We start from the raw sequence: 288,358 nt of genomic DNA, 5'->3' as shown, positions 1-288,358 counted from the left end.
AATTTTTCTTCTATTTCTCTTACATGATTTTCATACTTTTGAGCTCTTCCATGAGTTCTTTCTGGGCTTGAAACCACTTCCATTTTTCTTTGAAGTTTTTACCCATAGATGTTTTAACACTGTTGTCCTCTTCTTAGTTTGTGCCTTGATCTTCCCTGTCACTACATTAAATTTCTATGTCAGATTTTTTGTTGTTTTTTTGCTCTTTTCTGGCCTTTTTCTTTTTTCAAAAAATTGTGCAGGACCTTTTGGTCCTGCATTAAAAAGGTGGGGTGGGGATGGCTGGTGCTGCTGGAGGTTGTAGAGGTCTGAAAGCTTACCTGGTGTTTAACCAGGGACGTGGTGCTAATGTTTGCTGAGGCCACTGGAGTGTTTCTGCATTTCCTCAAGATTTCACTGAAGCACGTGGTAGACTGGCCACTGGAGGCTATTTGTTTGTCTAGGGTTATGCTTGATTTTATGGATATTTTAAATGGAATTTCTCTATCTCTAATAAATAGGTTTTATTTGTATTAGAAATATTGATGATTTTGCTAAGTTCATTTTATATTCTACAACTTTGCTGAATTATTGCTTGAATTAGTTTTTTAGTTCTCTAAGTATAGCATCATATCTCCGCAAAAAATGATCATCTTGTTTCTTCCTTATCTATGCTTAGTTTCTTAATTTCTTTTTCTTCTGTTATTGTCACATTTCTAGTAACATGTCAAATGGGGTGTGTTCAGGCAAAACTAGTACCACTGTTGTGAGGACTGCTGAGCCCTTTTCAGGAATGTTTTCCATCTTTGGTGTTCACTTGATTCATCTAATTCTCACTTGGGATTCTAAGAAGCTGTCATGTGCTCAGTGGCCATAATCTAGTAAAATGTTTCAGCAATCAGGCTATTGATGCTAACTGAGAAATTTGGTGAGTTAGGTGGGTGTCTATAGACTCCAACCATGTAAAGACTTCCTCTGGTGGATTGGGTGGATAAGAATAATTTGTTCCAACAACCATGAAGGCTGCTGAAGCAGGCACTGTGGAACTCTTAGAGATTGATTTGACACTGAGGAACCCAAGGTCATCCACTGCATGCCAAACTCTTGACTTTATTTTACAACTGGGCTTTGATGAATCTGAAAGAAAGAGGCTGACAACTTTGTGCAAATTTGCCTCATTTACCTCCAATTTATACATTAATCAAAAGACTCCCCATACCATTTTGTCATCTTTACCTATCTCAAAGTCCCATGGTGACAGGCAAATGATAAAGAAGCAAGTGCAAATGCACTGGAAGCTATAGTCACAACCCTTCTCACAGGTAGCCCAGCTTCCTTGGACTAAAGCAGCAATGGGATTCAGCAGGTTTTTTAAGCATGTATTTATGGATTTATGGATTTAAGCAGCCTTTTTATGGACTGAACTGATCACCTCCTGGCATCAGTAAGGAACTAGAAAAGGTGTCCTAAAAACTGTCTGCTTTACCCAGTAAGCAATGATTCTATCCTGTGGTCAAAACACATAAAAAAGGCTGCTGATGAGGAAGGTCAGGTTTTTGTTAAGCTGCCAAAATGCAGTCCTGGGTAAGAGGGAATCAGAACATTCCTGGTGAGTGCAGAAATAGTGGGGCAGGAACTCTCTAGACTGAGGGCACTTACGGGATGGTAGAGTTCTTGGTTTTAGGTTCCAGGTCAGAGGGAACAACTGAAGAAGGATCTCAGGTCAGAGGCACCATCCTCCACCCCCTCCAGGACTGTAGGTGATTACACTAACAAATTCTTATTTTTAAAAAATGAGCAGGCAAAAGAGAAAGAACCCAAACATAAAAAGTTATTATGGGAAAGAGATGACTAGGATTCATCATCAGAAGAAAATATTGAAGTAAAAAAAGCCTCTCTTACCCCAAAGAGTAATGTTAAATGGTTACCTGCCCCAAAAGAATTCATAAAAGAACTCAAAAAAGATTTTAAAAATCAAATAGGAGAGATTGAGGAAAAACTAAAAAAATTAAATAATAACAATCCAAGGAATACAAAAAAAATTGTGAAAACAAAAGTCAGCCAATTAGAAAAGGAGATCCAGAGCCTTAAGAAATAAAGTACACAGCATAAAACGAAACAAAACCTACAAGGAAGCAAAGAAAAGATGGATAATTCTGAATACAATGTATTCTATTATTATAAACACTTTCTTGAGATAGAGGAAATTTATTGTTATGTATTTTGAATCCTTTCTTCTGTTCTACTAGGTAAATGACAATGATTTTTTCTTATTCTATTCTGTATATAAGTTTTAACTAAATAAAAACATTTTTAAAAATACCAAAAAATGTACAAAACTTTCATTCATCATAATTACATGGAATTTGTGCACACTAACAGACAATATAAAAGATAAACAGTTCTTATTGCAAGAGGTTATCATATCTAAATAGGAGTCCTCAATGAAAAAATGGACAGCAAATAAAAGTCAGATTACTGAAGTTAGAGCTAATGTTTTCTGGAGTGGTCATAGTGATGGGGAGTACCATAAAACTGGCATAAGTTTTTCAATAAAAATGAATTTAGAGACATGGGAAACAGAATCAAGATGGATGAATAAAGGCAGGAATTTGCCCAATCTTCCCCACACTGCTCCAAATTCCTTCAAATAATGACTCTAAACAAATTTCAGAGCATCAGAACACCCAAAAGGGTGAATAAAACATTTTCCAGTCAAAGATAACATAGAAGATCAGCAGAAAAGGTTTGACACCAGAGTGGGAATCCAGCATGCAATCCTAATGCAGGCTACCCCAGTACCCCATCTAATAGCAACAGGGGGCTAGGTCACTTCTAACAGTTCCAGGGCAAAAAAGAAGGCTCCGTGGCCAGGTCCCCAGAAGGATTTCTGCAAATAGCTGTATAAAGTCCCTGAAGCTTGGGACAGTATACCCTACACCCTGGAAACAGAGCTCTAGTCTAACAAAGTTAATTAAAAGCTGAATAATAGGTTAGGAAAGTAAAACAAGTAAAGTAAAACAGTTTCTGACCATAGAAAGTTATTATGGTGACAAGAAAGATCAAAATACATATTCAGAAGCTTGTGTGCCTCCTAAAAGGAGTGAACAATAAGTTCACAAAAATGTGATTGCCTCTTGCAGGAAAGTGCCCACCACCATCATTAGGGCTTGTGGTATCATCATGATGAACCCTGATAAACTCAAAGGAAAATTTTTGAAGATCTGAAGATCCTCATCATCCATGTGCAAAAAGAGGACAAGATTATAAAGTCACACAGTAGACTTTAATGCAAGAGTAGGCACAGACCATCAGACATGGCAGACATTCTTTGGAAAGAAAAACAATGGTCATTTACTACTGAAGATATGTATCTCATGACCTTCTTATCACAAGCACTGTCTTCTGTTTAACTAACCTCAATAAAACTTCATACATATAACCTCACCCCAAACACTGACATTTAATAGACTATAAGGAGGGGAGACAGGGTGAGAGAATAATAAAGGTAATGAGGAGTGCAGAGTGTTGGACTGATCATAAACTTACCCTTTCCAAGCTAAACTTTTCCATTCCAACAAAAATTGTGGTCCTCAACCAAGATGACTAATTACCACAAGATTTAATGTCAACAGATTACAGTGCTAATTTGGAGGAAAAGCAGAGCCTACACACCTGGCAACAGTGGAACAGAAAAGGAGTGGGCAACTTTAAGAGATTTGGTGTACAGCATTGTAATTACCTGGATCAGAAGACTCATAAACATCGATTGTTTTGATGAAAATGATGAGAAAATGCAGAAGCTGATAAACAAAAAATTAGAACTTCATAGAGATTACCAGCAGCATAGTTCATTTATATCTAAGAAAACAGCATTTAGCTGCCTGATAATCTCCAGGTTATATGTGAAGAGAAGGTTCAAGAATAACTTCATTGTCCATTTCTATAAAGGAAGAGGATACCTTTGCAACAAAGTATGAATCAATTTTTTGCTATTTGGGCTAATTTTGTCTTAACAATTAATACCAAGAAAAGAGAAGTTATCCACCAAGTAAGAACTGTAACATCCATATGTGGAACTATTGATTACAGGAAATGGAGAAAATTTGAACATTGTGGATAAGTTCACTTACATTGGCAGTATTTTTTCCAGTAGCATAGACATAGATGATGAGATTGACATACATATTGCTAAAGCTAGCTCAGTGTTTGGGAGACACCAAAAGAAAATGTGGTAGAGAAGAGATATTAGGCTGCTTGCTAAATTACAGAGCCATTGTGCTGATCTTGTTGTATGCCTATGAAACCTGGACAATCTGAATTGCTTCTATTTGAACTGTCCTAGAAAGATTCTGGAGATCACCTGGCAAAATAAGGTACCAGACTTCTTTTTTGAGCTGACCTGCCAAGCATTCAAACTTTACCATAGAGAGCATAACTAGTATGGGCTGGTCACAATGTCTGAATGCCAAATATACATTTTTCTAAAAGATTATTTTAGAGAACTTACTCAAGGCAGGTTTTCACATAGAGATTATGGAGATCTTTTTGAAGAACTTTTGAATTAATTGTGTGATATGGACTTGGGAAACACTGGCCCAGGACTGCCCAGCATGGCATGCCTTCATCAAAGAAGGTACTACACTCTGTGACCAAAATAGAATTGTGGTAGCTCAACAGAAACACGGAATGAACAATAGGCACACCTCTATGTTGTTGTTCATATGGAGTATTTGTGCCCAACCCATGGTAGAGCATTTCAAGCTCATATAGATCATATCAGTTATAGTCAGATATACTGTACTTTGACCCCAACATAGTGATGTCATTTTGCTCCTCTTTGAGAACAAAAGACACAAACAACCAATGATATCACACACAAAAAGTAGTGACAATAGACATCTTTGTTTCACTCCAGAATTTATTTGAAAAGATCCTAGTTTATCTTCATTATATATAATACTAGCTTTTAAGATATTATTTACCTTTTTAAGGACAAGGCCCATTTATTCCTATTGAATAAAATGAAAAAAAAAAAAAAAAAGAAAAATAAAATCCTAATAAAACATATCCCTAACATAGCAAGACAAATTTCTACATTACTGTGCAGGAAAATGTGTCTCTCTCTGCATCTTAAGTTGATCATCTCTCTGGTAGGAGGAGAATGGCTTGTTTCATATTTATTGTTTTGGATTCATGGTTTATTATTCATTATACTTACTAGAGTTCTAAAACTTTTTGAAGCTATTTTGCTCTATAATATTATTGTCATTATATAAATTGTTTTCCTAGTTCTGTTTACTTTGATCTACATAAATTCATAAAGATCTTTCCATTTTCCTCTGGAATCATTTCTTAAGGCATAATAATATTCAATTGCTTTCATAAACCATAATTTGCTTAGCCATTTTCCATTAGGAAGATACCTCCTTAGTTTCCAATTTTAGGATACCATGGAAAGAACTACTACAAATATTTTTGTTCATATAGGTCTTTTTCCTTCTTCTTTGATTTCTCTGGGGATATGCCCTAGTGGTTATATATAACTGTGTCAAAAGATAGACTCAAGTTAGCAAACTTTTTAGCATAGTTTCAGATTGTTTTCCAAGGTGAACTGGATTAATTCGCAGTTCTGCTAAGTGTGCACCCAATTGTTCCTTTTTTTACAGTCCCTCCAACATTTGTCATTTTTCTCTTTTGTAATACTTGCTAGTGTAGTCAGTATGAGGTGGAACCTAAATTTTAATTAAATGTTTTAATCTGCATTTCTCTAATTATTATTTAGTTAGGGCATTTTTTAATATGGTTCTTGATAGGTTGGATTTCTTCCTTTGAACACTACCTTGAAATTGAACACTTAGTGGATATGTATTAGGAAATGTGTCTTATTCTTTTATATCTAAATCAGTTCCTTATAATTGATGTGAACTCTCTTCCCTTGTCAGAAAGAAGCCCATCTGGCTATTATCAGATATAATCAATTTCCAAACTACCTGTTTGTATGGAATGATTGTGAGAATATTACTCTTTATCAGCCTCCACTGTCTATCCCTCAACTTCTGGGCATCTTTAAATAATCTTTTATTATTTATATATCTTAATTAATTAATATATCTTTTAGACAAGGCTGGGACCTGATCTGCCAGGTATTCCTTGACTCCTCTGTCTACACTACCAAAATCTTCCTTGGTCCTGAGAAACCTCCAAGACTATATTTCCCCTATGAAAGATCTGCTCAAGACGAAGATCTTTGTTAAGTTCTTTTCAGGACTAAGTCCACCATGAAGTACTTTTTCTCTCTTCCTTATAGTGTCTTTCCTTTAATGGCATCTTTCTCCTTATTATACAGCTAACTCTAATTAGTCTGCTAAATTTCTCTATGGATTTTGCTAGTCAATGGCATACCCAGGCTTCCTGACATATTCTTTTAATGGATTCTTCCAAACTCCTTTCCTTGACAATGATAACCCTATTGATCTTCCAACTCTATTTCATATTTGCACTCCTGCACCTTTTTACGTTTTATTTTGTCTGTAACCTCTTCTCCTAAATAAACCTACCTTTTAGCAAAAAAAAAAAAAAATGGTCATTGTGAATTTGTCCCATGTTTATTTCTAACTAGGAATTGCTAACCTGATCTCATCAGTAATAAAGGTACCAAAAAGCAGTAATATGGAGTAGAAAAATGAAATAGATTTGGGAGAATATGATCATAATAGAGATTAGCTTCATGACATGGAGCAACCATAACAGAGGTATATATATATATATATATATATATATATATATACACACACATATTCATGGGGCAAGGCAGAGTCAGGTGATTAAGCAACTTGTTTTTTGTGTCTTTTGGGAGACACAATTTTTAAAGTCTCAGGGAAGGAGAGAGAAATAAAGACAGGACGTGAGGAGTGATAAGGATGAGTATTGAGATGTTGAGACTGTCTTAAAGACAATGTGGAAAAACAGAGTTCCCAACAAAGTTGTCTCAAAGGTTGGACACAGGTTGTATAGATCAACAATGGATTTCAGCTTCACATCATTCTACACAAACAGGATAGTCTGGGAAACTGACCTGATTATGACTGATAAAGGAGCAGGATGGGCTCGTTTTAGTAATTCCTGACAATGAGCTAGTTCAGCCCGCAAGTTGGTCCAGAGTTCTCATCATTTATTTATTTTGGAATATTAGACTTTTATCAGAGAAACTTGCTGCAAAGACAGTTTTTTTTTCTTATTTACCAGTAATCCTTTTAGCTTAATATTAGATATAGTATATAGATTAGATATAGATATTAGATATATTAGACCTAACTATTATTCTTGGTAAAGCTTCTAGAAGCTACTACACTGCTTTACCCACAGTATGTGCTTAACTAGTGATATATTTTACAGTATTTTAAAGTTTACATTGAATTGAAACTCACTTCCCAACATATTAGGTTACTTTGTAATATCCCCTTGGTTGTTTCTTAAATCACTTCCTTCCCCTTACTTTCTCTCCCCGCATTCCAGAATAATTTAGTAACTTTCATCCAAATGGAAGAAAAAGAAACTGGATCATCTTTGATCAAACACATCTCCTCATAGTAGGTATGTAAATGAGGTTTGGGGACCACTGAATCACAGTGAAATAGAGGAAGGTTATATTAAGGAAATGGCAGCAATAAATAGACCTCAATTCTTCAATTAGCCCCTTTCCCTTTAAAAATGCCCTTTCTTTCAGGTACCTCCCTGTCTAATATACACTAGTTCCTATTTGAAACTCCTGATCTAGTGGTAGGTACAATTAGTCATTTCCTGTAATCTAGTCAAGGGGAATGTGGGGAGGAAGTGAACCAGAGCTTTGCCAGCCTTCAGTAATTTGGTGCCTCTGGCCTTCCTCCAGATTCTTTTTTAGCTCTTCTCTGCTCTCATCCAGGCCTTCATCACTACTTCTATGAAGAGCCTCCCAATTAATCTTGTTGATTCCAGTGCCTGCCCTCTCCAAAACATCCTTCACAAAGCTACCAAAATAATCTCATGCACACAGTTCTGACCATGCTACACCTCTAATCAAAAATCATCCGTGGGTCTCAATTGTATCTTGAAAGAAAATGCATATTCGTTAACATAGTAGTTAGGGTCCTCTACAATTTACTTTTCCAGTGTTATTTCATATTACTCCTCTCATGCACTCTTCTTTTTAACCAAATTGGACGACCTTTGTTCTTGAAACCATATAGACCACCTCCTACTTCCATTCATTTGCACAAGCCATCTTCCTTCATTTTCCACCCCATCCCCAACCTCCTAATACTTTCTCCTCATTTAAAACTTTCTGAATCATCATCCTTCAAGAGTTAAGTTGTTTTTTAAAGGTTCAGTAAAAATGCCACTTCCTATATGAATTCTTCCATGACCCTTACATTTGAAAGTTTTCTCTCTTTCTCTTGGTTTCTTCTCTGTCTCTCTCTCTGTGTATCTCTCTCTGCGTTTCTGTCTGTCTTTCTCTCTGTGTCTCTTTCTCTGTCTGTGTGTCTCTGTTTCTAAAAGTTATTGTTAGAGCACTCTGTCTGGATCTCTCCTTTCTTCTGGAATTCCTTTTCTTGTAGTATACTTTTCTGTTCATATGTCAGATGTCAACATTAGAATGCAACTTCTTTGAAAGCAATAATGTTTGCATTTTTTTTAGCATTTGCATAAGTTATTCTTATACAAAGCCAGTGCTTGATAAATATTTGGTGAATGCTCCCCATACCTTCCAATACTTTGTCTTATTCCTGCAAGCCTTTGCTTAATAAGAATTTTTATCAGAGATTCTCAAAAGCAGGCACTTTTTTTTTTTTTTTTTTTTTGCTTTTCTTTATATCCCCAATGATTAGTACAGTGCCATGGTAGGCACTTAATACATTGCTTATTGGTTGATTGATCATGAATTATTAATAATATTAATATTAACTATCAACTAATTTATAATATCTAGCCTTTATATAGTGCTTTAAGATTTGCAAAATACGGGGGGGCAGCTAGGTGGCGCAGTGGATAGAGCACCAGCCCTGAATTCAGGAGGACCTGAGTTCAAATATGATCTCAGACATTTAACACTTCCTAGCTGTGTGACCCTGGGCAAATCACTTAACCTCAACCAAAAAAAAAAAAGGATTTGCAAAGTACATCATCTCATTTGATTCTTATAATAATTCTTGGAGATATGTGGTTTTATCTCTATTTTATAGATGCAAAAACTGAGGCTGTGAGTAATTAAGTGACTTGTCCATGGTTATCTTGCTAGGAAGTGTCTGAGGAGGAATTTGCACCCAGGTCTTCCTACACTAAGTCCCAAATCCAGGAAAGCACTGGAATCTATTTTATTGTCTGGGAATGCTTAAGGTCTGACTTTTCATCATCATCATCACCATCACCATCATAGCTAACATTCATATAGCACTGTGTGCCAAGCAATTATTATCTTATTTGGCCCTCACAAAAGCGCTATAATAATATGCTATTATAAAATGCTATATTAATAATATTATGCTATTATTATTATTCCTGTTTTACAGATGAGGAAACTAAGATAAAGATAGGGTAAATGACTTGATGAGGTCAATAAGTGTCTGGGGCCAAATTTGACCTCCAGGTCCAGCTCTCTACACAGTGAACTATGGGGCTACTTCTTTACATGACATTGGGAGCTGTTAGGTCTCCAAGGTCCCCAACACTTCCAGGCCATGAAATTATATCTCATCTGATACATGTGACCAAAGAAATGGTTGAGATTATCTTCCAGTCACATGGAGTTAAGTGCTATGTTTTTATGGGCAATAGGCCCCTTTCTGGGAAACTTAGGCACTGTATTTCCTTGTCCATAATTTTGTTTATAAATAAGGTATTATTTCCCCAATTTTGCAGGAAGGAAAGAAGGAGACCAGAGGACGTTACCAAGGTCCCATGCTACTAGAGCAGGGATAAGAACCTAGCATCATCTCTGTCACCAATCTGACTCAGTTTCCCTCCAGAGGCCTTATATTCCTCAGCTTTTTGTCCCTTTGGACATTCTCTGAGCCAATATTCTGCATAGTCCAAATAAGGATAGCTGGGCACTTTCAGATTCAAACTGTCCCTCTATAGAGACATAAAGTCCAAGAAGGGGGAGGAAATTTATATTCAAAATCACAAATACAGGGTAATAATAGTAACAAATGACATGCAAAGAATCCCTTAACACTTATATAATACTTCATATCTATCACGACATTTAGCCTTCCAACAACTTTGTAAGGTAAGGGCTCCAGGTATTATTATTCCCAGTGATACCCAGATTAGATAACATGCCAGGAGTCACACAAGCAATAAATTTCAGGGCACAGATTTATTTATTTTTCTCAATAGTATTTTATTTTTCCAAATGCATGTAAAGACAGTTTTCATCACATTCAATTTTTGTAAAACTTTGTGTTCCGAATTTTTCTCCCTCCCTCTCTTCTCACTCCCCCTCCCCAAGACAGCAACCAACCTGGTATAGATTAAATATGTGCTATTCAGGGCACAAATTTAACAGCAGGTCCATATTCCAATAATTATGCCAGACTTTAGGAAACAGAGACACTTGAACCACCCTTGGAGGCAAAAGGAGGTAAGTTTAGGGCAAAGAAATAATTCTTTCCTTTTTTTAATAAAAGCTTTTCATTTTTCAAAATACATGCAAAGATAGTTTTCAAACTTCATCCTTACAAAACCTTGTGTTCCAAAATTTTCTTCCTCCCTGTCCTGCCAGATAGCACATAATCTACAATAGCCCAAACATGTGCAATTCTTCTAAATATATTTCCACATTTTTGTATTGCATAAGAAAAACCAGATCAAAAGGGGGAAAAACCATGAGAGAGAGAGAGAGAGAGAAAAAAAAAAAAAACAAGCAAATAAGCAAACAACAACAAAAAAGGTGAAAATATTATGCTTTGGTTCACATTCAGTCCCCATAGTCCTCTCTCTAGATGCAGATGGTTCTCTCCATCACAATTCTATTGGAATTGCCTTGAACAACTTCATTGTTGACAAGAGCCACGTCCATCAGAATTGATCATCATATAACCTTGTTGTTTCTGTGTACAATGTTCTCTTGGTTCTTCTTTCAGTTAGCATGATTCTTCTCATTCACAAAGCAATGAAATCCTTCAGCCCTGACGAGTGGAAGAAGTACTGAACTTGGAACCATACATTGTGAGTTTGACTCTAAATTTTGCCACTTTGAGTCTCAGTTTCCTCATCTGTAAAATGATGCAAATGATCCTTCCAGCTTTAGTTCCATAATCCTATGAGCTTATGATTCTAGGTATATGGGGTATGGGCAGCTAGTTGGCACAGTGGCTTCCTGACTTTTAGCTCAGTGTATTATCCACTTGCACCACCCAGCTGCTTCTGAAAGGACTTAAATCAATTTCTTTTGGAAAGCTGCCTTTGGAAACTAAATTGTTTAGGGATATCTCTGATTTATAAGATAAAATTAAAGAGGTTGCATTCAACCTCTCCAAACTGTTTCCCAAGGACAGGGCCCCAGTTGGAGGGAAGATGGGGTTGAAAACCATGGGGTATAGCCCTTTCTAGGCAAGCCTTCTCAATACTTTTGGTAGAGAACAATGTCAAAGCTTAGAAATCTCAGTTTGCCTTCCTCATGGCCCCTCATCCTCCTCTCCACACCTCTCCACACTAAGCAGAGGCAGGCCAGGAACCTCTCCACTAGTAACCAAGCTGCCCGACTTTATCTTTTCTTGAGAATAAATCATTACCAGAATCAATCTGCTAAGTCCCCCAAAAGTACAATATTTAAAATGTCAAAGGGAAATTATTGAATTATCCTAGTTGGCAAAAACAAAACAAAACAAAACAAAACAAAAAAAAACCCTAATTTATAGCAAAGTATTTTTCTTGAAGTTTTAATAGATTATTTCCCCTTCAATGGATTTTAGTGCATAGTTTCCCAGGCTTGGAAATTTTGTTTAAAGCACTGAAATTGCTTTTCAATTCTTGATTTAATGCCAACTTTTCCCTCTCCATATCAGCCTGCAGCCAAGTCAATATCATATTTTCCCCTTTAAACCAAGAGAGGCCTGGCATCCCATTGTCCTCATCTACTAGGGCCTGCTATTGTCTAATGGTATTCCTTGAATTAAAAAAAATTTGTTATCTTCTTTCTTCCCTTCCCACTCTAAGATCACCCAGCAGATTTGAGGGCTTTGAGAAGCTGGGGAGAACCTTTCCTGGGAGAGAGACTTCAGCACAGTTCAGAAGGGATGTTGTTTATCACAATGCCACAAAAAGAATCAAGAAAACAATTATGAGACAAAGAACTGAAAAGGACTTTAGAGATCATATAGTCCCATCCTATTGGTATTCCAAGGAATTCCCAGGAAGGGGAATTTCTTAAAATTATAGATGTCATACATAGCAGAAGACTAAGTTCTCTAACTTACAATCTGATGCTTTTCCCACTATGCCGTATTACTTGTCTTGTCAGGTCTTTCCTTTCTTTCACTCATTTCATTCATTCACACAGGACTCAGTAGAAGCCATCATTCCAGACTCTTGTCCTCAAGGAGCTCATGGTCTAATAGAGAATTTAAAACCAATAAAATAATCCCTCCTTGAAGAGAAAAATTTTTTAAAGAGTAGATTGATGACACAGTAGATAGAGTGTTAGGCCTGGAAGACTAATTTTCATGAGTTCAAATCTGGCTTCAGACACTAATTGGATGACTCTGGGCAAGTCACTTAACCCTGTTTGCCTCAGTTTTCTCATTTGTAAAATGAACTGGAGTAGGAAATGGCAAACAACTCCAGTATCTTTGCAAAAACAAACAAACCCCAAATGGAGTCCCAAAGAGTCAAACACATCTAAAAACGATTGAGCAACACCAAAAAGGAATTTTTTCTGTTGGTTTTTTTCTTTTTATCCCTAGAATCTAGCAAATAGTATGCACTTAACATAATATGCACATTATTCAGTGCAATTTCCTGGAAAATATGCACCCAAATCACTATAATGCAAGGTAGTATAAGACAAGAGTTATCAAAATGGTATGAGACAGTCCCCAGACACATGCTCACACACAACAAACACACACACACACACACACACACAGAAATATACAGACACACAGACACATGTATGCAGGTACATGTACATATGCATACACATACATGCAGACACATACAGAATGCACATTACATACACACTTTGTTAGATCATCATCAAGTTTTAGGAAATTTCTGCAATGAAATAGGGGAGAGTCCACCTAAAGAGGATGAAACTCTCTCAGGATTTCTTCAGTCATCCTTTACTTACTACATCATTAGCTAAATCTTGTTTGAAAACCAAAAACTGGGATAGTTGACTCTCAAAAATCAGAAGCACCTTAGAGTTCAATTGGTACAACCTCTCATTTTACAAAGAAGGAAAACTGAGGACCAGAGGGTCCCCTAGGTCCCTTACATGGCAATAAGTGGCAGAATAGGGACATAAATCCAGGATTCAACTATAAAACTAATGTTCTTTTAAAAGAGTAAATCCATAAAACACAGGCTAAATGACAACTATGGAAATAAGCTTCCATAATAATAGTAATAATAATAATGTTTAGAAGAATTGCATATGTTTAATTGATATCAGATTGCCTGCTATCTTGGAGAGGGGAGAGGGAAGGAGAGAGGAAAAGAAAAAATTTGGAACAGAAGAGTTTTCAAAGATAAGTGTTGAAAACTATCTTTGCATGCATTTGGAAAAAATAAAATACTATTTTAAAAACACAGGTGGAAATAAGTAGGAGTGGTTGATATTTCTAACATTTATGTGAATTTGAAAATGTCCAACTTATAGTCATTCAGTACTTTAAGGTTTACAAAGCACTTTCCTTACTTAAAATAACCTTGTATGTGCTGACTTCTCTGGCTACGTTTTACAAAGGATGAAAGTAAAAGAGCTGAAGTGAATTGTTCAGGACTACATTTGGAATTAAATTCCATACAGTAATGCTTAATAAAGTCTTGGTAACTTGACCTGCAAAGACATAGTTATGGTGTGTGGTTAAAAGTCCAAGGAGGAATGAGTCATGATCCATAGAATCAATAGGAAACATCCAACATGGAGTAGTAGAATGAATTCTGGTACTCTGCAGTCAGTGGACCTAAGTTCAAATCCTACCTTTGACCCTGTGAAATTGGACAATTTACTTAACCAGGCTTGATTCCCTTACTTGTAAAATGGGGTAGACCCCTCTGAGAGTCCTAAAAGCTCTATGATCCAAATGTGATGAAATTAAAAACTACTAACATATTAAGAACATGGAGTTACAAAGGCAAAAAAATCTATATTTAGGTCTTTTTTTACTTCAAGAATCTTAAGTTCTACTGGAGGAATATAACACATATTGTTCATGTAGTTTATGTATGTATGGACTGTATAAATATACAGCTGTCAGTGGAATGGATGTATGGGATCTGAATGATCAGAATGAGGACCCAAAATGTTAAATAATTTATGCAAAGTCGCCTAGGGAGAAAGTAGTACAATTGCATTAATGCAGATGTAATAGTCCATCTTTGAGGAAACTAGGAGATGGGTAGTATACCAGTAGGCTACACTGCTGGTAGCCAAAATGGAGGGGTGGGGATAAGATCTAGGACCATCAAGACTGGGCAATTTCTCCCATATCCAAGGGGCATCTCAGGCTAGAATTGTATTTGCCTCTGCTCGCTTCAAATTTTTCTACTCTTTGGGTAGGAATTTAGGGGATTCGTAATGAACGCAACTTCCCTGATCATTCTGGGAAGGGTCAGAGACAATACGAGGAGCTACCTTTATTCTATGCAAAAATTCAGTTAGTTTGAGGGAACCTAGGAGATCACTGGATTATTGATTTATTACTAAAAGAGCCCGAATAGTTCATTCCCTTCATTCTACAGATGTGGAAACTGAGGCCCAAGGAGATGGAAAGATTTGTCTCAGGCTCCACAAGCTAGAACTGATCCCATGTCCTCTGATTCCACTGTACCATCCAGCCCAGGCACTCAGTGAAGATGGTGCTCCAGTTCAAGGGCTAGGATAGTTTGAGCAAAGAGCCCAATTCTTCCTCAGTACAGAAAAAGTCCTGGAGTTCCTGCTGGTTTATCTATTTGTTTTAGTTTGGGAACTTTTGAAATTTTCTACTTGTAGCAAACATAACCTCCTGATTTCAAGCAAGAAAGCTATTTAAAAATTTCATAGGAATTCAATTGAATAAATATTTATTAAGCCCCCACATTGTGCAGACCATTGTGTTAGGTACCCAAGAGCTTAATAAGAACCAATACAAATAGAGATAACTAGATTAGAAAATATTACATGAAAATAAATGCACTAAAAAGGTGCAAAGTATTGTGTGAGGTTTGAGAAAGAACTTACTCCAGGGGAATTCAATTCAGTTCCTTAAGTTTTTATTAAGCACTTGTGATAGGAGTTAGATCAGGGAAGGCCTCATGGGGAATGTGGTATCTGGGGTAAACTTTAAAGAATTAGTGGAAATTTTTTAGGTAAATAGAGGGAGGGGATATATATCAATTTTAGGGAAGAGCAGAAGTAAAAACATGGAGGGAGAAGAATGCAGATGGGAAGAACATAGAGCATGTGGCCAGGGCTTTGATATAAAATGAGACTGGAAAGGCAGAATAGTTTTGGCTTGTAGAGGGCATTGAATGGTAGGGAGAGAAAAACAACATCATACAAAGTAAACAATAAGGAGACACCAAACATTTTTAGCTGAGAAAGGATAATAATGTCATGAGATCATAGATTTAAAGTTAGAAATTATGTAGTCTAAACTTTTATTTTTGCAGATGAGCAAACTGAGGCCCCAAGACATTAAATAATTTACCCAAGATCACTCAGGCAGTAAGTGGTGGAGCTGCATTAATGGAAATGTGACCATCCTCATAACAGAAAAGCCATGTGTGGAAGAAGAGGAGGAGGAGGAGGATAAGTGCTACCACTAATACTACTACTTCTGGGAGCCAAGATGGCAGAGTAAACAGTGAATTGATATAAATCTACCATGTTCAACTCTGGGCAATCATTAAATAGCAGAACCAGCAAGGAGATAGGATGAAATAATTTCTCACCCAAGCAAAGGGGAGGGAGGTGACAGTCCAGAACAAAAAGTTTTCCAGAAAGCCAGTAGTAAGCCCCATCTCAACAATATAGAAGGAAATACTGAGTCCCAATGTGGTAGAATGGATCAACACCAACACCAGGATCTTCCATATGCCTTAGTGTAGCCAAGGGAGTTTGTGGACTCCAGCTTCAGGAACCACTACATGCTCTGGTGTAGTCCCAGTAAAAGAGACATCCTTCAGCAGCCAGATTGTTTTGGCACAGCTCTAAGGAAACAGGCATCCTCCAGAGCACAGACTACCATGTGCTTCGATGTAAGCCCCAGGGGAGAAGGGAGTGTTTTTGCCTTTCCCCAGGGAAATGTAGAAATACCTCACCAGGCTTTAGCACATGCCAGTACTCCAGCTCAGCACTAAGTAAGCTGCCAGACTCCTTATAGCCTCAGCAGTACCAGCTAAACCCCACTCCATCCCCTCAGTATAGTACCAGATACAAGAATCTCTCATGGGTCTCAATGGCAACATCAGTACAGCACCAGGCAAATAACCAGTGTCCACAGTCACTGATACAAGAAGCCCAAAACAGTACTCCTTCCACCCTAGGTGAAGAGTTCAAATTTAAAAGAAAAAGCCAAAAATGAGCAAAAATAAACAATAAAATCTGACCATAGAAAATTATTATGATGACAGAGAAGACCAAGACACAAATTCACAAGAGGACAACAATGGCAAAACCCTAAAGAAAAATAGGAAGTGATCTCAAATCCAAAAAGAACTCACAGAAGAACTCAAAAAGGAGGCTAACAATCTTATAAGAGAGGTAGAAGAAAAATTGAGAAAAGAAATTAAAGTGATAATTCAAAAGAATTATGTAAAAAGGATCAGTAACTTAGAAAACTTCTTTAAATAGTAGAATTGGTTTAAAAGAAAAGGAGATACAAAAATTCACTGAAGAAAACAACTCCTTAAAAAGTACAACTGGTTAAATGGAAAAGAAAGTACAAAAACTAATTGAGGAAATTACCTTAAGAGTTAGAATTGAACAAGTGGATGTTATTAATTCTATGAGACATCAAGAATCAATTAAGCAAATTCAAAGGAATGAAAAAAATGGAAGAAAATGTAATATACTTCATGGATGACCTGGAAAATAGATCCAGGAGAGATAGTATCAGAATCACTGGACTACCTGAAAGCCACAATAAAAAGGAGACTCTAGACATCATTTTTCAAGAAATTATCAAAGAAAATTGCCCTGCTATCCTGGAACCAGGGGGCAAAATAGGCATTGAAAGAATCTCCTGATCTTCTCAAGAGAGAGACCCCAAAATAAAAACTCCAAAGAACATTATATCCAAATATCAGGTTAAGGGAAAAAATACTATAAGTGGCCAGAAAAAAATCCAATTTAAATATTGAAGAGTCACAATCAGGATTACACAGGACTTGGCAGTTGCAATATTAAAGAATCAAAGGTGATGGAAACTGATTTTCCAGATGGCAAAAGAATTAGGACTAAATTAAGACTACAACCAAGAGTGACTTTATATATATATATAATCATAATCAAAATTAAGCATTACATCAAAGGGAGAAATGGTTGTTAATGAAACTGAAGGATTTCAATCTTTCATAAGGAAATGACCAGAACTAAACCAAAAATTTGATTTCTAATATTAAGCCCCAAGAGAAGCATAAACAGGTAAAAAGGAAAAAGGGATTCAATAGAGCTAAACTATTTACATCCCTACATGGAAAGATAGTTGATATCTGTAATTCCTAAATATTGTATCCATAATGGTTGGTTAGTTGACAGTTGTAATCCTTCATTCTCAAAAAGGATCAAAATGGCATTACTATGTTAGAAGCAAGTTACAGTGTCTTTGACTGTGGCTGATCAAACCAATATGAATTTGGAATGCTCTACCACAAATAGCACAAATACTCCATGTGAACATTTTGGGTAGAGATGTCTCTAAATTTGAACAATTTGTGTTTCTTTTGAGCTACTTAAATTCTGCTTTGCTCATATAGTACCTTCTCTGATGAGGGCATGCAGTTTAGTACCAGTGTTTCCCATATCTCAAATTAATTTCAAAGTTCTTAATAGACACTCTGAGAGTATTCCTGTATTGCTTTTTTCTAACCACTGTGTGAGAACTTGCTGTATGTGTTCTCAATAAAATAGTCTTTTTGGTAAGCATATATTTGACATTCGAACAAAAATCCAGCCTAACAGAGTTGCACACTCTGAAATAGAGTTTGAATGCTTGGCAGTTTAATTCAGCAAAGAACTTCAATATTAGTATCTTATGTTGATAAGAATCTTCAGAATCTTCCTAAGACAATGCAAATGAAAATGATACATTTCCTGACATGGCTCTAGTAGTCTGTCCAGATTTCACAGGCATACAACAGTCAGTACAACAGCTCTGTAGACCTAAGATTTAGTTGTTAGTTTTATACCTCTTCTCTCCTACAATTTCTTTTGGAGCTACTCAAACACTGAGCTAGCTCTGATAATGCATGTGTCAACCTCATTATCAATATGTATATTTCTGGAAAGTATGCTGCCAAAATAAGTGAACTCATCAATTTGCTATAACCAATGGTTCCACATGTGGGTGGTATGGTATTGGCTGATAGGGTACCTGAGTTTTTTAGTGTTAAATGTTAGGCCAAATTTAGCACAAATAACAAAGAATCAATCCATACTTTGTTTCAACTCAGCATCAGAGGCTACACTAAGTGTACAATCATCTGTGATCAAAAAATAATGCACCAATACTCCCTACACTTTGGTCTCTTTTGTTGGCTTTGACAACATGGCTGAAAACATGCTAAAAGGCATGGGAGCAAGCACACAGTTTTGTTTCACTATATTGGTGACCAGGAAAGTATGAGATTATTATCCACTATCAAGAACCTGGGCAAGCATGCCATCATGAAATTGATATATAATACTATTGAGTTTATCCAAGAAATAAAATTTTGACATAATTTTCCATAAACCTTCTCAACTAACAGAATCAAAAACTTTGATCAGAGGTACAAATGAAGCCACACTAGCTCTCAGGTAGATGACCATCTTCTGGGTGAAACATTATTCTATCAAGGAGGAATCTGGCAAGAATCCTGCCAGTAATGACTAAGAGAGACACCTCTCTGTCTATCTATTCTCTTTACCTTTTTAGAGATGGACAATGGAAGTATCCTTGAACTCCTGGGATATAACCACTTCTTGGAATATAATCTGGAAAATTCAGTCAGCCTTTTTATGAGCAATGGACCCTCCACCTTGTTCATCTCATTTGGATTAGAATTAGTAACAAATGCTACTTCAGCTAAGAAGGGATTGACTTCAACCTGAGATAAACAGTCAACCCGAGATAATGGCTTCGGATTGATGATAATCTATGTAGAACACTATGGAAATGTTCACCCCATTTTGGTAAGATCATGTCTTTACCATTACTCATTGTGGCTTCATCAGCACTGAGTGGTGGAAAACAACCCTGAAAAGGGTTTGGCAGCCCTTATACCAGGGTATTAGTCTTTCCTGAATACACCCTACACCCCATCCCTAATAGTACATCTATAGAATTGACAGAGGGTATAAGTATAAGGTGAATTTAAAAGAGTGACATAAAAAAGTAAGAGATGAGAAAAAGAATCCAATGGGTTGCTGTTGTTTGTCCTTCCTTCTTGAAAAGGACCGTGACAGGGGGCGGCTAGGTGGCGCAGTGGATAGAACACCAGCCCTGAATTCAGGAGGACCTGAGTTCAAATCTGGTCTCAGACACTTAACACTTCCTAGCTGTGTGACACTCTGGGCAAGTCACTTAACCCCAGGCTCAGGAAAAAAAAAAAAAAAAAAAAAAGGAAAAGGACCGTGACATAATGGAGGTGATGACATAACATGCAAGTCAATCAGATTTAAATGAAGTCTATGTGAAGTCATCAACCTCTCTTTCTCCTCCAGAGTCATCTGGGTCCAGCAAAAATATATATATGAAGATGACTGAAGATGGTCCTCGATGCAAGGCAAGACTTTGGCCTTTTTAAGCTAAGGTCTTTAACAGGTCTCAGTTTGACTGAGGCAACACTCAACCAAGGATAAGAAATGAGACAGATAATGACCTTTTTTACCTAGTTTAAGAAAATCAATCTGGAAAGCCTGAAGACCTTTAGCATTTTTGGTCAAAACAAACAATTGCTATTTACATTTACTCTGAGCTAATAAGGATCCAAACAAAGATCAAGTGGGCTTGTCCTGAAACCCACAGTTGGCCAACTAATGATTCTAGAATGATTTGTGTTTTAGGCAAGGTCCTAGGTATAGGAGGAAGGGAGAGGTAGAGTGGGATAAATTATTTTACATGAAGAAATGCAAAAAAAAAAAAAAACAAAAAAAACCTATCATAGTAAAGGGGAAAGATGGAAAGGTTAGCAATGAGCACCACTTGACGCTTATGCTCCTCAGTATCAGTTCAAAGAGGGAGTAACATACACAGTCAGTTGAATATAGAAATCTATCTTATCTGACAGGGAAGTAGGAGTGGAAGAGGTTAAGTAAAGGGAGGGTGGGATGAGGAGAAGGGAAGGAGACTGACAGAAATGATGGCAAATCAGAGGAGATAGTAGTCAGAAACAAAACATTGTTGAGAAGGGAAAGGGTGAAAGCAGATAGAGGAAAAATAAGATAGAGGGGGAATTTATTTATCATAATTGTGAGTGAATGGGATGAACTCTCCTATAAAATAGAAACAGCAGAGAGGATCAAAAACCAGAATCCTACAATGTATAGTTTACAAGAAATACACTTGAAACAGAGAAACACACACACAGAGAATACTGGTAAAGAGCTGGAGCAGAATCTATTATATTTCAGCTGAAGTTTAAAAAAGTAGGGATAGCAATCCTGATCTCAGACAAAGTAAAAGTAAAAATAGATTTAGTTAGAAAGAGATAAAGGGGAAAACTAAATCTTTTTTTTTTTTTTTTTTTTATTATATATATATATATATATATATTTTATAATATTATCCCTTGTATTCATTTTTCCAAATTACTCCCCCTCCCTTATTCCCTCCCCCCAACGACAGGCAATACCATACATTTTACATGTGTTACAATATAGTCTAAGTACAATACATGTATGTGAATATCATTTTCTTGTTGCACAATAAACATTAGAATCCGAAGGTACATGCAACCTGGGCAGACAGATATTAGTGCTAACAATTTACATTCACTTCCCAGTGTTTCTTCTCTGGGTGTAGCTACCTCTGTCCATCATTGATCAACTGGAAGTGAGTTGGATCTTCTTTATGTTGAAGATTTCCACTTCCATCAGAATACATCCTCATACAGTATCGTTGTTGAAGTATACAGTGATCTTCTGGTTCTGCTCATTTCACTCAGCATCAGTTGATTTAAGTCTCTCCAACCCTCTCTGTATTCCTCCTGCTGGTCATTTCTTACAGAGCAATAATATTCCATAACCTTCATATACCACAATTTACCCAACCATTCTCCAACTGATGGACATCCATTCATCTTCCAGTTTCTAGCTACAACAAAAAGAGCTGCCACAAACATTTTGGCACATATATGTCTCTTTCCGCTCTTTAGTATTTCTTTGGGATATAATCCCAGTAGTAGCGCTGCTGGGTCAAAGGGTATGCACAGTTTGATAACTTTTTGGGTATAATTCCAGATTGCTCTCCAGAATGGCTGGATTCTTTCACAACTCCACCAGCAATGTATTAGTGTCCCAATTTCCCCACATCCCCTCCAACATTTGTCATTATTTGTTCCTGTCATCTTAGCCAATCTGACAGGTGTGTAGTGGTATCTCAGAGTGGTCTTAATTTGCATTTCTCTGATCAGTAGTGATTTGGAACACTCTTTCATGTGAGTGGATATAGTTTCAATTTCTTCCTCTGAGAATTGTCTGTTCATATCCTTTGACCATTTATCAATTGGAGAATGGTTTGGTTTCTTATAAATTATGGTCAGTTCTCTATATATTTTGGAAATGAGACCTTTGTCAGAACCTTTGTTTTTAAAAATATAGGGGAAAATTAAATCTTGCTAAAAGTTACCATAGATAATGAGGTGTTAGGTTCTTACTAAGTGCTAAGTTAGTACTTAACAATTCTCTAGTTCTGGTCTTTACTAGGAGTTCAACCCCTTTGAATTCTTGGGGAAGAGCTTGCATGCTTAGGAGAGCAAGTTCATTGATTGAAGTAATTTTTCCCAGAAGCCCTTGCATTATCCCATGCCCATTCTCTGGGAGGATAAAAGAGGGCAGCTCTGGAGGAAAGGGAGTTTTGTCCGGACGAGACTTGAGGCTTCTCTCTGCAGGAAGAAGAATCTGTCCGAGAGATTTGAATTGACACAGCAGATCTCCACCCAGAGAGCGATCGGCAGCTTCTGGAGACAACAGCATGTTACAAATAGGCAATATTCAACACTAAACATATGCACCAAGTGGCATAGCATCCAAATTCTCAAAGGAAAACTTAAGTGAGAAATAGATAGCAAAAATATACTGGAAGGACCTCAGTATAGAACCTGATAAATCCAACCAAAAAACAAAACAAAAAAACAAAAAAACAACCAACCCCCCCAAAAAAAACAAGAAAGAAACTAAAGAGGTAAATAGAATATTAGAAAAGTTACATATGACAGACCTTTGGACAAAACTTGTCAGATCTATGGGAAGGGAAGAATTCATGACCCATTAAGAGATAAAAAAAGCATTATGAAATACAAAATAGATAATTTTGATTATACCAAGTGCTTTAAATCACCTTTGATTAGAGAAATGCAAATTAAAACTTCTCTGAGGTAACAACCTCACACCTATCAGATTGGCTAATATGGCAGAAAAGGAAAATGATAAATGTCAGAGGATATGTGGGAAAATTGGTACACTAATGCACTGTTGGTGAAAAGATGACTGGAGGTTCTGCGTCCAGAAAGTCAACCACCTGAACTTTCATCTGGAATTAAAAAGGACAAATGAACAACCCCAAATGCCTAGCCCTCTTCTTGGGGATCCAGGACCTTAAAGGAGGTGGGGAGAGAAAACTTTCCTCATACACAGCTCAGCTCATAGTTCCTATGCTTTGAGTGAATGGAAACCCTCACCACTTGGACATTATCAGAAAAAGCAAGAAACTGTCCTGGCTTTTTTTTTTTTTTTTTTTTTTTTTTTTTTTTTAAGATACAGCCTTTTCTAGCTACATAACCAATGGAAAGGACAGCATAAGATGTCTTCTCCAGAAGTCCCTGCTGTTTCCCACAACAAAACGCCTATTACAAGGAAGATTAGTCAGAAAGCAATGAAAGATTTAAACTACTGATAATGATATCTCTCCCAATTCTTTGAAAAGTTTTTTTTTATTGTTGAAAAATTTGGCACCCTTAGTCACTCTCTCTAGTCTTGGTCACAATACTGCAATCTAGGCTGGCTCTCCATTGAAAAGGGTATGTTGTATATTGGAAAAATAAATTAAAGGACATAAGTAGTACAGTGTGGTATGGTAGAAAGCTCTGGTTACTGGCCAAGAAGAAGGTGATCAGGATGATGAGGAGTCATAAAAGATACCATGTCATACAAGAATCTGACTAAGGAACTGAGAATGCAGATGAGACTTACAGGGGACATGATTTGAATGGTTGGCATGTATAAGACAGATTAGTCATTTTCTGCTTGGTTCCAGAGAAAATAATTAGAACTAACTAGTAGAAGTTGCAGGAAGGCATATTTTAGAAATATTTCTTAAGAATTAGAGCTATTGAGGATGAATGCAGAGAGGCTTGGAGAGACTTGCATGAACTGATGCTGAGTGAAATGAGCAGAACCAGGAGATCATTATACACTTCAACAACAATAGTGTATGAGGATGTATTCTGATGGAAGTGGATATCTTCAACATAGAGAAGAGCTAATTTAGTTCCAATTGATGGACAGACTCAGCTACACCCAGAGAAGGAACACTGGGAAATGAGTGTAAACTGTTTGCACTTTTGTTTTTCTTCCCAGATTATTTTTACCTTCTGAATCCAATCCTGTGCAACAAGAAATTCGGTTCTGCACACATATATTGTATCTAGGATATACTATAACACATTTAAGGTGTATAAGATTGCCTGCAATCTAGGGGAAGGAGTGGAGGGAAGGAGGGAAAATTCGGAATAGATGTGAGTGCAAGGGATAATGTTGAAAATATTACCTATGCATATGTACTGTCAAAAAAAAGTTATAACTATAAAATTAATTTTAAAAGTAAAATAAAAAAATAAAAAAAGAATTAGAGCTATTGGAATGGGTGGTCTTGGCAGCTAGTGAGCTATCTGTCATTGGAGTTCTTGAAGAAGATCAATGGCCATTTATCAAGGTCCCTTCTACTTCTGAAATACTGAGATTCTAAATCAGGAGCAGTGGGTTCTAATTCTATCTCTGCTACTAGTATTAAGTGTGACATTGGGCATGAAACTTTCAGAGAGAAAGAGAGAGAGAGAGAACCACTAGGGTCCCCAAGTTTTGAACTTGCATACTGTCATACTTCCTGGAGGAAGATGGGAAGACTGGTGGACAAGTCTGCAAGGGTAGGGAAGGCTTCACGAAGAGCTCTTGGTTTGGGGGTCTTGGTTTATAGAAATCTCTTGCTGCCCCTTCACTTGGTTTTCCTTGGGCTTTAGGGAAAGCTGAATCATAAGATTTTAGAATTATAACTGACCTAAAAATTTCTCACACAACCCAGTGCACCCTCTCACTCTAATAAAAGATAAAATTGGCCTGGAAGGCTAGTAATTTGCAGGTCATAGGGTTAATAAGTTTCAGACCCTGTATTCTAACCTGGGTTTTTTTATTTCAGTCCACTGATATTTCTACAGCCACATGCTATATTGAGTCCTCAGGCTCTAAGACAAAATAGGTATATAATTCACTAAAGGAGTTTCCTTGATTAGACCCTGCTCCTTAATATGCTAGACTAGTCCCAGAAGAAGTCCTCAGAACTAGGGTCTGCTTTAGATCCTGGAGACAGGCTGAAGGCATTGCACTGGGGCCTGCACAGCCACCCATTGTCTTCTGCTGACTTCATTATTTCCTATTTTTGTTCTTCTCTCACCTGTTGAGAGTCTTTGAAAGGCTTTGAGCCTTTCCAAAGCAACTGAGACTGGAATGGGGCACAGAGCTGAGTCACTCTTTTGGGTTCAGTGACCACATCTTTTTTGTCCCAGGACTTCTCTCCATACTACTTTCAGAGGCTTCTGTCTTGTATACAAGTTTACGTCATAGAATAACTGTGAAAGTCCTCTCCAAGAGGACTCCCATGAATGGGAGAAGTTTATTATTGCTACCATACCCTCCTAGGCAGCTAAGTGGCACAGTGCCAAACCTGGAGACAAGAAGACTTGAGTTCAAATCCAACCTCAGATACTTGTTGACTGTGAGACCTTGGGCAAGTCACTTTGCCCTGTTTGCCTCAGTTTTCTCATCTGTAAAATGAGCTTGAGAAGGAAATGACAAATCATTCCAGAAAATGAAACATGACTGAAATGCGTAAGCCAAAAAAAAAAAAAGAGTGAACAATACTCTTTCTCCTCTTCTCCCTCCTAGACTATTTGGAACATATATAGGAATGGGGCAAAACTTCTGTCCTAAGTTCACAATTTAATTCTGCAGATCATACCTATAAGAATTCATTTCATAAAGTAGAATGAAATGAATTCTTAAGAAAGTGATCTTAAAGGAATACACATTCAGAACAGCAAAAGTTTCTGACTGGGGCTATCAGGGAAGACTTCTAGGAGGAGGGAATTTCTGAACAGTGTGTGGAACTTAATGCAAATGGAAAAGGTCATCTTTTTTCCTTTCCTCCACCAGATAATCTATGGGCATTCAACTGAGCTTCCAGAGATCGTGACCTACTCAAGATTTAGTTTAATTCCAGTTGACAAACATTTCTTGAACACTTCCTGTGTATACCAAGCTTTATGCCATATTAACCAAGAAAAGGGGCAAACAACAACAAAAAAGACATTAGAATAACCAGCTATGAGAGCCAGAGGAACTTTCAAGGTTAGAGTGAGGGTTGAGGGGAATCCCACTAATTTTATCACTAAGGGGGGCTGCCAGGCTATTATGACTGGGGAAAAGCCCAGGCCCCCTGGGAACTGATGACTACAAAGGAAACTATGTTGAGCATATAGTGGACATTTATTAAATGATTTTTGACTTGCCTTGAAACTAAGTACCAGGGGCAGCTAGCTAGGTGGCTCAGTGGATAGAGCACCAGCCTTGAATTCAGGAGGACCCGAGTTCAAATCTGGTCTCAGACACTTAACACTTCCTAGCTGTGTGACCCTGGGCAAGTCACTTAACCCCAGCCTCAGGGAAAAAAAAAAAAGAAAGAAAGAAACTAAGTACCTTCGTGGTGATTAGACTAGGAGTCCCTTCCACATTCTGCCCTTTACTGCTAACCCATTCACAATTTAGTCTTAGGAAGGCAAGAGTAATAGCAGTAAATGGGTAGAAGAAAAAGAGGTTTTAATTCAAGAATAGTGGAATGCCCTGAACTGAATGGGATCCCCTCACGGGAACTTCATTTTCCTATCTAGAAAATAAAGATCCCTCAGGTCCCTTCCAACTCTGATAGGTCTGCTCTGTGTTCTTAGATTTCTAAGCCTGGATGTGTTCAACATGCAAATTGGGCCAGTCTTGGTTACTGGGGAGGTTATATCCAAGCTAATTCTGTCCAGAAGGTCAATCAAACAGTACTTAAGAGTTGAGAGGTCACTCCCCAGATCCAGTTGGTCTTTCTTTAGTAGGGTGCTAGGTCTGTGTATCTAGAGGTTCTGGTCTTAGCCACTCACTCCTCCCTCAGGTTCCCTTGGCTCTTCGGCCCCAGCCTCAGGGCTCCTGGTTACTTTCCCAGCTCCAGCACAGGAGGCTGAGTCACTGTACTGACCGTTAGCCTTATCTGCAGGGATGATTTGCCTGCCTCCAAAAAGCCCCAGGACTGGCTTATGTGGTTTCACATCTAATTTGTTTTAACTCATTTAGGTAATGAAAAGTGCAGACTTTCTTGTATGCTTGGCTTCAATCCAATCCATTCCCCCATGCAGCTGCCAAAGTAATTTTCTTAAACACACACACACATGCATACCCTACTCAATAAACTTCAGTGACTCCCTATTACCTCTAGGAACAAATATAAATCCCTCTGTTTGGCATTTAAAACCCTTCATAGCTTAGCTCTGCTTAGCTTTCCAGGCTTCTTACACATTATTCCATCCCCTCCCCTTGCCCACACCAGTGTGATTCAGATGTTCCTCACACCTGCTTTTGTACTGGCTAACCCCCAAGCGTGAAATATTCTCCCTCCTTACTCACCTCGGCCTTTCAGAATTCCTTCAAGGCTCATTCCAAATGCACTTTCTTTATGAGATCTTTCCAAGTCTCTGCACTTGCTAATACCTTGTTCTCAAAGGTTTTGTTTGTTCTTCAGTTATTTCAGTAGTGTCCCCATTTGGAGCTTTCCTGCTAGAGGTACTGTAATGGTTTTACTAATTCCTTCTTCAGACCATTTTACAAATGAGGAAACTGAGGCAACTTATCTAGGGTTGTGACTGTGTGAACTGTGTAAGTGTGATCTGAGGTCAGATTTGAATTTCAGGAGATGAGTGAGAGTTTTCTCACTCATTAGTAAAAATGAGTCTATCATTTCTTTATCCTTTGAAGAAAAGAAAATAGTTTGGAGGGGAATGTAGAAGAGGAGGCTGACTACTTGACTTGACTTGATTTGACTATGCTGATCCTTAATCATTTGTAAAATGAGGACACTGACCTAAACATTTTGAAAGTCTCCTATAACTTTCAAAATCTACATATCTCAGAATCATTGACAGCTATTTGAAGACAAACTTCCCAGACTTCACATCTTGGGCAGAGGATGCCCAGAACTGGCAGGTCAAAGAGATTTTAATCTGCCCAGGATAAACTAAACATTGGCCGGCTCCCATCTCTAGTTGCCAAAGTCCTCAGCCCTAAGGCCTCACAGGGAAGTTGGGGAGATAGGGTTGGGCAGGGCTGGAATGACCAAGTGCCTATGTTTCTGTAAACAGTGTCCAGGCTATGGGCAAGGTGCCAGGGACAGAGTGTCCTGCCTGGGGCATGGGTGGGAGACCCACAGCTCACCGGGACTTCCTCCACTCCACAGAGAGTGAAGGGTGGGGCCTTGTTCAGAGCTCAGCTCAGACTGTTCTAGCTCAAAGCTCTCTACTTGTTCCCTGTGGCAGCATTTTAAAGAGTCTTGCAGAAAGAATGAAGTAATCACTAGGTCCCCCTTGGGAATGTTTCAGGGCCTAAAGGGGAGACAGCATCCAACCCTGATTATCTCCTTGGACCTGGAATCTCAGGATAGCTAAATGCTACCGGGGATGTTAAACTCCATTTAGACTTCCCACTGTTGTCAAAGAAGGTGGTTGGTATTTTTGATTCCTTTGAAATCAACTGGTGTTTGTTCCAAATTCACCTGTTGCATTTCCATGAAGGAGGCTGGGATGAGGCTGGGGTTAGTTAGGCTGAGGTCTATCCTTACTCAGACCTTCAGTCAACTTTTTAAATGTGAATTGTGGTTGGGGCAGCACTGGGGTGGGGGAAGTGAACTCTCTTGGCCACAACCCACAGCTTCCCCTCGGCCTCCCACAGTCTGAGGCCCTCCCAGGGGCAGAATCCCAGGGTTCAGACTGGAGAGCTGAAAAGGGAAGTCTCAGGTTAGGAATTAGCTCATTCAGCCAGGCCCTGACTCCCTTAAATTCCCACAAGTCTTTTCTTGGGCATCCAATGGGTGAAACGAAAATAAGGGATTTTCTTGCTAATCAGCATAGGATTTTTCATCTATTTAGTTGACCCCACAGAGACACTGAAGGGAAGGCTGGTCTACTTTATAACCTCTACTTGGCAGTTTATGAGATCCACAGGAATTAAGTAGCCTGGCCCAGTGGGTAATAATAAAGATGATGATTGCAGATATCTAGATAGGCTGCCATTTATCTCATCTGATGCTCACAATAATCACTATGGGGGGAGGGGGAGAGCAGAGTATAGTGGAAAAGTTTCTAGCTGTGAATCAAAGGACTGGGTTCAAATTCTGCCCCTGCCATTGTGTGACCTAGACTAAATGATGTATCTTCCCTGGGTCTCAGTTTCTTTATCTATAAAATGAGAGATCCACATCTCTAGTTCCTTTCTAGCTCCAAATCTGTGATCTTATGAAGTACCATTATTAGTACTTTTCATGTTTTACAGATGAAAAACTAAAACCCAGGTCTTCCTGACTTTAAAGCTTAAGAAGCCCTATTAGCTTCTAAGTAGAACTATGGGAGTCAGGAGATCTATGTTCTACATGCTACTATGTGATCTTGGACAAGTCATTTCAGTTTTAAGTGGAAGGCTGACTAAGTGACTGACAATTAAGAGTTCTACTTGAAGACTGGACATTTCCTATTCTCCATTATCTGTGTTCATTAAAGGAGATGGGAAAAATATGTTGCCTCCCTAATAGGATTGATATTAGGAAAATGTATCATTTGTAAAAGTAGGTTTGTAACCTACTTTATAGGGTTGTCATGAGGATCAAATGATATATATTTGTAAAGCACTAAGCAGTGCCTTGGCACATAATAGCTGCTTAATTAAGTTTGTTTCTTCCCTTCCCTACATACCTGTAAGCTAATAGTGTTATAGATGTACTCTCCAGCTTTGAGAAGACAATCTAATTGAGGAGAAACTCTTACCCATGAATGCCAAATGTACACTTGCCAAAAAAATTATTTTATGGAGAACTCACACAGTGCAAACTCTCACAAGGTGGTCAGAAAAAGTGACACAAGCACACTCTCAAGATCTTAAGAACTTTAGAAATGGGGGCAGCTAGGTGGCGCAGTGGATAGAGCACCAACCCTGAGGTCAGAAGGGCCTGAGTTCAAATCTGGTCTCAGACATTTAATTATTCCTGGCTGTGTGACCCTGGGCAAGTCACTTAACCCCAGCCTCAGCAAAAAAAAAAAAAAAAAATTAGAACAACTTTAGAAAAGATTGTATGATATGAGAGATACAGGATCTTCAGCCAGGTGTGGCCTCAACCAGAAAAGGTACTGGGCTCTATGAGCAAAGCAGAATTGAATTAGCTCAGAAGAAACATGAGATGCACAAAGCTAGGAAGGCCCCCCCAAAATGTTCATAGGTACTATTATTTGTGTCCAATCTATGGCACAGCATCCCAAGCTCATATTAGCCTGATCAGCCACAGTTAGACATGCTGTGACTTGACTAACATAGTGATGTCACTTTGGTCTTCTTTGAGAACAAAGGACAACAACCAACTTACATGAAACAGCACCACTCTCTATCTGTATGGCTTACTATCTCCCACTACCTCTTCCTTACAAACTGCTTGATCTCTGAATCTCAGTGGGCTCATCCATAAAATTGGAAGATTGGGCTAGATAACCTTTAAAGTAGCGGTATCAAATTTGATACGCTTGCGGCATATTGACTTTAAAAATCCCAGATTAACATTTAATTGTATTTTAAATTTATTCTGTTAGACATTTCACAATCATATTTTAATCTGATGAATTTTTCAATCCTTATGAGTTTGATACTGCTGCTCTCTACAGTATCATACTGCTCTATATCTATGATATGTAAGATACTATGATTGTCAATAGAAGTTAACACTGAAGATTAAAGGCAAGGAAACAACTATTTATCACATGCTAGGCACTATACTGAGCTCTGGGGAGACAAATACAAATAAAAAGCCAGTACTTGGCCTCTAGGAGCTTACTTTCTATTAGGGGGAGACAACACACAAAAAGGAGATAAAAAGGAAGGATCGGGAACAACTGTCTTCCATTGGGAAGAGTCAGAAGAAGCTTGGTAAGGAAGGGAATGAGGACTGGGCAGCGTGGGCCTCTCCCCAAAATGGAGATCCCAGAAGGCACTCATCAATGAAAGAAGGAGGTCAGCATGTTGGAAGGATGTTTGGGAGAAGACTCTGGACTCTGAGCCAAATTCTAGGTTGAGACGGAAGCTGAGGCATTGTGGTAAAATCCAGAAAGTCAGAAGGAGAGCCAGAGAAGAATGAATAGAATAGAAATAAGACCAATGGAGACAAGAAAAGGGACTTCTGACAAGGTATGATGATGTGAGGTAAAGGAGAGAAAAGAAAGCTCAGGGGGTGACTCATGAGTGGCCAGGCTGGAGACAAAGATTTATTCTGATGAGGAAATATGAAACACAGTTAAATCAATAGGATGGCTTTGGAGAGAGACTTTAATGCAAAACTATGGAGTTTGGAAACTCCAAACTTTGGGAAACCTCTGTTTCCAGGTTCAAATGTTGCATAACTGCCTCCCTTTTCTACTCTTGTGACATTGATGCTCTATGGCCAGATGACAAAGAATAAAGGAAGCTTATGGAAGCTGAAGAAGCTCATTTCTTTCTCCAAGAAAACAGATACATTTGAAAGATAGATAATTTTTATATTGGCTCAGAATTAAGTCCAATGTTCCATGCCCTAATCTATCTAATAGGTCTGGGGAATGTAGATATCTAGATGAGATCATCCCTCAGCATCTCCTGCCTTTTCAGCCTACTGTCATCAGTTGGGGTTCAAATACATCTCATAAAAACAAAACAGAAAAGAAAGAGTAGCAAGCTTGCTTTGGATAGCCAGAGGAAAAATGCAGTGGGTGTAATATAATTGTTTGAGGGAAAGTATTTCTATTATAACCATCTGTTTCTAACAGAATATAGTCACCAAAATGCTGACTGAAGCCTGAGGAAAGCTAGGGATGGAACATCTCAAGGCCTACTCCACACTTACCCTAATGTCCCTGAGAGAAATAGTGAGAAAGTTTGTCATTGTGCCAGATGAAGGAGACTTTGGGATTTATTAAAACCATCTCACCACCATGTTACACTGCTGACTCATATTTCCAATATGACTCAACAGGGTGATATGAAGGCCAAAAAAACTTAATTAGGCTACAATGATAAAGGTGAAGTGTCCAGAACAAGGGAAGTAATAATCCTCATATGCATCTAGAGAATTGTTTTTAAGTCTGGACACCATATTTTAGGAAAGTACTTGATAAATTGGAGCACATGTAAAAAAGACAGAGATCAACATAGGGAGATGATAAGAGGATAAGTTGAATAAACTGGGGATGTTTATCTAAAAAAGAGAAGATTTGAGGGTATACAACAGCTATCTTTAAATATTAAAGGCCTATTGTGTCTGAAAAGAAGAACTGTCCCCTTAAATTATAAAATATATCCCACTACAGAATTTAAGATTCTGGGGAGAATGAGGTAGAAGAGATTTCTGCTCAACTACAGATTGATGATCTTGGCAATTCCTTTCTGTTCTAGGGAGTCTGTACTGTTAAGTGCCCCTGTGGTAGACCTGTTGCCCCTGCCCCCCAAAACATACACACTTTTGAAAAAACCATGTGAGATTGGTGGAAGAAAAATGGTGATGGGAAGATTTTGACAGATGGTCTGAGAACTTAGTTCTCACAATCTCTTATTGTGGGCTAGAGCTCCCTCTAAACACTCACAAATGACTCTGGATCTGCCTGCTCCTTGTATAACAGATCATTTATGCTTCACAGTAAGGGAACTTACTAATTATAATTTATTGATATCAAAACAAAGAATAGAGAAATCTATGTCCCAATCTGTCATCCTGGGGTTAATAAGACAATATATTTATTAAGTGCCTATTGTGAGCCAGGTACTGTGCTACCTGCTGGGAATGCAAAGATAAAAATGAAGCTGTTTTTGCCTTCAAGAAGTTTACACTCTATTAGGGGAGGCAACATTCATACTATAAATATGCACAAAACATTTCCAAAATAAATCCAAGGTAATTGATTGTGGAGAGTGGAAGAGAAAGTACTAGCTGCTGAGGGGATCAGCAAAGACTGGAGCTAAGCTTTGAAGCAAACAAGGATCCTAAGAAGTAAAGGTAAGAATAGGACACCTTCCAATCTTAGGGACAACTCGTATATAAGCACAGAGATGGAAGATAAAGTATTGTATGTGAGGAACAGTAAAAAGGCCAGTTTATCTGATCTGAAGATTGCCCAAAGGAGAAAGAAATATCTATAGGCACAACTCCTTTTAATGTTTCACTTTTTTCACAGATACTAGGGGGATTTTTTGGTAGGGTTTTGTGTCTGTTTTTTCACAAATGGAAAATTGGTGACAATACGACACTGAGCAAGTCCATAAGTGTGACTTTTCCAACACGTGTTCAGATCGTATTTCTGTCATCTTTTGGTAATTCTTGGAATATTTCAAACTTCTCATCATTATTATGTTATGGTGACCTGTGATCAGTTATCTTTGATGTTACTATCAAACACACATTTGAGCACCACAAATTGAGCCCATACAAAACAGTGAACTTAATTGATACATGTTGTGTGAATTCTGACTGCTCCACCAAACAGCCTTCTCTTCTCTCTCCCACTTTTTGGGTCTCCCTATTCCCTGAGACACAACAATATTGAAATTAGGCCAATTAATAACTCTACAATGGCTTCAAGTGTTCAAGTTAATGGAAGGTTCGATCCATGAGACAAACCTCATTGTTCCCTTATGTTAAGAAATTGCCACAGCTGAACCAACCTTCAGCAATCATCATCATGATCAGTCAGCAGCCATCAACGCTGGGCAGGAACTTCCATAAGCAAAAAAATTATGATTCGCTGAGGCTCAGATAACGGTTACTATTATTTTTTAGTAACAAAGTATTTTTAAATTAAGATATGTACATCAGGACTTTTTTAGACATAATAGTATTGCACCCAATAGTCTACAGTATATGAAGTATAGTCTACTTGTATATGAAAAAGGAAACCAAAAATTTGTGTGACTTGCTTTATTATAGTGGTTTGGAATTGAACCTGCAATATCTCTGAGGTATGCTTGTAATCTGTCTAGAAAGGCAGATTGCAGTCAGACTGTGAAGTGTTTTAAGTGCCAAAGAAATTTCTATTAGGGATAATAGGGGACTACCTACTCACGGTGTAGAAAGGGGCAGTAAAATGTCATCTAATTCAACTATTATCTTCTCCCTCTCCCCCCACTCCTAAGTAAGGATGTATAGAGGGATTTGGTATGGGGAATTAGGCCCTCTCTGCTCTCCTGGGAAGCTAAAAATGAGGAGTAAGTTTGAATATGACAAATGGCTAAGGATCTTTTATCTCCTTCATAAGCTTTTCTGGTTGACACTTTTCCTAGTTGGCTGAGGAAGTTCACTTTGCTTTTTAAAAGAGAGACCCATGATTCCTTCTCCATGAGTACAGAGCCCTATAAAAGAATGTGAGAAAAGTAACTATGCATACAACAGTAAGAGAAGTCCATCTGCTAAGGAAGGAAGAAAAGAGTGAGGTTTTAAGAGGAGAATTCTCCAGGGCCACTCCAGTTTGCAATTTTATAATCCAGGAATTGCAGCAGTCTCCTTGTGGTTGCCCTAAAAAGTTTGATTCCCAACCCCATTTTCAATCCAGGAAACATTCTCAGTAGGGGAATGTAGCAATTTCAGGATCATACTAATATATTTTTTCCTCTTTTTTTGGTGTTTCTGGCCAAATCTAAATTGAATTACTGATGTGATCCTGGAGGCTCATGTCAGTTTTGCAGACAACCAGTTAATTTATGAGCTGCCTAGCATGGCCCACAACATGTAACTTGCAATAAAATTTGACTGATCAGCAATAATACAATTAGTTGCAAATGTTCATATTTGTATCTATTTGGTTAAGTGGCTTTTTCATTAAAGCGTTGGAAGCCAACAAATAATCATGATTTGGGATGTGATATAGGCAACAGTAAAGAGTGGAATATGAAATCAGACCTTTAACCAGATAGGATCTCAGCTCCAAGCATTTGAGTTTTCAGTCCTACACTATTTAAAAAAAAATTTTAAATAAAATTTAAATTTAAAATTATGATTATATGTTATTTGTACACTTATGGATGCATGCATATGTGTGGGCATGTGCATATACCTATATGTATATACATTTTGGAATAAGAAACTTGAGATAAGTGAACTTATTCCCAGCCTTCAAAATTTCTCCATTTGCCGTAACCAGTGGTTTTATATGTGGATGGTAGAGAATCTCTATATTCTTGGTGTTAATTATTAATTGTTAAATCAAAATTAGCACAAGCACCAAAGAATCAATCCATACTTTGTGGCATCTGTTTCAGAGGCTTGAGAATACAATTATCATAAACCTCCCTCCACTTTGGTCTTATCTACCATCAGATCAGTAACTGATTTCAATGTCATTTTCATCCTCTTTGAAGGTGTCTGACAACGCTGCTGAAAATATTATGTTAAAAAGCATGAGATCAAGTCCCTACCCTTGCTTCTCTCTACTGGTGATTGGGAAAGTGCAAGAACATTGTACAAACATGCCTTCATGTACCTAATTGCAATACTGATGAACTTCTCCAGACAACCAAATTTTGCCATGATTTTCCCAAGCCCTCACAACTGACAGTATTCTTTGGTCATATCAATGAATACAATGCATATGTTCTGCTCCTGGCATTTCTCTTGGAGTTGATGGACAGCAAACACCACAGCAACAATTCCATGCCTCTTTTTAAAGTCACAATGGCTCTCAGATAAATGACCATCGTCCACATGAAGGATCGGCTTATTAAGAAGGACTCTGGCAAGAAACTTGATAGAAAAACCCTCCTTTGTAGATACCTGAATCATGTGATTGTCACAGGACAACCTAATTTTTTTTCCTTTATGGAGATGGATAATGGAGTTATTCCTGAATTCCTTGGAAATAACCTCCTCTTGCCACATGTGTTTTTAGCCCATAAATAGTCATCAGGGCATCATAAAAGCACTTTGATACTATTTTCATAAAACTAAATTTCATCTGCTGTAGAATCCTACATCTCTCTGAGCTTCCCTTGCACTTTACTTTTTATGGAGTTAAATGCTATCTTAGAGATGAATCAACGATGCTAATAATTAGCATCTTGTGGAATTATAAATTTTTTGTTTTATCGTTTGGTATCAGTAAACTGGCCTTCATTTGCCAGCCTTGTTTCACTCAGGACTGATAAGCGTGCACACGTTTCCATGTATTGATGGTAAGGAGAATCATCTTTGCAAAAGTTTTAGTACATTTTTTTTTTTTTTGCTTTGACCTCAGGGTAGAATTTTCACCTCCTAGGTAAGCAGGCCAGGATTGGGTGAAGAAGACCATTTTTAGGACAACATTTCTGGACTCTTCCTGATGGCAGGAAATGAGCAGGCCTGTTGTTTTAAAATACATTTTTTTAAAAAGCTGTTTAAATATCCAAGGGGCTGCTGAATCCTTCTGCTGCTTCAGTCCTGAGGCACCTGTATTGTGATTACAGTTTCCAGTGAATCCACACCTACTGCTTTGTCACTTGCCTATTGCCATAGGACTTTGAGGTAGACAAAAATGACAAAATGGTATGGGTGATATAGTTTGACTCATGCATAAGTTGAATTTAAGTGAGACAGAGTTGCTCAAAGTCATGGACCTTATTCTCTCTTCCAGAGTCATTAAAGTCCAGTAGCATGACAAAAATCAAGAGACTGGTGATGGCTTGGGATGCAGTAGATGACCTTGGCATCTTTGATGTCTAAGAAAGCTCTAAAAGACCTACAATGCTTTCTTCAGCAGCTTTCATAGTCCCTGGAACAAATTGTTCTCATCTACCCATTTCATTTAGGGGATACCCTAATTCGCCAATGAGTATGAGGCCCATTGATTACTCTCAACCTGGCTTAGTCTGTCTACTGAAACAGTTTACTGGGGTATGGCTGCTGTGCATGCTGCAGCTGCTTGAAATGCAGGTTGGGAAAATCAAATGGACAACAAAGACAGAAAGCAGTCTTTTAAAAAAGGGCTTAGGAGTCTTCACATAGATCCTGGTATTCCCTAAACCTCCTATAATCCTATATTATATATAATATTATATATACACATATTATAGTAATATAATGTTAAATAATAATATACATATAATATTGATACGATAGTATATATATATGTACATAGTTATATAACATTTATATTATATACATTATATATACATATCCAGATATAATATATATATAAAAGCATATATTAAGATATATGAATATACAATAAATAAATGTGTCGATAGAACATAGCTGGATAATATATAATATGTGATATAATAAGCTATATAATATATGGATATATGTGTATAATGTATATAATAATTATATATGTGTATATACACACACTTACAGAGGATAAATTGAAGATAGTGAAATGTCCTTGATATCACAGGACAAGGGATGAGTCATCCTCTGCTAGAACACATACAGCTTGCTTCTTCTTCCTTTTTATATCCCCCAGCTCCTTCATTCCCTTCTTGAACAGCTTTGATGTTAGGAATTTTTCCTTATATGAAAGTCAAAACCTACACTCATACACCCCATCTCCCCAACTCCTACTCACTGTCTATAGTTCCCCACTTTGAATACATTTAAACTCTGCCACCAACTCAATGCATACCTTGGAAAGGTCATTTTACTTCTCAATATTCCTATTTATAAACATGGAGATAATAACAATTCATAATAATATAGTGTTTCATGGGTCTTCCATCATGAAGAATAGTTCTAAAACTATCAATTTAAGTTTTTGAGTAATTTTTTGGAAAAATAAATCATCTGAATGCTTCCTATTCCCAACCCTGAAAGCTGACTTAGTTTTTAATCACACTGTGAAGCTCTAGAATAAACGCTAGCCAAATCTGTCCCATCTCAGCCAAGAGTAAACAAATAGGAGAGGTTCTCCTTATTCTAGAATCTGTTTGGCCATTAATTCTTGGTCTTCTGGAAATATCTTCTCCATTCTTCAGTTTTCCCACACATAAAATGAAAGGATTAGATGATTTCCAAGGACACTTTCAATTCAATTTAAATCCCATAAATACTAATGAGAATAAGCTTGAGTTTCACAGGTACTTTCCTCAAAATAATTGTGTGAAAAAGAGTTTAATTATTATTATTATCCTTATTTTATAGATGAGGAAGGGGAGGCATGTTAATCTGTTAATCTGCATGTTATCAGTCACTATTCTAATTTTGCTCTGGGGGAAACAGAGGCAAAAATAAAAATAGCTCGTGCCCCCAAGAGCTTATTTCTAGCAGACTATAAAACTCATCAGTTCTCATGATTTTGATGGTCATCTCTCTATTGTGACCAGTTATAATCTTTCTCTTAAAAAAAGAGTCCTTCTCCTAGTCTTTTCAAACTCATCATGTCCAGAACAGAATTCATTATTTTCCCCCAAAACCTAACCCTGTTCCAAACTCCCCTTCCTTCTAGTCTCCGTGGTTGGCAACCTCTGTATCTTCTTGACTTCTCACTCACCATTTTGCTCTATATACAATTTGTTGCTTTACAACATCTACCTCTCCAACATCTTTCTCATACATCTCTTTCTCTCTAATAATACAGGCCTTTATCACCTTTCTCCTGGACTATTGAAGGAACTGCCTAATTGGCTTCCCTGCTTCAAGTCTCTACTTTAAATTCATCCTCAAAACCAATCACCAAATGTATTTTCCTAAAGCACAGATCTTTCCATGTCTCCTCACCCACCTTTATAATTAACTCCATTGACTCCCTGTTGCCCCAGGTTCAAAAATAAACTCTGCTGCTTGACATTTAATGCCCTTCACAGTCTGACTCCAACATACCTTTCCAGTCTTTTAAAATAATAGTCCTTAGCATGCACTCTTCAGTCTAGTTCAACTGGCCTTTTTACTGTTTCTCAGCATGACATTCATCATTCATTTCTATACCTTTGTTCCACCTCTGCTTTTTAGAATTGTTGGTTTCTTTCAAAACTCAGCTTAAATTCCATATTCTGCAAGAAGCCTCTCCTGGTTTCCCTAGCTTCTAGTACCTTCTGCGTACTCAAGGTTACCTTATATATCTTTTTTCATATATGTGTATGTTGTTTCCTTCACTAAAATGTAAGTTCCTTGAGGCCAAGGACTTTTGGTATATGATATTGCACAATGCCTCATACCCAGTTGGTACTTAATAAATGCCATTAATTGGTGTACAGGAGTTAGCATATACAATGCAATCTTAGGAATGGGAGAACTAACAGCTGGGAAATGAAGTGTTGTATGAAGAGCACCATTTTGATTGGACTGTAAAGCTCATGAAGGGAAATAACATATAACACTGAAGGGAAAGATTGGAACTAACTTGCAAGGACTTTAAATTCAAAGCAGAGTGATTAAATAATTGGTACACAGTGTGGTCTAAATTGGGATTTAAACTCCACATTTATTATTGATTCAGCTACACCACACTGTCAGATTTAGATAGGGTTAACGATTGTGATGGAATACTACTGTATTATAAGAAATGATGAGTTCATTGATATGGAAAGACTTGCATGAAATAATGAAAAGCAAAAAAAGCAGAACCAAAAGAATATTGCATACAGTAACAGCATATAAAATTCCTTTAAGAATAACATTGAATGAAGTCATTTTAACTATTATAAATATTCAAATTAATTATAAAGGACTTATGAAGACACTATTTGCATTTAGATAAGAGCTAATAAATAAAAGTTTGTATAGAATTGTACACACACCCACACATAAACATACATTTATATCTAGTGGTAACCATCTCTAGGGAAAGGATGGGGGACAGAAGGAAAAATAAATTTACATGATGACTTTATTATATATACTAAAAGGAATAGCAAGTTACATATATATATATATATATACATATACATATAATAGATTTGCAGTTTCATGTGCAATCATATTTTTATTATATCATGTTATGGAAATGCTTGTTTTATTTCATAAATTGAAAATAAAAAATATATACTATCTTTAACTGGTCAGTGGGAGACGATTTGAATTTATTTCAAAGAAAAAAGCCAACAAAATCGTGCCATCAGATAAAGCAAAGACCAATGGAATCTGGGGATCCATGTTTGAAAATCAGGCCTGCTGGCTAGACTATGGAATAAAGAGGAGAGAGGAGGGTTCCACTCTGTATGCCTAAACCCTGATTGAGGCCCCTAGATGATAACAGGAAAGTATGGCAAGGGACCTGACAGCAGCAGAAGCCTACACCTGCAAAGCTTACAGTTTATAGTCTTCAGCCAGCAAAGAGCAGAGGAACATCTGTCAGGATTTAAAGCTAACCACAAATCCCTGGAAAATGGAGGAAGGAGGGAAATGCCAGGAAATAAGACTTTCTCAGGGGTCCTTAAATAATGACCAACTGGCCAAACAGTTCCTCCAGTTTAATTTGCTTGGACTAGATTGGTGAGTTTCAAGGGAAGGTCAGAATTTTAGAATTTTAGCCAAAAAATCTGGCTGTACTAACTGTTTCTGAGAGATGCTGAGTAGCCCTTGGGAGAGATGAGAGGAGGGGGAAGAACAGGATGCATCTGACATTATCATAATTAACACCTTACTTCAGTCTCTTGTTTTGGAAGTCTACTTCACCCATTTTACAGATGGTGAAACTATGTTCCTGAACCTGATGAAGATTACAATGGAGCCATGTCTAGAACCCATGTCCCCCTAGAGTGAGTCAGGCAAAAACTAAAAAGTTTTTTTTTTAAATCAATTAGTCATTCAAGAAATACCCTTAAAATCCCCCTTGTGAAAACCCCTTTTGTATCCTTTTCTCCACCTTCAGTATTCAACAGAAGAAACAGAAGGCAGATATCAGAGGAGTACAAGTTTGATAACAATTTCTGCCATCATGGTGCTTATAGTTTAGTCAGGAAATGATAAATATACACAGACAATTAAAATACGTAGCATGACATGGAAAGTGCTTTGGGAAGGTACAAAGTGTTAAGTAAGATCTGAAAGAGAAGGTCATTACCAAATAGAGATCAGGGAACATTTGCTAGAAGAAGTTATATCTTAAAGGAAGAATTTAACAGATGAAGAGGGGGAAGGGAGGCATTCAAGGTACAAGGAACAGTGAAAACAAAGGCAAAATTTTGGAACTGAGAGGTCATTTGGTGCAAATCATGTCTGAAAAATAATCTCTTTTCTATCCATGACAAATGGTCATCTATCCCATGTTTCTAGGCTTGAGAGAGAGGAAATCTTGCTACCTTATCTTCATTACTCTTCAGGTTACACACTTGAATCTCCAGTTTTTTTCTATTATGCTCCCAGAAACCTGTTCACCTTGGAAGAAGTCCACCACTGGACATCATACACTGGAAGTTCCCTCTAAAATTTTCCTCATTCTTAAATAAACATTAGCAAAGATATTACAGGATGATACACCATGACCAAAGAGAATTTATACCAGGAATGCAAGGCTGGTTCAATGTTAGCAAAACTATTAGCATAATTGACTATATCAAAAACCAAACTAACAAAAATCATATGATTATCTCAATAGATACAGAAAAAGCATTTGACAAAATCCAACACTCATTCCTATTAAAAACAATAGAAAGTACAGGAGTTTTCCTTAAATTTATCAATAGCATCTATTTAACCATCAGCAAGCATCACATGTAATGGGCATAAATTAGAACCATTCCCAGTAGAATCAGGGATGAAATAAGGTTGCTCATTATCACCATTACTATTCAATATTGTATTAGAAATGTTAGTTTTGGCAATAAGAGAAGAAAAAGAAATTAAAGGAATTAGAGAAGGTAATGAGGAAACCAAATTATTATTCTTTGCAGATGATATGATGGTATATTTAGAGAATCCTAGAGAATCAACTAAAAAAACTACGCGAAAAAAATCACAACTTTATCAGAGTTGCAGGATACAAAATAAATCCACATAACTCATCAGCATTTTTATATATTACCAACAAAGTCCTGCAGCAAGAGATACAAAGAGAAATTCCACTTAAAATAAATGTAGATAATATAAAATACTTGGGAGTCTACCTGCCAAGGCAGGTACAAAACACTTTCCACATATATAAAGAAGATCTAATCAAATGGAAAAATATCAAGTGCTTATGGATAGGCTTAACTAAAATAATAAAAATGACAATATTACCTAAATTGATCTACTTTTTGAGTGCCATACCAATCAAACTCCCAAGAAATTATTTTACAGACCTAGAAAAAATAATAATAAAATTCATCTGGAAGGTCAAGAATTTCAAGAGAATTAATGAAAAAAATGCAAGTGAAGGTGGTCTAGCTGTATCAGACCTGAAACTATATTATAAAGCAGTAGTCATTAAAACCATTTGATACTGGCTAAAAAATAAAGGGAAAGGGACCCACTTGTACAAAAATGTTTGTTGCCCTTTTTGTAGTATCAAGAAACAGGAAACTGAGTGGCTGCCCATTGGTTGGAAAATGGCTGAATAAGTTATGATATATGAATGTTATGGAATATTATTGTTCTATAAGAAACAATCAGCAGGATGATTTCAGAGAGGTCTGGAGAGACTCATATGAATTCATGTTAAGTAAAATGAGTAGAACCAGGAGATCATTATTCATGACGACAGCAAGATTATACAATGATCAATTCTGATGGTCATGGCTCTTTTCAACAATGAGATGATTCAAGCCAATTCCAATGGTCTTGTGATGAAGAGGGCCATTTGCACCCAGAGAGAGGAATGTGGGGGCTGAGTGTATATCACAACATAGTGTTTTCATTTTTTTGTTGTTGTTGTTTGCTTACATTTTGTTTTCTTTCTCATTTTTTTCTTTTTTGATCTGATTTTTCTTATGCAGCATGATGAATTGTGGAAACATGTATAGAAGAACTGCACATGTTTAACATATATTAGATTATGTGCCTCTGAGGGAGGGGGTGGGAAGAAAGACGGGAGAAAAAAATGCAAGGGTAAATGTTGAAAATTATCTATGCATATGTTTTGAAAATAAAAATAATAAAAATCTTTAATAATAAAAAAGCAGAAGGCAGCTAGGTGGCACAGTGGATAGAGTACCAGCCCTGAAGCCAGGAGGCCCTGAGTTCAAATCTGATCTCAAACACTTAACAGTCCTTAGGTATGTGACCCTAGGCAAGTCACTTAACCCCAACTGCCTCTGCAAAAATAATAATAATAATAATAATAATAATAATAATAAAGCAAAAAATTAGGACACTTGAACACTAAAAAAATAAATTAAAGGGTTATTCAGCGAAGAGAATTGATGGAAAAATAATAAAAGACACTTTTTTCTTTAAAAAAAATAAAATTTTCCTCTTAAATTCTATCCTACTATTTTCTTCCATTTTATAGGTTTGTTTCATGTCCTTAAGAATGTTTCTTAATAGTAGAAACCATGTGTTTAATTTAATTCATATTTGTTAAGTATCTTACAAGCACAAATCACTTTTTCCCTATTTATTTCTTACGCTTTCTAATATTCTTTTGTATGTATTTAAGAATCTGAACACTCAACTTTATTTATAGAAAATAAAATTAAATGTATTAATTGGGGAAATAATAGTATTTTATATACATTGTTTCATTTGATTCAACAGGTATTTATTAAAAGTCTACTGGAACTGAGGCATTATTCTAGGTGTTGAAGACACAAAGACAATAAATAAATCAGTCAGTGATCTTAAGAAATTTACAATCTACTTATAGAAAACAATGTCTGCATGGGAAATTATTTATAAATATTTATATGTACATGTTTAAATTAGGTACAAAATAATTTGTGAAAATCAGGATAATCTTCTTGTATGAAGTAGCATTTGAGATGACCTCTCAAGGAAGCCAGAGATTCCATAAGATAAATGTGAAGAGATTTAGACCAATGATCAGATTTTGATAACAATGGTAGCTTACCAGATGCCCAGGCTGAATCCCCCAAGAAAGCAACAACAAGACCAGCCTAAACCTCTCCCAAAATGAGCAAATCTTATTAAGCCCAAAGTTAAGAAGTAAGCTGGAAGACTGAGCAAGTTTTTAAAAGGAATTCCAAATAAAAAGCAATTATGATGATAAGGATGCTCAAGACACAAATGTAGAAGAAAAGAATGACTTTAAAATATCTATAAGCAAAGCCTAAAAGTAAAGCATAGCATAGATACAAGATCCTAATGAGAGTATCTCTTTTTAAAAAGAGGTAAAAAATAATTTTAATAACACAAATCGAAGAAATGTTCAGATTGGTTCATCATTCTAAAAGGAAGGACTTGTATATATGCAGATGGAAAGGAAAGTTGTGATGTGAGGTAGCACCTGGCAAAATGGAAGCCAAATAGGGGACTAGAAACCTAATTGATATCAAGCAGATCATTTGGATCCTTTCAAGGAATAGTAAGGTAAAGCACCATCTCTACAGAGCTAACCCTACCCCTCTAGCATTCAAGTAACAAGACTGGTATTTCAGATGTGGACCTTTGTGGTCTCAGCACTCCCCAAATGCTAATAGTGTAAGATAAGATTGTACCAGTGTGACAATGAATGAATGCCATTTTGTGGACCAAGAAAATATACCATCTCCTTTAAGTTTGTGGGCTTCCTACTGGAGAAGCCAGATAAGGGTATGGTATATAAGAGGCCCCAAGAAAAAAAATTGCATTGATAAAACAGTTTGTCTCTGATGTGGCTTGGGATGACCTGAACTATCTCATAATAGATATTACACAGGGACTTCTGATGATCACATTTCTGCTGTGGAAACCCTTCACTCTTATAAGTCCCTGGGAGTTATTTTGGTTACTATACCCCAGGCAATTTCTGTGGTTGATGCCAGGAAAAAACTAACCTTTTCCGAGAAGATGGGGTTGTAAGTGATTGGAATTGTGGAGAATATTACTGGTTTCATTTGTCCAAATTGTTCAGAGTGTACACTAATCTTTTCTCTAAGGCAAATGTGGAAGAACTGTTCAAACATAAAAGCTCTCTTCTTGGGCTACATGCCCCAGGATCTTCAGCTCATAAAGAGTTTAGAAGAAGACTGAGATTTCATTCAAGAATTTTCTAAAAGTCCTGCTTAGCCTAGATTTATTTCTATCACTTATCACATCAAAATGTGCTAAGACCTCCTAATGAAAGCATCTCAAGGTCTAGCCTACTATGATTCCTTTTTTGCTCCTCTTGGATATAGTCCTTTGTTTAAAAGACTTGTAGCCAGACAAGTGTTACAGAGAAAAGGCCTCTTTAAAACTTCCTGTATCATTCAAAAACCTTCAGTGCAAAAGAACCAGTGTCATTTTTGCAGTTCTACTGCTGTTAAAATAGATTTCCTAAGGACCAGGTAATCATTGCCTCAGGGGCAATGGTTTTGTTTTTTTCTACTAATCCTAGAAGCATGTCAAGTCCTGACAGGCTTCTTCTCATAGTGGCCTGATCCATAATAGTTAATGATACTGAATTTTTGGCTATTTCTAACAAGATAGGACCAGAGAGGGTTGCTTTAGCTTACTTTAGCCAAGATGCTACATAATGATATAGGTATCACCCAATCTACTTCTGGTACTTAAGACTATTGGGTACACTATAGACATCTTTCCTTAGCTCAGGTTATAGGTTCTTACTTGTTATTCAGTAATTTCAATTGTGTCCAACTCTTTGTGATCCCACTTAGAGTTTTCTTGGCAAAGATACTGGAGTGGTTTATCATTTCTTCTCCAGCTCATTTTCCAGATGAGGAAATTGAGGCAAACAGTGTTAAGTGACTTATCCCCCCAGATAGTAAGTGTCTGAGGCCAGATTTAAACTCAAGAAGAATTGTGTTCCTGAATTCAGGCCCATCACCCTATCTACTAAGCTACTACTTAACTGCTGAAGACTCTCACTACTAAGTGCAAAAATTGAAATATTTCCTTTCTCAGCTGTATAAGTATTATTTGGCCATACTAAGCTACTACTTAGCTGCTGAAGACTCTTACTACTATGTGCTAAAATTGAAATATTTCCTTTCTCAGATGTATAAGTATTATTTGGCCATTAAGTGTTTATAATAACTTGAAAACATAGGTAGTCTAAAGGTATATATCTCTTAACTCCACTGTATCATAACTTTAATGTGATCTGATGGAAATTTCTTCATTGTTAAATATACCTTAGGAATGCTTTTTAACTTTAAAGAAGCCCACAATTTAAAAAATTCTCACTATCCTTCCGTCCCCCCCCCCCAAAAAAAATCAGCATGGATGTGGGGGAAATTGAGTGCAATGGAAAAGAAAATGAGAAAAATTACTAGCTTGGAATAAGAAATATAAAACCTCATCCCCCCAAAAAAGAATAATGGACTAGCTGTACCAGATCTAAAACTATATTATAAAGCAGCAGTTACCAAAACCATTTGGTATTGGCTAAGAAATAGACTAGTTGATCAGTGGAATAGTTAGCTTCACAGGACAAAATAGTCAATAACTATAATAATCTAGCTTTTGACAAACCCCAAAACCCCAAATTTTGGGATAAGAGTTCACTGTTTGACAAAAACTGTTGGGAAAACTGGAAATTAGTATGGAAGAAACTAGGCATTGACCCACACTTAACACCGTACGCCAAGATAAGGTCAAAATGGATTCATGATCTAGGCCTAAACAATTAAATTATAAATAAATTAGAAGAAGAGAAGGATAATTTACCTCTCAGGCCTGTGGAGGAGGAAGGCATTTGTTACCAGAGAAGAACTCTAGAGATCATTATTGATCACAAAATACAAAATTTTTGATTATATCAAGTTAAAAAAATTTTTGTACAGACAAAAGGCAGACAAGATTAGAAGGGAAACAATAAACTGGGAAAACATGTTTACAGTCAAAGGTTCTGATAAAGACCTCATTTCCAAAATATATATAGAGAATTGACTCTAATTTATAAGAAATCAACCCATTCTCCAATTATTAAATGGTCAAAGGATATGAACAGACAATTTTCAGATGATGAAATTGAAACTTTCTACTCATATGAAAAGGTGTTCCAAATCATTATTGATCAGAGAAATGTAAATTAAGACAACTCTGAGATACCACTACACACCTGTCAGATTGGCTAAGATGACAGAAAAAGATAATGATGAATGTTGGAGGGCATGAGGGAAAACTGGCACACTGATGCATTGTTGGAGTTGTGAACGGGATCCAGCCATTCTGGAGAGCAATTTGGAACTATACTCAAAAAAGTTATCAAACTGTGCATTCCCTTTGATCTAGAAGTGTTTCTATTGGGCCTATATTCCAAAGAGAACTTAAAGGAAGGAAAGGGACATGTATGTGCAAAAACATTTGTGGCAGCCCTTTTCTAGTGGCAAGAAACTGGAAACTGAGTGACTGCTGATCAATTAGAGAATGACTGAATAAGTTATGGTATATAACTGTTATGGAATATTATTGTACTATAAGAAACAACCAGCAGAATGATTTCAGAGAGGCTTGGAGAGAGTTACATAAACTGATGCTAAGTGAAATGAGCAAAACCAGGAGATTATTGTACACAGCAACGTCAGTATTATAGGACAATCAATTCTGATGAAACATGATTCTTTCTAACAATGAGATGATTGATGCCAGTTCCAATGATCTTGTGAGGAAGAGAGCCATCTACATCCAGAGAGAGGAGTGCGGGAACTGCATGTGGATCACAATATAATATTCTCACTCTTTTTATTGTCATTCACTTGCATTTTGTTTTCTTACTCATTTACTTTCCTTTTTGATCTGATTTTTCTTGGCAAACAAAAGAATTGTATAAATATGTTTACACACATTGGATTTAACATATATTTTAACATGTAAACATATAATGGATTGCTTGCCAACTAAGGGAAAGGTAGGGAGGAGGGGAAAATCTGAAACACAAGGCTATGCAAGGGTCAATGATGTCAAATTATCCATGCATATGTTTTGAAAATAAAAAGCTTTTAAAAAACAAACAAACAAACAAACAAACAAAACCAACAGAAACAAGATTAAAAGGGAAGTACAAAGCTAGGAAAAAAATCTTTACAGCCAGCATTTCTGATAAAGCCTTATTTCTAAAATATATAAAGAAGTGCGTCAAATTTATGAGAATACAAGTCATTCCCCAATTGATAAATAGTCAAAGAATATGAACAGACAATGCAAATTAAAACTATTCTTAGGTACTACCTCATACCTCTCAGACTGGCTAAAATGACAAGAAAAGATAATGATAAATGTTGGAGGGAAAACTGGGACACTAATGCATTGTTGGTAGAGTTGTGAAATGATCCAATCATTCTGGAAAACAATCTGGAGCTTTGCCAAAAGGGCTATCAAAATGTGCATACTCAAACCAGTTAGGGGACAGAGAGGAATGGGCTTGAGCTTTACAAATGAAAATTGGCTTGAGGTCACCAAATACCATGAATCTTCAGAGAGGGAGAGATTTTTGCCACAGGGTTTTGCCAAGAATTATCACGTTTTATAATAATTGGCCTCCAAATTTATCTAACTGAACCCATTTGGACCCACTGTATGTACCATTGATTAGGGAAATAGAGGTTTATAATGTTTGATATCATTACAGAAAATGGCTCTGGCACAGATAAACAGATCCTCTTTAATAATATCAGGGAAATGGAATATATAAATGCTACTATCTATGTTACTTAAATCTAGAGTATCATTAAGATCTTTCTCCTTTTTCATACAAATGGAAACTTTGGAGGGGAGTAATTTTTTTCTCGCTTTTTTTAATAGCAGTTTATTTTTTCCAATTATATATGACAATTATTAACATTCGTTTTTACAAAATTTTGAGTTCTGAACTTGCCTCCCTCCTTCTCCTTCCCTTTTCCTAAAATGGTAAGCAATTTGATATTGTTTATATATGTATCATTTTATGTTTCTATATTAGTTATGTTGTGAAAGAAAAAACAGACCAAGAGGAAAACACCACACACACACACACACACACACACACACACACACACACAAATGAAAATAGGATGCTTCAATCTGCATCTTTCCTGGGATGTGTATAGCATTTTCTATCATGAATCCTTTGTAATTGTCTTGGATCACTGCTGAGAAGAGCTAAGTCATTCATATTTGATCATCATATAATGTTGCTGTTACTACATTCAATTTTCTCCTGATTTTGCTCATTTCCCTTTGCATCAATTCATATATATCTTTCCATGCTTTTCTGAAATCTGTCTTTTATCATTTCTTATTGCACAATTATATTATTACATTAATATATTACAGCATGTTCATCCATTACCCAGTTTATGGTCATCTCCTCAATTTCTAATTTTGTGCCACCACAAAAAGAGCTGCTATAAATATTTTTGGTGCACATAGGTCCTTTTCGCTCTCATTTTAAAAATCATCTCTCTGGGATACATACCTAGTAGTGGTATTATTAGGTCAGAGTGTATGCATAGTTTGGTTGTCTTTTGGGCATAGTTCCAAATTACTGGGATTGGCCCTAACTTTAATAGTATCACAAGACCTGCTAAATTTAAGAGCCATTTGATTTTTCTTGGGGAAGAGAAAATGGTCTTTGAGGGCTTTGGGATCCTTTTATCGGGAATATTAAGATTCCATGTAACTAAAGCAAAAGGAATAAAAACTCCACTTAAAGGTAAAAAGTTGAAATGTTGAAAACTATTTTTACATGTCTTTGGAAAAATAAAACACTATTGAGGAAAAAAATAAAATAATGGTAGTATGTGGAACACGCTTCATGTAGGAACAAGTTATCCAAGAGTCCTTTTCTTCCATCTTCTTGTCTTCAGGGCAGTCAGATTTGAGTTCCATTGATCCTCTAGAAATTCATGATGTAAACTTTATTCCCAGGATGAAAGTAATGCAGTGAAAAGTCCAAAGGCCCAGTCTGCACTGCATCTCCCATAACATGAATTTCTTGCAAAAGAAGTAGTAGCAAGCAGAGTTTGCAAAGAAACAAAAGAGGGGGCAGCAGGCAGGACAGAATAGAGAGAAAAAGCCCTCAGGTTTGTTAGGCATGTGCCATCAGAAAGGGCAGCCCAGCAAAACCAATATTCCATTTGATTTGGATGTTTATCTCTATAGCTAGCTTTAAATCTCTTAATTTACAGGACTCAAAGGTACCAGTTTGAAGCCAAAATAAATTGTCAGCTGATTCTCATTTTTAGGCCAGATTTCACATAACTGAGTCCCAAGTTATAAGAAACTTCTGGGGGGGGGGATGTTCCCCCTCTGGTATGCTAATATCAGACTCCATTATTACCTGAAAAGAACTTCTCCAATAGGGTAGAGACTTACCTTAGCTATCTCTTTCCCAACTAAGCAGAAGCTCACAAGATGATGAGTTGGAAGAGTTGAGATGAAAGTGAGTCTAATCTCTTGGACAGTGTTCTACAGAGAAGTGCTTCAATGGGAAAATTAACTGGAGCACTTTTAAGGGGTTCCTTGTAGAGCCACCCATCCCCCTCCCAGCCAAAGTTCTTTCTTGGTCTCCTGGCTGGCTTACAAATTGTCATCATTGAAATGAGGTAAACTAAGGAAACAAAGTCTGAGCAATGAAATTTGTTAACAAGACATGCAGATGCAAAACAAATGAATTCCAAGGCCTCTCAGCGGAAACAGGGTCCATGAAGAGAGAATCACAAGGGTTTTTATAGTAAACACAGTTACTATTTTTAGATTTAGAGACTTTTTGGTACTTGGGGATACTGATTGGTTGTATCCACCTGCCTCCTGCAAACAAGTTAGAGACATAATAATAGTTGATCCCTTGAAAGGACATGATTTATGGAAATAACTGAACTTAGCTCAGGGACACAGAACTTCAGCAATTATACAAAATGTTAGCAATGATATAAAATGGAATTTATTTGATTTTTTTCAATGTGTACAGGTGGTTTTCAGAAGAAGAAATAGAATCTATTTTATATGAAAAATGTTTTCTCACTAATGGTTAGAGAGATACAAACTTTAAAAACTCATAGGTACCACTTCACAAATATCAGAAATTACAAATGTTAGAAGGGATGAGGAAAAACAGGTTTTTCTAATGAACTATTGGTGGAGTAATAAATTGGTCCAATCATTCTGGAACACAATTTGGAACTATGCCCAAAGAACTATAAAACTATTCATAGCTTTTGACCAGAAATACCATTACTCAGTCTGTACTTTTTTTTTTTTTTTTTTTTTTTTTTTTTTTTGCTGCGGCTATTGGGGTTAAGTGACTTGCTCAGCGTCACACAGCTAGGAAGTGTTAAGTGTGTGAAATCAGATTTGAAGTCAGGTCCTCCTGGTGCTTTATCCACTGTGCCACCAAGCTGCCCCACAGTCTGTACTCTAAAGAAATCAAAGAAAAAGGAAAAGGACCTATATGTACAAAAATATTTATAGCATCTCTTTTTGGTGGCAAAGAATTGGAAACAGAGTATTTCATCAATTGGGAAATTGCCGAACAAGTTTGTGGCATATGTTTGTGATGGAGAAACTATTGTTATAAAAAATTATGAGGAGGTGGCTTCAGAAAAACATATAAAGACCTATATGAATTGATACAAAGGGAAGTGAACAAAACCAGGAGATTGTTGTAATGTTTGTTAAAGAATTAGTTGCATAAAGAAGATCCAACTCACTTCCAGTTGATCAATGATGGACAGAAACAACTACACCCAGAGAAGGAACACTGGGAAGTGAATGTAAATTGTTAGCACTAATGTCTGTCTGCCCAGGTTACATATACCTTTGGAATCTAATACTTAATGTGCAACAAGAAAATGGGATTTACACACATATGTTGTATCTAGGTTATATTGTAACACATGTAAAATGTATGGGATTGCCTGTCATCAAGGGGAGGGAGTAGAGGGATGGAGGGAGGGAGGGGATAATTTGGAAAAATGAATACAAGGGATAATGTTTAAAAAAATTATTCATGCATATTTATGTCAAAAAAAATCATAAATAAATAAAATTTAAAAAAAGAATTAGTTGCTCTGATCAATACAATGATCTGAGATAATTCCAAAGGATTCATGAGGAAAAAAGAAACTGCTATTCGTCTCCAAAGACAGAATTGATGAATTCTGTCAATTAAAATATAATTTTCTCATTTTCTTTATTTTTTTTGCAATCTGTTTTAAATAAAATATGTTTTGCATGATTTCACATGTATAACCAATATCATATTGCAATTAAAGTCTTAGGGGGGGTGAGAGTGGAGAAGAGAGGAAAAGAACTTAGAACTCAAAAACAATTTTAAGAATGTAAAGAACAAATAAATAATGGCTTTTTAAAAAATTAAAACAAGAGCCAACATTAGAGATCTTTTCAATAAAATCAAGAGCAAATTAAGGATGCACACTATTACATTATTTGTTCAGTTTTCTTAGTTTTATCAGTAAGGCAATAAAAAGGAAATTGAAAGAATAAGAATGGCAAACATGAAATAAAATGATAATTTTTGAAGATGATATTATAATATATTTAAAGAACACTAAAGAACAAGTTAAAATAATGGAAACTTCAGAAAACTTGCAGGATATAATATAAAATCATATAAATCATCAGTATTTCTGTAAAATGTTAACAAATCCAGCAAAAAGAAATAGAAAGAAAAAGTCTATTGAGAAGAACTATAGGAAATAAGAATTATTTTGAAGTTTATCTGCCAAGACATACATGAAGTATATGAATACCAAAAAAAAAAAAAAAAATACCCACTCTACAAATGAAGACAGACCTAAGTAATTCTCACTGATAGACTCTGCAAATAGAATAAAAATGACAATACTGCCAAAAATAATTTCCTTGTTTAATGCTATACCAATCAAATTGTTGTGTCAAAGGATAACTTTAAAGAATTAGGAAAAAAAATCATAGAAGAGGCAGATACAACTGAAACAATTAAACAACAATAATTGATAAAAAGGTATCTGGAGGAAAAAAATTCAAGATTGTCAAGAGAGAGAAGAAAGTAACATAGGAAAGAAGAGGGCCTAGTAGCACCAAATGTCAAATTATATCAAAGTAATAGTTAAGAAACAGAAAAATAGTTTTTGTACAAACAAAACTAATGCAGACAAGATTAGAAGGGAAACAATAAACTGGGAAAACATTTTTATAGTCAAAGGTTCCAATAAAGGCCTCATTTCCAAAAGATATAGAGAATTGATTCTAATATCTAAGAAATCAAGCCATTCTCCAATTGATAAATGGTCAAAGGATATGAACAGACAATTCTCAGATGAAGAAATTGAAACTATTTCTAGCCATATGAAGATTATTGTGATTATTAATCGGAGAAATGTAAATTAAGACAACTCTGAGATACTACTATACACCTTTGAGATTGGCTAAAATGACAGGGAAAGATAATGCAGAATGTTGGAGGGGATGTGGGAAAACAGGGACACTGATACATTGTTGGTAGAATTGCTCTCCAGCCATTCTGGAGAGCAATTTGGAACTATGCTCAAAAAAGTTATCAAACTGTGCATACCCTTTACCCAGCATTGTTATTACAGGGCTTATATCCCAAAGAGATCTTAAAGAAGGGAAAGGGACCTGTATGTGCAAGAATGTTTGTGGCAGCCCTCTTTGTGGTGGCTAGAAACTGGAAACTAATGTGGATGCCCATCAATTGGAGAATGGCTGAATAAATTGTGGTATATGAATATTATGGAATATTATTGTTCTGTAAGAAATGACCAACAGGCTGATTTCAGAAAGGCCTGGAGAGACTTACAGGAACTGATGCTGAATGAAATGAGCAAGACCAGGAGATCGTTGTATACTTGAACAACAATAGTTGTATACTTCAACAAAATACTATATGGTGATCAATTCTGATGGACGTGGCCCTCTTCAACAATGAGATGAACCAAATCAGTTCCAACAGAGCAGTAATGAACTGAACCAGCTACACCCAGGGAAAGAACTCTAGGAGATGACTATAAACCACTACATAGAATTTCCAATCCCTCTATTTTTGTCCGCCTGCATTTTGGATTTCCTTCACAGTCTAATTGTACACTATTTCAAAGTCTGATTCTTTTTGTACAGCAAAACAACTGTTTGGACATGTATACATATGTTGTATTTAATTTATACTTTAACATATTTAACATGTATTGGTCAACCTGCCATAGTGGGGGGAGAGGGGAAGGAGGGAAAAATTAGAACAAAAGGTTTGGCAATTGTCAATGTTGTAAAATTACCCATGCATATATCTGGTAAATAAGAACTATTATTAATTAAAAAAAAAAAGAAACCGAAAAATAAATCAATGAAACAAATTAGATATACAATATACAGAAACAAACAAGCACAGTAGCCTGTATTTAAGAAAGCCAAGGATCCTGGCTACTGGGGGAAGAAATCACTATTCAACAAATCACTAGGGAAAAATGGAAAGCAATTTGGCAAAAAGTAGATATACACCAATATCTCATACTGCATACCAAGATAAACAGTCAATGGATACATGACTTAGACATGAAGGTTGACAAAATAAACAAATTAGAGGAGCAAGGAAGAAATTATTAGTTAAGGGAAAAGATCGTAACTGAATAAGAGATTAGAGAATATCAAAGATGATAAAATGGAAAATTTTAGTTATATGAAATTTTAAAAGTGTTTGCACAAATTCAATGCAGCAGTGATGGGTATGAGGGAGAATTTTTGCACCAAATTTCTCTGATAAAGATCTCATTTCTAAGATATATAGGGAATAGCTTTAAATTATAGGTAGTTTTCAAAGGAAAAATTTCAAGCTAGTCATATGAAACAATGCTCTAAATCAATAATAATTGAATAAATTCACATTAAAGCAACTCTTATGTTCTATCTCACATCCCTCAGATTGGCAAGAATGGAAAAAACGGAGAAATGACAAATGCTAGAGGGAATTTAGAAAACGAGGTACATTAATGTCCTATTAGTGTAGCTATGAACTGATTCAGCTATTCTAGAAAGGAATTTGGATCTATGCCCAAAAAGCTGTTAAACTGTGCATACTCTTTAACCTGATGGTACAGTAACAAAGAGGAAAAGGACTCATTTGTATGAAAATATTTATAGCAGTTTTTCATAGTAACAGAGAATTTGAAATTAAGAATTTGAAATTAATTCCATCAATTGAGGAAATGGTTGAATAGGTTATAGTATGTGAATGAGATAGAATACTATTGTGTTTAAAGAAATGATGATGGGGACTGTTTCAGAGAAGTCCTCTGAGAAAGCTTTTATGAACTGACGGAGTAAAGTGAGTTGAAGTAAGAGCATAATTCCCATACAATAACAATATTATAAAGGCAATTGACTTTGAAAGACTTAGGGTCTCCGATCATTATAATGACCATCCAAAATTCCAGAGGACTCATGATGAATCAGACCTTTTCCTCATAAAAAAGTTATGGACTCAAAAGCACAGACAGGCATAATTTAAGCAGGAGGGAGGCATAGTCAATGCAAAAATTGATTTTCCTTGACTATATTTTTGTAACAAGATTTTTCTTGTTTTTTCAATTGATGGAAGAAGTCAAGTGGGAAGGAGAGAAGGAAGATCTTCATTTGAAAAAAGCATGACCTTGATGAGGGCAATTGCCATTCTGAATAAAAGTATTCTAATGAAACAGTATCGATCTGGTCCTGCTTATAAGAATATTCACTAGGTAGTGCACTATCATGGAAAAATAACCTGCCTGAAATCAAGACTTCCCTATTCTAACCCTAGTTATGAGGCCTTTAGCAAGCCATTTAATTTCTTTCTTTTTCTTTCTTTTTTTTTTTTTTTTGTTGAGACAATTGGGGTTAAATGACTTGTCCAGGGTCACACAACCAGGAAGTGTTAGGTCACATTTGAACTCAGGTCCTCCTGACTTTAGGGCTGGTACTTTATCCACTACACCAACTAGCTGCCCTCCCCCCCTTTAATTTCAATTGATATTAGTTTCACTATTTGTAAAGTGGCATAATGGTCCTTGACTTGTTTTTCCCTCTCATAGGAAAGTGAGGATCACTTGAAAAGGTAAAACTTGCTCTCACAGAGTTGTGAAATGATCCAACCATTCTGGAGAGCAATTTGAAAGGGTATACCCTTTGATCCAACGTCTCACTACTGGGTCTGTATCCTAAAGACATCATAAAAAAGGAAAAGGATCCATATTTGCAAAAAATGTTTGTAGCAGCTCTTTTTGTTATGGCAAGGAACTAGAAATTGATTCCCTATCCATTGGAGGATAACTGAATAAGTTATGGTATATGAATGTAATGGAATATTATTGTTCTATAAGAAATGATGAGCAGAAAAATCCTGGAAAGACCTACATGAACTGATGCTAAGTGAAGTGAGCAGAACCAAGAGAACACTGTACACAGTAGCAACAAGATTATGTGATGATCAACTGTGATTGGCTCTTCTCAACATTGGGGTGATCCAAGGCCATTCTAATAGACTTGGGATGGAAAACAACAATCACATCCAAAAAGAAAACTATGAAGACTGAATGTAGATTGAAGCATAGTTTTTTCACCTTTTTGCTTTTTTTTTTTTTGTTTGTTTGTTTTCCTTTTGGTCTTTTTTGTTTTTGTTTTTGTTTTTTTTGCACAACATGACAAATATGGAGCTATGTTTAAAAGGATTGAACATATTTAATCTATATCAGATTGCTTGCTGTCTTAGGGAGAGAGGGAAAAAAATTTAGGACCCAAAGTTTTATAAAAATGAATGGTGAAAACTATATGTATTTGAAAAAATAAAATACTATATAAAAAAATAGAAATATTTATTCCCTCAAACACACACACACACACACACACACACACACACACACACACACACAAACTTGCTCTCAGAAAAGCACAAATTGTGATACAGTGAGACATTACAATTGAATCTGGACTTCTCCAATTGGGATCAGACAGGCACTAGGTTGAACAAAATTGAGTATTTGTCCCAAGAATACCAATCATCAGTCCTGCAAATATGTTTGAGAAAATATGCTGATCAGCTCCCCAGCCATTCCAGGGCTGGAAGGAGTTAGAAGGACTTGTTAGGACAGAGGGATGCATGCTCTTTCAACAGAATTTGTGTCATGAATCAATCTGATAAGATCCAGCAAACAACTACCATGTGCCAGGCACCAGGCTAAACACTGGAGCACTGAGAATACAATTAATAACATGAAAAACAGTTTTTGCCCCCAAGGAGTTTACAATCTAAAAAGAGAGAGACCAAAATACCAAAAAGAAGCAGCAAAATGGGGGTGAGGTGCATAAGATGCCAGGAGATATCCAGCAAAGGGGCATTTTGTTCCAAGGAATTGAAATCAGGCTGGGCAGCAGATGCAAAGTGGAGTGAAAACCTCTGTGGTCTGGATTGGTCTTTTTAAAAGGGAGGAAGTTGATTCATCAGCACCAGTAACTGCTATCAGGCTAAGCAATCTGCCCTCAGCACTGAGGTCTCCTAGGTTAGAAGAGCAGCAGAAAAGGCTGAGTGTTAGGATTTATTTCTCTAGATCATAATCTCCTTCCTCTAAAAAAAAAAGAAAAAAGAAAAAAAACCTTTAAAACAACTTACATTTCCTAAGAAATGAGAAGCATAAAAAGGAATGTTGATGTGGGTAGGGCTCCCCACTCTAGTGGGGAGAGACAGATCCTGAACGGTTGTGGTCATTGTGGTTTAATCCTGATTCTTCCCTACACTTGCTGTGAGGTTTTCAATGAGTTGCTTGAACTCTCTGTTCCTTGGTTTTCTTCATTATCACAAATAGAATGATATTTGAAACCTATTTGTTTTAAGAGTATAGTTTATATCCCAGAAAGAAAAAAAAAAAAGTTATGTCTTGGGTCTCTAGGGAAATGTATTCTAGTTTTAACAGCAACGATTCTTAAGTGATTTGAGACACATCTTAGTCACAGTGGATTGAGATTGTTAGCATCTTCTCAGGACTGAGATCTTCACTCATCATTTGAATCCACTTCTCAGGGAATTTCCCACCAACAGAGTTTGGATTGGTTTGGCCATAGGGGTGTGGAGAATTTGGTCAAAGATTAAAGTGAACAGACCATGTGTGTTCTAGAACAGTGAAGATTTTTGCAAAAAAGAAATTAGTCAAATCAGTGGACCAGGGAGCAAACTAACACCACTCTATAATGTTTGTGATGAGCCCCAGATTCTGAGAAGATTGAGAAAAGATTCAAGTAAAAGGTAAAATAGAAAAAGAAAGCATTCCTGCTTCCTGGTATGGTTGCAAGACAGTCTTCCACTTTTACAGGATGTAGTGTTAGAACTAATCTTTATACAACAGCTAATCTAAACTTCTCATTTGACAATTAGGAAACTGAGGTCTATAGAATGAAGTTGATTGATCTAGGATTGTAAATAATGGACCCAGGAAGTCAATACAAGTCTTCTGATGCCAGCTAGATACTTTCCCCACACACCATGATTATCAGTACAGAAGACAATGGAAATGATTGGGCTTCTCTTTGAAAAAGAAGGAAAATAAAAAGATTTATTCAACTGCAATTTATTCTTTTTTTTTTTTTTAACAACATGAGATTGTCAATACACAAAGAATAGATAAGAAAATTATATGTTAAATGAGAATTTGTTACGCTTTTCAAGTGTATATTAAATTTAACATAGTAATAATATGCTTGTCTGTGTCTTTGTCTTGGCAAAAAAATTTTCAAATATCTCTTAAACTGTTGATTAAAAAAGACAATGTGATGAATGGTTTTTAAAGAAAGGGGGAACTTCTATGTTTTCATGACACTTAAATTCAGAACCAAGGTAGTTGGACCTTAGTGTTTTAGTCCACTGAGAGCTAATTGCTGCTGTTATATGGTCTAAGAGATGGGATAAGAATAAGAGCTACGTGGCAGTTGATCCCATCATTTCTTTATGCTGTGTATCCTGCATCTAATCCAATCCCTCATTTCCATCCTAACTCATTTCCACCCTAACTAATCAATAAGAGTATATCATCAAACATTGTGAGCTTTTCCTTAGCTGAATTTCTATTGCTTAGCCTGTTCATTGTATATATAGTTTGTATCAAAACTTAGTTTTCCAGTAGCCACAACCAATAACCACAATGCCTCACTGAGTTTTTTTGTTTTTTTTGTTTTTTTTTTTTTTTTTTTCCCAATCCTTCTTTAGCTTTTACTTTTTGTCTAAAAAGGCTGTGGGAGTAAAAACAGTCAGATACAGAGGCAAAAAAAGAAATTCAGTGAGATGATTCAGGCTTGGCTGCCTGAGTGAGGCAAGGAAATATTTAGTAGAGACTTTAAAAGGGATCTTCACTTCTGGGTAAGAACATCTCCATATCACACCACCTTATCAGGATCCTTAACATACTAGCACTGTACAGAACTCACAGAAGTCAAGGTTGAAAGACTGTTAACTGTTAGAGATGATGAACTTCCCAGGATTAGATGGTTGGCCATCTTGGCTATTTTGTTCATATTCATAGGAATAAGTGTTTATTAAGTGCCTACTAAGTGTCAGGCACAGTGCTGTGTGCTGAGACAACACACAACACACACACATACACACACACACACACACACACACACACACACAAATGAGACAGTATCTTTCCTTAGGAACTTATGTTTTACTAAGGGCATATAATACATATCAAGAAGTAGTGACCAAAAAAAGTAACTTTGGTTTAGGCATTCACAGGAATTGTGAATGGAGTCCCATAGGGTAGAAGATAGTCATAAAATGCCACTTACAGAGTATCTGTGCTAGAAGGAATATTAAAGATCATTTTTATCCAAATCTTTCATCATAGAAATGGAAAGACTAAGGCCCAAATAAGAAAAGATCTGGTCCAAAGTGACACAGACTAAATGAATCAGTAGTAAAATGAAACTCTGGGGGTGTTTCCCTCCTTGATTGATTCTTTTATGAAGGTAAAATAAACCATCTTTTGCCTCATTTTCACCTAGCCTTTAACTACTGAATGGGGTATTGCCTCAGACGATCTGAGACAAGTGGGAAAGACCTTAACTTTAAAAAATCAGTCTCCCCTACATCCTGGGCCATTGCTGGTCATTCTGATCTATGTCTTGCCACTGGACTTTGATGACCCTGGAGGAAAGAGTGAGACTGATGACCTTGAACAGCCCTTAAATCCAATTCAAGTCAAGTCATCCTTCTCCTGATGTCACCATTTCTCTGTGAGAACAAAGGATAAACAAAAGCATTTTAGGAACTGGGTCTCCTAACTTCAAATCCAATAGTTTCCATTGGACTGGGAGAGGGGGCAGCAACAAGCTTTGTCTAGAAAGCATGTCATTTACCATGTTCATTTTAGAAAAGTCGTATTGACAAATCAGAAGAACATTACAAAGGTCCAAAGCATGGAATCTGTGGTCTAGGAACATCAATAGAGGCCAGACTAAGGATATGGACTTCATAAAATCTGAGAATTACAGAGATAGAGAGTAGATTTAGATGGAGATCTAGTTCACTGCAACTGCATTCATATAAGATTCCTCTTTTCCACTTTTCTGATGAGAGACAGCCAGGTATAGGAAACTCACTACCTTCAAAGGTGGCCATTCTACCTCCAGATGTTAGTAAGTTGTTATTAAATAAAGCCTAACCTGTATGGAGACACAATCCCTTTCTTCTCTTCTTTTCCTCTTTCTCATTGCTCTAATTGCTATCTTTTTGGGTCAAAAAGAATAAGTAATCCCTGGTCCATTGTAAAAGTCCTTTAGATGCTTAAAGTTAGCTAACATATCTCCACTAAACCTTCTCTAAATATCTCCAGTCCCTTCAAAACTGTTCTCCTCGTGTGGTATATTCTTCATCTCTCTCCCCATCTCAGTTATCCTCTTTTGAAACACTCTGGTTTGGGGATAAGATCAGAAGCCTTTGCAATCTTAAGCTCTGATGATCTCTCCCTACAGGATCTAAAGCCTGGCTCACGGGGACCTACAAGCCCCAGTTCCCTTTGCTATTCTGGGTTACAGCTAGTTAGACTTGATTATTGCAAACCTGAAATACCTAATTATCAGCAGCTTGGCCAGGCCCCAAATAATACTCCTTGGGGAGCCTTTGAAGCTCTATAAAGGAATAGTTTCTTTAATGTCAGCATATGAGGGGATCAGACTGAGGAAGATTGAAGAGGGAAGAGAAAACCACGGGAATAAAAAGATGACCAGAGCCAAAATAGGAATTTAAAAAAAAATCCTACCCAGAACATCCTTGGACAGTCAGGGGGCCTGGTTTTTGTCTTTGTTGTGCCCCTTTCTAGATTGGTGGTTTGAAGCAAATTCTATTCCCTTTTCTTAGTCTCAGTTTATTTAGCTGTGAAATGGGGACAATAAACTTTGGCCTGCAACCCAAAGAGGTTGTTTTAAAGAACAAAGGAAACAGCAGATACTTGTAAAAGGGTTTTAAAAAGTTAAAGAGGGTTAGTTATTATCTTCTCTTCACATATACAAAATGATCTGTACCGAAAGATGTGAATGAAATATGTAGCCTTCTTCTCTTTCTATCCACTGATAGATATTTTACAGATTGGCACTGAGGGCTCAGCAGGTTAACCTGAAAGCCTAAAAGACACATTTTCCTTCCTGGGAAAAGGAACATACTTTCAATCTCGAAATGTAATGATTATGATATTAACAATAACAAAGATTACTCACATAGGTCACATAGTTTACCTAACACTTTGCAGTTTCCAAAAGCATTTTCCCTCTATTCTAAGCTGGGCAGGATTAGGATAAAAATAATTATCTGTTTAAAAATGAGGAAATTTAGGTTCAGACAAAGTAAATCACTTGCCCAAAGTTGGTGCATCTGTTTTGGATGCCCTTCAAATGTTTCTTTTTGTATCCCACCTGGTCCTGACATTCCTCCTTTCCTATCTTATATCTAGTAATCAATCAACAAGCATTTATTAAAAACTTATTGTGTGCCAAACATCGTGCTAGTTGCTGGTGATACAAATGCAAAGAATAAAACAATCTACTCACAAAAAAAGGTTGTATTATACATGAGGCAGCATCTTTATTCAAATTCCACCTATGATCTTTGGCAAGTTATTTGACCTCTGTCTACCTCAGTTTCCTCATCTGTAAAGTGGGTATGATAATAGTACTTACTTGTGAAGTAACTCGTAGGATTGTTGTAAGGATAGAGTGAGATTACTATTATAATTTGCTTTGAAAATCTTAAAGCATTATAAAAAATAGCTACTAATATCATATGGGGAAGACATTTTATACATATATAACAGAATAAATACAAGGGAGGGAGAAAAGAGAACACCAGCAATTGAAGGAATCAAGAAAGACTTCCAGTAGAAGACTGCATCTTGAAATAATAGAGAGATTGATTGCATGAGGCAGAGGTGAGGAAGGAGCTCATTCCAAGCATGAGGGACATTCAATGCAAAGGCACAGAGACAGAAAGTTGGACTCTTGTGTGAGGGAACAAGAGGTATGTTTGTCTGTGTTGCAGTGTATGGGAGGAGAAGTAATATACAATAAAACCAGAACGTAAGTTGGGGGAAAATTATGAGGGGTTTTAAAAGCTAAACAGGATAATTTATATTTTATCCTGAAGGCATTGGGGAGATACTGGAGTTTATTATATAGAAAAGAGACATAGTCAGAGTTGAAAATCATTCAGGCAGTTGTGCGGAGAATACACTGAATGGAAAGAGACCTGGAGCAGAAAGACCAATGAAGAAACGATTGCAATAATCTATGCCAGAGGTGATCTAAAGTTGTGGCTATGTTGTTATCAAGCAGGAGTCATATACAAAAGATACCATGGAGGAAAAAATAGCAAGTTTTGGCAATTGATTGGATATGTGGGATACATGAGAGTGAAGAATTAAGGATGGCCTCCAGGTTATGAACCAAAGACACTGCAAGAATGGTAATTGACAGAAATAGGGAAGTTTTTTAGGAGAAAGATAAACTTTCTGTTTAAGATATATACATATTAAATTTGAGGTGCCTATGGAACATCTAGTGAAAAATTTCTGATAAGCAAATGGTAAGATTTGATAAACCTTAAGGAAGTTCTCCTCTCTGAAGAAACTATCTTTTCCTAGGACAGTCTTAAGCTCTGAATTACTCTGGAACTGCATTCCAGTGGCTTCAGGTCTATTGCTAATGCTTTTCCCATTTTATGTTCCTCACCTAGTCCTCATTACCAGAGAAAGACCAACTGGTTATTTCTGGTACTCACTATAAGCCCTGGGCCGTACTATGTTAGAAAGATGAGGTAGAGGAGAAGGAGAAGACACAATCATGTTTCCTGGATTCGGTGTTCGTCTACTCCTAGTTTTGTTTTTTCCTTTAGATGTCTTCACTTTCAAATATTAGTCCCACAGGAAGCCTGCCCTCTCTATCAATCAATTCGATTCAACAAGCACTCATGAAGTATGGCACTATGTACAGGACCTAGAGATTAAGAAATATGATAAATGACACCAACCTTGTTCTTAAGGAATTTACAGTTTGCCGGGGATTACACTAATAAGCACCAACTCTACTGCAAACAGAAAGTGAGCTAAATTCCAACCAAAGGGCTATTAGAAATTTGAGGACCAAGAGATGACTTACAGTTTCATGGAACATGAACATGGAAGGAAAGCTTCATGGAACAAACAGCCAGAACCCGAATTGAGTCTTTTTCTAAATTATTTTATTAGAAATATTTCAGTAGATAGATTTGGGGAAGATGGGAAAATGAGGATAAAATATCCATTCTAAGCAATAGGGAATGTCATCCAGGGCTATACTGGTTTAAGCAATTGAGCTAAAAGTTAGGGCACATAAGCCTCATGGGTCCATGAGACTCAAGGTCAGTCTTTGAGTACAAAGCTCACTAACAGCTATGGGCACTGTGCTGGCTGCCTGGCAAACATTTCCTGATAATGGAGATCAATGCTTTGAGAAGGCTGAGTTTCCCAAGCTGGGAAGGAACCAGCTTAGCCTAATACTGGCTAGACATCAGAAGCATAGTGTGTAGCCTTCTCCTTTCCCCACCACCAAAGCCAACTGCTCCCCTACCTCAGCCTTAAATCATAGTGCTAGGGAAAAAAAAAAAAAAAAAGTGGTCTGGAAGGCAGAGGAAGAATATTTTAGACCATCTTTTTGCCAGGGAAGGAAATTGAACCCCTTTTTAAAACAACCTACTTCTTTTCTGGGTGGCTTCTTTATCCCCAGAGGAACTGCCCCAAGCACCACTAGTTGCCCCTTCTTAGTTCACATCTCTGCTCTACACTTGTAACCCTTCTCTTCTCTCTTCAAAACAACCTTTCAGTTCTGAGTTTCACTGTAACAATATCCCTCCAAGGGATTAGCCTGCAAATTTCTGATAGACTACTTCATGTTAAGATATTAATGGCTGATAATTTCTATTTTTAAGTTGAGGGAATTCCAGTTTAGGCATTTTCCTTTGACAAAGTACAAAGGGATATATCTGAAATGGTGGACTGTGGTAGGGAGGAGAAAAATGGTAGATCTTTTAGGACAGGGTACTTTCCCAATGTCCCTCATATAATACCCAAAGGGATTTATTTGGGATCTAATCAAACTGAAAAAAGGGCTGCTAGGTGGTAAAGTAGATGGAGTTCTGGGCTTAAAGTCAGAAAGATTCATCTTCTTGAATTCAAATCTGGCTTCAAACACTTAGTAGTTGTGTGACCCTGGGCAAGTCACCTAACCCTGTTTGCCTCAGTTTCTTCATGTATAAAATGAGCTGGAGAAGGAAATGGCAAACCACTCCATTATTTTTGCCAAGAAAACTCCAAACGGGATTGTGAAGAGTAAGAAACAACTAAAATGACTTTACAAACTGAAAAGATAACTAGCATTGAAAAATACATATTTAAGTGGCAAATGAGATCTAGGGAAAGAAGAGAATCAACAATGTAATAGGGAGGAAAAAAAGTTACTTTAGGTAACATGTTAATTTAGGTAAAGAGACCTAGATTTGGATCCTAGCTTTTACTTACTACCCATATGTTCTTGGACAATCACTCAATATCTTTGGGCTTCAGTCTCCTCATTTATGAAACAGAGGAGTTATCATTGCCATTATTGTAGACTGGATTATCAAGGCAAGCCTACTGGAGGAGACAGTGCTGGGATGGACTTTGGAGACAGGGAAGGATTGGGAAAAGGGGAAAAGAAGAGAAAGGAAATCAAGATAGAGGGGAAACTGTGAGAAAGGTATGAAATTGGAGTCCTCCTAAATGATTCAATGGGGCTGTAAATCCAATAAAGCTGAACAGAAGATGTACCTGCTGGAAGAGCAGCGGGAGTTGACACCAGGAAAGGTAGACGAGAAGAAAAACAATTTTGAAAGACTTAAGAATTCTATTCAATACAATGACCTCCAATATCTCCAGAAGGTGTCTCCACAAGATCTAGAATAAAACATTTACCCTCTTTTTATTGAGATATGATGGGAACCAGGTACAGAAGCACAGATTTGTTTGACTATGCTTATTCTTTAAGAGGATTTTTTTTTCTTACTCTTTTTAAATTTTTAAAGTTTTAAATTAGGGACAGGTTTGAAGGGAGAAGATTAGTAATAGTGAAAGAGGGGACAAATCATTCCTGCTAATAATTCTCAGGTCACTCTATCTGGCTTTCTTCTAAGCCTCAATATTGCATTGCTAACTGTTTACTGGATATTTTGAATGTGATGTCCTTTAGGCATCTCAAACAAACTCAACATATTTGACATTGAGTCCACCTCTTTCCCAAACTTCCAAACTTTCCCATTACTGCCAAGTAATAAAGGAAGGAGAGTAGGTTCACAGCTTAATTCTTTTCCCACATAGCATCAGTTCTATTAATTTGAAGTACAAAGGTCCATGGGGTTAGTATTCTTTCTGTCTTTTTAGGATTATTCTGCTGGACTGGCACTAACATCCAATTCCAGAACCGTAGGTTCCAAAGTCTTCAGCTCAAGAAATCTACTCTCTACACTTGGAACCAGAAAGGTTAAACAAAATGGACTGTCTTTCAGTATCATGTGATCTAAGGGATTGGGAGGAGGTGACCCTCAGGCCTTATCACATGTTGTCATCTACTGTGAATGAGAGCCCTTTACTCTAATTCCAGAAAGAGATATACTACTTAGTCTGGTGGTTTCAAAGATACAGATAACCAATGGAAAAAGAACTATTACTAACCTTGTGGTTAGAACGTCATGTCTATCCTAGTTCTTCCATCCCCTAGGAGCAAGCCCTGGAGCATTTCCCCTATAAGTGATGATATCTCAGCTGATCTGGAAATGTGCCAAAGCCATATGCAACTGTACATGTGATGTACCTCTCTCAAAGGATTGATGTGAAGCTGAACTGTGATAAGGTATCTAAATCATTTTGTAAACATTAAAACATTCCATGAATATCATTTAATTACAAATGATTAATTATTATTGATAAATTTATAATTGATAAGATTATATTGATAAGTTTGTATCTCTGGCCTTATGCAGCTTATTTCTAATAGATTATTGCTATTATTATTCCTACCAAGTATCCAAGGTGAAAAGGCTTAGTATGGCCTTCTGAATCATTTGATGTCATTTTTTTTCTTCACCATTTGTATCAAGCCAATTTTTTATTTTTCATTCGTAACTATTTGTCTATGTGACTTATCTGGGTCAAGTTTTCATCTTTTCATCTCTTTCATCAACTTTTCAGTGACTTCTACATCTTACATTCACTGACCCATTTTTACCTATGAAATGTGTACAATGAAAATGTGTTTTTAAATTATACCAAGCATAATTTAATTAGTAAGGTATATATCAACATTTCATAGGGTATGAGATTTTGTGATTGAGTAGAAAGAGTTCTGCCTCTGGAACCACAGGACCTAGGTTCAAAGCTAATATCTGCCACTCACCACCTTGTGACTTGAGATGAATAATATCCTTCCTCAGCCTATTTCCTCCTCTATAAAATGAGGGAACTAAACTAGATGGCCTCTGACCTCCTTCTAGTTACACTTCTTTGACCTTATGACCAGTGATTTCACTAGTGGACAGAACTCTGGCAAGAATCAATCTTCAGTAGACAATGTCATGAATTGCTGTGCCTAAAATATTTTATCACTTGATAGTTAACCTTCTGGTAATGAGACTTACTGTATTTAGCTAGGCTGGTACAGTCTACAATCAGACTCATAGTCAAAATCTTCCTTGTGTTCCCCTGGAAAAGCTTTGAGAACTAAAGGTCACCTATATGCTTTGAGCCAGGAGAAGTTGAGGCAGGAAAAATGTATCTTTTTAAATAGTATTTTGTTTTTCCAAATACATGCAAAGGTAGTTTTCAACATTCACCTTTGCAAAACTTTGTGTTCCAGTTTTTTTTTTCTCTCCCTCTTTCCCCTCTCTGCAAGGCAGCAAGCAATCTGATATAAGCTAATTCTCCTAAACATATTTCCATATTTGTCATGCTGCACAAGAAAAATCTGATCAAAAGGGGAAAAAAAAAACCACCATGAGAAAGAAAAAGACTAGAAATAAATAAACAACAACATAAACAAAAGGTGAAACTACTATGCATTCAGTCTCCATATTTCTTTCTCTGCCTGTGGATGGTGTTTTCTATCCCAAATCTATTGGAATTGTCTTGGATCACCTCATTGTTGAAAAGAGCCAAGACCTTAACAGTTGATCATCACATAATCTTGCTGTTACAATGTACCATGATCTGGTTCTGCTCACTTCACTCAGCATCAGTTCATGGTAAGTCTCTCTAGGCTTTTCTCAAATCAGTCTGCTCATCATTTCTTATAGAACCATATGTCATTACCATCATATAGTTCCTTGCCTAAAAAAAGGGCTGCTACATTTTTGCATCTTTTATGATCTCTTTGGGACACAGGCCCAGTAGAGACACTGCTGGATCAGAGGATATACATAGTTTGATAGACCTTTGGGCATAGTTCCAAATTGCTCTCCAGAATGATTGGATCATTTTACAACTCCACCAACAATACATTAATGGTCCAGTTTTCCCACATTTCCACTATCATTTATCATTATCTTTTTTGGGAGAAAAATATAACTTTTACAAAACTATCTTATAATGAGCTGCCTGGTTAAATTATTTAGACTTTAGAATTAGTACAAACACTATAAAACAAAGTATGTATACATACATATGTGTGTAGATTTATATATATATGTATGTATATATATAGATTTACATCAACATGTAAATACTCAGGCCTTCAATAGTAACTTCCTCCTAGGACCTCTTGCAACACAGTAGTTTGTAATCAAATGTTAAATTGTTAAGGACTATATCGACTTCTTTTAGATTCCCTAGAAGTACAGCTGAACTTATCACTGAGCCTATCAAAGGTTGCTTGGTGGTATTGCCTATTCTGTAACCAAGATTTGAGAAGAATGAGTGGGGAGCAGGGCCTATGGGTGGATATCCTAGTAGGAGCTCAGGGTACCTCAGTTCCTTTCACTGGAGTCCTGAACTAAGGGTTGTAGGTTCTGTAGAATCAGGCATGATTGCTTCCACTTCTGAGACTGAAACAGATGGAGTCACTAACATTAACTCTGAGGAAGGTCGGGGGTTAGGAGGCAGCTAGCTCTACAGTCACTGTGATCCCAGCTGACACAAAAGAAAACTCCTGCTCCACTACTTGGAAAATGTTTCCTCTTTGTTGTTGGTCTAAATTGAAACATGCAGTGTCAGGCAGAAATGTTGCCCAGCATTTTGGCTGGAAAAATAGTATGAAAGGGATCTTATTCTTTAGAATATCTCTGTCACAGGCACATTAAGGACCAGTTTTAATCTAAGATTCACCCCATAGGATTTAATGGTTTTAAAGTGGTTACTTTGGGAGAATGCTTCAACTCTGCTAATCCATTGATGAATATTCAGCATTTTTACTGTCTAGCCATTCAAAAACTAATACCTTATTAGTTGAATAATTTACTTCTTCTTGCTAATAGCTTCAAAGGAGAGAGGAAAGAAGAGAAGGAGTAAGTATTTACACAGGGCTATAATACTGAGTTAAGCACTTTTTACAATATGATCTTATTTTATCTTCATGACAACCCAGTGAGGTAGGTGCTGTTATTATTCCCATTTTACAGGTGAGGAGAAGGTGAGGTTAAGTGACCTGTCCAGGGTCACACAGCTAATAAGTATCTGAGGCTGAATTTGAACTCAGATTTTCCTAACTCTATTCACTGCCCTGCCTGCCTCAATCCAAAACTGACTTCTACTATTCAATCTGTGGTGGACCATTCCTTTACTCAATGGTTAAAACATCTTATTATAATGCTGGTCCAAACGTCACCTTCTCTAAGAAAAGAATCACAGAATTTCAGGAATAGAAGGGGCCTCAGTGAGCACCTAGTCTAACCCATATTCCAAAAATAATCCCTATTACAACATACCCCCAAAGTGCTCTAATGGTCTCTGCTTGAAAATCTCCAATGAGTGGGAATCAGTCATTCAGTCTATAAGCATTTATTAAATGTCTATTAAACACTGCTTAAAATGCTACTGGACTGAAGTATACATGACAGGGAAAGAAGGGGAGATGTAAGAAGCCTGGGAATGTAGTGGAGAGGTGGGGAGGCTGTGTATAGATAATGAAGAGACTTTAAATGCCAAACAGTATTTTGTGTTTGATCCTGGTGGTGACAAAGGAGTCCCTAAAGTTTACTGAGTATGTGGGAATTGAGAGGAGGTGACATGGTATGTTCTAGGAAGTATTTTGACATCTGAGTAGAGAACAACTACTCAGTGGGGAGAGATTTGTAGCAGAAACCCATCAAGTGGGCCATTGCAACATCAAATAGTGAGGTGATAGGGGCTTGCTCTGGGGTGGTAGTGAATAGCAGGGGGCATATTAGAGGTAGAAAGGACAGGATATGACAACTGATTGGGCACAGAGGGTGAGAGAAGATGAAGATTCGTCTAGGCTACCAGCCAAGGATGATGGCTATAACATGGATGATCCACTATAACATGGAAATTAGAAAGAAGGGAGACTCTGAGGGTAAAAGATAATGAGTTCAGTTTGGGACATATTGAATTTTGAGATATTTATGGAACATCCAGTTTGAGATATGTAGTAGACAATTAGAGATGGCATAGTGGAGAGAGGTTAAGGATGAACAAATCAACTGAGAATCATCTTCATGGAGATGATAATTGAATTGAGCCCATGAGATAACCAAGTGAAAGAGCAGAAAGGGAGAGGGGGTCCAACACAGAACCAATGTTAGCCTTCAGGGCCTAGATGAAAAGTTGGTAAAGAATAAAGAGGAGTATTCAGGCAAATAAAACTGTTCCATGGCACATGTCACTTTGGGGTAGCTCTAATTGCCAAAAAAAAGTATTCCTAACCTCAAGGATAAATTTGACTATCTATAGTTTCAACCCATTGATCCTAGTTCTGTTCTCTGGAGCAAACCAGAAGAAATCTAATAATCCCTTTCCCACACAACTGTTCTCTAAGGACTTGATTCAACAATCCAGTCTTCTCTTCTACTCCCTGTGAAAAGTATTCTCTGAAGCGCCTGGTTTCTCACTTCTTCCACTGATCTCCAAATGGCATAGACTTGAAGCCCTTCAGTATTACAGTTGTGCTCTTCTAAACATTCTCCATATTACCAATGCCTTTCCTCAAATGTAGAGACCAGAGTCAAACATACAAGTTCAGATGCATATTCTGCTTCTGACCCTGCAACTGTCTTATATGTTCTGAAACATGTGTAGGACTTTACATTCTGCTCAGATGGATCTGTGATCTCATCGATTTGGAAGTTCCATGCAGTGATGCAGATCCTGCTTGCACAAACTGTGACTTCCTATAAGTTCACCAGGGTGTGTGGGGGTGGGGGAAACAGACAAGGAGAGGAAAGGGGAGGGTTCAGTAAATGTGTTTGATTTCTCCTAACATTATGAGGGTATCAAGGGAGCATTCTGGCTTTCCCTTGTTGAAATCATAGACTAACCTATCCTGGCCTATTACATACTTCCTTGATGACAATCTTTTACTTCTGTTATTCTTCTAAATTCTTTATTGGTTATAAGTTTCAGGCTGCTCACGCCCACTATAAACATCTCCATTTCCCTCTGTGTGATAGTTATTTTTAATTCTCTAGAGACTGTTTTAAAACAACACTGGTAGGATGTTTGCATTTTTTAAAATAAGCTTTTATTTCATTTGGAAGCTGGGACATTAAAGGAGTTTTGCAATCCAGACCACCAATCTCCTCCTGATCAATTCCAGGACTCGTTCCACTGCCCTCCTATGTCATCTGTATCAGATATATGTACTAATGGCCATATTTTATTGGTTGTCCATTCAAATACATGTCATAATCTGGCAAACTGACATTTTTCAATCAGTTGGTCAATATTACCAGGTATGTGATGGGATACAAAAAAAGAGCAAAGTCAGCCCCTGTCCTCAAGGACATCATAGTTTAATGAATGAGACAAGAAGCAGACAAATATGTAAAATATGTACAATTATGTACAAGATATATAGGACCTAATTAATAGAGTCATTTGTCTTTTCTACGTGGTTGGTGAGGGCAAACTCTTTTGAACAGTTAAAGATCTTTTTTTAAAAGGCTCATAAATTATGTTTTTTGCTGCTTTTGTATGTATAGTAAAACACACATAGAAAGTGTTAGCTAAAGTCAGATGGAAAGGCATAATTGTTCTTAAAGTATGACAGCAAGGCAGATGGTAATAGATCTTCTTGAATGTCATTTCTATATCCACTTCTGAGGTTGAACTATTTGGTATTGCTAAGGACTTGGTAGAAAGAACTTTCTTTTCTGAGTCTTGAGTATGTATAGCTGCCTAAAAAGAAGGATATTAAAGCACATGAAGAGGAAGTTGCCAGGTTGCATTTGCCACCTACTTCCCGCCAGTTACACATGTATGTAGTGTTTTCCCCTGTTAAACTGTGACTCCTTGAGAATAGGGACTCTTACTTTTCTATGTAACCTTGGCACCTAACACAGTGTTTTATACATAATTAGCACTTTAAAAATGCTTTTTCATTCATTCATTTTCTTTCTTTTTTATTCCTTCTTTCTTTTATTCATCAATCTGAATAGTCTTTCTATTTTTCTAATGAACAGTTCTATTATATTCAATCAACTCCAATGGCTCCCTATTGCCTCCACAATCAAAAAGAAAATCCTGTTTGGCTCCCAAAGCTCTTCAAAACCTGGTTCCTTCTTATCTTTCTCCTTTTCTTGTACCTTATTCCATGAACTTTATGATATGGTGACACCAGCCTTCTTGAGACTCTTGGAACACACAACCTTGTTCTTTGTTTCCAAACATTTCTCTGGCTATCCCCCATGCCTGAAATGATCTCTTTCCTTTTTTTCTATCTCCTGGTTATGCTGCCTTCCTTCAACTCCCAGATAAAATTCTATTTCCTACAAGAAGCTTTTCCAATTAATGCTCATGCCTTTCCTTCTGAATAGGGCTTGTCATTGGATGCCATCTTATTAGATAGATTCTGCCTAGTTGTCTAGTCTGTCAAGACCTTTTTAGATCCTGCTCTGTCTGTGATTCCAATATGTTTTAGCTGCCAAAGTCATTTGATAAGGATGTGATCTATGATTTTACCTGAGTCTTTGATTTAGAAGATACAGGATAGCACAGTGAAAAAAAACTTTAAATTTGTACAGAGAATCTGAATTCAAATCCAGTCCTGCCATTTACTCCTATTCAACTTTCTAATCAAATCTATCAAATTGTGGATGATTATTTGATTTCCCCAGCTAGAAATATTCTTTTTTTCTCTTTGAATTTTGCAGAGCATCTTGAAATTCTCTCATTTTCTAACAGCACTTTGTATTTGTTTGTCTTAGTCTACTAGACCGTGAAGTCCTTGAGGGTAGGGCCAAGCATATAAGCACAGGAACTCAATGCTTGTGAATTAAAACCTCTGAATGAAAATATCACTTTCCTATTACGTGATTCAAAATACTTACCTCAGGACCCAAACTAATACCTAACTTTAGTCCCAGATTGACCACTAACTCTGACCACAGTCTGAATCCTAACTCCTGCCCATTTGTATTGCTATCTGGGCTTTGCTCACAAAGATCAGGAAAAAATATGAATGGCTCTCATCCCCATGACCAGAGAAATAACTTTAAATGTCCATTTTACAATTGATAAATCAAGAATGTAACCTTTGTAGAGTTGAGTTCTCACAATAGAGCTCAAAACAAATTCAGACAGTACTGTGCTCAAAGTCAGGGTGCAGCCTTGGACCAGAGCTAGGCTACAGAATTGGGCAACCAACTGATTTTTACTGTGAGAGTTCCTTGAAATAAAACCTCAGCCTGTTTTGAAAAATAAAATGACAGAAATAACTGCCCCTGTAGGTTTTCTCTTACAAAAAAAAAAAAAAAAAAAAATTATTGACAAAACTTCTCAAGTAATTCTCATCAGAAATTTGACTTTTGATTAGCTAAAAATTGAAATGTGCAATTGTGCTATAGCTCCTGTAGTTCAATCTTCCCTGAAAGAAATTCTATGTTAGATGCAATTAAGACTGAAGCATATTGTTTGATTTTTTTCAAGAGGTAGTGAGTTCACCATCCCCACAGTTTGTTCAATGGAGACTAGATAGCAACTTGCCAGGAAAATTATAAAGAGGCTTCTTGTCCAGCTACTCAGCTATGGGTGAGACTAACCTTGAAGGTCTTTTTCAGTTTAGAGATTCTACAGTTTTATGAACTAGAAGAAACCTTAAAGGTCACCTCATTCAACTTTCCCCTGCATCCCTTATTACTTTACTCTGTCCTACTATTTTATAAAGGAAGAAACTGAGGAACAAAAACAGGAAGTAATGTACCCAAGTCAGTGTATAAATAGGCTAGGAATCAAGTCTCCTGACTCACAGGCCAATAAGATGGCATAATTTATTTCAGTTTAATTTGATTCTTTAGCTATGGATAAACCATCCACTTTGTATAAGGGACTATACCTTTCAAAGATTCTTGTCTGTCTATTTTGACTATAAATTTTCAAGGTCAGCAAGTGTATAAGAAACATTCTCTAGTTTCTATTGTTGTTTTAAATTGTTTTATCAATAGTGTCTGATTCTCTATGGCTTTTCTTGGCAAAGATCCTGGAGTGGTTTGCCATTCCTTTTCCAGTTTATTTCAAGATGAGGAACTGAGGCAAAAAGCTTTAAGTGATTTGCCCAGAGTCACACAGCTAGTAAGTGTCTGAAACAGGATTTGAACTCATGAAGATGAATCAGCCTAACTGGCCAGCACTCTATCCACTGTACCGCCTGGATGCCCTTACTCTCTATAGTGCCTACTTTCTATGCTGAGGATGCTTTGTCCTCAATGCAGGCTTTTGGTTGGTTTATTCTTCTTTCAAATCAAAAGATTATGTATACATATTGTAATTTATCATAAATGAAACCCATTAAGAATTACCTGTGAGAAACTGGGAAGTATGAGATCCTTGCTTTGAGCTTTCTGAAGGATAGGGAGCCCCTGAGTTACTATGATTTAATAATAACTCATGTTTATATAGTATTTTCTTCATAATCCTGATAAAATAGGTAGCATAAATATTATCATCCCCCTAATATATATGAGAAAACTGAATTTCTAAGAGTTTAAATAACTTGCCCATCATTGATGAGATCTAGAATTGGGGTAACTAAATGAAATTAGGGTTAATTGAGGTCTAGTGGCAGGTTCCAGGTACAGGGAGTCAAATAGAGCTCCCCTGCAACCCCTTTGGATTTGGAGCAAGAATACAGAGTTAAATGAGGTCTAGTGGTGGCTCAAGAGTCCTCTATAAAGGAATTTACAGATCCAAAAACCTAGATTGATAAAAGAGGTTTATTATGGGAATTGGAAGTAAGGTTAAAGTCTAGTTAGTAAAAGGTGTTAAGTAAAGAGAAGAGGGCACCAGAACCAATGTTCCAGTGGCAGAGGGTTGGCATGTTTCAACCCTCTGCAAAGAGAAGATTCCAGCTTGTCTCTTTTATAAGGAGAGATTTAGCTAAAGGAGCCTATGGATGGAGTCCCAAATTGGTTCCTCGATGGCTTTCATCGAGGGCTAGAATTTGCTAGGTGGGGGGGTTGGGAAATTTGAGCAGATCATTAGAATGGGGGCTGGGACAGCCCAAATTGGCTCAGATCCAATGGAGGTTGTGAGAGCCAGGATATCTCCTATTGGAAAGGTGCTTTTGACCCAGGATTTGTGAATCAAACGTCCTAGCTTCTTTAGCTAGGAGGGGTTGGGAATCAGAAAGGAATAAATCAGTCTGAAAGGACTAGCCTTAAAGGGACCACAATCACATCAATCATTATACTGGTAGTAAAATATCATAGGTAGGATTTGAATCCAGGATCCCAAATTCCAAATTCAGTATCTTCACAAGTGGCAGCTTAGGTGGCAGTAGGCACTAGGCTCAGTTTCCTCAACTGTAAAATAGGTATTATAATAATAGCATCTACCTCACAGGGTTATTGTTGAAGGTCAAATGAACTATCTCTGAAGTATATAAATATAAAGCCTGGCACATAGTAGAAGCTGAATAGATGCTTATTCTCTTCCTTCTTTCTATGTTTGGAAGAGAACTTAAAGATCATCTATTCCACCTTCTTCTGCCAATTTACAAAGGGAAAAAAGGAGGTCTAGAAAGGAGAAGGAGCCTGCCCCAAATTATACATAAAGTCAGTGAAAAACTGGAACTAGAACCTAGATTTTCTCCTAGGGCAATACTTTCCTAGAGTAGGTTTATTCTGCTTATCTCGAGTCACAGTTGATGTAAGTTTAAAATGGCAACTTGTGGTACTGAGAATAGAGCAATGTATAAAAATGATTCCATCATTTGTTTCCATTCTAGTGAATTAGGTCTCTAGGGTGACTGATAGTTATTTTCATGAATATTTTTGGAGGCTCCAACACACTGTTTCCTTCCTTCAACCTCTAAAGGCCTAAAAAGGATTCATTTGTACATAAATGAGGTTAAAAACCCATCAATGGGAGTGATGGATCTTCCAGCCATTAGGCCTCCTCTGATCTGAAACACCAGGGTCTGGCTTTGGCTATAATTAGAAGTGGTTCAGATATTGCCTCTACATTAGCCATTTGTCGACTTTCCTAGGTTTAGTAGTTTGTAACAGTATTTCAGCTATTTGCCATTTCTTTGAAGACAGTAAAAAGGGTCCCATTTCCTGGTCTCAGAGCATCATTTTTGCCCAGTTCAATTCAATAGATATTTATTAATCCCCTACTACATATCTAGTGAGAGAAAGTAATTTGTAGCAGATAGCCCTTTAACTGCCAGATTTTTCTATATCTGGTTTCAGATCTCTTGAGTTTAACCCCTTTTCTCTACTCACAATATCCAGAAGTAACCACTATAATTCAGGCACTCATTACTACTTGCCTATGTTAATGAAACAATCTATTAATTAGTTTCCTTGGTTCAATCAAGTCTCTTCTCACTCCACCTATTTGCCAAAGTGATTCTTCTTGACAAATGTTAGAAGGGTTCCCTGGGGGAGGGGGGGGGGAAGATATACTAAGACATTGTTCCATCCATTCTAGAAAGCAATTTGAATTTATGCCCAAAAAGTTACCAAATTATCCAGATCCTTTGATCCAATTATAGTATAACTAGGCCTGTAGCCTCCAAAGATATAAAAGAAAGAGGAAAAGGACCCATAAAGCTATTTATAACAGTTCTTTTCATAGTAGTCCAAACCTCAAAATTAAGGAGAATATCTACTTATTGGAGAATGGCTAAATAAGGTGTGGTATATAAATATAATAGAATATTTTTATGCCAGAAAAATTACAAAATAGGCAGTGTAGAGGAAATTGTGATGACCTCTATGAGCTATTGCACTGAACTAAACAAGAATGGTTTACACAATGACAATATATGGAGAAAAAAACTGAAAAGTTTTAGAATTTTTATTAATGAAAATAATAAACTGAATCCAGAGCATTGAAGATGAATCATGACAGCTACCTACTGCCAGAGTAGTGATGGATTTAAAATACAGAATGAGAGGTGAATATTTGGATATAGACAATGTGGGAGTTTTGTTTTTCTGAATCCTAAGGGTTTTTAAAAAAATTTTTCTGTTGGGGATGCAGCAGAGAGATAATAAAAATAAGTAAAAATATTTTTTAAAGTTATTTTCCTTAAGCACATATCTGACTATGTCACTTCCCTATTCAATAAATTCCAGTAGTTATCTATTGTCCAAAGGATGAAATATAAACTTTTCTATTTCACTTTTTAAGCTCCATACAACCTGGATCCATTGTACAATTACTACTCTGTGGTCCAGCCAAACCTGTGGTGTTTTTCATAAGTCTCACTCTCTCCCATCTTCTTCTTTGAGATGTTTGACTTATTATTCCCCCACTTCTGAAATACACTCCTAAATCACTTCAGTGACTTAGCATCTTTCTCTTGCTTCAAGATGCAATTTAAGCTCTACTTTCTCTATGAAGCCTTTCCTAATACTCTGGGCTACAGGTGCCTTCCCTTCCAAACAACTGTGGTTTAACTACTTTGTATTTATAATACAATAATACAAGCTATAATACAATAGCTCAAAGTTCATTTGCATAAGGTTCTCCTCATTGATGGAAAATTATTTTATTCAGTGCTCATTCCTGGTAATGGGAGGAGTTGGCTAGAGTTTAAAACAATAGAGATCTTGGTCTTCTGGCTTTAAGCTTTGAAGAAGACAATTGGTTTCAGATTCTCTTCAGATTCCTAAAAGGAGAAAAAGACTCTCTAAAGAAGCCTATGAATTTCTCTCTTCTCTAAGCTCTTATCCTCCTCAATAGTTTGGAGCACTGAATAACACATGAGGAAAGACTTATGCAAATAAGTTTTGGGCTAGGGGGTTACATATTTATTCTGAATATCCTTAACATTTGTAATTACTATTTTTCTGTTAGAATGTAATCTCGTTAAGAGTAAGTAGAGTTTCATTCTTTTTTTGTTTGTATCTGGAGTGGATAGTATACTGCCTAACTTGAGGTAAGCACCCAATAAATGATTGTTAATATATTGATTGATGTATAGTCTTTTTCAGTCAGGAAGATCTGGTTTCAACTCTGACACACATTGGCTATGTAAACTTAGCCAAATGACAATTTCTCTCAGTGACTAATGGTCAGATTTTTCATTGATAGAGATTTCCCCCAAATTAATGACATGATGGATCTAGACTTCTCTTCCTTCCAAATAGTACAAGATACTTTAATTTTGATAAATTTTGAGGAAAAGGAAGGTAAATGTATTTGATGAAGAATTCCTCTCCTCTTACATTAAAAAATGTCAATCAATCAAATCAATCAACTGCCAACTATTTACTGAACTCCTGCTCTGTACTCAACCCTATGTTCTGTCGGAGAGAAGACAAAATTTTTACTTTTAGAGAGCTAAGTGTCTGGTTGAGGATATAAGATATATATTGGATGTGAGTCCAAGAAAATGGAGAATCAAGTACTTAGAATCATGGGTTTTATAGTTGGAATGAATTTTGGGGGTAATCTAACCCAATCTCAGCAGACATGTAAATGCCTTTTACTTTCTGGCAAGTAATCATCCAGTCTTTGATTAAACACTTTCAGGGAAAGTGACATCACCTTAGAAAAGGCAGCCCATACCATCCATATTGTTAGACTAATCTTCCCTTAACTTTTCTTGATTATAAATTCATAAGGTTTTGGTTTTTTAAATTTGTCTAATATGTGAAATGAGACTTGTTTGTGTGGGGTACAACTAGTAAATGTTGTAACATCTCAGAGAAATGAAAAATAATGGAAAAATCAAGGGGTTTAGGAGCCGGAGTATTTGGGTTCAACTCCCAACTTTGATGTTTGCTTCCTGTATAACCTTGTGTCATTTAAACACCTGGTCCTCAAGTTCCTTATCTGTAACAAGGAGATATTGGATTTGGGGACTCTTCTGCTGCTCAGTCTTATAGTTGACATGTATAAAGTATTTTAAGGTTTACAAGGCATTTAACACACATTCTCTCTTTTGAACCTCACAAACTCCTAGTGAGTTGGTGCTATTATTATCCCTATTTTACAGATGAGGAGACTAAGGCTGAGAGACATGAAAGAACTTGCCTATTATTTTGCCCTGGCATTTCAGACTTCAGGTCCCGTACATCAGTCTCTTTAGTGAACTAGCAGTGGAGCACAAGCTAAGGTGAGGATGAGATAGTTCTGGGCAGAATCAGTAAATTCTAGAAGGCAGATCTGAGGGCAACATAATCCAAAATATAGGACAAAGCAGAATATCTTTGAAAATATAGAAGAGATAATTAGAGTATTGGAAAGTTAGGACTGAGGAACAGTGAGAGGGAAAGTGTGCTTGCAGTACTTTCTATAGTAAAGGAACTGTAGGCATCCTGGAATGATCTATGTTTTTTGTGAAGGACTGAAACTTTCCAGAGAGAAAGGGATCACCAATGATAAAAATGTGGATCATCAAATCTCTCACTTTGACTATTACAAAAAGCCAAACTTGGGAACCTGGATTCAACTCTACTAGCTAGATGACTCTCAAATTACCTGGTCCCTCTAGGAGCCTCAGTTTCTTCTTCTGTAAAATGGGGAAAATACTTACTCTATTAGACTTTATGGGGAAAGTACTTTGTGAACTTTAAAGTACCATATCTATAAATATGAGTTATTAAATCAGATAGTTATATCTTCTGATAGCTGTCTCCAGATGGGCCAAAAATGTTTTTTTTTTGTTTTTGTTTTTTTAATTTTAAATAGCAGTCTGACTATCTCCAGTGCTAATCTAACCCAATTCTTCTCTGAGGACTCAAATTACTATTTGATAACAGGACAAGTATGAAAGGGACATGAAGAGGTTTTACACCATTGTTGCAATGAATTAACTGATATCCAAGCCAAAGTAAAGGAGAAAGTCTGGCGCATCACACTTTGCCTCCAATTAATAAATTCCAGTCATTTATTAAGATATGTAATGTATGTAGGGCCCAATTTTGGATATCAGGAGCTAGAAGAATACAATTAAAGTTCAGTGTTAACCCTCAGAAGAGTTTGCAATCTAGCAGGGAGAATATGACTCCCTTTACTATGAACAAAAACTTTAAAGTAGTACAAAATGCTATTTGAGGTTCAAAAAACAAAAATCTCCAAATTTGAAGGAATATGGGGAAATTTCTAAAAAGTAGGCTTTTAGGAATGGGTAGACTTTCAAAAGGTAGAGATAATATGTAGATGGGTGAGGACCATTAGTAAGTAGTTACAGTTTGCCTAGCACTAGACTCAGCAATATGGTGTTACAGAAGACTATGTGGTCCTTGCCTTTGGTTTGGGGCACTTCCAGTTAAATTTTAAAGAAAAGACATAATAGAAGTTGACTAATATATATGCTTATCACTTCACTGATGTCATAGTCCTCTTCAAGGAGGAAGGACAACTGATAGGTCACAAAGTAGGTTTCATAGATTTTCTTCACAGTCTCTCTGGAGAGAAAGAAACAGGATTTATTGTCTCCATTTTCTAGATGTCTAACTGAGTTTCAACAAGTAGAATTTCAGTGTTAAGTTTTGGTTTTCTATTACAGTAATTTCTGATATGGCACTCCTTCCCGGTCTTCTCCCATCCTGTCCCTGGGAATTTAACTCTTCTTTGTAATAAGGAAATATAGTTAAGCAAAAATATGAAATATAGTGGCTCTGAGTGCCAATGTATATACCATTCAGCTCTAGCAATCCCCTTCCCCTCTCTGCTTGGTCTCTTTTTGCAGAACTAGCACATGTAAAAGAGAATAAAAACATAAATTCTTTGAGAATTGAACCTGATCAGCTATTGCCTTTGTAGCCTCTCACTTAGCATAGAAACTTACAGGACAATACTCTTAATAAATATTTGTTGAACTAAATTGAATGTTGAAAAGTGATTTTAAAAGCAATTTTCCTTGGAGAGTCAAAGAGCTTTCTCAACAACTCAGAGAATTCCCTGCTATCATGCAGAGAAAAGATGACTTGCTTATTGTTATGATTATTCTTAGAGATGATTGCATTTTTGTATCATTCTGGTTGGAATGATGTTTGTACTTTGGGAAGATGGTCCTGGAAGTAGCCATGTTTCCTTGGAGAAAATTTTTTTCCCCCTTGGAGAAATTAAGACATAATTGGGCAAATTCTAGTTAAATTCTGAAGATTCCTAGTAAATTCTGAGCAATCATGATACTAGTACGGGTTTTATGACCTCTGCGATATCTGCAGTTATTTTGATCAGGGCAACTTCTTTAACCTACCAAACTGCACAGGACTAGGAAGGGATTTGGGTATTACCAGAACTCAGTGGGAAATCCTCACAGGAAGAGAACTATATAATTCTAAGTGGCCCAATCAAATTTTTAGTCAACTCTCCTTTTCCCCTTACATATATATATGGCTCTGTCTGTGTGTGTGTGTGTTGAAAGGAAGAATGAGCTGTGGGGAGTGGTTGCAAAGAAGTAGATTCAAACAGTATAAGAAAATGGTGAGGAAGGGAAAGTGGAAGGATAGTGGAAAGAGCATTAAATTATTAGGCAGATGACTTGGCATCGAATTCCAGCTCTTCTGTGATTTGAGGCTAGCCACTTAATCTCTTGGAGGGGGTCCTCAGTTTTTTCACCTGTAAAATCTTCCAGTTCTAATTCTATGATCCTAAGCAAAACTTTTTAACAATGAAAACTACCAAAGTTGAATGAACTACCTTAGGATTTTTTTTTTTTTTTATCATTGGAGTTTTTCAAGGAGACTGAATGACTGAATTATCAAGGAAGGTGGGGCAATCAGGTAAGGATTATCAAATCATTATACAAAGCTATAAAGGATTTTAGAGATTATCTTCCCACATTTACAGATAACAAAATAGAAGTCCAGAACAGTAATCAGGGTCAGGATTTTGAACCCAGATCTCATGACTCAAAATCCAGTTATCTTTCCTACCACAAAGGGTTGACTGGATGCTCTCTAAATCTCTTCAGTTCTGAAAAGCTTATTCTGTAATTTAGATCTCTTAACTCCAAGCTAATTGAAAAACAAAACAGATTTAGAGCATAATGGGATGGGTCTCTGGGTAAAGTTTGCACTTAAGACAGAGGATGATGCTTTGAGACAGCTCCACAGCAAGAATCCCGTTCTACACAGATCAGACAACACTAACAACTCATCTTAACCTAACTAACCTATATGGATGGAGTACAAGAGTTTAAGAAAGTGCTTTTCCATTGTAAAACAGACTGATGACCTTCAGGACCAACTTGTCCAGTTCTTTAATGGGGAAACTGAGGCACTGAGGGTGTACACAGGAAGTTACTAGGACAGTTAAATTAAAAAAAAAAAAAATTAGCTACATTCCCTTTCTACTTGCTGACCTTGAGCAAATGGAAATCAAGTTACTTTTTCAGGCACACCAAAGACCCTCATCTTTGACAATCTTTTTGCTTTTTCATCCCAAGGTTATCCCCGCTTTTCCCTCCTTTCTTTTGATATAGAACAAACACGTTTGTGTAGTTTTTGTGAATGAAGAAGTCGAACGTTGCCTTTAATATATTTTTCCTTATTGCAAAATTTGCTTTTTTTTTTTTTTTTTTTTTTTTTAAAGCATCAGTCATGGCCTTTGTTGTGTGGACAACTTGCCCAGTTAGAGGATCTGTGCTGTTATTATCAGTTTGTTTATCATTGGATTTATATCTCCTATAAGCAAATGTGTTCACAACATTCCATCAGAGAACCTTCCTAATTGTCACATAAATGTCATCTTATGTAAATTGAACAATTTATCCTCAGGAGGGAGGTTTGAGAACATAAACAACTTTCAGTCTAAGAGACTGCCCTTCCCATCGCAGTTCACAAATCTTTCCTCGCGTCCTCCAAAGGAAGGGAGTTCTTTTCCAATTACTGGATCATCTTGAGGTGTAGCCAAAAGGGGAAGTAAAGAAAGTTGTGTTTTGGTGTCCGAACAGGCTCGGAGCCTTCATGTTGGGGGCGGGGAGGCATTCCCATCTCCGCACAGTGGGCGTGAGCTGGGATGGAAGGGGTGGGAGTGGGATGCGGGAGCAGGTTGTGGGGCCCAGCGGCCCCCACTAATAACTGTTCTTCCTAGAGGGAAGGGAGACTCGCAGGCCCGCAAGGGTGGGTGTGGCTAGGCAGATACTGGAAGCGCCACGGCTTTCATCCGCAAACAGACTGGCAGGCGAACAGCCCTTGGAGCTCTTCTAGAAAACAGCCAGCGACTGAAGTGCATTGTTTGTGCACTACAAGGTCAAGTCTGGAAGCAGAGAAGGTGGCTCTGGAGAGGAGGGAAACAGGAGTCGGGGGAGGGAAAAAGGAGAGGGGGGCGGGAGACGGGACAGGGACGTCCACTTTCCATTTAAAGAGCACACACTTATAAGTTGCTTTTTTTTTTTTTAACCCTTTAGGAGACTCGGGTTGGGGGTTGGGGAGAAGTGGAATGGAGTGAGCAAAGGGGCGGGGTCATACAAGGGCAACCGAAGCTGGGGCTAGGGCGAGATAAATCCCTCCCCACCCCCACCCCACCTCCCGCCCTCCGGATGTGAAGCTGGGGAACCGCAGCCAAGGGGGCTCCCCTACCCGATCCGGGCGCCCTCTCATCTTTTCTTCAGGTGGCCCCCCCAACTTCTCTCACCCCTCCCACAAGTAGCTGATGTGGGGGGCTTGGGAAGAAGCGCCCCTCTGCGCTCTCTGGTGGCCGCCGCCTCTTCTTGTTGATTTCAGCGGCCTTTTTTAAAGCGCGGGGCTGCGGGTCCGGGGGCTTCCCGCGCCCGCCCACCGGGCGGGAGGGGGGAATCCAGCCCAGCCCTAGTGCCCGGCGTGTGTCCCCTCCAGTCTGAGCTGTGCAAAGAAACGTATTTTTGACGCAGGAAGAAATGGCAAATTTTAAGTACGTCATTAATATGGCGCCAAAAGATTTTTTTAAGTATAAGCTTTTTTTTTTTTTTAAAGGTTGCGGGAAGGGAGGAGGGGGAGGGGCACCGCCCGGGCCGGGAGTTCTGTGCGCGCGCGCGTGTCTGAAATAAAGTGCGTTGCTGGTGTGTATGTATGTGTATGTGTGTATGTGTGTGCATGTGTGTTAGTGAAGATCATTGCGAAACTGACCTAATACAACTTGCCCAGAGTGCGATCTGTCCGCTTTTCCGGCGGCAACGACGAAGGAGGGAGGAGAAAGACCAGGGGAGACCCCTCAGCCCCACCGGGGGCCCGGGAGAGAGGGAGGGAACGGCAACATACACGCGCAACACAATACAGCACATATACACACTCCCAGAGATGGGGCTGTGCTACCTGGACTCGCAACAACCCTGGAGGGCGAGGTGGGGGGGTAGGAGGGCGGGGGGGAGGAGAAAAATTAAGAAAGAAGATCTGAGTGAATAAGGGGGGGGAAAGTGCTACTCCCCTTTCCTCCCCCAACACTTTTTTTTTTTTTCTAAAGAGATCACAAGGAAGTCTTGGTTTAAAAAGAAACAGAAACATACATAGGGGTGGTGAATTGCGCAGAGCGAAGCTATCGCAGTTGGAAGCAATTTTTTTTTTGGGGGGGGGGGGATTCGCATCTATGGAGTTACTTTGAATCCACTCCTAAGACTGGAGGAGGCGTTTGAGGAACCGGCGGGGTACGGTCCTCAGTTGTGTTTGGGGGTCTTGCCGGCTGGTTTTATTTTTATTTTTTTTTATTTTTGCAATAAGTAGCTGATGATCTGCCTGTTGTCTCCGTGCCCCCTCCCCCAAGGTCTTTTAATTTCGGGAGCATCCCTTTCTCCCTCCCCCTCTGCCCTTCCTGTCCTCCTAACCTGAGGGGATATCAACTCCTGAGGACGCCTCCCCGCAAGGTAAAACCGAACTGGAGCTGCTGTTGCTGCTGCTGCTGGCCCGCTGCTGCTGGTGAGCAGGGCTGGTGGGGATGGGGATGAATGGATGCGCGTCACAGCCATTCCAGGCTTTATTGTGGATTTATTTTATTTTTGCAGCGGATCTACTGTACACTTCTCATTCCTCTCCTGCGTCTCTCCCTCTTCCCTGCTTCTCTGTCCTTGGGTTCTCATCTTTTCTTTTTCTCTTTTCTATCTTAACCTCTTTTTCTGTCCTCTATCTCATCTTTCTCTAGTTTCATTCTCTTCACTCTCTTTACTCTCCTCTTCCCTAGTCAGTCTCTCTCTCTCTCTCAGAAGGAAGCTGGTGCGAGCGGGGGGGGGGGGGGGCGGTGGGGATGCACAGCATAGCGAGGGAGAGATTGCGCATGTTGGTCAGTCCTGTTTTAAAGAGTACTGTACCGGGAGGCAGAGAGGGGAGGCATGTAAACAACAACTTTTAGAAGGGTGAGCGTTTAAAACCTTTCTTATTAATGACTGCGGCAAATCCACCCTGGGGGCCGATCCAGGGGGCAGAGATGGGCTGGGGGGGGGGGTGTGCTGGGCTAGGGGCCGGGGGCGGTGCAGGCGGAGGCCAGGGGTTAGGGGGTGGTAAGGGTGATATGGGCTTGGTAGATTACAACTTGGCCAGCAGGAGCAGGGTTCGAGCTGGAGCCGAGGCTGGCTTTGGGCGGCAGAGCCGGGAGTCAGGGAGAGGAAGGTGTGCTGATGAGGCGGGAGGGCAAAAAAGCAAGCTAGAAGGCTAGAGAGCTGGCGGGAGAGGTGGGGAAGGACAGGGAGGCGGGCTGCCTGTGCGGGAGTAGATGGGGGTGGGGGTTCGAAGACCGCCGGACCTGACCCGAGTCTCATTTTGCTGGTACGCAGCACGTCCTGGGCACTTGGGTGTTCGGGCTTTGGCTGGTGCACATGACCCTCGGCTCACGTGCTGGGGGCTCTCGCGCCGCCCAGATACCTTTCTCCTTCGCTTTTTGCAGGCTTCCCCCCATACCCCCTCATATTTCTCATCTTCATCCCCTTTTCCACCCCAAGCTTGGGCCGGACCACTTTCCCGAGTGCTCTCTGCACCCTGCGTCCTGGAAGCAGGAACTGGGGTGGGGGTGGGGGGTGCAGATTGAAGGAGAGGAAAAGGATCCTCGGTATTCGGGGTGGGCGGCACTGCCCAGGTGAGCGGACGACCGGCTGGTTAGCCGCTGGCGAGTGCTGACGCCCCTGGGGAGGGGCTGCGGCCCGGGTGTGGGGGCGGCGGTGTCCTGGGGTGACGCGCGCTGTCCCCCGCCCCCTGCCCCCGGCAGCCGCGTGAGGGCCGGGCGGGCGCGAGGAGGAGATTCGCTGGGAGTGCAGTGGAAATGTACCCGCGGCGGCGGCGGCGGCGGCGGCGGGCGTGCGCAGCAGAGCGGACTGACTGTAGGGGGCGTGGCTGTTTACCTTCCTGCTAACTCACCGTTCGCATCCCGCTTCTCCGGGGGCGTCTCCCCCTACCTCATTTCCTTACCCACTGCGTTCTCTCCGAGTTCCTGCCTCCTAAGAAGGATGGAGTGGCCGAGGCATGGCCTGGGGTGCAGAGACTTCTCCTCTTCCCTTCCTCCCACCCCCCCCCCAAAAAAGGCAAAGAGATTACAGGGAATTAGGATGCTGGGGAAATCCCACTTGATTTAAAACCAATCCCACACCCACCTCTCTGCGGCAATGTCATTGAGAAGCTTCCCCCATCTTCATTCTTCTCTAGTCTAGTATTTCTGCAGTTGCGTCTTTTAGATTTCATTTCTTCCATTCTTTTCCTTCCTTTCTTCCTCCCTTCCTCCCTCTCTCCCTGCCTCCCTCCGACGGGCAGAGGTTTTGTCGCTTTTCAGAGTCTACTGCCTTACCTGGTAGCCCCAGTTCGGTCTCAGCCCTCCCTACTCCCCAGATGCATTAATGTCCTCTCAGCTACCCCCGGTCATTCCACCGAAGCCACAGGATTGGTGCTTGTGGCAAGCGGGGCCATTGCTATGGCTTCACCAACAAGGAGCCAATATTGTGTCTTATGTTGTGTCTCCTCACCTCCCCTCCCCTCCCCTCCCCCCCACCCCACGAGCAGTCTGCTCACCGAGGACAGGAAGAAACAGTCCTGTGAAACCTGCCTTCCAGGGTTCACTGCTTCCCGCTGGTTCTAGAGACAACCCCTTTCTTCCCCCGGTCACCCGGGGGTCTCTCTAGGATAGTCAGTAAACACACTCTTTTCCTCCGATTACCCCTTGGTGAGACCCGACCTCTCTCCCCTCCCCCCTTCTGTCTATCACTAGGCAGCCAACTCTTTTTGAAGGTGTTGTTATGTATTCCCTCTCACCTCCTCCCTCCCTCCCCTCCCCACCCCCACTCCCTGGCATAGCATTCGGCCCTCTCTCTGACCAGGTTCCTGTTGACTTCCTGAGGCTTGCTCTCTTCGTTTTGACCAAGGACCGACCCACCTTCCCTCCACAGCCTTCTGTACCTTGTCCCCTCTTCTTCCCTACTGAACTCCCTTCTTGCACAGAACCGCCTCCTGACTCCAGTGGGCTGAATCACGCCAGCTTGCTCTCCCATTCCCTTCCTCTAGGGGCGAGCTGGAGGCGTCCTAGATGGATCTTGTGCACTTTTTAAAAGATTGGCAGAGGGCCCCGTGCCCTGGTGCATGTGTTTTTGTAACGCTTGCTGGTCCAAGAGGGACTAAAGTGCTAGTCTTAGACTGTAAAGGAGGAGGGGAGGGGAATAACCTCCCGCCTTTCCTGTCTCCTCATTCTACGTTATTCTCTAGCAAAAACAAAATGAAAGTCCTTCTGCCTGAGTTGGGAGACTGGGTCTTGAACTCCTTTGAACTTTTATCTAGGCTCTTAGTTGAGGAGAAACTTTATTCTTTATAGGAAATTTACTTTCTGGAAGCTACGAACGTTTAAGAAATTTAGGGGAAGAAAGATATTTGTCAGAAACCCAGATTAAGGGATCCTCTGCATCCCTGTTTCCTGGGGGGCACTCACAAGATGACTGGCCCTGAGCATTCATCCATACGGGGACTTAACCCTGTGGCCCCAGATCCTCTCTGCTGGCAAGTAAGCCAACTCCCCTGAAAACGAGGGACAATTCCCCAGAAGTTGATTGGGGTTCTGCCTGAGGCTGCAGTAAACTTGCTAGAAGTTTAACTTTGTTAAATAGTGATTGCTGTTCACTGCTGGGATTCCTTCCCTTTCTCTGACGCTGCTTTCAGGTGAATGTTTGAAAACCGGAGTCTGACTAGTAGTCCTGGGTAAATAGCCACAGGCAAGGCAATGAGATTAACCCCCTGGCTGGTAATATTCCCAGTAGGACAGTTGGCTGAGGTTCTCAGGTGCAACAACTGCCAATTTGGCCTGTTTGGTTTGTTCCTAAGATACTTAGGGTAAGAAGTTTCCTCCACTTTGGCCTTAGTTAGCATTCAGGTTTGGGTTTGTGGGGAAAACTAGATAGCTCAGAATAAAAAATAAAGGGAAATCAATGAATATAAAACTTCTGGGAGAGGATAGAAATGTGCCAATGCTACTATTTAGATTAAAGGCAGCAAAAAGAGACTTTGAGGTCAGTATGTAAGTAAACTGACCCAGAGTGGAGGACCATCTAGTCTTATTCATACCAATCAGTGAACATTTATTAATCCCTGCAGTATTTTAGGCACTGTACTAAGCACTGAGGATTCAAAAAGAAAAAAATAATTCTTTTTTTTTTAACATACCTGGTCATCCATTCTTTGCCTAAAGACCACCAGTGAGGGGCAAGCCCTCTTCTTGAGGTAGCCTATTTTTACCTCATTATACCATTGTATCCATTTATTTGTTAGGAAAATCTAGATTTTCCAATTGAGAGCAGAACAAAAGTAATCCTGAATGCTCTCTCTCTTCATTTTTCAGATGAAGAAAATGGGGACCAGAGAAAGGAAAGGATGTGTTCAAAGACACACATACAGCTAGTGATAGAACGAGGATGACCTTACCCACCAACTCCACTTATTGAGAAAGTTTGTATTTAAAAGAAAAACATTTTTTGTTTTACTTGGGTATTTCAATTGCTCCAATTATTACTGCTGTTTTGAGTTTTAACTGCAAATGTCTCCAAAAGGGAAGCACTTGTTTTGGTCTCTGAAAAATGCAATAATAAATGTTTGTTTTGAGGGTGTTTGGCTGTGGTTTCTGTTGGCACTTAGAGAGGCAAAGTAGGTGATGTTTGGGCCTAGCACAGACCAAATGTTCCCAGAATATTTTTCTCATCCCAAGAGCCTTTTTTTCTTTTCTGATTTTCCTGAGTAAATGGGCAGTAAGTAGCACAGTCACAAATTGTACCCAATAACAGAAGCACAAATTGAACCTGAGAAAAAGCAAGGTGTCATTTGGTAACTGGCACGGGTGTCAAGTAATAACAGACCCAGACACATTCATAAGCCCTCCCTACTTGCCATTAATCATGCTAACATCTAGACTTAAGGTATTGACTTCTCTCTCCCTGTGTGTTTCTGTTTTGATATTTAGTGGTTACCAATGTTTAGGACTCCACTTTACCTTAGGAGCTTTTAAAATGCTACTCATACCCTTTTGGGAATCCGACTGGGACCCAGAGCATATAAACTGATTCCACAAGGTAAAGGTCTTGAACTGGGCCTAGAATCCATTTTCCTCACAATTCCAAGGCTACTAATTCCATTGTCTGGGTCTTTCCAAACCAACTGATTTCCCTACAGCCACAGAAATAGCCGCACACCTGTCATCACTCTTTCAAAGCCTCCTTGGCAGTATTCAGCATCTATTGTGCATGCATTGACTACATGCTACTTTGAACCTCCATTCTACTTTATTCAATTATCTCTGTTTACTGGGGGGACCAGATCTTACTACTATTGTGCCAAACCAGTCCAGGGAAAAGCAATGATTATTTCTTTCCTATTAGTGGTGAGTTATCAGTTTCTATCTATAAACATTTTATAGTTTTGGTATATACTATTACTTCTCTATCACTAGAAAATAGTGTCTAGGACATGTCCAAAGAATCATAGAGTTGGTCAACAAACATTTAATTAAGTGACTACTATGTGTCAGGCACTATTCACTGGGAATTCCAAGAGAGGCAACAAGTAGTCCATGCCCTTGATGAGCTTACAATTTACAAATGATTATGTATAAATTAGATATTTAGAGGATAAATTGAAGAAAAATTCACAGAAAGAAGGTGTCAGCATTAAAGGGAATTGAGAAGAATTGTGAGCTAGCTAGTATTTCTATAGTGCTTTAAAATTTTCAAAGTACTTTACAAATATTCATTCCTGGGAAGTAGATTCTGCAATTATCCTCATTTTATAGATGGAGAAGCTGATGTAAGAAAAAATTATATTGCCAGAGTCACACAGGTTGTGTCTGAGAATAGATTTGAACTCAGATTTTTCTGTCTCCAGATCAAGCTCTCTATCAAGTACCATGCTACCTGGCTGCCTCTGTGTGTGTGTGCATACATACATATATCACACACATAGAGAAAGAGACCCATAGACAGAATGTGAGTTCTTAGAGATGTCAGGGACTTTTTTGTTTTTATGTACTTCTAGTATTTTAACACAGTACCTGGCATGTGGTAAGTGCTTACTTGTTGTTTGACTTATTGCCTCTGGAGGCATCCCGTCCGGGAAATCTTGAAGCTAGCTATCTCCTTGTTAGATCATTGTAGAAGATTCCTATTGATCACATACAGTTGGACTATCTTTTAGCTATTTCCTTCCAACTTTAAGATTCTGTGATTCTGTGAAGTTCGACACTAGAAAGTGTGTAAAGTCCAGGACCATATATTACACTCTAAAAGAAAACAAATGTCAAAGTTTCAGCTATGAATGACAAAATTATGGATATTCCCATTAAAGGAGAGTTACCATCTTCAAGGAATTAAAATACAGTTAAACATCTTTCACAATAAAATCATGCTGAAAGGAGTTGAATCTGTCATTGATGAATATCTGATTCCTAAAGAATCTTAACTTGATATATTAGGTGGAGAGAGCCTAAGAGTCCAGAAAGACCTTTGTTTAAGCCCTGTCTGCAACACACCCTGGTTCTTCGACCTTGGGCTTAACTTCTCAGGTTCTCAGGAAGATATCTTAAGATTCAGAGGTGGAGTCATATATAGAAGGCACTTACTGTATTAGAGATTCTAGTGCACCACTAATGAAATGTTAGATCCAGTCCAAAAGCATGCTAACTCATGATAAATAAGTCTCCTCACCCCTTCACCAGTGTCAAACATGCTTACACATTGCTTGCCTTGGGATCCTCCATAGTTAGAAGAACTGAGATTTTTCCCTTGCAAGAAAAGCTGACAGGTGGCTGTTTCCAGATTCAGGAAAGCGCTAATCCTGTCGTTCTCTGTCTCAGACCATATCTGGAGCATTGTGTCTGGATCTGGGTGCCAAACTTTAGGAAGAAAATTGACAAGCTAGAGTGCTTCCAGAGATGAGTGAAAAAGATAGTGAAAATACTGAAGACCTGTGCCACATGGGGATCACTTGAAGGAAGTGGGGGTTGTATGGAAAAGGGAGTGGAGAACTTAATCATTGTCTTCAGGTATTTGAAGGGCAGGTTGTGTCAAAGAGGGTTTGCATTTGTTCTGTAATGTGGTTGGTCCTGTGGACCAGAATCAGAAATAGTAAATGGAATTGAAGAAAGGCTGGTTTTGAAATGTATAAGGAAACATTTCCTAATAGAGTCAGTCAGAAGTGAAATGAACCGCTTGTGAATGGAATGAGTGCCTCCCCACTGGAGGACTTCACAGGAGTTGGAGGGAAAATTCTGTCCAGTATGGGATTGGCCCAGATGACTTCTGAAGACTCCTCAAACTGAGTTTATAAGACTGCCAAGTAGTCCACGTTTACTTCCTAAACTCCAGTGACACTAAGGAGCAGAGATTGTTCAAAGAGCTCTTAGATGAGGAAGACTTTACTTAAATGGGACTTTGGGCATTGATACATAAAATTTGCTTGTTGGCTTCAGAGTATTGTGTCAGAAAGCCAAATAACTTCATTTTGACCTTGATCCAAGAGGGATGGAAACACCTGAGTTGGGTTCAACTCTGGTCTGTAGTACTTCAGGAGATTTGGGGGCTCTAAGTGACTTTAAATAGGATTAAATGACCTGTGGCTTGAAAGTCACCAGTTAACTTGAGAATGCACTTTTTCCTATCTGTGTGTTTTTCCTCTCCTAGTAGCAGATAGAAAAGAAGCTTTCTTGCCTGTTTTGAAATTGAGTCTGAGATGGGGGGTGGGGAAAGGGAGAGGGGAGTAGGATAGATCCAGAATCTTCAGCAAAGCCTAAAAATATAGAGACAAGATCAAGAGATGTTCAGAGACACTGTTTTATAACTGTTTGTTTACTAAACCAGTTTTCTAAGCTGCAATTATTGTCTCCAGGAAGACATTAGAGTTAATGAGGCATATGAAAGATTGGGGTCTCTGACCCCTATCTTAAAGTGGTTTAAGAATGTACAGATCTTATTTTCTGTATAATTCCATCTTTCTTATCATATAAGATGTCCTAGAGCAGGTCTGTCCAGGCAAAATATCATTAAATTGTATTAGCATCATGGTATAGTCAGGGAGAAGACTTTGTTTTCTTTTTTAAAAGATTGTGTTTGGAATTGAAGATTATCTTCTCAAGTGGCTTTATTTTAAAAAGAAAGTCAGACATTGCTCCAAATTTCATGGAAGGCATCCAACCCGCACCCTGACCCATAGGGAGGAAAAAGAGGGAAGCCTGAATTTGGGGTCATTTTAATGTGTTTAGGAAGGGGGGGAGCACCAACCACAATCTAGTGTTAACATCTAAGGTCTGAAAGGCTTATGTTAGTACAGTCTACTGGAGGGTGTTCATGATTATATTTGTGGGTAGGTGTTTGAGTTTATTTGGGGAACAGCCTTTAAAGGGCTGGGAGTTGAGCATCTGATGGCAACTGTAAATATTTTAGAAAAGCCGAAGTTCACAAAAGGGGCTCCAGCTAAGATGGGCAGCCTGTGGTGGCCATGACTATTCTGCCATGAAAACATCTGCCTCCAAATTGTAGCCCTGTTACTTAGCTGATATTGATAATTAGCCAAGAACTTGACCAAATAAAAGCAAATAGAAAATATTTGGAAGCCTGCTACAGAAATGTGGCAAGATCTAGGAAAACAAGAGGAGATTCAGACTTGCTCATCATATCCCTGCTGTGGCCCCTTCTCTTGAACCAGGCAGGGAGCCCATAGTGAGCCACGGAGGATAGAGGGCTACCTTGAGGTCTTTCTTAAGGGGATGCAGAGAACAGCACAACTCAGCACTTTTCAGTATGCCACTAAGCTCAAATGGAAATATGGGTTCTGTAGTGTTTCTGATGGTGTCAGGCAGGAAAAATCTACACTATCAAAACTGAGACATAGGATCATAATTTTAGAGCTAGAAGAGATGTCAGAGGTCATTTAGTCCAGTCTCTACATTTTATAGATGAATAAACTGAGATTCAAGAAGATTCAGAATTACCTATATTCTGAAAATTAGTGAGTGCTAGAGCTAGTGTATCCATGCCCTCAGACTTGAGATCCATAAGTACATCTGTTACACCAGGAATTAAGTTCAACTTTATAAAAATGAAGAAAGGGAAGTCCTAAGAAGGAAGGACAAGGCAACATGATAAGCGAGTTCATGGCAGAAAGACCAAATCACAGCTTTCTAGATACTCAGGGCAGGTAGCCCAGAACTTTCTTTGCATTCTGTATTATAGAAAAAGGAATACTCTAGACAGCAGGAGCTACAAGGCAACTTAATGTGCTTATATATTTTTCACTTTGAAGGATTCTTAAAAGTCCAATAAGCAGAAATATTTATTTCTATCTCTACATAATTATGTGTGAGTGTGCATTTGATTCTAATGAAATCTATCAACAATCACTTATTAAATGCTATCTCATGTCAGGCACTCTTATGTCCTGGTGATAAAAAGACAAAGATGAAATAGTCCTTATAGTTAAATATAGATGGATAGTGGTAGGAATAGGACCTGTGATTTTCCTTAATAGCAAGATCTTTCAAGTGAAGAAATACCATCTACCTACTTAAATCAGCCCCTTCTCAGTAACTTACAGTTTTAGAGCTGCCTGGAGCACTGAGAGGTTAATTGACTTCCCTAGGGAGTATACTTCCCTGTGTCCAAGATAGCCAGAGTTCCAAGCATACTTTGCTTTGTATCACACAACATGCTACTTCTCATTGAGGCTTAGCCACAAACATGTAGACAGACTTTGTTTGCCCTATTAATGTTTGCCACAAAACAGGATTCTAGTTACTTCACATTATTAGAAGAATATTGACAAACTTGACCTACCAGGACAGCCTCAGCTGTTCAGCAGAGGCTGTCTATCAATAAGAGACCTCTAACCAAAGCAGACAAAAAGCATTTGGAGGAACTGGGAATTTCAGTTTGGAGGAGATAGAGAAAATCGAGCTGTTTGCCCACATCTCAAAGATTATGTGGAAAAAGGAAGAGACTCTGGCTTCAGAAGGGAGAACTATGACTAATGGATAGATGTCATAGGGACGCAAAATATAGACTGGATAGGAGAATGAACTTTTTAAAGTTAGAGTTTTCTAAATAGGCTGGTCATCACCTAGTTTTTCCGAGACTGAAAGATTCTTTTGGATTATAGATTATGGGAGATTGAATTAAAAGACTTTTGGTGTTCCTTTGGTGATTCTGTGAATTATTTGGGACTTTTCCCAAGAGGTTATAGTTTTTGAAAGCTCAAAAACCCTTCCTTTAAGATTTTCTCAAGCACTCTTAGATATCAACTCTCTCTTCCAACAGAAAAGACTTAGTAGAAGAAAGAAGTTTGTCCAAGGACATTGGTAGCATCAAGGAATTTAGATTTGAACTATATACTCTAAGTCTTTGTCCTTTTCCACTATATTATGAACAGTTCTCAAGCTTTATCCTTTTAGAGTAAAGCTTTAGTTCCTGTAAAAATGTGGAGAGAGAGAGAGAGGTCATCACAAATTTTCTAATATTTCTTTGTGACAGAGTTTATTAGGAGCTAATCCTTCAGTTCACATTTATGAATTACCTGCTTCAGGCTGGACACTTTTCCATTACTGTATATACAGACATCACATTTCTCCTTCTCCTCCTTTTGCTTGAGGTCATTGCCCTCAATTAGCTTACATTCTATTGGTGGGTAGATTTGGATGGGGGGGGGGGGAAGGAACTGGAACAAGTCTGGCCCCTGAGTGAGAGAATGGGAACAACATGAGGAGGGAAAGAGGGAAATGATCCTGTGTCATCTCAAGAGATGGACTATTTCTGTGACTTTATAGAATGAGCCCTTATGTTGTGAAAAAGTTTGATTTGTTGGAGAGGTATTTGGAAAACTGTGTTCAAAGGGAAAACACTGGCAAAAAAAGCCATCTTTCCAGCAAAGCCTAGTAATTATTTTAATTAAGTCACCACAAAATATGCTTTGTTTAATCACCTTCATTTGGATAGCACAAATGTTCCTCAAGTACTTCAAAAATATCCAGTGGTTTCCCTGCTGGAAGGCAGAAGCCAGAATAAGTACTGTGTGAATTGGGATAGGAGTATGCAGATGATTTAATAACTAGCTTGGAGTACCTGAAAGAGCATTTTTGAGAAGATAGTAGCCAAGTACTACTTTCTTTGAGGACAGAGCAAAAAAAAAGCCTTAGGGAACTGGATTTAGGTACAAACTGAATTTAGGTTAAATCTCTGGGCAAAAAGTCTTGAGACTGAGTAAAATTTTAGGAACTTAGAATCACAGAATCTTAGAGTTGACAGGGACTTGAAAGACCGTCCCATACCTGAACAGGAATCCCCTAAAACATCATTCCTGAGGTCATGCAGCCTTGAAGACCCCAGCAAAGGACAGCTCACTGAGTCAGCCCATTCCATTTAGAACCTGCCCTGATTGTTACCCTGGACAGAGCAGAGCAACTTTATTTTTTCTTCTAAATAACAGCCCTTCATATATTTTGAGGCTAGCTTATCACATTTGCTCCATGACTTTTCTTCAGAGATAATAAAACAAGAGAGCAATAGCATGAAAATATAAAGAGGAGAGAATTCAAAAGAGTTGATTAACCATGTCAGTTTCTACAGAGAGATCAGGAAGGATTGAGCTTGTGAAGAGGGCATTGGATTTAGCAATTAAAGGAAGGTTGTTAATTTTTGGAAAGGGAAGTTTCAGTTGAAAGATGATTCTAGAAACCATATCACTGAGGATTTAGAACTGAGTGAGCAGAGAAGAATTGAGACTCCCAGGCTTTCTCTAGAACTTTAGCTATGAAGTGGAGAGAGATGGGGTGATAGCTAATAAGAATGTCAGGATCAAATCAGAATTCTTTCATTTGGTTTCAGTGGAGGAGGGAAGGAGGGGGAAAGAGGATGGGTGTAAGAAGGTATTGTAGAGGTAGAAACTGAAAAAACTTGGCACTTGATTGGATATGGGTAGTAGAAGAAAAGTCAAAAATGTCTCATGGTGTAACTTAGGTAGTGTTTCAACCAAATAGGGAAATTTGTCAGGGAGAGGTTAAGGGAAGCAGGAGGAGAGGAAATCTATTTTGGACAAGCAGAGTTTAAGATATCTGTTAGATAGGAGATCATTATACACTTCAACAACAATACTGTATGAGGATGCATTCTGATGGAAGTGGATATCTTCAACATAGAGAAGATCTAATTCAGTTCCAATTGATCAATGATGGACAGAATCAGCTACACCCAGAAAGGAAAAACTGGGAAATGAGTGTAAACTGTTTGCATTTTTTGTTTTTCTCCCCAGGTTATTTTTACCTTCTAAATCCAATTCTTCCTTTGCAACAACAACAACAACAACAAAATTCGGTTCTGCACATATATATTGTACCTAGGATATACTATAAGATATTTAATATGTATGGGAATGCCTGCCATCTAGGGGAGGGGGTGGAGGGAAGGAGGGGAAAATTCGGAACAGAAAGGAGTACAAGAGATAATGTAAAAAATGTTATAATTTTAAAAATTAATAATAAAAAAAAGATAGAAGTTAAAAAAAAAGATATCTGTTAGATAGCTGGTAATACAAGACTAGAGTAGAGGGAAGAAAGTAGAGCAGAATATTTATCATCAGCATAGATATTATTTTGAGAGAAAAGACTTCAGTATATTAGCTTGGGGGTTTGAGACAAAGAAGAAAGAATCAAAAAGGATAAGAACTAAGAAAAATCAGTTGACAGTAAAACCAGAAGAGGAGAGAATACCTAGGAGAAGAGGGTACTGTGTCAAAAACTGGAAAGCTGAATAGAATGAGTATTAAGAAAAGATCATGGGATAAACAATTAAAGAAATTTTTGGTTGCCAGATTCAGCCTAGTGGTAGGATCAGAAGCCAGATTGTGAGAGCCTGAGAAGTGAATGAGAGGTGAGAAAGCAGAGACAAGGAATTTTTCAAGGACATTTGGTGTGAAAGCCAGTCAAGGAGCAAGTGATAATTTTGATATTGCAGTTCAAATACAAATAATAATAAGTATATATTGCAATTTTAATTAGAAATAAAGTTTTCATCCCATAGTTTCTATTTTCTTTGCTTTTGGGGGGGGGGGGGAGGAGAATGCACTTTGTCAACTGACACTACCTGGTCCTTTGAGTTATTAAATTACCAAGTCACAATGGAACTAAACAGGTGACAGTTTCTTCATTGCATTAGGATTTCTACTTAAACCTATTTATTATTCTTACTTTTTTACATTTATATATAGATATCTGAGACAATTGGCTTTATTGCCTTATGTTATCCTTTACCATTAATTATACTGTCCCTCTTCTCATGCTTTGTGCCAGTTTGTCAGTTTTATGTGAGATATTTTTTCCTTTCTTTTTCAGTTTAAAGCTCTTAATGAGATTGACAAAACTTCAGGCATATATTTTTTTTTTTTTAAACTAGCTCTTCTTAGGTATATGTCCATCATTACCATATTTGGAAAATCTAAAGCCTATTCTGAGACCCCATATTCTTAGCCAATTATTCCCATCTCAGATGTTCTTTTCTCAAGTTCCTAATTTCAATCGGTAGTAGGAATAGGAATAGGGACTACACCTATGATTTCACTGTTATTACAAATGCTGGAGAGAGGAAACTTTCTACCAGTGCAGGCCTGTGTCTTGTCTATATTAAATAGTCTTACAGAATCAGAATTAGGGTTAAAGAGGTTAAATGACTTGCCTAGACTCACACAGCACAGATAGTATGTGTCAGAGGCAAGATTTGAACCTAGATTTTTCCTGGTTTCAAGCTCAGCTCTATCCATTTTGCCACATTGCCTCTTTTCATAGAACTACCAAACAAGGCAGCATCGAAAAATCCCAAACTCTTAAGTCTTTTTTGACCAGGGATTTATCACCTTAGCAATACTTTCTCGCTTACTTCTGGTGACATCATTTATTCTCACATGAATCTCCAGCAATAGATAGGTTTGACAAGTCCTAGAAGGTGTTCTTGTGTTCTGGATACAAGTTCCTGGAAGACAATAATCTCCCTCTTGTTTATGTTACAGTGTGAGGCAACCTCTTGGTAGTGAGTCATCTTTCACCACCGATACTCTCTTTCCCAATAGTACCTAAAGGGCCATATCATTCTTTAAAGAATAAGAAGCTACTTCCATTGAAGGCCCAGATCCCACCTTGGCAGAAAGAGCTTTAAACTTATTACTTAGCTTTAAATAGTTCATCGAAGTCACTTTAAAACTCTAGTCTTGAAATCTTTACTGTTTTTATTGAAACATCCCTTTATCCCTGTCCCTAGACCATACCACGTTCTTTCTAGAGAACATTTTCTCTTCTTCCCACTTCTGGCCCTAGTAAATGTAATAATAATCAATTCTGGTTGCTTCTTAAAAAGGCCTCTTGTCCCATTTCCCTTTCTTAGGTCTTTCCAAATCAAAACACCTTTCACTGGATGATTTCTTATTAAAATCGAAACATTTTGTGGTCTTTTTTATTTTTGTATCCTAGGGCTTTGCATTGTGACTGGGACATTGTTAGTAATTTTTTCTTTCTTTTTGGGATCTTGTTCATTTACTCTCCAACCTCCTCATACAGCTAGAATTCTGTCCTGTTGCCTCTTTGTTTCAGATCCCAAAGGAGAGAAGTCTTGTGACTGCCCTTTCTGTGATAGAGACCAATTTGCACTTTAAGCCCTTGTAGGTGCTAAGTTAGTACTGGTGGAAAGACAAAGCACATTTGCAAAATTCTCTTGGCCTCTTGTGCTTGCTGGGATCCAGATGCTCAGTCCTTTATCTTTAGTAGTTTCCTTGGTTTACTATTGTGTCTGGCTCCTGGGGCTCACTGTCTGGCTGCTGTGCTACCCACTTAAGTCACCAGAGGCACCTAAGAAAAGCCTCAGAGTATTTATGATAGGGCTTCCGGCCTTTCTTTAGCGCCTTTTAACTAGCTTTTGCCACCTCCTAATGTAAAGAAAAGCAAACAGCATCAAGGGCTGATTCAGAAGGAGAAATGTCTTTGTGTAATTATATTTATACACCTTGCTTCAGATTTCCAGATATCTCCTTGTATTTCCTTGGTTACTTGGTTCTCTGTGAAGTCACCTTTTTTTAATGAAGTATTTTTTGGCCAAATTAGTTTAGTGGTTAAACTTTCATGCTACTTGACATTAGGTCAAGGTAAATCCCAGCAAGTCCCATCAGCATTGTCTCATGTTGAGCCAGTATCTGCCTAATCATCTTTCAAGTGAGGTAGCTTTGTCATAGTGGAGAAGGAGACTGTTTGGAATTCATGCATTAAAAGAACATCTGCACAATAGAAATAAACTGACTTTCCATTGCTTTCCCTTGTGCCTCTTTTGTACCCCATTCTTCATTAAAATATAGCTCAAATACCCAGATGGATCTGTGATTCTATCAGATCATGGGATTTTAATATTTCTTCCCAAAATACAGATCATCCATGTTTATTAATTCTGTACCATTCTTGTCCATGTCTTCCCATCTGTTTATTCATCCCAATGTGTAGGGATTCCCACATGCTTTATCTTGACATTAAGAAGATATGAAAGGATAATTGGGAGCAAACATTGATTATTTCTTGCTTTTATCCTGTAACAATCCTGCCTATTTCATTCTTTTTCTGATGACATCCATTACTTTCATAAGTAATTCTGTTTGTGATTGCAATGTACTTATAAATTTCATTGTCTCCTCCAAGTGATCTTCATTTTCAGTTCACATGAGGTAGTAGTGTGTCAGGTGCTACTGTCGTGCCAACCCCATTAAAGGATGTTGACATTTAAAAGATGTATTTTTGTTTGGAATCAGCAAAAAAAAAGTTGTAATTTTCCAAAGGCATTCTTCCTGGCCTTCTTCCTTTTAACTCTTTATCTCTCTCATTGTTCATATACAATAATTGTTCAAGATATACATACTGAGGGGCAGAAATTTAGTTTCTCTGTTCTGTTGCATATTATAGCCTAGGTAATAGGCATTTTTCATCCACTTTTCCCCTAGTGGATCATTACTATTATGAATTTCTTTTCCAATATAATTTCATTGAGCATATTAATCTAGTTTCCATTGAATCTTTGTGCATTCATAGTAAGTTGTAGTAGTTTTTGTTAAGTATTTGTTAAATGAATGGGTAAAGCAGTCTTTGATCAGTTGTCACCGAATATTATAGTTGGAAAAGACTTCAGTGGCCAACCTCTCTGTGTCATTGACAAAAGGTCATCATGGTACCACTAAATCTCTTCCTTTGGTTCAGATTTAACCATGGGGTTAGCTTTCTTGGAGCCATTTCATGAAATTTGAAGAGTTGTTCAGTGAACCCGAATTTGATTCCTGCTTGTAGATACTGTGTGAGTCTGGGAAAGACTTAATCTCTTTAGGCCTCAGTTTGGCTCATCTGAAAATGGTAATGATATCTGATTGTTATGAAGATCAGTTGAGATTTTATATATATGTACATATATTATTGTATATGTTATATTACATATATATATATCTTTTTACAAACCTTAAAACAAAAAATAATTTTAGTTATTATAATTTCCTTTCCCAAGGCTAGAATCCCATCCTGGATTCCTTCCTGGGCCTTTACACATGTTAATGAATGAATGAAACTAGAGGAAAGAATACCTTTGTAATGTAAACAGTTCCCTTCCTTTCCCAAGATAAAAGAACTCTCTTAAAGCTGCTTTCCTTCTCACTCCTCTAGCTGGACCTCGTTTGCTTGTCTTGCCTGGGAGACTAGGTACCCTCCTAAAGGTCTGCCACAAAACCTGGCCACACTGCTGCTGCTGTTCTTTCCCAGGTACAACAGCTGGTTGGCTGGATGGTTCAGAAGGTTTCCAAGGCCACAGGTGCCTAAGAAACTTGGCTCTGCATGCTTAAAGGAGTTCCCCACTTCTCTTCCCTTCCTCTTCTGCCATCTTGGCTCCTGGTATGAGACTTCTCTCTGTCCCTACTAGATATTTCACCTGGATAAAATTTTGTATGGGAAAGAAATGAGGATGGGAAATGCTGGCCCTGTTTTGCCCACCCTTTAGCTTTAAATTTTAAAACCAAAGCCTTCCCCCTTTCCTCTTGGGACTTGAGGGTGGATTTGTTTTGAACTTGTTTTAAATGCCTGAGAAGTGAGTATTTGTAGGTTTTGGGGGGATGTGCTGATATCCAGAGATAACAGTGATTTGCTTCTATAATGAGTTCCCTGACCAATGAGTATAATGTTCACTTTTTTTTTTTTTTTTTTCAGATGGAAGAAAAGAGGCGAAAATACTCCATCAGTAGTGATAACTCTGACACCACTGACAGTAAGACCTTTAATATGATAACAAAGCTATTCACCTTAAATTGGGAAAGCATTTGAATAATTACTTTGTTGGGGGTGGAGGTGAAATTGCCCTTGCTGGGAGGTTACTTTGCTGTAAATTATACATGGGCTTCAGTATTTTGGAGAAGTTTAAAAAAACAATTGGACTCTCTCCTCAGGGATGTCTATCAGTTTATACTATGTTCTGGATACCCAAGTTTAAGGGTAGAACACCTTATAGAACCAGCATGTCTAAGCTTCCAGTAGGGAGACTTGGGGAAGGGTATAAGGGAGGAAGGAACAAGGGGGAAGGGGAGAAAAGTGAGGTGGGATCAATAAGCATTTATTTAGCACCAATTCTATGCTAGGGAATATATATAGAATAGAAAAGTCCCCCTGCTCAAGGATCTTACATTCTATGGGGAGAGATGATGAGTATACATGGTGATTTTATAGAGGGAAAGGCACTAGTACTTGGAAGGAGAGAAAAGCAGGAAAAGACTTTATGGAGGAGGTTATGTTGAATTATGCTGACCTTTGGTGAAAACTAAGGATCATAGACTTTTCTGCACCCCAGAAAGTTATCTGGACTGAGTTAGGGAATGAATAGTTGATAGAAATTCTGCAGCTCAAAGCACTTAATAGATTCCTTTTTTAGATATGTAGTATCACAAACAGAAAGTAATAAAACCCTTACATTCACAGAAAAGAAAAACTGAGGCCTAATCAATCATAGAACAAAATCAGAGATTTTCCTACCAACAGTTTCATGTTGTCAAAAATAAGCCATTTTGGTATATTGTGCTAGATATCAGCTGTCACGGGAGAATCCCATGATTAGTCTACAGTAGTGATTGGAAATCTTTTAAAATCACATGACAACAATAATTCTCCTTGACTTATTTATTTATTTATATATTGAGCTTCATCCTTATAGAGTATCTCCTCATTTACTCAGTTCTTACAATGGTAAAAGGTCAGGAATCTGCATTCTACCCTTTAATCTTCCACTCACTGTGTTTACAGCCTGAGACTAGAAACTTACTTTATTTGTTTGTTTGTTTTGAGCCTCACTAATCTCTTCTATAAAATTAGGACTTAGCCTCTACACCTTCTAGCTCTAAAGGCAGGTATCAACTGTTATTATTATAGATGATGAAACAGGCTGAAAGTTAAAGCTCTTTGTCCAGTGTCATCTGAAGCATGTGAGAGAGGGAGGACTAGGATTCATTGGAGCTTCTAATAATGAACCCTTTACACATCACCATTCCTTTGAGTGTCCAGCTCACAGATGACCTTGGTCTTGGAATTTGCTAGTCAAGAGAAATGTGTTTAGAGGAAGGCTTTGGGGCATTGTTGTTATAAATAAATAAAAGTTGTACTTATGGAAGATGCATTCACTTGCAGGAAAGAATACCCCTGCTGTTCTCACTTTCTAGGTTAAAATTCTTCCTCTTCCTCCTCTCCCCCTCATTTCCCACCTATGATTAGACTGTTTGTTTCTTGATCTAAAGAACCTGTATTCCTTTCTGGCCCAGGTCAGCCAACAGATCAACAACTGGAAAAGTTTAGAGGCCAGGCGAGAAGAGGCAAGATATAAAAGCTTTAAAAGTCAAGTTAAGATTTTGATCTTGGGGAAGACTAGAGCCCCTGGAGTTTAATGAGGAAAGGGTAGGGGGAGTTGAGGTGACCTGGATTTGGATAGCTGAGTGGAATATGGATTGGATTGTGGAGAGACTGAAGGCAGAGAGACCTAAACTGCAGTTTAATAAGATACTAAAAAAATGTGAGAATGGAGATCTGGGGAGAGGTCAGGGCTGGAGAAGTAGATTTGAGAATCATCAACAGAAAGATGATAATTGAATCCATAGAAGCCCTGTGAAGTGCGTATTGGGTACACAAAGTTGAAAAGGGAACATAGTCCCTGTTGAAGAGTTTACATTATAACAAGGGAAACATACTATACTGCACTACAAGACACACACACACACACACACACACACACACACACACAAACTTGAAGAAACACAGATATCAGTTTCCAATGAAGGCAGAATTCTGGCCTTGAAATGAGGGCTTGGGAGAATTTTTTCCAGATATGAGCAAGTTACTTATAAAAAGGTGAAGAGGACTAAAGAATGTGAGAAGTAGTGAAACTATACAGATGGATAATGGAAAAGAGTGTTAAGGAATGGTAGCACTTAGGTTGAGGGGAGCCTACACTTTTTGCACAAGGTAGGCTTTATCTGGCATTGTGCACTGGTCCTCTGTCCCTCAGAGTACTGCATTAGCAGGACTGTGGTAGCTTGAAATGACCAAGGGAGCCTTGGACTAGATGGGGGGAATTTAGGCCAATCTCTCACTCTGCTTGGTGAAGTTAGGTCATTTACTGCTCTTCTAATTGCCTTTTTTTTTTTTTGATCTGGTTGGTATTTGCAACAAATAAACTAAGGGGACTTTTAGCTCTGGAAATGTTATCTGCCCCTTTGGCCAAAAGCCAAATTCTCTTTTCCTAAAATGGAAAGCTAAGTGAGTTTGAGCCAGTGATAATCTGAAGCCTCAGAACCTTTATCACCAATAGACTTTGATATTCAAACTGAATGAAGAAAAACTTCTCCCTCCTATCACTGTAACTGGTTATAATTGTAAATAAAACTTTGATCTTTTTTGATGGCTTTATTTAGTTGAAAAAGGAGTATTGTTTTAGGAGGTAAGAGCTTTTTGTCCTGTGGTAGGAACTTGGTTCTGGGAAAGTAAGTGGAAACATTTTATTATTTGGTTTGGTTTGGGTGTTTTTTTTTTTTTTTTTTTTTTTTTTTAATACTCTTAGAGTGGATTATGGGAAGATAAGAAATTTCTGAATGGAGAAGTTGTAAAGGTTCTCACATAATATTGTTCAGGAGGTTGGATAGCTACAAGTAGGTTCTTTTCTAAATGTTTTTCTCTCCTCTCAAAGTCTTCTCTCTTCCATAAATGTTTAGGTTCCTCTCTTGACTTTAAAATAAAAGAATAGGACTGTTCAGCTATTTCCAGGAGCCTCTTTGTCACAATGTACATTTCCACTGTGTGATGACATTTTAGACTTAGTGATTGCCTGCTGCCACATTAAAGCTGACACTTGTAGTTGGACCTAGCAAAATTCCCCAATGTCTGGATGTGATCCTAAAGTTATACCTTCTAATTCATATTTGAAAGCTGTATCCAGTTTTTAACCCTATCCTTCTGATCAGTTTCGAAACAACTAAAGGGCAAATTCAACATTTCTGTTTCATAGATGAGAAAACATGTAATGGGAAAAAGTCCTTCAGACAATCATGGAGAAGACTGAGAGTGAATAGAGGACCTTAGGTTTCTTGGATCTCTAGCTGTCCTCTTAAATAACTGAAAGTGTTGGTGGGAAGAAAGACATGAGATACAGTGTTTCCTGAATCTTAATTTTACAGATCAGAGGAATATATACATCATTTAAGACTCAATTGACCTCCACCCAAGATCCCATTTCTTTCCATGTCTTTGTGGTATCTAGTTATCCACAAGAAGTTCAGAGTTTCCAGTAGCTTACTTAGACATTTTGGTTGATTGCTGCTTCCCTGGTTTCCTCAAAATTAGTCTATTATTCCATGGAAACAAATTGCTGTTTAACTTGGTTTAAATTTTAATTTTTAGGCAACTTTCACATACACTTTATTTGGTCTACTCCTAAAAGGTCATTGCTGTAGCTAAGGTTGGGATTACAGGGTTCTTTTTGTCCAGAGTCGATGATTTGGTCTTCCAGGTGGTCTGGGGCCCTCAAGAAGCTTTCCAGGTCTTCTGTGCTGGGAGGCATCTGGGTGGATAACCTTCTCTATTCCTTCTTTCTAGGTCACATCACCTCCAATTCAAGATGTTCCAAGATTCCCACCAACAAGCCCAGTTTGCCCAAGCAAAAAGAGAAGAAGCCATCAGAGGTGTGTCTGATTTCCTTCTTGCAGTTTCCTGGGGGTGAAATCTCCCCAGTTCCAGAGCTGTGGCTGGGGCTAGAACAGGAGGTCATTTTCCTTGAAGAATCACGAGAAAAAGTGTGGATTTATAGCAGACTCAGAAACTCTTCATAGTTCAGAGGTCAATATTAATCCTATGGAGCATAGAAGACACTTTGTTCATACGAGTCCATATAGAACACTTGTTATGAGTTATGTTCCATTCAGTATTGCTATGAGGGGAATGAGGGGAGGTTGATATATGGAGAAAGGATAAAATTTGGTTTCTGCCCTACCAGAACCCACAGAGTGGTTGAAAGCACTGATTAAATATTAAATGATTAAATATCTTAGATCTTGCACCCAATGAGGTCAGGCATAATGGCCTGAAAACTCTATTTAGGGTCAGAGAACCTAGGTCCTGCCTCTGCCATCATTTAACCTTCATCAAGTCAACCTTTATAAGCTTATTCCCTCATCTATAGAAAGAAGGGTTTGGCCTAGATGACCTCTGGGTGCCTTTCCAACCATATTCAAGTATTTTCAAGGTAAGTAGGAGAGAAGAGTTAACTTAAGTCTAACTTAAGTGGCACAAAAACAGAAAGGGTACTTTAAGGAGACCCCTTAGACTAGACATACAATTTTTTATTAAAAAAAAAAAAAGTCACATTTTCAGCCAGAGGGAGAAGAATCAGGAAGGAAGTCTCATAATACATTACATCTGAGAGACTTTAAAGATCATCTTTCTTATCTGACAGATGAAGAAACTGAGTCTCTGAGTAAAAAATGGACTTACACAAAGATGCGTGTTAAGTCAGTACTAGAGCCTGGACTAGGACCCAGATCTTGATTCCCAGTACAGAATTAGTAAAATAAACTTAGTTAATCCAAAAAAGGGTTCATGCCTTGCTTGCTTCGATATCATCCCACTGAGACTGGAGAATGCCTAAAAGGGGAGGTTGAGACTGGTTCTGAAGAAAGCTAGAAGTCTCTCCCACTTTGACTGGACTTATATTTTTTTGGGTGATAGATTGTTAGTATGGGGGGGGGGGAATGAGAAAGGAGAATATCTTCTGAGCTTTAGCTTTTGACTATATATCAGAGGTCCCTATCATCAAGGTTACACAGCACTTGAAATGAATGTGATCCCATCTGAGCCTTGACACTTTTTAATTGATGTTATCCATTTTTTACATAAAAGAAAATTGAGTCTAAGAGATGTTTACTTGTCATGATCACAAAGCTAAGATTTAACTTAGGCCTTCTTTTTTCTAAGTCTAGAACTTGACCTACTTCCTTTTTTGAAGATTTAGTATTAGTATTTTCTCCCTTCCATATCTACCTGGTCATGGGGAGCCAATGGGATGTATCAGTGGTATTTCAAATCCCTTCTCAAAATACTTCCTAGCTCTGTGACTGTGGGCCAGTCCCTGAGTCTTTTATTTGTAAAATCACAGAGAATGAGAAAATAGCATCTTAGATCCAAAACTCCCAGGAATCTCAGAAGCCAACTAGTCCAACCCCTTCACATTACAGATAAGGAAACTGAGGCCCAGGGAAGTTGTATAACTTGCCCAAACTCATATAGGTAGTAAATGTCAGAGTTGGGATTTGAACACAGGTATTTGAATCCCAAAGCCAATGCTTTTTTCACTGTAAAACACTTTGTAAACCTTAAGATGGTATGTAAATATTAAATATTAGTAATTTAACATCTTAGGCTCTGTACTCTCCAGGGAAAGACTTCAACCAGCTCTCCCAAAATCATTGTGAGAGAAAAAGCTAGATTTTCCCTGTGGCAGTAATGGGGGGAGGGGGGAAGTATTCAGAAGTATTATAATAACAGCTCATTTTTATGTAGTGCTTTCCGGATGACAAAGCATCTTCCTGTATATTATTTCATTTGGTTTTTACTACAGCCCTGTGAGGTAAGTAATGGAACTGGATAAGATGAGTAAACTGAGGCTCAAAAGTCACAGGTGAAAATGAAGGAACTAGGATTCCGATCTAGAGCTTATGATTTCAAAATCAAAAGATTTTTTTTTTTTGTCCTAATAGCTATGATGTTCTTAGCCCAAGTCCCTAGGTTGATTTTCCTAGTCTTAGTCATAGTTTGTGCTGTCTAGAAGCTTCTTCCTCCACATTTTTCTTACTCAACTCCAGATCTACACCAGGAGACACATTTTTCCAGGTAATTTGGAGATATGAATACCTTTATTGTGCAATAATTGCAACTGTTCCTTCAGACCTGTGTGAAAATCTTACCTAGCACAGTGCTGAAAAGCATGTCAGTATTTATTGGTGGAAAGCTGATGAAAAGGGATAGGAGTGGGGGGAACTGAGCCTTCTGAGACAGTTCTTCCCCTAAATTGTTCACTACCACCCACCATTCCCCTACATCTAGCCTCTCCTTTTTCTTCTCTATAACTTATGGTGGGCCAGAGATAGTGGGAGGGTGATAGGGAGCCAAGAAAAACATGAGAAAAATAGAGACATAACAGCCTATAGGGGAGCAGTGAATGACATTTTAATGTGAAAATTGCCTGAGAATAAGCATGGGTCTGTGTGGGCATGTGCCAATTATATGCAAGCAATGCTAATTTTTCCTAACTGCAGCAGAGGCCTGGTATAACATGCACCATCACCCCCCACCACAGACCAGCTCCTTTCAGTAAAAGCTGATACAGCTGAGTAGCCTATGTGAGGTGGGTGCTGGTCTCTGCCTACAGAAAGATTTTATTATGTTTTATATGAATGGTTTCAGTTTAATTCTATAAGCATTTATCTAAGGTTTCTTGTAAATCTAAATCTTATGATCTTATTAGTTACCTATTTTATGCAAAACAAACATGGAGGATTTAAGATTATTCATGCAGATAAGTATTCTCCAAGTTACTTTAAGGTAGGGGAGGAGAAGTAATAAACATTTCTATGGCACCTACTATGTGCTAGGCCCTGTGCCTTTACAAACATACTCTCCTTTGATTCTCACAACAACCCTGAGAGGTACATGCTATGCTATTATTTTCCCATTTTACAGTTGAGGAAACTGAAGCAAGTTAAGTGACTTTCCCATGACCAGAGAGCTAGCAAATCTGTGCAGTTATATTTGAACTCAGGTTCTTTTTTTTATTTTTCCTCTTTTCAACGTTAAGTGATTTGTGCAAGGTCACACAGCTAATGTCTGAGGCCACATTTGAACTCAGGTCTTGATTGCAGGGCTGGTGTTCTATCAACTGCACCATCTAGCTACCCCTCATCCTTGATCATCCCCTCCAAAAAAGAAGGAAGGTTTTCTTGACTCCAGGACCAATGTACTGTGCCACCTGGCTGCCTAGAACAATAAGGCAAGGAGTCAGAGAAAATTTCTTGAATTGAAGGAGCAAAGATAAGGAAGGGACATAGGATAGTCATGGAAGTGACAGCTGAGAATCCAGTTTTACTACAGCCTAGAGTGCTTGAAGAAGAGGGATAGAAAAGTGTGGGAGAAAGCTGATAGTTGGATTGTGAGATCCAAACTTCTCTGCCAGGCTGAGGACAATGGAGGAGCCACTGATGGTTTTTGAACAGGACAAGGACATGCCCATGTATGTGGTTGAGGAAGATTATTTTGGCAGCTATGTAGAAGACAGGTTGGAGAGGGGAAAGACTAGAAATAGAGCCTTTGAAATGGTCTACAATGCTACCTGGGTGAGAGGTGAGGAGACCCTCAACAAGACTGAAAGGAGGGTAAATAAAATGAATGGACATGACTTGGCAACTAGTTAAATATGAGTCATTAAAAGAGAATGATTGCAAGTTTAGGAATTTGGGTGCATAGGAAGAGGCAGAGATGCTCATAGTGGAATTAGAAAGTTCTCCCTTGAATTTCAAATGTCAAGGGCCCAGCTGCTTAAACTGTAATTCATAATTCTATGGGTTGGAACTTAATGTAGAGACCATGAAATTATGATTTATTATCAGCAAATGTTTTAATTTGTATTATATATTTGAATTTTATATATGTGGGGTCATGTAAGCATTTCTTTGGCAAAAAAAGAGTTGCAGATGGAAAAGGTTTAAGGATTCCAGGTCTGGTGGACATCTAGGAAGAATTCTAGTAAAGAGATTAGGTTTAGATGAAGTGTTTTGTTGTTATTTATTCATGGGAGCAGGTGTGGTTTTTAAGGGAGAAAGAGCAAGCATTCAGATTGATAGGAGAATTAAGAATCTAGGGGAAGGAACATTAATTATGGGGATAACAGTATCAAAAAGGAGAATTAAGACTGAGAAAAGGGTTTGGAATTTAGCTATTAAAAGATTGTTGATAACTTTTGGGGAGAAGAGTTTCTGTCAGGAAAAGAATCCAAAGCCAAATTTGTAAGGTTTAAAAGTAAGTGGAAGAATACAGAAGTAGAGGCAGGGAATCTAGTAAAAGGGAAAATAAGATGATAGCTTAAAAGGATAACATTCTAAAGGGAAGGATGTTTTTTAATTGTTAAGCTAATTTAATTGTTAAGCCTGTGCATGCCTGTAGGCAATATAGGAAGACTATAGATAAGGAAAAATTAAAGATGAAAAGGAAAGAAAGATCTAAGAACTAGCTCCTGGAGAAAATATCATGTGATGGGATTGTGAATTGTAATGTTCTGGTTTAGCATTCTGTAGGTCTTGGGACCAGTCTTCCTTTCAGCAGAGTAATCACACAAGAATAGCCAGGGATAAAGTCCAAATTCTTTTGTTATCTCCTTCACAGTCTTTCTCCTTTGCCTAGGCCTGGGCTAGCTTTCTGGAGGCTTTCAGACAAGCCTTAGTCTCTGTGGGGAAATGAAGACAGGCCAGCCACCACAGTAATGGGAGATGAGCAAATGTCTCTTGTCCAGTCCTTGTTGGTTCTTATATACTTTATTATAATTATATCATCCTAAGATGTCAATCTTGTAGAACTATATTAAGTACTAAGTACATGTACTGAACTAGAGAACTGTTAAGTATCATGCTAAACTATATAACCATCTCTCATCAATTCCTCTGAGTTAGCACCTTGTTTCAAGGATCCTTCTCCAGAGTTCTGGCTTTCTACAGTGAATACCCACGAGGATTGAACTTGTCAAAAAGAAAAGCTACTTCTTCCTCAGAGATAGAAATAAAGGAGAAGAAGAAGACTGGTGAATATGTAAGAACATTTTGAGTTTTGGCATTGGCAGATAAATGGGTTCTCTTTGGTAAAGGAAAAGGTGTAACCTGCCACAAGAAAAAGGAGTTTGGAAATTAGGCTTTGAGGGACTAGTCACCAAGGGGAATGGGATAGAGTCAGTTTAAAGAAAAAGAGGATTTAGAAGGAAAAAATGCAAAGCGTGGAGTAATCGAAAGATCAAAGGGATTGACAGTGAATTACTTCTTTTTTTCTTCATCTCACAGCCTATTGGACATCATCCTCCACTATCTCCTGCTTTATTCCAGTTTCTGATGAAGAAATGCCCATATGCCCTTCTCTTAAACACAGCCAAACCTTTTACATACATCCTCCAGCTTCTTCTTGTTTGATCATTGTGTGTGTGTGTGTGTGTGTGTGTGTGTGTGTTCGTTCCTCCAATTCTGATGAGAGATCTATGTTCCCCTCCGTGCTTCACCCATTTCTTCCTCCACTGTAAATTCTCTTTCAGGTCTTGTCAGATAATGTATCCCATTCTACCTCTTCCCTTCCTCTTTTCTCAGTGCATTCTTCTTTCTTATTTCAAAATTTTATTTTTTTAGATAATCTTAGATAGATTCTTTTCTATATGTATGCCTTCTCATTGCCTTAATGAGAAAGTTTCTGGGAGTTATATCATTTAGTATTAATTTATTATATCACATAAGAATATAAACAGTTTATATAGAATCCTTTCTGATTGCTCTATGCTGTTTACCCTTTTATGCTTAGTTTGCATTTCATTTGGAAGTCATGTTCTGTAAAATTCTAACCTTTTCATCTAGAATGCTTGAAAGCCCTCTTTTATTAAATGTTCATTTTTTCTTCCCTGAAGGATTATATTCTTCTTTGGTTATAATCTTAACCTCCTTTGTCCTTTGGAATATATTCCAAGCCCTCTGATCCTTTAAGGTGGAAACTGCTAAATCTTAGAATCCTGACTGTGACTCCATAATATTTGAATTGTTTCTTGACTTCTTGAAGTATTTTCTCTTTGGGGGAGTGGGAAGCTCTGGAATTTGGCTATAATATTCCATTTTGGGATCTCTTTCAGGAAGTCATCTGTAGTTTCAATTTTTACTTTTTTCTCTGGTTCTAGAACATGGGGACAGTTTTCCTTGATAATTTTTTAAAAGATAATATCTAGGCTTTTTTTTTTTTTTTTTGATTATGATTTTCACATAGTACTATAATTCTTAAATCTTTTTGGATCTGGTCAGTTGTTTTTCCAATTAAATATTTCACATTTTCTTCTACTTTTTCATTCTTTTTATTTTGTTTGATTATTTCTTGATGTCTCAAAGTTATTAGCTTTGCACAATTCTTACTGTTAAGGAATTTTTTTTTTTAGTGAGCTTTTGTACCTCCTTTCCTATTTGTCTAATTCTGCTTTTCAAGTCATTCTTTTCATCATTGAATTTTTGTGCCTCTTACCATTTAATTTATTATGTTTTCATGATTTCTTTTGGATTACTCTCATTTCTCTTACCAATTTTTCTTCCACCTCTTTTGATTTTTAAAATCTTTTTTTGAGCTCTTCCATGACTCGAGACCAATTCATGCAGCTATTTTCAGAAGCAGTTCTGGGAACCTTTATGTTTTTGGCTTTTTGAGGTGGTATGATATAGAAAGGACTGTGTTTACTACTCTGCTGTATCCTGCACTGGTTTGTGAGCAACTGCAAGTACTCTTTTCAACCTTGGAATTGTGACCAGGTTCCCTGCTCCCTTGTAACTGTAAATTCTGCTGTGCTTGTGTTTCTCTTTACACTGGGACTAAGATCCAGACAACCTAGATTCCAATATAGGCAATGCACCTGGTGCCTGGTGCCAGCATAAGTAATGAGGTCTAGATTTTGGGATTCCCAGTCAGGGAACCAAATGATGATAGTAGAGTTCCTGGTGGTCAGGGAGTTAAATGATGAGGTTAGTGGCATTGAGAAGTCATGCATGAATAGAAAGACTGAATTCCTTAGTGGCAGGGTCTGATGGAGAAGTAAAGTTTCTAGTAGATCCCGACAGAGAAATATACAATCTTGTTAGGGAAATAGGTGAGAAAGAGATAACGAGGGGGTAATGCTGAAATAGAATATCATTTCAGTGAGCAGAGGGTTGTTATTATGCCAGAGAGGTTCCTTGGGATAGCATGTTAGGTCCTCTGCAAGAACCGAGCTTCAAGTTGGCTCATTTTATGTACAAGCTAGGGTTTGCTCTTGATGGGGGCTGATCAGCTCAGCTTCAGCTAGAATTCTTAGAATTGAATGAGTGCCTTTAGGCTGATCTTTAATTTAATGGGAAGCTTAATCAGTAGTGAGTGTTATCAATAGGGGTGGTGCCCCACTCTCAGGATGACCAAATGAAGCTGTTTCCCTCTGGGCATGGTCCTTTACAGAAACCAGGATTCAAGGAAACTTTCTCCTTAAGAGAGAAAGTTTTGGGATCCCTCTCCAGTTTCAGGCTTCCCTCAGCAAAAGGACCTCTGTAAAATATCTTTCTGACTTTTATCTGATCTGATCCCCTTATGTCTGTGGGCTGAAAGGTCTGGAAATCTTCACGGTTGCCATTGATTCGGTTACTCCAAGGCCTATTCCTGATTTGCTGGGTCCCAATCTGTGCTGAACCATGCTTCACTCTCACACTGTTATACTAGGAGGCCTTTCCTGCCAACCTTCTAATTTTTCTTGGGCTAGAAAATTGTTACATTCTGTCTGGGTTTTGGCACTCCAGAATTTGTTCAGAATCATGATTTGGAGGAGAGCTCAGGCAAGTTCTTGTTCTTATCCCATTATTTTGGCTCCATCTGCCACTAGACCTGTTATTTTGCAAAGGAGTAGACTTAAGATATTTTCTCATCTCTTTTGAGGCCATTTTTGTTTTTTATAATTTTAAAACATTCATTTTTTATTTTCTGGTGGTGGTTCTCATTTGCGTTGTTGAAATCATGTATATTGTGTTTTTGTCTCTGCTTGATTTTTCTTTGTATTGGATCATGTATATCTTTACAGGCTTCTTTGTTATTCATAAAGTAATATTTCATTATATTCATGTACTACACATACCATTTCATAATCTATAGGTATCTATTTTGTTTCCAGTTTTTTGTTATTACAAAAAGGATTGTTATAAATATTTTGGTGTATATAGGGACTTTCTTCTTATCTTTGACTCTTTTGAGTTATAAACCCAGTAGTGAAACCTGGATTTAAAAAAGGGTATGTGTAGTTTAGTCACTTTATTTACATAATTCCAAATTACTTTCCAAGATGCTAATACTTATTCACAGAGCCACCAACTATAATACATTCCTTTTGTATCTCCCTACAATTCTTCTAACATTAATCATTGTCATCATTTTCATTATGCAGGTTATTAGGTTAGACTTCAAAATTATTTTGATTTGCCTTTCTTTTATTTATTATTTAGAGGACCTTTTCTTATAGTTGTTAAAAATTTGCAATTCCTTTGAGAATTGTTTGTTCATTTTTATTGAGATATAGCCTTTAGATTTATATCCATCTGTTAGTTGTTTATATATCATGAATACCCTTATCTGAGAAATTTAATATAAAAATTTCCCCTCTTCATCTGATTGCTTCCCTCATTTATCATAAGTTTCAAATGATTGAAGTTAATTTTTTAATTTTTTGTAATTTTTTCTATCAGTTATTTCATTGAAAATGTCCCTTTTCTAGCTGTGGGTGGTATATGTCCTATTTTTCTTTTGATTTTTTTTTTTTTAAATGTGTGTTCTTTGTAGTGTGAGCTTTAATATTAAAGTCACACACCATTTTGCATTTATTGTAGAATATTCTTTTGATATTGATCTAAACCTAATTTCTGCTAGACTGCTCTCTAATTTTCCCCTGTAAATTTTTTTAAAAATCAAATTAAGAATTCTTTCCTAAGTAATTTAAGTTTTCCAATTATCCAACAATAGGTTATTGATTTGCATTGTTTATAATTCTCCCTTGTCTGGCCTCTTCCATTCCTATGCTTTCTAATTTTTTTAACCAAATGATATTGTGACTCCTGCTCTATGATAGATTTTGAAATCTTGAAATGCAATTTTCCATTTTTCCTTGATTCTTTTCATTATTTCCCTTGATATTCTAGATCTTTTATTTTTTCAAGCAAATGTTTATATTTGTTATGAAAAATATCTCTATAATAATTGTCATTTAAATATATTGACATGAATATTTCTCCAATTATTTAAAATGTTATCTATTTCTTTAAGGGGCAAGTTAGAGTTTAATCTACACAAATATTTTGTGCACCTTAAAGTATAAATGTGTTTTACTTTGTAAAAGGTTTTTCTATATCTCTTTAGATAATCATGTGGTTTTGGGATATTTTTGTTTTTTTAATGTGATTTATTACGGTGATTGTTTTCCTAATGTTAAAACATCTGTCCATCTCTGTTATAAATGCAATTTTGTCATAATAAATTATTTCTTGGATGAATTGCTGTAGTCTGACAAAATTATAAAACTATTTGAAACAGTATTCTACATCATTAATGAATACTAATATTTGACTATAGTTCACCGTCCTTGGCCTTTAGGTATGTTTATAGGATATTTGTCTCATAAAAGGAATCTGTTAGGCCGTGTGTTTCTCAGTTTTTGAGAATAAAATTTAGTCTTTAGTTTAGATATTAAGAAAAAATATTCCTCAGCTTCTCCCCCCCCCCCCCCCAGTTTTGTTAGCTTTTATTTGCACAGAAGTCTCTGATCATTCTTTTTATTTCTCTAGGTTTTGTTGTGATTTCAACCTTCTTTGTTTAACAAATCTTTGATTTGTTTTTCTGTCCTTTTCTTTTTAATCAGATTGGTGGTTCAATTTTATTAGTTTTTCCAAGAAACTCTTCTAGGAAACCATTTTGTTTATTATTTCTAAGTTTTTATCTTATCTATTTCTTTTAATTCTTATCTCTTCTTTTGTGCTTATCTTAGATTTTTTCATTTATCAACTTTCTAAGTTTTACAAATGCATATTCAGTTCATTAATCCTCTCCTTTTCTATTTTGTTAATATATGTTTTTAGGGATATAATTTTTCCCCTGAGGACTGCTTTAGCTGCATCCCAGAGTTTTGGTATGTTGTTTCATCATTATAATTTTTTTCATATAATTACTGTTTCCATGATTTGTTCTTTGACCCACTTATTATTTAGGATTTCATTGTTTAGTCTTCTTTTGCCTCAGCCTTTGGTTTGTATTCCCAGAGCTCTCCAGTTTTATAGTCTGTAAAAGATGTATTTACTCTTTCTTGTATTTTTTTATATTTATTTGCAATACCTCTTTGCATGGTAAATTTTGTACAAATTTTGTACCACGTGAGTACTGAAAATCATGTTTTTTTGTTTGTTTGTTTGTTTTTTAGCAGTCTCATTTAGAAAAAACCAAAACTCTTTTAGCTCGTTTTTTTTTTTTTTTTTTTTTCCATTTAAGCTCAATTCTATATCGTTCATTTTTTTGTTTCTCTTTTTGTTAGATTTGTCCATATCTGAGAGGGGAATAGGCATTAAAAGTTCTATTATTGTGAATTGCTTATGTCTTCTTGTAACTCTCTTAATTTTTCTTTTATGAATTTAAATGCTAAAACACTTGGAGCATACAAATTTAATATTCATATCAGTTTATTGTCTTTGGTTCCTTGCAGTATAATTTAGTTTCATTGTTTATCCTTTTTTATGCTACAAATTTGTGCTTTGTGGGATAGCATGATCTTGCTTTTTTTTGGATTCACCTGATGCTTAGTAAATTTTATTCCAGTCCTTAGTTTTTAATTCTCTGCTTTTGCTTTTAAATATATTTCTTATAAGCAGGAAGTTGTGGAGTTTTTTGTTTTCTTACCTAATCTGTCACTCTTTTATCTCATAGAATTGTTTAATCCAGTCATATTTAAAGTTGGATTTACTTCCTCAGTACGGCATGTGTGTATGTAATATTTTTCCCCAGCCTCAGGAAAAATAAATTTAAAAAAAGAGAGAGAGATGTATTCTTGTATTCTTACTTTTTGTTTCTCTTCAAGATTATCCTTCACTTTGTGTATTTGTCTTCTTGGTCTCTTGTTTTTTTGGAAAGAATTTCAATTTTAAATTCAAATTTTTCATGTCTTTTTTTCTTCTTAGTTTTCTAAAATTAGTTTTAAATTGATTATTAAAAATTTCTCTGCAGGTCATAAATTCTGCTTTCATGATTATTAGTTTTTTTCTTGAGCCATTCAATTATCCTTATATACATGTTCAATTTGGAATTCCTCAGCTTTCTGCCTTATCAGCTGTTAATTCGTTTTTCTCCATCTTGCAATATTTATTCAGAGGTATTTAGATTTGTTTAGTTATCCCGAAGCTATCTTCTTTTCTATTATTAATATTTTTCCTATTGATTTAATTGCTTAAGGTTTTTAACTGACTTTTTTTTCGAAGATCTTTCATAATTACAGGCTTTTTTTCTCCTTTATATCTTCCTATTGCTCAGTTTCTGACTCCTTCTCTTTTAATGGTGATTTTCTCCAACGGCTGGAACTCAAAAGCTGTAGCAAACTACTTGTGAAGCATGGGAATTCACACAAGTTGGCACCCTCTATTCTTTGTTCTGTTGCTGAATACTACTGCAGTATAGCAGGCATTCTGCCATCCCAAGCATAGTCAGTTTCTGTTTTTTTGTAACTTCATCTCTGCCTCACGGGGCTGAGTATGAATAGATTTGAATTCTGTTGCTTTTTGCCATAGAATGATGGGATGAGACCCTGGACCAGAGGAGTATGCTAGCCGAGATTTTCACACCAGCCAGAGAATTGCTCTCAGAGCACAAGCTGTGCACCTTGCCAGAAACTAGAAGTTAGAGTGAATGAGTTAAGGATTAAGGGATTAGTTTCCTCAACTGTTAATTCATCATATTGATTCTTTATTAGATTTCCTGTGAAGACTTTATCTCTTTCTCATAATTTTTATTTTAAAGAGCTTTGGGAGGAGAAAATGTCCACTTTTCTACCTTGTTAGTCATAGGATTCAGACACAGAAACCCTTTACTTCAAATACTTCAAACCTGGTCTTCTGAAGTTCCTTTTTCTTTGTTTGTTTGTTTGTTTGTTTGTTTGTTTGTTTGTTTGTTTGTTTTTTGAGGCAATTGGGGTTAAGTGACTTGCTCAGGGTCACATTACTAGTAAATGTCTGAGACCTGATTTGAACCTCTGGTCTTCCTGGCTCTAGGGTAGGTGTTCTATCCACGTAGCTGCCCTTGAACTTTCCCCTTGACAGAAAAGGTGCCATCATCATCCTTTGGGTCATCCAGATTTACTCCATCAATGTTATTAAACTCAGCTGCTCACTCCTCAACTCACTCCCACATATCTAAGCTATTGTCAGAACTACATCTTTCTGTTTTCTTAACTCCTATCTTATTTTAATCCCTTTCTTTCTGTTCCATTTCCAGAGCCGTCACTTTAGCTAGTGCTCTCATTATTTCTCTACTGGATTATTACAATGACTTCCTAATTGGTTTGTCTTCCTTAAATTTTTTCACTTTCACAGGTCTGACTATGTTACATATACACTGTCTATTCAGTAAAATCCAATGATTCCTTGTTGCAACTAGGATCAAATACAAATTCTTCCACTTGACTTTTAAAGTTTTTCATGATCTGGCCCCCTTACTATGCATTACTCCCCTTCATTCACTCTGAGGTCCAGCCAAGCTAACCTTACATTCTATTTCCTATTCCATGGCTATGCATGAGATACACTAATCATAAATTCTCTTGGTATCCCTAATTTCCTATAGAATCAGTTCAGTTCCATTGCTATCTTGTGAATAAAATCTTTCTTGGTTTTGTTTTTCCTTCCCCCAACTATTTTTTTCATTTCCCACTACCACTCAAGGTTTCCTTATATTTGCTTTTCATGTATTTTGTGTCTACCTATGTCACTGGAATGATAACACAGACTGCTTGAGGGCTTGTACTATTATTCTGCTTTAGCATCTTAAGTACTAGGCAATGCTTAGTAAGTAGTAGGTGCTTAATAAATGCTGTTGATTGGTTAAAGTGGGAAACTTGGCATTGATACTCTGATTTTGGTCAAAGGCTCAGGTCCTTTCTCTGTAAAATAAAGGAGTATTAAGATTTTATTTAATATTTTATTTTATTTTTTTGTATATTTGTCTTGTTGAGCTAAAGATTTAAGTTTGTATAAATTTTTTTTTTTTTTGGAAGGTTGAACCAGTATACTGTAGATTTTAGCAATAGAAGTCAAAGTTCTGGCCCTGCTATTATTTTCCTTTTTGATGTGGGATAGGTCACATGCTTCCTTACTCTGAGCTGCAGTTTCTTTTTCTGTAAAATCTGGATCCCAAAGTTTTCTTATGTTCTGTGTATCATTAACATCCTGTTATGTCCTTTGGGGAGCTGTAATTTGGGGGAGTTTTTTAGGTAGTGAGGTTGGAAGAGAATCCCTTCATACATTCAACCTGTCCTAATGCTCTTGGCTTTTCAGGATTTAAGATTTAACTTGATTTAAGATAGCAGGCTCACCCTTTGAAATTGTAAAAGACAATAATGATATTATGAGGGAATTCTCTTTTGGAAAAAGAAGCTAGTTAAAATATCTGTGCGAGACAGCTTAGATATAGTTCTAAATAGAGATGAGGCTCAACTATATGACTTGGGAGCCTTTCCCAAAATACAATCACGTGACCTTGAAATATATATCCTCAGAAATAGAGAAAAACAGCCAACCCTATGTGAGGCACTGGTAGAAATTCAAAGATTAATTATAAATCATATCTGTTTTCATGGAGTTTATAGTCTAGGAGGGAGAGTAAGGTACACAGATAAAAAGTTTATTTTATATTTATGTTGTTGCAACAGTACTAAGTGCTATGTTACCAATCTATCATTGGGGGATGAAGGAAAGCTTCATGGAGGAAAATGGCACTTGAATTTGGCTTTAAAAGATAGGGAAGGATTTGGCAGCCAAGGGGAGAGAATTATTTGGTTTGTGGGGAGCATAAGATAAGAATAGAGAATTATTGGGAGAAGGGTGGGTTCTTCAAAATAGTTCAGTCCTTAGTAAATAGATTTTGAATGGGAACGTCCATTTGCACCAACTCCCTTGTTTTTACCAGTGAGGGAAATGAAGTCTTGAGAAGCAGAATACTTTTTCCCAGATCACATAATAAGAATCCAAAGAGAAAACTGAATTTCTGATCTCTGACTCTAGCGGTAGCACTGTGACTTGTTGGGGATCCAATGAAAGGATTCTTGTTTAGGTTTTATTATTTGAGGGAGACAAATCTTTGCAAAGGGAAAATAGGACGCCAAGCTTTTGGTGATCTCCCTCTCCTGAATTCTTCCAGTTCTTGTTTGCCACACTCTTTAGCATTTAATCTTGTAACAGCCTTAGCTGGTATATAGTTTTTATCTTAGATTGATCTGTTGTTACTGGGGGTATCTTATCTCCACATCTAGGACTAGGACCATTTTCCTTTGTGATCTCCCAGACTGCTTTTCTTGAGATAGGCACTCTGGAAAGGTTTGTTGAATATTGATAGCAATTACATAAATAGAGCTTCCCCTTTTATGTGTGTGGTCTCATTTGAGATTCTCTTACTCCATAAAGTAGATCCTATAAGTATAATTTAAACTGAGGCCCAAAGAGGTTAAAAGATTTTTTCAGGGTCAAATGGTTCTAATATGCCAGATTTAGGATTTGAACCCAACTCTGGGCATAACTTCCAGAATAGCATTTTTTCTACTCTCTCATCATGCTTCTCATTGTTAAATAGAAAATTACTGATGCTATAGAAGATGAAGAAAATCAGGAATGAAGTACTTTTCTCAGAAAAAGGAGGGTGTAACTTGGTCTTCCTAGCACATAATAAATCACTTCAGAAAGAGCTTGAGGATTGGGGAGATGCCATAGGGAAATTATAGCACAACTTGGCCTATTACTTTGAATATAGTAAGCCTCTATAAATGTTAAATGAATGAATGAATGACTGAGGATCTGCTCTTGATAAATCCATCTGGCCCTGAGGCAAATTACCAGCAGTTTTCTGATCCATCAATCAGGTAGACATTTATTAAATGCTTACTCTGTGCCAGAGTATGTATGTAGTGTATTCTAGGTATACAAAGGCAAAAGAAACAGTTCTTGACCTCAAAGTGTTTACATTCTATTGGGGGAGACAGCATCATCCTAAATACATTTATCCTTTCCATATCACAGGATTTAGGGATGTGTTGCCTTGTGATTTGAAAGATCCAATCAGAGTAAAAATTTTTGTCTCTTCATACCAGAAAAGAAATCTGACTTTTTTTTTTCTTTTATGAGGTGTTTGCAGGACATTATTATAAAATTTGGGTCATCGTAAGTTCTGCGTCTGCTGGTTCCCAAGTGTCATCTTAGGCTTCTGTGAAACTCCCCCCAAATTTCTTTTTAATTTCTTATGCCGATCTTCTATATGTTGAAACCTTGAAAGGGAATGTCTTGATTTGGAAGGATAACAGTAAATATATATATAATAATTACAGGTTTATTTGGAGTTGGTGCATGGTGGAGAGAAATCAGAAAAAGTCTAATGGAAGAGGTGATGTCTCACTCAACTGGACTTTTAGGAAATGAGGGATTATAATAAGTAAAGATAAGGAGACATTCTAGTCATAGAAGATAGTATTTCAGGGCCCAGAGAAGGAACTGGAATATGTGAGGAACATGTTGTAAGAGGATCTAGCTGTCTGGACTTAGAATTCATGTGAAGGAGAAGAATCTAGAACAATCTTGGAAAGACTGGAAAGAACCAAATAGTGAAGGACTTTAAATGATAGAGTATGTATTTTATTTTAGAAGTAATAAGGAGCTCCAGAATTTATTTATCAGGGAAGCAACATGATAAGCCTTAAACTTTAGGAATGTCAGTTTGGCTAAGGTTTGGAGGATGGACCTGAGACCAGGAGATCTTTAGGAGATTGGTAATCAGATAAGGGGGACTATGAAGTTGTGTGCCTTGAGATTTGGAAGGATGTTGGGGCATTTGACAGAAGTATATTTATATCACAAATATATATAATATATATATATTTCATTTTTGGAAGTGGTATATATTTGTGGGAAAAGAGAATTCATTTTGTCTTGACAAATAATTATAATAGTGGTTGACATTTACATAGTGCTTTACATCTATTATCTCATTCATTCTCATCACAGCCATGGGAGAGGGTAGGTAAATAGCACAAGCATTATGTACTGTGGGTATTGTTATTTTGGTCTGGACCTTCTTTCTGGAAGTATGTTGAGCATGGAGATTAAGAGTGGTTTTTCCCAGAGTTACACAGCCAAGATGAGTCTGATGTATGGGACTGTTTCCTCTCTAACATGTTTTTGCCTTTCTCAACATGAGACAATGTGTAGTAAATAGAAATTTTATTGTAGGAATCAGAGATCAGTGGAGCATGGCATAGTTAGGGAAATCTTCCTGGAAGGGATAGGCTATTATCAGGATCTCGTAAGATAGAAAGACTTGAAAGAATCACATTCTGTTTTGCAGCTACCTTTACATTGAATGAAAAAGTTTGCAAAGCACTTGACATGTCATTTTATCCTATGACATTTTATTATGGTATGATATGATATACTTAGCACTTGTGGTTTTGATGAGATTTTGAATATTGTTTTGGACCCACAGTAACTAAAGAATGGATCCCTGAGGCAACCAGGCAGAAGGTTCTAATAGATATCAGTTCAGCTCCATGGTCCCACCCTCTGGGGAGGTAGTTCAGTCTGAAATCCAAATTATGTCTAACCCCTAAGGCCCACCCTCTGTAGAGGTTTCAATCAATCTCACCTTGCCACACCCTGTCAAAAATTCCAGTCTTGTCACTGAGGTTAAATTTAACCTATAAAACCTACTTGTAGGTCATCCCATGCCTGCTACCCTCCTTTGGGTCAGCCCACCATGGTACTCTGTCTTTTTCCTTATCTTCTCCCCCATCTTTTCTCCCCCCCCCCCAACTCCACTTTGCTTCTCAACCCCATTTCTTTCAGGATTTAGCCTGAGGGCTATCTTAAGGGCATCCCCCAATCTCATAGGGTGCTATCTTTCTACTGCATTTCTGTGAGTTTCACTGAAGAACTTTTCTTTCATATGCTCCCCCACTCTATTTCATATTCTCTTCTATTTCTCCATTCTTGCTGTCTATTGCATCCCTTCATTTTGTCTGTAACCTCTTCCCCAAAATATATCTACCTTTTGCCAAAGAGAATGGCCATTGAGAATTCTTCACATGTCCAAACCCCAGCTTTTGGTGCCTGCCATCATTTGGTGACAAATCCTACATTATAGGTCCCATCAACTTAATTGGTATAGGGAACTTTCAGATGAGGCAATGCAAGTCTATACTTTCTTCAGTTCTCCATCCAATGTGTTTTAGATGAGCTTGAATCTACACCTTCACAGTTCCAAAGACAGCTTTCTATTCGTTCAAGCTCCTCCTTTCTGGACTTCAGTTTTCTCATTTATGAAATGGGGATAATAATTGGAGTTCTCTGTCTCTGGGTTTATTTGGGGGTGGCATGAAGCAGCAGGTGATACCCTCTCCCCAACCCCCAGGGGAAGGTTGTTTTGGTCTAAGACTGTAAAACACAAGGGAGATGTGTGCTCTGCCTTTATACCAGATAAAACTGAAATCCTCTCTCTCTTTTCCACTTTCAGACAGTCTGTAGAGACAAATTCAGTCCCCGAATCCGAGGGAGGAAACAGGTGTCTAAGCCAAGACTGGCAGGAGGGAAATATTTGCATGGGACAGAAAAGTCCCCTGATGCTTTGGTTTCTCAGATCAGCACTTTTCTCACTTTCCCCATCTAAAATTAGAGACAATTTGAGTGCTTTTGAAAGTAAAATTCCATTGGGGGCCCTGCTCCTTCTTGCATATTCAGGACCCTAGATATGACTGCATTGTTCCAGAATTAGGAGAGAAATGCCCCCACAAAGCCCACCAAGAAAGGATAATGAGTGAGTCACCTTTTCATTAACTTATTCATTAGAGTTTATTGAGCTTCCCTGGATTTCCCCTCAAATGGTCTGCTCTGTGAGAGAGAGAGACTTAAGATTGGAGTTAGAAAACCTGGTTTCAAATACCAGCTCATTCACTAATCTACTATATTACTTTCCTTATTTTCTTGTTTTTTCCAAAAATTTTTAATCTTTTTTTTTTTCAATTACATGTAAAAGAAATGTCAAGATTTTAAAAAAAATTTTGAGTTACAAATTCTCTTCTTCCCTCCTAGAGAAAATAAGCAGTTTGATTTAGATTATGCATGTGCAGCCATGTAAATCCTTACTTTCTTCATACATAAAATGAAGAGTGTTTATTTGAATTAAATAAATTTAGAGTCTGTGGCTATCAAAATTTCAGTGACTCTGGACAAGTCCCAGTGCCTTGGGAATAACTAGGTTATTAGTATCCTCCTTCATTCCCTTCATAGGATTATTTCAAGGGCTAGATGACTAAGTGGATGTCAAAAAACATAAAGAAATCTACAGGTACCTTTAGTCATTACCATGTGCCTAGCCTTGGGCTTGAGTGGAGGGAAGTAGCTAAGTTTCAGACCAGTTTGCTAGGCTGAATGCTTTAGACTTGATTCTTTAGGGTTTGGGGAAATCATCGTTGATGGTTTTTGACCCTCTGGTCAATGATATGACCAGGAATGATGTTATGCTTTGGGAGTTATCTCTATCAATTATCTTGAATAGGACTGATACTGAAATTTCATGAAAAGAAGACCCTTTTCAAATTCAGAGATATGAGACCCAGATCAAGGGCATTGGTTTTCCTGAAACTGTGCTCCAGCACACACAGATCATTCCTTTTTTGAAGTGATTTTTTTGTTTTATAATCCGTAAACATTAATTTTTAGGTGGGCAATTAATCATCTCACACTGTTCTCTTAAAATCACATAATATCGAAGTCGTCTACTCTAGCCCCCTCATTTTATAGGTGAGGAACATGACACAGAACTAACTGGCAGCTGAGCCATAGTTTCTTATTCCTAGGATGACCTATTGCCTCTTGTTCTTGTTTTTTTCTGTATGGCTTATCTCCTTCACAGAGATTGGGAACTCTAGGGAGTTATTTAAGTCATATAGCTGTAGGCTTTATATTTTTTCCACTATACATGACAATTTCCTTTTGGCCCTGAGTGAGCAAATGATGAAATTAGGAGAGTTATAGTAATTTAAATTTTGGAAGAGATATCTGAGGGCCCAAGATTTTGAAAGCTAAAAGGAGCTTAAGAGTTTAGTAATTAATTTTATAGAGTAAAAAAATGAGGCTTAGAGAAGTGACTTATCCAAAGAAAGATAGTTTAAGGAGAAGATTTGAGATGTGAATTTGGGACTTCTAAAAAGCAGGATATAAAGAAGGGACAGTAGCATGCCTATAATGCAGAGATTCTTAATTAGACTCCATGAACTCATTTTTTAAGTTGATAACTTTATTTCAATCTGTTTGATTTCCTTGATAATCCTATGTATGCATTTAAGATCATATTTCTCAGGAAGGGGTAATAGCCAATTTTGGGGCTTTTCTCCAACTCAATATTGCCAGTTATGAGTTAATCACCATTCCAGGTGCAGCTGAGAAAAATTCACAGCTGTCTTTTAGAGGGCAGGCCCTGTATTCTATAGAATTTACTGCTCTCCTTGTGGGGTCAGAGGGGAAGAAACCCAAAGGGCAAGACTAGGCCCTAATCTAAATCTGAACATTCCTTAGAGCATCAGGTAAGATCTCCCTCTTGTGACATGCTTGTGACATATCTTGGGAGGTAAGTGCTACTTCTGCCCTATGTTATAAGAAGAACTAGCGTGGGAGGGGGGTTGGGAGGGAGAGGCACAATTTATTCAGAATACACTTTGGAAACAACTGGGCTGGGGAAGGGATGTGAATTATAGAGATATTAGAGATGAGTGGTTCTTGAGTAGGGAGTGGTGCTAGAGACTTAGTGATATAGGAAAACTTATGGGGCCAAAGTGGAATCAGGGCAGGTTTCTTCTTTCACTGAGTCTTAGAGTGAGGGTGCTAGTCATGGTGAGGGACTGATATTTAGTCACATCAGGTTTTCTAATTAGTTAATCTTAAAATATCTGGAAGGATAGAGTTGCCCTTTGGATCAGAGAAGAATAGGTAAACCAAAAGTCATTATTCTCATATACATCTATTTTTGTTTTCAATTGAACAGTGAATCATAGTAATGTGTATATATAATTTATCAATAAGACATATATATTATAAGAAAATACTCAAATATTTTTACTAATGGGATGTGTAGTCAAAAAAAGTTTTTGAGCTTTGGAGAAGGCATCAAAAGCCCTGTGTTCTGTCTCTGGCTGTGTGACTCTGGTCAGGTTAGTTCTATCCAAAGTTTGTGACCCTTTTGTTTTGTATCTGTTCTTGGTGTCTCTGTTTTTCTCTCCTTTCCCTGAAGTGAGAGTGGGCAGAAATTATACCAAAATCATCTTTCAGGATTCTCTGGCTCAGTGAGATCTCCTCCTGTCTTTGACTTTGATTTCTGACTTTTTGTGTACTGCCTGAGAGTACCTTACATTCTAGATTTCCAGAGGAGTTAGGTTGTACTGGGATAAAGGGTGGGAATCCAGTAATTATTTTCATGATTGTCCATCTTTTCTTTACTTGTAAATTGTTCTTTGCTGTGCATCTTATTTATTTTTTTTCCCCTTTCATCCCCACCACCATCCCCAAACGGGCTTAAGAGAGGATATATTTATGTATACATATGCAGTTATACACACACACACACACACACCCCACCCCCACCTGCACACACACATATCTTTCCTATTCCTGCTAACTCTTTGCTTTAATTCTGCCCTTTAACTTGCCTTGCTATTACTTAACCTTCCCCAATCCATAGATACTTCCCTTGTTTTCTTCCCTCATCCTTTGCTTCCTTATCCAATCATCTCTTCTCCCTCATTTCTTTTTGGATTTTGGAGGATTTTGCTATACCTTTCATGGTATAGATGTAGTGTTGCCTATTTAACGCATTCCCACTGTGAGTAGGTGTTCAGAACTATGAGCCTTCCTCCTCCCTCTACTGCCTCTGTGTCTGTTCTTTCTCTGTACCTCATTTGTATAACATGATTACTATTTTTAACCTTAACTCTGCCCCAATCTTTCTTTTGAGGTCCCCTGTTGTTGATGTCAATCTTAAACATATGATATACATTTCCCATGTTAAAAAACCAAAACAAAACACTTTGTCCATATTAAAATCCTTGAAATTGATTTCTATATTGGCTCTTATATATTAAATTTTCTATTAAGTTCGGATTTGGTTGATAGGAATGACCTATCTGCAAGTTCATTGAATGTCCTTTTTTTTTCTCATTCAATATTATAGATATTTTTGCTGTGTATGAACTAGGCTACAGGCCTAGTTCTTTTGATTTGTCAGTATATATGATTTCAGGACCTGTGGCCTTTTATTGTGGCTGCTGATAAGTCCTAAGCAATTTTAATTATAGTTTCAGCATATTTGAATTGCTTTTTTTCTTGTTTCTTGCAAAATTTTCTCTTTGATGTGGGGGGGTGTGTTGAAATTTTACAATAATATTCCTATATGTTGTCCACAAATAATCTTGAAGTAGTAATCAGTGGATTTTTTTCTATTTCTACTCTCCCCTCATGTTTTATCATTCCAGGACAATTTTCTTGGATTATTTTTTGCATTACTGTATCAAAGTTCTTTTTTTGGTCACAACTTTCAGGCTTTTCTCTTCTTGATCTGTTCTCCAGATCTGTCGGTTTTCTTATGTTTCACATTCTGTTCTATTTTTTCATTCTTTATAATCTGTTTTGTTATTTCTTATTCTTTATAACTTAACTGGCTTCCCTGGCTTCCCTTTGCCCAATTCTAATTTTTTAAAAAATATTTTCTACTTTGAGACTCTGTATCTCATTTTCTAGTTGGTTAACTTTTTGCCCCATAATCTTATTTTTCTTGGATGGTTTTCAGTCAGTTATTTATTTATTTATTTTTTTCCTCGATGTCTCATTTTGATTTTAAAATTCTTTTAAAGTTCTTCTATGAATTCTCTCTGAACAGGGAGCCATTTTACATTACTCTTTGGGGCAGAAGCTTCTTTTACTTCACTATCCTCTGAAGATGAACCTAGGTATCTTCCCTATTCTCATAGTAAGTTTCTATGAGGGACTTTCTTCTTTGCCAATTCATTTTTTTAAAAAATAAGAGGTATTAGTATAAGCACCTCTAATTCTTGGTGGGGGATGGTACTTTAAGCTTCTCTTCAACTCTCCCCTCTGACCTAGAACCTCAAACCAAGATCTCTACCTTCCAGCAAGTACCAGCAGTCAGCAGTTTCCCTGCTCCACTGACTCTGCACTCATGAGTGTGCTAGTTCCTTCTTGCCCAGGACCACATCTCTGCAGCACAGCTGGGCCTGGTGTTCCAATCAGCCAAGTTTCACTCAGTTTTCCTGGTCTCAGACCTTAAAAATTCTCCAGGAGATGAAAGTTTCTGTGGTTCCTCCTGAGGCTCCAGCCAAACCCAGGTAGCCCCAGGACTCCCCACTTGGTGTTTCTGAGGAGCTAACCCAGAGGTGTTTGTACTTCACAGGGATTTGGCCAGGGGTCTTTCTTCAGGTCTTCTCAGATTATACCTGGAAGACACCTGTTCTGCCCCAAGTCTTCTTGATTTTTCACCAGTTTATTCTTCTGAAGCACAAATTTGTTCTAATTTGTGGGGGGAAATCTGGAGAGCTTGAAATTTACCAACCTATTCCGCCATCTTCCAGAATCTTCCCAGAGGTTTTGAATATTGGTCAGGTAAATTCCATGGGAATAACTTTAGTAAGAAGAACTGTGATAATAGCTAAAGAGCAGGAAGACTAGTTTTTAGACCTATTCTTGATAAATACTGTGTGACCCTGGGCAAATCACTTAACAGTGTTAGGTACTTTTTCTGAGCTGGCAGGTTGCAAGCAGGTATTATCATCTAGATGGAGCCTCCTCACTGTAGCACTTTACACTACTGAGATCAGAGGTTTAGGCTAACCAGACAAATAAGCATACAAGAACTTTAGCCACACTAAAGAGTGAGGACTGTCAGTAGAAAAGGTTGAGAGAAATTGACACCTGGTTAGTCCCAGAAGGCTTCCTGAAGGAAGTAGATATTCATGGGCTTTTGAGATGAACGGCACTCCTCCAGCCTTAAATGATTGTTACATAGATTTATCACGCCTGATCCTTATGGCCACAGGACAGAGTCCCTGACTCATATCCTCTGAGGCTGAGAGGCCAGATCACAAAAGATGCACTTGATGACTTATTATTTCTGGGGTGGGGAGGGGCCAATACATAATGCACAGAATTGTATGTGAAAGGCCTGGTGGGGAGGACTCTGCCCAGACCCATTTTGCTTTCTAACCTGGCAAACTGAGTCAGACCAGATGATGCAAATTAGATTCTGCCCTCCACTTCCCCATAAGTCTCTTTATTGTTCTGCCATGTTGGAAGACCAGTTACCAGCAACATACTTCGTTCTGTTAGTGTAGGTCAGAGGCCTAAAACACAAGATGACTCCTGTTGGTCTCAGCAGGAATCCAGTTTTATATCTTGAGACAAATGGGATCCCAGCCTCTTGGGGGCAACAAATTCATGCTTTAAGAAATGTGACCTCATGATTCAGGCTGGTTCCAGTGGTCTTGTGCACTCAGAGCGAGGACTGGAGATTGAGTGTGGATCACAACATAGCATTTTCTCTCTTTTGGTTGTTTGCTGGCTTTTTATTTTCATTCTCGTTTTTTCCTTTTTGATCTGATTTTTCTTGTGCAGCACAATAATTGTACAGATATGTATAGAAGAATTACATATGTTTAACATATTAGAATACTTGCTATCTAGGGGAGGGGACAGGAGGGGAGGGCAGGAGAAAAAATTTGGAACACAAGGTTTTGGAAGGGTGAATGCTGAAAGCTGTCTATGCATGTGTTTTGAAAATAAAAAAAAACTTTAATAATAATTTTTAAAAAAGGTTACCTCATGTGGGTACAAGAGTTCAAAAGGACTTGACCTCTGTAGCAATGATTTATCATTAAGATGTTTGTGGGCAAGCTGACATAACCCTGTCAGGGATTGGGGAGAGGCAGAAATTGTCAGAAGCAAGGAAGCCTGGAGATGAAGAGTTTATTAGTGAAATGCCTTGGGCCACTTTATCAAATTGGACAGGGAGTCATGGATTTAGCAAGTCTTGGCTGCTTACCTCTGTGGTTTTGAACCTTTTGTTTCAGCCTGACTGAAACAGGCTTATTGCAGTTAAGGATTTTTTTTTTTTTTTTTTTCCCCATAAAGACTTTCTACTTCCTTCAAAGCTTCCTACTCTCATAGTTTGTTTTCTAAGGAAGTTGACTAAAGTGGGAGGTCAGGGTAGAGATCCTTTCAGGATTCAGGGGAAGGGGATGTCCAAGAATGTGTTAATCCTACCATTATCTTCAAGTGAATTATCACATTTGGAAATGATTTGGCCCTTCTGGGATAATAGTGCTGAACAATGAAGTAGAGAAGTTAAGGGAAGAAGAGGAAGAGGGAGAGGGGGAGAGGTAATTCGATGCTTATATCTCACTATATTCCTCCTCTTTCTCTCTTGACCCTCCTCTTTCCCCCCAATTCTTCTCTTGTATTTTAAGATTTGTTTTGTTTTAAATAGCTCAGGACTCTCCCTCCCCCTTATTTATTTATGTATTTATTCATCCATTCATTTATTTTTGCATATGAGAAAGTTGAGGCACATTCTGTTTAATGATTTCCTGTTATGGTCATAGTAAATTACAAAGTTTACAAAGCTCTTTCCTCAAAATAGCTTCATGAGGCGGGGAATACAGATATTATCCATATCTTGCAGAAGGGGAAATTGAAGTTGCAAGAGGCCAGTTGAATTCATTGTCACCCATTCAATGAGTTGTCAATTATGAGTAGGCCATGGAAGTCTGTTGCTACAAAGAATGATGAGCTGTAAATGCCATCTGAGATGGTAAATGGTGCTTCATAATATTCCATGGCCTGAAGAATTGTGAAATATAGGCCTAAGGTGATAGTAATTGAAAGGGCTTGAGTTATTTGTTTTCAGTTACCTTCTATGAGACTATGATGGGCCCATGTAATGGACACACCTGAAGCAAGTAAGATAGCTGTTTTTAGCAGTGGTACTTCTCGGGGGTTTAGTTGGGAGTTCAACTCAGATTCCTGTTTCAAGTCCTGTCTCTTTCATTTACCACCTGTGTGGTTTTGTGCCAATCATTTAGCCTATGTGAATTTTAGTTACCCCATAACTAAGTAATAAAATTCTTTTTTAAAAAATGATTATTTATTTTTGATATTCTTTGTAAATTTTGAATTCTCTCCTTTCTTCATACCTCTGCTACCCACTGAGAAGGCAAATAATATGGTATCAGTTATACAGGTGAAATCTTTAATTTCTTCTAACTCTATATCTATGAACCATTAACTAAAGATCTTGAAGGAATGAGTCTGTTCTATAATCATATAAGAGATACATGGAAAGAGGTCCTGTTGTCACATCTCCCATACAGTAGTGAATATTTGTGTATTCCTCCACTTTTTAAAAATACATTTTAGTAGATATCTTTTGTTTTTATATCACAAAAATTTCTCCCAGTATTCCTTGTCTTCCTGCCCCCAAACCATTCCATATAATGACAAAAAATAAACAAATAAAAGAAAGAGATAGGAGAAGAAAAAAAAACCCCAGTAAAATCCAACAGAAGAGTGTGAAAATATAAACAGTATCCTACAATCATGGACATCCTACCTTTGCATAGAACTAGAGGTATGGGGATGGCTTCTTAGTCAAATCTTTTCTTTGAGGCGATAATTGTTTTGTTTTTAGGGAATTTGGGTTAAGTGACTTGCCCAGGGTCACACAGTTAGGAAGTGTTAAGTGTCTGAGACCACATTTTTGTTTTTGTTTTTAATTTATTTTATTTGAAAAAAAAAAAAAGAGTAAGAAAGACTGAAAAGAAGTACAAAACAGAACAAGAGAAAAAGTTATCATGTGTCTAGCAGAGCATCAGAGAGGATTCAAAATACGTAACAACAAATTACCAGATCAAGAAAGTATATATATTGATAGGAGAAATTATATTCATTAATGTCCTTTTACTTTTTTGTAAATTGTTCTTTGGTTTTTGGCTGCACATCTTATTTCTTTTTTGTTTCTTTTCATCTCCCTCCCTCCCCCCAGTAAGCTACAGTTAAGATATATTTATGTATATATATACACACACACACTTTCCTATCCCTAAATTCTGCTTCATAACTTGCCTTCCTATTATTTAACTTCCCCCTACCCAGGGATCTCTCCTTTGTCTTCTTCTTTCACTCTTTGCTTCTCCATTCGCCTATCCTTCCCCTCTTATTTCTTTATGTATTTTGGAGGGTGGTATTCTATTCATGGTATATATGTAGTATCTATTGAACTCATTCCTGATGTGAGTAGGTTTTCAGAACTATGAACTCTCCCTCCCCATCTAATGCCTCTGTATCTATTCTTCCTCTGCACCTCATTTGTATAACATGAATATTATTTTTACCTTAATTCTGCCAATCTTTCTTTTGAGCTACTCTATTGTTGTTGTTTCCCCCCCCCCCTGAGGCTGGGGTTAAGTGACTTGCCCAGGGTCACACAGCTAGGAAGTGTTAAGTGTCTGAGACCAGATTTGAACTCCTGAATTCTGGGCTGCCCCTTAGCTACTCTATTGTTGATGTGAATCTTAAATATATAGAATACATTTTGTATGTTAAAAAACAAACAAACCTGTAAACAATTTGTTGATGTTTAAACAGATTGGTTTTTATATGTTAAATTTTCTGTTACTAAATTCAGGTTTAGTTGATAGAAAGTCCTGAAAATCTGCAAGTTCATTGAAGGAACATTTTTTTCTCATTCAAAATTATAGATAATTTTGCTGGATATGATATTTTTTACCACAGGCCTAGTTCTTTGATTGTTGGTAGATATTATTCTAGGACCTGTGGCCTAATTGTAGCTCCAGTGTATTTGAATTGTCTTATTCTTATTTATTGCAGAATTTTTTCTTTGATGTGGAAGTGCTATGCTTTTTTTTTTTTTTTTTTTTTTTTTTTTGTAATTTTGCAACATTCGCTTCTGATTATTTTACTGCTAACTTCCCATTTATATTCATTTTATTTGTTATTTCCTTGACTCTGCTTACTTTATTCTGCATCAATTCATGTCTATCTTTCCATGCTTCTCTGTAGTCATATTTGTCATTTTTTTAATAGCTCAGTAATATTCCATTGGGCGACTAAGTGGCATAGTGGATGGAGTGCTGGGCATGGACTCATCTTCCTGGGTTCAAATATGACCTCAAAGACTTATTTAATAGTCAATAGCCTTATGACCATAGATAGGCAAGTCACTTGGCTTGTTTTCCTCATCTGTAAACTGAACTAGAGAAGGAAATGGCAAACTACTCCAGTATCTTTGCTAATAAAACCCCAAATGGAGTCACAAGAGTCAGACATGACTAAAAAATGACTAAACAAAAAAAAAAAATTCCCATTCTTTTACCATGATTTATTTTACTTTTCTTGATCAATGTATAGTCTTTCTTTCCAGTTCTTTACCACAAAAAGTACTGCTATCATTATTTTGATGTATATGGGACCTTTCTTCCTATCATATGTGTTTCTTTAACATAAATGCCTACTAAGTTTCACTACATTTCTTTTTTTTCCCCTTTTTTAAAATTTTTTTTCAGTAGTATCTTTATTTTTCCACTTAAAGATAGTTTTCAACATTCATTTTTGTAAGACTTTGTGTTCCAGATTTTTCTCCCTCCTTCATTTATCTTCCCCTTCCCCAAGACAACAAACAATCTGATATAGGTTAAATATGTACAATTCTTTTAAACATTTTTTCATATTTATCATGTTGTGCAAGAAAAGTCAGATGAAAAGGGAAAAAAACATAAGAAATAAAAATATTTCATCAAAGCCATAGGATCTTAGATCATGAGTTGGAAGAGACTTGAAAGGTCATTTAACGTCTTTATTTTATAGAAGAGGAAACAAGAGTGTAAAGGAACTGTCCAGGGTCATATAGTGAGTTAGTAGGACTGCATCCAGATATTCTGGCTCCCAGTTCATCATTGATTTTTACTTCATCACTGCAAAGTGTATTTGCGTATGATTTTGAAACCTTACTGATGTTACCTTCTCAGTCCCATGTTTTGGGTGATGGGGACTGATTTTATGAGACTTTTACATAACATTTGGTGTTACCATTGGGAGGAAGATACTACATAGTGTGTGTCAAGAATGTACCCAGGAGGATTTGTGCTGTTTATTTGGATATATATGTTAATTATGTTGCTTTACCCAGGCATTGGAAAAAGGGTGAGGAAAAAGGAAGAGAACCAGGAATTGTACCTAGGGATTTCCCTCCTTTTTCTCCAAGAACTTGTACAACATAGAATAATTATCTGTGAGACACTAGTTATGTCTTTAAAAAGAGTTTCTCTGAGAACATAGGAATCAAAATAAATTGGGCAGTGAAAAAAGAAATTAAGGTCTTCATCTTATAAAGTAAACTATTCTTTATATACATAGTATGTGGTTAAAAAATAGGAACAGTTTTCAAAAAGAATTGAAGGCAGTAAATCATAAGATGCATTTTCAATTTAATAATAAAAAATGCAAATTGAAGCAACTCAGATTTCACCCTCATGCCCTGAAAATTGGTAAGGATAACAAAAAATGAAATGTCAATGTTAGAAGGGCTAAGGGAAGGAAGGCACACTTAATAAATTGGTGATAGACCTAGGAGTTAGTTGACCAGTCTGAATTATGCAAGAAAAATAACTAAACTGATCATATTCTTTGGTCTAGTGATTTCTTCAGAGGATAAACAGAAACAGAGTTCCAGCCTATATCAAAATATCTAGAAAAGTACTGTAGCAAAGAACTGAAGGATTGCAGGTATGGATCAAATAAGAATGGCTGAATAGATTGTAGTGTATGAATGTAATAGAATATTATTGTTTAGTAAGAAATAGTGAATATGAGGAATTCTGAAAAACTTAGAAGAAGATTTTAAAGAATGGAAACAGAGTAAAATAAGTAGACCCAAAATAGCACTATAAGGATAATGTACTCTGGTGAACTGGAAAACCATGAATGGTATTGGAGGACATAAAATGGAGCATACTTCTCTTTTCTTGGCAGCAAATCAGGAGACTTTGGGTACAGAATGTTGTTTTATTGTGAGATGAGATCACTCGATTATATTTGGTTAACTGTTTTTCTTTGTTAAAAGGGAAAGGATTCAATTTGGAGGACAGAGGGGAGTGACAGTTATATCCAGAAATGACAGTAATGTAAAAACAAAACTTTTTAATAGTAGGTCATTCCTTTGTGATGTTTTTTCTGGTATCTAGACAATTTACTTTGGTTTAGTTAAAAGTGGTTAATGAGCAGCTGAGCTGTGCTCCCACCCTAGCCCATGTGCTTTGGGAATTTCCAAACTGGGGAGATATAGATAATTGTTTAAGACAGTATAGTTAAGGGGGGCAACTGTGTGGCTCAGGAGGACCTGAGTTCAAATCTGGTCTCAGACACTTAACACTTTCTAGCTGTGTGACGATGGGCAAGTCGCTTAACCCCAATTGCCGCAGCAAAAAAAAGAAAGAAAGAAAGACAGAAAAAGACAGTGGTTAAATAATAGAGGAAGTATCTTAGGTTGTTAGTGTTCTAGAATTTCAAGGGGGAAGAATGAGAGAGAAACAGACAAACAGAATGAATGAGAACAGGTTTGGAGTGAATAGTGGGTGAGGCCTCCTTGGAGGAGATGATACCTCATAAAATTTGTTTTTTGATAGGCATTGAGACAACTATGTCTCAAGCTAGGTATCATCTAGAACTATTCAAGAACAAAGTGATGAAATGCTTAGCTGTTGGGTAGAAAGTAAGAAATTTATTTCTCCTTGGGGGACATAAACAAAGTTGCAATCATAGGATTTTAAAATTGGAATGTACCATGATATAGTTTAAAGAAGAAAAAAAAAGGAACACTAATTTAGACCTCATTAGTCCCAATTTTGAAATGAACTCTTCTGTTGAGTGCTTTTCTTGTTCTAGGCCTCGATTTCCCCATACACAAAATGATGTTAGAGAAATGTTCAGATTGTCAGTTTGCCCCCTCACTTCATGCACACTGAAGTTTGTGTAGCACAATGGAAAATGAATGCTCACTCTGAGACCTTAGACAAGTCACCTCAGCTTAGCCTTTGTATCCTTATCTATAAAAGGAAGGAGTTGGATTGGGTGACTTGAGGTTCTTTTTAATCAGCAATCTATGATCCTATGTTCTTAGAAAACAAGAGATTCATCCCAGTCTAGATACTGAGGAGGACAGTGTTGGAGGAGGATCTTCTGCTTTTTCTGTTCTGATTAGATCTGCAGACAGCCCCTCAAGGGAGAAGAAAAAACTAGGGCTAGAAGACTATCTATGTAGTTCTAGATAGCTGATAGCTATCTATGTTTGTTTTTGTTAATCCTTCAAATCTAACATCTCCATTGAAAGAAAACCAGATGGAACAGGTTTATGGTGTAGTAGAAGGGATTTAGGATAAGGCTACTCTTCAGAGAAGGGAAGAAGATTTCCTGGGAGGCTCTGGCCTCCCTTGACCCTCTTGTTTGTTAGGGCCACACTGAGAACACTGTTTGCAACCCTAATTACAATAAAAGTCCATGTTTTCACACACCTTTACAAGTTACAAATCACCTTCCCATTCATTCTCTATTTTCATCTTCCTTGCCCCAATCCTTTTGAGAGAGAAGAGAATGAGACTATTCCCTTTTTACAGATAATGAACAATCTTCATTTATTCACTAAACATTACTAAGTACCTGCTATGAGTTGGGCACTGGGAGTACAGTAGCAAAAATAGAATTGTCCCTTGAATTCTGTTAGAGAGTAGAATTGGCAGGGAAGGGAAGAGAAACAGTATATTCATGTCCTGTCCACACAGCTACATAATAGTATAGCATCAAGGCTATATAAAAGTAGGATTGGTCTGTTTAGAGAGGCAAAGTTTGAGAAGGGCAGTAATAAGAGCCTATAAAATAAATACAGAAATAGAGAAAGGAGAAATCAGTTACCCACATTTCAAATACAATAACAGAAACTTCTTTTGAAGCTCATTAAAAGCAAATTCCACTTTACTTTGTACCTAAGTTGAAATAACCCCTAGGAACTTAGTACCCTAAGAAGATGAAAGAGGCAGATTTTAGCTGGTTTTAAGAAGTTGGGAAAGTGTCAACAATAGAATGAGCTGCCTTGGACATTGGTGAATTCTGTGTCATTGCAGGTGTTTAAGCATAGGCTGTGACTACTTGTTGATATGTAGAAGGAATTTATTTGTTTACTGGGTGACGTAAGGTTCCTTTTAACTCCATTCTATCTAGAACAGAAGGAATGATAGGTTTGACACTGCAAAATAAACTGATCATTTACCCATGTGTGTAACATGCAAATTTCTTCACTGCACATCCCTCCCCCAATCTCTTTCTCTCAAAATTTCTCTCTTTCACACATACACCAATTAACTTAAGCAAATCTATGCTCCATTTCTTTTGACTGCAATGACTATAGGATTACCTTTGCATTGGTCTTGAATGAATGGGAATTGATTTATTGTTTTGACTTGTTGATTTCTTTCATAGCTACAGTAGAATCATTAAGCCAAAGCATCCAAAATCTAATTCACATTTAGTAAGAATTAAAGAGGATCTTGCCAGGTAGAAAGGAAACCTGAAGTCTGGATTTGTCTTGGAGGAGGAATCGATGTGATAAATTCTCTTTAAGAAGAAAAAGATCTGTGTTAGCTTCAACAAAAGACTGGAAACAAGATGTTCAGTCATTTGAAAAACGATTTTGTATTAATTTAATCTAAGGTTGTACCTGGAATGTCCATTTCCAGCTCTCTTCTACAGAGTTTGATAACTAATTTAGCTGCAAAAATTTGCTCTTGGCCAAGCCGCCTCCTCTCAGCTCCAAGCCTGAAAGAGATTTTTATTGCATTTTTTAATAGGAAAGCTTTGCTGTTTTCTCAGGTTAAGAAAAATACTGATTTGTGCTGCTTCATTTAGCAGCTGTTCAAATAAAAAATGGCTATGATTTAAAAACAGAAATCTGGCAGCTGTTCCACTGTCCTGTTTTCAGATGAGAAGTCACTGAGGCGCATTTCATAAATGTGCTATTCCAGCTCTGGAGACTTTTCCCTCTGGGATTAATGTATTTTGTCTCATATCTAGTCCTTGCTCAGGATTCACCTATGTGAATAGATGACTTGGTTAGAGGGCAAGCATATTCCTGTTGAGTCTAGCAAAAATCCAAGCATGAACATATAGAGAGTCTTTGGTTCCCTTCCTTCCTATTTAATACACACACCAAAGCAGAGAAAAAAATCTTAGAAATGGGCCAGAGCTTGAAAAGTCTCTTAAAAGTATATGAATCAAACCATCCAAGACATTTTAGGTCATTTAGCTGTATATTTAGGGTTTCTATAGGTTTAACTTCATTAAAAATGGTTTGTCTTTGTTCTGTCCTTTGTAAGATAGCATATAGCAAGTTAGTCTCTTTGTAATGGTTGCTTTTTTAAACACTCAAATGCATTACTTCCATAGAAGACCTATTCCAATGCCTTGTCATGCATAGATAATAGGCAGGTGACCTTGAGTTCTAGCTTTCCCATCTTTTGCCAAGGCAAAAAGGCTTACAATATGGTCTCGGGTTGAATTCTTGGTTGGATATGAAGAGATTCATCATTATTATGTTGGCTTCTAAGTGAAAAAAATTTTTTTTTGTTGTTGTTTTATTTTTATTTTTATTTTTTTAAATTTTATTTATGAATTTTTTGGCAGTATATATGCATGAGTAATTTTTCTTATAACATTATCCCTTGTATTCATTTTTCCAAATTATCCCTTTCCTCCTTTTACTCCCTCCCCTTGATGACAGGCAATCCCATACATTTTACATGTGTTACAGTATAACCTAGATACAATATATGTGTGTAAATCCCATTTTCTTGTTGCACATTAAGTATTGGATTCCGAAGGTGTAAGTAAACTGGGTAGATAGACAGTAGTGCTAACAGTTTACATTCACTTCCCAGTGTTCCTTCTCTGGGTGTAGTTGTTTCTGTCCATCATTGATCAGTGTTAGATCTTCTTTATGTTGAAGATATCCACTTCCTTCAGAATATATCTTCATACAGCATTGAAGGATACAGCGATCTTCTGGTTCTATTCATTTCATTCAGCATCAGTTGATGTAAGTCTCTCCAAGCCTCTCTGTATTCCTCCTGTTGGTTATTTATTACAGAACAATAATATTCCATAACCTTCATATACCATAATTTACCCAACCATTCTCCAATTGATGGACATCCATTCATCTTCCAATTTCTAGCCACTACAAAAAGAGCTGCCACAAACATTTTGGCACATACAGGTCCCTTTCCCCTCCTCAGTATTTCTTTGGGATATAAGCCCAATAGCAGCAATGCTGGATCAAAGGGTATGCACAGTTTGATAACTTTTTGGGCATAGTTCCAAATTGCTCTCCAGAATGGTTGGATTCTTGGTGAAAAATTCTTTGACCGTGGCATATTGTAAAATAAAAAACAAGAAATAGATCACAAAAAAACCCTCTTAGGTTAGGTTTTTTTTTTTTGTTTGTTTGTTGCTTTGATTTCATTGTTGTAGGGAATTCCTAATGAAGAAACTGTATCATGAGCAACTGTTGTATGGCTTACTTAGACCATTGCTTGTGACATTGAAAAGATAAAGTGTTTGCTCAGGGTTACATGATCAATATTTTTCAAAGACAGGACTTGGAATCCAGGACCCCATGGCTCTAAGCCTGGTCATCTGTCTGATGTGCCATGTTTCTTCTCTCATTTTAGAAAAATTTATTTGTTATTCTGGACATAACCAAGCAAAAAAAGGAGCATGTATATACATGAGTATTCTATATGCAAGTTTCCTATTCGTCCCACTTTCAAGTACACAATAGATTCTCGTGTTACATCTAATTTACTTATTTCTTCTCTTTTTGGGCCCATTAATATTAATTTTACTTATACTAATTGTGAGGTACTTATTTGGGAATTAGTGAACTCAGCCACATCAATATTGACAGGCTTGATATAAATGAAACTAGAATATATAACAAGATATACCCATTTTAGGGGGCAAAACCTTTTTTTGAGAGGCAAGTGTTTGATTTGGTGGTAGTGTTTTAATGTTGTCCATAAATTCAAAATGAAATAACTTTGCATGTAATCCTTGGTCATGAAAATGACTGTAGCTTGTTTATCAACTTCTTTTATAGCAAATGAAGAAGGCAAGAAGTGTTTCAAAGAATTTGGCAAAATATTCTTACCAAGTTAATACTTAAGTGACTTCAGTTGAAGAAGGATACATTAGAAGGAAGTGAAAATAGGTTGGAAAATATGCCTAAAATGAAGAAATCAAAGAGGCCAAAATCTCATAAATTTCTTCAGGGAAAGAGTTGGAAGTGCCAAATTAGAAGTATAAAGATGAGAAGATACCCCATGTAGATATAGCAGCTTAGATTGATTTGTTCATCCAAGTTGTTGTTCATACCAAAAAACCAAACGCATAAAGGTAGTAGAATTTGACTTTAACCACCATTTCTTACAGAGATGTTACCGATATAAATAAAGCAGTCATCACAAGAAGCCAAAAAGAGTCCAGAAATCCTCAGAGATGATGATGATATATTTAATTATCCTTGTCAAATGGACTATCACAGCAACCAAGGTCAATAGTAGTTTAAAGTACAAAATTATTTGTAAAACATTACAAAGAGGATTAATAATGCAGAACAATGAAGAAGAAAAAAATGTGACTATAAAACTTGGCTTGACAAAACTAAGCCAGATTATTCCAGGAGTACTTACTGATGAAATTAGAAAGATGAAAACAAATGGACAAAAAATAGAACATATTTTTCAGCATATCTATAACTATGTGTTTTGATCATTGATGACACAATGTAATGACAATGTGATTGACAGTAGAACTATCAATATTTAGATGAAGTTAGGAAGAGCAACTAGACCGGCTCAAGTACATACAGAAGAAATCTGTGCTAGAGGCAACATAATTTTGAAAGTGTTGAGAAATTAATCTTTTAAGACAGAAAGATACCAAATGATTGGGGATAAAAATTACAGATGGCATGAATAACAAGAACAGAAAGAGTGCTCAATATCTGCTAGTACTGCCCCATATGCCAAGTTTCTAATCTCTTTAAATTCTTTATGAGAATGACCTACACTTGTATTTAGAATATCCTCGAAAACATAAGAAAAGAGCATAAGACTTTTACAGACACATCTTCGTTAAATTATAGAACACAAAATTCTATTGTTATAGAATGCAAGATTCTGTTCTATTTGTTATTTACTATTTTTAATTGACATAGTAAAACAAAATGAAGCCCTAAGGGGATCCGCCAGTGATGTTTCTCTTACATATCTTATCATACAAGATTTTCTTGATAACTGAAACCAAAGAAAGAATTTTAGTAATCTTCTAATTATTGACATAAGAAATAAATTAGGGAGACATATGATTACCACTATCATGGGTGGTAACTTTTTTTTTTTTTTTTAAATTAAAGTTTTTTATTCACAAAGCATATGCATGGATAATTTTTCCAACATTGATCCCTACATAACCCCCTACTGCAAATTTTCCCCTTCTCTCCCCCCCCCCCCAATCACTTTCCAAACCCGGCAGGCACATGCCAAATATGCCGAAATACATGCCAGATCCAATATGTGTATACATATTCACATAGCCATCTGGTTGGGTAAGAAAAATCAAATCAAGAAGGAAGAAAAAGAAAAACTGAGAAAAAAAGAAACAAAATGAAAGCAAATAATAACAGAGAATGAGAATGCTATGCTATATTCCCATGGTTCTCTCTCTGGGTGTAGATAGCTCTCTTCATCACTGCAAAGCAGGACTGGTTTGAATCATCTCAGTGTTGAAGAGAGCCATGTCTGTCAGAATTGACCATCATATAGTCTTCTTGTTGCCGTATATAAAAATCTCCTGGTTCTGCTCATTTCACTTTACATCGGTTCATGTAGGTCTCTCCAAGTCTCACAAAACAATAGTATTCCATAGCATTCATATACCATAATGTATTCAGCCATTCTCCATTCGATGGGCATCCACTCAGTTTCCAGGTTCTTGCCACTACAAAAAGGGCTGCCACAAACATTTTTGCACATGTGGGTCCCTTTCCCTCTTTTAAGATCTCTTTGGGATATAATCCCAATAGAAGCACTGCTGGATCAAAGAGTATGCACAGTTTAAGAACTTTTTGAGCATATTCCAAACTGCTCTCCAGAGTGGTTGGATCTGTTCACAGTTCCACCAACAATGTATCAGTGTCCCAGTTTTCCCACATCCCCTCCTTCATCATTATCTTTTCCTGTCATCTTAGCCAAACTGACAGGTATGTGTAATATCTCAGACTTTTCTTGATTTGCATTTTTCTGATCAATAATGATTTGAAGCTCCTTTTCATGTGGCTACAAATAGTTTCAATTTCTTCATCTGAAAATTGTTCATATCTTTTGGCCATTTATCAATTGGAGAATGGCTTGAACTATTATAAATTTGAGTCAATTCTCTGTATATTTTAGAAATATCCTTTATCAGATCCTTTGGGTGCAAAAATGTTTTATGGGTGGTAACTTTCAAATGAAATCCATTTGATGATAGGATTCCCCATATGTTCCTCTTTGTAGAAAATGATTATATTACTTTAAACCCCAGGAGGGGCAGCTAGGTGGTACAGTAGATTGAGCATCAGTCCTGATGCTCCTGTGTGCACTGGGCAAGTCACTCAACCCTAATTGCCTCAGCAAAAAACAAAAACAAAACAACAACAACCAGGAAATGAAACCTGAAAATAATTAAGTTCTGTCTAATATCACTTGGGGGGTGGGCAGCAAATGGATGAAAAATATACAGTGCAAAGATGAGATGAAAGATTCAAATATGAGTTCTGACACATATAGCCAGTGTGAACTTGTATAGTTTATTTCGTGTCATCTGCTAAATGGAGGACCTAAGACTAAATGAGGTCTAGTGATTCTAACATGCCATTGAAAAGGCAGTTTAGGAAGTCTAATCCATTTGAATTAATATGGTAGTGTGTCTTTTTTGCAAAAGTACTTCAGATGGACAATGAGCTTGACCCAAATTTGTGAATAGTAAGAAGGCAGATGGGATTACATTTGGGATGGTGTGCAGTACTTAAATATTTTCAAGTCATTTCTGATACACAAATTCATCAGTGAAATAGCAGTGTTATCCTAGGGATACCACATGACAGCAAGTCATGATCCACTACAATATCCACAGAATTTGTAAGTGTCCTAGCAGGCAATAATAAAGAGATATAGGGTGGGAATATTTAGATTACAGCATATTAGCTATTGTGCTTTGCATGCAAAAAGTAACATAAAGAGACATAAATTTCAGGAAGTTCGTAGTCAAGAAAGGAAGCAAGCTGGTCTCATAGTGGTAGCAAGGATTAATGTGAAAAGCTCAAGTATGCTGATGGCATGCATAGTCTTTTTTCTTTTCTTTTTTTTTCTGAGGCTGGGGTTAAGTGACTTGCCCAGGGTCACACAGCTAGGAAGCGTTAAGTGTCTGACAGCAGGTTTGAACTCAGGTCTTCCTGACTTCAGGGCTGGTGCTCTATCCACTGCGCCACCTAGCTGCCCCATGCATAGTTTCTTAAAAGATTCAAAGGAAGCCCTTCTGTGTGCTGGATAGATCCTGCTCAGTCTGTATGATCTTGAGCAAATTATTTAATCTCTCTGGCCCTCAGTTAACTCATCTGTAAAGGAAATTGGATTTGGTGTCCCTCAGGTTGCTTTCCACTCAGATATTTGACTCTGGAGCATAGAGGAGGACTACCTTTTTCTATAAGCCTAGAGAGGGTAAAGAAAAATTTCTTGGGGGCATCTAGGGGGTACAGTGGATAGAGCACCAGCCCCTGAAGTTAGGAAGACCTGAGTTCAAATTTGACCTCAGACACTTAACACTTCCTAGCTGTGTGACCCTGGATAAGTCACTTAACTCAATTACCTCAGCAAAAAAAAAAAAAAAAAGAAAAAAAGAAAGAAAGAAAAGAAAAACTTCTTGGAGGAGGGATAGTGAAATAGAGAGCAAAAGTGGATCATCAAGTGACTGTTTATCTCAAGCGAAAAGGAAAAAGAGAAAGAAATCATGCATTTGACTTTTTGCTATATGTAACACATGTGAATCCCAGAAAGACAAGTCACCACCCCCCATTTCCTGATTACCTAGTTCAGGCTGTAGTGGCAAGCATTCTTAGTATTTTTGGAATTGCTTGGATTTCTTATTAAATTAGTTTTGGCCTTTAAACAGTCTTTCATATTGTTTGAAGAAGCTGCAATTAACATCTTCTGAGCACATCAGCAGAACTTGGGTTGCTAAGCAGCAGACCTTTAAGGACAATTTGTCAATTTCTGCAGTAAGAGAGCACATAGTAAACACCCACATTCAAAGAAAATTGCTTGTTTTCCAGCTTTTACCACTAGGCCTCCAGTTCATCAGTGTCCAATTTATTCTTTATTTAGTTTTCATAAATAATTCACAAGACTTAAAGTAGAATAATTGAGTCTTTTCCTGGCCTAATCCTTGGCAATGCAAAACAAAAAGACATTTAGATGACAATTTGGACACATTTGTTATAAGTAACTTTCCAGATAGATGTTGGGCTGAACATTTGCAAAGTCTCCAGATCCTTAAGTGTCCCATAGGTGTCTGGGGGATAGTTAGGTGTCAGGACCAGGGCACAGGCTCAATGATAGCTGTCTTCTTATCTTTGGACATTTGAGTCACAGAGAAAACATGACAGCATGGAAACGAACACTAAATATGAAGCAAAGAACAGGATAGCTTCATATCTCAGCTCTGTTGATCATTAGCACTATAACCCTAGTTAAATCACTTACCCTTCCTCATCCCTATCGTAAAAAGTATACAATCACACGGCCTCATCACTAATTAATTAATCAACGAGCTTTTGGTAAATGCCTACTATGGGTCAGGCAGAGAGTGCTTGCCCCCTCAAGGATTTACATATATGTATTGCAAAATAAATAAAAAATAATTTAATGTAGAGGGCATTAGTACCTGGCAGGGAAGGAGTTTATAAAGGCTTTAGGGAGAATATCACTTAGGCAGAGTTTGGAGGAAACAGGATTTGTGGAAGAGTTAGAGTGGAGGGAGTTCATGGGGGACAACAAATTTAGAGACAGGACATAGAATGAAGAGCAGTTTGGCTGGACTATAGAGTATGTGAAGAAAAAGCAACATATTCAAAGGCTGGAAAGGTAGGTTGAGATGGCTTGTTACGTGCTTTAAATGTCAAACAGAAAAGTTTCTATTTGATCCTAGAGATAGTAGGAATCTTTGAAGTATAGGAGAATATCTGAAGTCAGTTCTGTGTCTTACTATGAATTATAGTGGGGAGAAACGAGGCAGAAAGATTGATTAGGAGGTTATTAAAATGGTCCACTGAGAGGTGATGAAATTCTACATTGGGATGGTAGTCATTCAAGTAGTGAGAAGAAGACGGATACATTACACATTATAGAGGTAGAAATGACATGATTTGGAAGTTTATTAGATATGTGGCCTAACACATTCCTTTACTCTTATTCAGCATTCCCTGTTTCAACATAAATAGGGTAATTCAGAGGAAGCTTCAGTTTTTTGGGGGAAGCAATAAATTCTCTTTTAGATATGTTTAATCTGAGATGTATATGGGACACAACCAATTTTACTTTAGTATAGAGAGAAGAGGTCCAGGACACAAACTTGAAGAACACACCCATTTAGCAAGCATTTTATGGAAGATGAGCCTCCAAAAAAGATTGGGGGGGAAATTAGTCAAATAGTTAGGAAAAGTAAGTAAAGCAGGTTAAGAATATCCTAAAGGTAAACTTATATCAAAACTCACAGAAAGGTCAAGAAGTACAAAATTTTACAAAAAGCTATCAGATAGGTAATATTGAGTGTTGGTAATGCCAGGACTATTATAAAGAAAGTAATTTGTAAACCTTAAAAATTTTTACAATGGTGATTTGTAGACATAACTTCCTTGGGATCATGTGGGTATATTCTAAGAACAACTTGCAATGTGGCTCTGGAAAGCTTTCCTTGTCCAGATTCCAGTTAGAATAAACTTGCTGAAAGGTAAGTGGTAGTGGTAGTGGTGATGATGATGATGATAAATGATTTACATTTATATAGTGTTTTTGTGCAAAGCACATGCTCCATAACAACCTTGGGTTAAGTTTAGATTGAAAAATTAGTGGTTATGTCCACAAAATTGGATGAAAATGGCTTTTTGCCTTTATATCACATTTATTTGTATCTTCCTTTCAGTGATCCTTTCATTGTGATAAAGAAAATTAAGTAAAAATATTTGATAACAGATTCTCTGATATTCTTTATGATTTTCCAGCCTTGTGATTCCCCACCTCTTTGTTGATCAATTGTAGGTGACTTAGCTATTCTCAGTACAGTATTGCTGTTAGTGTGGACAATTCTAATTCTACTCATTTCATTTTGCAGTAGTTCATGGAAGTATTTCCAGATTTCTCTAAGAACATCTTGCTCATCATTTCTTATAGCACAATATTATTCCATCACAATCATATACCACAACTTATTCAGCATTTACCAACTGATGAGCAGTTTCCAATTCTTTCCCACCAGAAAAGAGCTACTAAAAATAGAAAAAGAGATAAATAACTTGGGGAATGTCTGAAAGAAATGTCTACTGTAGGAGGCAGTACCTGAACTGTTTTTTGGTTTGTTTGTTTGTTTGCTGAGGCAATTGGGGTTAAGTGACTTGCCCAAGGTCACACAGCCAGGAAGTGTTAAGTGTCTGAGGTCAAATTTGAACTCAGGTCTTCCTGACTTCAGGGCTGGTGCTCTATCACTGTGCCACCTAGTTGCCCCCTGAACTGTGTTTTAAAGGAAGCTAGAAATTCCAAAAGGTAGAAATGAATAGGCAATGTATTTGAGGCAAGGGTTGGTGGGTAAGTAAAAGAGACAGCCTTGTAAAGGAGATAATTGATTATAAAAAAAGAGCATAATTAGATGTAATATGAAATAGGACAGAAAGGGTATGTGAGAATGAGATTGAAACTGTAGAGACTAAGAATTTTATATGTTAATGTAGAATCAACAAGGAGCCATTGAAGGTTTTTGAGTGTCATATCTGTATTTTAGAAATATTTTTAAAACATTTTTGTTGCCTTTCATTCTATATATCCCACAGTCAACTTTTTTTTTTTTTTTTTAACGAAATAAAGAATGAAGCAAAAGTAGCAAACTAGATAGCACATTTGACAAGGCATAAAGTATTTCCATACACTTTGTCCAAGTATTGCCCCATCTCTGTTCTGAGGAAAGTCTATTTTGTTTTGTTCTCTGTAAGTTTCATTGGTTTTTTATTTACTTCCCTTTTCCTGCTATTTATTTAATAGTTATATGACTTGGGTAAATCACTTAATCTCTCACTTAATCTCTTCCTCAATTTTTTCATTTTTTAGATGGTGATAATTTTTTTTTTCTTCCTGCCACTCAGGGTTGTTGTGATAGTAAATAGAAAAAAAAAAAAGCATATAAAGTACTTATAAACTCTTTAATGTGCTCTCTCTTTATATGTTATTGGTGGTATCACTATTATTTCTAGGACCTGGTGGGAAATCAATAAGGAGAACAAAATCAGGGGTTTTAGGCTGACACCCTTGTTTGCTTTGTGGAGAAATGTATTGGAAGTAGTTAGATGACACAAAAGAGTGTTGAATTTGAGAGCCAAAAAGATCTGAGTCCAAATCCTCATGTAGACCTTAGTTGTGTGAGCAAATCTTTTAACTGCTATCTGCCTCAGTTTCTTCATCTGTAAAATGGGAAACAGTGCAGTTGATCATCTGGGTCTGAACACTTGCAAATATCAAGACTGGTTTGATGAAAATGATGGGGAAATTCAGAAGCTGCTAAATGAAAAACGAGAACTCCATAAGGTGTACCAGCAGGATAATTCTCTTAAGAAGGTAACATTCAATTCCATCAAAAATAAAGGACAATTGAAACTTAGAGAGATGCAGGATTCTTGGTTCAGTACAAAGGCAGGTGAAATTCTGTTTTATCCTGATAGCAACAATCCAAAGCATTTTTTATGATGCACTAAAGTCTATGAGCCAAAGACCTACGGTGCATCTCAGCTTCTCAATGCTGATGGTGCCCTACACCAATTAGTGAAGGCTGAACACTTCCATAGTGTTCTCAACAGGCCCTTATCAATGCTGAAGCTATTGACTTTTTACCTCAAGTTGAAATCAATTACTCCCTCACTGAAATTCCAACTGAAGAAGTTTGCAATGCCATTAGTGTATTTTCATGTGGTAAAGCACCAGGTACTGATTCTACTCCAGCTGAGATCTACAAGATGGGGGGGTCCATTGATTGTTCAAAAGCTGACTGAAATTTTCCACATTATATGGCAAGAGGAAATAATTCCCCAGGAGTTTAAAGATGCTTCCATTGTCCATCTTTATGAAGGTAAAGGGAATAAATCGTCCTGTGATCATCGCAGCAGGAGCTTTCTCTTAGTCATTTCTGGCAAGAATCTTGCCAGAGTCCTCCTTAGTAGGCTGACCCTACACCTAGAAAAAGGTCATCCACCTGAGAGCTAGTGTTACTTTCAGAAGAGGCCAAGGAACAACTCCAGGAAAAGTTGCAAGAGCAGAACAGAGGTCTGTAGACAACATTTATAGATCTGATCAAGGTCTTTGATAATGTCTGTTGTGAGGACTATGTCAGTTACCAAAGAAATTGTTCAGTATAATACATCAATCTCATGATGACATGCTTGCCCGGATTCTGGACAGTGGATTGTGCTCTTGAGCTTTCCCAGTCACCAGAGGAGTGAAACAAGGCTGTGTGCTTACTCCCATGCTTTTTAGCATAATGTTTTCACCCATATTCTCAAATGTCTTTTATGAGGCATTGACAAGGAATCAAAGTCAACTACAGTACTTTCTTTAACTTGAAAAAACTACAAGCCAAAACTAAAGTGGAGGGAGTATTGCTGCATGATTTTTTTATTTGCAGATGATTGTGCACTCAGTGCAGCCTCAAGCTTTGAGTAGCAAAGTATGGATCAATTCTCTGCTGCTTGTGCTAATTTTGACCTAACATTGGCCTAACAGTAATAATGCAACTAGGCTTACACTCCAAATAGATCAGTGAAGAAGGAAGTTTCCATATACACAGAAATATTTATAGCAGAATTTTCTTTTGTGTGGTAGCAAAGAATTAGGAAAAAAAAAAAGTTGATGTCCATCACTTAAGAAATGGCTAAACACACTGTGATAAATGAATGTAAAGCAGTATTATTATGTTGTAAAAAATGACAAGGATGATAAATAGAGTAGCAAGGACATCACTGTTAGAGTCCAGTTGCAATGTGTTTGACTTTGGCTGATCAGACCAATATAAGCTTGGAATACTATGTTACAGTTGGAACACAAATAAACCATATGAACATTTGGGGTAGCTGCTCTAATTTTGCACATCTCATGATTCTTTTGGGCTAATTCAATTCTGCTTTGCTTATAGCAACTTCTCTGATGAGGGTACTTCATGCTGGGTGGTCCTGTGCCATTGTCTTCCATGTCCTACAATTGATTCTAAAGTTCTTGACCTTGAGAGTGTACTTGTATCGCTTGTGAGTGCTTGCCCTATGTGAGTTCTCCATAAATTTTTTTTTTTTTTTTTTTTTTTGGCAAATGTACATTTGGCATTCAAACAATGTGGCCAGCCCAATGGAGTTATGCTCTCTGCAGTAGAGTTGGAATGTTTGGCAGTTTAGTTCCAGAAAGTTCATCAAGATGATATTCCTAAGAATATTCCTAAGACAATTCAAATGGAAGAGATTCAGTTTCCTATCGTGGATGAATATACTGTCTAGGTTTCACAGGCATACCACAATGAAGTCAACACAACAGCTCTTAGGTCTCTAGATCATGTTAGGTCAAATAAAGATCATTTTAGTTATTTGCATAATAAATTGGTATTTGATCTTAATATTAACATGATCTAGAGATAATACCAGCTCTGACTCAGATGACAGAGGAGTGAGGCTGAGGCAGGCTGATTAGAAGGCATTGGTTATCTAGGCTATTATTGTAAGGCCCCAAGATTAATTGGTATAACAGATGGAAGTGATTGGTGAAAATGATCACTTTTCTTTAGCAGGTAATTCTCTACTCTGCATGGGATGGCACTGGTTGCCATGTATGTTTAGCCACAATAGCAAATGTTCTGGAGAAAAATCTTCATTGCTTGAAAAGGCATCCTTCCTCCTTCCCTGCTACCCCTTTCTCAGAGTAGTGACACTCTATCATAGAAGGTAGGTTTGGTCTTATGGAGAGAGGAGGGAAATGATACAGAAAGGGAAAAAAATTGAACATCTTCCACTGTTCAACCTGGAGTTATCGGGAAAAGGGATACACAGCCTCTAAGCTATATTTGGGACCATACCGAGGTGTTAGCCCAGCTTTGAGCTGTGGTCCTCATAATCACTAAAGCCCATCTATTCTTTATTTACTTGTTCCCTTTGGGTTGAAAGTCACTTAGAGATCTGAAGTACTTATTGCTCCTTCTAGAAAGATTAATGGACCAGGCACTAAGTAGCTTTGGAGTCTTGTTCCATTGTAAAGTTTCTCACAACTTTAAGGTTTCATTATCTAAAGGATTTAGGATCTGGATTTTTTTAATGTAAGCTCCTTGGGAACTCCCTTTTTTATTTATATTCTCAGAATCTAAGACAGTAGCTAACAAATAATTGTTGTTCAGCCTGACTTTCCATGACCTCATTGAGGGTTTTCTTGGCAAAGATACTGAAGTGAGTTTGCCATTTCCTTTAGCCCATTTTATAGACAAGGAAACTGAGGCAAACAGGAGTATCAGGATTTTTTTTAATGTAAGCTCCCTCAGGACTCCCTTTTTTATTTGTATTCCCGGGATCTAAGATAGTAGCTGGCAAATAATTATTGTTCAGCCTGACCTTCCATGACATCATTGAGGGTTTTCTTGGCAAAGATACTGAAGTGAATTTGCCATTTCCTTCTTTAGCCCATTTTATAGACAAGGAAAACAGAGGAAAACAGGATGAAGGGACTTGCCTGGGATCACACAGCTAGTAGTGTTGGAGGCCAGTTTTGAACTCATGAAGTTAAGTTTTCCTGGTTCCAGGCCTATTGCTCCATCCTCTGTGCCTCTGAGGTGCCTTGGCCAATAGTAGGTTCTTAAATGATAATTGTTCATTCATCTGCGGTATCACAGATTTAGGACTCTAAGTGATTTCATCACAATGTTCACTCACTCTCTTCATTCTCTACATCCTGTCTTTCGACTTGATCTTTGAACCAAAACTTCTCACTTCTGAGATTATCTCTCGTTTCTCTAATCCAATGGCCAATACTCAGTCCTCATCACCTTTGATTCCTCTGAAGCCTTTGATGTTGGAGATCTCCTACATCTTCTCCATAGGCTCCTCTCTCTGGATTTTCAGATTTCTTTCTCCTTGTTCTCTCCCCACTCTTCTTGATTGTTCTCATCAGTTGTCTTTGCTGGATCTTCATCCACATTATGTCTGCTCAGTGGGGGAGTTGACAGAGCAAGGATTTACCCTAGGTCTGCTTCTCTTCTCCCCCTATACTATATCTCTTATTGATCTCTCAGCTTTCAATAATTCAGTTACTATCTCTATGCAGATCTCCCAAATCTCCAGCCATAGTTAGGGCATCTTCATTGTTAGGAAATCTCTAACTGCCTACTGGCCATCTGAAATTGACTATCTTCAAGATGACCAAACCTGAACTGAGTTTCTTTCCCCCCCAAGTCCCTCTTTTTTCCCAACTCTCCTATTACTATCATTCCAGTCAACTAGGGGGCTACTTAGGTATCATTCTCGATTCCCCACTTTCTGCAACCCTTCTCTCCCATATTCAATCAGTTGCCAGTTCTGTTGTATATAGAAGATGCTATCTGCATCCAAAGAAAGAACTGATAAATGGAAGCATGTGCAGGATGATTTTCTGTGTGTATGTATAATGTATACATGTACATCCACATTTATGTCTAATGGTAGCCATCTCTAGGGTGAGGGAGAGAAAAGGAAAAAACTTACATGATAACTTGTTAAGCATTTAAAAGGAATAAAAAGTTGTATATAATAGATTGCAGTGTTATGTGTGATCATTTTTTCTTCTATTATTATAGAAATGCTTCTTTTACTTCATAAAATAAAAATAAATTAAAAGAAATAACACTGCCACTATTCTGGTACAGGCTTTCATCACTCCACACCTAAATCATGCTGTCATCTCTCCTCACTATAATTCATCCTCTAGAGATTCAAATATTGAATTGACATTCCTGGATCATAGGTCTAACCTTGTCAGCCCCTATTAAGTCAACTCCATTGACTTCCTTTTGCATACAGCATCAAATATAAATTTTCTTTTTGGCTCTTAAAGACTTGTATAACCTTTTTTTTTTTTTTTTTTTTTAAATACTTTTCTGGTTTTCAACTCCCTTTTGCCTATTTTGGGATCCAGTAGTCTCTTTTCCTCTTTCTATACGGCATTCTCTACATTACTCAGATGCCTAACACTAATATTTTCCTGAAGAAAAGAATTGAAAAATACTGCAACTGAATTTTATTTTATTTTTTTACTTACACGGCCACTAAAATGAGCATTCGTCAAAATAGAACACAGAATTGTATTAATTTTTATTATGTAGTTCACTTTTTATTTTATTTTATTTTTTTTAACTATATGACAAATTCATCATGTTACTTTCAAAGCTGTCCCAATTGTCTGTGATTCTTTTTGGACTTCCTTTTTGTTCTCTTCTCTGTATTTTTTTTTTTTTTTTCAAAAGACTGAGACAATTACAAGTGCCAAACTCTGAGCTTTCCTAAAAATGGGCTGTATCTCAACAGGCAAGAAACAACTAGCTGTAGGAGTTCAAAATCATTTCAAAATCAGAGATAACTGGTTAGCACAAAGGTCAGAATTAACACTAAATTAGAAAAAAATGATGAAGATGGGAGGCAGGCTGTATGCAAATTACAGCAACCTCATCCAGTCTTTTTAAACAAGTTGTTCATTTTTTAAAAATAGCTTTTTATTGACAACATATGCATGGGTAATTTTTCAACATTGACCCTTGCAATCACTTCTGTTCCAGCTTTATCCTTCTTTCCCTCCACCCCTTCCCCTAGATGGCAGGCAGTCTCATACATATTAAACATGTTAAAGTATATCTTAAATATAATATATGTGAACATATTTATATAGTTCTCTTGTTGCATAAAAAAAATTGGATTTAGAAAGGTAAAAATAACCTGGGAAGAAAAACAAAAGTACAAGCAGTCAACATTCATTTCCCAGTGTTTTTTCTCTGAGTATAGATGGTTCTGTTCATCACTGATCAATTGGAACTTAATTGGATACTCTCATTGCAGAAAATAGCCACGTCCATCAGAATACATCCTCATACAGTATTGTTGTTGAAGTGTATAATGATCTCCTGGTTCTCTTCATTTCATTTAGCATCAGTTCATGTAAGTCTCTCCAAGCCTCTCTGTAGTCATCCTGGTGGTCATTAAGAACAGAACAATAATATTCCATAACATTCACATACCACAATTTATTCAGCCATTCCCCAATTGATGGGTATTCATTCAATTTGTAGTTTCTGGCCACTACAAAAAGGACTGCCACAAACATTTTTGCACATACAGATCCCTTTCCCTTCTTTAATATCTCTTTGGGATATAAGCCTAGTAGTAATACTGCTGGATCAAAGGGTATGCACAGTTTGTAACTTTTTGAGCATAGTTCCAAATTGCTCTCCAGAATGGTTGGATTTGTTCACAACTCCTCTAACAATGCATCAGTGTCCCAGTTTTCTAATAAATCCCCTCCACCATTCGTTATTATCTTTTTCTGTCATCTTAGCCAATCTGACAGGTATGTAGTGGTATCTCAGAATTATCTTAATTTGCATTTCTCTGATCAATACTGATTTGGAACACTCTTTCATATGAGTAGAAATAGTTTCAATTTCATTATCTGAAAATGTTCATATTCTTTGACCATTTATCAATTGGAGGATGGCTTGATTTCTTATAAATTAGATTTTGGAAATGAGGCTTTTATCAGAACCTTTAACTGTAAAAATTAAACAGATTGTTCGTAATGAACAATGGGAAATGAATGAAAGTAAAGACTTTGTTTAAACAGATAATTTAAAATTGTTCATGATGAACATGAGAGAGCTTTTCCTGACTGAACTTTTGTGACAGTTTTAGAGTCAGAAGGACCTTTAAATACTGTCTCATTATTATTCTTCCAGTTTTCCTCCTCCTTTGAGAGATTAAGAAACTAAGACAGTTTCAGGTATGGATCACACCAACGTCACCCACTTGGAAATATTTCCAAGGAAGTAATAGTGGAAGATTAGGAAAATGGTATAGACATAGGATATTTGGATTTCAGCAAAACATTTGACAAAGTATTTTATGCTATTATTGTAAGCAAGATAGAGACATTGCTGGCTAGATAATTTGGTTATGACTGGACTCAAAGAGTAGTCATTAAGAATTTGATGGAAGTTGTCTGGTAGAGTTCCCCAGGGATCCTTAAGCCTTTTGACGAGAAAGATTTTATTAATAACCCAGATGAAGCCACAGAGATATGTCAAATTTGAAGAATACCTGAAGCGATAAAGATTGGCAAACTTTCTGAATGGCAGAATCTAAAATGGTTACCAAGATAATAGAATAAATCTAGAAAAGTGGTATTTAATAAATGTGAAGTTCTACACTTGGTTCACAAAATCAACTTTACAAGTACAGGACCAAGAGGTCCTGGCTAGTAGCTAGCCTGGGTAAAAGAATGTGTGACAATTTCCAGGACTTAAAGTTGACATAAACCCAAAATAAATTAATGCTACCTTATCTTTCATTTTAGAAGGGCATAGTGGGAGACAAATGGAGGAAAAGACCTACTCTGTTCTGCCCTAGTTAAACTATATCTTTGCTTAGTTTTGAGAGTCATATTAAGAACTTCTGAAAAAAAAATATTTTATTGTTTTATTCCTGTTTAACAGCACAGTTTTTCCTGGAGATGCCTGTACCCTCCAACTCTCTCTACCCCACTGAACCTTTTTACAAAATTAACCCCCCCCCAAACAAACAAACCTACAACAGTTTTTAATCAGATGGGATATGTAATATTCTGTGAAAATTTAAAAGTTGTATTGCTTCTCTGTTGCTCCTCTGATGAGGAACACGTTTCATTATTTGTTCTCTGGGACTGCTAATGGTGTTTATAATCATCTTGTTTGACTTTTTTTTTTTTTTTAATGATATTTTTATTTATATAATTGCAGTCATATATAAGTTGTTATAAATATTTCTGGTTTTGTTCTTTTCATTGCATCAATATACACCCATTTTCCTGAATTTTTCTGAAGTTCTTTTATTGGTTATTTCTTTTCGCACAATAATATGCCATTGTATTGAAGATAGGTGGTACAGTGGATAGAGCACTAGTCCTGAATTCAAATCCATCCTCAGACACTTCCCAGCTGGATTTCAAAAATGCCACAGAATGGGAGGAGTAATAATGTTCCATGGTGTCTCTGTGTCTATAAGCATCTTATTATGTCATTTATTGGGTAGATTTTATTTCCCTGTCTCAAAAAAAAAGCAAGGAAATTACATGTTTTGGATTTTTCAGTCTCTTCAGTAAACCAAAATTCACTGAACTGCTTCTTGTTGTATTGAAGTGATTCTTTTTCCTTTGTTTCCCTAACCCTCTATGAACTCCCAGAAGTTGCCAGGGACAGGGTCTCACTTAATCTTTAGATTTCTTCCTGTGAAGAACCTCCTATTCTTGGGATTTTTGTTTTTGTTCCTGACTCCTACGACAGGGAATTCTTGTTGAGACGATCCAGTTTACAAGTATTTGAAATGCAATTGAAAGTTTTAAGAGAGGGGCAGCTAGGGGGCGCAGTGGATAGAGCACCAGCCTTGAATTCAGGAGGACCCGAGTTCAAATGTGGTCTCAGACACTTAACACTTCCTAGCTGTGTGATTCTGGGCAAGTCACTTAACCCCAGCCCCAGGAAAAAAAAAAAAGAAAGTTTTAAGAGAGTAGCCCCAGAGACCATGAGAGTCTGAGAAACTGAGTGGGTCCGTTGACTTGTCCAGCACCACAGGGTGTGTCAGAGTGTTTTCTTCACCCCAAAGTGGTCCTCTTCTTGTTATCCCCATACTTTCTATTCTCTCTCTCTCTTCCTCTTCTAAAAGGCTAGAGGAGATTTTTTTATGCTTCAGGTGAATCTAGAAATAATAGAGGTGGCAACTGTGGTATCAGAGAAGACAAAAATAGAAAAAGAAATAATTAAGAGAGATGAGGGAGAAAAGCACATTATGGCATTAGAACATTTTATTCCACTTGTTTGTTTGTTTGTTTTTTAATATGTAGAATGCATTTCACATGTTATTTTCAACTTTGTCCTACTTATGCTTCCTTTTGAACTTTGTTTTGTGCATTCTTGTATGTCTGAATAGCAAGTGCTTACTGGATAGCATGCTGGACTTATGTTCAGATTCTACCTCCCATACAAATATGGGCATTTCTCTGTACCCCCTCATCTGTAAAATGAAGAAGTGGCCTAGAGGGTCTCAAAGGTTCCTTCCAACTTTAAATCCAGGTAAAAATCCAAGCTGTTACCCTTTGCATCTCTCTGTCCAGGTGTTCCGGACGGACCTGATCACAGCCATGAAAATCCCAGACTCCTATCAACTCAGCCCGGATGAATACTATATCCTGGCAGATCCCTGGCGGCAGGAATGGGAGAAAGGTGTGCAAGTGCCAGCAGGCACAGAGGCCATCCCTGAGCCTGTGGTGAGGTGAGTGTGTCTTGTGGTTTCCTGTTTGATGCCCCAGTTCTCGGTGGCTGCCTGACTTGATTAATAATTTTAAGAACCATCTACATTCATACTTCACCCTGGTTTGTCTATGCAGCCCTAGAGAATTGTTCAGCAAGGCCTGGAATGTTCTTCCCAGGATTCCTCAGAAACTGTGGATTTTTATTGATGTAAGGTAGTAATGATGAAGTAGAACACTTTTCAGACTTTGCCAATATTCATTTTATAGATCTAGCACTCAGTTTTAAGAAAATCTAGTTTAAAAACCAAGTCTAATAGTTTCCCTGTACTTTATAAACCCCCATTATAAAGGGATTCACCTTTAGAATTTCCAGGTCTTTTCCTACCTTTCCAATCTTCTGTACTTTCCTTCCTTCACATATTCTAGCAACATCGTCCAGCTCACTGTTCTTCTCACCCACATCTCTGTGTTGTTCTCCAGGTCTAAGATGTTCACATCATCTCTCCACTTCCCCGGCTTCCTTCAAGACTTGACTCAAACCCTACTTTCTTTTTCTTTTCTTTTTTTTTTTTTTAAAAAACAAGGTCACTTTATTATAAATTTTTTTTGACAGTATATATGCATGAGTAATTTTTTTTTATAAGATCATCTCTTGTATTCATTTTTCCAAATTATCTCCTCCCTCACTCTACTCCCTCCCCCCCCCGATGACAGGCAATCCCATACATTTTACATGTGTTACAATATAACCTAGATACAATATATGTGTGTAAATCCCATTTTCTTGTTGCACATTAATTATTAGCTTCCAAAGGTGTAAGTAACCTGGGTAGATAGACAGTAGTGCTAACAATTTACATTCGCTTCCCAGTGTTCCTTCTCTGGGTGTAGTTGTTTCTGTACATCATTGATCAACTGGAAGTGAGTTGGCTTTTCTTTATGTTGAAGATTTCCACTTCCATCAGAATACATCCTCATACAGCATTGTTGTTGAAGTGTACAGTGATCTTCTGGTTCTGTTCATTTCACTCAGCATCAGTTCATGTAAGTCTTTCTAAACCTCTCTGTATTCCTCCTGCTGGTCATTTCTTACAGAGCAATAATATTCCATAACCTTCATACACCATAATTTACCCAACCATTCTCCAATTGATGGACATCCATTCAACTTCCAGTTTCTGGCTGCCACAAACATTTTGGCACATACAGGTCCCTTTCCGCTCTTTAGTATTTCTTTGGGATATAATCCCAATAACAGCAATGCTGGGTCATAGGGTATGCACATTTTGATAACTTTTTGGGCATAATTCCAGATTGCTCTCCAGAATGGCTGGATTCTTTCACAACTCCACCAACAATGCATCAGTGTCCCAGATTTCCCACATCCCCTCCAACATTCATCATTATTTGTTCCTGTCATCTTAGCCAATCTGACAGGTGTGTAGTGGTATCTCAGAGTTGTCTTAATTTGCATTTCTCTGATCAACAGTGATTTGGAACACTCTTTCATATGAGTGGAAATAGTTTCAATTTCATCATCTGAGAATTGTCTGTTCATATCCTTTGACTGTTTATCAATTGGAGAATGGCCAAACCCCACTTTCTGAAGGAAGCCCTTATTGTCCCCATTATCCATCCCTCCCCACCGTCCTTCCTCCAGTGCCTCCCTGCTAATCTTGTGATTTTATTCTCTGTACATTCTGCATTTCTCTTCTCTCCACATAATTATTTGTATGTTTTATCTTCCATTTGATTGTGAGCTCTTTGAGAGTATGTTTTGCCTTTCTTTATTTCTCTGGCACTTTGCTCAATGTGGTCAGGCAGGAAGTGATTTAATAAACGCTTGCTGAAGAATTACTGACTAGTTCTTTTAAAGCAGAGTTCCTTAAATTTTTTGTTTCCTGTATTGCTTGGATTTTAAGGAAAACTGAATCCCTTGTTCAGTATAGAAGTATATAAATTCACACTTATGCACAAAAGAAATAAATTACTTTTCTTCTTTAAGAATAGAGGCAACTGGGTAGCATAGCAATTAGAGCACCAGTGCTAACATCAGGAGGGCTGTAGTTCAAATACAGCCTCAGACACTTATTAGTTGTATGGTGTATATATAGCCCTGGGCAACTTAATCCTGCTTGTCTCAAAAAAAAAAAAAAAAAAAAAGTTTATCCAAATATATTTTTAACTTGATTGATTTTTAAAAATCAATGAAGGCTTTTTGGAATATTGATTTAGTTATATACCAGATATTTCCTGTATTCCATTGACAAGCTAATCATGCTCCAGAATTTGTTTCCAGCCCCCATGCTGGAGGCAGTGGTGGTGTTAGGGAAAGGGGCTGGAGTTTTAATCAGATAAATGTCCACCCCACCCCACCCCACTCAGGCTTAGGTGTCTATTCCTGGGAATATGTAGGAGAGAGAAGGACCTCTAGGAGGGAACAGGAGTTAATCATTTATTTTCCTAATTCTCGTTATGTTCTTTATTATGCTACCCTTACACCAACTAAAGAAATTTGGGATTATTATTCTCTTGAACTGGGATGTTCTCATTTCTTTTGCTAAAGTGATCAAGATTGATAGCCAAAGCTAGACTTAGGATTTCTTAAGTGGAAGTTCTTTCTACTAACTTTTGCTTCCTCATGAAGACGGGAATTCTTTAGTTAATATCACTTGGTAAATCTATAGGCATTAGATAGCTGTGTGTTAGGTGCTGGATATGTGAAGGTAGAAATGAAGCAATCTCTGCCCTCAAGAAATTTAAATTCTTTTGCAAGAGACAGTACATACATAGATGAGTGTAAAAAAAAAAAAATCTAGGGTCATGGGGGTGACCAGTGGCCAACGGGGATGGTATTGAAGTGAGAAGGATAATGATAAAAGGTTTCATGTTTGGGGGCAGTAGAGCTGAGTTTTAATGGAAACTAGGGATTCTAGAAAGTGAATTTAGGAGAGAAGAATCTAAGACCCAGAGAAAGAGGCAATAGGAAGCTCAGCAGGGTTGTGTTCGCTTGCTGCTTTTATTGAGTGTTCATTTTCTCCATTGATGTCTGAAAGGAGTAATCATCCATCCAGGGTTTTGCTCATAAAGAAATTTGGCAAAGAAAGGGTGAGAGATCTTACAGGTGGCTGAAGAAGCACTGGGGTGTCCTGAAGATATTTATGGACATTAGTAAGTCTACTTGATGCTGAGGAGATAAGTGACACTTGCTAGAAATACTCAGGTGCCTTACAAGCTAGGCATCAGTAGAATTGACCTCCCTATTTTAAAAGAGATGTACTTCTTCCAGACCAAGGAAATTATGGCAGCTTTTTGAATTGATGTCTGGATTAGTAAGAAGAGCAATGGGCTAGATAACCTCATCCACTTTGTTTGAGGACTTTCAGGATAATTTTAAGACTTGGATGTTAGTGAAGTATTTTCAGAATTCCCTATTGGAACTACTATTAACAATAGCCATCATTTTCTTTCTTTTTGTCTATTTGTTTTTTACCTGAACCTGTGCTTTCAGGGGTGTAGAAAAAGATCTGTATGGGTCTCTTTCTTTTTTTTTTTTAAGCTCTAAAATTCTTTAATCCTTTGTATTCCTTCAGCTGTTGTCTCCTGTGTTATTGACACTGCCTTTACTATATATGTCTATTTATTTATTTATTTTTATTAAGTTTATAATTATAACGTTTTTTGACAGTACACATGCATAGGTAATTTTTTACAACATTATCCCTTGTACTCCCTTCTGTTCCGAATTTTCCCCTCCTTCCCTCCACCCCGTCCCCTAAATGGCAGGCATTCCCATACATATAAATATGTTATAGTATATCCTGGGTACAACATATATGTGCAGAACGAATTTTGTTGTTGTTGTTACAAATGAAGAATTGGATTCGGAAGGTAAAAATAATCTGGGGAGAAAAACAAAATGCAAACAGTTTACACTCATTTGTGTATGGGTCTCTTCTAACAAATATTTATATTAAAGGAAGATTCAACAGCCAATGTGAAAATATAGGATTAAAGAATTCCCTCTCAATAGAGGGTTGACTGAAACATTGAGAAAATTAAATGGCTTGTCCAGATTTAGGATCATAAGATCATAGATTTAGAGCTGGAAGGAATGTCAGAGACCATGTAGTCCAATCCTCTTATTTTACAAATGAGGAAACTGAGACCCAATAAGTTTTAAGTAATTTGCACAAGGTCACACAACTATTAAATCAAAGACTCTATTCAACTCTGTTTACTGTTATCCACTGGCTCTTCCTCTAATATGAATTCATAATTCTACTGAGAGAGTGGCAAGGTCAGCATTACTCCTAAATATCAAGGATTTTTTGTTTGTCATTGTATGTGTTTTTGCCACCATATCTTCCAATGTTTTCTGTAACAGTTAATGAGTGACTGGGGCCAACTTAGTGATGAACAAATTCAGATTTAAATTGGCTGGTCTTTGGAAAAGAATATACAATATGTTCTTGGGTCCCTACTTCTACCTGTTCATCTTAATAGGAATCAGTTGATCTTGTTTGTCTTTAAGGCCACCTACATGCCATGATATGGTAAAAGAATATCATATGTGTGGATCAGGACTGTTTTTTTCTTCAATTGCTTTAAGTCATGTCCAACTCTTTTATCACCCCATTTGAGGTTTTCTTGGCAAAGATACTGAAGTGATTTGCCATTTCCTTCGCCAGCTCATTTTATACTAGAGGAACTGAGGCAAATGGGATTGACTTGTCCAGGATTACATAGTAAGTGTCTGAGACTGGATTTGAACTTAGGAAAATGTCTTCCTAACCTGTTACTATGGCGCCATCTACCTGCCCTATTCTGTGCTGCTAGCATCCCTATTTTATACATGTGAAGACTGAAGTCCAGGGAAATTAAGCTGCTTGACTCAGTGACAAAAAGGTGGACTGGATGATAGGACCCTGGATTTCAAGCTAGAAGGGACCTTAAAAACCATCTGAATTGTCCCATCCCTTTATTTTATAGATGGGCTACCCGAGGTTAAGTCACTTATGCAAGGACAAAGGTGATAGGTGTCAGAATAGGGTCTGAACCCAGATCTCCTGATATCAGTCAGCTGTCTTCCTACCATTCCACATTGTCCCCTTTCTCAGCTGAAGAACATGTAAGTGAGTAGAGTGTTAAAGTCAGAATTTAAAGACTCCTCAGCGTGCAGGCTGATTCTGAGGCCTCTGATACCAGCTGAGATTGATTTTGGAATCTGCCTGACTCTAGGACTTTAATATGAAAAGGGAAACCAGAAAGTCTCAGCAAGACCAAGGTATTGGGGATGGAGTATGCTGTCCCTCCCTGAACAGTTAGCCCTTAGAATTCCTAGTGTAATGTAAGGGGCCAGAATTTGGATCTTGCCTCAGCTAATAGCTTTGTGTTAAAAATGGGCAAATCCCTTCCCCATCTATAAAATGTGAGACCATTCTAACTCTTAACACTTAATGGTGCTGTTGGAGAGGAAGAGGAACAGACTAGAATTATTCATGTTATCTTTGGATAGAGTCCAAGGAAGAAATCACTTGCCTTCTTTATCCAACACTATCTGGGATGAGACATGCTCCATTCTTTAAGAGTCACCGTAAGACATGGGTATTCTTTTCAAGGATCGACAGAGCTCAGACCTCATGGAGGCAGAATGAGACCTCAGTTTTTTCACCTGTTTTTATCTCTGAGTTGGCCTATAAACTTGGTATTCTTGGTATGCCTTAATACCAAAGTGATTATAGGACTTTGGTGGGAAGGGACCTTAGAGATTATTTGGTCCCATGTCCTCATTTTACAGATGAGAAAATTTGGACTCAGGTAAAAATAGTTTTGTCCAAGGTCTCACAAAGCCAATGAGGAAGATTCAAGTCCAGGTCCTCTGAGTTAGATGTAGCGTTCTTTCCATTGGACTATATAAAACGAATCCATTCTTAGAAAAGACTTTCACATTGGCTGTTGAATCCTCCTTTAATATGAATATTTTGTTAGAAGAGACCCATACAAAGCCATTATATCACTATGGGTTATAGAGGTTAGGGAATGTTGTCTCTGGAAGTTCCAGTTATAGCCAATACTACCAAAATATCTTTGAGTAAACTTTTGCACACATGCATTTGGTTCCCAGGAGTAAAAATTTTAAAAGAACTGAAACTTTAATGAGAAACCTAGACACAACAGAAAGGAACAGATCGAAAGGAGACCATCATTTAGCTTACTGGGATATTTGGAGGCATCTATTTTTAGATGCCTTTGATATACACGTCATTCCAGCTTGGATGCAGAAGTGTATTTTTGTAATGCCGAGGGCAGATTTGAGGTTATTTCTAGATGAGAAATGACAGCATGAGCTGGTCTCTTTTCTAGGTGACATCTCAAAGGCAGACTCCATTTTGATGAGTTGGGAAGGGCCTTAGTCCAGAAGGAGCCCCTGGGGCAAGGGGAAAAAGGAAAGATATGTCTAAATTTTGTTGTTTTTTGTTACCCCTTCCTAGCACCTCCTCCTTTCTTGCATATATCAAGACTTCCATATATTTCCAAAGCAGAGCACTGGGTAGACAGGCAGACAGGAAGGTGAGTTAGAAAGAGAATATTTAACAAATCTTCTTTGTGATTTATTGATTTAAAACCATCTTTGTGATTTATTACTTGTGTGAGTATAGGCAAGTTTCTGTCCCTCAGCTTCTTGATCTGAAAATGAGGAAGGTTGAAGTAGATTAGGAATTTAACACTTTTTTTGTCTCATGAACCTCTTCAGCAATCTAGTGAAAATAGTGGACTCCCTTCTCAAAATGATATTTTTAAATGCATAAAATAAAATACATAGAATTACAAAGGAACTCTGTTATATTGAAATACAGTTAGCAGAATATTACAGGGTCCAAGTATGACTATAATGACCATATCCTTTAGAAAATATTCTGTCAGCTTCAGATTGAGCTATGTGACTTATTTCACCAGTGAGAATCTATGCATTCATCATCATCATCTCCCTTTTGATTGATGGGGAACCTGAAGCCCAAAAAGCTTTGGGGAGCTACCCAAAATCACTTAATGGCATAGTCAGTGGTGGGTTATTACCCAGCTTTTTTTCTCAGTTGTGCTTTTGTACCCTTCTAGTCTAGACCAGACCTTTTAAAAATGAGAGGCGAGAGCAGTGGGCTGTCATTTAAGGTCACAAATCTCTTTCTAGTGCCCTTTCTTCTGTACAACTGTGTCTTATCAAAGGGAGATCCTGGCAGATTACTTCAGTCTCAGGAATCCCACAGTCTTCACTTGCTTTCACATATTCTCCAAATGCTCTCTCTGAAGGTATATGTTGGCAAGGTTGTGTTGGTGACTGCTCCAGTATGTCAGCAGGGAGCTCTTTCCTGCTTAAAGAATTCTATAAGCACCTTTTGGGCCTTCAATTTGCTTTTAATCCCATTGTACTATTAATGGGTGTTCTGTTTTCTTTGAAAGCCAAAAGCTAAACCTCTAAGCTTTTAAGCAATCAATATAAATTAAAACAAGGATTATTCATGCCTCTGTCATTTCTAAAACTTTTTTTTTTTTTTTTTTTAACTGCCTTAAGAGGATAAAAGTGGCTGCCCTGTTGCTGGAGCTGTGGAATGATAATAGAATATCTTGGTTTCCTCTTGTATAACCTGATGATGACTAATGGCCAAAATATGTTCTGTATTTATCTTGTTGCCATTCCACATGCTGGATTTGACTCACCCCACAGCTTCCAATTAGATGTAGCAATGATTTCACTTCCACACCTTTTTTAACCTGTTTCCATCTTCTGTTAGAATAAGAGTTCCAAATGCTGCTATCCCTGATCAATTTGGGAAGGACAAATGACAGGATCAGAGTTTTAGAGCTAGAAAGATCTAGTCAAACTTAAAGTTTATCTAGTCCAATCCCCTCATTTTACATATGAAGAAATGGAGAACTAAGGAGGCTAAATGGCTTCCCTGTGGTTACCAGCTAGTGTCAGAAGCAGGATTTGAACCCAGTCTTTTTAAAGTACATACTTGTTTTTATTTATTTTTGTTAAGTATTTCCTGCTTATGTAGGGAAAAAAATTTAATAATTATTTTTTAAAAATTCAAGTTCCAAATTTTCTTTCCCTCCTACCTCTTTTTACTCCCTGAGAAAGCAAGCACTTTGATAGCAGTTATTCGTGTGAAGTCATTAAAAACACATTTCCATATTAGCCATGCTACAAAAAAATAAACAAATAAATAAATAAGTTTTGAAAAAGTTTTGAAAAAGGATGCTTCAGTCTGTGCTCATAGTTCATCAGTTCTCTCCCTGGAGACAGACGGCATTTTTTATCATCAAACAATTTGAAATTGTCTTGAGTCGCTGTCTTGATCAGAGTAGCTAAGTCTCTCATTGGTTGATCATCCTAACTGTATTGCTGTTACTATGTACAATGTTCTCCTGAACCTAACTCTTGCCTCCACATTAAACATGGCTTCTTATGTCTGGAGAAACTTTATAATCTGATAAAGTGTGAAATATGGAACAGAGTATCTTACTAGTGGTGAAAGGATCTGAGCAACTGCTCATATAACTGTACTGTGTGACTTTGGGCAGGTCATGTAACCTCCAGGAATCTCAGCTTTTTTTCATCTGGGAAAAAAAGTTTGAACTACATGATCTTTCAGGTGTCTTCTAGCTTTCTACCTCTGATTCTTTGATCCCCTTCCCTCTTTTCTTTTGCCATACTTTTTAGTATTTCTTTCTCTTCCACACAGACAGAATTAAATTGCTAGGAATAAGCTCAGACTAGGAGACATGGATTCTCAGCCAGTACCTGCCACTTATTTAGTGTGGTCTCTGTTAAGTCACTTGACATCACCAGGCTTTGGTTTATTCCTCCTAAAAGTGGGAGTATGGTTAAAAGAAATTATTCCAAAGATGGCTTTTTAACAATAAAATGTCATGTTAAATTTCTTGGCCTCAAACTTTGGTATAACTTGGATTATATGCATTGGGTATGTAACAACTAGGAGTTATTGTTTTAATGGATTTTTCCTTGTCAAGGCTCTTTAGATTACTATTTTTTAACAAATAAATTAATAAAAGGTGAAGAACTAAGTGTCTTGAAGATGTGACCCAAACTATCAAAATCCAATGCAGTGGCCATCCCCCCCCCCCAAAAAAAAAAAAACCCCAACAATCTGTTTTTCCATCTTCAAAGAAATATCTTTGGGATTTCTTCTCATCTGCCCTAAGATCCAAGAATAGCAAAGTGTAATGTCTGGGCTAGATCTATAGAAGACCTCAGGATCAGGCAAAGCCCTTGGTCTTAGGGTGAAGAAATGAAGGAGGCAGGAGAATTGCCACGTTTTGCTGGTCCAAGATGGAGCCAAGATGCTCAGCCAAGATGTGGCTGAGAGCTGCTGCTAAGAGCTGCGGCTGAGAGAGCGAGAGAGCCCTCTGTCCCTGGGACTCCCCTTAAATACCCCAACAGACTACATCACGACACCACACTGGGTGCAGCTGTAGAACATCATATCACCATATTACCCTAAGTATAGCCAAGTAGATTGACCACATCATTACATTATATCAAGTATGTGCTTAAAGAACCACTGAGTAGGTACTTAACTACAAGCACTCTGCTTCTTAGATTTAAGTACACCCTTTCAGAGTTCCAGCTGCTAGAGCAAGGGTTTTCAGAGATCATACATTTTTCCCTGGTCAGGATTTCAGGGCCCCAAGCATGATAAGACTTTTCCTTGCTCATTTCTTCTGACATTAATATATCATCATGATCTTTGCATTTCCTTTCTCTTTATCCAGACCTTTTTCTTTAGACCCAGGGTCTTTTACTAGAGTCCTGATAAAAGTATTGCTAATTCCTCAATTTCCCACTAGGGATGGGCATATATAGCAGGCATAGGAATGGGTCTGCTAATCTAACAGATTCTGAATGATAACCATGAATCCTGTCAAGATATGAAGACCATATAGCAGTAATCACAACAACAATCATGAGAAGCTATCTTTGAGAAGCTCTAGGAGATAGGAGTGGAAGACAAAGAGAGTGAGATTGAGAGAGGTTGTTGTATGGGGCAAGTATACATTAGCTGCTGCCAGTTGCCAGAAGCTTATTAAAAAATAATGTCCCTTTGACATTGAACCTCACAGTAAAGAGCAGATATCCTAGACCAGGGGTTCTCAAACTAAGGGCCGTGGGCCACATGCGGCCCATTGAGGACATTTATGCGGCCCTGCCAGGTTATGGCAAATGGGCTGAGGGGTGGAGACAGAATGTGAGTTTTTGTTTTTACTATAGTCCGGTCCTCCAATAGTCTGAGGGACAGTGGACTGCTCCCCTATTTAAAAAGTTTGAGGACCACTGTCCTAGACCTTTGGAGTGATATTCCTAACTGTCTCTTAAACTCTGATTATGAGTCTGATTTTGTTGGGGAGAAGAGCCAAAAAGGTGTAAAACCTAACATCTCACTGAGGCAAAGGAATAAAGCTCTGCTGAGTCTGGTCACCTGAGTACCAGCTTTTTCTGCATGAATTGTGATCTCTTGAAATGTGTGTGCCTGGTGGCTGAAGTCAAGCTACCTAAAGTCCATGTGAGTAGAATGGAAGGGGTAGTCAGTCTTATCTTGCTTTATATAATAGACATATTCTTGGAAATTGCGTAAACATTGAATTCTCTTTGCCTATTGATTTGCATAATTTTAGATATTTATCACCTTAATTTTTGTGGATGCTAAAGGGTATTCTGTTACAAGATCCAGGCTTAGACATTTCTATTCTAGGAATCCCATGACCTGAGGGAATTAGTTTGCCTTCTTCCTTTTACAGACAACCTAGAATTATCATTGCCTGGCTTTTCTATTTACACTTATTCTTATCTCAGCTTTTATCCTACTCCAGATAGGGATTGTTCCTTTCTCAAAAGGGGTGGGATGGGGTTAGGGGACATCTAATCCCTTCTTGATGCCTAATCTGAGAGTGGTACAATTGGTGGACCCTGCTTTAGACTAGATGTAATTCTGAAGGAGATATGGAGGGGGTTGGAGGATATAAGACTGAAAGCAGACTTCTAGGTATGTGTTTAAATCCACAAGGAACCAAAGGAAGATCTCAACTATCAGAGCTGGAGGCAAGCCCCAGGTTCAAATCCCATCTCAGGGACTTAATAATTGTGTTATCCTGAGTGACTCACTTAACCTCTCCATACCTTTGTTTTCTTATTTATAAAATGAGAGAATTTGACTCGGTGGTTTCTGAGGTCTATTTAAAAGATACATCTATAGTCCCATGATCCTCTCTCTTTTTAATCTCATACTTCTTCTCTTCCTGAGTTGCCACACCAGATCTGCTGTGTCTTGTAGTTTAGGATTCTTTCAGTGATGGGGATGATATTGGTCAATTTAGAGGTCCCCTGGGTTCAGGTAATTTCAAGGAAGGAATGTTTACTGATGACACACGAAGTCTACATAAAGTCCCTCTCTCTGTAGCCTGTCCTTATTCAGTTGTTAGAGAGATAGAAAGTAGCAAATCTGTGTGGATGGTCCTGGGAGGGGTGGTTGATTTTTCCATTCTAAACCAAATTGGGCCTGCCAGAGGCATTTCTTCCCCTCCTTTCTAGATAAGGACTGATCCCTGGGCTCTACTAATGTCTGGGGCTTGTTTGTTTACAAAATTCTTTGCAGTTCTATACTAGATGCTTGGTTTTTTTGTTGTTTTTTTAAAAAATACCTTTTTATTTACAAGATATATGCATGGGTAATTTTTCAGCACTGACAATTGCAAAACCTTTTGTTCCAACTTTTCCCCTCCTTCCCCTACCCCTTCTCCCAGATGGCAGATGACCAATACATGTTAAATATATTAAAGTATAAGTTAAATACAATATATGTATACATTATACTAGATGATTGTAAATGTGCTCTCATGCTCTCTCCCTCCCTCCTTCTCTCTCCTTCTGTCTCTGTCTCTCTGTTTCATTAATAAAATAATTCTGGAGATGTTTACTAGCTGGGGTAATTAATTCCAAATGCTCTAATGTACTAGCTAAGCAATAGCATCTTTTCTTTTCTCTAAAGAATTTATACTTTTAGATTTCCTTGTTTTTTACCAGAGGCAATTCCAAATAGTAGTTGCTTCGTTAAATGAAAATGAATAAAAACTTCACTTGGGGTTACATAGATAATCAGGGAGTTATTCAAGATTGGAATTCTATTCAAGATTCCTTTAAGTCATCAGATTAAATCAAGAAGGAACATTCCATTCTAGGTACTGAACAACTAGGAGCAGACACATGTCTGTGGAAAGACCACAGCATAACCTACCATTCATTACCCTGTAAATGCGCTTTGGTTGGCCCTGCATGGCCTAATGCAGAGGTGTCAGACATATGGTCTGCAGGCCTCACTGCTTCAGGAAACACACTCCCCAATGTTCAAATCAGATTCAAATGTAATTGAGAAATATTTAATAAAATAAGTAAAAATATAATAGAACATGGATAATGTTAATAATGGTTTCTAAGATCCAGCCAGGTAGGATCCTTACATATGTCCCCATTTCTATTTGAGATTGATACCGTTGGTCTAGTACATTGGACTTCAAACACATACAGATCAACGTTTGAATGTTTCAATTTTTTGAATATGGGAACACATGACAAGTCATTTAGCCTCATGCTTAGTTTCCTAATCTTTAAAATGGGCATATTAACACCATATATATTTTACCAAGTTTTCATGAGGAAAGTGTGTGGTACGGAAATGGTGAGGGAACACCATTTAATAAAAAAAAGCTGGAGAGAGCTCTAGAGAAAAGCAAAGTTTATTGTACATTCTCGCGAGAAGGGCGTCCCACTCTTCTAGTAGACTATCGAAGAGAGGAAGCGCCTCCTGTGGGCAGGACAGCACCTTTAATCCCTAAAGCAAAACGACCCCTCCCACCACTGACCCTCATCCTCATTGGCTGAGAGTCTTACATTCTAAACGCGAGATCTACCCATGAAATTGAACTTGACCAATAAGTACATAGTTGCCCATATTTGGATGAAATAGGGAGATGTCATAGGAGGGGAAGGCAATGCCCTTCAGAGTCCTTCAGGCCTACTAGAACTCTGAAGTAGATGAAGCCTTACTCGATTTTCACAACTGTCTTGAAAGATCTCACCTCATCTCATTCAAAAGTGTTTCTTGCTCCAACATGGGAGGGCAGCATGGTATGTTGGAAGAAGCATTGGCGTGGGAATCAAGACCTGGTTTTAAATTCTGCTTAACTATTTGTTATTTGTGTGGTCTTGAGTAAGTAATACAATTTTGCTTAACCTTTGTTTTCTAATCTATAAAAAAGGAGTTGGACTACATGGTTTTTGTTTTTTGTTTTTTTATTCATTTTTCCAAATTATCCCCTCCCTCCCTCCACTCCCTCCCCCCCCCCCCCCCCCCCGATGACAGGTAATCCCATACATTTTACATGTGTTACAATATAACCTAGATACAATATATGTGTGTAAATACCATTTTCTTGTTGCACATTAATTATTAGCTTCCGAAGGTATAAGTAACCTGGGTAGATAGAAAGTAGTGCTAACAATCTACATTCGCTTCTCAGTGTTCCTTCTCTGGGTGTAGCTACCTCTGTCCATCATTGATCAACTGGAAGTGAGTTGGATCTTCTTTATGTTGAAGATTTCCACTTCAATCAGAATACATCCTCATACAGTATTGTTGTTGAAGTGTACAGTGATCTTCTGGTTCTGCTCATTTCACTCAGCATCAGTTGATTTAAGTCTCTCCAGGCCTCTCTGTATTCCTCCTGCTGGTCATTTCTTACAGAGCAATAATATTCCATAACCTTAATATACCATAATTTACCCAACCATTCTCCAACTGATGGACATCCATTCAACTTCCAGTTTCAAGCTACTACAAAAAGAGCTGCCACAAACATTTTGGCACATACAGGTCCCTTTCCACTCTTTAGTATTTCTTTGGGATATAATCCCAATAACAGCGATGCTGGGTCAAAGGGTATGCACAGTTTGATAACTTTTTGGGCATAATTCCAGATTGCTCTCCAGAATGGCTGGATTCTTTCACAACTCCACCAACAATGTATCAGTGTCCCAGTTTTCCCACAGCCCCTCCAACATTCATCATTATTTGTTCCTGTCATCTTAGCCAATCTGACAGGTGTGTAGTGGTATCTCAGAGTTGTCTTAATTTGCATTTCTCTGATCAGTAGTGATTTGGAACACTCTTTCATATGAGTGGAAATAGTTTCAATTTCATCATCTGAGAATTGTCTGTTCACATCCTTTGACCATTTATCAATTGGAGAATGGTTCGGTTTCTTATAAACTATGGTCAGTTCTCTATATATTTTGGAAATGAGACCTTTGTCAGAACCTTTACTTTTAAAAATATTTTCCCAATTTGTTACTTCCCTTCTAATCTCATTTGCATTAGTATTGTTTGTACAGAAACTTTTTAGTTTGATGTAATCAAAATCTTCTATTTTGTGATCAATAATGATCTCTAGTTCTCCTCTGGTCATAAGTTCCTTCCTCCTCCACAGGTCTGAGAGGTAGACTATTCCCTGTTCCTCTAATCTATTTATGATCTCATTCTTTATGCCTAAATCATGGACCCATTTTGATCTTATCTTGGTATATGGTGTTAAGTGTGGATCCATATCTAATTTCTGCCATACTAATTTCCAGTTTTCCCAACAGTTTTTTCCGAATAATGAATTTTTGTCCCTAATGTTGGTATCTTTGGGTTTGTCAAAGACTAGATTGCTATATATGTACCCTTTTTTGTCCTTTGTATCTAATCTGTTCCACTGATCTATTTCACCACCGTTCTATTTCTTAGCCAGTACCAAATGGTTTTGGTGACTGCTGCTATATAATATAGCTTTAGATCAGGTACACTTAGACCCCCTTCCTCTGAGTTTTTTTTTCATTAGTTCCCTTGCAATTCTTGACCTTTTATTCTTCCATATGAATTTTGTTGTTATTTTTTCTAGGTCATTAAAATAGTTTCTTGGGAGTCTGATTGGTATAGCACTAAATAAATAGATTAGTTTTGGGAGTATTGTCATCTTTATTATATTCGCTCGGCCTATCCAAGAGCACTGAATGTCTTTCCAATTATTTAAATCTGACTTTATTTTTGTGGCAAGTGTTTTGTAATTTTGCTCATATAATTCCTGACTATTCTTTGGTAGATGGATTCCCAAATACTTTATACTCTCAACATTTGTTTGGAATGGAATTTCTCTTTGTATCTCTTGCTGTTGCATTTTGTTGGTGATATATAAGAATGCTGAGGATTTATGTGGATTTATTTTGTATCCTGCCACTTTGCTAAAATTCTGAATTATTTCTAGTAGCTTTTTAGCAGAGTCTTTGGGGTTCTCTAAGTATACCATCATGTCATCTGCAAAGAGTGATAGTTTAATTTCCTCATTTCCTACTCTAATTCCTTGAATCTCTTTCTCGGCTCTTATTGCCGAAGCTAGCGTTTCTAGTACTATATTGAATAGTAATGGTGATAGTGGGCAACCTTGTTTCAGTCCTGATGTTACTGGGAAAGGTTGCAGTTTATTTCTATTGCATATTATGCTTACTGACGGTCTTAAATATATGCTCCTGATTATTCTAAGGAATAGTCCATTTATTCCTATACTCTCAAGAGTTTTTAGTAGGAATGGATGTTGGATTTTGTCAAATGCTTTTTCTGCATCTATTGAGATGATCATATGGTTTTTATTAATTTGATTATTAATATGGTCAATTATACTAATAGTTTTCCTAATATTAAACCAGCCCTGCATTCCTGGTATGAATCCTAGTTGATCATAGTGTATTATCCTGGGGATGATTTTCTGAAGTCTTTTTGCTAATATCTTATTTAAGATTTTAGCATCAATATTCATTAAGGAAATTGGTCTATAATTTTCTTTCTCAGTTTTCGATCGACCTGGTTTAGGTATCAGTACCATGTCTGTGTCATAAAAGGAGTTTGGTAGGACTCCTTCATCCCATGGGGTTTTTTTTTTAAGGTCCTTTCCAGTGGATTTCTAAAAATTGAAGTATAATAGAAATAAATTATTGTAATTTTACCCAAACTTTGTTCCATCAAGATCTTCCCCAACATGCTTCAGCCAACCTTCTTTTTTGTCTACAATATATTTTCCTTGAGCATGGCTGAACAACTTTGTCCCAGGAGTCTTGGAAAGGAAAAGGGCTTGTCAGAGGATTTGGAGTCTCTTAATTTTTGTTTGTTTGTTTGTTTTAGTTTTTTAGGAGTTGATGTCTTTGCCAAGACATTTTGTCTAGCCAGTTTCACACCTGCTTCCTTGCTAACTGATCCAAGAGGATTGATTACTTCACTTAGAAAATTTCCAATCAGTCCTTTTTTGCTAAATGGGCTGTTCAGAGCATTCTGTGCCAGGAGGGAAGAAATATAGTGTGAGCCAGTGCTTGGACAGCCATCTAATTATAGCTTTTTGACCACAATGTTTCAGACCAAGTTCCTTCTCTTGGCTTCTATCTCTAACATTCTATGATAAATACTTGTTACCAGATAGCCATTAGAGCAAGTTACTCTCCTTAAGGTCTATATATTTCTTTTCTACTCTGTGGTTTAAAAAAATAAAAATAAAAATTCAGCATTGGTACCAAGCATATTGAAGCACCTACCTGTCAGGCAGACATGTGAGTGATACAGAGATAGGTTATAGCCTAGTTGGGAAATAATGTGTCTCTACAACTTAGTATAGTAGAATATCGGCTGAACTTGGAGTCTGAGTTTTAGACCTAGGTATAGAGCATAGTTTGGAAACATATTAGAAGGCCAGTTTCAAGACAAAATAAAGAAAGCTCTCTCATCACAGTCCAATATGCCAGGAGCTATTATATCTAAGGTGCTAGCTGAAGGGAGAGGAGGAGGAGGAGGATGACTGGAATGTAAGCAATAGAGTGTATATGTGTGTATGTGACTGAGATGCCATGTCAGCCTACTTCAAGCAAGCTATGGTAAAAGTTCACCTGTAAGTTTCTTGGGGAGTAGGTGAGGAGGATAGTCATGATGGAGGCATTCTGACTAAAGACTTGGTTAAGATCACACAAATTGAATTTGAAGTCAGATCATGTTACACCAAAGCAGTGTTCTTTCCAGGTTTCACTATCATTCAACCAGGATTCCTGGCAAGTTCACATGTGCCTCTAATTAGGTACTGAAATGAGTGACTACCTGGTTTGATATCTATTTAATTTTATGAGTCTTATTCAATCAAATTTGCCTCATTTAAAAGAAGTGAATGATACTAGAACATTAGCATTTGGGACTTTTATCTAGTCTGCTGAGTATTGGGTGCTTTTACATAATGATAAATAGCCCAGAAGAAGATGTAGAAAAGTGTCTGGTATGAGCAAGATAGGCTTAGTACTTAGTCTTTGGGTATTGGTTTTTCCCCCTCCATTTATTTGTCTATTTGTTTTTAGCAGAATTTTAAAAGTTTATCCAATACCCTGTTTAGTGTTTAGCACCTTATGGATACCTAATGATATCGGTTTTCCAAGGAGGACGAGACCACTGAACAGGCAGGGAAGGGCCATTCTAAGGACCCCAAGGACACTGAATTTCCAGAGGCTTCAGCATGAATACTAGGGAGAAGTAGCTTTGACTTGTGTTTCCAATCAGATGAACACTGACTATGTTCTAATATGATCCTTTAAGTAAATAACAATGACTGTCAAAGTAAAAATGAAATTTGACTCTGTGTACCTTACTTACCACTTACCTAAAGTGCCCCTAAAATGAACAGATCTAGATTTGGGGTGTGATGAGACTTTCAGGCAGAAGTTTTCTCCAAGAGGTCAATTTTTGGTACAACTTAAATACAATTCAAGAATTCCAGTAATGAAAATTCAAAACTGAAAGACCTAAGAAACCACCTAATCCAACCCTTGTTTATGTAGGAATCCCTTGTACAGCACACCATCATACAGCCTCTGACCAAGACTTCCAGTGATGATGCTATCACCCTTTTTCTACTTTTGGACAGCTCCCTAATGTTTCTAAGGTCTTCTTTATATCAAACTTAAATCCTCTTTTTGCATCTTCTTCCTATTGCTACTAGTTCTACCCTGTGGGAATCAGTTTAACTATCCCTCTCTCTCTCTCCCTCCCCAACATTCTAAATTTGAATTGTTGAATTGTTATATTTCTCTCTCCCTTTTCCCCCCTCTTCCCTCCCCAAGTCTTCTCTTCTCTGGATTAAATATCCTTAGGGTCTCCAGCTAAAACTCATCTGTCATAGTTCCCAGACTTTCTGATATCCTGGCTTCTTTATTGGGATATACTCCATTTTTCTAAAGCCATGCATAATATCTGGTGTCTAGAACTAGGACCACTTTCCTGGTGGTCTGATCTGGGTAGAGGTACATCAGAATAGTCATTTTTATTCTGAAGAGTATTCCTTCACTGAGAAAGCCTAAGTTAATGTTCATTTTTTTTATATGTCATATCATGCTGTTGATTCACTGAGCTTTTAGTTCACAACCACCAACCAAACTTTTTCCTATTAAATGTTTCCTAGGCACACTTTCTCCATCCTTTAGTGCAATCTTTTGAGCCCAAATATTGGCAACAGTTTGGAATCTAACTTCTGCTTAAAGACCCTTGAGGAAGGAGAATTCAGTCTAGGGAGAACTCCAAGAACAAAAGTTCTTTTTAAATTTTTGCTTATTATTTAATTGCTTTTGTTTGGATTCATTAAAAAGGCATTATTTTACCCTTTGTTTTGTTTGTTTGAATTGTTTATTTTATTGTTTATAATGAAAATAATTCTTTTTACTTACAATTTCAAAAAGAAAAGAAAATTGGTGTTCCTGCAACTTCTCTTCATTGGATTCAAGATTCATCCCCCTTCTGTAGGACTGACTTTCCCTCCCCAATGCCCACCAGTTTTTTCTTCTCTGACCCAACCATTCTTAGTTACTTACGTTGACCTTTCCCTTTTGTTTCCAGTTTTCTCACCTCCCTTATCAGTACAAGGCCTGAATTGCTCTGGTCACAATAGTTGGAAAGACTTTGATATTAATTTCCTTTCGGTTCCAAAGAAAAAGTTGCTCCACCTTTATTATTTTATAAGATTTCTCACCTAGGTCCTTTGTCTCTTTTAGGGAAGAGGAAGAACTAAAGAATGTGCCTGTTGGGAAGATGGGGGAAATAGCTAACTTCCAACAAGCCACAAATTAAGAAAAATCATTTAGAGATTGTGTTTAGGAGAAAAAACTTATAAGCACAATTGCTTTGGTGGCTATAGCCTTTCAAGACAGACCTTCAGAGTATTATTATCCCCATTTTCAGAAGAGAAATCTGAGGCCCATAGAGATCTTTTTTCTTTAATTTGTTAAAAGTTAAAAAAAAAAAAGAAAAGAAATATTGGGGTCTGGAATTGAACCCAGATCTCTAAAGGAATTAATTAAGTCCTTTGCTCAGGGGGAGATGGGGGAAGGAATCTGTAAGACCTTTTTTTTTTTTTTTTTTCCTAAGCTTTTGTCCACTCTGTCTGGCTCACTTGTACCCTTTACTCATGTGTTGATTTTTTTTTTTTTTTAATTTCATTTTTGTCAACTTTTTTTTTTATCATCACCTTCATTTCAGATTATATCAATCTCTCTGTCCTCCTCAGCTAGCCATCTCTTATAATAAAGAAAGGAGAAAAGTTGAAGAACATTGAAGAAAGGGAGGTGACTTCTCCTCCACTACCTATTGCCATTATAATTATATATATTTTCACTTTCATTCATTTTATTCTTTCCATTTGCATTCCTGGTTTTCAGTTTATGTAAGGCTTCCCATGCTTCACTGAATTCTTCACACTCACCATATCATAATAGCATTCTATTACATTCATGTAGCATTGTTTAGTCCTTTCCCAATCAATGTACATCTATTTTATGTGCAGTTTTCATAAAAAGTGACTATTGGGTACATGTTTCTATCTTTGACTTGTTGGGGGTATAGATTTATCAATGGGAAGCCTTTGCCTAATTCATTTCATCTACTGAATTTTTTTATATGCTTTCTCTGCCTTTCCAAACTCCATATATCTTTTGAAACCTAACTTCTGTCCCTTTTCTTCCACAAAGCCTTCTGATAGCCAATCCAGACTTTCTTTTCTATTAAAGCAATTATCAGGTGAACCCCACAATCTAAGGCTTGATTCGTTTTACAAGTAATTGAGTCAACTAGTCAGGAAAATACAGGAAGATATCTAGAAATCAGCAGCAAGTAGAAACAAAGTGAGCAGATTAGGTTTCTACTTCTGGATCAGCTTTTCTTTGGGTTTTCCCCTATAGCACAGTCTTACCACACACCACTCACTGCCAATTAAAAACAACTAAGAAATGAGTAATGATATAAACCTGGGTTCAAGTGCTTTTGATATGTGACCTTTGATAGGTTGAGCCTCAAGCAGGGCCTCTCTGCCTTGACTAAGGCAGTTACTATACCAAGTGTTCCATATACCAAGTCATTTAGAGTAAGTAAAAAGCTGACACGGATTCCACATTCAACAGTCTAAAATGGGAAAAACAGAGTTAGACAACAGTTTTGAAAAAAATCTGGAGATTTCAATGGACTTCAAACTCAGTAAGTTTGCAATGAGATTTGAAGCCATCAAGACTAATACTCTAGCAGGACTACATTTTTTTAAAAATTAATTAATTAATTAATACTTTTTTGCTGAGGCAATTGGGGTTAAGTGACTTGCCCAGTGTCACACAGCTAGGAAGTATTAAATGTCTGAGACCAGATTTGAACTCGGGTCCTTGTGACTCTGGGCTGGTGCTGAATCTACTTCACCTACCTACCCCCAATGACTACATTTAAAAAAACAGTAATAGCTTTTTATTTTTCTAACTGTAGATGCAAAGATGATTTTCAATATTCAATATTTGTTAAAGCTTTTTATTTACAAAACATATGCATGGGTAATTTTTTTCAACATTGCAAAGCCTTCTGTTCCAAATTATCCCCTCCTTCCCCCCACCCTCTTCTCTAGATGATAGGTAGTTCAATACATGTTAAATATGTTAAAATGTATGTTAAACCCAATATGTGTATACTTATTTATACAATTATCTTGCTGCACAAGAAAAATCTGATCAAGAAGGGAAAAAAACAGAAACCTGAGAAAGAAAACAAAATGCAAGCAAACAACAGAAAGAATGAAAATGCTATGCTGTGGTCCACACTCAGTTCCCACAGTCCTCTCTCTGGGTGTAGATGGCTCTCTTCATCTTTGAACAATTGGAACTGGTTTGAATCATCTCATTTCAACATTCACTCTTGCAAAACTTTGTATTCCAAATTTTTCTCCCTCCTTCCTCACTCCCTACCTCCGCTGTATAGCAAAGTAATTGAATATAGATTAAACATACTAGCAGGGCTGCATTAAGAGAAAGACAGTGTCCCCAGTGAAGGAGGTGACAGTTCTATTGTACTTGGTCCCCATTAAACCATATTTTTCAGTTCTGGGTACCATATTTTAGGAAATACGTAAACAAGCCAGAGGGCAGCTAGGTAGCTGGATAGAGCACCAGGCCTGAAGTCAGGAAAACTCAGTCTTCCGGAGGAGTTCAAATCTGGGCTCAGATGTTTGCTTGCTGTGTGACCCTGTCCAAGTCATTTAACCATGTTTTTTTCAGTTTCTTCATCTTTAAAATGAACTGGAGAAAGAGATGGTATCTTTGCCATGTGGAGTCATAAGAGAGTTGAATACACCTGAAACAATTGAACAAAGATACTGGAGGAGATCCTGAGGAGAGTCACTAGGATGATGAGGAGTTGAAAATATACCATTTGAGTATGATTTAGAAGGAACTACATGTGTTTAGGCCACAGAATGAGGACTTTGATATGAAGAGATTAGACTTCTGTTTAGTTGTTAGACCTAGTGATGAGATTTTAGTCAGGGTAGTCCTCCTTCATTCCTGGTCAAGGAACCAAATGATGAGATTAGGGTTCCTGGATTGGTGCAAGGTAGGGTGTTTTGGGGAGCCCCTTTCTGGCAGCGCAGAGGTCCTTCCTAAAGGAATTTACGAACCCGAAAGGCTAGACTGATAAAAAGTTTATTATAGGCATTTGGAAGTATAAAAAGTTTATTATAGGCATTTGGAAGTCAGCCTTTGCTATGCATGAATAGAAAGGCAGAATTCCTTAATGGCAAGGTCCCCACAGAGAAGTAAAGTAGTGGAGGAGTCCTGGTAGAGAGATATAAAGTCTTAGGTGAGGGTAAAGAAAGTGTAATGCTGAAAAAGAATATTATTCCAGCAGATAGAGTTTTTCTGCTCTGTCAGGGATGGCATATTAGCTGTTCTGCAAAGGATTGAGTTCCAAGTTGGCTCTTTTTATCTGGATTTCAACTTGAGCTGAAATTAAATAGAAAATCTTAGAAATGAATGGGTGTTTCTCCAATTCAATGAGGTTGGCATCTCCAACTCTGTACTCAACTAGCCCCACCTAGATAACAGAATGAAGCTGTTTGTCCTTAGGCAGGATTCAAGGAGAATCTGTCCTTCAAGGAGTTTTCAGAGAGTTTCAAGGTCTCTTCATCACTAGGACTGATATGAAAGTTAGAAGCAAATTTGGGCTTGATGTCAGGAAAAACTTTTTTTTTTTTTTATTTAAATTTTTTAAAAAAATTTTATAATTATAAATTTTTTTTATGATAGTATATATGCATGAGTAATTTTTTTTTTATAACATTATCCCTTGTATTCATTTTTCCAAATTTTCCCCTCCCTCCCCTAGAGGACAGGCAATTCCATACATTTTACATGTGTTACAGTATAACTGTCAGGAAAAACTTAATTAAAAATTAGACTTATCCCGTAGTGTCATAGGCTACCTTGAGAGAGCCTGGGATCATAGATTTGGAGATGGCAGGGACTTGAGAGGTCATCTAATCCAACTGCCACATAAGACAAAAATAGTTTAAATGACTTACAGAAAGCCCTTCAATTGTAAAGTCAGGCTGTGAAAACTGGTCCTCTTCCTCCAGCTGCCTACTGTTTTAAGACTGACTCCAAGTGATGGACTCTTCTTCCTAAAGGTGGGTATTCAGAGGCTTAATGGCCACTTCTCAGCTTTTGCTACAGAGGGATCCTTGGGTCAGGAATTTACTGTTACAGGATCATAGAGCTTACTCTCATTTTCTAGGTGAGTAAACTGAGACTCAGAAAAAGTAAATGACTTGCCCAGAGTTACATAGCTAATTTAGCTGCTGGGTGGCACAGTGAATAGAATGCTGAGTGTGGAGCAGGAAGACCAGAGTTCAAATTTGGCCCTAGATACTTACTGGTTCAAACAGCTTTCAGGCTGATCCCGGGCAAGTCACTCCTGTTTTGCTTCAGTTTCCATATCTGTAAAATGAGCTGGAGAAGGAAATGGCAAACTACTCCAGTATCTTTGCCAAGGAAATCCCAAATGAATCCATGAGGAGTCAGACTAGACTAAATAATAACAGCAACAGCAAAACACAGCTAATGTTGTAATGCCAGAGAAACTGAGGCAAGAGAGAGATCAGAGAGTTTTTAATATTTTATTTGAAAGGGAGAGATTTACTGGGATCAAATGGATCCATGGTTTGGTCCCAGGACTGAATGAGACTATCGCCTCCAAGAATCCAGCAGTGAGTGTCAGATACAAGATTCTTTTATAGGGTAACAAGAATGATGACATAATGGGAGGAGGCACTGGAGAAGGAGAGGCACCTGATAGTCTAATTAATTGGGATGGGAAGAGGCACCTGATATTCTAAGGATATCTGAGATATAAGATTTTTATCCTATCAAACATTCTGATGATTAAGAAGGAAGAGTGGTGTTGCAGGATTGAGCATTATAATTAGGAACTGAGGCAGAACAATTTAGGGGAAGCTGGGTCAGGAAAACTGAACCAGGACAGTAAAAAGAACTCTGGCACAACAATGGGAGGATTTATGCTCTAAGATTCCAAATTTAGTAAAAATAGCATTCTATCCATTACACTGGGAAGGTATAGGTTGGTAAGTTCCGTTAGAGAGGACGTTTGAGCTCCCTTTCTGCTCTCAGATTTTTTTGGATATTTTTATTTAGATTTTTTTCAGATTTTTATTTTGATAGTTTTGTGTGTGAGAGCTGTCTCCTGAACTAACTGCTCTGCCTTCACAGCTGAGGATATTCATTGTCTACTCTTCCTATCTCCCCTCCAATGTAGATGAGCACAGGGCACAGAAAACATTTCTTTAACCAGCTTTATCAAGATTCCTTTTCTGGGCTGAAGAAGCATTTAAAGATGATTGTGTCAGCCTCACACTGGAGACCCAGAAATGTGTCAGAGCATTCCCAAGCCAATTCACCCCAACCCACATGACACACCCAGCCCAGTTTACATCCCCTGTCCTGTATTTGTTCTGCCAAAAGACTAAATCCTATCTTTTCTGGTTCTACCCTTAGTGCAGCACAAATGTATATCCCTCTACTCACTGTTTCTGTCCAGATGTCTGGACCTGCTGCAAAGGAAAGCTAAGCTTGAAGGTTGGGGGGAAAGAGAAAGGAAGGTTCTTCCTCGGTTTATTGCCTGGAAATCACCACTTTTCTTTCTTTGCAACTACCAAAGCAAATGAATTGTAGGTGTTTTGTTTGCTTGGTGAGAGGAAATCAGCGATAAATCATTCTGCCTGCATTTCCTTTCAATGTAAAAGCTCTCTTACCCCGACCCCCACCATTTTCACACTGGGCCTTTTTCTTCATTCACCTTCTCCTTACTTACATTCCTTCTAAGTGAGACTATAAATAAATCAGCTTGACAAAGTCTTTAGAAAGATCTTTTTGCTAGCAGCCTTTGCAGATGCTGATGGTGATCTCCAGCAGTCTAAGTCGCTGGGAATTTTTCGTGGCACACTAGAAGTTAAAGAGTATCTTCTGCCATTACAGGGCCAATGATTCCCTTTTTTTGTGGGTGCTAATGATTGCAAAATGCCTGCTATCCAGCTCTTAAGCTATATGTAGCTTTTCTTCTTTTGGGAGAAGTGGAGTCTAACCCACCCACTGGGATAATAATACCCTTAATTCTGCATCTCTGTAAGTACAATTTGTGGCCTAAGCAATCACCCCAGTCCAAAACAGCCCAGAGACATTCAAGGGTATACTGGAGCACCTCAAACAGGTTAGAGAAGGATCTGTTTATTAAATTTTCTTTTTTGGGGGTGGGGAAATCAACTTTATTAAGTATCTACAATGTGCTAAAACTATGCTGGGCACTTTACAAATGTTTTCTCATTTGGTCTTCACAACAACCCTGGGAGGTAGGTGCTATTTTTATGAGATGATCAGAGTTTAAGTAATTCAAATTTGGTGGTTTTTTTTGACATATGTTCTATCACTGAGCCACCCAGCTGCCTAGAGAATGAATACAGTTCTTGGGTTATCCATGCATTTACTATCTCATTTATGTGCAAGTTATTCCATCTATTTATTTCCATAATGAATCTCCCCATTATTCTGTGAGTCAGCATCAATTAATTTTTATTCTTCAGAGATCATGAATTTCTGTAGTTCATAGCCATTGAGCATCACTAAGAGGAAATTATTAAATTTTCAATATATTTACACCTCAGAAATTGGCAAACACTACATATTGGTTAATTCTTTTGTTAATGGTCTAGACTTAAGAAAAAGTTAATAATGCAGATTAAACCTAATATCCCCTCCCTTCTTTCCCACCTGCCTTCCCAATTGCTTGCTAAATGTTTACTTGTACACTCATGCATCTAGTCTAACCTGTACCTAAAGAGGAATTTTCCTTGCCAAATGTCCTCAGGCCTTCACTTCAGAACTTTCAGTGTTGGGGAATTCACTCCTTCTTGTGGCTATCCCTTACACTCTTGAATGGATATGATTATTAGAAAGTTTTTTCCTAACAATAAACTTGGCTAACCAGCCTCTCTGCTACTACTCTGTATAGTTCCTAGTTGTAACTTCTTGAGACAAACAGAACCATTCTACCCTTATCTGGTTGAAGAAAAATTTCACATTCTCACACTAAATACCCCAGTTCCTAAGATTTTCAAATAGTGTGACCCATGCATCTTTGACACCTTATTCTGGATGTTTTCTAGCTTGTTATTTTTCTTCAAAAAAGAAAAAGAAAAAAAAAAGTAAAGCCCAGCACTGACTGTACTTAATATTCCAAAAGTTTTGCTTTGATCAGGACAAAGAGATAGCCTGTTTACTCTCATTCTGGATACTAGACTTCCAGATTGGATTTTTGAGCTGTCAGATCACATACCCGGTAGACTCACTGAGTTTATAGCTCCCTCAAACTCCAACATCTTTTTCACAAGTTCAGTCTGAGTCAAAATGATCCAAAACCCTGTAGTTTGAGGTCTGTATAATAGAAGGAAAAAAAATTTTTTTTAAACTTAGAGGACTTTTTAGTTCCTTAATAGAGGAAAGTTTTATTACTCATCCTTTTTTTCCTCCTGATGAGGTTAAGTGACTTACCCAGGGTCACACATGTAGGAAGTATTAAGTATAAATTTGAACTCAGGTCCTTCTGACTTCAGGGCTGGTGCCACCTAGTTTCCCCTACCCATCCATTTTAAATCTTCAACATCCACTGCTCTGCCACAGTCAGACCATTATTTCCTGCCTGCATCATACACATTCCTATCTTTTCTTATGCTATACACCCTTCCTGCCACCCCTCCCCCCCACTTCACCTCTCCACCGTCAGTGGAGTTCAGGAACTCCATCATGTGGCTAAGCTGGGAATCTTCCTTTCTATCCCCTCCCCCCCCCACCTCCCTTTAGTTTTTTTTTTTTTTGTTGTTGTTGTTTTGTTTTTTTGTTTTTTTTTTGTTTATTGCTTCGCTCTGATAGATTGTAAGCTCCTTGAGGACAGAAACTGTCTTCATATGGTACTTACCTTAGTACTTGACACATAGTAAGTCCTTAATAACTGACTCATGGACTAAAGTGTCCTATACCTTATAATCCATCTAAATTATCCTCCAAAATGACTTCCTACTTTACTTTATTCCACATTCTTCTTCTTGCTTTAAAATAAATACTTAATTGCCCATATATATACTCAGTAGTATAATATCATATATTTCTTAGCATTGTTCATTATGTTTTTTTTTTTTGTTTTGTTTTGTTTTGTTTTGTTTTTTTGATGAATGTCCAGGTTTTGACTCCTCCGCTGGATTGTAAGCTTTTTCAGGGCAGATTTTCTACCTTAGTTATCTCTTCATCCTTTAGATGTTTAATTAGAATTAATTAAAATCAAATTTGTATAAATGAAGCCAGAGGGATCTTTAGTTCAACCCCTTCATTTTATAAATGAGTTCGATAAAGCTCAGGATTTCAAACCATAATGTAAATAGGTTGAGGGATAGCCTTTAGGGCCTTATAGCAAGAGCATAGGTATAGCTACCACCATACCCTCCAGGAGCAAAGCAAGGGAGTTTTTTCAGGTGTGAGTTGCTAGGGAACTAGGTGTCTGGAATCCAACTCCAGACCCCTGCTAACCGCCTGAGCCTCATCTAAAACCAAGCCTTGATGGCACTTTTGAGTCAGATTGCCACATGCTTAGAGTTTTCCCTTCCTGCAGGCAATGTGTGGAACTCTGGGAGAAATAGTTTTCTCCTTTGGCTGGAATTACCAGGAGAAGGGAATTTTCTCCTTTGGCTAGACAAATCCAGCAGAAATATTCTGAAAGCTTGTGTGGGCACACAGACTCCTAGAATAGATACATACATTGGAAACACTGGACATGGACAGAAGACAACACTTAGTTCCTAATTCCGCCACTTTTATGTTTCCAGGCCTCCACTTCTCCTATAAAATGAGGATAATATTATTTGCATTACTTTCCCACTGTGGTGATGTGAGGAATGTGTTTTGTGGACTAAAAGATACTGGGGAAATGGAAGCTTCCATAAGACCTTCTTGGAAGAAAGGAAGCTGCTAGTCCAATCTGCCACTGAATACAGGGATTCCCCCTGCAACTTATCCCATTGATGTTCAGCGGGTCTTATGCTAGTTATGCTTTTTGGTCTGTTTCTCCCATCATCATAACATGATACGGTTGGAATAAGTGATTTTTTTAAGGTCTGATTCCAGTTCTACATTCTATTACATCATCTACTAAAAAGGAGAAAGTCATACTGTTGCACTGCTGGACAACTCTAATAATTAACCAATTTTCCCTCATAACTAGTTTGAAATCTGCCTTCCTTCAACTTCCCTCTAATCGGATTTATAGTTTTCCTCTTCGGGTCATAAAGAACAAATCTCTGTTCCATGTAACAGCTTTGCATTATTGATGCTTACCAAACACTCTGATTTGAGATTAGGTGGCACATCCACACTCCAAAAGAGTAAGAAAACTGACATTATTGGAAGGTTGTGAACTGGGGAGAATAAGGGGGATAATTTCTCAGTAAGAAAGAAATAAGAAGAGCCCATTGGATGCTACCAAGAAGAACTTCCATGAATTCCATGAAAGATTGGCTCACAAAGAAAGACTTTGCCACATTTCTAGATTTTTGCTCTCAGCCAGAGTAGCCCAGTGGACCTAATGGTCCAGATAAAGAACAATAGCAATCTGTATAGGGCTGTGGCCCTTTGGAAAGTTCTGAGATAGGTGAAGGAGTTTGGAACTAAATCCTCATTTGGATTTTCCCTCTGGTGTTACCAAGAGCAGTCCTGATTAAGTTGTAGAATCACTAAAGAATGGAATTGCAGAGATTGTGTTAAATCTCAAACAAATAGTTTGTCTCCCAGTTTTTACTTAAAAGCCTCCAGTGAGGGTGAACCTCCAAAGTCAGTTCCTTCAACTGAGGATCTCTCTCTCTCTCTCTTTTTCTCTCTCTTTCTCTCTCTTATTAATTTTATAATTATAACATTTTTTGACAGTACATATGCATAGGTAATTTTTTACAACATTATCCCTTATACTCCCTTCCGTTCCTAATTTTCCCCTCCTTCCCTCCACCCACTCCCCTAGATGGTAGGCATTCCCATACATATTAAATATGTTATAGTATATCCTAGATACAATATATATGTGCAGAACTGAATTTTGTTGTTGTTGTTGTTGCAAAGGAAGAATTGGATTAAAAAATAACCTGGGAAGAAAAATGCAAACAGTTTACACTCATTTCCCAGTGTTCCTTCTCTGGGTGTAGCTGATTCTGTCCATCAGTAATCATTTGGAACTGGATTAGATCTTCTCTTATGTTGAAGATATCCACTTCCATCAGAATACATTGAGGATCTCTCTTACCTGCTTTTTGCAAAGTTTAAATCATTCCTAGTTCTGTCCACTGGGACCAGTCTGATCAAGTGAAATCCTTTCACTTGACAGTCCTTCAGATATTAGGAAGAGAGCCCTCTTTTTACCCCAAGAGTCTTTTCTTTCTTCAGCTATGTTTCACTTTAAAATATCTATAAGTGGGTCAGCTAGTTGGTGTAGTGGGTAGAGCACCAGCCCTAAGGTCAGGAGGACCTGAGTTCAAATTTGGTGTTAGATACTTAACACTTCCTTGTTGTGTGACCCTGGGCAAGTCACTTAATCTCAATCACCTCAGCAAATAATAATAATAATGAATAAAATAAAATATTTAACAGTGTATTCATTTGTACTTTTGATAACCATCCCATTTTTGATTCATTGAGCTTGCAGTGCACTAGGATCCCCAGGTTTTTTTTTTTCCAGATATCCTGCTGTCTATAACTATGTCTCCCCCATCACATACATGTGAAATTGATTTTTTAAAAAGAGTAAGCGTTTACATTTATATTTATTATCAGATTAAGTTTGGTCTAGTCTTCCTACTCTGTCAAGGTGTTTTTCCAGATTGACTCTCAATCAGTATGGCAGCTGTTCCTTTCTGCTTTTCCTCATTTGCAAATTTGATAAATGTACCCTTTCTGCTTTTTTTCATTGATTTAAAAAAAAAGTTTTAACAGACTTCAGGTCAGGTACAGATCATTGAGTTATTTTGCAGTATATCTCTTTTTCCTAAAGGGCTCAGAACACTTCAAAACCAGTTTTGGGATCTGCCCCCATTGAGCCAGTTTACAACCCAAATAATGATATTATCCTCTAACTTCCATCTTCCCATCTTTTTCCACGAAAGTAGTATGAGAGATTTTATCAAGTGCTTCACTACAGTTTCAGCAATCTTTAATCTATAGCATTCTCTGATTAAAAAGAAGAAATAAGTTTAGTCCCTCATTACCTGGTCTTGATGAAGCTATGGTTTTTGAAGCTACCACTTCCTTTTTTTTTAATAAGTGTTTACTGTAACCATCTCTCTTTTTTTTGGGGAAAAATTTTTTTTTTTTTTTGAGGCAATTGGTGTTAAGTGACTTGAAAAGGATCATAAAGCTAGAAATTTTTAAGTGAGATCAGATTTGAACTTCAGGGCTGGTGCTCTATCCACTGTGCTACCTAATTGCCCCTAATTTTTTTTAAAATCATCTCATTTCTTTTCTTTTTTCATATTACTTTTTTAAAAAAATTATAGCTTTTTTTATATGCAAAACATATGGATCAATTCTGATGGATGTGGCCCTCTTCAACAATGAGATGAAACAAATCAGTTCCAATGAATTGAACCAGTTACACCCAGCGAAAGAACTCTGGGAGATGACTGTGAACCACTACATAGAATTCCCAATCCCTCTATTTTTGTCCACCTGCATTTTTTATTTCCTTCACAGGCGAATTGTACACTATTTCAAAGTCCAATTCTTTTTGTACAGCAAAATAACTGTTTGGAGATGTATACATATATTGTATTTAACTTATACTTTAACATATTTAACATGTATTGGTCAGCCTGCTATCTGGGGGAAAGGGAGGGGAGAAGGAGGGGAAAAGTTGGAAGAAATGGTTTTGCAATTGTCAATGTTGAAAAATTACCTATGCATATATTTTGTAAATAAAAAGTTATAATTAAAAAATATGCATGGGTAATTTTTCAAATTTGAGCCTTGCAAAAACTTTGGTTTCAACTTTTCCCCTTCTTCCCTCCACCCCCTTCTCGAGATGGCAGGTAGTCCCATACATATTAAATATGTTAAAGTATATGTTAAATACTCAATATCTCTTTCTCTGTGTGTGTGTGTGTGTGTGTGTATATATATATATATATATATATATATATATATATATATATATATATATATACACACATTTATACAGTTATCTTGTTGCACAAGAAAAATCAGATTTAGAAAGAAAGTAAAAATAATCTGAGAAGAAAAAACAAAAATGTAAGTAAACAATAACAGAAAGAGTAGAAATGCTATGTTGTGGTCCAAACTCATTTCCGAGTGTTCTTTCTCTGGGTGTAGTTGGTTCTGTTCATTACTGATCAAGAGGAATTTATTTGGGTCCTCTCATTGTTGAAGAGAGCCATGTCCATCAGAATTGATCATCATATAGTATTGTTGTTGAAGTGTATAATGATCTCCAAGTTCTGCTCCTTTCACTCAGCCTCAGTTGATGTAAGTCTCTCCAGGCCTCTCTGTATTCATCCTGCTGGTCATTTCTTACAGAACAGTAATATTTCATATCATTCATATACCACAATTTATTCAACCATTCTCAATTGATGGGCATCCACTCAATTTCCACTTCTTAGCCACTACAAAAAGGGCTGCCACAAACATTTTGGCACATACAGGTCCCTTTCTCTTCTTTTAAGATCTCTTTGGGATATAAGCCCAGTAATAACACTGCTGGATCAAAGGGTATGCACATTAATTGCCCCTATTGAAGAATTTAAAACCAGGAACCAAAGTCAAGTTCATTGGTCTAAAAGTGTTAAGATTCCATTCTCTCCCTTTTTGAATGTTGTTGTGTTATATAACTATACAACATACATACTGTATGACCTTTCCATGATTATTCCACATATCCCTGACAGTGGGTTAGCAATCAAATTTGCCACTTTTTTCAGTACCCAAGGGGTTAATGTGGCCCAGATGAGTTTGTCATTGGCAATGGGTGCTTAATTACTGTCTATTCATTCATCTATCATAAGCATAAACTCTCTCCTATTCACATTTGTTTCTAGACTTTTTTGGCCCAAAGATTAGAGAACAGAAGCAAAATGTGACTTAAGCAACTTTACCTTCTTTCTTATCAGTTATTGTCCTACAACCTCAGTGAAGTAGTCTTATCCCCACTTTCATCTTCCTTATTTTTCCTACAAGAACTTTTTTCTTTTTGTTGCCAGCCTTATCTCATTTTGATCTTTAGCACTCCTGACACTACTATTACATGCTGCTTTGTTATTCACCTTGCTTCTGTCTTCTGTAAGTATCTTTTTTATAATCTAAATTGATTAGTAAGTTTCTTGTGCTTCCACATTGGTCTTTTCAGATAACTCTCTCTTTACATCTTTATCAAAGTTGTTTCTCTTTGTGTCTTTAGGATTTTATTTTATTTTATTTTTTGGGGGGAGGAGGGTCCAGATCTGTGATTTCCTTGGTATGGTGAATACAAATTGGCAGCTTCCTTGTAACTTTTAATCTTAATGTGTAACTTCGGACACTTACCTAGGGTCACATTTGTCAGAAGAAGAAACTTGAATCCAAGCTACTTTTTTATCCATTGTTATGTTGCTTGTCCAGATGTGTATTTTGAGAGATTCCCATTCCTCCAGAATTGACTTCCTCTGTAGAATAGTTTATAGAATCCTACAGTCCTTCCTCTGATCCTTTGAGATCTGCTCTCTCAAAATCTAAGATGTATAATAAACTAAAACTGGCTTTCTTCCCTTCTCTGACAAGCTCTAAGAGGGAATAGTCCCATCCTCCCATGCAATCTATCATTTGTCCCCCAGCAACCAGTTCTTCTATGTTACTGAGAATCAGTGCCAGAACAGAATTTTCCTTTATTGGTTCCTCTGCCTTTTGAAAGATGAAATTATCATGGAAGCAAGTTGAAAAAGTATTATTTGCTTGGCATTTTGGCATAGAGAAAAAGAAGAAACAAGAAGAGAAGAAAGGAAGAGGGTGGGAGAAAGAATGGAAAGGAGGGAGGGAAAAAGAGGGGGGGGAAGGAAATAGAGGAGGGGAAGGGAACAGTAAAATAGCTGAAATTTATGTCACTTGAATGTTTATAAAGCACCTTATTTACATTATTCCTTTTGAACATAGCCATTATTATCACCATTTGAAACATTTGAAAACAGTCTTAGGGAAAGGAACTAATTTACTCCTACCGACAGAGCTATTACATGTCAGAGGTACAATTTCAAATCAGATGGATTAACCTAACTCCAAGTCCACTTGTCTTTATAGTAAGCCTCCTTGCTTTTTTAGCAATAAACCCACAAGCCCATGATTTTATTTTTCATTCATTTACTCAACCTTTAAAAAGCTCTAGAAATGCCTGTGATGACCCCATTGTCAGTGTTTTTGTATGCTTAGGCCTGTACTAGGAACCATGGAGGCACTTGTCTTAGGAAGAGAAGGCATAGTCTGTGTTCCCCATGAAAATGAGTTCTGCATATTCTGTATATCTTGAGAAGTTAGTCTTTCCTTTGAGATGCTATTCTCATTCACTTTGGGATCAGTGACAGAATCATTACTCTTTTTAGGGGAGTGTGAGGTCCCAAGAATTAGCTGACATCAAAATCTCCTGGCTCATACTTAATTTAAAAAAAAAAAAAAAAAAAAAGTTTTTCCTTTTCCAAAGACAGGTTAGATAGAGGCCAAAATTTTTGTTATTATTGAAAAAGCAAACCAGTAAGAAGCAGAAAAAGTTTGGAGCTTTGGGAATCAAAACATTTTTTAAGTAGGCAAAATATATTGAGTCATAGACAACCCTTCCGCACAGCCTCACTTAACTGATATTTTTCTGTTTTACATTAGTGAGAGCTCATTGGCCAATTTTCTCCTGTTTTTAAATATACCCAATTACTCATCCATTTGAAATTATAATAAATAGGGATCCCTTCAGGAATAGGTATAACAACAACACAAAATGGCAAAGAAAGCAACATTAATCATACTTGGTACAGTGAAAAGATTATTCAACCAGGATTCAGAAAACCTGGACTCAGATCCTCCTACTTATTAACTGTGTGTCATAGAAACATCATCTTCATCACTAGAATTTATGCAATTCCTAGCACATGCAAGGCTATGCTCCATTCTTTACAGTTATCTCGTTTGATCCTCATAACTCTGAAAGGTGGGTACTATTATAATCCCCATTTTACAACGGAGGAAACTGAGTCAGAGAATAAATGACTTTGCTTGAGTCATATAACTTATTTATAAGTTGTCTATGTTTGCAAGTTTGTTTCCCCCATTAGACAATGAATTCTTTGAGGATGAGGATTTTCTATCTTTCTTTGTATCCCCAGTGCTTAGCACAGTATAGATTCTTAAGTGTTTATTGATTGACTACAAAACCAATAGTTCTTCCATTGCACTATGCTGCCTCTACTTTCTTGAGCATGTCTCAGCTCTCTGGAACTCATTCCTTTTCCTTGTAATGTAAAGATGATGATGTCCTAGTCTGGTGCCTTCCAGCTCCAAATCTTGCTATAACTTAATCCATGTGAAGATCAGTGTAACTATAATGTGGCCACTTCAGCTAGAGGACCAGAGGGAACTGCTGGCTCATTCAGGTGCCCACCTCATTGTTCGGGAAAGCCCTAGAAGCATGGGCGTAAAGAACGTGAGCATAGTTGGAAAAATAACATCCTAAACCATTTGGAAACTGGTGACCAGACTCATTTGCTGGAAAGAGTCCTAGGGTTTGTGATCATTGTTAAGTGATTTTTTCAGTCACTTCCTACTCTTCATGACTCCTTTTGGTGTTTTCTTGGCAAATATACTAAAGTGATTTGCCATTTCCTTCTCCAGTTTATTTTATATAAGGAAACACAGCAAACAAGACAAGGACTTGCCCATTGTTACACAGCTAAGAGATATCTGAACTTAGGAAAATGAGTCATCCTGGCTCCAGACCTGGTGCTCTGTCCACTGCTCCACCTAGCTGCCCAATCATGGGATAGCTGAGAAGAAAGCTTCTATATGTTTCTTATAGTTAAGGACTTTCATGTCATTTAATCCCAAAGTATCCAAATAAGGCATACCAGAATGAGTAAGGACTTTTGTAGATGGGGAAACAGCTCATGAGATTCACAGAGATTAAAATGGTCAGAATTCATTCATCCGCCACTACACAGAAAGCTATGTCATCAGTGGTTACAAAAAGATATGTACCAGGAGAGAAGAAAGTCTTCCATGAAGGCAGGGGCTGCTCCAGTGATTAAGAAACACTACTCTGTTCCCAATCTGAAATTCTACTATGAGAAACTCGTTGCTTTGGGCAAGTCAAGTTAAAAAGCATTTTTTAAGTGACAAGTCCTGTGCTAAGTGCTAAGGATATAAAGAAATTCAAAAAAATAATTTCTGTCTTCAAAGAGCTTACAGTCTAATGGGGGAGACAAAGTGCAAACAGTATGTACCTCAAGATAGAGATAGGATAAATTGGAGATAATCTCAGTTTTCTCTGAGACACTTGGATCAATAGGAGATTGGCAAAGACTTCTTTTAGAAGGTGGGGGTTTTGCTGAAACATGAAAGAAACCTTCTACAAGGGGAACATGAGGAAATAGAGAGTTTCATGTGTGGGGAAAGCCAGTGAATTCTTGGAGTCAGGAGATGGAATGTCTTATGTGAGGAACAGCAAGGATATTAGAGCAACAAAAATCTTTCCTTAAAAAGTAAACATAGCTCATTTACCTGTGCCCTTCCAAACTTCCAAAAAAGTGGGATGGAAAATCAGAATTATTGTGATTGTTCATATTTCATTTGAGCATAAGTGTGCTTGTTTGCTTGTTTCTGTGTTAGTAGCAAAGCTTTCTGGGCAGACAGGTAAAACCTGCCACTTGTGCATCCTGAAGATGACTTGGGAACAACATTGGAAGAGGGAGGGATGGAACAACCTTTTACCTTTGTCCTTCTCATGGCATCCAAACTGAGGATTACTTTACTTACATCCACAACCTCACGCCTCACTGCTGCTTGCTCTCCTGGGGTGCCAATGTGTGGCTGAAGGGTCTTATAGTAACCAGTGTCACTTTTGGGAAAAATGGGACTACTTACCTAGCCTTTTACTTGCTCTGGAAGGACAATTGGGGGTAGTGAGAGTGACACAGTAATAACCTCAAAGACGTGCTTTTTCTTGGTTTATATTTTATAAAAATTGAAAACAGCAAGCATTCATTAAGCAACTACAGAACATTAAGCCCTGTGCTCAGCTCCGGGGAAGGGATGAAATAGACAAAGTCCCTCTCCTCACATTCAGAGTCTAGCAAAAGAATGAGATGTGTTTCAATAAGTATCTCATTAAGAGGTAGATAGCACGTATAGTGGATGGAGTCCTGGGGTTGGAGTCAAGAAGACTTGATATCCTATCTCTAACATCCATTTCTTAAGTTTGTCAAACAGCATGAGTGGTAGTTTCTAATCTGTCTGTGGAGAAACTTTGCTTTGTGGAAAATGGGGATAATAATACCTGTAAAACTTAGCTTGTAGAATTTTTGTGAGATTCGAACGAGATAATCTTTATATAGCCTCTGAGGCTTACAGTTTTCCCAATTTGTCCTATCACATGAATACTATCCAAGATCTTAAGGACTGTCCTGAAAGAGCAAACAGTTTTTATTTACTTAAGCTCTGACACCCCTTCTTCCCCCACTCCAGTTTACTTTGGGAAATCTCAGAATATCTAGCCGCACATATGGGTAAAAGGAATCCCCTGCTCCCATGTACACAAAGTAATAAACGTAGTTATCTGTTATAGGACAACCTTTATTTTACCCCATAGAAAATACATAAAATCTGAAGGACGCACAGGGGCCTATAAACAAATTTGGAAAACACATAAAGGACTCATAATAGCTCACAAGCAACCAATGTGAATCTCCTCCACCTTTATCTAGTAAGCAGTAAGTCACATTTTTTTTTTCCACACTTTCCTTTTGTCTCCCCTTTGGTCTCCCCCCAGTACAGTGCTACGCTGTGGTTTGGAGCTCTCCCCTCTCATGCACATTCCCCACTCTAAAGGGAAATAATCCTCCTAGACAACCCTATTCCAATAAAAATTGCATGGTCCAAATAGCCTATGATAGTAGCAAAGAACACATTTAAGCATTTTCATTTGTTTGTTTCCCCATATCATGGCTTGTTGTTCCTCCAAGGAGAGAGGAAAAGAGCGCAACGTGAAGACAATTGATACCATAGGCCAGATCTCTTCTCAGACCAGGAGGCTGAATTCCAGGACTCTCAAATTTGAGATTTCTCACTAAGTAATCCTTGAGACTGGAGCTGCCTAAGAAAGCTCTCTCTTCTGCTTAGAAATCTAGATTCTATTTTCACAGACTTGGAAATTTCTTCTCCAACTTGGCATCCTATATTTTAGGGTGCCATTAGCCAGACACTCCCTGTTGTGAACTTAGTTGTCAGAATCATAGAGGAGGGGGTGAATATGGCTACCCCTGACCTTAAACTACCCTTAATGGATCTTGTGGGTAGGATCTTGTGCTGTACTTGCAGGATCTCCACAGAGAAAATGGAAGAAATAAAGAAGGAAAAGAAACCCAAGACCAAGAAAGACTCTTTTTAATAGACCTGGAAAAATGTGAAAGCTTTTCATACAAGAATCTATCTTTCAAGAGTCCTGGTCAATCCATTCATTTGGGGCAGTCCCAGTCACTGAAGCCTGTTCTTGATGATATATTAGAAGGCATGACCATCCCCTCTGATTGCTAGATGCAATCAGAAATTCTAGAAAAGCTAGTCAGAATGATGAGAACTATCTGGATAACTTTGGATATATACAAAAGCTTATAAACTTTAAAAGTACTACATAAATGTTGCCTGTGTCTCATTCCAACTGGTGTTATATATATTGGATAGGCTAAACAAGGCAAGGAGGGGTCACATATAATTTAAGGGAAAGGAGACTGTTTTCTAGCAGAAATGATCCACCAAAGAGAAGTATATTAATAGATAAATATATAGAGACTCTTCTAAACTTAGAGGTTTTGGGAGTCTGATCAGATGACCAGAGGATGACAACATTAGACTCTTATCAGTCATTGTCATCCTTATTTCAGGGAAGGAAACTGATGTCCACAGAGAGGAAGTGATACATGCCTGACATAGCTATTAAATCTACACCATCTGGTTGTCAGCTAGCAATCCCAGCTTCTTAAATTATGGGTCAGGACCTCATATCGAGTCATAAAGTTATGATTTATTATCAGTAAATGTATGTATGCTTTTTATATACTAATAAACTCAGTGTCATCTAAAAATTTCTTAAGCATAAAGGGGTCGCAAATGGAAAAAGTTTAAAAAGCCCTGAATTCTAAACCTTCTCACCTGTACCCCCTATTGCACTATCCTATTCCACCACCCACTCTTACATTTTATAGCTGAGGAAAATGGAACCTAAAGAGATGTGACTTGCCCAAGAATTGGAGGATTAGCTCCAAATTCTGACTTCAAATCCAGGTTATTTTCCTGGATGTAAATGCTGGGATTTACATCCTTGACTTCCACTTCAGTGCTTTTTTTCCATCATCACACACTGATTTCTTCAGCCAGTTCTGGGAGTGGCTAGGTCATTACTGGGTTTTGGGCCAGATCATACCAAAGAGGAATGTTTATTTCTTGGGTAGCCCTGGCCTACCATGCTGTCCTGGGAAGATGTTGTAGTCTCAGGCCTCTGGCCATCCCCAAGAGATAAGTCATATCCCTATATATTGGAATGTCTATACATTGTCTTTCTCATGCCTCTCACCCTTTGATTTGGATTCACCATCTTCAGTGGAAAAATCCACATTGGCCTCCCTGGGATATGGTGGTAATTGGGATTGAGTCTTTGTCTCTGGCCCTCATTCTAAGAACCACATTGCTTCTCCTAAACTGGAATCTCCTTCAGACCAGGGAGGGGAGCTTAAAAGAACTTTCCAAACACTCCAAACACTCTCTGTCCCAATAAACTCACTAGAGTTGTCAGTGGAGTTGTCAGAGCCATTATCGCAGGACTCTGGTCTATCTTCAACCTGCAGCTACCTGTGCTGAATTTGGGTTATGGAGGGGATGGAGCCCCAGTGCTTGTGCCTGTTTCTAGGACTATGAAGAAGGAAACATCAAAGGTAGGAGGCCACGTGGTACTTAGTCATAGATGTATATCATGAAGTGCTTAAAGCTTAGGTGGATAGAAAACTGGGTTAGAATGAAGATGTCCTTGTCAGTTTATAACTCTCTCCTGGTCCAGATGGGAGTGAAAACCGGTGGTGATGAGGTTACAGCCATCTTTGATCAGATTGAGTTGTGGTTTTTGGTCACTTCTAAGGAGATTATAAATGGTCATCTCTCTTTTGCCCTGATGGTACTTTATTATTTCTACGCAACCTCATTTGTTTTTTCCAGCTCAGTTTGGGAGAGATTCTTCCATCCTCCCGTGCATAGGCAGGTAGACAGGAGTCACCTATTCCATTCTAGAAGGTGGTTCACTGGGCCAAGGGTCTGCCCTTTCCTCACCCAGACATGAGGCCCTAGCCCTTCAGAATGCTTTTATGTGCTCTGTAGGGAACAACTTTCTCTTTGTGTAATGGAGCTGTCCAGCGCGAAGGCAAGTAATAAAACCTCAGGAGACTAGACATCTAGACTTTTGAGGTCCTTTCCAGCACCAGAGATAGGATCTCAGAATCATGAATCCTTTATTTAATCCAATAGTTTTACTTCCCTGTGTTCTATTTCTTCCCTGGGAGTTCACCAAAAGTTGATAGTGGCTGGGTGTAGTGGCCTGTCATCCCAGTGATTGGGAGTGGCTGAGGTGGCTCTTAGGCTCAGGAAATCTAAGTTGTAGCAGGGAGATCGCCAAGTGGACATCCAAACTAAATCTGGCAGCAATATAGTAGAGTCCCCAAGCAGCAGAAGGTCACCTGATTGCCTAAGGAGAGGCTATTCAGTCCAAAAACAGAGCAGGTCGATGTAATGTTCTCCTTGGTTTTCTGAAGGTCTCAGACCAACCTTGTTTTCAGTTTAGTAATCACCACAAGAATAGCCAGGTATTAAAGTCCAAAAGTCTTTATTATCTCTTTCGCCTGGTGCTCAGCTAGTTTTCTCCTGGCCTTCAGATGGGACTTAATTTCAGTGGAGAAAATGCAGGAGCCTGACCCAAGATGGAACTGAATCTCTCTGAGTCCCCCCTGGCTTATATGCTCTATACTGAGTATAAACCAATCATTATATCACTAGGAAACCATTATTTGTTGTAAGATTAAATCAATCATGCTGAACTTAGAGAACTATTAATCACCATGCTAAACTAGATAACCATTGTCTCATCAATTCCACTGACTTAACATTCAGAGTTCTGGCCCATAATAGGTCCAAGCTTCCATTCCTGTCAGTAGGGGGTTCTGGATCATGAGTGGCCACTGCATTTCCACTTTGGGAAAGATAGGGAAACCCCATTTCTACCCTCCTCCCTAAAAAAGAGTTGAAGAAGATGATCTTTCTTCTCTCCAGATTTTATGCAAATGAAGGGCAGTTAGGTGGCATAGATAAGTTTGTTGGAGCTAGATTCAGGAAGACTCATCTTCCTGAGTTCAAAACTGGTCTCAGACACTTTCTAGCTTTGTGACCCTTGATAAGTACTTAACCTTGTTTGCCTCAGTTTCCTCAGGTGTAAAAAATGAGTTAGAAAAAGGAAATGGCAATCCACTCCAGTATCTTCACCAAGAAAACCCCAAATCTGGTCACAAAGAGTTGGACATTACTTAAACAAATGGACAACAATAATCCAAGTGAAACTGCCTATGCTCAGGGTGGGAAAAGGATTCTCCTCTCCCCAGGAGACATAAACAAGTAAAAATCATGATAGCTCTGTTGAGGCCATTCTCTCCCCTCCTTATTCTCTTTACCTCCCAATATTAACAAAATAAAATAAAATTTAAAATATATATATTATTAAATTAAATTAAAAATTTTAATTAATTAAAATTAAAATTTTTTAAATTTTTCTTTCTTTCTCCTCCCCCTTTCTTTTCCTCTTCTATTTCATTTCCTTGCTCTTCCCTTTTCCTTGTTTTCCCACTGCATCAATATCTTCCTTATCTCTCAGAACATTGGAATAAGGAGGTTTCTTAAGTCTCTAGTCTCTGATCACCCAGACCAAACTTATCTCTAAATCTAGATCTTTAAGATTTTAACCTTTCCATGGCTAAGCATAGTTTCATGAATTGATACCCTTAATTTTGTATATACTGCTTTGTCTTCTGTTATTTGTGTCCCCATCATAATTTCTCAACTTGACCATTAACTTATTATGGCCAGGACCAGGCTCGTAATTCATCTTGGCCTATCTCACAAGATAGGCCACTAAGCACACAGCACATGCTTAGTAAATGTATGTTGAATAAATGAATGGGGAAGTGACTGCTGCCCTTTCCTAGAGCAAGAGTAAGCAAGCCTTTAGTAGGAAGCAGAGAAAAGAGGATTTTGGGAAGATGGCAAAGTAGATTGGTAAATTTCAAGCTCTCCTGATTTCCCCCACAAATAGAACAAATTTGTGCTTCAGGGTCAAAAATTAAGAAGACCTAGGGATAAATAGGGATCTTCCTAATATAAGCTGACAAGATTTGAAGAAAAACCTGGGGCCAGGATTAACCTGTCTGAATCAGTACAAACATCTCTTTGGGCTAGCTCTCTGACACTTTTAGTGGGGATCCCTCTGGCTAGCTGTGGCTGGCCCTCTTCCAGAACCATGCACATTCTCACCTCTTGAACTCTTTGTTAAGTTTGGAGTTTGAGTCTGAGAAGACTGTGAATCTCAGCTGATTGGGACTGCCAGGCCTACTTGGGCTGCTGAGATACAGCCCTGGGTGAAAAGGAACCAGTGAGTACAGAAGCAGCAAGGCAGAGACATTGTGGGCTGTGGCCACTTACAGGAGGATGGAGCTCTTGGTTTAGGGTTGCTGATCGGAGGGTAGAGCTGAAGTGAAGGCAGAGGCACCATCCCCCTCAATTCAGGATTAGAGGTGCTTACACTAAACCTCTTATTTAAAAAAAAAAATGACAAAGAAGGAACCCCACCATTGAAATATATTATGGGAACAGGGAAGACCGGGATTCATTTTCAGAGGAGGACACTTTAGTTTAAAAAATAAAAAATGAAAAAGATTCTACCCCAAAGAGATGTGCCCAAAGAGAATTTATAGAACTCAAAAAAAAAAAAAATTCAAAAATCAAAAGAGAGATATTGAGGAAAAACTTAAAAAAAAAAATTTAAAACCATCCAAGAAAAACAAGATTGTGGGGAAAAAAAAAGTTAACCAATTAGAAAGAAAGGAATAAAGTCTTAAAGATGAAAATAACTCTGAAAATTAGAATAAGGAAAGGGGAAACCAGTGAAGCTATGAGACACCAAGAAATAACAAAACATTATTTAAAAATGAGAAAATAGAACAGAATGTGAAACATTTCATAAGAAAAGTATCAGTTTTGAAGAACATGAAGAGAAAGTAGAAATAGAAAAAACCCACTGATCACCACCTCAAAGAGATTCTTTGTGGAAATAGGAATATTGTCAAATTTTTAAATCCCCAGATCAAAGAGGAAGCAGAGAAAGAATCAATTTTCCTTTATAATGAACAGGCAGCAGTATTGGATTTGGAGTAAGATTACCTGGATTTGAATCTTGACTTTGACATTTGCTAAGTATGTAACCTTGGGATAATCACTTAAGGTGTTTTAGCTTTCTTACTTTCTTGAATTATAGATTTTGGGGTTAGATTAAACTACTTCTAAGACTGGAGTTCTTAAATTTTTTTTGTATGTCAAGTGGGTGAATTTTGACAGTTTTTTGATAATGTGGTGAAGCCTAAAAACTTTTTTCCCCAAAAATTTTTTTCAATATTTCAGTCAACATTTTTTAAGCACCTACCATGTTCTGAACACTTAGTAAGTGCTAAGAGGCATTAGAGATGCCCTCAAGGATCTTAAAGTCTAATGAAGGAAACAACATGCAAATAAATATATATAGAATAAACAAGAAATAATTAGCAGATCGAAGTCACTGGAAGTAAGAGGGTGTTGGCAAATACTTGCTATAGAAAGGTGGGATTTTAATTGGGATTTAAAGGAAGGAGGTCAATAGTCAGAGCAGAGGAGGGAGAACAATCTAGGGTTAGAAGAGAGCCAGAGAGAATTCCTGGAGCTGAAAGATGGAATGTGTCTTGTTTGTGGAACAGAAATGCTAAGTTCAGGTTTAAGGATAGTAAAGATAAATATCTAATTTTTTTCCCCCACCAAAGTTTCCTGACCCCCTGAAATTTATCCATAGATACATAGTAAGCACTCTGACTTTAAAGGATTGTCTCTTCTAGCACTAAACTCCTGTGAATGAATGAATATCATTTATCTAGGTGTTTTAAGGCCTTTCCTTTTCCTGAAAGTCTTCCCTGAATGGAAATGCCTCATCAAGCATCCCTTCCTGTTCTATTTCCCGATAGGAAGTTTTCTTTTCTTCAGTAAACACTAAAGCTGTATGATTGAAATGAAGTATTGTTTCCTTGGTCCTGTGCAGCCCACATAGAGTTAAAGCTGAGAGGCTATGAGTGTGTTAGAGCTGCCAAACCCATCTCATCTCCCCATTTGGGAAAAAGAGAAAAGTCTAAGCAATTGAAAAGCTTCCAGGCAGTACGGGAAATGCCTTTTTCTATTGCACCTTGAGGCATTCAGGAACCTCCTCCCTCTGAGAATTCCTATCTCTGGGGGCCATGATTGAGGAAGCATCTCCAGGTGGCTGACAGACAGTGTGAGCAGGCTAGGAGCTGTGCTAAACTCCAGAGTCGCAAGGGAGTGAACAGCTGTGCAAACTTCCAGGGGCTTGTGCATGAAGCCTCACACCAGTAAGTGGCAGCTTTTCCGATCTGGAGTGATTCAAGCCCTTGTGTCTAAGTATATAAAAGCCCAGTTTTGGTTTCCAGTTCCAGGTTTCTCCTATCCCTCCGTAGGAATGTTCTTAACCTGATGACCCAACCTACTCCATTTGACTTCTCTATATTTTTGATAACAAGCTCCCTCAGATTAGAGTTCTGTCTGTACCTTGATACAAGTGCAGGCACAGAGGTAATTCAAGCTATCAGGTATTTATTAAGTTTCTGCTGTTTACAAGGCATAGTGGAAGGTGAGAAGAAACTAGATTTGCCTTTAGAGAATATATAACTGCGGATCTTATTTATATTCAACTGGTCTGTCTTGGCTCTTTTAACAACTCCGGGCTCTCTTTTCTGCTCAGCATTGTCCACTGATGGGCTTAGGGACTACTGAGGTAGCTGAAAAGTGGGTGTCTGCTACAGTCATCAAGAGCCAGGCTAACTGAAAAAACTATTGATAATTATTTCCTACTAGCTTTATCTTATCTTTTCTCTCTCAATAACCTAGTCTTAGCTTGGGCTTGGGCTTTCTGGTTTGCTAAGGGATCTCTAACCTCTAATCTAGATAAAAGTAGTTAGGAAACATAATGGCTAGAGTATAGGATATAGTCAGAAAGACTCAAGTTCAAATCTTGCCTCAAACACTTACTAACCCTGGGCAAGTCACATAATACTCTGCCTCAGTTTCCTCATGTGTAAAAATGTGTACCTATTTTCCAGGGTTTTGACAATCAAATGAGATATGTATATATAAGTGCTATATTAGATGCTAGGTGTCATTATTATTAATCTGGCAATGGTTGGGCAATTGCCTAAAGGTGATCTTTCATAACTTTTAAAAAATTCTTCCCTTTTTCTAGTTTTTCTTTCTTTTAGTCCATGCATGGTGTTCTCTTTCTCCATCTTTCTTTCCTTCTCTTTTTCTATCTCCCTCATTTCTTCATGTATTTCTCTCCTTTTTTCTAGCTTGATTTCTATCTCTCTCCCTCTGTTTTTCTTCTTCTTTCCTTCCTTCTCTATGTTTTTCTGTCTCCTTTTAAGAACACAGGGATGTACTTCCCCAGAAACCTTTTTGATCAGCAGAAAATCTCTTCCAGTGAAACAAGATGCTGGCCCCATGCCAGTCCTAGGGCCACCTTGAGGTCGATTGACCAGCTTGTGAGTCACTTGTTGGGAAATGTGAATGAAACCCAGCCCAACCATGCCAGCCTGAGAGGTCACTCTGGAAGGCCTGCTGATTTGCTGGGCAGACTGGGTAGGTCTTTATTAACTCTGCGACTGGTACCCAAATGGACACCCAAGCTCAGCAGAAATGGCCATAGCAACGGGGTTGGAGTTTCAGCACAGGTACCATAGACCTGGAAATCAGAGCAAGAACACAAAATGTCCACTGGACACAGCCCCCAGCCCAGTGGAAAAGCTGTTTCTGCCAGCATTTGATGAAACTTCAGGCCAAGGCAGGAGTTTGAGCTGTGGTGGTGGGACTAGTGTACAGAGGCATAGCAGCCCCTCACCCCTGGCTTTCTCTTGGCTGCAAAAGACAGGTGGTTAAAGAACAAATGCTGGAAAGTGTTTTTCAGAAGTATGTGGGTTTGGCAAAAGGAAATTTGTTTCTCTTTCTAGACTGTAGAACATAGAATATCAATATTGGAAGGGACCTTAAAGACTATACAGAGAGCCATTTAAACTCCTTCTCATTTTACATTTGGCGACCTGAAGGAATGGGAGTAATGGGGAACAGAGAAGAGACTTGTCTAAAGTAATCAGGGTTAGTCAAGATTCAAACAAGATGTCCTTCCTTTGTTCACTTCTCAGAAGTAGCATGTTATCTACTGACATCCAAAAGGATGTCACTTTTGTATCACTTTAGGTCTGGGGTTTGAAGCTCTAGAAGCAACTTGAACCTGGAGAGAGACAGTATATTTCCAGTGGCTTTCAGGCAATCAATATTGACTGCCTCTTATGTGCTAGGCACTGTGCTAAGTGTTGGGGATACAAAAAGAGGCAAAAGATGGTCCCTATCTCAAGGAGTTAACAAGGGGCAGCTAGGTGGCACAGTGGATAGAGCACCAGTCTTAAATTCAGAAGGATCCGAGTTCAAACTGATTTCAGACACTAAACACTTCCTAGCTGTGTGACCCTGGGCAAGTCACTTAACCCCAGCCTCAGGGGAAAAAAAAAAGGAGTTCACAGGCTAATAGAGGAAAAAAAGTCACAAGCAAATAAGTTGTAAACAAGATAAATAAGAAATAGTTTAAAAAGGAAAGACACTGGAGTTGAAGATTGGTGAAGGCTTTCTATAAAAGGTTCTAACCCTGGGCATTTTTAGTTGGCACTTAAAGGAAGCCAGGAAGGGCAGTAGTCAATGTTGAAGAAAAATCATCCAGATCTAGGGGACAACCAAAGGGAATGTTCAGAGTCCAGAGGTGGATTGTCTTGTTTGTGGAACAGTCAGGAAGCTATGTCATTGCATCAAAGAGTTTGTGTTAAGGAGTATGGTGTAAGATGAATGAAAAGGTAAGAGGACACTAGATTTTGAAGAACTTTGAATGCAAACACAGTGTTTTGTAATTGTTCCTGGAGGCAATAGGAAGACACTGGAGTTTATTGAGTTGGGGAATGGAATGATCAGTTCTGCATTTTTGGGAAAATCATTGCAGTGGCTGAATGGAAGGTAGCGTGGAGTAGTAGGCTTGAGGCAGCCCGACTCTCCAGCAAGTTATTGCAGAAATCAAATGGTAATAAGGATCTACACTAGAATGGTCACTGTGTTAGAAGAAAAGAGCCATATTTGAAAGATATTGCAAAAGTGAAATCTGCAGACCTTGGGATGTATATGGGATGGGGTGGGGAAGGAGGAGGAGGAGGACAACGGAGAAACAGTGAAGAATCCAGGATGAATCTTAAGTTGCAATTCTGAGGATGGTGTTTCCTTTTGTACTAATAGGGAAGGTAGAGGGGGAAAGAGAATGAATCCTGTTTGATCAAATTGAGTTTAAGATATCTACTGGGCATCCAGTTTGAGGTGTCTGAAAGTCAGTTGGTGTTGTAAGATTGGAAATCATCAGAGAAGTTGGGTTAGGATAGGTAAATTCCAGAATGGTAATTATCCCTAAAAACTACATGAGATCATCAAAGGAGTAGTACAGAAGGAAAAGAGAAGAAAGCCCAGGAGAGAACTCTGTAGAACACACATAGTTAGAGAGTGTGTTCTGGAGAAGGATCAAACAAGGATGGGTCAGATAGGAGGAAAATCTGGAGAGAGTGGTATCCCAAAAACCTGGAGTAATGTAATCAAGGAAAATAAGGATTGAGAAAAGACCATTGGACTTTGCAACTACAAGACCACAACTAACTTTAGAAAGAAGTTTCAGTGCAATGATAAGGTCAGAAGCCAGATTATAAGAGGTGAGAGAAAAGAAAAGAAAAGAGTAAGAGAGGGGGCAGCTAGGTGGCGCAGTGGATAGAGCACCAGCCCTGAAGTCAGGAGGACCTGAGTTCAAATCTGGTCTCAGACACTTAACACTGCCTAGCTGTGTGACCCTGGGCAAGGCACTTAACTGCAGCCTCAGGGGGAAAAAAAAAAGAGTAAGAGAAGAGAAAGTGGAGGCCCCTATTAGAGATGACAGTAGTTAAGTGGGATGGAAGGATCAAGGGTGTTGTTTTTTTGTTTGTTTGTTTTTCAGGATAGGGGAGACATTTGTAGGCAGTAGGAAAAAACCTTGAGAGGGGGAGGTTAAAAATTAGTGAAAAAGTGAAAATGATAGAAGGAGAAATCTACTGGAGGAGATTGCATCGAATGGGATCACTTGGAATGCCTGACCCTCTAAATCTGTTGCTTTTACACTGCCCTATCTACCTTGCCTCTGCTTGGCTTCATTAAGGCTTCATCCATGATCCAATAATTAAATGCCTTTAGAGTTAGCCACTTCTCTCTGCCTATGAAAGCCAGGACTGGCCCATAGTTAGGAAGATAGCATTCAAAGCTTAATGCTTTGGATCCTGGTTGTTAAGAGTAAGGGGAGTAGGAACTTAAGAAATCAACTAGTCTACCCTTTGTCTTCTAGATAAGGAAATAGAGGCCTGCAGAGGTAAGGATGCCCAACGTCAGTGAGCCTTTTTCTACTCAATGATCTTTCCATTGCTTTCTCCAGTGTCTCTTCTCACATCCCTTTTGGTAGGTATTTTTTCCAGCACACATCTGACCTAGCAAGGTCTTCCCTTTGTGTCCCCACCTCTTGCTAAGGTTGAGAGAGAGCATCAATCGATGAGCTCTATATATCAAGAAATCCCCAGCTGTTCAGCCACTGGATACTCTAGGCTTCCTGTCTTTATTCTCTTTAATTCTTTAATATCTTATCAGTGTTGGTGTGTGTATGTGTGTACACACACCTCTGTCACTTCCCAATGATTCCCCCTCCAAAAAACAAAGCCAATCAGCTAACAAAATAGATTGTTAGCCATGTCTAGAAATGGATACCTCTTTCCACATGTATGGTCTCCTCTCTACCCAAAGGCAAGAGCCATAACATGATCTGGAGACATTGTCTCAAAAAGCCAAACCATAAGTATAACTGAAGTGTAACATTGTACATGTGTCTGTAACATTGTCACACATTTACCTTTGTACCAAAGACATGTGACCAGCTAGTACTAGGGTGTCAGGAGCCTTTAGCTCCAGTTCTCCTACTGACTCATTATGTGAACATTGGTGCCTTCTTGTTCTTGATCTCATTTATTTCATCTGTAAATGGGGTAAGATGAGATAATAACTCATCTCTGTTACAACTTGTTGTAATCTTCCAGGATCCTTTAACTTTGTACATAAAAACATCTAAACTTTCTAAGAGTCAGGGAGAATACATAAATTCATAGTTATCAAGAGGACTTCTGGGGGCGGCTTCCCTGCCAGGCATCTCCCCTGATTCAGGCCATTAGCAAAGAGGAAGAACTTTAGTGTCCCAATTTTTATCTTCCTCTGTTCTTCCCCAGGTCATCAACATGCACTAATTTCTCCATCTTGACCCATTGATGAGCTAGTCTTAAGTGCACACTTTCCTCGTCTCTTGTGTCCTTTGCCCCATAGCCTCTTGCCATCCTTGCCCTGTCAAGTACCTGCCTTGGCGTACAATAGGAATGCAACACATGCTACAGAGGAAAGACATAGAAAATCATGAAGGTTTGCTGACCACGTCACTACACATTTATGTTACATCATTTCAGTCAGACCCTCACTACAGCAAGACAATCATTACCACCACCCCTCCTCTGTCCCCGGATTACCTCACCATTACACTAACTACAATGGCTTTTCCATACCTTTCCATCCCTTCTCAAACGTCCCAGGACTCCCCTTCCTTTTAGCCTGTTTACAGAGAGCCTTGGAGGCCATTCTTAAAGAGCTCACTCTTCTGTTTTCTTCCTTACTGACTCTCACTTCCACCTATCTCATGTGAAAGAGGTGAATTTTCTTCTTGCCAAGACAAACTCTTTTTTTCTGTGTGCACAAGTGATTTTATTACATCCCATCTTTTCCAGCAGATTGTCCTATCATTCCTGCTCTCTTTAATCTTTCCTGCTGCTTCCCTGCCTCTCCAGTTCTCCCCTGTCCTCAAAAGACCTTCGGTTGGACCAGTCCATCCCTGCTAGCTATTACCTTTTGTCTCTTCTCCCTTTCTTAACTAAACTTCTTGAGAAAGCCATTTACAAATGGTGTCTCTACCTCCTTTTCCTCACTCTCTCCTTAACTATAGTCTGGCTTTTGATTCCATCATTCAATAGAAACTGCCCTCTCCAAAGTTACCATTTTGTTGATGTTCAGTCATTTCAGTCTTGACTGACTCTTCATGACTCCATTTGGGATTTTCTTGGTAAAGATACTGGAGTGGTTTATCATTTCCTTCTCCAGCTCCTTTTTACAGATGAGGAAACTCAGGCAAAATGGGTTACATGACTAACCCAAAGTCATGTAGCTAATACTCATTAGAGGAAGGATTTGATCTCAGTCTTCCTGATGCCAGGCTATCTACAGCACCACCTAGATACCCTTCTCCTTATTATCTCTGTGCTCAAATGTAAAATCCTCTGTTTGACTTTTAAAGTCCTTCATATTTTTTCAATTTTTCTATACCTTCCTCTCCTTTGCAGTATGCTCTCCAGTGGCACGGATCTCCTGTTTCTCCCACAGCACATTTCCATCTCCTAGTTCTCTGTATTTTCCCTGGTGGTACTCTCTAGCTACTTCCTGGACAATCCTCCCTACTTGTCTTCCTTTTAACTTTCTAATTTGCTTCAAGTTTCAACTAAACTCCCACTTCTACAGGAATCCTTTCCTGAACCTCGTTAATGCTAGTACCTTCCCTCTGTTGATTATCTCTAGTGTATCCTAGATACATCTTATTTATAGTTTTTTACTTGTTATTTTTCTCTTTAGAGTATAAGATCCTTGAAGGCACAGAAACTGAGGTTTGTTTGATTGATTTTTTTTTTTAATTATTACTTTTGCTTTTCTTTGTATCCCTAGTGATTAGCATAGTGTCTGGCATATAGTAGGTATTTAATAAGTGATTTTTGAAGTTGACTGTACTCTGCACACACAGTAAAGCACTAGAGGTGAATGTTGCTTTGAATTGAATTGGTCTGTACCTGGGCAAGAATTTTTTCTAATAAAACAACTGATTCCTGTAAGGGAGGCTCCAGAAATCGTCTTATTCAGAATTTCCATCTCTGACAAGATTTTGTAACCTGTGGTCTATGCCTTTGTTCTTTTCCCCAAAATATTTTGATAACTATACTTTAGTATAGCTAATTTCTTTTGTAATACTGTGCATTTTATTACACAATCTGAAAACACAATTCTAAGGAATGGAGCTCATGACACAAGAAAGATCAACCCTTATTCTCCGTGATAATGACTCTTAACTTTGGACTGGTGAGGAGATGAGTGCACATGAATGTAGTAGACTGTTACAGAGCTGCAAGAAATAATGATACAAGGAAATCAGAGAAGCATAGGAAGACTTGAGAACTAATGCTGAGTGAATTAAGTAAGACCAGACAAAAATTACAATAATGTAAATAGAAAGAACAATAACAACAGCGAGAAACTGAACTCTGCAGAGTTCTGTCCACGTTTGGGCCTCAGAAGAATTCAGAAAATGTCCCTTCATCCATTTATTGCAGGACTGTGAATGTAAAATTCTGAATATACAGTTATCTCTTCCACGTGACTCTCCCCATTGCAATTTTGATATATTATGAGTTGGCATAAGAAATTAAATGGGGGGGGGGCAGCTAGGTGGTGCAGTGGATAGAGCACCAGCCCTGAATTCAGGAGGACCTGAGTTCAAATGTGGTCTCAGACACTTAACACTTCCTAGCTGTGTGACCCTGGGCAAGTCACTTAACCCCAGCCTCAGAAAAAAAAAAACCCAAAACAAAACAAAAAGAAATTAAATGGGAATTTTAGGGGAGTTTTGTGGGAAGCACACACAGAGAGCCTATGACCAAATACTTAATCCAAACTTTACAACCACCCATAAAAAAAGAAGAAAAAATTCAAACTTCTTCTCTGGTATAAAGAGAGGATCAAAAAATTTTACAAGAATTTTCCAGATTGCAGGAGTACTGCATTTCTAACATCTTCACCCTTAGAGGTGGAAGGGATAACTGTGCAGTCTGGCAGAGGTAAGCTTGTTGCTCTGAATAGCTTTTTTTATTTCCCTTTTAATGTGTGTAATAAGGAATGACTTAGTAAAGAGGGGAAGGAATTTGCCTATTACTTAATGTGATATAAAATTAAAAGGGAATAAACAAAATGGGAAAGAACATACACCAAAGTATTGTATTTTAAGAACTTATCACACATCTTTGCTTTACCCATCTACTCTGCCTCTTAGTTTAGTTCAGCAAACACTTATTTATTTATTTATTTATTTTGGATGCCTCAGTTTGCCTTTATTGCATTTAATTGCCACACTTGATTGCAAAAAAAAAATCCAGGACATACTCCAAAAAGATTAGGGACCCTACACGGTACACATGCTTTCTCTTGATAAACTTCTGAGTGTCTATCATATTCAAGCAAGTGACTTCTAGCTCTCTAAGTAAAATCCTCCTCTTTTCCTATCCTTCACTCCCAGATCACTATTTCCTATCAGATATTTTGGATTAATGTTCATCTAAACTGAACTCATTATCTTTTCCTCTAAACACTTCCCTATTAAAAATTCTGATTGAAGGCAACTCCATCCTTACAGCTAAGGTTTCTCACCTTAATCCCATTCTTGGCTCCTCACTTCCTATCACTCTCCATTACCAGTCAATTAGTTGCTATATCTTTCTATTTCTACCTCTTGCTTCTGATACCTCTCTAATCACACAGCAATCACTTTTGTTCAGCCCCTTATCAATTTTTCCTAGATTATTTCAGCAAACATTTATTAAGTACCTTGGGCTAGGCACTAGGGATGCAAATAAAAGAAATTACATTGTCTTTGCTCTTAAGGAACTTATAGACCTTGCTATCTACAGTCTGATCTAAAAGCATAATTCAAGGTATAATGTGATAGGGTAAAAAGGTAGAAAGATCAAAGAGAAACTCAAAGAATTCTAGGAAAAATTTGAGGAGAGAAAAATAATTTTCACTTTTGAGTTTGGGGTATATAAGTAAGAAAGAAAATGACCTCCACTTGGAGGAGAAGCAAGATTTCAAGGATGCTATGAGTTCTCAGAATAGGGGTAGGGAAAAGGGTTATTCTTGCTCCGAGGGGCAGGTCTAACAGGCACCCTATTAGTTTAGTAATTTATATATATATATATATATATATATATATATATATATATATATATATATATATATATATATATATATATATATATATATATATATTGGCTTAAAATTTACAGATTCCTTTTGGTGGTTATTTATTCTGTGTATCAAAATAATAAGTACCTTTAATGTTACTCAAGAACCAATCAGGACTTCTGAGTTTTACAAATATTTACACCACAAAACAAACATGGCCCAAGTCCAACTTGATCTTGATAAAAATGTCTTTATATGTACAAGATTAAATGACCCACAAGAAAGGGAATCTAGCATCAAATGGTCAGAAGCGAGTAAGGGTTAAGAAAGTCAAATCTATTTGTGAACGAATAAATGTTAGATGTGGTTATGGGAGGAGCCTACAAAATTCAGGGTCTATCCTCCCTAGCCTCTCAAGATCACATTCAAGCTCAACATGTTTTGTATTTTTAAATAAGTTTATAATCCAATAGACACACAAAACAAAACTGCGCTGAGAAAAAACAGTCCATAAATCAATAAGTGTTAGAGGAAGGGGTAGGGAATAAAACGTCTTTGTATACAAGTGTCTAACACTCCCACATTGCCGGGTAAGAAGGGATTAATTGAACTCTTAATCAAAGGAGATTTCCTTTGCTCTAACATAGAAAGGCTATTGTAACAATTATATAGTAGCATTTAGCTATCACTTTTGTTGACTGGGATTTCCCCCCCCCCCACCCCCCCATTTTCATATGTAATAACATCTGTCAGCAGGACAGATTATGTTGACTTTTGTGGTCTTTCAGCATCCAACAAATCATAGGGACCACAAACCTACACTGCCAGGATCTGTTATAATTCTAGGTGATGAGGAAGGTACATGGCTAGAGGCCACCCAGAAACTGTGTCAAGAGAGGCAATGCTTAAGTTTTATCCCATCTCTAGACCAATAGAGTCCTGGCTTGGACACCTTTTCCTAACCTATGGCTAGATAGGGTACGATGGGAAAGGGGGTAGAGGAGCAACCAACCTCCTTTATAGATGTTGGTCAGAGATTAAAGCAGAGCTAATATAGTCCAGATTGGCTGGAATGTGTGAAGGCAAATAGGGCCATCTTAGACTGGAAAACTAGGAAGGAGAGCCTTCAGAATCACCCTAAGGAGTTTATATTTTATCCTATAAGTTAATAGGGAGTCACTGAAGTCCCAACATGTGGGTTTTAAAAATCAACTTTCACAAAGGCAGGACTGGACAATAAATCATATGAATAAATCCTAGGGGGTTTTATAAGAAGACAAAGTCATTATTAGGCAACATGGTAGTCAAAACTGCTAATGTTAAATTAAAAGAAATAATGCCAGAATTTATATCACACTGTATACATGTAGTGTAGCATAGCATATAGGATAGTAAAATATAATCCTATTCTCAGCATCGTATTTTAGATAGAATATTGACAAGATGGAATGTTTCTTTAACCAAAATGGCAGAGAACTGGGAAACAGTTGAAAGAACCCAGAGATATTTACATTCAAGGAGAGAAAATTTAGGATAATCATAATGATTCTCTTCAAGTATTTGAAACATTGGCATGTAGTATAATAATAATAATAATAATAATAATAATAATAATAACATTTATATGGTACTTTAAAATTTGTGAAACTCTTTATGAATATCTCATTTTGTCCTCATAATCTCTGAGAGATAGATGCTGTTATTATCTTCATTTACAGATGAAGAGGCAAATAGAGTTTTAAGTGTTTTGCCCCTGGTAACAAAACAGGATTTTTCTAACTCAAGGTCCAGTGCTCCATATACTGTATCATCTAGCTATATGAGCATTAGGGAATTACACTTTCTGCTTGATCCTAGAGAGCAAAATCAAGAACAATCTGTGGAATTTTTAGAGAAGCAAGATTTAGATTTGATAGCAGCAAAACATGCTTAACAATCTTTGATTCATAAGTAGAATATTGGAGATATTTTCCCTTGGCATTGAAACAAAGACTTGATAACCATTTGCTGGTTGTGTTGTGTTTACCTGGCCTCTGAGATAGATTCCTTTGGATTCAGAGTTTAAAACTTTTAAGCTTCTTTCTTTGAGTTGTTTTATGATCAGTGCCGTGCTATTTTTTTATTTTTGTTTTTTTTTTTTTCCTTTTTTTCAAAATTAATTTTATAATTATAACTTTTTTTTTTTTGAAAGTACATATGCATGGATAATTTTTTACAATATCCCTTGTACTCACTTCTGTTCCTAATTTTCCCCTCCTTCCCTCCACCCCCTTCCCTAGATGGCAGGCATTCCCATACATGTTAAATATTCTATATTATATCCTAGATACAATATATGTGTGCAGAATCGAATTTCTTGTTGCACAGGAAGAATTGGATTCAGAAGGTAAAGAAAACCTGGGACGAAAAACAAAAATACAAACAGTTTACATACATTTCCCAGTGTTCTTTCTCTGAGTGTAGCTGAGTCTGTCTCTGTCCATCATTGATCAATTGGAATTGGATTAGATCTTCTCTATGTTGAAGATATCCACTTCCATCAGAATACATCCTCATACAGTATTGTTGTTTAAGTGTGTAATGATCTCCTGGTTTTGCTCATTTCACTCAGCATCAGTTGATGTAAGTCCAAGCCTCTCTGTATTCATCCTGCTGGTCATTTCTTACAGAACAATAATATTCCATAACATTCATATACCACAAGTTACCCAACCATTCTCCAATTGATGGGCATGCATTCATTTTCCAGTTTCTAGTTATTACAAAAAGGGCTGCCACAAACATTTTGGTACATACAGGTCCCTTTCCCTTCTTTAGTATTTCTTTGGGATTTTTTTTTTTTTTTAAATTAAAGCTTTTTATTTACAAAACATATGCATGGGTAATTTTTCAACATTGACCCTTGTAAAACCTTTTGTTCCAAATTTTTCCTTCCTTGCCTCTATCACCTCCCCTAGATGGCAGGTAGTCCAATATATGTATTCATATTTATACACTTATCTTGCTGCACAAGAAAAATTGGATCTAGAAAGAAAAAAATCTAAGAAGGAAAACAAAATGCAAGCAAACATCAACAGAAATCGTGAAAATGCTATGTTGTGGTCCACACTCAGTTCCCATAGGCCTTTCTCTGGGTGTATATGGTTTTCTTCAACATTGAACAATTGGAAGTGGTTTGAATCATCTCATTGTTGAAGAGAGCCATGTCCATCAGAATTGGTCATCATATAGTCTTGTTGTTGCCATGTATAATGATCTCCTGGTCCTGCTCATTTTACTTAGCATCAGTTCATGTAAGTCTCTCCAGGCCTCTCTGTATTCATCCTGCTGGTCGTTTCTTAGGGAACAATAATATTCTATGACATTCATATACCGTAATTTACTCAGCCATTCTCCAGTTGATGGGCATCCATTTCGTTTCCAGTTTGTAGCCACTACAAAGAGGGCTGCCACAAACACCCCTGCACATGTGGGTCCCTTTCCCTCCTTTAAGATCTCTTTGGGATATAAGCCTAGTAGAAACACTGCTAGGTCAAAGAGTGCCATGCTATTTAGAAAAACTACTCATGGGCAGCAGTTTCTATGCAGGATGAAGTAATAGTAGGGATATTAGTTTATTGCATTAGACCAGGTGAGAAAGCATGTAAGGGGATGACAGTGGTCATAAAGAAGGAAAAGGTGTTATAAGGATACTATTAATTGATAAAGATACTTTTAACTTTATCAAGAGAACATGTGCTGAGCAAAACCAATGCAGCTAAGATTAGAAAAGAAGCAAGAAGCTGAGACCTGAGTTCAAATCTACCCTCAGTCACTTATTATCTGCGGGACCCCAGGCAAGTCATTTAACCTTGATTGCCTCCAGTAATAATAATAGTCACTCATTTGTGCAGCTAAGATTCCCATTTGCTAACAAAAAGGCTATGAATTTGATAGTTCTTGACCCACTGAGGAGGCACAAAGTTCAGAAAAAACATAATACCTGTCTTCATTAAACTTATATTGTGGTAAAAGAATAAGGTACATCCCACCCTTAATTGAATGGTGTAGGGGGGTGGGGAGCTAGATGATTTGTATTCTAGTAGAAGGGGCACTATATTCACAAACAGGAGACCTGTATCCTAATGCTCCAAGTATCACTCAAGCTGTGTAACTTTAGATAAGTCATTTAACTATTGATTTGGGCCATCTAAAAAATTAGCACAATAATCTCTCACATTCACATGGTACTTCATGCTTTATACAATGCTTGTATGTACAAATACTCAGGCCTGGTAAGGATCTCAAGCTAGAAGTGAGCTCATAAGAATGGATCAGCTGCTAGGTTTGTACCCAAAGAAAACCAAGTTCTCTAATGTTGGCAGATTACTCCTTTTCTTTCCTCTCCTCCTCCCACATCCTCCACTTAGATATAGAACATAGTGGTAGATTTCAGTTCATAAGTTCTCCCATCTCAGTAACCCCTTATGAAGTTACTGGTACTGAACACTAGCTTTTTAGAAAACTTTCTACATTGCTAACTAAATCTTCCTTTAAAAAAACAAGCCAAGTTATGTTTTATCCTTTAGCTCAACTATTCCCTTATCTTTACAAGCAGATTCATTGTGACTTATAGAGCTGGCCACGTGGGGTGGATGGTGAAATATAGATTTATTGAATGAATTTGATTATCTCTACCCTTTAAATTAAATATATCACCTTAAATATATCATGCTTCTTGGCATAGAGAATCACTTCTAGTTCTAGTTTGTGGAAATAAAACTCCAGGGGTAGCATGAGGGCTTGCTGCAAAATTAGCAAAATTTGGATACAACTTCCATCTTGGAAATCAAAGGTTTACTATAACACTTAACCTCAATGCCTTCCAGACAACTCTTATTAAGACTAAATGTTACATGATATAACCTCTATCAGATTTCTTGCTGTCTTGGGGATTGAAAAGGAGGGAGAAAAATTTGAACCTCAATATTTTTTGGAAATGAATGTTGAAGATTATCTTTACAGGTAATTGGAAATAAAGTACTATTTTTTTTTTCCCTGAGGCTGGGGTTAAGTGACTTGCCCAGGGTCACACAACTAAAAGTGTTAAGTGACTGAGACCAGATTTGAACTCAGGTCCTCCTGAATTCAAGGCTGGTGCTGTATCCACTGCGCCACCTAGCTTCCCCAATAAAGTACTATTAAAAAAAGAGTAGATGTTAGAAAATAGTTACTTATCTGCATTAGCAAATGAAATTTACTTACCTGAAATCTCCCTACTTAGGCCACTTACTTCATTTAGACAAAAAATAAAAGAACTAACAAAATTTAAGTGGTTAGGCAGTAATAACAATTGACATTTCAATACTATTTAAATGTTTACAAAATGTTTCATATTATTTTGCTTCTCATGATGATGCTATGAATTTGGTTACTACAGTTCACATAACCAGTATGTGTCAAAGATAAAGCCTTTCACAGATGAGGCAGCTAAGACACAGAAAAGGGAAGGGACATTTAATTAATATTAGAACTGGAACAAACTTAGATTCTTGACTTCCAGCCCCAGGTTCTTTGCTCTACATCACAGAATCAGAATTTGGAGGTTACCTTAGTTATTTATAACTGACTCACTTTTGTGACTCAACTGTCAGTGGCTATCAAACCTCAATTCTCATCATTTGATGTCAAAACAAATCAAATTTCTTCCCCACAAGACAATCCTTCAAATACTCACACACAAAAAAAGTATCTTAGCATCTCTCTTCCCTCAGTCTTTTCTTCTTCATATTGAACATGTCCAGTTGCTTAAGCAAATCTTCACAGAGCATAAACCCTAGGTACTTCCAGATACTTGTTTTCCTTCTCTTGACATTTTTTACCTCATCACTAATTTTTTTCTTGAACTTGAATTTCATAAACAAAGAAACACTTTCCACTAAAGCAGATTGGTCCCTGCCTTGGAGATTTGCCTGGGGCAACTTAAGAGGTCACCTGCCTTAGCCAAGTTCATACATTTTTTGTCAGAAGCTGGTTTAGAAGAACTCACATTCCCCTGTCTTCTGGAAGTCAGCTCCTTTGCTCCACACTGCTATATTACTGTCATTGGTGATCACTACTGGGATTAGTGATTACTGTCATTAGACTAGTGGTCTTCCTAACTCTAGCTTGAGTAGCAGAACTACATATTTGATAAAAACAAGTCAGAGTATGGTGGGAACTTCACTTCCATATTCCTAGAAACCCTGCCTGTCATAATGCAGCCCAAAATCAAACCTTTTTTAGTTGCCATATCATATTATTAATTCATTGGTGACACCATACTTCTCTAGCTTTTCCTGATGATAATTATAGCCCTTGTTCATCTACCCTTCCAGCCTGAGTCTTTCCAGACTCAAGAGTTCTCACTTATCTTGTCTCTCCCCTCTTTTCTAGGGTCCTTCCTCTGCTGGAACATACCCTTGGCCAGATCTCCCTGAGCAGCCCCTCTGGCTCTGAGCTCAGCGAGGTCACCAGATCCTATTCCCGCTATGACCTGGATGAGATTGACGCATACTGGCTGGAGCTTGTCAACTTGGAGCTAAAGGAGATGGGTATGTGTGCTGCCTGCCCTGTGGCCTACCTTGTGGGAGGGGACTTAATGCCAAGCTGGTTGCAAAGGGGACTGAAAGATGGCAGAGTTAGAACTCAGATATAACCTCTACACTCTGAGCAAGGAAGTTTACTTTTCAATCAAACTATTTCTTGAATTAAATGAGCTTTGATACTGACTGCTTGCCCTAAGATCTGTTGCTTAAAGTTCATAGGTTATTAGAATATTGAGGCCCAAAGAGTAACTTGGCTGAGACACACAGTGGCAGAATCTGATGAAGCCAGGGCTTATGACTACAAGTTTATACCTGAGAAGCAGCTAGATGGGGAAGTGGACAGAGCACTAGCCCTGGAGTCAGGAGAACTGAATTCAAATCTTGCCTCAGACATGTTAAAGTGACTAGCCAAGTCACTTAACCTCAACTGCCTCTCTCACGCACACAAAAAAAGTTTATGACTGAAGTTTCTGTACTCTGAGGATTACCTGCATGTGGCCTTTGTCTTCCTGGCTGAACTGTCTTTAAAAAAAAGGGAAAGTATGTGTATCCTCTTGTATCACCTTGTATCTACCTGCCTTCATTTTCCCTTCCACTCTAGCATCAAAAATGAGGCAATACATATATATAGTTAGATGTATAATGTAGATAGTTAATGATGACTTGGTAATTAACGCACACACACACACACATACACACACACACACACACACACACACACACACACACACACACACACACACTCTTCAGTCTTACCATATAAGCAGTGTGTTCCACATTCATATACCTTTCATCTCTACCTCTACAAAGGAGCAATGGAGGTTCTTTTTTTCCCCTCTTTTTATAGAGCTTTGAATCTTTTTCTTAACCTTAGCAAATATTTATTATATTTTATTTTTCCAAATACAGGCAAAGATAGTTTTCACCATTTACCTCTGTAAAATCTTGTGTTCCAAATTTTTCTCCTTTCCACTTTCCTTTTCCTCAAGGCAGCAAAGCAATCTGATATAGGTTAAACATGTGCAATTCTTCTAAACATATTTTCATATTCATTATGCTATACAAGAAAAATCAGATCAAAAGTGGGGAAAAAACAATAACAAAAAATGCTTTGATCTACATTCAGTCTCCATAGTTCTCTCTCTGGATGCAGATGGCACTTTCCATCACAATCTATTGGAATTGCCTTAAATCATCTCATTGTTGAAAGGAGCCAAGTCCATCACAGTTGACCATCACATAATCTTGTTACTATGTATGATATTTTCTTGGATATTTTCTTTCACTTAGTATCAGTTCATGTATATCCTTCCTGGCTTTTCTGAAATCAGCCTGATCATCATTTCTTATAGAAAATAATATTCTATTGCATCATAGCTATTCTCCAGCTGATGAGAATCCACTCAGTTTCCAATTCCTTGCCACTACAAAAAGGGCTGCTGCAAATATTTTTGCTCAGGTGGATTCTTTCCCTTCTTTTATGATCTCTTTGGAATACCGATCCAGTAGAGACACTGCTGGGTCAAAGGATATACACAATTTTATTACCCTTTGGGCAAGAGCATTCAATCTTGGTGGGGAATTTTTTGTTTTTTCCTTTCCATTAATACTTATAGTCATTTTTCACTACAAAAAAAGTATCAACTGATTTTTTAAAAATGGAGTCATTTATGCTTAAACAGGTAGAGGCACGGAAAAGAAAAAAAGGAAGTATAGTAGGAAAGAGATGGTAATTAGCTGAGGTTTTTTACTCTGGCTTCATGATGATAGACTACATAACCTTGTACAAGATCCCTTTTCCTTTCTGAATCTTAGATTCCCATCTGTAAAATTGAGGTATTTGGAATAGGTGATTTTTAAGGACCTTTTGAAAAGCTCTGATTAAACAAATTCCCTTTTCCTTCAGGGGAATAGGTTTCAAAATAACCTATTTCCTTTCTTATCATTTATCATAATCATCTCATCATTTTTCTTCTCATTATAACTCTTTCTTAGCTTTTCTACTATCTGTAGTAGGGTAGACACACTTCACATTTATTCTCTGTATTTTTAGCTCTGGTGACCCATGACTGAGCTTTGATTTCTTGTTTCCATTATCATCCTCCCTAAGCAAGAAGCCCAAAGAATTCTCATTGACCCCTTAAAAAATCATGCCTCAGAATTTATAAATTTATAAATTCATCCACAAAAATTTATTAATTACCTAATTTTTGGGATAATTTAAGTGGGGAACTCCACAAAGTTTTCCCAGCCTTCATGGAATTTATGGGTCTAGGATGGAATAAAACACAAAGATAATTTTTACATATATCATCATTATCAATGGTTCATATTTATATAGCATGTTATGCTATATAACCATGTTATGTTTGCAAAGATTTTTGAATACCTTATTTTATTCAAACCTCACAAGAGTCACTGGAGAGAGATATAAGTACTAGTCCTATTTTTTATAAAATGAGACTACAAGGTTAAGTTATTTGTCCAGGAATACACACAGCTAATAAGCAGTTAAGGCACAGTTTGAATCAAGGCCTTCTAAGTAGCACATTTAACTTTTCAAAATATTTTGATATTGAGATGATATTGATAGTAGATGAACTCTGGCTTGAAATTCAGTATACTTAAGTTCTGATCTTGTTTTCTGCTCAACTTGGGCAAGTTGACTTCCCCATCTAGACTATTGTTTCCCCATCTGTAAAATGAGGGGATTGTCTGTCAGTCAATAAACCTCTATTAAGCACCCACTTTATGCCAGGCACTATTCTAAGCACTGGGAATACAAAAAGAAGTAAGAGATAATCCCTACCTACCAAGATCCAACTCCTAGTTCTGCCTTATTCTATAAGATCTTCCATCGTTTAGAATAAACAATTGAAGACCTCCTTGTTTCATAGTGAAAGAAGTGCGAACCACATGGGTTATAATAAAAGATGCCACTCAGAGATACCTGGGCCTACCCCTGACCAGAGGGGTTAGCTTTTGTCTCATGAGCCCTAGAGGTTGGTTTCCAAGGCCTTGCCTCAAAACTGGCCAGTAGTCTTTTGCTTTGAGGTTCCGAATTACAGTGAGATTGGCGTTTAAGGTCTGAGAAAAAATAAGTGAAGCTCAATGCCCAGGTCAGCTGAAACCTTAAGATATCATGAATGTATCCTAGCTGACGCATAGAAGTGCTATGGAAAAGTGAGCTGCTGAGACTGTCCTTTGATGCTATTTCCCAGGTGTGGCAAAGATGTCTGGAAACATTTCTAAGCCATTGGGTTTGGGGGATAGACAGAAGTTTAGGTTCCTTGACCTTGGCCAATAGTGCTACCTCAGAGCCCAGAGTCTTCTGCCAGCCATTCCTCCTAGCTTAGGTACCTTCTGGCTGGCCTAACACCCCATAAGGATTGTTTTCCCCTCCTAACAAGGGCCTAGAGCTGGGCCTTCTAGCCTGGAGACAATCCCAACATTGGGCAGTCCCTGTTTGGAGTTGTTAAATCTAGCAGTTTATCAAAACCCTAATGTGTGCTTCATTCTTTGTAAAATCTTTTAGAAAAATAGAGGTGGGAAAAATCCATAGTTATTACTGTTAAGGAGCTAATAGTCTTAATTTTGTCATCTCCATTTTGAATGTTCTCCCTTTCCTTATTCACTTGGTCTTATTTGATCCAAATCTTATCCTTGCTTTGAGGTCTCATTCAGATACCTAATCCTTCCAGCTTTTCCCCAAACTAGAACTGAACTCTCCCTCCAAATTTCTACTCTGTTGTTTTTCCCACTCTTATGACCCTTAATCCTTTGGCTTGAGCTCCTTGAGGCCTGGGATATTTTCTTTCTTCTTCTTTTTGGAAGCAATTGGGGTTAGCTGATTTGTCCAGGGTCATGTAACTATTATATGTCTGAGTTCAACTATGAACTCAGGTACCCCTGATTCCCAGGGCAGTGCTCTGTGCCACTTGCTGCCCCATGCAGGATAATTTTCTATTCATCTTTGTAGCTCCCAGGTGAACTGCACAACACCCTGGGAATTCATAAATGTTTAGTAATTCTGTGTTAATAAATATGTTTGAGTATTGTGTTCTATGACATGTAATTCATTCAGCATTCATTTAGCTACTCATCTGTGTAGTGTCTTCCCAAGACAGCATGATAAAGTGAATGGGCCTTAAAGTGAAGACTTTAACAGACATGACCTCTGCGGGCCTTTCTGATCTGGTGTTCTGTGATTCTGGGTCACACATTCATACTAACACATGTGCTAAGTTAGGGAATCTGCTTTACAGGAGGATAATTTCCAGGGTGCCTTGTATTAATCTTTAGTATATGCTAGAATCTGAGGAAGTCTTGTCAGAATGTAATGGAACTCTTAACTCCCTAGCCTCAGACAGCATTCTTTGCCTACTGCTGCCTAACATGGCATTAGTCTCTTTTGGCTGCTATATTGCCTCAGTGATTCATGCAGTTCCCAGTCCATCAAAACCTATAGTTTGTTTGTTTTGTTTTTTTCCCATACAAACTGATGTCTAACTAGTCCTAATAATCTCATTGCATTTTGTTAGATTCTGCCCTCTATTTGAGCAGAGGAAGTGTTAAGTGTCTGAGACCGGATTTGAACTCGGGTCCTTCTGAATTCAGGGCTGGTGCTCTATCCACTGCGCCACCTAGCTGCCCCCAGGGATTTTTTTGTATCTTGATTCTTTCCAGTCATTATGTTACCTATCTCTTTAAACTTTCTTCCATTTAATTTTTTCTTTAAAAAGGGTTTTAGTGATCTTTTTTTTCCCCTACCACAGATATTTCCTGATTTCCTTTCCTTTTTACTCCATGTCCAAATCCTTCCTTTTCACATTTCAGATGGCCTCAGCTGACATTTAGCACCCATAGTCCAGCCTATGGAGAAGAGAAGGCTCAGGAACTAATGTGATTGATTATTGCCTTTAGTTCATTGGCCTCATTTTTATTTATGTCATTGTTTGTGTTTTTCTGATTCTGCTTTTCTTAGCTCTGTATCAGCTAATTTTCCTATGTTTTCCTCTGAATTCTTCATTCATCATTTCCTATGGAGAAGTTATATTCCATTATATTCATGTACCATAGTGGTTCAGCTACTCCCCTGCTCTATGGATACCCAATTTTTTTTCTTTATTGATTGTTTTATGTGGGAAAGGGGGATTTCCTACCATTAGAAGTACTGCTATTCATATTTTTGGCACATATGGGATTTTCTTTCTTTGGTCTCCTTGGCAAGTTTGGTAGTGAGATCACTGGGTCAAAGGATATAAAGAATTTAATAACTTTTCTCGCATAATTCCACATTATCAATCTTCCATCTACTGCACCGTCTCCAGTGAGCTCATAGATGTTTTATTTATGTCTCAGATCCTGAAAGGGGGATTGGGAATGAACTGGAGACAGAAGCAGAGGCCCAGAAAAACTGGCTGAAGTCCCCCATCCTCTAGAGATGAAGGACAGGTAGAACAGGGAGGGGCCCAAAGGCTTCAAAGGAGAGCTCTGAATTGTATATTTCATTTGATTTTAATAAAATGGGGAATGAAGGAGGTTGATGACATTTCAAACCAAATGATTCCAGGCCTGTTTTCTAAATTGTAATCACCATGAAGTAGTTATTTCCCATATAAGCATTCCTCTTGAAATAACATCTTAATTGTTCTCTGGAATTCCTTAAAGAAGACATATAGTACTTCCTGAGAAGTGCAAGAGAAGGGAAGGTTCTGAGGACGAGTACCTTAGGCAGGAACCTCTTGAGATCGGAGTAACAGGTTTCATGATTGAGTCTGGAAAAACACCTATAACCTAATGTGCAGAAAATTGGCAGACAACCAGATCACCCAGGCAGGGTAGTGGAAGAAGTCATGGGATCATATAGAAGGCTAGAGCTGGCAGCCATCCACTTCAACATTTACAATTGAAGAGAGAGGGACTGAGCAAGATTGAGTTTCTTATTCAAGGTCATATAAGTCCAAGGCTAGATTTGAACCCAGGCCCTTGACTCCATAGTCAAGTTGCTTTTTACTGTCTTAAACTTCTTCTACTCTGCTGAGCAGCTCTCAGGTTGATGATGGGAACTTTTCAGTGGCAAAAAGCTGAGTCTTTGCCAGGAGATGGTGAAGTTAAGGATGCAGGCAACATGGAAGAAAAAATCTCTAGAAAGAAGAGCTTGGTAAGAAACTCTAAAAGCTAAAGAGAGACACACCCTTTAACTTAACTATTTGGGGAAGACTGTTTGCAAAGATGGGTTCCTGGACACAAACCTCTAGCTTTTACCTTGGCTGCTGAATCCAGCTATGGAGAGGTTAGCAGCCTGAGCAGTCTGCTGAGGAGAAACTGCTGGCTGGCACTTCACCTAGAGCTGTGAAGCAACAAAGTCCAGTTCTCATCTGTCTGTTGGTGCTGATCACTAACCATGCAACCAGACATTTAGTCTGGTATTGAAAAGTATTGAAAAAATAATGTTTCTCATGCAGATTTTCTTTTTCTTTTTCTTCTCCTTTTTTTCTTTTTAAATACTGTGACATCCATTCTAAGATCATAAAGTGGCAACTCTTCAACCAACATAAAATGACTTTCATTGCTGATTCTAAATAAGTTGCCACCCTCTAAAAATTTCTTTCAGGAAGGAAGGGAGAGAGATAGAGAGAAAAAGAGAATGAAAGAAGGAAACATAGAAGCCTTCCCTTGTGATAACGAAAAATAATTTAGTAAAACAAAATAACTCATTGACCAATTAGAACATATATGTTGATACTTTCTTCCCTCCTTCCTTTTATGTGTAGTTTTCCTCATTATAATATAACATGATGTGGTATGTGTTATGATAAGATATGCTCTTTGAAGGCAAGCCCTGTCTTTTGCTTGTTCATATTTCCAACTCTCAGAATAATCACATTGCTGTTGCTTAATAAATGCTTAGTGATTTATATTTCTAGTCCATCATTTCTCTCCCAAAACATGGGAATGATTTACCATTAGTCTTCTGGACTCATGATAGGTTACTATTGATCAGAATTCTGAAGTCTTTTAAAATTCTTTTCCTTTATGTTTTTGGGGCTTTCATGTAAATTGTTCTCCTGTTTCTACTCGATACCAATTAATACAGATCTTCCCAAGTTTTTCTGAATTCTTCATATTAATTGTTGATTAATGTACAATAATATTATATTGCATTCATATGAGACAATTTGTTCAGCCATTAATCTAATTGATAGGTATCTCCTTCATTTAAAGTACTTTGCTAAAACAAAAAGTGTTGCTATAAATACTTTGTTCTTTTGGGTCCTTTCCCATACTCTCTGAACAACTTGGAGTATTTTCTTCATGATGTTATTTCTGAGTCAAAGGGTTTCTACAGTTTAGTGACTTTTTTGATAGAATTCCAAATTGTCTTCCAGAGTGATTGGACCATTTCCTAGCTCCATCAACAGTGAGTTAGTGTGATCGTCCTCCTGCAACCCTCCAGCAATTGTCGTCTTTATTTTTTGAACTCTTCGAATTGGAGGCTTTCTCCAGCACACCAGAAAGTTGTTGAAAAGCCATGACCTTGAAAGAAATTCTGTGTTTGGGCCTTTTCTAACATAGAACTCTGACATGTATATCTCATATCTGGGTCTTCTCTTACCTATCCTTATGCATTTGTGTGATTCCTTCCAGACTAGCATTTCAGGCTAGAGCCACAGAAGGTGTGTCAAAGTGCCTCATCTCCCTGATTGAAAGTAGTGTTCCTTTACAAGTCTCTGCTTGTATGTATGAGTCTATGTTTCTAGAAGATTTCAGAATTGCAAACTGAGTTGGTCACTTTATACAAGATTGGAAACTGTTTCTGAGAATTTACCCTATATATCTCCAGGAATTTATCTTTTCTTTTTTAATTTGTGTATTTATTTATTTTTTATTTTTTTATCATAGCTTTTATATTCTATGCATAGGTAATTTTTTAGCACTGACAATTGCAAAACCTTTTGTTCCAACTTTTCCCCTCCTCCCTACCCCTTCCCCCAGATGTTAGGTTGACCAATACATATCAAATATGTTAAAGTATAAGTTAAATACACTATATGTATACGTGTCCAAACAGTTATTTGCTATACAAAAAGAATCAGACTTTGAAATAGTATACAATTAACCTGTGAAGGAAATCAAAAATGCAGGTGGACAAAAATAGAGGGACTGGAGATTCCATGTGGTGGTTCACACTCATTTCCCTGAGTTATTTCGCTGGGTGTAGCTGGTTCAGTTCATTACTGCTCTATTGGAATTGATTTGGCTCATCTCATTGTTGGAGAGGGCCACGTCCATCAGAATTGAATCATATAGTGTTGTTGTTGAAGTATAGAATGATCTCCTGGTCCTGCTCATTTCACTCAGCATCAGTTCATGTAAGTCTTTCCAGGCCTTTCTGAAATCATCCTGCTGGTCATTTCTTACAGAACAATAATATTCTATAACACTTATATACCATAACTTATTCAGCCATTCCCAATTGATGGGCATCTACTCAGCTTCCAGTTTCTGGCCACTACAAAGACGGCCGCCACAAAAATTCTTGCACATACAGGTCCCTTTCCCTTCTTTAAGATCTCTTTGGGATATAAGCCCAGTAGTAACATTGCTGGGTCAAAGGGTATGCATAGTTTGATACCTTTTTCAGCATAGTTCCAAATTCCTCTCCAGAATGGCTGGATATATTCACAATTCCAACAATGTATCAGTGTCCCACTTTTCCCACATCCCCTCCAACATTCTGCATTACCTTTCCCTATCATTCTGGTCAATCTGACAGGTGTGTAGTGGTATCTCAGAGTTGTCTTAATTTTCATTTCTCTGATTAATAATGACTTGGAGCATCTTTTCATGTGGCTAGAAATAGTTTCAATTTCATCATCTGAGAATTGTCTGTTCATATCCTTTGACCATTTATCAATTGGAGAATGACTTGATTTCTTATAAATTAGAGTATATTCTCTATATATTTTGGAAATGAGGCCTTTATTAGAACCTTTGACTGTAAAAATGTTTTCCCAGTTTATTGCTTCCCTTCTAATCTTGTTTGCATTAGTTTTGTTTGTACTAAAACTTTTCAATTTGATATAATCAAATTTTTTATTTTGTGATCAATAATGATCTCTAGTTCTTCTTTGGTCATAAATTCCTTCCTCTTCCACAGGTCTGAGAGGTAATTTGTGTATTTATAATGGTCAAAATAACTTAGTAGCTCAAAATCTCTCTTAAAATAATATTGTTTTTACTATGCAATGTTCTCTTGGTTCTGTTCACTTTATCTTTCATCATTTTCATACAAATATTTCCATGCTTTTCTATGTATTTAACAATTTTATTCTAAAAAGTGGTTCAAAGACTTTACCAGACTACCAAAAAGGCCCATAACTTCTCCAAAATGATTAAGAACCCCTGCTTCCCACATAGGCCAGACCTTGTTTCTGAAGGCTAGGGTTTGAAAATAGAAAGCCTTGGGGAAAACTTATATGTAGGGGAATTTTTGGTACAGGGAAGGGCTAAGAATTTATACTAGTTCTTTTGATGAATTTCTTTGGTTCAATATGGGCCACCCAATCCTCGCTGCTATTGGGATAAAAAGATAGTTTGGTTATGGATTGTTCCCCAAATCGCTTGGTGAAAGCAGAGGCTCTATACTAAGACATTAGGAGATAAAACAGTCTTTGAGTGCTTTAATCTTAAGCCTCAGGGATAATTAATATCAGAGGGTGGTGTATCAGGTGATAATTAGTTGCTTTGAATTTTCTGAAAGTGCATTTGTGGAAACCATTTATGTTTAGAAGAAAGTAGGCTTTGTGTGACCTCACATCCAGACCATAGGCTTTAAGTGGCTAATAATATGGCCCAGTGGTTGTTGGGAAGAGATCAGGCATATAGAGATGAGAAGATTCCAGCCTCCCTGTGCTATTGATTAGATAAGACCCATCTCTGCACCAACATCCCTCTGTCACAGGTTATGAAAAGGAGAATAAAAATCTAGGATGTGCTGGACCTGTGGACAAGGGATGATAGCAAAATAGAGGTGTCACAAACTGAACTTTTTCTAATTAATGCACATGGGATCCCTGCATATCAAAATTCAGACTTTGAAAACTGATCAGTTAAGGTGAAGAATCAAAAATTGCCCATACCACAGAAAGGTTCATCTATATTTTACAAAAAGACACAATAAAACTTTTGTTAAAGCTCCATAAGCAATTGTACATGTAATAAATCTCACTAACTGTTTGAACTGAGTTGAGCATTTTTGAAATTACAGTATAAGTCAGTGGAATATATGTATTGAAAAGAACATTGTCCTTGAGGTAAAAAGACCAGAATTCACTTTCTGACTCCAAAACTTAATAGCTGCTAGAGCAACTGACTTATTTAAACTTTAGACTTCAGTTTCCTTTTCTAAAAAAGAGGGACTAATATTATTAACTTCTATAGTACCCACCAATTCTAATATACCATGATTCCACGAAAAGGAATTCCATTTACTAATACGTGACTTGGCTTCCTAAGAACACATCTATTGTATAAAGTAAGACATGGCTATAGGAAATTGTGGTGTCGGGCTTGTAGCTTTTGTTGCCCTTTCTTGCTTTCTCTATGACAAGGAGAATGACACGGAGAAGGACAGAAGAGTCGGTGGGGATAGGGGAAGGGGAAAGGCAAGATATGGGTGTGGGATGTTGCTTATGCTGTCAGATTGGGTTGGTGGGGCAGTTGATTTTACTGAACATTTTTTCTGCCTATTTCTACAAAAATATGCTTGCTGGTTAGAGAAAAAAAAAGAGACATGTTAAATGCAGGTAATATTTTTAAAAGATATAAATAAAAATAGAATAAACCTTTTAAAAAGTTAAGATATTTTAGGAAAATAAGGAATAAGGGGCTTAATATGTGCTATGTGGGGACTTGTGGCACTAAAAAACACCCCTGTCCTGGTTTGTGTGGTCCCTCCCATAAGTCCCATAGAAGCAGGAGGAAACTGTACTATTGCCAGGAAACAAGTAATAGTAACACTTAATGTCTATTATACAGTACTTTACAGTTTATAAATGGACTTTCCATTCATCCTTTCATTTGAGCCTTTCTGTACCTACTGATTCGGAAGACCATATAGGGATTATTGTCCCTGTTTTTCTTTTAAGGAAACTGAGGCTCTACAAGACTGGGTGATTTGTCCAAATTTGATGAATCTAGAATTTTAAACAGCACTCATGTCCCTGATTTTTGTTTATTTTTGGTAGTTGAATCAATTTTTTTTATTTCATTGACTAGGGACAGACCTAGCTCTGAAGTCAAAAAGATGCATTTACAGGGTGAGTTGATATGGACAATGGGCTTTTTTGCTCAGGAGAGAGGCTTTGAGTTTGGTGGATGGGTAATGGAGTGACTCATGGCATTGTCCTAACCTGCCAGCCTGGAGAAAGCTATGGAATGAATGCTCACACCTCTGGTTCCCATCTCAGCTGTTTACTGCTCTGTTCCCTTAGTGGGAGTGCCTGGGCTGTGCTTTATAGACTGGTTTGATTCAGGAGTCATTGTGCCCAATTGTTAGTTAATGAATCCCTTTGCCTGGTACTGGGGACAGCATCTGTTCTTTTCTTCCATAGCCTTTTGAAGACTTTCCCCAGGAGTATCTCTTCCTTTTCTTTGGGGTCAATTCTTTCCTCCCTGGCAAATCCAGTAGCTTCCCTTTGTCCCAACGTGTAGATACAGCTCAATGTGCTGGTGGTTTGGCCTTTAGAAGCTGTGATATAACAGTGGCTCCATTGTCTTTTCCAGGCTGAAGTGTCACCATGGCTGAGAAGTGAAAAGGACTAAGGGTTGGGAAGAGGGAGGACACACAGGGAATTAAGGTGTCAGGAATTTGGGGGTTGGGTGGAGAGAGGACAAAAAAGCTCTCTCATCCTTTTCTGCTCTTATTATTCAGCTAGCTGATATCAATAGACATTTGCTTGGTTTAAAGACTTAAGGAAAATAAAGATGGAAAGGACATTTTTTCCCCCCACAGGACTCGAAGAAAATAGCATGATGCAATAGGAAGAAAATTTAATTTGGAGTAGGTAGACTTTTGCCCCAAAATCCCACTTTTGCCATTTACCCAATACCACATGAGTATTCTTCCTGTCTTCCCAAAAAGAGGGGGATGGAGAAGGGTGGTCAACAACTTTTTCTATGCATTCCTATATTCTCTATGTTCCTTGACCAGAAACCTGGCCAGATTCCATAAGGTCACCAAGAAGAATCTCTTTGAAGCTATTGAGTAGCTTATCTAGTGAGTGAGGAAGGGGAGCTATGTCTTTGGGAAAGTCAGTTAACTCTCTGGCTCTTAGTTCCCTCATCTGTAAAATGAAGGAATTGGACTACATGGACTCTAAAACCTCTTTCATTTCTAAACCAATGATCCTGTGATTCCATATCTAATGTTACAGTAAGTCATAATACAGCAAGATATGACAGGCCAAGAGGTGGATGAGGATATCTTAAGGTAGGGGTAAAATGAGCAAAGGAACAACAATAATAATGGTGGTGATAATAGTAACTTAAGGTTATATAGTACTTTAAAATTTGCAAAGTACTTTACCTTTATCTCTCTTGATCTCACTACAATTCTGGGAGGTACATACTGTTATTATTCCCATTTTACAGATGAGGAAACAGACTGAGAGATAAAGTAAATTGCATAGTCTAGTAAGAATGTAAGGCAGAAGTTAAATTCAGATTTTTCTGCCTCTTAAGTTTAATAGCAGGGGCAGCTAGGTGGCGCAGTGGATAGAGCACCAGTCTTGAATTCAGGAGGATCCGGGTTCAAATCTAGTCTCAGACACTTCTTAGCTTTGTGATCCTGGGCAAGTCACTTAACCCCAGCCTCGGGGGGGGGGGGGGGGGGGGGAGGAGTTTAATACCCTGTCCACTACAATGGTATTTTTGGGAAGATTCATCTAACAAGTTGGGATTGGAATAGACAAGAAGAAAAACAGAGATTGTTGCCCTTAGCTTTGTGCTGTTATTCTTTAGGAGAGACAAAAACAGCCTGTCCCTAGTAGGTACTTAATAAATGCATATTAATTGATTGATCCAGGCCTTTAGGAAGTCTACTCTGATTTGTAAGAGTTTCTAAAGGCTGAGCATTCTAGATACCTCTTCTGTGGAAGCATTCATTTTGGTCTGTTCCCTTTCCTGAGGGTTTAATTCAACAAACATTGTTAAGCACTTACTGTGTATCAGGAAGCTAAAAGGAAAGGGGGCTGTTAATCTGTATGTAGAATCAAAACTAGAGCTGCTGATGGAAAATGGAGAGTTATCTGGATAATTCTGATTCCAGCTCTCTAGAAAGGGAAATCTTGCTAGTCCTCTGTCACAAGGAAAAAGGGAACTAGGGGTGCTGAATATCAAAAACTGAGTCAGTCTTCATAGTGATGAGATTCCAGGTGATCAAGCATCTCTGGGGAAGGCATGATGTGTGAACACTAAGTGTGGTCTCACATCATGTTTTATCCCAACCAGGGTCTAAGCTCCATCCCTTCCTACTGTTGTCCATTGGAGTCCGGCTCCATACTCAGCAAAGGGTCATATAATCACAGAATCTCAGAGGTCATTTCTAAGGAAAGAGTCTCCGAATTCATCTAGGCTTAAACTGAACCTCAAAAGACATCCTCTCTAGAACAGATCCAGCAAGAAATCATCTAGTCTTTTGTTCATCATTTCTAGAAATAGGGAACTTATGCCATCCTGAAGCAGTCCATTGAGCTTCGCGCAGCCTTAATTGTTAGGAACTTTTTCATTATAGCAAACCAAAATTTTCCTTTCTTCAACTTCTTCTAGGGATTCCTAGTCTCACCCCTGTGGCAAAGCAACACTGTACCTTACTTAGATATTTGAACAGAGCCAATACATCTCCCATTGAGCTTCTTCTTGGCTGAAAAGCCCCCCATAAGAAATGATCTCCATTCTTATCTTCTCAATAGGTTATGGGTTTTATTTTTCTTTTCTTTTTAAAATTTTTTATTTTTTTTTTAAATTTATGAAATAAAATAAGAATTTCTATAACATAGTAGAATTTTTTTTAAAAAGATGATTGCACATAAAAATGCAAATCTATCAAATACAATTTACTGTTCCTTTTAAATATATAACAAAGTTTTCATGTAACTTTTTTCTTCCCTTCCTCCACCCTTCTACCCTAGAGATGGTTACCATTAGACACAAATATGTTTATTTATGTAAATTCATTCTATACTTTATTTATCATTTTTTTTCCTCAGGAAGCAGATAGCATTTCCATAGGTCCTTAGCAGTTAACTTGAGTTTTTATAATAGTTAAAATTATTTAGTTGTCCAGAGTTGTTCTTAAAACAATATTGCCGTTACTGTATACAATAATCTATTAACAGATTTAAAGTTGGAGGAATCATTAGATGCCATTTAGTCTTAATTCTTTAGTTTTACTAAGGAGGAAATAAGAGTTAAGACTTGCCTAGAATGACATAGGTAATAAATGGCAGAACCAGAATTTGAACCCATTTCCCATTTTCTCAGTTGGCAATGAACTTCTTGACAGCTATAGAACTTGAATAAATGAAGACCCTTAACAGAAGTTAAATCTTTAGTTAACAATCCATCCTTCTGAAATAGTCCATTGAGTTTCAAACAGCCTTAATTGTTATGAAGTTTTTCCTTAAAGCCAGCCAAAATTTGCTTTAACTTGCCCTAGGTCAAATGAAGAATTAAGTATGATGGGCAGAAATGAAACCTGAACCTGTTGATTGCCACTCCAGTACTCTTTTTGTGAACTTGAAGATGTACCTGATAAATCATGGTCATCTTACTCTTGTTGTATTAGAATAATAAAGGACTATAATGATAACAGTATCGACAAATAGATTTAGTACATTAGTGGCCCATCTGAACCAGTCCTCTTATTTTATTTATAAAGAATCTGAGGCCTGGAGAGGAATTTGGGGAGATGGGATATACCCAAGGTCATCAAGAATTAAGTGATACAACTAAGAAGAGATAGGGAAGTTTTTTTGTCCATTCCCACTCAACTTTCATCTTAAAACTTGCAACTCTGCCTTCTTTTTTGAAGACTAATAATAATTCCTATAATGAGGATTATAACTACCCTAGTTATCTGTATGTACAGGGAGAGTGGCTAACCTATAATATTTGGAAAACTAAAAACTGAGGCTGGAGATTCTGGGAAGTCTAATTGTATTCAGGATATATTTAACCTGTGTGTGTGGGACTGAATACTTAGACCAAGGAAGAGGCCATCTTGGCTCCTAGCCCTGGGCTGGGGGGAGGGGGCGCGTTGGTATCTGTATCACTGAAAAATTTACAGTCTAGCTAGCCATGAGTGGTGACTGACATGAGACTAGGAGAAGATACATTTGCAGAGAACAGAAATTTCTCTCCAGACTACTTCCCAGGCCCCTCCTTGTTTGTTCTCCCCCCAGCCCAGATACTTAGATGCACCTGATACCTGATTTAGCTGGGAACAGAACCTTGTTCCCACAGTGGCTGGTCCAGCCATAGACCTCTACTCTCCTCCTAGACCTCTACCCTCAAGTGGTAGGAAGAGAGCTGGAGGGGAGGGACCTAACCATTGTTCCCTAACAGAAAGTGGGGGTAAGCCTAAGACTTGCTCTGGGGATAATAATGGATGTCTTTGTCATAAGGTTGTTTCAAGGAATTCACTGTAAAAATGTGTAACTGATATTGTTATTATACATCTCATGGCTATTGTGAAGTGACATCATTTTGGAAATATTATCATACATCAATATAAATATGTCAAGGAAAAGCCCAGAAAACCTTGTTTCTGGTCCTGTATGTACTATCTCCTCCCCAGAGATAACTTGGGCATAGTGCTTTCCTTCTCTGTGCCTGTCTTTCCTAGACCTCCGTTTCTTCCTCTTTCCAAGGAAGGGTTAAATCAAGTGGCCCCTAAGATAGGTCCCTTCTAGATCCCATGTTCCTTTTATGTTTTCCCCAGCTTTGGTCCTTAAAGCCACTAGAATTGGGCTGGCATTGTCAGTTCCTTGCCTCTGGCATGATCTGAGATGAGAACTTTCCCACAGAAAGGTCAAAGTATTGTGAACATGAGTGTCAGAACTAGGAACAAACAGGAAGAGGAGAAAGGGAAGTGGGGGGGGGAGAGGAAAAGAGAAGAAGGGGAAGGGAGAATAAGAAAAAGGCAGTGGAAGGGGCAAAGGGAAGGAGAGAGCATCCTGTGCTGGCCTAGGGAAGGCCCCTGTGCTGCCTGACTGGGAAGCTTCCAGGATCTCACTGTTTACCAGCTCCACATTTTCAAGACTAAAAGTGTTTGGCTGTGAGGTGGGAGTGGTTATGATGAAAGCATTTTATTCCCCTTAAAGTACCATGTAAGTTTGAGGTCTTAGTATTCTTCTTTTCCTTGCTGAGGATGACAGGTTCTGAAGAAAGAAAATAGCATAACAGAGGAGGAGAAGGAGGAAGTAGCTGCTTCTAGCTCTTCACTTTGGGCCTGCCTATGGGAGATGAGCAGTGGGTGTTTCTATGCTTCAAAGGGTTAATGATTAAGGAGGGCTTGCCTCCAAGGGAATAGGGGATGGCACTAAGGCCTCTAACTAGGGGGAGGGAGGAAGGGGAGACCTCTACAAGCAGCAATGAGACAGGTCCCACCAGGCCTCTGCCTGATCTAGCCCAGTGACTCACACAACTTGAAAGGCTCCTGGGCCATGGGGCTGCCTGGGAGAGTTTGGCCCAGGCAGGCCCGGGTGAGGAGATGCCAAGCACTATTGAAGAGATCTTTGGGGTATAGGAAAATAGTGTGAAGAAACTTGCCCCACCCCAAATAATGCAAGTCCTCCCCTGTCCCTTACCCTCAAAACCACATAATACTGTGTATTTTTATTTTTCCTACCTTCCATCCAGAACCACTGCTTCCTAACCTGTTTTTCTCTATAATAACATAATTCATGTTGCTATAGTGCTTTGCAGTTTATATGGCGTTTCTTTAAGCTCAACAAAGTCTATTGTTTTGAATAATATACCCCCAAAAAACCTTCAGAACCTTACTTTCCCGATTGGTAAAATGAAGATCATAGCATCTACTTCACAAAGTTGTGAGGGTCAAATGAGATAACTACTATACATGTTTCATAAATATTGTTATTATATATTGGATTGCTTGCCATAGTGTGGGGCGGATAAGAAGGAGAAACAATTTGGGACACAAGGTTTTACAAGAGTGAATGTTGAAAACTATACCTATGTTCTGAAAATAAAGAGTTTTTTTTTTTAAATAAATAAATATTTCCATTATGGCAGTGGGTAAAGGATCCAGGGAAAATTTATGAAAAACATTGGAATCAATTACTAAAGGAGATTATGGAAATTCCTTTCCCCATGTGTGCCCTTCTTTAAAGGTAGGGAGATGGGCCTGTTGAATTCTAAAAGTCTGACTCCACCTCTATATGTATACAGGATAACTAACTGTGGTAATGATAGGAAAGTTGAAAGTTCCCCAGAGTCTGAAAAGGGAGGTAACTAACCCATTTCTGACCAGAATTTGCCAGTGGGTGAAAGAATGAAATATGTGCTGAATTGAAGCTTTTGGCATCAAACATATAATTCTATTTAGTTGACTTGAAAAGGGTTAGTGTTCCTTGTCCTGAGAATCAGTGTCCATCTCTAAGGGACTTGGCCTTCTAGCATTTAAGCTGTCAGATTATATTTATCTAGAGCTTTAGTGGGATAGAATTTTTCTCCCCTCCTACTTTACCCATTTCTGGATCTGAAGCATAGTGTGTCCAGACCTTCACAACAGCCATAGGTCTTGTGGAAGCCAAGAATTTGCTACTTTTGTTTAAAACTTGTTGGCCTTTCTGATATGAAATGTTCCTTAAAGGCCAGGTCCCTCCAGCCCTGTTTAGATTGAGATTGCACACCAGGCACACACATTAGATATAAGATCTGAGAACTACTAGGTGCAACAGTGCCTCTATGCTCCAAATTTGCCCTCTCCACCATGGCCCTGTGGCCCAGACCAGCTTCGTCTGATAATTGGTATTCATCAGTATGGGAAGATGATTTGTTCTGCCAGATTCTAGGTCTTCAAGATGATAGGATCAAATAAGAGAACAGGAGAAATAAGTCAAACAAATTTGGCCCCAGAAATAATAGATTGCACCAAGGGAAGTGAGAGTTGCATGAAGATGAAAGAATTTGGATAGAGTTGGGCCATCAGACTTTTATCAATAATGGCTTCATTCCTTTTGTGTCTCAGAACTCTTTCCCATTCATTTCCTCATTTGATCCTCTTCCCCATTTTGGCATGATAGACAGAGCAGACTATCCTCCTCATTATATATATAAGGAAGGTCATGTCTCTCCCTGAGCCAGGATCACAAAGCAGATTCAGGACACAGTTCTCTATCCACTACTCCATCCATAGCTGCCTCTTGTTCTGTACTTAGCATATCTTTTGTGCTTTATTCATATTTGAGAATGAATGAGTCAATCAGTTAGTTTCATCTGGGCCTTGGAGTCTGAGTTAAGGTATTAGTCAGTAAGCAGAGATGAGATAAAGGCCTTCCAAAACAAAGGTGCAACAATAGGGAAGACCACATGATAGCAAGTAGTCTCATTCCTAGACGGGAATGTATTTTGGATTAAACTGATGAATATGACATTATCTGTGCTTTTGAGTATTCTCCTATAAAAAGAGGATGCATTCCAAGAGGGCAGTACTCGGCACACTCAGTACTTAGTAAATGTTTATTTAAATGTATGAACCTGCCCAGAAAAATGCCTGGAAATGGGGATTTCCAAGCATCCTGCCTGCCTTCTGCTTAAAATAATCCAGACAGTTGTTTGTCAGTCTCATTCTTGGGAATTTTTCTGGCCTATTTACAGAACCTTTCTGAGTATCTACATTGCCAGTGAGTAATTGTACTAGCTCTCTGGAGGATCTCAGGCCTTGATCTTAGTGCAGGAGGCAGGAGAGCCACCAGGAGAATGGTCAGAGATGGAATGTCTCATTTCCAGTTCTCTCAGCCCTTAAATACCTCAGAATGATTACATCATTACAGAACACTAAGTATGTGTGAACTAGAGAACCATTCCATCACCATGTTAAGTACTGAGTATATAAGTTTACTAGAGAACTATCAGTCACACTGAGTTAACACCTTGTTGTAAGTATCTTTGCTTCAAGTATCCTTTTCTCAGCGTTCCCCAATATCTGTGGTCCTCTACAAGTAATAGCATACTCAAAGCAAAGCTAAGAATTGAATCTCAGAGCTAGAAGAGGCCTCACTGGTCATCTGACCCAAAGGCAACAAACTTTCGAGATGCCAACCAGATTAAAATGTATTTGGGGGATGTATAACAAAATCAATGAAACTATAACACAATATAGATAATGTGAATTTGTGGTTTTCTAATTTAATATGATGCCTGTAGGGATTTCTTTGAGTTGGATATCACTTATGTAAACTAACTGGCTAGATTTTTAGATAAGAAAATTTAGGCTTGGAGAATTTTGATGGCTTATACAAGGTGACACTAGTAAGCAGCAGAAATTTTTACCTGGGTCCTCTCATTCCAAATCAGTTCTCGTTCCACTATCATGCTTTCTGCAGGATCACATAGTCAGTTGGTAACAGGGTCAAACCTAGAAAACAAAAGTTTCTTATATCTTTCTTAAATTATGCCTTGCCTGTTGAAGCTTGGCTTCACATCTTCTAAGAAGGGGCTTCTTGTTTTCCCAGGATCAACCATAGATTCCCCTTATGTCTTCCTCCTCAGAAAGTTCTTTCTATTTCCCCAGAAAAGCCAGAGTTGGACGAGATGACCATGGAGAGGGTGCTAGAGGAGCTGGAGACTCTGTGCCACCAGAACATGAACATGGCTATCGAGACAGAGGAAGGACTGGGCATTGAGTATGATGAGGATGTCGTGTGTGACGTGTGCCGCTCACCAGAGGGCGAGGACGGCAACGAGATGGTGTTCTGTGACAAATGCAATGTGTGTGTTCATCAGGTGAGGCACAGCTGGGCCGGGCTGGGCTCTGGACCCCGTGACAAAGAATGAACATCACTTAGTGAAATCGTGAGGAGGGGGAAGGTGGGGATTGGTGTAAACATCGAGGAAGCCTCAGACCATGAGACTGACTGGGTGAGAGAGAAATGTGTGTTGGATTATGCCTGTAAATGACAAAAAGTGTGAGCCTTTAAATCTGCTTGTGAAACTCCTGTGTGAGAGAAAGAGACTGAGAAAGAATGTGAAAAAGAAGTTTGTGTGAGAAAGAGGTTTTGGGTAGTGCCTGTGTGTCAGACTGTGCTCAAGGGTGAGAACATGTGAAAGTGTGTGTGTTTGGGAATGGAACCGTGATGATCTGAAACCTCTCATCTGAAATTGAACCCTTCTTAGGAGACCTACTTTTTGAGCCCTCCCCAGGTTGTTTCTGCCTTCCTCACCTAGAATCTTTCCTGTCCTCATCACCCCCTGCCCCAGAGAACCAGGTTATAGAGAACGCATTGGAACATTGGACCCCATAAAGTAACCTCTCACTTGAAGGGAATACCTAGGTATCCCTCTTCAGGACATTGGAGTGAAGTGGTCCATGGCGCACTTGATGAACCAGGTCTCTCATTCCTATAGCAGAAGCCTTAGTGGAGCTACCTTGGACCAATCACTCCTAGGGTATTTCAGGCTGAGTACGAGAGCTGCATGGGGCTTGATGACTGACCTTGTGCTCTCCTCTTCAATCCCATGGGGGTGCAGGCCTGCTATGGAATCCTCAAAGTCCCCACGGGAAGCTGGCTTTGCCGGACCTGTGCCCTGGGTGTCCAACCCAGATGTCTGCTCTGCCCCAAAAGAGGAGGAGCCCTCAAACCAACACGAAGCGGGACCAAATGGGTGCATGTCAGCTGTGCCTTGTGGATACCTGAGGTGAGTAAAATTATACATCAAATCCCTTTGTTAAGAGACCATTGAGATCAGCCAGAGAAGTAGTCAGAAAAAGAAATTGGGCAATGCACTGCCCTGAGTGGAAAAGAAAAGATTTCTTTTCTGAAAGAATAGTTCTTTTCTTTTGTGTTTTGAAGCACAGTCTTGTCCAGGCCAGAGAGAGCAACCTTCACTGAACCTTCATTCCCATGCTGGGTTCTCTGTGTTGGTTGGAAGGAAAGAGTGCTAGGGGAATAAGAGAAAGTAGGAAACACAAAGGGTGCCGGGGACCTGAGCGTGGGACCTGACTCTACAGCTAACTATGATCTTAGAAGAATTTTGCTTTCTTTTCCATGTTGGTGTATTCCCAGTAACCAGCACAATGCTTGGTGCATAATACACCCTTAATATTGGTTTCAATTGATTGAACTGAATTACCTATAGAGTCTTTTTCTTTAAAATAAAGAATTAAAACTTTGTTAAACACTTTCTTTGGACAGTAAGACAAAGGTTTTTGAAGATACAGATCTCTTCCTATGAGGGACATATAATTTAGGAGGCAGTGCAGTAGACAAAACACAGCCCCTGGAATCAGGAGGACCTGAGTTAAAATCCAGCCTCAGACACTGACTAGTTGGTGTGACCGTAGGCAAGTTATTTAGCCTTATTTTGCCTCAGTTTTCTCATCTGTAAAATGAAGGAAATGAAAAACCACTCTAGTGTCTGCCAAAAAACCTCCCAGTGAGGTCACAGACAGTCAAACGCAACTGAATTGACTGAATGACAGGAACAAGCAACAGGAGGAAATGTGGTGTTGTGGGGTTCAGGATTCAGGGGTCAGACTTAATCCCTGTGTGATCTCTCTGGCTCAGCTTCTCATCAATAAATTGAGGAGTTTAACCTCTCAAACCCCTGCTAGATCAAAACCTATGGTCATAGAGTCATTGGTTTGCCAGTAGCTTCTTGTAATCTTTTTTTTTTTTTTAATTAAAGCTTTTTATTTTCAAAACATGCACAGTTTCTGACATTCATCCTTGCAAAACCTTGTGTTCCAAATTTTTTTCTCCCTTCCTTCTCTCCCACCACCTCCCCTAAACAACAAGTAATCCAATATATATTAAACATATGCAATTCTTCTATATATATTTCTATATTTATCATTCTGCACAAGAAAAATCAGATTAAAAAGGGGAAAAATGAGAAAGAAAACAAAATGCAAGCAAACAACAAAACAGGTGAACATTCTATATTATGATCCACATTGAGTCCCCACAATTCTCTCTCTGGTGCAGATGGCTTTCTCCATCACCAGACTATTGGAAGTGGCCTGAATCACCTCGTTGTTGAAAAGAACCACGTCCATCATAATCGATAATCATAATCTTGTTGCTGTGTCTTGTCATGCTTTCAGAGCTCTCTTTTCCCTGAGAAGATCTCCTTCAATTCACATTTGCTTGGCTTTCTTTTTACTTAAAGTAAATTTTTATTGATCTTTTTCCATTTCAGTCATTTATTTCCCTTAAACATCCTCTTCATAGGATCTTCCTTTATAACAAAAAAGTTGTAGTTAGGCTAGGCAAATTAAGACTGGGACCCTGTTGCATGTTCCTGATCCTGTTCTGTACCTCTAGACCACAGGAGAAATGCTTCACCTCACTTCCAAGTTTTTCCTAAGCTAATTTTTTTTTTCCTAAGCTAATAAAAATAGAGGAAGAGGTGAATAAAATATAACATGTTTAAGTTAAATATATAATTAAGCTGTCATCGTAGCTTGTAAGATGATATTCAGAATGACACTCCTGTGGGTTCTGTAGGATTCAGAATCAATTTCTTCCCCTCTCTGGCCCTTGGGGATAATCTAGTCCAACCCCTTTCCTTTACATTTTAGGAAAATGAGGCCCCCTCCATCTTTAACAAGTCTTTGATTTAAAGCAAGGATTTTCAGGACAGCTTTTTCACACTTGGGACAAACTGCTCTCTAAACTTTTTCCATCAGAGAGATTAAAAAATTATTCTGGAAACCTCCAAGGGGAAGGAGAATGGGGCAAGGGACAGGGCCAAGAGATTGCAGGCTCTGCCTGGAGCTTTGCTGAATCATGGGTCCATCTATCAGTCTATCCCCTGTCTCCTCTCCCAACACCTTGGGGCCTGGCCTCCCTCCTCCCCTGCCCAGGCTGGTGTCCCGCCTCGCCAGCCCAGCTGCTGATTGGTGGGGACATAGGCTCCTTGGAGTTTGCTGCCTGTTGGCTGTGGGGCTCTGGGAACAGAGTGAAAGTTGAGTAGGGCAAAGGCCAGAGCAGAGATAAGAGTGACAGCCCTTAGGGGTAGGGCTGCTCCTTGGCCCCAAAGCCTCCTATCTCTTTTAAGAAAGATGAAGCTGCACTCTCCTAGGCTGCTGTACCTTATGGAGAGGTAAAGATCCTTCCTGCAATGCTGCCTTTTCTGCTACTCTTCCCCTCCCCCAGCTTAATGGACTAATATAAGTAAGAATAATAACAGTGATAAAATGACAGTAATACCAAGTGTTCTGTCCTACTTAGACAGTGGTCAGAGTCAGAAAGCCTGTGTTCATACAGCCTTTTGATTATTACCTGTGTGAACTTGGTTAATCACAAGCTGGGCCCTGGTTTCCATTTCTTCATCTATGAAGTGGCCTTCAAGGCCCCTTCCAGCACTGAATCTATGGCCCTGAAGTCTCCCTACTTCAATGGTAGTCCCAGCTGGGTTAGAGCTCATAGTTTCATTCAGCGAGCATTTATGAAGTGCCTACTATGTGCAAAGCACATAGGGGTTGAGGATACAGTGTCTTTTTGCAGAACCTATGCATGAAGTCAAAGTTGACCCCTTCGGGCCAAAGTTCTCAGCTCCCAGGTAAATTCTCCATGGTGACCTTCTTAGATGCATCCATTTTTATTTGGAAAGATGATTCTTTTTCCTTCTGAGAGGTAGACAGGCAGCATTGCTGGGCCTTAAGTTCACAAACGTCATAAGCCTAGGCATCTGACAAGCCATGAAAAAACCAGAGGTGATTTTTCATGGATATTTGGAATTAGTCTGTTGGAAGTCTGGGGGGGGGGGGTACGGAGGTATAGTAGCCTAGAAGATTCCCTCCTCCCTTTCCTGAAGTTGTTTTTTTGTTTTTTTGTTTTGTTTTGTTTTGTTTTTTTTAATTAAAGCTTTTTATTTTCAAAATATATGCATGGATAATTTTTCAACATTGACTCTTGCAAAACTTTGTCTTCCAAATTTTCCTCCCTTTCTCCCCACCCCTTCCTCTAGATGGCAAGTAATCCAATATATGTTAAACATGTTAATATATATATATATATGTTAAATACAATGTATATATATTCATACAGTTATTTTGCTGCACAAGAAAAATCAGTTCAAAAAGGAAAACAAAATGCAAGCAAACAAGCCTGAAATCTTGAGATCCTGAATTTTCCCTGTTGCGACCTGTGGGGGACATGGTTATTCCAACAAAGCTGGAAAGGGCAGGATCTACTCTTGATATGAATAGAGGTCCTCTTGCCATCCCTTAAGCTAAATTTATTAACACCTTATTAGATTAAAGGTGATAGGACCACAAGCGACCCCTAGTGGCAAAACAGGAGGAGAAAGTTGAAGATTGGCGGTTGAGTAGAATTAATACTAAGAAGAATCATAATTCTAGTCCTGTCTTACTTCTTCAAGGGGCAGTCTGGAGAACCTAGTATCACAGATATTTAGCTTTTTCTATAGGTCACACAACCCTCCTACTGGTAGCACTCAGCTTTTGTTATTTTTTTAGAATGCATTTTTATGATTGATTTTTGTGTCCATCTACATTTGCCATCATACCCCTCTACCTTCCTTTACCAAAAACATTTTTTATGATAAGAAAAAAAAAGTTTAACAAAATTAAACAACATATAGAAAAGCCTGCTGCTATCAGCAATGTTCCAATAGCCATCCATCCTTTCTTTCTGTCCCCTGTCCCCATTCCTCTCTATTGCTGTAAAAAAGAAGCAAAAGAGCTACCTCCTCATAGCCATTTAGGGTCAGTCTGTTATTTTTCATTTCTTAGCCTTCAACTCTGATTATTTTGTTGTGAGGGGTTTCCCCCATTTACATTGTTGCAGTCATTGTATATATTGTTTTCCTAGTTCTGCTTACTATATTTTCATCTGTTCATATAAGCCTTCCTATCCTTTTCTGCATGCTTTATAGGTTTTTAGGGCATATCGTGTTCACATGTTACAATTTATTTAGTCATTCCTAGTGGATGGACATCTACTGTTTTTCCAGTTCTTTAAGTGCTGCTTATATATATATATATATATATATAACATATATAGCTGTAACTATATAAGTTTTTATGGGGTTTTTCTTTTTGGCATTGCCCTTTTTGTGGTATGTTAGAGGCCTGACTGACATCTCTAAATCAAAAGATGTAGACATTTTTATTCATACTCTTTGAATAATTCTAGATTGTTTTCCAGAATGGTTGGACCACTTTATAGCTCTACCAACTATATCAGTGTGCCCATCTTTTCCCCGACTTTTCCACAACCACCATTCCCTTCCTGGCCAGTTTACTCAGTGTTTATTATTAAATATTTCCCGTACCCAGAAGATGCTGCAGAGGAGGCACTGAGCCTACAGAGAATTGTTCATAATGTCAGCTTTCTAGGGATAAGGACCAGATTAGGCACAAGACCTGGCAAGTTCTAGGAGTCCAGCCTTTTTTGTTGTTGAGGGTGACTCCAGAGCTTCTGTTTAGAATGAATCACTCCCAAGACACAAATCTGATCCAGTTCCTATACTATTCTCCTCACTCCCAGTCTCTCTTTCCTGTCCAGTCCATCCTTTATATAACTACTAAGATAAATCTTGCTGAGAGGAAGGTCTACCCATGTCCCTCCCCAGTTCTCTATTGCTTCTGTGCAGCATCTGGCCCATTTTGCTCATGAGACATACTTCAATCCCTTAAACACTTGTTGAATTGAATAGAAATGGAGAGAAGTAGTGTTCAATGAACAGAAACTATAGTCTATTTGACTTAAGGATATGGACTGTAGAATTCTTGGCTGTTTTCCACATTTCTTAATATTTCAGTTCTTCAGTGGTATTGGGTCTGTAGTGAAATAAGAGGAAGCTCCAAGTCAGGTAATGCTTTCCCTGACAACTTTTATGCTACCAGAAGTAGCCCCTGTTGTTTCATTTAAAAATCCCATATCTTGGGGCATGTCAGCTGACATGTTTTGCCTTCTTTCAAGAGACCAGTTTATATATTTATATAAGACAAAGACTCCCAAGAGAATATTCATATTCAGAATTCTCACTGTTCCCAGTGGCTGTTGGCTTGAGGAAAAAATATGTCCATGCTCCTTACCTCCAAGATTTAATGAAGTAGGCATTTTTGCCCTCCTATAGCCTGAAGCTATTCCATAGTCTTTCTTGAGCTTTCCCTTAGAGCAGGACCTGATGTCAGCTACAGCAGAACACAAAAAGAAAAAAAGACATAGATTAACCTCAGGCAGCTTATGGAATAGTCAGGGATACACTGTATTTCCATATGAAGATAGGGTGATGTAACAAAGGAATGATATTATAGCATGGAAATCCCAGGGCTTTACAAAGACCACTGAACCCAGAGTCTAGCTTAGTTCCTACTGTCTTACTGTTACAGGAAAATTCAACACATCTACAGTCAACATTAGAACAAAGCGAAAACTTAATATAGCAAAAAATGGTGTAACAAGAGATGGGCTGTGGGATGGCAACAGGATTCTTATCTGGCAGGGGTTGACCAGAGGGACACTTCTTAGAAGTGAGTTTTGGTGTAAGTAAGCAATACAAGAAAAGTGGGCTTGCTTTACCCATGATATCAAACTCTTTTGTCTGTGTTATGCCTAGGTCAGCATTGGATGCCCAGAGAAAATGGAACCAATTACCAAGATCTCACATATCCCTGCAAGCCGATGGGCCCTGTCCTGTAGTTTGTGCCGGGAATGTATGGGGACATGTATTCAGGTAAATGCACAATGTTGGCTGCGGGGCCCTGGGAACAGAGTGAAAGTGAAGGCTTTTCCTGCCTTGACTTCCTGGAGGAAAAGGGGCAAGTTGGTGTGGGAATGCAATAGAGCCTGCCAGAGCCATCACTGCACTGTTGGGCAACTAAGAGAAATAAATCAGTCAAAAAGTTTATTAAGTACCTTCTATGTGGACACACAAAGACATAAGTAAAACACTGCCTATCATCCTCAAGGAGCTTATATTTCTACTCTTTATCATAGGACATGGAGGCCTTTGGATAACTCCACAAGCAACAAGAGTAGTAACTGGCATGCCAAGAGCAGGGGAAGCACTTGGGGAAATGCGAAGTTTAGATAAAAAACCATACTTGTTTTTGTGAACTTCATTCTTAGGATCAGAGAATGCAACATATACACAAATTCTTTAATATGTAATAAATATTATTGTACCCATCATACAATATTATGCAATATTGCATGATCAGGGCTTTAAGGATGTACAAAGCAAAGGCCTCACCAAGTGCCACCTGTGTGTCCCATTTTATGCTCTACTGCATTATTGGGAAGACAACAAAGAGACCACCTAGATCCTGTAGTCAAGAGCTCCCGATATGGTTGGAGAGACGGGATATCCATATAACAAGTATATGATCTGACTCCCTGCAAAGCCATGAACCAAGTCATGGGCCTCTGTTTTCCCCTTGGTTGGACAGAGTCATCTCTAATATCCCTGCCCTTCTCCGGTGTGGCTGCCCAGTTGTGGTTCAGACAGAAGAGAGCCCCAGTGCAGGCTGGGCTGTCAGAGAAGACTTAGCGAAGAGGCAAAATGAGAACTTGGATGTGAAGGGGAGGCAGAATTTGAAGGGCCAGGGGAGGGAGGGAGGGAGGGAATATTTCAAGGCTTGGGAAATAATGAGTACGAAAGAGAATAAATTGGCAGGCCTGGATGATTATTCCAAGCTGGAACTTATTAGGGAAAATTCAGTTCAATTTAATAGATACATGTTAATCATTCACTGTGTGGGTAGTCATGTGCTTGGTGTTACAGGAGATAGAAAACTGAGATAAGGCACGGCCCCTGACTTCCGAGAGCTCACAGTCTGATTATGGAATAAGGCACACAAACATCATACGTAACATTGAATGAATGGACAATTAATAAAATACAAGCAAAGCAATTATTTCTATGGGAATCAAGGAAGACTTTCCAGAAGGGATGATATTCAAGTAGGATTTTAAAGGAAAGAATCACAATAGGTAAATATGAATAAGAACATTCCCAGCATAAGAAACAGTATAGGTGGCATCACAGGAAAAGCAGAGGAATGGAGAAAATAGTACATTGAGCTAGAGCATAGAGTTTGTGGAGAGGATTAATACCAGTGAGAAGCCAGGTTATGGAGAGCCTTGAATCCCAGGCAATGAACAGTAGGGATCCCCTGAAGATATTTGAGCAAAGGAATGGTACAACCACATCTGCTCTAAAGAAAAGTTAATCTTGCAGTGATCTGAAGGATGGATCAGAGGCAGGAAGGCATATTGAGGGACTGTTTAAGAGCCTTACACAAGGGTAATGGCAATGGAAATAATCGGTGTTGTGGACATGTAAGAACCCATAACTGACTTCCTATGAGAGGTGAGCAAATCATCAAATACTCATGATTGTTATTGATATATTATGATTAATGTTATTATTCTTAGCAACAAGAAGTTTGCTAATCATAGAAGGAAAGAGCAACTCCTAAAACATCTGCTAAACAGTCCTGGGCCAAGTTCAAATGCTGGGCCAAACGCAGAATAATTAATGAGTTCACATTTACATGGTACTTTAAATTTTGCAAAGCCCTTCATATCTCTTACCTTATTTGATCCTTATTAACAATTCTATGAGGTAGGTTATGGACAGTAATATTACTTATTGTTTTTAGTTTTGTTTTGGAAGCAATGGAGTTAAATGATTTATCCAGTGTCACATGACTAATAAGTGTCTAAGGCCCGGTTTGAACTGGGATCCTCCTGATTCCAGGGTCCACCTCACTGTCTCCTGGTAATATTACAGGTTAATCTTAATTTTTAATATTATCCCATTTTAAGAAGAAGAAACAAATTCAGAGGCTCTATCTTTTCTAAGTTACTGTATGAGGCAAGAGTCATTACCCGGGCTTCTGAATCCAAGTCTGATGCTCAGTCCACTCTGTACATGGCCTTTTCTTGAATATAGTAAGCCAGCTAAAACAATCTCTACCAGAATTTTCCAAAGCCATAGAAATCATCAAGTTGAATTGACATGGAAGGATTTGACCCAAAACTGTGGCAGATACATTGCCAGATAACAAGAGCTCTTCCCAGCTGACCTTTCCAAAAAAGGGCATCATTCAGCATGTGTTTGCCGAACATGCCCTGTGCCCAGCCTTTTGGAGAAGACAAAGGTCAGGAAAATCTAGACGCTGCTTTCAGGAGTTCTTTCCACTGGGCAATACTGCCTCCCGTGGAACACAAGGTAGATTCCTTGCCACAAACTCTAGATCATGTGGGTTGGAACAGGAAAGGGAGGAGAAGAACAAATAGGACTCAGGATAGATTCCTTCTGCCCCTCTGAGCCTCATGCTTTTCCATCTTTAAAATGAAACCCAAACGGTCCATTCGTTCATGTCACAAACGTCAGACTAGGTGCTGAGGATACAAAAACTCGGCTAAACAGTTTCTGGTGTACAAGAGTTTACGTTGTCTTAGGGCCGAAACGTTGTGAGCACAGATAAGTAAGGAGAAGATATATGCATTTATAATTGCATATGTGTAATTCTGAAACAGAGGGAGGTGACAATATTGGGAGGAAGAGAATATTAAGAGGCCTCCAGAGACAACACTTGACCTGAGCCTTGAATCCAGCTTCTTGTTCTCAGAGACAGAGATGAGGAAAAGTGCAGTCCAGTTTTGACTTTCTCTGGTTTTGTGCCCCGGAGTAACTGTGTTTGAACCAAACAGGCAAAGTCATGGTGGTGAGGCAACGGATAGGATTTGCTCATAGCCAACTTGGGTTTTCCCAGAAGCTTTTGCTAACTAGCAGGTGCCTTGTTAGTTGAACTCGCTTTGGGCTTTTTTATTTGCCAGCAGTTAGTAGTAACAACTATGTCACTTGCCATCTGACAGAAGAGAAACTCAGCCTGAGTGGAGTTCCCTTTGGAGTCTCTTCAAGGTAGCATGGTAGCATTTTACTTCAGGACACTGACTTGTGGAGCCTTGTGTAAGGGAAGGAACGTTGGACTTGGTCAAGAAGGACTTTAGTTTTCATTGGGGAGACAAGAGGTGGCAATTTTACTATCCTCTCTTTATGGATGAGAAGACTGAGGAAACTTTAGTTGTCATCCCAGGCTTATCATCAGCTATGGAGACATCGGGATGCTTTAGAAACAGCAGGTTTAAACTCTACTTGTCTTAATTTCTTCCAATCTTAGCATCCTGGGTAATAGAATTGAACCAGATGATGTCTGAGATCCCTTACAGCTGTAAATCCATGATTCTGTGATTGTTACACTTGTGCAGAAAGAGCCTAGGAAAATTTGTTAATTAAAGAAATAAGAAGTCCAAAATACATTTTTGCCCTTCTCTGTAGTTTTGCTTTTAATTGTGATTATAGGGCATCCACAACTGCAAATGACTCAAACCTTTCTAAATCCCTCATGACTTTTGTACATAGGCAACATTTATGGTGAAAAGGAAGGAGGATGGAGCCTTCAGATAAAAACAGAGCTTTTAATACTGTGTTGATGCAGGGGAAAAAAAATTGTGACTGTGTGCTTTTTATGAGCCAAGCTTGTTTGGGTAGATTGAGTTTGTTCTTAGGGTCCAGTTCTGTTGTGTCGCATGGAGGCAGTTTAGCTTATCACCACACCATGAAACTTTCCAGTGGTTTAGTTTTAAGCATCCCCAGATGTTCTTGCAGTAGAGACACATTGTCATTCACTGGTTAGCTTACACAATGAAATTACCATTTTGGCTACCAGACAAGAAAACTCAATCAGGCAAACTTATGGCTTGCAAAACCACCCAAAAGAATGGTTCTCTTTGCAAAACTGACTCCTTAAAAGCAGTATTGTGGAAGCCCCATGCTTTTTCTTGCTTGGTGATTTACATATCAAATTGACTCCATTGATGAGCCACATGTCTTTTCCCTTAAGTCTTCCAGATGCTCAAGCTCCAGACTCAAAGTCTAGTCACTTGCTCTCAACACTGTCATCAAGATTCATTTTTAGAGAATCTACCCTGCAAGTGGCAGGAATAAACCACATCCCCAGAATGGAAAAGAGGAAAGTGCATCAGGGAAGAAATTTGGGGAAAGCAAGAAAGTTGGCTTTTTCCATCTATTAGTATTCCAAAATTAGTATTCCCCATAGTGCTTCCCATACCTTCCTCACAACCACCCTGGAAAATAGGAAGTAGGGAAGCCAAGACTCAAATAGAAAAAAGTGATTAACCGAAAGCTCACACAGCTTCTGACCATATCTTACACTGACTCTAAGTGAACTTGCTGGAAGGTCAAGGAGCTGAACTACCTCTTCTCCCCCCCTTCTCCAATGCCACATTGTGTTAGGCTCCCAGGAGAATATAAGGTATCCAGTCAGCTAGAGAAGCGAGCTATACTTTAAACAACTAGACAATAGTGCAGTATATGACAAGGACAGTAGTTCAGAGCCAAGCACAATCCCTGTAAGCAGAGACAGTCATGGAAGTCTTTGGATCTCTGTATTGCTGAGTAAGACTTGATCATCACACAGTCTTGCTGTTTCTGTGTATGATGTTGTCCTGGTTCTGCTCACTTCACTCAGCATCAGTGCATGTAAGTCTTCCCAGGCTTTTCTGAAATCAGCCTGCTCATCATTTCTTATAGAACAATAATATTCCATTACATTCATATACCATAAATTTGTTCAGCTATTCCCCAGCTGATGGGCATCCACTCAGTTTCCAATTCTTTGTCATCACAAAAAGACCTACAAGAAACATTTTTGCACATGTGGGTTCTTTTATAATCTCTTCAGGATACAGGCACAGTATGTATGATCCATTGTTGGATCAAAGGGTATGTACAGTTTGATAGCCTTTTGGGCATTGTTCTCCAGAATGGCTGGATCAGTTCACAACTCCACTAACAATGTATTAGTGTTCCATATATCTTTTTTTGGAAAAAGTGCTGGAGAAGAGATGAGGAAATAAACCTATCTCCTTTTTGTTGGAAACATAGGAAATCAGGTATGATGTGTTACATACAATCAGTCATAGTTGCTATGTTGTATTGTTTTGCTTAATTCTGTTTCAGAAGAAGGTTCACAGGTGAAGAGTATAACATGGAATTACTATGATAAAATAACAAAAGGCATCACTGAAACAATATTTTTAATAAAAAACAATGCCGCTTCAAAAAAAATTGTAGTTCACACATAGCCCTTATTGCTGTGGGCCATGTGTGACAGGAAGGGTGAAGAAACTTAGGGTATTTGGGCCTCTGCAATCTATCGTGAATCTCCTTAGTGAGTGGAATAGCTGTATTCAAAGGTATACCTAATGCCCAGTACAGAGATAAACTATTAAATTTAATCAGAATGGTTTTCCCTATGATCATTTCTTATTTATAGTCAGTAATATGAAAGATTAAATATCCCCCTGTGGCTAGACAACAGATTCCCTCCATGGGACTTCACCAGTTATTCTAGGATATGAGAGAGAGAGAGAGAGAGAGAGAGAGAGAGAGAGAGAGAGAGAGAGAGAGAGAGAGAGAGAGAGAGAGAGAGAGAATCAATCAATATTTATTAAATGTCTTTGTTTCTGTTTAGTCATTTTCAGTCCTGTCTGATTCTTCATGACCCTTTTGGGGATTTTCTTGACAAAGATACTGAAGTGATTTTCCATTTCCTTCCCCATCCCTTTTTACAAATGGGGAAACTGAGGCAAACAAGGTTGAATGATTTGCTCAGAGTCACACAAGTAGTAATTGTCTGAGACTGGATTTGAACTCCAGTCTTTCTGGCTCCATGTCCAGTGTTCTGGCCACCTAGCTGCCAGTAAGTGCCTACTTCTTGCCCAAAACTGCAGAACAGAGTTTATGTAAATAGTCTAGTCCAGCTCCCTTGTTTTACAGAAAGGGACAACGAGCCCCTGAGAGGGGGATTTGCTCAAGACCACACTAGTAAATAGTACAACTGGTCTCTGAACCCAGATCCTCCAACTCTAAACCTGGTAATCTTGTGACATCATCACAGCAGGATGCAGAGAACCTAAATAGCTTGGCAGTTGCTTCTTTTCCTCAAGAGTAACTTTATGTAATTTATTAGATCTGGGATCTTCAGTAATCAGCTCCTTAGAAATGCCTTGTTAGTGTAGCTTAACTGGCCATTAACAGCTGGAATAGGCAGATTTCTTGTGGGCTGTTATTTAAACAGTCACTTTCCACCTAGAGCTCTACACTGACTTTTAATGAATAGAGCTGAGGAGGGAAGGGCTGGCCGCTAAGTTAGAAATGGTCTCCTCGAGCTGGGAAATGGCCTTCCTTGAGGGCCATGGAGGAAGTGGGCTGAAGTTTGGCTGCCACGGTGGACAGAGTGTGAGCAGCCACTCTTCCGTAAGGGGAGGAAAGCTCTACGGCTTTGATGACTTCCCAGCAGAGCCTCAGCTGTTAGCAGGGTTTCACTAAGTGAATTGTGGTCACTTCTGATTTTCAAGAGAACACAGTTAATTTCCTTTCTTTAATTGCCTTTGTGAAAGCAAAAACCAATTAGAATCTGTGCACTTCCATGCAGAAAGCTTCATTGAGGGTTTTAAGGTGATGCTTCAAGGTTGCTTAGGGGCCTTGGTTAGGAGAATTGTATTCTGAAGGAGGCTGATCTGCACACATGCCCAGAGAGAAAATTACTAAAGAGTTTTTATCTGGTGGGCAAGGTCAGCCTGCCTGCACTGACTCCCTACTGTGTGTTGGATTTGTGATTGGAAGATATCTTGCCTTTGGGGGGCTCCCAGTCTGCTTGGGAATATAGGACTCGATATGGTAATTACCTCACCAAACCCACACCCAGCTCTTTGGAAGGAATGGTGGGTTTGGAGTGCAAGGACCCAGGTTCGAATCTCAGTTTTGTAATTTACTGCCTAGATGAGCCTTTATAAATGATCTCATCCCCATAGGAGATATCCAAAATGAGAGGGTGGACAAGTGGATCTTGAAAGTGTCTTCAAACTATAAATAAATCTTACTGTTAGTATAGTATCCTATAAATCTCATGGAACTGAGAATATTATGGCATTAAAACTAACTCAGATTTGTAAGTGCTTCTAGATTTCACATAAGTCAAAGAGCCATGTGATCTGCCAGTAATTAAGAGAAACTTAACTTCTTGAAGTTGATGAGACATTTTAACAACAGGAGTTGTAAAGCAGCTCCCACCATGCACTGGGACAGAACAGTTGGATTCTTTCAATTAAGATCAGTTCTCAAAGTGTCAGGTCAACAAATTGGACCTCCAGGGCCATAAAACAGCCTAATTCCCCCAGCAAAAGTGTGTGTGGCCACTGACTAAGCACCTGGGCAGGCCCAGCTTTATTAATGGTTTGAACCCTCCATTCATCTCCCTTCCCCTGGAGGGGTGTGTGTATGTGTAAATGTATGTATCTCTGAATCTCCAGACCATGTTCTGTTCTTTGGGTAAAAATCAACAAGACCTTTTTCTCTCCTGACAGTGTTCCATGCCATCCTGCATCACTGCGTTCCACGTCACATGCGCCTTTGACCATAACCTGGAGATGAGGACTATATTAGCTGATAATGATGAAGTGAAATTCAAGTCTTTCTGCCTGGAGCATAGCAGTGGGGCTCCTAAGGCCCCTGAGGAGGCCCGAGGAGTAAGGGGAGAGGCTGGCTCTGTGTCTGAGCCTAATGAGGCTGCCTTGGACTTGGAAAAGGTGACCATGAGGAAACAAAAGCTGCAGCAGCTGGAAGAGGCCTTCTATGAGCTTGTGAAACCTGAAGAAGTAGCAGAGAACTTGGACCTTTCTGAAACACTTGTGGATTTTGTCTACCAGTACTGGAAGCTGAAGAGGAAATCTAACTGCAACAAGCCACTCTTGACCCCCAAAACCGATGAGGTGGACAATTTAGCTCAGCAAGAACAGGACATCCTGTACCGGAGGCTCAAGCTGTTCACACACCTTCGGCAGGACCTGGAGCGAGTGAGTACATGTGGCCCCACCTATCCTGGCTCTCTGCCCCAGCCCCCTCTCTCTAGGACCACTGTTGCATCAGCACCAAGAGTGAGAGTGGAGGAAAAGTTGTCACGGTCCAGGGAAACAACTCTTGGCAAAATGATCCTTGGGAACTTCCCATTCTCAGGGCAAAAGCTCCATTCCTGGAAACAGAATTCTTTTTATTTAAAAGATTATGGTGTTTCAAGGTAAAAGGGATTTTAAGAGATTTTCTGATCCAACTCTCTCACTTTGAGGATTAGGAAAAGGAGGGGCTCAGAGACAGAAAGTACCAAGTAAATCATACAAACAGCAAATACTTGTAAGAAATAGTAGAATTCTCATATGTCAGGGCTGGCAAACACTTGGCCCATCATCTAGTCTGCTCCTACCCTACTTCCCCCAACCTCTTGAATTGATTGGTGCTTCTTAGCTGTCTGAGACTTTGCATTGGGTTTCTGAAGCAAATGTAGATAAAGGATTTGGAAGAGTAACGTAGTAGATAGAGTAAGAGTATTGAACATGGAATAAAGAACACCTAAGTTCAAATTCGGCTTCAGTTATTAACTGTGTGATCCTGGGCAAGTTATTTAAAATCTGTCTGCCTTAGTTTCCTTAATTCTGAAGTAATATAAAGATATTGATAGCAATAGTGGGGATAATAACAGCACCCACCTTCCCAAGGTGTTATGATTATCAAATGAGATCTTATCTGTGAATTTGCCTTGTAAATAAAGTGCTATATAAATGCTAGCTAATATTCTTATTCTTTGAATCTGAGCAGGTTGTGTCACTTAAAACAGAGGGATTAACTTGTTATACCTCAAGTTAAGTAAATATAAAAGAAAATGAACATTGGCATCTCTTTGGATCCCAGCTTGGACCCGGGGCCTGCAATCTATTTACATTTGTATGAAAAGTTCTGCTTTTCAGAGCACTTTGCAACATGTGCTTTGGGAGGCAGGATAAGGGTGTATATTTGCCCATATTACAGATGGGGAAGTGGAATCCTAGAAAAATGAAAGGCTTATCCAAAATTGCCTGGTTAACTTGTGGCAGAGTTGGGATGGAAACCTTATTCTGCCTCTCAACCCAAGGCCCTGGACAGGAAACAAAATTGGCCCCACCTTTCCTGGGCTCTTAGCAGTTAGAATCAGCTACAGCTCTATCCCAGCCTCTGCTGTACAACCAGGAGCCATGACATCATCCCAACATGGTTGTATGGTGTCTTAAGTCAGGGAATGTGCAGGGAGAGATGGAATTTGAGTTTCCAAATTGCGGCAGTTGAATTCTAGTGCCGAGTCCAGGGCTAACAGAAAGAAACTGTGAAAGCACTCCCATTTATTGAAGCACCTGTTATATGCCCAGACTGGAGCTAATTACTGGGATTGGAGAGCTCTCAGATAAGTATATATCAGATATGTGGAAATAAATATGCTGCAAACTTCGGCGAAGGGGGCAAGGGGTCTGTCTTAGAGGGGTATATTTAGTGCCTTCCCCTTGCCTCACCCCTGCATTCCCAGAAAAGGTCTCTTCTCCCTGACTTCTGAAGTTAGAAATTGGGAAAATGAGAAGGAAGAAAAACATGGTAGGAGGAGAATGGAGGAGGAAAAATAAAGGAAGAGAAGGGGAACGGAAGAAAAGGAGGAGATGGGAGATAGAGAAAGGAAACATATGAAGGAGGAGAGGCAATGAAAAGAGACAAGTGGCTTAAAATTTGGAGGAGAGGAGAAAGAAAGAAAAGTAGATGGGAGAAGAATATTGGGGAGAGCTGATGGCATTGGGAAGAGAGAAGAGTAGGAGAAAGGAAGAGAAATGACAGGAGAAAAGGGAGGAAGAGATATAGAAGGAGAGGAGAGAGCAAGAGAAATGCAAAAAGAAAAGGGTTGGAAAAAACAAGAAACTGTTGAGAAAAGTGGTCCTCCTAATCCAGGAGAGGCAGTTACTACTGAGGTTGCCAGAAAAGGGATATACCAAAGAATTCATCCACTGCTTTGTCCCTAAGGTCCTCCTGGCCTATCAGGTAGGAACAGATATGAGGAGGCATAAATTCCAAATTGTAACTTAGGAAAGGAACACCCTAATGAGAAAAGCCCCTAGACTTTGAGTAAGAAATGAAGGTTCCATTCCCAGCTATGTCCCTAGCTAAGCCATGAGATTTTGAGGGAGGCCTTTCTTCTTGTTGAACATCATTTACCTCCTGTGAAAGAAGAGAGAGGTAGAGGTCAAGCTGTTCTCCAAAGTCTCTTCTCTCTGACTTTGTGATGTAGTGAGTGTGGGCTCTCCACAGTGCTTCTTTCCAGGAATGGCAGAGCCGAACATCTATTTCAAACTGTCTGATGTTAGATCTCAGCCAGAGGAAAAATGATTGCCTGTTTAATGTAACCCAGAGTGGCTCTTTGCTCAGGGGATGTGTAGGTACCAGCCCCAAATTACCCATTTCATTCATTGCCTCTGGGAAGTGCTCCAAGAACACAGAATGCCAAAGATACACAGTTATTCCCTTTGCAGCTCCCCCCCTCCCCCTAGGCTTCCTCCTGCTGGAGTGGGGGGCCTCCTTTCTTGTTTGTATGGAATGAGCCACTGAGAGTTGAGAGTTAGATTTTAGTCCCCACTCTAATAGCAACTCAACTGTGTAATCTCATGTCAATCCTTTAACTTTGTCAGTAAATTTATTGTTTTTTTTTTTTTTTTAAGTACCTCATATGTACCAGACAAAAAGTACAAAAGTAATGAAAGGGGCTTGAAATATAATGAGATAATAAGCAAACAAATAGTTATAAACTATATATAGGGGGAAAGGGGAGAGATGGGAAATAATTAAAAGAAGGAAGGCCTTAGAATTATAAGAGAAGTACAGAGAAAACATTCCAGGCAAAGGAGACAGCTGGACACGGTTCCCGGAGTAGAGGGATGAAGTGTCTTGTTTGAGGAATTGCAAATAGGCAAGTGTCACTTAATTTAATCATACATGTAGGAGCACTAGAAAGAGTGGATGGAGGGCTGGAGTAAGAAGAGTTTGGAATGCCAAAAGAAAAATTTTTATTTGATACAGAAGGCAATGGGGAGCCACTAGAATTTCTTATTGGAGTGGGGTGCGGGATAGGAGGGTTGACATAATCACATCTACATTTTAAGAAATCACTTTGTGATTAAAAGGAAGATGAATTGGCATGAATCTCTCTGCAATGAGATAGGCAGACCCATTAGCAAATTGTTACAGCAGTCTAGTTATGGGGTGATGGGGCCTGCAGTAGAATGGGAAGAGTATCAAAAAAAGAGAAGGGGGCATGTTTTAGCTGCTTTAGAGATGCTGCAAAGGTGAAATCTACAGACATTACCTATGAGAAAGAAAAGAATGGTGTTGCCCTTGACAATAAGAGAAAAACGTAGGATGAAGTTTAAGGGGAAAAGATAATGAGTTCAGTTTTGCACTTGTTGAGTGTAAAATGTCTAGTGGGCATCCAGTTAGAGATGGCAGATTATAGGTCAACAGAGAAGTTAGGATAAGATAGGTACATTTAAGAATCATCAGCATAAGAGCTGGTAATTAAATCCGTGGGAGCTGATGAGATCACCATGTAAAATAGAGAAGATAAGAGGGCTCAGGACAGAACTTATGGGACACTCACAGTTGAAGGCATGAACTAGATAATGAGCAAAGGACACTGAGAAAGAGGGATCAAATAGAAAGAAAACGGGAGGGGGGGCAGCGAGGTGGCGCAGTGGATAGAGCACCAGCCTTGAATTCAGGAGGACCCGAGTTCAAATCTGGTCTCAGACACTTAACACTTCCTAGCTGTGTGACCCTGGGCAAGTCACTTAACCCCAGCCTCAGGGGGGAAAAAAAAAAGAAAGAAAGAGAAACAGGAGAATGATGTCCCAAAATCCTAGAGAGAAGAAAGTATCAGAGTTAAAGAACTAACCAAGAAACATTTATTAAGCACCTACTATGAGCCAAGTATCATACTAAACTTAGGAGTTAGAAGAAACACATAAGACAATTCCTTCTGCGCAGGAGCCCACAATTTAATGGGGGAAGACAACACCTAAAAAGAAGCTGAGCATGACAAACAGGAAAAAGAGAAGGAGAAAAATTTGGAACACAAGATTTTGTAAAAGTGAATGTTTAAAATAGTCTTTGCATGTATTTGGAAAAATAAAATACTATTTTAAAAAATAAAAGGAAGCTGAAAGGAGGGATTAAGGTAGCCTTGGATAGTTACCCAGCTTAGTAGCATCCTGAAGTCCTACAGCCAAAAGAGACAAATGATCTGAGGAAGTGAAAATTTCAGAGTTGATTTCATCTTACAAAATGATAAGTTTCTTAAAATTGTGAAGTCCAGAAAAGCAACCTGGAAAAGAGGGTGGTCAGTAGTGTCACAGTCTGCAGGGAAGTCAAGGGGACTGAGGACTGAGAAAAGGCCATTGGTTTTGGCAGTTAGGAGATCATTACTATCTTTGGAAAGAGTAATTTCATTGGAATGAACTCAGAAACCAAATTATAAAGGATTAAGAGAATGAGTGCAGAGAAAAGGAGATGGTTTTTTTCAAGCAGTCCATAAAAGGCAGACGAAATATTAACAAGAGTAAGCAGAGAGAGAAGGATCAAATGTAGGCTTTTTGAATATGGAAAACACACAAACATGTTTATAGACAGTAGGGAAGGAGCCAGGAGATAGGGAAAGATTAAAAATAAGTAACAGATTGGGGATATCAAGGGAGAACAGTATCTTAGAAGAGATGGGAAAGAACAGGCTAGTTTATGCAGGTTGAGAATGGACTTTGGTGAGTAGGAATGCCCTCTTTATATGAAACAAGGGTGAAGGAGAAAATAGTGGCTCTAGTTCTCAAGTACTCCCAGAAGTCATAGATTTTACACCAAATGGTCTGGATTCAAATCCCCAGCTCTGTAAATTACTAACTGCAATTTGCTCAATAAAAATAACTTACTTCTCTTAAAATTTAAGATTTATAAGATTTGTTCTCTATAAGTAGAAACTAAAGCATAGGGAGATAACATGATATTCCCAGGAATCCTGATCCTCTGACTCCAGAACTCTTACCACTGTAACCCGACGCTTCAATGACCAAGCACTTTATTCTTTGAACCTCGGAGTCACCTGTAGAATGAGAGTGTTGACCTACATGATGCTAGAGGCTCCTTTCAGTTCTAACTCTTTTTTCCTCTCTCTAATTCATTTGTAATATAGTAGGAATAGTCCTACCTGCCTTACCCAACTATCTACCACAAGAGAACTTTGTGAAAGGGAAGCAAACCATTCTCTCTAAGGCACTTTCGAAAGAAGGTACTATCAGCAGCAGCATCGCTGTTCTAAACAGTGTGGCCGGGATGCAGGCTGAGCCCAGATGAGCCATCATTTCCCGTGACCCCCATGGCACCATTTACTGCCACTACCTTCCTCCTGCTTTCCAGTTGTCATTTGGAGCTTTGTCTTGGCTGCAGCCCTGCCCACGGACACCAAGTCACTGATGTGATCTATCATGTTCCAGAAGCCAAGGAAGGGTAGAAAGAATAGCGTTGAATAACCAGAGAAATAAAGAGAACATAATATGTTCTGGCAGCGTCTAAGATGCTGGACTTATTTGTGGAGAAGATGAGAATGAAAAAAACCTGGTTCCTATCCTTGGGAGGCTCACATTCTAGTATTGGGGGCCAGGTTGGCATAGGTCACAGAGGGGGATAGATAGATAATAGTGCTGCAAAGTGGGGAGGCATAAAGTATGTTTTGGGGGGAGGCAGAGAATTGTTCAGTCAAAATAGTACTAAATATATGTGAGGGAATACGGGGTCTGAGGCTGAAAGTAAATGTATTCCTTGAACATTTTTATAAATTGGGTCCCCTCTTAAAAGTACTAGCGGTAATGACATTTGAAGAAATCTTATAGTGAATTTTTGTAGGAAAAAAAATCACCAAGTTTGTCTTAAGTAAAACAATATCTTTATTCCCATTTTAATCAAGGAATTTGCAAAAGTGTATTTTTAGAGGAGTGAGTGATAGACTTGCGGAATCCTGGTAGGGGACTGGAGTATAGCAGTCAGTGCAGGGCACCATGACAAGATCTACCTAATAGAAGAGGCTTCTAGTCCAGCCTGAAGACTGAGTAGGCCGGTTCTCTAAGAAATCTCCATTTGGTCTCATTACCAAGATGGCCACATAGCTGTTCCCGAAGACAGTCCATTTAATATTGGAAAGGTTGGTATCTACTTTTGAGGGGAATATCCAGACAAAAAGCACATGTTCTTAAAGGTTAAAGTGAATAAGAGTAGTAGGGGAATTAGAAAAAGCCCGTGCTAAACTAACACCTATCCAAAAAGGCTGGGGTTTTTTTTTTTTTTGGGGGGGGGGACGGGGCAGAGGCAGTTGGAGTTAAGTAACTTGCCCAGAATCACACAGCTAATTAGTGTCTCAAGTTTTCTGACTTCAAGGGCAACTGCACCACCTAGCTGCCTCCAAAGAAGACTATTTGAAGGATTTCACTCCCCACAACCACTTAGCAAACATGTCTCAATTCCTCAGCCACTTCTTCAGCTCCCCCTGAAGTGTTCTGTTCACGTGTTAAATTTTACCCAACTGTATATACAATTCCATGCTCATCTAAGCTAGAGATAGACAGCTTGCCCTCAGAGGAATTACTCTCTTGGCGTCCTGTTAGCAATCATCCATTTGGATTTTTGTATATTTAATCATATCCATGCTTTTGGGAAATGGTCATTGTCTCCTACCTACAAGACTAATCAGCCACTGGGTGAGTCCTGCAAGCCCGAGGGGTGCTGGCCTGGGTCAGGGTGATAATCACTGCCTCTAGAACTCCCCTTCCCATAGCATCTTAATCCAATACTTTAGAGAAAAGATTTCCCGGAGAGAGCCCACTGAACTGTCAAAGTCTGGCTCCTCCTTTAGTAGTATGGCACTACTTTCTGGTTCCTGTTTCTGCCACAGAACCAAGAAGTCACCTGGAGAGAGAGAGTTGTTATCTTATTTCTGTATCAATAAATTTCCTCTAAGAAATAGGAGGCCAGCCTTGGAATCAGGAAGGTCTTGCTTCACATCTACCATCTGACCCGTACTGGCCGTGTCTCTTCATTTCTGCACCCCAGGCAACTTTCTGATTCTCCCAAATTGCTGATCTGCACCAGTGGAAAGAGTTTCCACATTAAGAAACCACAGATTCAGGCCCTGCTACCTCCCATCCCCCCTTCCCATTCCACTTCCCCCTCAAAAAAACAACAACAACAACAAAAAACATTCTGCCAAAAATGCCCCACATATTGTCATGAGGTATTTCATACACACTCTATACTTTGCTGCTTCCAAAATAATTCTATAAACTTTCAAATTCATCTGTTACAAATATGAGACTGGAAAAAGTAGGTGACAAAAGACAAAACTGTGCATTTCATTCAGGAATTTTGCTTTGCTCCCATTGTGCAAAAAATAACTAATTTTTGGCATAGGGGAAAGGTTGATAATGAGAGATACTTTAAAGTGTAACTAGGAAGATTCTGGATATTTAGAGTAAATGCATTTGACAGATGACATGAGCATCCCCCAGAATGGTGCTACTTTCTCAAATGTTCTTTAGGCCATTTCTTTGCATTGGTCATCTAGGGTATTCACAGGTCCCTACGGTTGAGGCTACTTATAAAAATACCCTCACATTTGTTCCCCATCTCAGTATGAAAATCTTTTCCATTGCCTAAAATAATATTATTAAAAGCTTATTTGTTTCAGTACAGCTTGCATTTTTTAATTGTCTGTTATATGTAAGGCACAAAGGTAAAATAAAAATAAAAAAACATCCCCTGCAAATTATAGTGGGGAAGAGGGGATGTATCATTTAAGGAAAGCTATAAATATGAAATACTTTTTTTGTTTGTTTGCTGAGGCATTTGGGCTTAAGTGACTTGCCCAGGGTCACACAGCCAGGACGTGTTAAGTGTCTGAGGCCAGATTTGAACCCAGGTGGTGCTCTAACCACTGCACCACCTAATTGCCCGCAATATGAGATACTTTGAAGAATGTGATAGCACTAGCAATGAGGCCAATTAGGAAAGGCTTCCCAAGAGAGGTAGCAACTGAATCAAGTCTTGAAAGAAGCTGAGAGTACTGTGATGTAGAGGCAAAAATGGAGTGAGTGCAATCCAGGATCCGGAACAACCTGTAGAAAAGCATTAGGATCAGAGATGGGATGCCAAGTTGGAAAGTTAATAAGTAGTCCACTTAGCTTTAAAGTCGAATGTGTAAGGAGGAGTTAATGATGAAATGTCTGGAAAGTTATACTGAAAACAAACTGTGAAAGGCTTTGAAAGTCAGGCTAAGGAATTTGTTTTAATTCTGGAGACAATAGGGAGCCATTGGAGATGCTTGACCAATAAGACTGAAAGCCTTGTACTTTAGGAAAATTGTTTTGGTAACTATTGGAGGATAAATTGGAGAAGGGAGAAACTGGACGCAGGAAATCCAATGGGAGAGGCAAGAGGTGATGAGGAAATGAACTACAATGTCAGCCGTATGAATGGAGAGAAGAGGGAAAATGCTAGAGTTCTGTCTGTAAAATTATCATGGCTATAATGAATAGACATGGGAATAATTCTAAGATTGCAGATCTCTGTGAATGGAAGTTTGTAGTATATTCAACAGAAATTGAGAAGGTTAGAGAAAGGAAATAATGGGTACTGTTTTGAACATGTTGAGTTTGAGATGCCTATAGTACATCTAAGGAAAGAGAGCCATCAGGCAATTGGCGATGCCAAACTGGACTTGAAAGAGTTTAAGAACAGATTATAGCTTTGGGAATCGTCTGGGTATAAAGCCTGTAGGAGCTGATGAGAACCCAGAGAGATGTTATAAAGGAAGGAGAAGAGGGTCCATCCAGGTCAGAACCTTGGGACCAACTCAAATAGGGTTAGAGCAGAGATAGCAGCGATGGATTTAAAGGGTTTTTGGGTTTTTAAAGTCTTCCCACACTATTTTCCTTAGCTAATAAAAATCCACAGTGCCCAGAGGCAGGTTGTTGCTTAAGTTCATCTTAGCTCAAATACAGACATTAAAGTAGGAAGGGCCTTAGTGATCTTCTAATCCAACTCGGCATTTTACAGATGGGGAAACTGAGGCCCAAGGGAATGATAGAAACTGCTCAAGTTCGCTCATGATTTAACAGTCATTATTAGGACTCTTGCCTTCTCCGTCCAGGAGTCTTTTCCATCTTTGACAATACTGGCAGACAAAGCTCCTGGGAGAGAATAGAGGGAGTGGGAGCATGCCAGACACAAACTTTAGTGACTTCATCAGTGACTGGCACAGGTTGGTCCTGCTGTCACTTGGATCCTCAGCCTCCCATCTACAACTCAGAAAGAGCATCATTCATCATATTCCTGGCTTCTTCCACTTCCCTCTTGACTATGCTTCTTAATGATTCCCGCAGGGAAGATATTTCTCCGTTATTTACATCGCACATCTCAGAAACACTCATCCATAGAGACATTTATGCCCGTTCGTTCCTTGAGGATGGGACAACAGATCTGGAATTGCTTTAGCGTGTTGTGTCCTGGCCCCTAAGGCAGGAAGGTCCAGTGCTGAGGAAGTGGAGAGAGGTGTGATGGACAAGGCTGCTTTGGCTACTGAGGCAGCAAGAGAAAAAGTGGACAGAATGTCACTGCTAAGCTCAAAAGCCTCCTGAGAGATTACAGCTTAAGTACTGTTTGAAGACTAACAAAAATGGGCTTGCCAAAGTGTCAGTGATTGGCAGGCAGGCAGCTCAGGAGAGGATTAGGCAGGAAAGGTGATTGTGGGTACGGAGAGAGGTGCTAGAGAAGAGCATGTTCGGTTAGATGTCAGCAGGCTCTGAAGGGGAGGGCTTCTCTCTGAGCCCACTTGGTTTATTCCTTTAGCTTTGCTGCTTTCCTCCCATTCGTGGCCAGCATTCTGGCCTGAACCTATTTGCAAATAGAGTTTGCCAGAGGGGCAGAGATCTGGGGAAAGACTCCATGGCAGTCTCTATTAAATCCCACCGTATTGTCCCATCTTCTGGTTGACTCAGGTTATTCACTCTCCTAAGCAATCCTGACATAGGACTTGGCCCCAAAAAGAAGCAGCTCTAAAAATGCTTCCTAGCCCCTCAAAGTTGATTATTCATGGCTAACCCCTTGCCTCCAAAACCGTGTTGTCTTTCCAGGCAGGGACTTTTAGCAGGAACTCTGTGTGTGTGAGAGAAAGACAGACAGACAGACAGACAGACAGACAGAGACAGACAAACAGAGTATGTGTGAGAGAGACAGAGACAGAGAAAGTGTGTGTGCTCCCACACAGCTCTGTTTAATCAGTGACTTCCTAGGACCAAAGAGCAGCTGGAGTTTTATTCCAAGAAACTCAGCAACAGATGGTTTATGGAAGAGCTAGGAAGATCTGGGAGTAGCTTTGGGACAAGAGCCCCTTGCTGAGAGCCTACACTGAACAAAACCCCACCACTGAAGAAAGTTTGCACATCATCCCATCTCTGGAACTTGGGAAGGATCCAAAAGTTCTGTTTGACTGTGGTGTGTACACGCACACACATACTTTTCCCACTAATCATACTCACATTCAGTATCCAGGTGTATTGGCTCCTCTCTCCCTGAGTTCTCCATTTTCCTGTGTGACAATCACTAGGGTGAGAACTATGCCAGTCAGACATCTACATCTGTCAGAGTCACTGCAGCTCCCAGAAAGCTGACCTTCCTTCATGACTATGGGACCCTAGTCCTATAAGCTCTTTGGCCACTCCCACACAGGAATCATCTGCTCCTACCCCATCCATCCAACACAGAATCAGCTCTTAGGAACTTCTCTTGGCCTCCCTTATGATCTTCACTTAAGTATTCTCCTTTCTACCAATATTCAGTACCCCCCCAAACAATCTTTGGACCTGAGTTTTCTTCATCTGTAAAATGGAGGCTAGGCTTCTAGGTTTCTTCCAGATCTCAATTTAGGATCTTTTCTCACTCACCCAGGGGCCTGACCTCTCCCAGGATGACCCACCCTTTTAAAATAATTTCTTAGCAATAGCTCTCTTAACTATTATTTGTCAATTCCCTCCTTACTTCCTTCCCACCACCACCTCTCCCCCTCTCCAAAGTTTGGTTTAGTTTGGTTTTTGAACATGAAAAACAAAAATTATATTGAAGTCATCATTTGACAAGAGGAATTTGCTGTAATAATGATTGGTGATTATTTTTTACACTGTAAGTGCCAAAGCTTTAGTAATGTGGAAAGACAATAAAAATATTTGCAAAATGGAAACGTGTGTGAAGGGGTGGAGACACATAACTATAGACAGCAACCACCCATGACCTTCTATGCCCAGCTGCCTGCCTCCTTTCTTCCTCCCACCATTTTCAGGCTTAACATGTCCATGCTGTCTTAGTCTAGAAGTAAAATCTCATTGCTAGACAAGAAGGAAGGTAAACCAAAGGTTTTAGCCAAAGATTTCTCTTCGTGACCATGTCAGTTTACTGAGTATTTACTGAGTATTTACAAGGGCCTGTGTCCCTAACTCTTGGCAGAAAAGGGGTAGACGGGAGATTTTGTGACACTGTGAAGCAGGCTTCCTTTTCAGGAATCTCAAATTGGCTTAAAGAGATAAAATTTCCCACATAGGAAATCTAGAATAATATCAAGCATTGTATAATAGGTTCTGATCTGAGGGGCATAGATGGTGCTAGATACCTCAGGAGTTCAGAATAGAGAGAAATCATTGCGGAGAAGAGCAGTCAGAGAAAGTTTCCTGGAGGAGACAGGAAGCCACTGAAAAATCAGGACCACGGTCTCCAGGCAGGAGCGCCAACAAGAGTAAAGACATTGCATAGTGTATGCAGCAGACATGCCGCAGATGCTTACTAGCTGTGTGATCGCTGGCAAATCCTGAGCTGCCATACTTAACACTTGTACGATTTCAACAAGCCAATCTCTCTAGACCAGAGTTTTCTTCCTCTATAAAATGGGAGCTAGGCTCAACCACTAATATTTCTTCCTGCTTAAGTTTATAATCCTATAAACCTGGTAAATGCTAGAGGAAAGTAAAAAGGCTGGTCTGGCTGGAACAGAGGAATAGTGTGCTGAAGAGGATGGGGTGGGAACCAAGGTTGAATGGATAGAAAATTCAGCTCCATTTTTTTGGTGGATGTCCATCACCAAAGAGCTTGGGGTTCTGCACTGACATTTTTGACCCAGTTCTGGTGGGACAAAGATGGGCTGACCTAAAACTAACTATAAAGTGGTAATGAGATCGGTTTGGATTGAATTCCAAGGGATTGGCCCCTGGGTCATGGTTTCTCCCTCCTGAATTTTGGGCCTGTGGAAGCCAGGATATTTCCTTGAATTCTGCGGTGGTTGACCTGCCCAAGATGTGGCGGTCAGAAGCGGTTGTTGTTAAAGAAACCTGCCTTCTCTGCTGAGAAGGCAGGTCACAGTGAAGCATGTGGTTTGAATCTCAGAACTTGGATAACTCTGATGAGCATCACTATCCTAATGAGAACATTCTCTTGGCCTTGATGTCTCTCCTGGAGCTGAGTGGGAGCTACTATTCAGGAATCTTGTCTTGAGGAAACGGCCTAGGCTGGAGGCCAGGCAGTAGTACCACAGGAGCCAGGCAGAATGGCAAAGTTTTATACACTGTGTTCCGCCACCACTGTCAGGTGCCAGGGTGTACCAGTGGCTAGAGGCACAGGCTGAGCAGTGTAAGAATAGGCTTCTGAGCCAGGCCCCGCCACTGAGTTTGCCACATTTCCCTTAAGAGGCATCATGTGGAAGAGGGAAGGGGCAAGTTCTGCTTGGCTTTAGCCGATAGCACCGAGGCCAGTGGTTCAAAGTTGCTGAGAAGCTGGCTTCCGCTCAATAGAAGGAAGAACTTTATAACAATCAGACCTGCCCCAAAGTGGAGTGAGCTGCCTCTTGAGGCACTACAAGTGTTCAAGGTGAGGCTGATGAGGAGGGAGGCACTAGACGTGTTCAAGGTCAGGGGTGATGGAGAGGGAGTCCCTTGTATTGGTATGGCTTCTAGAAAGGGGTGGCCCCTCCCAGCTCTGAGAACCTTAGATTTTGTGAATGGAGGACCCAAGCAGGGACTTCTTCCATTTCTACAGATTTAACTCAGCTCAGCAATTGTGGTTGGCACTTAAAACATTTCTGGAGGGCCTCCATTCAAGGGAATTTCTAGTCCCTGTTTGCAAAGGTGACGACAAGGGCAGCAAAGCATGTTTGAAACCTGTGGCCATAACCCGAAACTCTGGCCCTCCTGAGCAACATTCAAATTGCAAACACCAGCATTTTGTGTCTGACCTTCTCAAATCCCCCTGCCTTTATTGGCCAAAGCCTGATCCCAGCCTTGCAAACATCAATATGAATAGAAATATTTGAATGTGATAGCTTAGAGCAGGGCTTCACAAAAGTTGGGGAACCAATCCCCAAGTTTAGGAGCCAGTTAAGTTCTTAAGTTTGAAGGATAGAAGTAGGAGAAAGACAACCTGTTGTCTTAGGGCATTTGTTTCTTAATTCAAGTTCAGACCCAAAGGCTGAGATCATGAGAATCATGAGAATTCTTGATGAAAGCTCTAGAAAGATTTAAAGTACTTGAGGGAGAGATGAACACATCTGGCCATGGGCACAGGCAGCAGCCCCTGAGGGGAACAGGAGTCTACTGCAGTGCATGAGGAGTGTGAATTACAAGAACAAAATAATACACTTTGGAACTTGTTTCGGAAAGAATTCAGAATATCACTATGAATATTACTGTGGATATGCCGGAAAGGCAGGGAACTGAATTGGTGACTGTACTGGCTTGGGGGCAAACTAAGAGAGGCTAGTTCTTCATACCACTGGTGCTCTCAGAGAGAGTTCTTAATGATGGAGAAGGGATTAGTGTTGCAGGCAAGCCAGTAGCTGAGACACAGCAAGTGTTTACTTTCTCCCGGGTCTCCCACTGTGGATAAAAGAAGGAAAGGTTTGGGATGTTCAGAATTTGGCAGTTTGACCTCAAAACAGAAGCACATCGATCATCGGCTCAGAGGAAGCTTCTTCCCTAAGGAGAAGACCTTAGCTCCATTCCACAGCTAAGAGAATAAGTGAAGGACAGAAGCGGCTACTTAGAAAGTCTAAGAAGCTGAGAGGATGCCGTATCTTTCTCTCTTTTTTAATTGGAGGGCACTGGACCTTTGACTTCATTGGTACTGGGAACTTTTGATGAGGAAATCCCCACTACCAGAACAGATCTGCAGCTTATGGTGTAACCTAAGGCACTGCCCAGGATCATACAGTCTGTATGTTAGAGGCAGGATTTGAATCCAGGTCTGACTAAGTTGGGCTCTGAATCCATTATGTCTCTCTGACATTGTAGATAACAATTATTATGACCGTGATCCCATTTCTAGGTCACCTTTAAAAGTCTTTTAAGTTCTTTCCTCACAGCTCATAAGGTAGAATATAATATATAGTTCTCCTTCTACATCCTCATTTTGCAGATAAAGAGCCTGAGACTCAGAGCTTCCTTAGCTCAAGCATCTGCCGGAGTCCCAAACAGCTAGCTTCTTGGCTGGAATTAGCTTATTCAAAGGCTCAGGTTTGGAAATAGAAGAGATTGTAGAGGTCATTTAGTTTTATGCTTTTATTTTCCAAATGGGGAAACTGAGTTCCGAGAGAGAAAATATCATGCCCAGAATCACAATGGTAAAAAGTGGTAGAGCCGAAATAGTATCCCAGCCACCCAACCTCACTGGCTTTTGTCATCATGCGCATGGAGGCCAGCAGAAAGGGAAGGGCTGTTAGGGCTTGCGAGGACCTCCGAGGCTGCCCTCCCATTTCTTAGTCTCCCCCAGGGAACAGAGAGGGGGTAGTTCTCGTAGTCACTCTGTAAAGTGAGAAATCTTTCTTGTGTCTCCTCAGGTTAGAAATCTGTGCTACATGGTGACAAGGCGAGAGAAAATGAAACACTCCATCTGCAAACTTCAGGAACAAATATTCCACCTTCAGATGAGACTTATTGAAAAGGATCTTTATCGAGGTAGGAGCCCCTTCTTTTCCCAGGCCTGTGCAGCCCTTAGACAAAGCAGCAGTAGACAGAACCTCCTCCCATCCACATTCTCCTGCCTCTCCAGGCTGAAACTTAGGTTGGATTGAACTCTTGCCCTCGACCCTTGAGAGGTCAATATTTCAATCAGCTGCAAATGTACAAATAGACAAAGGGATGGGGAGGTGGGAGACGGACAAGATTGGGCGTCAGAGTTCTCAGATTGGAAGGAAAGTTTAATTCGGCAGACTTTATTGAAGGCTTCTCTGTGTTCAGGACTCTGCCTGACTGTGCTGTGGAGAAAATGAGAAGAATTAAAGTTAGGTCACAGTCTTCCTAGAAAGATGAGGCACAAAATAGCTACATAGTGTCATATTCATGGTAATTTGAATATAAACAAGCGTCCGGGTCTCTGGGACAGTAAGAGCTCTCAGCAGACAGAAAGGGGAGCAATTAATGTTGGCTTGAGTTGTCAGGAGAGGCTTCCTAAAGGAGGCAGATTTTAAGCTGAGCCTCAAAAGGACATGCGGGATGGGCTGGTAGAAGCTGGCAGTGCCTTCTGTAAAACAAAAGAAGCTACTAGGCTCCCTGCTCTTCTCCTGCAGATTCCCTCAAGAGCCTTGTTTGTGATTAAGTCCATAACTCTTGGACTGTGCAGAACTGCCCCCTAGGGAATGTCCAGGGTGGGACTGCTGGCTGGGAACGGCTAGAAAACCAGTCTCGGGCGGTCCTCTGCTTGCCAGAGACAGAACTCCGAGCTGAATTCCAAGAAGATTTGGGGAGGAGGGGTACATGACTCCGTCTCCACTTTCCCTTCCTCTGTCTGTCTCCTCCCATCCGGATTCACATGGCACACTCAGAGCAGTTCAGAACAGTGGGCCAGTGGACACATCTGGGCTGGCAAACTGGAGGAACAGTTGTCCTGGCACTGGGACTGATTTGCCTCAGGCTTGGGAGAGAATCAAAGGTTAAGCATTAATGTTTTGGCTTCTGGCTGCCATGTTCTTTGGGCTCTGACAGCTTGAGTTGTTTATAGCCCAGTGAGCCCCAGCCCCAGTGCCCCTGACAGAAAACAACCCGCCCAGCCAGTCTCGGGGATTTGGTTATATTGTCCTTCAGATACTGCTGGCCCGACTTATAGCCTGGTCCCCTCCCATCCTGCTCCAAAATTCTTTGAGTCTGCAAGTCAGACTTGGCTCGTACTCTTGCTAATCACCATCATTGTCTTTATTATTAATAAGCCTAAAATGCAGCAACAACCAGGCAGCCAGGGAGGGAGGGAGCTTCGGGTCTCCAGAAGCCTGGTTGCCCCCACCCCTCCCCACACCACAGCTCGGCCCATGAGCCAGGAGCCGCAGAGCCCTTCTCCAGCATCTGGCCCCTTGGCCGGCAGCTCCAGCAGTTGTTGTGTTTGTGGTCTGGATCCGTGTCAAGCTGGATCACATGGGCTGGGAGGCGGGGGGAGGGCAGGGGAGGGTTTGTCTCAGAGCTGTTGGGGACGGAGTGTTCTTTCACAAAGCTTCTCTGACTTGTTGAGTCGGAAAGCCACGTACGTAGAGGGAGCTAAATGATACTGGCTCTGAAGCAGACCACCCTCCCAGCTCCCTGGGAAAAGCTAGCGGGGAAGGAGGGGGGAGGGAGGAGGGAGTTTGGGGGAAGGGCAGAGTCCCATAGGAGACTACTTTAATAGGGCAGACTTTCCCGGGACCACATTGAAGCTGGAAAGAGGGAGCTATTAGGGGAAGTTGTTTGTGGCCTAGGTTAGGAAGGCTGCGAACAGGACAGCTGACCTCAGCACTTTTCACCTTCTGCAAAACACAGCCATTTAATACCACCCACTGCCCTGACAGAAGGAAGTACAATCTTCACACCTATTTTACATGCAGAGAAACTAAGGCATAGAGTGTAGACTAATTCACACTGGCTTGTTTGTCCTTCCCCTAAGCAAATTTCCATTTTACAAGATGCCCCTCTATTCAATACCTTAATACAAAGCAGTAGAGCTTTTCCCGAAAAATCGGAGTCATCGGCAATGAGCTAGGAGGGGATTTGGGGGGACTTCTGGAAGCGGTAGAAGCCCTTCGTGCTATCCTATCATTATTGACTATGACTAGATCACCGCCCAGAGGGAAAGGGACTTCAGTGGCCACCTAAGCCAAATCATACTTCAAAAGAAATCCCTACGACAGCACACCGTAAGAGGGGGTCATTCGGCCTCTGCTTGAAGTGGGGGGGAACTCGACAGATTCCATGGTGAACACCTTCAGACAGCTTTAATTATTAGGAAATTCCCATCAAGGCTAAGCTTGCTTCTTTACGACATTTACTATTTACCTTAGTTTCTTCATCTGCAAAGCAGAGGTGATGGAAAATTCTGCCCTAAGAGGAATCATCTGCTCTGGGTAGAGCAGAGTCAAGATGAGTGTCCCAAGAGAGAGCCAGAACTTTTCCTTTGCCAGTGAAGGAGAAAGCCCCAATGGGAGCTGGCTGTGCGAGGCTCCGTGAGTTCCTTAGCACCTGAGAGAGCAAACCAGCACCATCCTATAAAAGTGAGGCATTCCTGGGAGGATTAAGAAAGGTGTCTGGAAAGGCATTATGACATGAGCTCTGTATTGATGGTCAGGAGATCTCCATTAATGCAGTCTGAGCCTTTCTATGAAGTCACTGAGATTTTGGGTAAATCCCATCCAATCTGATCCACCTGAGAGCTCGTCCACCTCTAACAATTCTGAGACAGATCATACATTTAAAACGAGGAGGAGGTCCGCTTTACAGATCAAGAAACTGAGGTCTAAGAGATTAAGCCTCTTGCCCAAAGTTATACCAGGAGTTGTGTCAGAAAGGAATTTGAACTGGGATCCTCTAACTGCAAACCCAGTGCCCTTTCTGCTGCCCTCTTCTTTAGCCTCTTTTGAACCATCCTTACCCCAGAATTCTGCAGAATTTCTTGGTCCTCCCTCATTCAACTTCTCTTTTCGGTTCATCAGGCCTTTACTTAATAATTTCAGTGGAAGCGGACTAAGAGACGAGGTGAGAATGGAGGTGCAGGAATAGGGGGAAAGATGGAAGAAGGGAGATGTGTCCTGCCTTTGGGGAGCTCAGTCTGGTTGGGAAGACAAGACACAGAGAAAGAACAACTAGAGAATAAGAGAGGAGTGATAACAACTAATATTGATAAAGCCTTTTTAAAGTTTGCAATGAATTTACAAACATCTCCCCATTTGTTTCTTACAACAACCCTGTGAGGTAAGTTCTACAGGTACTATTGTCCTCATTTTGTAGATAAGTAAACTTGAGACTTGGTGTTTTTATCTATGGTAATATAACTACAAATCCAAGTCCAGAGTTCCACCATATTGGCTCTCCTGGACATTCTGATCAAAGGTTCAAAGTGATGGCAGTGAGTGTGGAAAGTAGGGGGTGACTGGGAAGAAACTACCCTGGCTTGAAGAGATAGTTCACAAAGGAGAGAGCTGGGAGATAAGATTAGAAAGGTAAGTTCAGGGCTGCTTACAGAGGCCTAGAGGCTGCAAAGGAAAATATCACCTGACTTGAGTGAAAAGCATCTTTTCCATTAAAAACTTCCCATCTGACATTCCACACCCTGCTTGGGAAGGACGGTCTAATACCTTCCCCTCCTGTTTGTGCTTCTTGGACCAGAAATTCCTTCCACACCCACACCCAAACCTCTCATTATCCTAAAAACTCACATGGCAGACAGGCTCCTCTTCCTTCTGCCTATCTAAAGCAGAGAAAAGTTCTTTTCTGTTGTCAGATTGGAGCTGTGAAAACACGAAGGCTATTCCCTCACCTCTAGCTGGAGTTTCCCTTCTTCCAGGTCTCCATCCAAACCCAGCTCAGCCCCAGGGAACTTGGCCGCTCCTCAATGACACAGGTCGAGGTGGAAGGCCCTTGCTCAGTAAGGGTGGATAACTGCTCCAATATGGTATCAGTCAGCCTGATTGGCACTGGTCATGTTGTTATGATCGGTTCTGTCATGCCAGAGTGTTATGTCCCAAGTACTCGAAGAAACCATTAATTATTGGGATGTTGCCCTTTCATGTAGTTTTATCATTTCTGGGTCTGGATTTCTAGATTTCTGGTTGAGGACACAAGAAAGATGTTGGTGGGACTGTTGGAGGTACTACTGCTCATACTAGCTCTGCCTCCCAATTCATTGAGCAGCAAATGCCAGCAATAACATTTGTCTTTGCCTTCCCACGGTACCCAGCATAGTAAATATCCGTTGAATTGAAGTTTCCAGAGGAAGTTTTCACTTCCAAAAAAAATCTTGAGTTGTCGGATTCCCTCGAGATGCTCACGGAAACTATTGGTCCCCTTTCCCTTCCATCAGTGGGAATCACTTGAGGAGGTAGCAAAGGACTCTCACATCCTGATCAAGTAGATTTCACCAAGCCTGGATCAGAGTCATGAGCTGGCCCTGAGAGAAGCCCTTTGTCGCAGGGGATTTCACCTAAGAAAGCCGAAAACAAGCCTGGGTGAAAAGGAAGGGAGGGGAGAGAAAAAAACAAGGGTGGGAAGAGGAGGAGAGGAGGAGTCCATCAGGCCTGCTCTTTCTCCGTCCCCTTCTCTGTTCCCCTTCTTTCCTTCCTCTTTCCTTTCCTACTCTCTCCTCCCTCCAGTCATCAAAGATTGTTCTGTTTCTAATCCTTAGACTAGCAATCCCTTCTGGGATTCCCTATAAAATGCATCATCCCTTCTCTTTGGAATAGAATTCATATCTATTTATAAATACCTTTCCATATTTTTCCATCCATTCCCCTTTCCCTTTAAAGGCCAAGACCAAAATATAGCTTAGGTGTGTGAACCATCTATCAGTCTGAGTCAGTAAGAGGACAAAGGCCTCATCAGTGAGGACTCAGAATAGGTAGAATTCATCCTTTGTCACGACACACAAGAAGGGAGTAGAGAGATTGCCATCTAATGTCTAATTATTTCATACTTCCGGAAAGCATTTGGTAAAAATACCAAAGTGTGCATAATAGTCTTTCCTGATTCTGAGTTTAACATGTAAAATAGCAATAGTAATAATAACTCACATCTCTCTACTCATTAGGTTAGATGATGTTCCTACTATTCTACTACTCTGTTGTAGACAAACCGAACATTATTCACACTTTAAAGATGAAGCACTTAGGTTAGAAGAGGAAAAGGGATGGGCACCTAAAAATCCATGGACATGGGAGTAGTGGGGGAGGGCGCTTCTCACCTGCTTGTCTCATTGTCCATGCCAGGGCATTTATAGGAATTTCACAGTCTGACAGCCCTTGATATACATTGCTGCAAGCTCCCCTTTACAAACATGTTGTTCAAAACTAAATGGAACTTACAGCACATAATAACTGACACCTGCCAGTGAGCCATCCTTTTCCCAAAGAGCAGTGTAACCTCAGTCACTCAGAAGGCAAACAGCTGGTAGTTCCAGCAGGAAGGATCAGCTTTGGCTCCACAATGTTACCTTCCTAAAATTCTCCAAGACTCCCAGTAGGCATGTTCAACACCTTGCGGTTCTCCAGCCTCTTCCTTATCTCTACCTGAAACTGCCTACAGCTCTCACTAGCCCTTTTACCAGAGGAATATCCTCCACTTGTAATTACAATGCATGTTTTATTTTATTTTAAAAGATTACAAAATATAGCTATCAAAATATTTTTATTTTTTATTGTATTTTAATTTTTTATTATAGCTTTTTATTTACAAGATATGTGCTTGGGTAATTTTTCAGCACTGACCCTTGTAAAACCTTCTGTTCCAATTTTCCCTTCCTCTTTTCCCTCAGATGGCAGATAGACCAATACATGTTAAATATGTTAAATACAATATATATATATATATACATTTCCATAGTTATTTTGCTGCACAAGAAGAATTGGACTTTGAAATAAGGTAAAATTAACCTGAGAAGGAAATCAAAAATGCAAGCGGACAAAAACAGGAATGGAAATGTTATGTAGTGGTTCATAATCATCTCTCAAAGATCTTTCACTGGGTGTAGCTGATTCAGTTCATTACTTCTCTATTGGAACTGATTTGGTTCATCTCATTGTTGAAGAGGGCCACGTCATCAGAATTGATCATCATATAGTACTGTTGTTGAAATATACAGTGATCTTCTGGTTCTGCTCATTTCACTCAGCATCAGTTCATGTAAGGCTCTCCAGGCTTTTCTGAAATCATCCTCCAATCATTTCTTACAGAACAATAATATTCCATAACATTCATATACCAGTTTATTCACCCATTCTCCAGTTGATGAGCATCCACTCGTTTTCCACTTTCTGGCCACTACAAAGAGGCTGCCACAAACATTTTGCACATGTGGGTCTCTTTCCCTTCTTTAATATTTCTTTGTTATATAAGCCCAGTAGTAGCACTGCTGGGTCAAAGGGTATGCACAGTTTGATAACTTTTTGAGTATAGTTCCAAATTGCTCTCCAGAATGGTTGGATGTATTCACAGTTCCACCAAAAATGCATCAGTGTCCCTGTTTTTCCACATCCTCTCCAACATTTAGCATTATCTTTTCCTATCATCCTAGCCAACCTGAGAGGTGTGTACTGGTATCTCAGAATTGTCTTAATTTGAATTTCTCTGATTAATAATGACTTGAAGTATCTTTTCATATGACTAGAAATAGTTTTAATTTCTTCATCTGAAAATTGTCTGTTCATATCCTGTGACCATTTATCAACTGGAGACTGGCTTATCAAAATATTTTTAAACAAATTTTAAACAAAATAGACCCCAGGTTAAAAATTTTTTACTTAGAAGGTCTACAACCTTTGGGCTCAAAGTTCCTTTAAGAATCAGATAAACTCACAAAGGATCTAATTCTTTCACCTTCTGATTGTAAGTTGTGTTAGAATGACTATGCACTCAGACATGCCCTTTTCCCAGTACCCAGGAGGTATATTACCCACCTGTATCAGCACTTCCCACAGGTCCATAAACTCAGCTAATTTCCTCCGTGATTTTTCTGCCGCCCAGAAATGCCTGTGGAGAGAACTATGTGAGATTTTGCATAGTAATTGGCTATTTCCCCTGTTACCCAGAGTAGAAGCTGAATACTCTCTTGCTATACATTGAAATAAAGGAGGAAAAAGAAAACATGTGCATATGATGTGTACTTTATTGTAAAATTCTCCTACTCAGGTATCTTCATATCATTGTCAAATGTAAGTAAACTCAGCCTTGTGTCCCAGGGCTTCCACGATCTGGTCCCAATTTGCCTCTCCCACCTTCTCTCTTATTACAACATGTAAATCTCTAGCACATTCATTCATTCACACATGCATGCCCACATACACACACCAAATGCCCACCCCTTTGCTTCTTCTATCTAAATCTCACCCATTCTCTAGTATAACCAGAACATGAGCCAGAATGGTCTTTTCCTCTAAACTCTCACGGCCTTTACTGTCTATGTGACACATATAATTTATCACACTATATTTGATGTTACCTTATTTTGTTCCCTTGTCCTTTTCTTTATTTCTCACACAAGACTATGTAAACACTTAAGAAACAGATCAATCTCATGCTTCCCATTCCCCTTGCTTCTAGCACTGACCCCCTGGCTATCTTCCAGGACAACTATCTGAGGTTACTGAAGCATAGAGATTGTTCTGGTGATAAGAATAGAAGTTCCTAAGTGTTACCAGAGTCCCAAGGCCAGACCTCTCTGAGGGTGGAAGTTACACCCTCTCTGATACACAGAAGGAGTGAAGAGGAAAGAATGACTGTGAGGTGGGCCTTGAGAGACTGGGCCCCAGTTCGGGACCCTTCATAGGCCCCTTAGCCGGAGCAGTAGACTCTGCACAGTGGCACATCAGGTCTTAGTGGAACGAATTAGGCATAACCTTTTAAAAATCCGATGATCTGAGAAGCTTAAATTCCCCAGTTCCTTCTGGTACCCAGATTGCAGTAATATGGACATGCCCTTCCTCTAGAAAATTTGTGCTGGCTAACAATTTCCTTCTCTCTTTCTGTGTCCATGCAACATAGAACAACCTGGGAAGAGAAGCAAGGGGAAGAAGAATGACTCCAAATGGAAAGGAAAGGATAGCAGGAAGGCCAGTCCTGAAAAGAAAGAAAAAATGAAGCCAAGCAACGAGTTGGTCCTGGGGCAGCTTGGTAAGTGTATTCCACCCATTGCAGGAGCCAGACTCCCAGGCGAGGGAGACGTCGAGGAGACCATCCCACGTAGCCTCTGTTTCTGTTTTCTCTGTCTTATACACACACACACACACACACACACACACACACACACACACACACACACACACACACATCATATATATACAAGTATGCATACATGCTTGTTTCTTGGGCCTGGCAACACCAAAAGCCCACCCAAGTTAAAAGAAGTTCATGTCTCTACCTTGATCAGATAGCAGCCAGAGAGCAAAACCTGAGGAGATTGTGAGGTCCAAGAAGGAACATAACTCCCTAAAAGATCACAAGTTAGGTGGTTCCCAGGCCTTCCATCGCTCCAGCATACTGTGGTGGAGGCATACTATGTGCTGCATATCCTGGCACCCAGATAGCCTGGGTCTTTGTCTTTACTGTTGCTGAGCAGATTTTTAGGGATCAGGTAAGAGGGAGACCTCTCCCTCTACTTTATTGACCCCAAGAACATTATGATGAGGAAAGTTTGCTAACTTTGCATACCAGGATTAGAAGAAGTTTGCTAAACTGATTATGTTAAGGAGAGCTCTGTATTTCTTACTTAAACATAGCTGATTAAGCCAATATTGGAGACATAGGAACTTCCCATACATAGGCAGGTCAGGCAGTGGTCAAACAGGATCTAGCTAGGATCCAGCTGACATAGTAATAGGCCAAACCTCACAGTCACTTTTTGTCATAAGGTGGATGTAGAAATGCAGTGGCAAGGCTCAGCCGGGGGAGTTTTGGTGCATTGGAGTACCTTATCTTTATATCAGTTTGCCTCAGTTACTCCTCCCTGACTGCTCCTTTATTTTTTGTTTTTAATTTCTCATCATAAGACAGCTTTAGATAAGATACAATCCAGATCAGGTGCTGCCATTAAAGTGTGGTGCAGTTAAAAAGAATACAGAATACTGAACTTTGGTCACATCAATTATTAATGGTGTTTCAGGGCAAATCTCTTTCCCTCTGTGGGCCTCAGTTTCCTTATCTGTAAAGTAAAAGTTGCATTAGATAACTTCTGAGGTGTCTTCTGGCTCCATGTCCTGATCTGATGGATTAGGACTAGGCTTTTGATCTCCTTGCAACTTAAAAGTCTTAATAGTCCAGAGCCCCATGAAATAAAGTGGCTTCCTTAGGGTCACAAAGCCAATATTTATGCAGGACTGGAACTGAGGTCCTCCTGACTTCCAAATTGGATCTCCTGTGATTCTGTGAGTCCATTCCAAATAAAGGCAATGAGAGAGCCTGTCTTCTGCTTCTCCAAGTCACTCCATTCTAAATCAGCTCCTGGGAATGGAGCCAGAGACACCAGCCCATTCCACACAGGCCAGGCCCCAGTGCCAAAGGAGAGTCCCAGATCAGCCCCTTCTTCCTTGAACAGTAGGCCTTTCATCCTACTAGCAATCTCTTTTGACCAAGCCTATTTTTTTCCCTGGCTCTGAATGCCAACATACCATCTCCCATGTTTGCACGTTCAGGTCAAAAACTCTGTGTGCCATGAAAGTGGTGAGAGGACATCAGGAGCTGAAGGTCTGGGATAGGGCAAGAATGGTTCCTTCCCCCCAGACTACAGTCAGAGGCCCAGCCAAGTTTACTCTCAAGGGAGGTGGTGGGGGTATCTCAATGACGTCTTCAGTCAGATACAGGGCCATAACTAGTAAGATTGAAAAGAGAAAGCAAGCAGTCAGTGCCTCAGAAACATCCCCAGGATAACAGCGATTTGGTGTCCTAGAGTAAACCCAAAAGATGTTAAAATCTTAGAATTACAGCCTTATCAAAGCCAATAGGGACTATATAACATAGAACTGAGTGCTAACAAGAGACTAACAGAAGAGGGAGGAAATTTATAACTTAAAACAAAGCAATCCAAAACATAGAGGATCTTAAAGATCTTGTGGTCAACAAAAACAATGCACTTGTTTTTACAAATGGGGAAACTTGTGCCCCATAGAGGAGATGGTCTTTGCCCAAAGTCCCACCCAATTCTCTATGCCATTATCCATAGATGTCTTATTTAGATGTCCTTATATAGAATTTCACATTTGGCCAGATGCAGGAAAGGGCAATAGCTATCTGTACTTACATCTCATGGTGAGGATCTTCCCCTCAGAGCTAAAGTAGTGTGAGATAACTAGTGACCCCATGCTCTCTGACAGTATCACTCCTAGTCTGCATTAGGCCTGAAAGAGCTGTCACTATCTGAAGAAACCTCCAAATCAACAGAAAATTTATTTTCAAGTAGGCAAAGTCCTTTTAAGAGCTAAATTCAGAGCCAGCTTTCTTCTCTAAGTAGATAAGGTGGTTGAGGGGTGTTATGCCAATCCTGCCCCATAAACCCCAAAGAGTATCTACGTCACCAGTGACTAAAAGTTCATCATTAGAGTATCATTACTTTGGGTTCATTCACTCAAAGACATTTCATGGATCACACAAAAAGCTTTTAAATAAGAAAACATCAGTACTTCCAGCATGTACAGAATACTCTGCTAGGCACTGAAAATAATAATAGGTCTCTTTTCTGTGGTGGTTTTATACAGTAACAATCCTTTGAGGAAGTAGATTGGGTATTACTTATTATATATTATTTTTCATATCTTGAATATTTCATAGATTAGAAAACCCAAAGCCTAGGGAATTTAAGGTTTAATAATTAGCCCATGGTTCCAGAACTGTAAATGCCCATTTGTCTTCCATTTCTTATTTGTAAATGAAAGAGGGAGAGGGGCCAAATTTATATGATTTCTCTTGTGCTTCTTCTATAGTGGAAAGAACAGTGGGTATGATTGGAGTGAAAAAACTTGGGAAACTGTTTTTGGCCCTGAAGTACTTAGCATTTTTATCAGTGGCTTTTATAAAGATAACATTGTCAAATTTTTAATGTTGGATGGTAGAATCAAAATCCAAAAAGATCTCCCTCAGTAACTAGAAAGACCAAATCCTGTGAAGATGAAATTGGAAAAGCTTATGTATAATGTTTTCTACTTGGAGGTCAATAAATCAGACATCTTAGGTCACATTAAGAGAGGCATAATGTTCAGAAAATGCATGTTGATAAATCTCACCATACTCTTACTGGACCATATCTTGAATATTTGTGTTCCATTAAAAGGACTCCATTTTAAGGATATTAATAAACTGGCAGTCTTCCAAGAGAAAAAGACCTGGATAAGGAAGACCTCAAGTACATGCCAGAGAAGGATCAATTCAAAGAACTGAAGATGTTTAGCCCAGAGAAAAGAAGCATTAAGAGGGACATGATTGTCTTCAAGTATCTGAAGGACTGCCTTGTGAAACAGGGATCAGATATTCTCTACTTGTCTCTTTTTTTTTTAAATAGCTTTTTTATTTACAAGATATATGCATGGGTAATTTTTCAGCATTGACCCTTGCAAAATCTTCTGTTCCAACTTTTCCCCTCCTTCTCCCCACCCTATTCCCTAGATGGCAGGTAGACCAATACATATTAAATATGTTAAAGTATATGTTAAATGCAAAATATGTATACATATTTATACAGTTATCTTGTTGCACAAGAAAAATGAATTTAGAAATAAGGTAAAAATAACCTGAGAAGGAAACAAAAATACAAGCAGACGAAAACAGGAGTGGAAATGTTATGTTGTACTCCACACTCATTTCCCATAGTTCTTTCACTGGGAGTAGCTGGTTCTCTTTATTATTGGACAATTGGAACTGATTTGGTTCATCTCATTGTTGAAGATGGCCACCTCTATCAGAATTGATCATCATACAGTATTGTTTTTGAAGTGTACAACAATCTCCTGGTCCTGCTCATTTCACTCAGCATCAGTTGATTTAAGTCTCTCCATGCCTCTCTGTATTCCTCCTGCTGGTCATTTCTTACAGAACAATAATATTCCATAACCTTCATATACCACAATTTACCCAACCATTCTCCAATTGATGGACATCCACTCAGTTTCCAGTTTCTAGCCACTACGAAAAGGGCTGCCACAAACATTTTTGTACGTGCAGGTCCCTTTGCCTTCTTTAAGAGCTCTTTGGGTTTACTTGTCTCTTAAGCATAAATCTATTCCTCTATTAATTCTCTCTCTTACTCCAAGTTCAGCCTTCTAAAAGCAGCCCCGAGACCCAAATCCAAGCTACCCTGTCCTCACTGAATTGCTATGAGGAATTTAGAACACAAAACTAGCAGCACTTGGTAGAAATAGCAAAGACTCTGATAGGAGCTTGGAGTAAAGTAAAGCTTCCTAAAAACTATTATGATTTAGACGTGGTATAAGTTGCTTCAGGAGATAGTGTGGGCTCTCATTCACACTAGATCTTTAAGCATAGATCTTTAGTTGAGAAAGTTATAAAGGAAGTCCTTAGTCTGGACTCCAGACTAAGATCACCTCCAAAGTCCCTTATGAAGCCTAAGATTCTATAACCTTGGGCAAGGGTGTCAGTTTCTCTGTCTATAAAATGAGTGGATTTGGCTAGATCATCGAAGATGCCCTACAGTGGAGGAAGGAAACCACACAGGAAAGGCCTTACTGTTTTTTACTAAAAGAGACAACCAATCAGTCAGTATTTATTAAGCATTTACTTTTTGCTGAGGATATGAAAAGGAGAGTGAACCAGCCCCTCTCTTCAAGGAGGTTACATTCTTTGTGTGTGCAGGCAGACCCACAGACATTTATTTAGCACCTCCTGTGTGCCAGGCATTGTGCTGAATTTTGCTAAACAAAAGCAAATGATAATAGCCTTTGCCACATAATTCCCAAAATGTTCAATTCCAGTAGATTCAATTAACCCAGACTCCCCATCCCTCTGCCTAGAGAAACAGTACTTGTCTGTGTTGTCATTCTGAGTCTCATATTAGCAAACTGTGTATTTATACAGATGCTAAAAAGAAATTGCATTTAGAGTGTTCCATTTTTTTTTTCCTCCAGGAATTATGCAGACATAGTTAAATAAGGACAGCTCAGCAGTGACTATGGCAGCTAGTACCTGAAACTGCATCTTTTAACACTATAAAGTATGTAGTTGTTCAAGGAATGTATTCAAGAAATTTTAAGAGTTGTATCAGGTGGGGCAGCTAGGTGGCGCAGTGGATAGAGCACCAGCCCTGAAGTCAGGACAAATGTGAGTTCAAATCTGGTCTCAGACACTTAACACTTCCTAGCTGTGTGACCCTGGGCAAGTCACTTAACCCCAGCCTGGGGGGTGGGGGTGTGTGTGTGGAAGAATTGTATCAGGTAATGAGCACTAGAGTTCTGCTGTGGATGAAATGCTAATGTAAGCCAGAACAGACTCAGCCTGGCAAGGTTTCTCCTTGACTGAAAGGAAACCTGTACTGGCAGCTTTAGTGTAAAGTAGAGACTTTCCCACAAAATGTATGTGCTTTAGTGGGAAAGAGTTTGTGTGTGTGTGTGTGTAAAAACAGTCCCAGCCCACAGGGAATTTATAATTAACTGGAGAAGTAATACAGATATACAATAAAGGGTATCCGAATAATAAATCCCCTTTCTAAAATGTTTACAATTGCTCACAACAGCCATGTGAGATATGTAGGTAATAGGATATAGATGTAACCAGAGCAAGGCACTTGGGGATTTGTCACAGTTTGCTCCTAGTCCTTGAATAGCCTGGAAACAACAGAGATTTGCACCTACTTGACAAGAACAATTAGTTAAAATAGAAAGCAACAATTTGTCAGATTTGGATTAATGCCTTTGCTATCTAGTCTCACCTGAGGATATACTTTGTTGTTCTGAACACAAAATATCTTGTTATTATTGCCATTTTGCCGGTAAGGAAATTTAGTCAGGAAGAGTTTAGTGACTTGCCCAAATTAAAATAGTTTAGTGGATGTTGGAACGTAGGATTCAAATAAATAAACAAGCAAACAAACTTGAATTATTCCAAATCTTTCTGTACTCTAGAGAGTATATACTTCATCGTGAGTCCTTTGAAACTGTGGCTGGTCATTGCATTAATTAGCGTTTCCTAATCAACATTGTTTGTCTTTACAATATTGTTGTTATTTTATAGTTTTTTATAAATTTTAGAAATTGATTCTGCTCACTTTACTCCATATCAGTTCATACCATCCTCTCCAAGTTTCTCTGAAACCTTCGGTATCATTTCTTATAACACAATAGTACTTACTCACCTTAAATCCATTCTAATCTATTACATATTTAGTAAGTGTCTACTATGTCCCAGATGTTGTACTGAACATGGGGGCTACTTTTAAGAAAAAGGTGGTCCTTTCAAAGAACTTACTTACAATCTAAAGGAGGAGACGACCCAGAAAAGGAGGCAGAAAGACATCAGGGAGTACCTGGTCCAAGATCTCTTGTTCAGTGAAGTTGGAACTAAGAGGGAATAATTCCTATATCCTAACTTGTTGAACCATTTCCCCAGTTCATAAGCAGGTTTTCTTAAAGGGCATCCCTCGGGACCATCACATTGAATATGACAAGCTAGCTTTGTGCTCCCAACATTTATCACCATTCAAGTCTGACTTCCCTTCTCTTTCTTTCCCCCTCCCCAGGTTTATCCACCTCTTTCCCCATTGATGGAACGTTCTTCAATAGCTGGTTGGCCCAGTCAGTGCAGATCACTACAGAGAACATGGCCATGAGTGAGTGGTCTCTGAACAATGGGCACCATGAAGATAACTCATCTGGGCTCCTCTCTGAGGAGCTGCTCCAGGATGAAGAGACCCTGCTAAGCATCATGATGGACCATTCCCTGAAGTCTCCCTTCAAGCACAGTGACCCCACCAAGAAGGTCCCGAGCAAAGCAAGGCCAGCAAATAAGAAGAAAGTCCCTGGGGACGGCCTTAGCTCCCTGCTCTCGGACCACCCAGAGGACTCTGGTCAGCGGACTTCCCCACCAGAGCATACCATGAAATCCTCGAACCATGACTCTGGGAACAGCAAAACCACTCATGGGGCCACCAGGATACCTATAGATCGCAAAGGAGCCAGTGGGGAAGTTCGGAAGACCCCCAAAAGAGGATCTTCTCACCACTCTCCCAGCCCCAAAGCCCATGACCCCAGTGTCCTGGCGGGCTCTAGAAGCTCTCCACATGAGGACAGGGAGACTGTAGGCTCTACTCCACTTGAGACTAACAGCCCGATTCAAGTGCCTGGCTCGTTGGGAAGTCCTAAAACAGTAGTGAGGTTCAGATTGCCAAAGGAGGGCAAAGAGACTAGGAAGCTGCTGAATCCAAAGCCCGAGGCAATGAACAGACCTCCAACGGGGGAGAGGCCAAAGGTCACCTTGCACTTTGACAATGAGACCGATGGTTACTTCTCCGATGCGGAAATGAGCGACTCTGACTCCGAGCCAGGGAGCGGCAGGGTTCAGCTAAGCCAGAAGGATTCAGGAAACGAGGAAGTAGTCAGAATGAGTGTTTTGGCATCCTAACTCAACCAGATAACCAACTGTGACAGTTCTTAAGAGGCCTAAACCCAGTTACAACTGCCATTTTCAATTTCTTCCTGGTATCATATAACAAAGGGGTTCCATTCTTGGCAGGGTGGGAGTTTTCATTTGTTTTATATATATAGTTTAAAATTGAGTACTGTTGTCTTTCTCTCCTCTGTATGCTGGACATAGGACATAAAAGCTTCCACTCCCCTGACCTGGGTGACAAGAGTCATCCCTTTAATAATTTAACCCAATGAAGCAAAATGCTAGTCACAGACATTCAGGGACTGGGGGTTCTGACCCCATCTGGGGCAGCCCAAGGCATCAATAACAAGAGGTCTGATATTGCCAGTACCCATTGTTTCTGCAGGGATGACAGTCTTATGGGCATTATTTCAAGGCAAAGACAAGTAAACTCATTTCCTGCTTTGCCCAGGGTTCAACATCCAGTCCAAAGGCTGGGTCAGGAGTCAGGTTCCAGGGGTATAGCTCAACCCCTCTCCACAGCAAGGCAACACCCTCCAACATCCAAGGAAGTAGAATAAGCGAAACCTAATACAGAACTAACTTTTCTAAAGCACAAAGAGCTTATTTGAAGAAAGCACTTAAGGGTGGGGGGGAAATACTCCTTTAACAGAAGCCTTGTCAATTTGTTCCTCTTACCTTTTCCAGTTCAGTCTGCTTCCATGCCAGGGCGGAGGGCCAACCCTTCAGCCAGCCACTCCTTTCTTCCCAGCACTGTGCCTGAATGGCCATAGGAATTAACCAGAGGGGAAAAAACATGCCACAGGCCAGGCTGCCAGCTTCAAGAGACTCAGGTGAATCCATTAGCCAAATGGGAGCAGGGAAGGGGCTGGGGAAAAAGGTCAAGGCATTCACTTTGCAAAACAGGAAAAGAATAAACATTTAAAACTTGAATGTGTTAACTGTAAAAGCAAAGTCTTCTTCCTGGAACAGGTGACAGCTTAAAGCCTCCTTGTAGTCCCTGTCCTGCACTTTGGAAAGCAAATCAGATCGTTGGTCTTGTAGCAGTTTCCAGTCTTACTCAGACTACAACTTTCTTCCTTCGGGTTTTTTTGGGAAAACACTCCTACCTACAAGCCTGCGAACTCCTTGGGGAAATAGAATGGGGAGGGTTGATTCATTGAAGTCAGTATTCTAAAACCACAAGATTTTCGTGCAAAGAAATGCCCCTTCTAAGCCTTAAATGTTTTTTAAAAACCCACGATGATACCTATGAGTCAGGCAGGTTTCTGTGTTTGCACTTAACCCACCCCATCATTTCAGTTCTGGCTTCCAAGGTCACAGTTGATTTGCGCTAATGTATTTGGTTGGAGTGACCCCAGGGTGATTGACAGCTCAGGGAACAAAAACAACAACAAAATTCAGTGAGACTTTTTTTTTAATTTTTAATTTTTAAGAATTACACCTGGGACACTTCTTCAACTGGCAAAACCAGAACTTTTCAAACAAGAACCTTGCAAATGTCAAATGAATCAGTTGAATAATTTTGTGGATGCCAAAGAATCTTTTGACAATAACACAGCAGCACAGCCTGGACCCAGAAATTGGTCACTTGGATTTTTGTTTTAAAGAAATGGAGCTATTTGGCAACAAAGGAGTTAGAAATACATTCATAGCATGTAACCAAGACATCAGAATCCAAGCTTTCTGCGAAGGATGCTTTTTTTCCCCCTCCCTTTCTTTCTTTGCCACTGGAATGGTACCGACCCCTGGTGTTTTGATTTCTGATGCTTGGCGTAGTCCATTCAGAACTTTCTCAGACTCACAGGTTGGGGAGAAAGTGACAATGAAACCAGCGAAGAAAAGTCCTGGTTTCCAATCGTGTGGTTCACCCACAAACCAGGAGAGTGATGATTGATTGAAAACATGGCTAAATCCTGACTCTTCACAATAAATCTGCCACCAAGTGTGCATTGACTGCACATTTGTTGGCCTTTCAGTAAATTTCATATGGGTCTTTAAAGCCAAAAAAAAAAAAAAAAAAAAAGTCAACATTGACAAATTTTGGTGTGCAAATTGATCTCCAACTTCTGTGGAATCTAGGAGAGAGAAGTAATGGATTCAGAAGGTTCAGTGTGTTCTGATAATGTTAAACACAATAATAGGATTTAGTTTTATCTTCAACAGGCTTGGTAGGCATTAGTACCGTATTCTAGTATAATGAGTCAAAACAATAATCAATCTGCTGCCTTTTAATGGACCTTGCTTCCGTGTACTTCAGTTCAGCTATGGTTAGCAAACCGTCTCACACAAATCCCTGTACACAGCTTCATTGACCTGCAACCTCATCTCTTGCCTGATCCATATCGGACACTCAAAAGGGACAGACTTAAAGAACAACCAAAATTAGCAGCTAGGCAGCTTGGGGTTTTGTGGGAGAGGGGATGAAGGTGGGTTTCAGGGGAGGAATGGATTTCCAAGCAACTTGGGGATGTCGTAGATGTTATGTAATATTATTATGTATGTTTTCTGGGGAGCTGGAGGATGCTTCTCTGCTTGGGAACCAGAGGGAGTGGGGTGTTACATGTAGAACCAGTTCTGTTTTGGAGGATCTGGAAGCCTCAGATATTAGAAACTTCATGGATAAAGGAGTGTAGAGAGGTGGGTACCAGGACTGGTTAGACTGGTGGCAACACTTCCTTAAGGCACTAGGGCCAGAGAAGGATTTGATCCCTTTCAAATGGCCTGCACCCTTGGCAACCACCTTGCCCAACTAAACTCATGTAGGAGGAAAGGGAGGATCAACCAGGATGTGGCCTTGTTCTTAGAATTCAGTCTGAGCTGCTTTGTTTTGCTTAACTTAATAAAGTTATCAAGTGAGAGAAAACATTTTGTAAACAGAATAACGTGTAAGTGAGAAGGAAGGGGTATAACTCCTGAAACCACCCTCTGCATCTGTTTCCAGCTCCAAACTGGTTTCTTGACCCTGAACATAGGGATGTACTTTCTCCCTCTCTTGTCAGATCTTCCCTTCATTGTGGTAGGGGGCTTCTCACCATAGCAAAGTTGGATCTAGGAATAGCATTAGGGCACTAGGGGGAAAGGAGCAGATGGGGTTTTACCTGAATTTTAAGCAAAAGCCCCCCCCCCATATCCGGTTACCCGTAAAGTTAAAGTAACTATCACCACTAATCCCTTCCAGAAACTCTTTGTGTTTTTTACAGATCCTTCCCTTCAGTAATTCACATTGGCCAAGATAGGATGCTAGTACTTCTACTGTCATGTAGTCCATCGTTCCCCCCATTTTGCTTCCCCCTTCCCCAGGGAAACTGCTCCTAATATTATAACACTCCCAGGACTGGTGCCTCCCCCCACATTCTCCTCTATTTTCTTCCCAGATGAGGAAAACTTGAAAATATTTTTTGTACTATAAATGTATTTTGGGATGAACTTAAAAACACAGAGGTTTGAATGGTTTATTTTATTAAATGAGCTTTGACTTTCAGATACTATATGAATTGCAAGAGTTAATGTTTGCACTATAAAGGACTGTATCCTTTAAAAAGCCACACCAGGATGCCAGGGTGGGGAAAGAGTTGAGGAGAAGCGGTGGAGGTGGGTTTATATGTATATGAATATCAGGTGAATCAGTGGCACCAGTGGAAGATTCACTTCACTTTGTGTGAAAATCAGTTTCCTAGGCCCCCTACCCACCCCGCTCTGACCACTGAAGGTTTCCTTAGAACCTTTCGTGTGTCCTAGACTGGAGTTCCCACAGAATAGATGGCTTGGTATCTGTCTGTCTAGGAGAGCAGTTTGCACCTGTGAGAAGGAATTCTGGCTGTGATTTGAATTCCCCATCCCTTCTAGCACAAGGAAGAATGAGCCATTTGGTCCTGATTAAGCTGCTACCAAGGATTGGGTTTGGGAATATGTGAGTCAGAGCTCTGGGGGAGTACCCTCAGGATGCTTAGCAAATTGGTTTTGGCCAGTGCCAGAAAGCCTCAGGAGATTTAGCATTCTGTCGCCAGGACAATGTCATCTTTGGTTGTTCTTTAAGGAAATCCCCGTCAACTTTATTCCATTTAACATAAAGAAAATCTGCTCCACATCAGTGATGGGAAATGATATGAATGTCACAGGAGGAGAGCCTTCTGTTTTCTTTGTTTCAAAGAAAGTGATGTGCCATTTGTTAATATAAAAGAGAAATATTGAAAATATATTGAAAAGAGCAATTTTAAATTATTTTTGGCTTATGTTGCAATATTTATTTTCTTGTATTAGAAAGATTCCTTTGTAGAGAAAAAATGTATTTTTCATTAATGCAAAGACCTATTTCTCCTTTTTGTACATTTTCCATGTTAGGCAATCCTTAAAGCAATAGAATGTACCCAACTCGTTCTGTGTGGCCATGTAATGCATGCTGTTTGTGTTGCCTTGTGATAACGCTGTCTGCCAGCATTGCCATCATGTTCAAATTCCGTGTATGCTTTAAATACACATGGGGACCATGGCCCATAGCTTATGGAAAACCTTCGCATTCCTCAGTGTGTTGGCAAATGCAGTCAATAAAGCAATGTTTTCTGTGTACATCAGCATTTGGGTAGTGTGTATGTGGTCAGTAGGCTTCAAACGGAGCGGATGTATCTCCATTCTAGAGAAGAGATTAACTCATTCACTGCCAGGTCCTGCCTTGAATATGTCACAATTTCCCTGTGCCTCAGTTTCCTCCCCAGTTAAAAAAAAAAAAAATAAGAAGGTTGGCTTCTCAAGTCTCCTCTAAAACCTCCAGTCCTATGAATCCCCCATTTTCTGTTGCATATTCATACTGAGAATTGCCATAACTTGCATCACGGAGGTCATAGTGAATGACAACCAAGTTCTGTCTAATCTGAGACTATTTCTACTGTGCCACGCTACCAGTCTTAGCTCCTCACCTATAACATATACAACTTTCTGATGCGATTGTTACTGTGGTCTTTTTTACTTAGATTTATAAGATCCAAAATAAATTAACTCCTCACTAGGTCTTACTGAAAAAGCAGGATCTGATTGGACCAAAGTCTAATGTCTGAGGCTCAGTAGGACTGGGTGAGTTTCTAGGTGAAGAAGGACTAGCATTACCCATGAATACATGAGGTAAACTCCGGTAAGCCTTTAGTAAAAATCTAAGGTCTTGCTTCACAGACCTACCTACTTAGGCCCGTCTTTGTGGCACCAGGGGAAGTCTGCTGGTGAGTACCAGGTGAGATGAGACGAGATAACCTTTGTCCTCGGATCTAATCAGCAATAAGACAACATTAATCTCATCTGGAGATGAACACTGAAGAGTACATTTCACACTTCTATGACTAAATTGATTCAGTATAGTTTTTCAAACTCCTTTGGCCACATAGATGGCAGCTAAGGCAAGTGAAAGAGTGGGACTGGGATCCACTTTCCCATATTTCATATATTTAAAATCATGGAGTGTTATAACTGAAAAGCACATGAAAGATCATCTAGCCCACTATTCTTCTTTTTCAAGAATAAGGAGATAGGCCAATGAGTGACAGGAATGGGACTGGCATAGACTTGGCATTTCAGATTCTTGAAAAATCTCAAACAGTGACCTTGGGTCAGGTTGTAAAGCAAGGAATGGCTGAAGTTGCCTCAAGGCTGGGGTAGCCCCTATGGCTTCCTTTGCTTTCTGTGAATAATTAAAGTTAGTGAGTCTTACTTTGTGCCATAGTTCCTGTCCTCCAACACTATTAGGTACACAAAATTCATTCACTAAAAAATAATAAACTAATTAATTGAAAATTCATTTAG

At 38.5% G+C, this 288,358-nt stretch overlaps 1 protein-coding gene, 1 long non-coding RNA gene and 1 pseudogene across 7 annotated transcripts; 2 read left to right on the top strand and 1 right to left on the bottom strand.

Annotated features, from left to right (window-relative positions):
• Positions 1–44,462: 44,462 nt before the first annotated feature.
• LOC141552843 (cytosolic Fe-S cluster assembly factor NUBP2 pseudogene) lies at positions 44,463–45,257 on the top strand (annotated as a pseudogene).
• Positions 45,258–82,788: 37,531 nt separating this feature from the next.
• On the bottom strand, positions 82,789–87,668 carry LOC141556570 (uncharacterized). The gene is made up of 2 exons (XR_012486574.1): positions 86,781–87,668; positions 82,789–83,488 (listed from the first exon to the last, which is right to left on the bottom strand). It is a non-coding gene; the product is annotated as an uncharacterized LOC141556570 (long non-coding RNA).
• Positions 83,340–287,142, top strand: JADE2 (jade family PHD finger 2). Of its 6 annotated transcripts, XM_074290903.1 has the most exons (14): positions 85,486–85,553; positions 89,003–89,109; positions 101,363–101,458; positions 101,900–101,957; positions 105,818–105,903; positions 157,173–157,330; positions 216,580–216,737; positions 236,557–236,768; positions 237,513–237,680; positions 243,576–243,692; positions 251,420–251,908; positions 266,860–266,977; positions 275,009–275,137; positions 281,700–287,142. In XM_074290903.1, the coding sequence occupies exons 4-14, from the start codon at positions 101,900–101,902 to the stop codon at positions 282,578–282,580; spliced, it is 2,574 nt and encodes an 857-aa protein (XP_074147004.1). In that variant the 5' UTR covers positions 85,486–85,553; positions 89,003–89,109; positions 101,363–101,458; the 3' UTR covers positions 282,581–287,142. The 6 variants fall into 6 exon arrangements, with proteins under 6 accessions (XP_074147008.1, XP_074147009.1, XP_074147003.1 ...); XM_074290905.1 differs by lacking the exon at positions 101,363–101,458; XM_074290907.1 differs by lacking the exons at positions 85,486–85,553; positions 89,003–89,109; positions 101,363–101,458 and adding an exon at positions 83,340–83,481.
• Positions 287,143–288,358: the final 1,216 nt, after the last annotated feature.

The sequence above is a fragment of the Sminthopsis crassicaudata genome, chromosome 2 (genome assembly GCF_048593235.1).
Source record: "Sminthopsis crassicaudata isolate SCR6 chromosome 2, ASM4859323v1, whole genome shotgun sequence".
NCBI classification, from domain to species: domain Eukaryota; kingdom Metazoa; phylum Chordata; class Mammalia; order Dasyuromorphia; family Dasyuridae; genus Sminthopsis; species Sminthopsis crassicaudata.
Note: the sequence above shows the minus strand (reverse complement) of the source record. Positions and strands in the feature narration are given on the sequence as shown.

What these genes read in the sequence shown, in the direction of transcription:
- JADE2 (XM_074290907.1), top strand. Translation starts at nt 101,900, where the DNA reads ATGGAAGAAAAGAGGCGAAAATACTCCATCAGTAGTGATAACTCTGAC. An exon ending in AAGAGAAGAAGCCATCAGAG is followed by an intron (nt 105,904 to 157,172) that starts GTGTGTCTGATT and finishes CTCTCTGTCCAG; the next exon opens with GTGTTCCGGACGGACCTGAT. An exon ending in TGAAAAGGATCTTTATCGAG is followed by an intron (nt 266,978 to 275,008) that starts GTAGGAGCCCCT and finishes CATGCAACATAG; the next exon opens with AACAACCTGGGAAGAGAAGC.